Source organism: Mirounga leonina, unplaced genomic scaffold (genome assembly GCF_011800145.1).
Source record: "Mirounga leonina isolate KUSES-001 unplaced genomic scaffold, KU_Mleo_1.0 Mir_125, whole genome shotgun sequence".
NCBI lineage: Eukaryota > Metazoa > Chordata > Mammalia > Carnivora > Phocidae > Mirounga > Mirounga leonina.
In genome coordinates, this window is record NW_023270305.1 from 69,841,876 (window position 1) to 70,082,843 (window position 240,968).

General features: G+C 42.2%; 4 protein-coding genes across 12 annotated transcripts in view; 2 read left to right on the top strand and 2 right to left on the bottom strand.

Annotated features, from left to right (window-relative positions):
* The window catches only part of INPP4A (inositol polyphosphate-4-phosphatase type I A), a 70,410-nt gene extending 6,365 nt beyond the window's left edge, over window positions 1-64,045 (top strand). The window contains exons 2-26 of the mRNA XM_035001732.1: window positions 3,972-4,042; window positions 4,956-5,164; window positions 5,774-5,818; window positions 13,612-13,730; window positions 15,957-16,073; window positions 16,359-16,438; window positions 17,998-18,109; window positions 19,152-19,242; window positions 19,775-19,922; window positions 22,450-22,580; window positions 24,408-24,512; window positions 25,044-25,152; window positions 27,446-27,463; window positions 29,965-30,148; window positions 31,626-31,844; window positions 32,936-33,074; window positions 36,857-36,889; window positions 40,678-40,850; window positions 41,883-42,006; window positions 43,183-43,309; window positions 43,614-43,754; window positions 46,051-46,148; window positions 49,808-49,920; window positions 51,983-52,137; window positions 61,537-64,045. Of these exons, the coding sequence (XP_034857623.1) occupies window positions 5,059-5,164; window positions 5,774-5,818; window positions 13,612-13,730; window positions 15,957-16,073; window positions 16,359-16,438; window positions 17,998-18,109; window positions 19,152-19,242; window positions 19,775-19,922; window positions 22,450-22,580; window positions 24,408-24,512; window positions 25,044-25,152; window positions 27,446-27,463; window positions 29,965-30,148; window positions 31,626-31,844; window positions 32,936-33,074; window positions 36,857-36,889; window positions 40,678-40,850; window positions 41,883-42,006; window positions 43,183-43,309; window positions 43,614-43,754; window positions 46,051-46,148; window positions 49,808-49,920; window positions 51,983-52,137; window positions 61,537-61,669 (2,820 nt within the window). The 5' untranslated portion in view covers window positions 3,972-4,042; window positions 4,956-5,058 and the 3' untranslated portion in view covers window positions 61,670-64,045. The remainder of the gene's footprint in view (window positions 1-3,971; window positions 4,043-4,955; window positions 5,165-5,773; window positions 5,819-13,611; window positions 13,731-15,956; window positions 16,074-16,358; window positions 16,439-17,997; window positions 18,110-19,151; window positions 19,243-19,774; window positions 19,923-22,449; window positions 22,581-24,407; window positions 24,513-25,043; window positions 25,153-27,445; window positions 27,464-29,964; window positions 30,149-31,625; window positions 31,845-32,935; window positions 33,075-36,856; window positions 36,890-40,677; window positions 40,851-41,882; window positions 42,007-43,182; window positions 43,310-43,613; window positions 43,755-46,050; window positions 46,149-49,807; window positions 49,921-51,982; window positions 52,138-61,536) is intronic.
* Window positions 64,046-69,595: 5,550 nt separating this feature from the next.
* On the bottom strand, window positions 69,596-77,467 carry LOC118008228 (cytochrome c oxidase assembly factor 5). Its single transcript, XM_035001744.1, has 3 exons — window positions 77,250-77,467; window positions 71,669-71,752; window positions 69,596-70,728 (listed from the first exon to the last, which is right to left on the bottom strand). Exons 1-3 carry the CDS (start codon window positions 77,346-77,348, stop codon window positions 70,687-70,689), a joined length of 225 nt encoding a protein of 74 aa, XP_034857635.1. The 5' UTR covers window positions 77,349-77,467; the 3' UTR covers window positions 69,596-70,686.
* Window positions 77,468-77,533: 66 nt separating this feature from the next.
* Window positions 77,534-94,791, top strand: UNC50 (unc-50 inner nuclear membrane RNA binding protein). Of its 2 annotated transcripts, none has more exons than XM_035001742.1 (6): window positions 77,534-77,658; window positions 78,803-79,086; window positions 80,064-80,184; window positions 92,636-92,775; window positions 92,864-92,965; window positions 94,486-94,791. In XM_035001742.1, the coding sequence occupies exons 2-6, from the start codon at window positions 78,807-78,809 to the stop codon at window positions 94,620-94,622; spliced, it is 780 nt and encodes a 259-aa protein (XP_034857633.1). In that variant the 5' UTR covers window positions 77,534-77,658; window positions 78,803-78,806; the 3' UTR covers window positions 94,623-94,791. The 2 variants fall into 2 exon arrangements, with proteins under 2 accessions (XP_034857633.1, XP_034857634.1); XM_035001743.1 differs by having other exon boundaries at window positions 78,807-79,086.
* A 446-nt stretch (window positions 94,792-95,237) lies between these two features.
* MGAT4A (alpha-1,3-mannosyl-glycoprotein 4-beta-N-acetylglucosaminyltransferase A) lies at window positions 95,238-220,236 on the bottom strand. 8 transcript variants are annotated; one of them, XM_035001739.1, is made up of 16 exons: window positions 220,121-220,208; window positions 215,571-215,900; window positions 172,110-172,277; window positions 169,453-169,593; window positions 150,692-150,825; window positions 133,072-133,118; window positions 131,292-131,405; window positions 129,614-129,689; window positions 122,127-122,241; window positions 120,886-121,016; window positions 117,433-117,540; window positions 117,115-117,308; window positions 111,892-111,970; window positions 111,158-111,224; window positions 101,288-101,400; window positions 95,238-101,166 (listed from the first exon to the last, which is right to left on the bottom strand). In XM_035001739.1, exons 2-16 carry the CDS (start codon window positions 215,662-215,664, stop codon window positions 101,140-101,142), a joined length of 1,608 nt encoding a protein of 535 aa, XP_034857630.1. In that variant the 5' UTR covers window positions 215,665-215,900; window positions 220,121-220,208; the 3' UTR covers window positions 95,238-101,139. The 8 variants fall into 8 exon arrangements, with proteins under 8 accessions (XP_034857630.1, XP_034857626.1, XP_034857629.1 ...); XM_035001740.1 differs by having other exon boundaries at window positions 100,833-101,166; window positions 172,137-172,277; XM_035001735.1 differs by having other exon boundaries at window positions 95,238-101,400; window positions 220,173-220,236.
* Between the last annotated feature and the right edge of the window lie 20,732 nt (window positions 220,237-240,968).

Below are 240,968 nucleotides of genomic sequence, written 5' to 3' on the forward strand. Positions count from 1 at the left end.
GGGCCATGACCAGGTTTGCTATGGAGTTGATGATCTGTGTCCTCTTGTCAGAAAGGGTCACACATCTCTCACAGAGTGAGAAGAGGCAGTTAGTTTCATGGGTTCTTGCTTCTTTCTTTGTTCTTGCCCCCAAGAAAAAAATTCCAGTCCCCTGAACAACTCCCACACACTATCTGTCCTCTTAGATGGAAGTGCAGTTTTTCTTCCTAATGAGCTCTGGTCTTCAAATGGGGCCAAGAGGAAAACCAGGGACCTTGGGAATATAAGAATCCTTGGTGAATTACTTTAAATTAATGAGACTAATAAGGAAAATCGAGTTCAGCGGCGCAGATCAGATCCATGTTCTGGATCTTGATGATTTAAATTGCAGATCCTAATTAAATGCCCCAGATAACCATGAAGTGGCTTCTGAGGTCCTCTTGACCCAAAAGCTTCTCTGGTCTGTGAACTCGATCAATGTAAAATTAGTCTGTAGATGTTCCCCTTTAAGCATTTCTATCCCCAGGACCCCACCACGCCTGTAATGCCCTCCGCCCTCCTAGGGGCAGGGGCCCTGCAAGGGGAGGACATTTGGGAGCCTCCCTTGGACTGGCAGGTAGTCGGGGTACAGTTGCCTTCTGTCGGGTGGCACGTCTGCACTGGCCCAGGTGCAGGGGAGTTACCACAGCCTCGCTACAGGCTGAGCCGGGCAGCCAGGCAGGGCAGTGGAATATGCTGGAGACACACTGGGAAGAAGCTCAGAAAGAATGGCTCCTTCCTCAAGCTGATTCACACGCAGGGTGCCGCCTCTGCCTCTGGCCAGCATGGGGTGGCCAGTCCCGCAAGAGGATGATCTGAAGCTAAGAAAGGGACCAGTTCCCCATGGTCACACCCCCAAATACTGCTTCTTCCCCATGTGGTCTCCTGCTGGCTCTTTCCCTCGTGTCCTATCTTTTTTTTCTTTTTAAAATTTGTTTACTTAGGGCGCCTGTGTGGCTCAGTTGGTTAAGCGACTGCCTTCGGCTCAGGTCATGATCCTGGAGTCCCGGGATCAAGTCCCGCATCGGGCTCCCTGCTCGGCGGGGAGTCTGTTTCTCCCTCTCCCACTCCCCATTTGTGTTCCCTCCCTTGCTGTGTCTTTCTCTGTCAAATAAATAAATAAAATCTTTAAAAAAAATTTTTTTGTTTATTTATTTGAAAGAGAGAGAAAGGGGGAGGGGCAGGGGGGGAGAGAGAGAGAGAGAATCTCAAGCAGACTCCCTGCTGAGCACAGAGCCCAACATAGGGCTTGATCTCACAATCCTGAGATCATGACCTGAACCAAAATCAAGAGTCAGGCGCTTAACCAACTGAGCCACCCAGGCACCCCAATCTGTGTCCTATCTTATTTATTTATTTATTTTGAGATTTATTTAGTTTTCAGCGGAGAGTGAGAGACAGCGAGAGAGGGAACACAAGCAGGGGGAGTGGGAGAGGGAGAAGCAGGCTTCCCACTGAGCAGGGAGCCCCATGTGGGACTCGATCCCAGGACCCTGGGATCACGACCTGAGCTGAAGGCAGACGCTTGATGACTGAGCCACCCAGGCGCCCTGTGTCCTATCTTTTTAAATAACTGTGACCAGAACACAGGTAGAATATTTCATTAGGAACATGGCGCAGAGCTGACATAAACATTTCTTCATGCTGTTGTCTTTATTATAGTCATTAAAATAATTAAGCTTTTTATTGAAGTATAAAAAATCATGTCCAGCTCAAAAAATTTTTACACAGTAAATTCAGTCTTGAAATCAGCACCCAAAACAGGAGACAGAGCATTACCAGAGCCCACAGGCCTCCTCCGGCCCCACGTGCTCTACCCAGTCAGTACTCACCCCTCAAAGATACCGCTGTCCTGACTTCTAACACCTCGAACTCGTTTGGCCTGTGCTTGAACTTTGTAGAAATAGAATTGCCTAGATATGCGCTCATGTGACTGGCTTTCCCCCTTGACATCGTTTCTAAAAGCCATCTATGTTGTTTCGTTTACAGCTGATGGACGTCTGGATTGTTGCCGGTGTTTGACTGTTATGAACGTTATGCTCTAAATGTTCTTTATACCTTTGTGAACATACATATACATTTCTGTTAGCAATTCCACTCTGAGCTGCGTACTGGCTCACGGTGGAGGTGTGTGTTCAGCTTGGGTAGATACTGCCAGTCTTTCAGCGTGGCTGCGCCATTTTACCCTCCATGAGCAGTGTCTCGGGGTTCCGTTTCTTCCACATCCTCACCAAGACTTGGTATTGTCTTTTTTCCTCCATTTTAATTATTCTAATGAGTGTACAGAGGTATCCCGTGGTTATAATTAGTGGTTTCCTGATCCCTAAGGAGGTCAAAGAAATTGTCATGTGTTGATTAACTTTATCCTGATCATTTTTTTTAATTAAAGATTTTTATTTATTTATTTGACAGAGAGACACAGCGAGAGAGGGAACAGAAGCAGGGGGGTGGGAGAGGGAGAAGCAGGCCTCCCACAGAGCAGGGAGCCCGATACCGGGCTCGATCCCAGGACCCTGGGATCATGACCTGAGCCAAAGGCAGACGCTTAAAGACTGAGCCACCCAGGTGCCCCTATCATAATCATTTAAACAGGCATGTAATAGTGCATCTTATAGATGTTCCAGAATGCACTTACATGTAGCCGGGCATTTAGATCGGTTCCAGTGTTTGTCATTACAAACAATGCTACAATAAACATCTTTGGCCTGTTGGCAAGAATTTTGTTTTTGTTTATAAATTTTGATAAATGATGTGATAAATAATTTGATAAATAAATTTCTGAAATGCATGTTCTACTTTAAAATATTATCAGCAATATAGAGGAATCCTATAGAGTTTCCCCTAGGTCTGCCAACAAAGCATATTCTCATGAGAAGAACAAACAAACCTCTCTTGGAAGACTATTTTAGGTGAATATAGGAGTATTTAGCATTCCTTTAATTATTAGGAATGAGTTTGGTCACTTTTCCAAAACGTTTACGACCTATATTCCTCTTTTATGAATTCATACCTTTGCTACTTGCATTTTTAGTGAGTTTTTTTTGTCCATTTGTACAAGCATTACTATAAATTTCGGATATTAGTACTGCAAGTAGTTTCCCTGTCTTTACCATTTTCATTGCATATTTTGACTCTGTGTGCCTTTTGATGTCCGCAAACTGGTGAGTCTTCCCCTTGGAGACTTTTACTGTGACTCCCCAGCCGGGCCACTGCCCTCTCTGCTGAGGTGCCCAGGCTACAGATCCCTAGGTGCTCCAGTGGGAGGGATAGGAGCTCAGCCTGCAAGAGAAACTGAGTTTGCCTGAGGGCCAAGCACACTGCTCTGCCTGTTGTCTATACCCCAGACTCCAGCAATTTCAGGTAGCTCACATGCTGGGTCCTGAGGTCCACTCTGACTGTCCCCCAGGACTGAGTTGGAGCCTGGGTATTCTGCTCCACAGGAAGGCACCCAAGGGCCAGGCAGCCACAGCAGGGCAGATCCCTGTTCTGTTTTTGCACATTTAGTTCTCACTGCAGCCCTGTGAGATGGGTACCACTAGCCTCATCTCAGACACTGGAAAGCAGAGTCTCAGAGGGGCCCCACAGCTTCTTCCAGAGCCTGACATTTGTGAGCAAGGACGCCTGGGACTCAGATTCTTCTCTCCTCATTTTTCCTCAGCCACATCCCAGCCGCACTGTGGGTGCTTTAGAGCTGGTCCATGTTCCCCGGATCACTCCTGGGGGGGGGGTGAATGGGAATGTGCACTTCCTGTTTCTCATTCTTTTGGGCTTCAGCAAAACCTTTACTTTTGAGCCAAAAGGTTAGATTGTTTTGTGGAACTCAAAGGAACTTATAGTAGCTCTTGGCTTCCCCATATGTCTACACATTAAAAGTATAACATGAATATTATAATATGCATTCTCAAGAACTGGTGTTTGACTAGCTTGTTAAGTTTATAATTTTCTATTTTTAGATGATGGATTTGGACGTGCTTCTATGAAGAAATGCCACGTGTCTCAACTGGTCCAAGAACAAACATGTCCAGTAAGTTGTTGGGTGAATATTAACTCAAGAGTGGGAACAGATGCCCTTTGGGGGCACAGGTGTTGACACACTTTGAGAAGACAAGAGTGCCTGGATACATGGAGGCCTTTGTAAGGAGTGTTTTAAACCAGCCTTATTGTACAGTCTAATTATCTTCACTTCTAAAGGTTGGTTCCTCTAGAGACAGCAGGAATTGTCACATAGAGGGCTAGAAAAACATGAAACTCACTTCTTGCTGCTTAACCCACTTCTTAGAGTACAATGTGTGTTATGTGCCTTGCAGGGCATCTGATTCAGTGCGTGGTGGCACTTTGCCAGAGACTTCTTTATCCATCGCACACAGCACTATCCACTTTAGTCAGGCATAGATTACACGCACATGTATTGTAGGAAGGCAAGCCCAAGCCCAAGCCCAAGACACAGGTGAGGTTTCTGTAGCTCTGGGAAGAAAGAGAGCAGGTTGGAGACATGTGCCTTTGTCTCTCCAATGTTCCACCATGCTGTCATAGCCATTGGGGGTAGACCTCTTCATGCATCTCATATCCTTCTGACAGAGGTGAATTGATTTAATTTTACAGATTCTATGAGCTTGTGAACAGAAGAGCATAATAAAACAAAGGAGAAAATTTCAAGAGCCATCTTTTATCATTATATCTAAACCATCATTTAATGTGGCATGTCTTCGTTGAAGAGAACATGATTTCCTTACATGATTCCATGGGCATATGTGTTGGTGGCACTTGTGAGTGTTGGAGAGTGTAGAGGAAGAGGTCACTAGAAGGGGCTTAGATCATCAGACTCTCCACCCCTGGCTCTTCACTTGCCCGTGTTAGGCACATACTCTCTCCACGAGAGCACGGTCTCTCAGTCAGTGTCCCTGTGTTTCTTACCAGTGTTTGTGCCTCTTTCTCAGGACTACTGCCACCTTAGGGGACTAAGGCTTGGTGACAGCACTTCCCGGGGAATCAGGCGTGGTCTGACCCAGGAACAGGAAGCACATCATCACCAATGACATCATGACAGCAAGAGAGCACAGCCCTCGCCATGGCGCCAGGGCCCGTGCGATGCAGCGGGCTTCCACCATTGATGTGGCAGCCGACATGCTGGGCCTCTCTCTGGCCGGTGAGCCTCACGGGGCCTGCTCCAGGTTCCTGGGGCAAGGTCACCAGACACAGGTCCCGCACTATAGCAGTGCTGAGAGGGCCTTGCCTGCCTCCTGGAGTCCCCTGCAGACAACCAGAATGAGCCCCCAGTGACTGCCCCGGGCTGGAGGGCACCCTGCTATGGCATTCTTCTGGATGAATCAGGGATTGGGGGAGGGAGGGACTGTCAGCCCTCTTCCTGGGAACTGCTTCCATTGCAGTCTGACTGCTGGCAGTTTTCCAGCTAGGGTGGGCACCCCCAGGGCTCATTTGCCAGTAGGTGATATGGGAATGTCCACCGTGCCCGTCTGGCAAGTGCCTGTTATGCAAGTGTCCAGGCCATGATCAAAGCCCTCCTTGTTGGGGGGTGTGCAGAGCTGAGGAAGGGGGGTGGTTTGGTCTTGGAGTCTGAGACTTCTTAGGACTCTCAGAGGCAAAATGTTTAGAAAATGAAGAAATTATCCCATGTAATAGTTACTGGTGGGGGGGGGAGTCGAATGTTGGGTCTTTTGAATAAAATCTAAATGCAAGGAAAAGTTTATTAAGGGTGATTCTGCCCCCTCCCCCTCATCATTTCTTTTTTATTCAGGAAATATACAAGATCCAGATGAGCCCATTTTAGAATTCAGCTTAGGTAGGTATCTTTTTGAATTTTTTGTTTGTTTTAAAATGTATGTTGCTTAAAAACAAAAACTGGACCCTGACATGAATTTGTATCCGAGAACTTGTTGCTGCCGAAGTGTTTCTGAGATGAAGCCATGAGGCAGGTGTGCATGTCCCGTGTGTGGGAGGGAACCTGGGGCCCATAGGCCTTGGGTCTCCTCAGCATACGTTCCCTCCAGGCTGGCCGTGGTGGGGGGGTGGGAGGTAAGCACCCAAGAGCTGCAAGGACGGCTTCCCTACTCCTAGGGGAGGGCTGGAGGGGTGGGAAAACTGGCTCAGGGCCAGTGTTGTCAGCCCCAGCCATAAGGCCTGTGCGGTTGAGTTTTGCTGTCTAGCCCTTGTTCCCTGCTCTGGGAATGATGGAGGCAATGACAGCTAGCGCTTTCCCTCTCGGGCAGTGTCAGAATGTCCTAAATACCGGCTTGAATCCCTAAAGTTGTCCTAAGAAACTGTAGTAGAATGTGCTGGCTCTGGGATCAGGGAAGCACAGCATTACTGTGGCTTACCCAGAAGGTCGGAGTGCCTGGTGGGGTCAGCCGCAGACGGTTTTCCTCTGGAGCCTGACACTATCCTGTGTTCCCCTCCCCTTCCCTCATCCCCTGGGTGGTGATCAGCACTGGCCCGTGGCCTGGCCGTGGTGTCCAGGAGGTGGTATGACATAAAAGGAGCACCTCCTCAAGAGTCAGATAACTGGGATTCTAGTCCAGACCATGCCACAAACTAACTGCATGGCCTTGAACCTGCTGCTTGACCTTGCCGGACCAGTTTCCTCATGTGCTATAAGGGGTGTTACCATTTGAGAGACAACGAAGATTATGGTGCTTAAAACAAAGCAAAATCAGACAAACAACTTTGACTAATGACAAAAATCCTTAAAAATGTAAGGGCATTATTATCAAATTAATACTAAACTTTGAAAACATCCCCATTTCAGACTGAATGTCCCTAAACAAATTCAGAGGGTTTCCCAACCCTGGCTAGCTGGCTAGTTCTGTAGTGGGAGGGAGTCCTACATTGTGAACTGGGAACAGGGGGTTGGGGGAAGCAGCCTGTAACCCTACTGGGATTCCCACAGCTGCCCACTCCCAACCTAGAGCTTTCTTGCTCTTCACAAATTGTAGTACTAACTCAAGGACTTCCAGTTTCACAAGAGAAGAGTGAACTTATTTCCACCCCCTTGTCTTAAATCATCTCAAATGCCAGGAAGAATAAGAAACAGAAACACACACTCTGTGCAGTGAGACATTTCTGGAACCCCCAAAATGTAACCCATGAGGAGGAGGGAGCAGATGGAGAGGAGTGTGGTCACAACCTGCTTGTCTGTGAGGGTAGGTGGATTTGTCCCAAAGATACTGGGGAGTTCAGAGACTAAAGCAGGGGCTTATTGGAAAGTTTGTGTAAGGAAGAGTTTGGGGTTCAGATTCCCACCATATTCTCTCAGTCCTGCAGGGACTGGTGGTTATTCTCGTAAGAAACTTGGGAGGCAGAGAGGCTTTGGGCTGAGGTCCATCAGCACAGAGGAGAGCATGGTAAAGGGCCAGAAGTCTACTGAATAACAAACTCCCTACTTGGCCCTCCCCAGCCTTCTTCCTCTTATCCTAATTTGGCCAGGCTTATTCTTCCAGGCAGGAGGCTCTCACTCTGGAGAAAGTCAACCACTCACTGCCACTCCCCGCAAAGAGGCAGATGCCGGCTTTCTGGACCCCAGCGGAAAGTAGGCCAGCCAGCTACCCAGGCACTATAGTGGAGACCATCCAGCCCACCCTCACACTCAGCCTTCTGATACCTCATTCTTAAAAATGAATGGGCATTCTTCTGTGCATATAAAGATTGGTACATGCATGCTGACTGTAGCTTGATTCATAATAGCCAACACTGGAAACAACCCACATATCCATCAGCAGAATTCACTATGGTACATGCATACAATGGAGTACCACCCAGCAAGGAAAAGGAATGAGGTACTGATACATATGTGGATGAATCTCAGAAGCATTGTGCAGAGTGGAAGAAGCCATATTCAGATGTGTATTTATGATTCTGTTTATGTGGAACTCAGGAAGACTAATCCACAATGACAGAAGACCCATCAGCTGGTTGTCCAGGAGTGCTGATGAGGACTGACTGGAAAGAGCACAGGGGACCCTTTGGGCGATGGAAATGTTCTTTATATCTTGACTGTGGTGGTTATATGGATGTAAACGCTTGTCAAAACTCATTGAGCTCTACACTTAAAATGGGCACATTTTATATATAAATACCTCAAATTTGATTTAAAACAAAATGTAAGAATGGTTAAAGATTAAAGGCCTTTGTGAAAGGCCCACACATGAAAGAAGAAGCAGGAAAAAACAGAACTTGGAAGAAACGCAGACATTGAAGTAGAAGAAAACGTCAAAAAATTATAATTTATATCCTCAAGAGAAGATGGCATACTTGTAACATAAGAACAGGATGCTGTTAAAAAAAAAAATTGAAGAACAAGGGCAATCTTAGACATTTAAGATATGACTTTAAAAAAATACATTAAAAAGTCAAAAAACGTTGGAAGATATTTAAAGAATTATTCCCCAAAGTAAAAATTTTAAAGCAAAATAGAAAATGGAAGAGAAATTGAAATGGAAAATTAGCAAATTCAGAGGCCCAACATTTATAGGAGGAAACAGAAAAGGGTGGAAGGGAGAGAATTACCAAGAAATAAGATAAGAAATCTGTCAGAGCTGAAAAGTGTGTTTCCAAAAATGCCTACCAGGGCCCAGCATAATGATTGAAAAGCCCCAGAACAAGGCATGTCCTGAAGAAATTTCAGAGCACTGGGAATAAAATGAAGATCCTAAAACTTCGAGAAAGGGGGAAAGAAACAAAAGAGGTCCTATCCAAGGATCAGGGTCAAACTAGTGCGGAGGGGATTCTCAGCGACCCTGGGAACTTGAGGACGGGGAGGAGCCCTTTAATGTACCTGGGAAGATATTTATAATCTGGGATTCTCTACTCAGCCAGACACTCAGTCAGATGTGAGGGGAGAAAGAAACTTATTTCAGCTTTGCAGACTCTCAAACTTACTTCTCCCACATCCTTTCTCTGGAAGCGAGTGGAGGATATGTTCCACCGAAAAGAGGGAGCAAATTGAGAAAAAGGAAGACGTGGGACCCAGGAAACAGGGCCTAACACAGGAGAGAAGTGAAGAAAACCCCCCTTGGCTCGTAATAATATTCACTGAGCTTTACTAATGCAGAACATGGATTTAACAACAACAACAACAACAAAATTCCCACTAAACTGATTGAGTGTAGAGACAGGATTAGAGTTGATGTCACATCGGTAAAAATCTTCACCCCTGTGACAGAAATCAGGATAGTTCTGATTCTGGCAAATCAAGGACAGTATGATAGCCATTTGAATGAGGCACATGGGAAGAAACAGCTTGAAGTTTTATTTTAAGTGATTTTTACCACAATGAAAAAAAAAAAAAAGGAGGAACAGGAGCCCAGGATTGAATAGTCGCCCAGGATTGAATAGTCAAATATTTTATCTTAAGTTTAAAATTAAAAAGTGCTCATTTTAAAACCTGTAATAGAGAAAATGTCAGAGGAAAGGAATACCCTATCAGAGAGAGATAATCACAGTTGGCATTTTGGTGTAGATCCTTCCAGAAATATTTTTTTACACCCACCCAGTGCTCTACAGAATTTTTAATGATTTTTTGCCTGTGGAAGTGATGGGATTATCTACAAAAATGTCATGCTAGTATTCTTTTTTTAAAAGACTTTATTTATTTGAGAGAGCGAGAACGAGAGAGAACACAAGTAGGGTGAAGAGCAGAGGGAGAAGCAGACTCCACGTTGAGCAGGGAGCCCGATGCGGGGCTCGATCCCAGGACCCTGGGGTCATGACCTGAGCCGAAGGCAGACGCTTAACCGTCTGAGCCACCCAGGCACCCCATGTCATGCTAGTATTCTTAACATGTTTTTTTTTCATGTGACAGAATGTCATGGGCATCTTTTCGTTGTAATAAACACGGGATCTGCCCCATCACTTTGGATGCCTATGTAGACTCTACTGTGTGGCTGCACCATATTTATTGTAACCCATTTCCTGTTGTCAGACATTTTAGGTTCTTTCCAATTTGCCATTAATAACACCACCACGGTGAACATACTTGTACATAGATCATTAACACGTTTTGCTGATTATTTCCTTGGGATAAACACTTGGATACAGAATTGCCGAGTCAATGGATATGTACTTAAAATACATTTTACTGCTTTGCCTCGTCGACAGCACTTACCCAGCTGGGATTACAGATGATTTGGTTGGAGAGACAAGGCCTACGTGCCAGAGACTCATGGCTTCTCTGGAAGTTTGCCAAAGCAATGTAAGCGACAGACAGGACATGTGACTGTGGGCTGCTGAGGGGAAGCGTCTTGGAAGCCGTGGCCCTTGGGCTAGGAATAAACACTGAGTGAGACTTAGCCTGAGCTGGCTGGGGGTTGGGGCTGGAGAGCGGTTACCTATAGGAGGGTGTGTTCTGAAGGTGGCACTTAGCCCATTAGCCCTTAACCTGACACCCATCTTCCCGGCTTTGGCCACCTGTTATACCTCATTCTGTCTGCTGTCACTTGTGCTTGAGAGACCCAAATGTTCCAGCTTCACGTGGGTGTTAAGAACCCACACGTGATGAAGGGGCGAGCTGAGAAAAACCAGGCCCTCAGTCACTTAAACACATAGCTTAAAGGAGGGGGAGCAAGTGAAATGGTCAAATCCCTGACTCCTGCTGAGGCAGACCTAGCAGAAGAAATAGAAGAGAACCTTAAAAATAAACAAAGCGTTAAAGCTTCTAGAAGAAAACAGAGGGTCACTCCCAACCTCAGGGTAGGCAAAGATTTCTTGGACAGAGTGCAAAAAGTCCTAACTCTGTGCTTTGGTTTGCTATCCCTGCCGTAACAGATTACCACAGATTGAACACCTTGAAACAACACAAACTTATTATCTTATAGTTTGCTTATGTCAAAAATCCAGTGGGTTCAGTGATGTCTCTGCTTGGAGTCTTACAACACCAAAATCAAAGTGTCAGCAGGGCTACAGTCTTTTCCGGGGGCGCCAGGGGAGAATTTGTTTCTTTGCTCTTCATATTGTTGGCAGAATTCAGGGTTTTTTGGTGTGTGTATGTGTGGTTTTAGGACTGAGGTCCCCATTTCTTTGCTAGCAGCCAGGTGAAGCTGGTTCTCATTTATTAAAGCTGCTCACATTCCTTGGTTTGTGACCCTCTTCCTCCGTCTTCAAAGCCAACAATGGCAGGTGGAATGCCTTTCATGGTTTGAATCTCTCCTGCCTTTTTTCCCCATAGTCACATCTTTCTGACTCACCCTTCCACCTTCCTCTGCTACTTTTAAGAGCTTGTGTGGTTAAGCCCACACCAATAATGCAGAATAATCTCCCCTTATCAAGGTTCATGACCTTACTCACAGCCATAGTGCCTGTAATGTAATATATTCACAGGTTCCAGGGATTAGGATGTGGACACTTTTTTGGAGGGAGGGACAGTTTTCCTGTCTATCACTTCCTAAGACTAAAAGTCTAAAACAAACAAAGCTGAAGATCTGTAAGAAAATAAATTGATAAACCACAGACTGGGAAAAAATATTCACAACACATATACCTGAGAAAGAACAGGTCCAGAATAAAATACTCATAAATCAACAATAAAAAAGTCAACAATTCAGTTTAAAAATGAGCAAAAAAACTCAAGCAGACTCTTGACAAAAGAAGTTATAAAAAGGAACAACAAGCACGTAGTGAAAAAATGCTTTGCATCATTAATCATCATGGAAGTGCAAATTCAAACACATCCATCAGAAAACTATAAAACAAAGACTAACCCTACCAAATGTTGGCGGGGATGCAGAACAACAGGAACTCAGATCCATTGCTGATGGGATTATAAAGTGGTGCAACTACCTTAGAAAACTGTTAGCATCTTGCAAAGTTAAACATATCCTCCGCTATAACCTAGAAATGTCACTCTTAGGTACTTACGCAAAAGAAATGAAAATCCACGTCCACAAAAAGCCATAAACAGGAATGTTTTTAGCACCTTTATTTACAATCGTTCACCACCAGAAACAACCCAACGTCCATTAACAGAATGGATAAATAAATTTTGATACATTCATACAATGGAATCTAACTCATCAATTAAAAAAAGAGTGATTATCAGTACATACAACAACGTAGATTCAGGAACAGCCAAAAGTGATGGAAATCAGAAATTTGTTGCAGAGGCTGGGGAATTGACTGGGAAGTATGAGGGGGATATTTCTAGTCTCATGTTTTAAAGGAGTTCTCCATCTTATTTTGGTGATGGTTGCAGAGGTGCATATGATTGTCAAAACTAATTGAATTAAAAACCTAAGCTCGTTGTATTTTATTATATCCAATAAATAGTGAAAATTCATAAAGGCACATGAGAAGATAATACAAATGGAGAGAGAACTAAAATTATTTTTCAGAAGCAAAAATCAGTTTCTGTATTTTAAATCACCAGTGAGCATTTAAAAAATTGGGAATGATGAGGGCAGGCATGGCAGAGTAAGGACCTCCAAAGATCCTCTCCTCTGTAAAGGCACTGAGAACACTGGCAGAAATGGTCGTAGTCAGTTGTTTGAGATTTCTGGAAACTGACCAGAGACTTGCAGCAGTCTGGGGAGCATTATTGCTCCTCCAAAAAAGGCAGTTGTTTCTACCAGTGTTGAACTTCGATTTACTATGTATTTCATCAGTTCTGAGATGTGTGGGTTTTTTTCTGTTTTACTATCTATTTAATCAAAAAGTGTCTTACAATCAATAGCATATCATAGTCTAATGGCAGTGGGTCCTTTGGCTTTCATGGTGCATTTCACAACAGATAATGTGTTCGATTCAGTGAAATGGGATCGTTTTTCTTGTGGGTCACTCCTGTGTTAGAATGATCTGAGTCTTATCTATTTCAGAATGCTTATTAGTACAATAAACTTTGCAACCAAAACAGTTCTACAAGGTACTGTTACTTCCAAAAAGTAACATTTTTAGTAATCTTGCATTTGGTAAGAGTCTTATAAGGAGAATAAATGAGCAATGACGTCTTTAAAAAAAACAAAAGCCTTTGTTAATGCTGCCACAGATTTTTAAATTTGCTTCCAACACACATCCACACAGAGACCTGCAGGGCACCACGGCTCAGGGCTAGTCACCACAGCCATAGGATGCAGGCATGTATAGCTGTGTCTTGATTCTGTGGCTGGATAGCTCAACGGGTTAGAAGCTCAGTTAGTTATTAAGGTCCAACATTATGGATCAGACCCCATGTGAGGTTGTTGGCTTTGTGTTCTAGTCCGTGGACACAGAGCAGGTCAGTCTTCCACTTGCACTTAGGGCCTTGCTGTCCTGGTGTCGGGGGATGGGGAGAGGGGGGAGGGACGGGGGGGATTGTGGGGGATGGGGGGAGGGGACCCACAGGAAAAATGATCCTCTGAATTGAACACACTATCTGTTGTGAAATGCACTATGAAAGCAAAAGGACCAGCTGCCACTAGACTATTGAGAAGAGCTTGTTTCCAATGTAAAAGATCACCTCCACATGATGACTGACAGTGTAATTGTCCCATCCCCTTAGTGGCACTGACTTTTTTTTTTTTTTTTTTTGCTTTCTCTGGGGGTGCTTGGAACCGAGAACTAACCAGAGGCTGATTTTAAAGGACTTGTTTCTTTCCCATCTTGATTCCATAGCTTGCAGTGAGTTGCATACTCCATCACTAGATCGAAAACCAAATAGTTTTGTAGCAGTGAGCGTCACCACCCCTCCTCAGGCATTCTGGACAAAACACGCGCAGACGGAGATCATCGAGGTGGGTGCTGCTGGCTCCGACCCTGAGCTGTGCGAGGGGCTCGCGCCGTGTTTGTAGCCTCCATGGGAGGGCTGCGGGTGACCTGAGCGCTGGTAGCTGCACTCCACGGGTCCTCGGTACATTGATGTTTCTCTCCACATTCATCTGCGTGGTGTTTGTATTTGCCATATCCTTTACAGTTACTGATGAGCTATTGGCTGGTTGTCTTTGAACAGTGATCCTACAAGGTTGTTGCCTCTTAAGAGGTAAAGGGCCCATTCTTCCTTGTCATTGTCATTTGGTGGCTGCTTTCGGAGAGTTGTGTTCGTTAATCACAGTTTCAAGAGTGTTAACTACTAACCAGCCTTCTTACTGGACATACCCCTATTTTTATTGGCTTTCTTATTACATCCTTTTGCATTGTGTGTTTTATATTTACGTTTTACGTTAAATTAAGTGCTGTGCATTCACCTTGGGAGTTTTACAAACTCCTTTTAGATAATTGAGCACTGTATGTAAGTTATGACACTGAGTATAGGATCTGTGCGAGATTGTGCAGGATTTTGGCTGTGATGTGAGCGTCTCTGTGAATTAACCCCTCCCTAGCAGTCTCAAACAAACTTAAACTGCATTTCCTCCTCTTCCCCCTTTTACATTTTGGAATGTAGGCCACCCTTTTTCATTCTCTTGGGAACTTACTTCCAAGTTCAGATCAACAGTTTTGTTTTCTAAGCATCTGCTGAGCACTGCCTGCACCGTGGAGCACAGTGCTGGGCGCCGTGGATGATACGAACACCTCGGAGGCCCGGTCCCATCCTGTGGGTGGGGAGGCAGCGAGCGTGGTCTGTCTCCACACAGCTGTGTCGGGAGGGGTGGAGTAGAGAGAGGAAGGCAGCACATGGCAGGTGGGGGCCCTTCTAGCTCTGAGGATTGGAGAGGCTACCTCGGGTGGTGCTTAGTGAAGTTCTGACTTAAGAGATCTGGTTGGGGCCCAGGACTCTGCAGTTGTCACAAGCTCCCAGGTGATGCCCATGCAGCCAGTCTGGGGACCATGTGTTGAAGAGCACGCCAGAGTTCTGTGGTAGTCACGCGAAGGCATGCAACAGGAAAGCGTCATGTGGGTTTGGAGAATAACCTTATCCTGCTATGTGTGTGCAAAAGGCCCAAGTGGAGGAGCAAGGGAGAGAAGCCTTGAGCGTCAGGCCAGGAGTTTGTAGTGGGCCAGTGCAAGCATTTTGGGGGGGAGTCGCCTGACTAGATGTGTTTCAGGGAGGTCCTAAGTTGATAGTCACTTGCGGGGAGTGTGTAGGACCTGACTGGCAGTGGATAAAAGGGTGCATGTGACAGGCCCTGGAGGTGGGTTTGTGGGAGCAGTTCATTGTCACTAGGTGGTTGAGAATGATGGAGAAAGAGGCACCAAAGCAGACATTTGTAGCCTCCTTGGGAAGAGAGCCAGAGATGGCCTTAACTAAGGGCAGATGGAGGGTGAGGTTGGGTGGGCTGCGGTCCTAGCAGGCTGCCCAGGAGGGGCCGTCCAGCAGACCTTGAGAGCCTGGATCTGGAGCTACAGAGGGAGCATAACTGGAGGCATGGAACCCACAGCACGCACAAACAGGAACTCAACCATTTGGCTGAGATAGTTAACCACTGCCTGGGAAAGAGAATATGTTATGGGGCTCTGGGGACAGGGCTAAGCTGCTAGGAAATGGCCACCTATGAGCTAGAAACTCACAGCTCGTCTTTTGAAAAGGATAGCCTTAAAAAGGTCAGTTCTTAATTATTCTAACCATGGGATTCTGGAAATAAGAAACGACTTAAGCCATTCATTTCTTCTCTCATCTGCCTTTGTACATCTTAAAGGAACAACCCAAAGTAGGAGATCCAAATACATCACTCATCTGAAGTGGTGATACCAAGAATACAACGTGGACATCCAGCTCGTTTCACTCTTAGAGGATCCCTTCCAGTGAACGAGCAGCTCTTAGAGTGAGCCCGCGGGCGCGGCTGTGTGGTTGGCCTGCCTGTGGTGGCTGCGTCTTTCGAGGCAGGTCACACTACTCTGTCCTTTCTCTAAGCAGGATTTGGGCTTGTTTTGTAGGCATCCATTTAGGCTACCATCCGTGTTTGTGTTGATCCAAGTCAGTAAGAAGGCTAGTGTCTCATTTTGAAGGTGTTGGTGTGTTTCCAAAGCAATTACTTGGAAAAAGCCAACTCTGTATTCTGATTTTATTCTCCTTTCTCTTCTAGGGAACCAACAATCCTATATTTCTAAGCAGTATTGCCTTCTTTCAAGACTCTCTTATCAATCAGATGACCCAAATCAAACTCTCCGTGTATGATGTCAAAGATCGATCTCAGGGAACAGTTAAGTAACACATTATGGTTCATGGGATTTTGTTCCCTTTTTTTAAGTTCTGTAATCATCTGAGTGAGAGGTAAACAAAGATTAACTTCACTACTTTGCTCACAAAGTCACTGATGTCCAAATGTATTCGTCTTTAGGAATTTCTTCCTGAGCATCCCTATTGGGCTCCTGAGAACGGGTCAGATGTGTTGTGGGAACCAGCCTGCTGGACTCCTCTGGGGCCTGGTATTTGGACCAGAGGCAAAGCAAGCGTACTAATGGCTTCTCTCCCCGCTCTTCCTCAGATGTATTTACTGGGTTCTGGAACATTCATTGTCAAAGATCTGCTCCAGGACAGGCATCATAGGTTGCATTTAACACTAAGGTTGGTATTTAATTTTACTCCCTTGAGAGGATCTAGAATTATGAGGTCCAGGGACAGATGGGGGGAGGTCCCATTTCCTGCACTCAGAGAGGGCCCAGCCCCCTCCCAAAGGCTGGTGTCAGTGAGGAGGTGGTTGCTTACTTGAGTGAGATTAAAACTCAGCCCATCAGAGCCCATCATAGGAAATATGAGCCCTCTTGTATGCAGACCTAAAGGAAAACCTAGATACATATCTGATAATACTCAATATTTTTGTCTATCATCTCTTCCCTCCCCAATAGAATATGATCTCCTAGGCAGTAGGGTTTTTGTCTGCTTTGCTTCATTGCTGTATCTTAAGCACCTAGAGCAGAGCCTGGTGCTCAATAAATATTTATGGAGGGAAGGAAGGAAGGGGAACCCCACTGTATCCCTGAAAGGAAGATGAAAGAGGTCAAGATATCAGCCCTTCCCAAATTCATTTCGGGGACAGTTCTCACTGAAACCCCAACACATGGTGTTCTTTTTTTCAAAATAATGTAGAAGTTGGGAAGATAGTCCAAAATAGCAAAAGAAATTTGACAAGGGTTAATCACCTGCTGGACAGTGCACCATTCTAAAGCTACGGTGAAAGCAGTCGCAGGCATTGGGCAGAGCGAGAGCCTTGCTCGGCCCTCAGTGTGCATAGGGAGCCTGCCTCAGCAGGAAGGACTGGTCTTACAGAAAATGCAAGGGGTCATGTGGGGCAAAGGGCTGCTAGAGAAAAATATTCAGGTACATCATGCGCCAGAACTAATTCTAGTTGGACCAGAGCTAAATATAAGAAATGGACATCTTCCTTTTGAAGAGGGGCTACATAGGACTCTTGAGCAGAGAACATGGGGAAGCCCTTCTCCAGGCATTAGAACAGTGAGAAAAAGCCACAAAAGAAATTGTCAGTATATATGACCACATAAAAGTTTAGAACCTGGCTAAGTCAGACACCGTAAATAAAAGGCCTGAGGTGTTAGGGTATCCCTGGGGCCTCCCTGGATGAAGTGGATGGGCCCGGGCTGCTGGCAGCCAACCTGAGGGGTCTCAGGGATGAAGCTGAGCAGGGTAGAGTGGCATTAACTGTATCATACCATCTTTGGGATGCTTTGGGAAACCCTCCACTTACTTGGGGTCCAGGCCTAGGTCTTGGGTGTAATTAAAGCTTAAAGGTGGGTGGGAAGGAACAGAAGGGGGTTCAATGCCAGAAGAAGGTGCTCTCCAGTCCTGCTTCCGGGATGCGTCCTCATCACTCTCTGGGGCAGAGGTTAGCCCAGGGGCTGATGGGCGCCTCCCAAGCAAGCACTGGCTCTTCCCCTCCAACCGTACCCCAAGCATATCTACACTTCTCTGTGGTGCTGTGTCCCCTCCCAGCTGTAGTCCTCCTCTCTGCTCTCACAGTTTCCTTGTCTGCCTCCCCTGGAGCCTATGCATGTAGTGAATGCTGGCTGACTGACCGCCCAATGACCCAGGGTGGCTGAGCTTTGCATTTAAGCAGAAAACGAAGCGCAGGTACAGTGCCTCTTATCAAAGCACTTTGCTCGTGGCAGATCTGCGGAGAGTGACCGCGTGGGTAACATCACCGTGATCGGCTGGCAGATGGAGGAGAAGTCAGACCAGCGGCCCCCTGTGACCCGGTCTCTGGACACCGTCAATGGGAGGGTGAGCATGCCGCCTTGCTCCTCTTGGAAGGAGTCCGAGGATCTGTCCAGATGGATTTGGCCTCTGTGCTCTGGGAAGGGAAAGACAGGGCCCCCTAGGCAGAACGTGCCCGTCCCCGCTAGGCGCTGCTTGAAGTAGTGAGAAGGGGGTCCCTCAGGGAGCATGACATGCAAGTTTCTGCTGGGTGGGGGCCCGGCTAGAGGAGCTGCAGTCAGGCAGGGAAGGGAGGCCAGGGGGTGGTGTGAATGAGGCCTGGATTACCTTTGCTGTTTTGTTAGAGCTTCCCTACCAGGCACACGTGTGCCCCACAGCCACCTTATGTGCGCCTCCCATCCACACACCCTTTGCAGCCTCTCACATACCTCTCCTCCTCTCCTCCCCTCCACCCCCTCTCTGGCACCCTGTCTTCCATGCACTGTTGCTCGCACAGGCCCCTCATGCTCTCAGACTACAATTCCAATGTACCAAACACTGGTGAGGGGTCATTGCTGTAAAATACGGAGCTAGCTCATTTTACCCAAAACAAGCCTGGGAGGTCAGCTGTGCAAACGTTCCTGAGCATTGTCTGTTTCCTGCCTCTCAATTCTGTACGTCACAACACCACAGAACCAGGTGAAGTGACCTAGTCACTAGAAAATCGTGTTTCGTGGCCTGAGTGCAGTGTACTGGCAGGTGGATTAATTTGTGGCTGGGGCAGTGTATTGCTGTAGAGTGAATGGTGGGTACTAATTTTAAGAGTTCTTTGATGATGGGGCGCCTGGGTGGCTCAGTCATTAAGCGTCTGCCTTCGGCTCAGGTCATGATCCCAGGGTCCTGGGATCGAGCCCCACATTGGGCTCCCTGCTCGGCGGGAAGCCTGCTTCTCCCTCTCCCACTCCCCCTGCTTGTGTTCCCTTTCTCGCTGTGCCTCTCTCTGTCAAATAAATAAATAAAATCTTTAAAAAGAGTTCTTTGATGATGCACATGGGCCCCGTTTCTGCGGAGTGTTCTGGAGTTGTCTGGGTCTCACTGTTTCTCTCTGCTTTCCTGTCCACCTCATTAGATGGTTCTCCCTGTTGATGAGAGCTTGACAGAGGCGCTGGGAATCCGATCCAAGTATGCTTCGTTGCGAAAAGACACTTTACTGAAATCGGGTAAACAGCTTCCTCCGTTGGTACTCTTGCCACTCTTGTGAGTGTCCACTCGGGCCTGTGCTCACCCTTTCTTCCCCACCCGCTCGGATTGTCACGGCCAGGCACCCCCTCGATTGTCACCTCCCTGCCACGTTTCTAAGTGCCGTGCTTTTCGCCAGCATTTGGAGTTAGTAATATTCCAAGCAAGGGGTGTGTGTGTAGGGGGGGTCCCTCCTTCATTCCACTCTTTCTCGTGTTACCTTGGGTTTGGTGACTGACACCCTCCCCGCCCCCACCCCTGCCCCTGCACTCCAGAGTCAGTTCCACGCCCCGGGAGAAAAAAATTGGATGGGGGGGGGGGGGGGGGGGGGGGGGCGGGAGCGGGAGGAGCAGCCAGGCTCAGTCACTTTGGTGGGCTTTGGTTTAAATGTTCTCATTCTCTCAAGAGGAACAGTAAGAAGCACCATTGAGGGCTTGGGGGAGGAAGGCCCACACGGCGGGTGTGTCGCCGGCTCACACACAGCCTTTGTCCCCTCCGCACCCCCCACCTCAGTGTTCGGCGGCGCCATCTGCCGCATGTACCGGTTCCCCACCACGGACGGCAACCACCTGCGGATCCTGGAGCAGATGGCAGAGAGCCTGCTCTCCTTGCACGTGCCCCGGCAGTTCGTGAAGCTCCTGCTGGAAGAAGACGCAGCCAGGTGAGGCAGGCCGGCTGCCCCTTCCTTTATGGAAAGTTCTTAGATGTGGTAGGTAGAGCACTGGCAGCCGGGAGGCTGGCTTCTGACCCAGCCGCCGCCACTTGCTTGCTTGGTGGCCTTGTCTTGCTGAAGCCTGCGATGGCTCACCTGTTTCCTGAGTTCCTGTGCGAGGCCATCACCAGACAAGGTGCAGGAAGCACCAGACAAGGTGTGCCCAGCACGCAGTGCCTGCTCTCTTCCCTCTCCACCTCCTTTCCGCTCTCAGTCAGCCTGTAGAAAGTTAGGAGTGGCTGGTCGTTCTTGAGTCCTGGCCACCCGGGTCAGCGGTTTCCTAGCGGAGGGCCACATTGATAGAGGCTACAGAGAGCTACGAGTGACCCATCTGGGCCCTCTGGTCCTCCGTATCTCTCAGCCCGGGGCATGTTCCATTGATCCCGTAGCAGGGAGAGCCCGAGAGGGGGTTCAGCGCCGCAGATCGCTGAGCGTGTTGCTCATCTTCCTCACATGTCCTTTCTCCTCGATGTCATAAGATGGTGTTAATTATGAACACAATATGAGAACATGAAAGGACACAGTGCAGTCAGGATCTCACTGTTCGAATACAGCTATTTTTAAAAATTTTTTATCTTGAAAAAACTCAATCTAAGAATGACAAGAATAATGCAATGAGCTGCTTTATCTCTGTATGTGTACTATTTTATGGTTATTTTAGTTAAAAATTTTTTCCTTTCAGCTTTTCCATATTTGTGCAGATTTTCCTAACTCCCATCTCCATTTGCACAGATCTTCAGTGTTCGTGTTATAATGTTAACTGTGGTGTAAATTCCCATTATTTGGTGTACTAGATTATAACTTTGAAGAGTTGACTCATTTCACAAGAACTTTGGTTTTGACGATTTTGTTGTTGTTGTGTTTCCCACCAGTTTCACGCATGTGGTTGGTGTTGTGTGTGGTGTGGGGAGGCTTCTCGATGAGCGAGACAGACCGTGGAAGGCAGGCCCTCTGGAGAGGTGGGGGCCACTCCCCGAGCCCCAGCTGTGTGAGCTGGGAGCAGAAATTAGAAGGGGTGGTGAGAAGGGGGGTGGTCAGGGGAAGGCCTCTGTGAGATGGTAACATTAAACTGACACCCGAAGCACGAGAAGGAGCAGAAAGACAGGCGGAGACATGGGAGAGGGTCCAGCAGCAACCCCAGCAGATGGGGCTCGTGTGCTCATGAGCAGACCCGCGGCCGCAGGGCCAGCCGGCCAGCAGTGAGCGAGGACATCGTCTCACCACAGCCTCGTCTGCGTGCATACTCTTTTACTTTGATTTTGCTATTTTCATAATAAAATGGTACAACTTTCTTTTTTAACTTCAGACAATCTAGTAGATTCCATAAAATTAGCTTTCTTTCCCCCACAGAGGAAAACATGCATAGTATAAAAAAAACCAAATAGTGTCGAAAGGCTTTTAACAATGACCTAAGTCTTGGGGCCCTCTACTCTCTGATCTGCTTCCTAGAAACAACCACTTTTAGCCATTTGAGCATACCAGTGTATTTCTAAATAAATGTATAGCGTGCTCTCTTAACCGGTTTTGGGGATTAGCTACTGATTCCCTGTGATGACGATTTTAGGTCTTTTGTACTTTCCCGTTCCCCAGCTTCCTAATATGGTTATCCCCCGCCCTTTTTTTAAGTCCATCTTGTGTTTTCATTATTCTGATTATGTAGCTATTATTTACTGCTGAGCTAAGATAGTTATGTTTCAGTTCTTATATAGCTTTTATTTTTCTGGAGGTGACAGATCCTCTTTTTTCTTTTCTTCTCCCTTTCCCTGCCTTCATGCTACTTTTAGATTTACATAGCTCATTACTCACATGGAGAAAGAAAGCATAGCCAAAGTTGCCAGCCCCCTATGGCCCTTGTCCCTTACCCCGAGGGACAGCCCTGAAACAGAGGGGGCTGGGTGAGCACAGCAGAGCATGCCCCCACCCCACCCCCACCCCCTGGCCGGCCGGCCAACTGTGGACCACTGCTTGGCAGCTTTAGGTTCTGCAGCAATGTTCTTAGGGGCCAGGTAGGAAGGCCCAGGCCTCCCCAGAACGTGGGGGCAGTGAGAAGCTGTCTCACAACCGCCCCTGGGCGAGACCGGTGAGTGAGATGGCCTCAAGCAGTCGCTTATGGGCCTCCACTCATCTCATCTCCCAGGAGGGTCCCACGTGGCCTGTGGGGGTCCAGGCAAGGAGCCACTCCCCTAGAGCCCCTCTCCTCCACTTTGTTTTCCCCGGACATTTGACAGGGTTTCTGCCGTGAGTGGTCTGCCCGTCATACAGCCAGTCCTCCTAGAGTGGTGTGTCCCATGCCCCACTGCTTGCTGTGTAGACCTGCAGTGTAGCTGTTGTCCGAGGCCTTCCGTGGCATTGACCACACTTCCATGTCCGTTTTGTTCTCCTGCTTGGTTGGGACACCTGTGCCTCTCCCAGGGAAGAGACCTCCACAGCCTCATGTATGTGTGTGTATGTGTGTGTGTGTATGTGTGTCTTGCAGAGTGTGTGAGCTGGAGGAGTTGGGGGATCTGTCCCCTTGCTGGGAGAGCCTCCGGCGCCAGATTGTCACTCAGTACCAGACCATCATCCTCACGTACCAGGAGAACCTGACTGACCTCCATCAGTACAAAGGTGGGTACTGGGTCTCCATTTTCCCAGCTAGAAAACAAGAACCTGGCTCAAATACTCTCCCTGACAGACACGCTAATGGATTTTTAAAAATAGATTCTCATGTAGGTGTGAATTCTTTTGAATATGGCTTTCTCAGATCTTAATTAAGAAGACGAGTATGTGAATTGCATTAAAAATTCCTTCTATGGTGTCATCTGCCAAAGCAACTCATGTAGGATGAAATTTAGGAGAGACAAAATCACAGGCTGTTGGTTCATGTTATTTTTTTGTCTTGGTCTAAAGTGCCCAAGGGAAATGCCCCAAAAGATGTAAATCGTTTGCTTTGAGACAAAGTGGTTTCCTAGATTTCCCAGTTTAAATATTCAACAGTCCTTGTATCAAACATCTGAATTGTCTGAGTGGAGCTCTCCATTTTTAAGGCTCAAAAAAGAAAGTGAAGCATAGACACCTCACATTTCTTCTTGAAAGATCCTGTTTGATTTTCAAAATACTCTTAAGGGTAGATTTAGAAAACTTTTCTTAACTAATTCCCTTTTTATTCCAAAATAGAATGAATTTTTTGTTTTTTCCTTATTTATACTCTCTCTTCAGATTCTTCCCTCCCTCCCCCAACTACATAATAGAATTTCAGGGTTAAAAGAAAATCATAAGTCCTAATATTAAGGTTTTGATATGAACCTGTCCATGAACTTGGCTGAGAAGAAGCCACATACAGTCAGGTCAAGACGATGGTGCCCTTGGGTTTGGTTTGAATCTGAAGGGCAGGTCTAAGTGTATTGGCAGCATATAGCTGAAGAGACTTAGGAACCTACCCATGCCGGATACCTGTTACCTGGGAAAGCGGGAAACCCACATGAGCTTGAGTTTTCCAGAGCAGATCATCTCAAGTGTCAGTGTGCATCCTGGTCCCTGAAGACCTTGCTGCAGTGCAGATCTAGGATTCTACATTTCTAACAGGTTCCCAGGATGCCACTGCTGCTGATCTCTGGGCCTCCTGTAAGTATCAGGCCCTGGAGGACAGTCTCCTAGCACAAAATGCAAAGCAGACAATGGCTGGTCTGCATTTTGTATACTGGTACGATTTACCTTTTATCACTAGAGAGAAAGTTTATTTCTTCTTCTGATTGTCAGTGAATTTGTAACCCCCTTCTTTTTCTAGGCACGTAGTTCTTAATTAGTGTTGGATTCTGGTCGTAGAAACAAGATTGTAGATATTAGTTATAAAACATCATCCAACCTCCTTAACCCCCCAAGTATAATCAAGGGAACACGTTTAGGTTTGTGTTTCAGAGGGCCAGGATCCATGCTATGTAGCATTTGTTCATCTTGATAGATCTGAGGTCATCTCTTTGTGGAATTGAGATGTGTGGCTCTGGTTGAACCAATTTCTTAGATCTTGCATGATGGCGGTCTCCAGGGTTGGAACAGGCAGTCCCTGGCATGGGCCCATTTGCTTTTTATAGCAGTGCTGACATCGTGTTGCACAAAATCAGTCTTTATGTCAGACTTCTCAACTGAGAGCTGATCATGGGAGGGCAGGGCACCAGTAACCGTAACCTTCTGAAGCTGCTCCTAGCTGGCTCTGCTCACCACCTGAGCACCCAGAACCAGTCTTCTGGCCAGTGAGCTGCCCTCCCTCTAGCGTTTCACCCAGCCTACTCTCTGGAAATGAAATGTGCTCATGGGCAACTCAGAATTTCCTTGGCCACAACCAGCACGTACCTGCCTATGCGCGGCCGCTTCCTCAGAATATGACTGTCCTACTCGCCATTCCTGAATGCAGGGTACATGTCAACGGTCCTTATTTTCTCATATTCCATTTCTTAGGTCCCTCGTTTAAAGCGAGCAGTTTGAAAGCAGATAAAAAGTTAGAATTTGTTCCCACAAACTTGCACATACAGAGGATGAGAGTTCAAGACGATGGGGGGTCAGGTAACTATTTTTCTGTTCCTCTCACTAAATCACACTTGACTTCCTTTCCCCCCGTGTGCTTGGTGCCCACACTGCCCCACACGTGTGCAGCCTTCCCTGTGTGTGCTTCCGCCTGGCAACTCAGATAAGAGACATGGCACAGGACCCTCGTAAGGTCTTGGTTTCCTAGGTTTTTCCCTCCCTTTGTTCCTTCCCCTCGTCCGTCCTCCCTCCAGCTTCCCTCTGTGTTTCTGTGGCAGCAAGTCGCCTGTCAGGTATCCTTCCCAAGGAGGGGTGCAAGCTGAGTGTTACCGGTGGTTGCCTCCGGCCCTTTGTGGCCCCATCTGGAGACGTGCAGGAACCCCCTCTCTGCTGAGATGATGGTGTTGGGCTCCAGGGGCCCTTGGAAAATCGAGGCTGTGGGGCTGAGGGAGCGGGCCGCTTGGCACTGGGCTGGCAGGGCAGGGTCCCGGAGCTGCGCGCATACCCCTGTAGCTGGCTTGTGCACAGGCCTGAGCCCAGAGTAACGGAGGAGAGCTTTCTGTCATTCAGATCAGAACTACGACATTGTCACCATCGGGGCACCAGCTGCGCACTGCCAAGGTTTTAAGTCAGGAGGTCTCCGCAAAAAGCTGCACAAATTTGAAGAGACCAAGAAGCAGTAAGTACTTGGAGGGTGTTCATGGGTCTTTGTACAGCTGTCTGGTGCTTCCTAGGTCAAAGAAAAAACAAATCAAGAGGTGACCGCAAAAACATCCAGCCATCCGATGTGCTTCTGTGCGGCGAGAGGAACTGCCTCGTGGCCCGGGTGCTTCTGTGTGTGTGACTGAGCTGGGGGGCGGGGCGTGAGGGCGCCTGATTAGTGGTCCTGACCCTGCAAAGGAACAGCAAATTGAAACCCCCTGGAAGGTGGCTACCCCGTGTGGACTCTCTGCCACCTCAGCTGTCCCTTAGAGCCCCTGGTCCGTCACGCCAGGTGTGCAGTGTGTGCTGAACGCCACAAAGTGTGAAGCCCGGAAGAGAGTGCTTCCTTTCCTGAGCCGACTGCAGTGGTAAACATTCCCTGTTTTAAGAAGGCTGGAGTGGGGTGGGGGGTGGGAGGGGAGCTGCACGCAGCTGCAGTCCAAACAGGAAATGGCCAGGGAGGCAGTTGGGGAAGGGCATTGTGGAGCGTGCAGGGAGGTGTGGCTGAGGCGTGGTGCTTTGAGGACAGGAGCTGAGGGGGAGGGCAGCCTTGCTGGCAGACTGCTCAGTGCGGGGCCACACGCTGGTGAGCCTGGATGCAGGGGTGACAGAGGTAGGCCTGGCCCCAAGGGGCTCCTGGTCTTGCCTGGGAGTGGACAAGTCAACAGCACCACTTGGAGCAAGCAGGGCCGTGCTTGGAGCGGGGGTGACGCCGAGAGAGCCACAGACCCCAGCTGTTGTGTTGGATATGTGGGAGGCATTGGTGATCTTCCAGAATGTCACCCGTCAAGATTTAAATGGATGGGGGAGGCAAGTGTGAGAAGTAGGGGCGACGAGTGTAGATGGTCCTGTGAGATCCGTGGACCATGGAGTAGAGGAAATGGCATGCAGGTGTCTGCCTGGGGAGAATGGTTATCACATGATTATGTGTTCAGGCTGATGGGGATGGCGAGAGTGAAGAGCTGTTGGTAAGAGAAGTCGATGGAGCAAGGTTCTGGAGATGCAAAGGCCAGACCAGGCAGGGAGTCCTAGAAGGTCGGGTGCAGAGAGGTCCTTGAGGAGTGAAGAAACAAGCTGAAGATACTGTGAATCAGCCTGTGCAGAATGTGGAGTTGAAAGGGTGGGACTTACCAAGGGAGAATGCAACAGTTGGAGGGAAGGTGAAGCCAAGGCCTAGGGGGCATCAAGAGAGTCAGCAAGGCGGCCAGGTGGAGAGTATTAGCACCTGCCAGGGAATCAAGGCTCTGGGCTGCCATGGCCAGGAGTCAAGATGCGGCTTGAGAAAACTGACATCAGACTGGATCAAGGAAGGGGTGAAAGGTCAGGTACAGTGGCCGGTCAGTGGGCCAAGGGGATCAGGGATGCAGCTAGGAGCTTCTCTGCCCATGGGGCGAGGCTGGAGGGGTGAGCCGGCAGGTGCAAGAGAGCGCACTAGGAGAAATCACCGTTCAGATGTCTACACAGGTGGCCCGGAGCCAAGTGAACCCTGGAGGCAGCAGGAGGAAGAACAAGGAAGGGCCAGTGGTTAGGAAGGGGAATTTCAGCCTTCAGGGCAGGCGACATTCTTGGGAGGCCCCCCAGACAGCCCGCTTGACCTTGATTGATCCCACCAAGGGGTCTTCCCCTCCCAGACAAGCCAGACCCACCTGAGGAGTCACTGACTCTGCTGTGCCCTGGGAATTACGATGAAGAGGAAGCTTCCAGTGCTCCCCACAGCTCTGCACAGCCAGCCAAGAGAGCGTGTGTCTGTCACTCCATTGCATGTGGCTGTGTGGGGGTGTGAGTGGGAGATTTGAGGATGCCATGGGGACCCTGGAGGGGAAAGCCCATCAGGAGGGGGCGCCACTGCCGTCCCTGTCCTGGAAAGGTCAGGATGTTGATACCTGATTACCCAGTATATTAACTTCAGAAGTCCTTACTTCCAAAATGCTCCTGGAGTATATTTCAAATAAATAATGTAAATTTTCATTTAATTTCCTTCTAATGTTATTAAAATCACCTGTAGAAATGATTTTCATTATTTGAACTGTACTTTAAATGTGGACAGAACTTGGCCCACAGGCGGAATGTCCCCCTGGGGCTTGCGCACAGACACGGACATTGCTCTGATGAATAAGCACATTGGGCTCATAAGTTTTATGGTCCCTGTAGTGGGTGCCTCGACACGTAATTTCAAGGATTTTGACAAAAGATAACTTGGCTTTTTAATTTTTTGTTTTGCATTTGGTGTTTGCTAACTGCTAATATTTCGTTTTGGTTCTTTTCTTTAGCAGTTTTGAGGAGTGTTGGTGAGTTTTCTGTCTGTGGAGAGAGTGTCTGTTTGGGTCTTGCTCTCCTGTAGAGAAAGCCGGTGCTGTCCCCTCCTCGGTGAGGTGCTTCAGCCCTCGGTGCCACCAGGGGGCCCTGGTTATAGCCTCGTAGACAGAATTCTCTCTTCCAACTGCAATGTTCTTTGATAATGAATAGCCCATCTCCAGTCTACCATTTTACCTTCCAAATCCAGCGGCACTTTGTTGCTGTGTGCGCTCTGAGGGAGGACCCTGTTTCTCCCAGGCCGGGCAAGTCCCCGGGTGCTGGCATTTCAGGTCCACCCATCGGGGTGGTCGGGAATCCCTGTCTGGCCTCTTTTACGAGAATCTTAGGGCTTCCGTTTTCACTTCACCATCACCTCTTATGGGAATATAACCAGCTTCCGTTTTTTGTGAATATAATTTATGCAGATTTTTAAAACAGTGTTCCTTGGGCCAATTTTCCCCCCGAGGGCAAACCAAGAATTGATATGACCAAGTGATTTTTTTCCTACCAAAGAATTAGATGGCAGCCAGAAAGCACTGTGTCTGCAGCCCAGGGGCTCCGAGGCTGCCCCCGGCCCTCCCCAGCCGTGCCTAGCGCGCTTGCTCAGGCGACAGCCAGGGCTCTGCAGTGGCGCTTCGCGTGGTGACAGCATCTCAGAGCTGGGGGAGCTCGGGGGCCATGGCGGGGTCCTGCCCGACATGGCAGCTCTCTGCCGGGGACAGCAGGAAAGCTGAGGCCTCTGGGGCTTTCCCTGTCTCTAGGACTAGGACTGAGCACACGTGCTCATATACTCACCATCATCCCCTAACAGCAGCTCTTTGAAATTTACTCTTCCACACCCCCCACCACAAGCTTCCTGTGTGTAAGCCCCAGATTACTGTTACTAGAATGTGACCTGTAGGAACACAAGGTGAGTAGGAGCGGTGCTCTCCTTCGGGCTTGGGGGACCGTATGTACTGGTCGAAGTATACACAGCCATCTACATACACACACATATATCTACAGGAAGCACACATTGCGTGTGTGCTCTAAAGACTGGGGCCAGGGAAGGACAGATTTTTAAAAATCCTATTTGAGATTGTGTTTTTAAGACTCAATTGTCAAATGGCAGCTATTCATTTGGAAGAGTGATTGCAGATTGGAAAGTAGTCGTGTGCACATCGTGCTGTGAAATTAGTTCTCAGATCACGCAGGCTTGGTTGTGGTCTGCTGCATGGGCTTCTGGCAAATCCATCGTGTTTTATCGTGGTGTGTGGGCTTGGGGTGTTGTTTTTTTCTGGGGTGCTTTGGTTTTTGGGTTTTGCATGTTTACACCGTAGTCTGTCAAGGGAGGTGTTTTGGAGACCTGCTTTCGGGATCCAAAGAGCCCAGTGGGGGTGAGGGGGCGCCTCAAGTCCTCATATCCAAGGGAAATGATGGAGGTCATGCTGCTCCACCTTCTCCCTCTTCCCCAAAACCCAAAGGGCAGCTCTTTGAGGGGACCCGTGAAGGCTGAGAAGGATGGGGACCAGTGAAGGCTGAGACTCCCATTCCAGCTAGAGCTCACAACTTCAGATCGCAGGAGACATCCCCACTGGGGCATTATACTACTCTGTGCTTTCCTTGGCTTCCTCAGATGGTCTGAAAACTAACTTTATACTATTAGATTGATTTGGGGATCCTGGCCGAGAGACTTGGATTTATCACCTCCATCTAGAAGGGCCAAACATGGTAGCCAGGCCCCACACAGCCGGGACACGAGTCGGTTCTCCGGAGGCTGGTGTTTGTGCCGTGCAGGGACTGGGCTGTGGTTTTGATGTCAATCCTAAGATCTAAGATCACACACTGCTTGGTGACGAAGGAAGGAGGAAGAGCCAGGTTTTCAAAACTGTTGAGGTGTCCAGGCCTGGCCTCTGGCTTGGCATGTTCTTCACCTCCTTCGTCTGATAGAACATTATTTTTCAATGTAGAGAAGTCCTGGAGAAGGCAGTCTAGTGGTCAGGGTCAGAGGTGTGAGGGCGGAGAACTTTGGGTGTGTGCACAGAAAGTTTGAAGACTGGCCCAATGAAGAAACAGGTCTCTTGTGGAAAGTCTAGCCCCCACGGCAGTCTCCCTTCACTGTGATAAACTGACCCCTTCTGAGATGAACAGACCCCGTGCCTCCACTTCGGAACTGCCAATACATGGACAGGCGAGGTTCTCAGGTGGAAGGCTATGAGCATTTGGGTAATTATTGGATTCAATATCTGTATATGCATTTATGTAAGAATACAGACACATACAGACAGAGACAAAGGACTTCACTGTGTTTGAATATTTCAAAGCCTTCTACCATACAGACAGAAAGAATCTCTTGAGATTTACTTTTGCCCATCAGCAGCTAGACTAGCCTAGGAGAACATCCCTGAGTATCAGAACGCTTTACTTAGTGTTGGTTGTGGGCTGGGGTTGGGAGGCTGCTGCCATCCTCTTAGATTTGAGGAGACCCCTTAGACTCTGTTCTTATCCTTTCTAGTACACCATCCAGCTGCCAGTCCATAATCTACATACCACAGGACATCATCAGAGCCAAGGAGATCATTGCCCAGATCAATACCCTGAAAACCCAAGTGAGTTACTATGCAGAGCGGCTCTCGAGGGCGGCCAAGGACAGGTCTGCCACTGGCCTCGAAAGAACCCTCGCCATCCTGGCAGACAAGGTAGGGGGCACTACCCTGCTACATGTGAGATGGGGGCTCCCTTGGGTTTCTGGAAGCCCTTGGACACTCCATGTGTGCTTAGAGCCGTCCATTCCAAAGGTGACATTGGGATGACCTTGAAGATCTAGTTTCAGGTTTAGTTCCCCCAGAGGCCCAGGGAGGTTTGGTGATTTGCCTGTGGTCACAGAGCTGGATGAGGGCAGGCCAAGGACAGCACCCAGGGCTGGTGACTTCCAGTGCTGCTTCATGCAGATGTGTCTTCCCTCAAGTCCGTGGGGTCCATTTTGGAGGCTGAGGTAGTTCCACGGCTTTCTTAGCAACTGCCTACTCAGCACATTTTTTGCCAATTTTTATTGACTTGGAATTTGAAAAAACTGAGTTATTGTACAGACATACAATTAAGGAAATATAACTTCATTGGCTTTCACATAATCAATAAGCCATTTTCTAATTAACTGTAATTTGATCCTGATTAAAAATATCTAGGGGCGCCTGGGTGGCTCAATCAGTTAAGCATCCAACTCTTGATTTTGGTTCAGGTCATGATCTCACGGTTCTGGGACCAAACCCCATGTCAGGCTCTGCGCTCAGTGAGGAGTCAGCTTGGGATGCTCTCTCTCCCTCTGCTCTTTGCCCCACTCACGCATGTGTGTGTCCCCACTCACGCATGTGTGTGTCCCCACTCTCTCCCTTTCTGTCTCTCTCTCTCTCTCAAATAAATCTTAAAAAAATATATAGACAGATATAAATATGTAAATATTTGTCCATACTGGGGCATTGGATATACCAGATCATTTTGATGGATGGTGCTTTTTCAAATTACTCAGTCTCTCGACACACACACACACTCACACACACACATGCACACACATATACAGATTCTGATCACACTTCCCCACTCACACCCACTTTGCTGGGGTGAGGTGCTGTTCCTGATCAGAACGTGTTATATCCTTCACATGTGTTCACTCAGCAAAGAGATCGAGAGCTGGAAATTAGATCCACTTGGAAAAGAAAGATGATGTTATCAGAAGGAAAATTATGAGCCACAGAACTCCTGCTGCATACAGAATTCCCCAGAACCATAGTGCTATGCTGAGAGTCCCACTGCCCAGAGTCCAGGGCTTTGAGTATTAGATGCAAAAAAATAAGACTTAAGTGATTGCATCAAATTCTTGCCTGTCCCCTGGAGCCAGAGAGGACAGCCCAGGATGTCAGTGAAGGCAAGGACATTGGGCTCTCTTCAGGCCCTTCCTTGAGTCACGTCAGGCTCCGAGGAGGGCAGGGACTGAAGCATGTCAGAGATTTCTCGACCTCCCTCGTTCTCCCTGTGTCGTCCAGTCTTTTTGTGGGGGCCTTTAAACTCAGCCATCCCAAGGGCTCCTGTATGGAGAGGGGTGCACAGCTGGGCCTCAGGACGGTTCCTGAGCTCTCAGAGACGACCGGCCCCAGCGGCTTTGGTTTCTGTGTGCTGCAGACCCGGCAGCTGGTCACCGTGTGCGACTGCAAGCTGCTGGCCAACTCCATCCACGGGCTGAACGCGGCGCGGCCCGACTACATTGCCTCTAAGGCCTCCCCCACGTCGAGTGAGGAGGAGCAGGTGATGCTTAGGAACGACCAGGACACCCTCATGGCCAGGTGGACGGGGAGGAACAGCCGGTCTTCTCTGCAGGTGGACTGGCACGAGGAGGAGTGGGTGAGTCTGCTGCCCCTGGCCCTCATTCTGCCACTGAGCTTGGGTTGAAAAATTCAAAGCCTCTTGCCAGCCCCTCGCCACCAAGAGGTGTCTACCAGGTTGGCTGCTTTGCAGACAAGCTCCGAGTCTCCTCCCGGGTGGCTCTTGGACCCCCTGAGTTAGGGAGGGAGATGGCATTTTCACACCTTGTGTCCATCTGAGGGGCAGGGCTGCCGCAGGCCAGGCTGGTGTCAGACCCGGCTGTAAAGGGGGCGATGTTCTCCATGGAGCTCTTGCCTGCTGGAGGCCCGTCTCCTGTCACTATCTCCTGAAGACCAGCCAGGCCCCCTGCTTCCTCAAAGCTCTCTACGCAGTTAGCCCTTCCAGGGCCATTTGTATTTTGGGGGGACAGGGGAGGAGTCTGGAGACGCTGCCCCTGACGTTGTATGCGTTGCATCCTTCTTCCTGACAGAGTGGCCCTGAGAGCCGCCCCTGTCTCTCCTGAGGGAGGGACATATCACACAACTCGTTTTGTCATTTTTTAGGACTACGGCTTGGAGGCATGGAGTTTTTAGTCAGCAGCGAAGGGCTCCTCAGGCCCTGCCCCGGTGTCCTGTATTCTGTGTGGGTTTCTGCAAACCGCTCCCAGCCCTGCCTCCCCACCTCCCCACTGCCCCCGTCTGAAGTGACCGGCTGCCTCCATTACCTTCCCTCAGTCCCCTGTGTGTTTGATGGTTGTAGGAGGTCTGCAGCAGAGGGAGGAGGGATGAGCTGGCTCGCTGGGCTCTGTGGTCCTGCTGCCAGCTCTGGAGGGCACCGGGAAGCCCTGTCCGGCCTCCATGACAGTTACTAGCAAACGTGTCTCCAACTTTAAAAACAATGACCGCAGTACATTGATTTGTGTTTTGAAAAGCAAATACAACTGTAATAGGGAATTCTGAATTAATCTTGATACTTCTAAATTTGTGGTATTTTAATGATCACAGTGGCCCAGGGTGGGGGAATCAGTGTGTGTGTGAGGGGGCAGGGAGGGGGGCACGGGGAGGGGTGGTGTTCTGTTCTGCTTTTCCCATTGGGACAGCTGACCCAGATGGGCCCTTTCGGTTTGGAAGGAAAAAGTGTGGCTGAACGTCGACAAGAGCCTGGAGTGCATCATTCAGCGGGTGGACAAGCTGCTGCAGAAGGAGCGCCTGCATGGCGAAGGCTGTGAGGATGTCTTCCCGTGCGCGGGCAGCTGTACCAGCAAGAAAGGTAACCGGGACAGCCACGCCTACTGGATCAACCCGGAAGACCCCTTCTGCAATGTGCCCTCCTCACCATGCCCCTCCACCATCTGCTCGATGCCATCCTCACCTGCATGCCATCCTCACCTGACCACACGTGCGTATGCATCCACGCTGCCCACTCATGCTGCCTCCACCTCACGCTGCGTCTGTCTGTCTGTCTATCTGTCTGTGTCCGACTCCATGACCTCCTCCCCCCATGCAGACTGCAGGGAGGGCCGTCAGGCAGAGCCGGCTGTCACAGTGCACAGAGCAGCGGGCGGTGAGGGCAGAAGCCCCCGTAGTCCACGCCCGTGGAGCCCGTGTGCGAATCTGCGTGTCTGGCAAAGGCAGAATCTCAAGGCCGTCTTGGGTGTCACTGCCCTATCAGTGAGGGTGGGGCTCCTGGGCTGTTCTGGTTTGTAAACCAGTCTGAGAACCTGCAGGAGGCCGAAATGCAGATGCTTTTCTTCTGAGATTGTTGACTGCACCAGGAATTGGTAGAATCAAGGGAAAGGTGAATCATGCAGGGACACAGCCGGATGAGAGCTGTTAGCGGGCTCAGCAGACTCGTCCAAAGGCTGCTTGTCATCAGCCGGCTGTGCTGTTACCCAGCAGGGGATGTTGCCTTGGCACTTGTCGGTCACTCACTCAGATGGTGGAACCCGCTCCTGGGGCTGAGTTAGGTTCCTCTGTTCAGCACCGCCCCCGAGGCAGGGTTCTCAGTAGATGGTAGGACGTTGGCATGAAGCAGCATGCTTCAGAAACAGTCCTCTGCCTGCACAGACAGCACAACCAGACACTCCGTCCCGCGTGTAGCCCTAAAGCTGGGCACGCACGATTTCTCCGCCAGGCTGTCCTCGGTCCCTGCCACTCGGGGCCTTCCACCTTTTCCTGTAGGAGCTGGAGGGGGTCATGGGCCAGGCAGCTGAGAGCCGGCTGCAGACCTAGCTTCTGCCTCCTCTGCTCTCCTCTGTGAATGGTACACTGGTTAGTAAGGCCCAGATGTGCGAAGGTTAGCCTTCAGACAGCAAGGACTTTTCATTTCTGAATTGGACAGCTTTCATTCAAGGCAGAAGCTGCTCCTCTATCAGAGCCTCTTGATAAATCCTTATTTGTAAGATGCCCTTCACCTTTTCAATCTGCCTGCAGTCTGTTCCCAGGGTGCGATTTCACTTGAGCCTCTGATTCAACAGTGTCCACGTCCTCCACCCTTCCATCTGTGAAGGACTGTAGTTTCAGTTCCCCAAGCCTGTGATTGGTTTCATGGAGCTATTTTGTCCTGTTTGTCTTCTCATTTTTTTATGTAAATTGTGTGTTTAAAAAAAAAAAAATAATGCTCATTGCTCATTTCTCTTCAATATTGTCTTGCTTGTAATTTAAAATTTTTTCCGCAGATATAAAAAGAGTAATTTATTGGGCTTTTAAAAAAAATGCCAGAGAGAGTTTATTTAATCAGATATTCTGTTACATCCATAACTTAAATGTCAGTTTCCTTCTAGGCAACATCCTGTATTGGTCAAATGTAGACAAATTTAAATGCAGTTTTCAAGTTATTTAAATGAGCATTTATTTATGGTATTTAGGGTATGACTTGTGTTTGCCATGCAAATCAGCTCTGTTATAATCATGGGAATATGAAGCATACATTTGAGAGAGTCTAACTTGGCTGATCAGTACTCAAAGAAATGTATGAAACCGTATGCCACTAAATTAACTGTGGATGATCCTAATTTAAAAATCTTGAGCATAGCTAGGAAGCCGTTCAGAGCTGGATGTGATCAGGAGAATCAGAGAGAACGAGATGGCGAGCTATTTATTTTATCCGGTCTCTTACCCTCAAGGGCCGGAGCCCAGCTCTGTTGTGACTTTCTATACCATTCCAACTTCCTGGGCCAGTTGTTTAGGCCTAATGAACAGGTTGTGTTCACACCAACTTATATACAAAGAACTCTGTGCCTCTTTGAAAGGCATCATGACTTTTCATTCCAGCTCTGCACCCTCTCCTAAGTCTTTGGTTTCCATCTTCTGCTAAGGAGTCATGCTGCCTTCTAGCTCGCTCTCCCACAGAACTTACCAGAGCCTTGCCTGGCAGGCACGCACCACTGTGGGACCCACTGACGAGTCCCCGCCAGCTGGAACCACAGAGGCTCCGGGAGTCTCGCCTTCCTTCTTCCGCTTTCCACACAGGTCACAAGTGCCCCACATCCCTCTGCATCACCACCCACAGCCACCCCGTCCGGTGGCCTCCATGTCCTGCCATGCATGCACTCATCCTCTCCTCATCGCTGAAGAACCATTCAAACCCCAGACCAGGTTGTTTTAACCTGAACCCCAGGTTCATATGTCCCTGAGATTATGTGCTAGGATGAGAGGAGGTATATAGTGGTCATCAAATCTCAGGGTACAAGCCACTGGTCCAGGAGTACTGAAGGAGACCCCTACCCCCGCCCACACACACACACACACATTCCCTGCTTTGACTGAAAGATTGAGTTTACCCGGCTGAGTTTAACCCCTAATACCTTTTTGGGAATGGTCACAACCCAGCTATTTGGGATCACCACAGAAGATCATGAAAACAGGCCCTTCGACCTTCCTCCTCACTCAGACTCAGAATTTTGGAGGAAGGGTTATGGGGAGGCCGAAATCTGTATTTTTTTTTTCCTCAAGACTGGGGTAGTTCTGATTAGCTGGACAGAGGTCTAAGAATCACTGTTCTGCGTCACCGCACACCACTGTGGGTTTCTCTCTTTGTTAGGCAGATGGTCTCAGGGTACTTAGGCTCTGCTGAAGAGGCTGAAGTCTTCAGCTCACAGGGGCCTTCACGTTTGCTCTGTTCTATCGCCTTTGCCGGTGGAAGAAGTCACTCTCAAAGATGCCTAGAGCAGAGGGATCCCTTGCCACCTCCACCTCTGGGCAACCCAGCTGGTAAACGTCTCCATACAGCTGGTTCCACCTATTTGGGGGGCTCTAAAACCACCCATTTCAGTACCCTGAAGACATAAAATGACCCCTTTCCAGACTCGTCTTCTTCCAGGTGGCACGCCCAGTTAACCAAGGAATTGTAGTTTTTAAGGGAAATACAAAATTGAAATGAGTACTTCACTTGCTGAAATGCGACTCAGTGTAGGTGAAGTTGAATTAAAATTGGCATTCTTTGTATGACCTGGAGGGACGTTGTAATTCTTGACTTCCCCCAAGTCATAAAAGTTTTAAATTTGATTTAAATGTTTAAGATTGGCATAGATGTGGGGTGGTATATTGGTTTCATCACTGGATCCTAACCTTTGGGTCTCCCGGCATGTCAGTCTGCAGCCCAGGTTCCACTCGTGAGTCAGGGCAGCGGGCTCTGAATTGGGGATGATCAATTTGCTGGTCAGTCTCTCTCATTACAAGTGTGCTTCCAGATGCTCTGAGCCAACATGGGCTCCGCCATGTACAATGTGATCGATGTGGGCACTTTATCACATTGTAATACGTTAGTTTGCTTACCTGAAGAGCATTTTATGTTGAAGTCTTAGCAACATGAATGAATGAATCAGTGCGTCGGTCAGTGTTTACCACCAAGAGGGCTTGGCTGCCGCAGAGCAGCCGAGCGCCCGCGTGGGACTTCTCGGGGAGGAGGCGGGCAGGCCTCCGTCCTCTTCTCTGTTCAGCTGAGCCACCTTACGGCCGGCTGCCGATGCAGTTGCTGTAAGCGCTGAGTTGTTCATGTTTGAACTTTGTGCTGCTCCTTAATCATCCGTGTCGCCCTCCATTTCTGTGCAGATTGCAGCCCCCCTCCTGACGAGTCCAGCCCAGGTACGTGGTTTCCATTCAAGGCTTCTGCAGATGTCTTTTTTTAATCCTCAGGTAGTGTTTGTAGCTGAATTATCCGAGACTGCCTATGCTTCCAGAGTTAGGAAAATATTTTAGGAGTGTGTTCATTTGAGGCAGCTAGCAACTTCTCTTAGGTCTGGTGAGGAACCAGTTGGGTTGGGGATGCTGGCCTGAAGCAGGCTACCCCATGTGCTTTTCTCGCTTGCCCATCATACAACCTTTTCAGACGATTTGTGTCCACGGGTGCGTTGGACTTCCTGAATCAGCACAGGGCATATTTGTAAATGATACTTCCTGTGATTCCACCTGAACTTGTGAACATTACATGGAAGGGGTGTAGCCAGCCAAATGTTGCAGCATTCACAATGACACAGCGTCCTCTCTTCTGAGTCTGGATGCAGCTCAGAGTTCTTAGGCATTGCTAAGAGGCTCAGTTGGAGATAGTGCAAAAATGGAATCTTTCTGCTGCCTTTGCATGTAGGAGTCGGTGTTTACGGCTCTAGTTCAGGGGTCGGCAGACTGCAGCTCTGAGCCGAGTCCTGTCCACCGCCTGCTCTTGTAAATAATGTTTTATTGGAAATCACATCCACTCATTCACATGTTGTCTGGCTGCTTTTGTGGGGCAATACCAGAGTCAAGTAGCTGTGACAAGGACCCCATCATCCTCAAAAGAGCCTAAAATATTTACTGTCTGGCCTTTTACAGAAAAAGGGTGCCGACCCCTGCTCTAGTTCATGTTGAATTTCCTGGTTGTGGCTTGTGGGTTCCCCAGAGTGAGCATGAGACCCCCCCAAATAATATGCTTTTGCTTACCCCCCCAAAACCAGCTACCCGATCAGTCTGATGATTGCATATTTCTGACTGGATATAAATGTGAGGTAGCAGGACACCTGTTTTATATCTAGAGTGCAGTAAACTAGTGATTTGGGGATTTACCAAACTCTCCCTGTCGGTTTTAGCAAACCCTCTCAGCTCGTATAGCACCATGAATTTTATACCAGCTGTGTCATTTCTAGAAGCCCTGGTGGCTTGTCCACAGTTAATGTCAATGGACTAAAATGGTCCTCTGCCAAGAGTTCCTTTGGCTTTCCCTGGAGAGCTCTATTTTATCTCAGTCAAAACACAAACACATTTTTTCTCTCACTCTTTCTCAGTTTTTCTCCTTTCTTCTCTCCCTCCCTCCCCTGTTAATGAGGAAAAAAAAACCAAAAAAACAAAAGCAGAGCATGGATTTGAAAAAGCCCTTCAAAGTTACCAAACGTAGAATGCTTAGTCCATGGATTAGCCACCAGTCATCGAGCATTAACAGATTAGCAACTAGACAAGGAGCTTACCCCCAAAAGTGAATCAGCTACATCCCTAAGGACACTGTTGAGTTGAACTGATTTTTTTTTTCATAGCAAGACTTTCTTGACAAAAGGAGCAGAGTACGACTCTGTTATCAAATCTAACTTCCCAATATCTTTACTTAGCTAGGTCCTGGCAGACATCCCATTTCTGTCCCTGAAATTCATTTTGTCTGGAAGTTTCTAATTTTAGTTTTTCTTTGCATTCCCCCCAAATGTATTTTCACCCTCCAGTTCTGCTCTCTACTTGGCAGAAGCAGTCTGACACAATAGAAATAACATAGAGTTTAGAGTTAGACCCATACAAATGCTTGTTCTTTTTGTGTGTCTGGGAAGACACTTAACCTCCCTGAGCCTGTTTCCTTACCTGTATTAATAATCCTCTCTCTGTGGATTAAATGAGAAAACAGATGAAAGGTTTTACATACATGGTGGTTGGCCCTCTTGTTGAACTCTGGAGCCATCCAGACATGTCTAAGCCCTTCTCCAGGCGGATGGCAGACACATCTCCCACCCAGACCCACATCTTTTCTCCAGGACAAGCTCCTAGTGCTTTTTAGCCACTCTTCCTGTACTCCCAACTTTTTTCAGGGTTGTTTCTCCCCCCCCCGCAATGGAACAAAACCAAGTCATACTTAAACGGATTTTTTTTGAAAGAGAAGTAGGTAAAGTCAAGAAGTATTGCCTGGAGAAGATTTGCTTAGTCGGCAAAGACCACTTGTACTTTGTGACCGTTTTCAGATTAAAATGCGTATTAATTACATACGTACATGCATGTTAAGTGGGAAATCAAAGTAAGAGTAAAATTGGCAACACTTACTTGCTCTATGAGCATTTACTTCTTAGGTAATGACTTAATTAATGAAACCCTAATTATTTGGCTATTAAAACTAAGCTGCCATTGGTCTTTCTTAATAGATGCTGCTGAATAAAATTTACATGTGTGAACAGAGTTCTTCAGAGAAACAAAAACACGGCCTCTGAGATTTTTTAGAGGAGGAAAGAGACTTGGGTGTTACCTAGCAGAGCCCTTCCATTTTACCAGAAAGGATCCATGTGGCCAAGGAGGCAAGAGACCTGTCCGTGGCCACCACTGCTTAGCAGAAACCGGGGCCTGAGACTCACATTGTCCACTCCTTGGTCACCATGACTTCTGCTGTAGACTTTCTAAATTTAAACCTGCTTTTTTTTTTTTTTTTTTTTTGCATCACAGGCACAAATCCTTGTCCACATACAATGTGCCCGCATCCACAGTGAGATAATTTCCAAAGTTTGAATGGCTACATATACTTGAAAATGTGCATTAACCAAACACTGAGTATAGGGAAGTCCTTTTGCAATTTTAGGCCTTTCTATAAATCTGTTTCTCAACAAAGTGCTACTTGTACAGTTTGAGAGGAGTGGAGCCAACCTCCCTTCTCTGTGGCTCTTAGATTCCGTTTATCTAAGACAGCGCTTACCCTCCGGTGGCCATCCCGCCTGCCTGGCCCGTGGCCTCTCCCCAGTGCGATGACGTCTGTGGCCGTTCTGAGACTCGCCCCTCATCCTAAGGGGCGTGTGCTGTCCGGGCTCCACTCCCCGCCTGTGCCCCATTTGCTGCACCTGGCAGGCTCACCCGCGGTGATGGTTAAATGCCTATGTCTGAGCTTGGTGACCTGTTATAAGTAGAACTGATGAGGGCATGTCTTTTCTCTTTAAATCCCTTCTAAATAGGAAGGCAAAAAAGAGCCAAAGCCCCAAATACCTTTAACTCTGTTTTTCCACCCCAGGGTTCTATTTTTAAAAACTTGTTTTGGTACAGGGTCACAATTTCCTAGTATCTCTACAGGAAAACTAAACCAGAAATAGAGGGCACCAGGCGGGAAGGTCGGGGTTGGGGAAGAAAGTGAGGGCAGAAGTGGGGGACATTCTGAGAGCTGAAAACCCCACCGGGACATCGGGTGGAACAGACGTGGGAAGTGAGACTGTAACCCAGCCGCACACGACTGCGCAAGGATGGGGGTGTCCTTTGCTCTAGCAGGATGGGGGCCCTTCTCTCCCTGGGTGGTGGAACAGTGGTGACTTGCAGATGACTCGCAGAAGCTTTTTTTGGTCATTTTCCTCAAAAGGAATAATCTCGAGCATTTGTGGGTACAGTCCCTAGTATAGGTCGGGGAGACCAGGCCTACCTCAGTGGTCCCTAGTAGGTCTGCTGCTTATTTACTGGAAAAGCTTCAGGCCAGAATGCTGGAGACCGGGGTGGTTCCAGGCAGAACTCGGTGCCAGTCCTGGGCCAGAGCTTGGGCCAAGCAGAATTACAAGATGCAGAGGGGGTGGGGAGGTGGAAGGAGGGGCACAGAGGCTTTAGGGGCCCAAAACTCGCTAAATTTCTGACTCTTGACTCTTAAAATCTTCCTCCTCAAACGACTCCTTCCCTGTGCCCAGGTGAATGGAGCGAGGCCCTTTACCCCCTGCTGACCACCCTCACAGACTGCGTGGCCATGATGAGCGACAAGGCCAAGAAGGCGATGGTCTTCCTGCTTATGCAGGACAGTGCTCCCACCATAGCCACGTACCTGAGCCTGCAATACCGCCGTGATGTGGTCTTCTGCCAAACCGTAAGCCCCGGCAGGCCCGCCGGCACCCCTGCCCCCAGAAGACACAGCCTTAGAAAATCTTTCTCACTTCACACTGAGAAAACCAAGGGTGGCAGGCAACACTTGCCCCTGCCTGTGGCTCTTAAGTTTCTTTACTAGAGAGGTCTAGATTTCAACCCGGAGGGAGGAATCCTGCTCGAGAAGTATGTATTTATGAGAGGGTCTGAGTCCACGCTTGCTTCTCCCCGAGGAAGTGGCGGGTGCTGGTGGGTTGTGCACATGCCCTGCTCCTGCCCGAGGCGTGCCGGGTTTCGGACGGCCCAGGCCTCTTGGCCACCCTTCTTCCCACAAAGGAGCTTAGTGAGGGAGACACGGATGTTGCTATCAGTGCGGTGTGTTTCCTGGTTTATAAAACAGCAGGTGCCTTAGTCCTGTTGCTCGTGCACAACTGTTGTAATGATTTTGGAGAAGGGAAGAACTCAAGTGAATGTCACAAGTTTAGCAGATGCCAGTTATCACATTAGCAAAGTGAATAGTGACAGAGGGTCAGGCTGGCGCTCTGAGGTTCTGCTGGCCCATCCCCACAGAAAGTCTCCCCCTGAGGTAATTTGCAGAGTGGCCGTGTTTTCTCTCACTTCTGTTCTTTGTTGTGATCACTTCAGTTTCCAGCCAGCGCTGGTCTGGATCTGTGAGTATAATATAGGCCCTTTTCACTGTGGGGAATGAATTCTGGGCTTCCAGAAGGTTCTAGCCCAGGAGTAAGCCCAGGCAGGTTGGGTTGGAAGCTGAGCCAAAACCTAACGAGCCTTTGGGAGCAGTTGGAGTAGCAAGCCTGGAGTGCCGCATAGCCTCCCCGTGGCCTGTGCCCTGCGTGGCCTCAGAGCCGAGTGCCCCCCGCACCCCAGGTGGAGGAGGGGAAGGGGTGCTGCTGCCACCCAACCAGAGCCGTGGAGGCAGAGAAACTCGGGGCCAAGGGCGCAGCGCGGGCTGGGGGCCACTTAGTGGGGAGGTGTCTGCCCCCCACAACGGCCTCACCTCGTGTCTCCCCCACAGCTGACCGCTCTCATCTGTGGCTTCATCATCAAGCTGAGGAACTGCCTGCATGACGACGGCTTCCTGCGGCAGCTCTACACCATCGGGCTGCTGGCCCAGTTCGAGAGCCTGCTGAGCACCTACGGTGAGCCTCCAGGGGCGCCCCCACCCCCTGCGCCTCCAGGATCCTGGGGTTTGTGAGCAGCGCGGATGTGCGTGGTGCCCATTCTTTCTTCCTAAATATTTTTCTGATTACACACGCAGTACATGCTGATTAAAGTAAATCCAGACATCATCACAGTATGTAAGGACCAAATAAAAGTCCTGTATAGTGACACACACACCCCTTCGTTTGTTTTCTTGGTGGTGGTGGTTACAATTAAAGATCTTTCTAGTTGAGGATGGACGATACTTATTTAAGCACTAATTTCCTGTGAGACATGTGGGCCGTTTCTGAATTATTCCTCTGGAAACAGTGCTGCCATACGTCTCTGCACACAAGCGTTTGTGCGCTTGTGGGCCCATTTCTGCAGCCACTGCCTTATTAGAGGGAATGTTTCTGGGTCAAAGGGTAGGAATATTTTTAAATTTCATAGGTATTTCCGAATTGCCCTCGAAAAAGACTCTCTTCTCCCTACTTTCTTTTTTTTTTTTTTTTTTTAAAGATTTTATTTATTTATTTGACAGAGAGAGAGACGAGGAGAGAGGGAACACAAGCAGGGGGAGTGGGGGAGGGAGAAGCAGGCTTCCCGTGGAGCAGGGAGCCCGATGCTGGGCTTGATCCCAGGACCCTGGGATCATGACCTGAGCCGAAGGCAGACGCTTAACGACTGAGCCACCCAGGCGCCCGTCTTCTCCCTACTTTCGTTTTCTGTTTGTTTTGTCTGAGAGGGTAAAAATAGATGATTTTTTTTAAAGAAGTATTTGTCCATCTTTGGAGTTACAAGACCTCAAATAAATACCAAGCCCCACGGAGTAGAGGGATCTGGCCACAGTGTGCAGTGTGGCTGTCTCTGTCCATTTCTAAGGCGCCAGCTCTGCCTTCTGAGCTTCCGTGCATGTGGTTTCCCTCCCCACGCTGTCCTTCCCCAGGAGAGGGCTGGGAACCATGGTGCGAGTCTCCACCAGCGGTGTTGCTGAATGTGGCTGCGGGGAGACATGAGTCTGCTGGTGAAGAGGCTCGGAGGAGCCCCCTCTGGTCACAGCCACGCCTGATCCCGTCACCTCCCATCTGTGCCCAGCTCTGTGGCCGTGCTGAGCCCGCGGGAAGAGTGGCAGGGCCCCTCTACCTGACAGCCTTCCATCCCTCTCTTGCATCCAGGTGAGGAGCTGGCCATGCTGGAGGACATGAGCCTCGGAATCATGGACCTGAGGAACGTGACCTTCAAAGTCACTCAGGCCACGTCTAATGCATCGACTGACATGCTGCCTGTCATCACTGGAAATCGGTAGAAAGATTTTTTTAATCGTCAAAGCTAGCCCTGTGTTTGAATTTATGTTCATCACACGTGACGTCCTTGTCATTTTTTTACTGTGTCTCTTTCAGTTAAAGACATTGATCATGGTCTTCTGTGTTAACTTCACAGACCTTTAAAGTTCATGACCAGCACTTTGGAAACGACTGAGCCAGACGGCCAGTCTGCACTCTCGTATCGAGGCCAGCCTGGTTTTCCTCTTCCCACTCGCCTCCTCTCCTGCCTCTCCCTTGTCACAGCCCTCACCCGTCCTCTGCGTCTCTTCACTGTTTTGCAGTGATGGGTTTAACGTGCGGATCCCACTACCAGGCCCCCTGTTCGACGCGCTGCCCCGGGAGATCCAGAGCGGCATGCTACTGCGGGTGCAGCCCGTCCTCTTCAACGTGGGCATCAACGAGCAGCAGACGCTGGCCGAGAGGTGCGGGCCAGCCCTCACGGGGCCCGGCGCGGGTGGAGTGGTCGCTGTGGTGATGTAGAAAATGTCATTAGCCCTCTTCAGGCTCTGAGCGCTGCAGAGACTTTGTCATCCCCCGCTCCCCTTTGGCCAGTGTTCTTGAAGTGCAGCCATGGACCCAGCCCTGTGTTTGGTGCTGGGGACACAAGGATGAGCCAGTTGTGGTCTGTATCCTCAAGAGACTGGGCTGGTAGGAGAGAGATGTGGGCGCAAGAATGAAGATGAATGCAGGGAGTAGGGGTCCTAATGGGAGACCCAGGGAGAGGGTCTGGGAGGGCTTCCTGGACGGGATGATGGCTAAATTGAGTTTTGAAGAGCAAGTAGGATCTAGTCGGATGAGGAGGTGGAGGAAAGACCTGGCCTCTCGGGTCAATGAGCGTGAGCAAAGGCAGATGGGGAGAAACCGTGTGGGGGCTGGAGGCCAAGGCCCCAGGCTGGGATGGGCAGTGGTGAGGTTAGAGAGGCCTGTATGCCAGGCGAGAGCCTTGCCTTGATTTTCCAAAGGCCTGTGTCTTGTAAGCTCCCTCCAGGTTCCCCTGCCAGGCAACAGGGAGGAGTCACATGTGCCCATGTGTGCGAGTGTGTGTGTGTGTGTGCACGCACGTGTGTGTTGGAGAGGAGGGTTTGGGCATGTGTAATGACCTTCCGCTAGTAAATGAAAATCTTTCCTGTTTTATCATTATATTCATGTGGCATATGCATTTTAGAATAAAGAGTTATTTAGAAGTACTTGCTATGCAGGGAATTTGGTCTCTAGGATGATGTCCTATCTTCCTTTTGGGCCTTTGGAACCCAATGGTCACTATCCATTGATCCCTAAGTATAGGATCACCCCCACTGAGCAATGTGGTATGGCTGGTGGGAGACATCGAAGAAGTGTGAGTAGAGCAGGACACAATCACATCTACATAGTAAGTGGATCACTTGCTGCTCACGTGCCGGAATTTATATGAGGGGGACAGGTATAAAGAGGAGGTTGTTGGAAAGGGTCCAGACCAGAGGCAGTGAGCTGGATCAGGCAAGGGGTAGTACAGATGGAGAAGGGACAGACTGAAGGACTATTTCAGTGGTGAAATGGAGGGTTTGGTCTTCAGCTGGACAGGGTGTGAAAGAGACAGTGAAGAGAATAACAGACCTAGGCTTCCAGGTCGGTAGTGAGTGGGTGTTGCCACCACCCCCTGAGCCCAGGAACCGGGAAAAAGGTCATGCTCAGGGGCAGATGGAGGCTGGCTTAGGCTGGGGCCACCAGCCCAGGAAGCAGAGACCTCTAGGGTATGAGCAGAACTGGAGGAGCCCACTTCATGGAGAGGAGGCAGCATCAGGAGGCCGGCAGGGAGTTGTCCCAGTGAGGACAGTGATGCTCCCTGTGTCTGGCAGCTGCCGTTCCTGATGACTGCAGGAGCAGTTTCTGGAAAGGGTTGAGGCAAGGCCACATCACAGAGAGCAGAGAGGCAGGTGGAGGATGATGAGACAGTGGGGATGGGGAAGACTTGGCGAGTGCCAGGTCTTTGCTCATTCATCCGCTTTTGGGACACTGTCCCCTCAGCTCATAAACAGGCCCAGCTCACTGTGTCCTGGGGCAGTCCCCAAGGGAGCAGGTGCCTAGAGGAAAAGCCCTTGCGGGCATCAGGGTGGATGGGACTGTGATGGACCCGCAGGAGAGAGTCCTGCCCGCTGAAGGATGACCTGGGACCATGAAGAGGCTGATGTGCATGGAGGTCACTCAGCAGGGCAGTGGTGGAGCTGGACTGGGCATCCAGGCCTAATGACCACCTTGCATGACCACCTCTGGCATGTCCTGGCTACCTGGGAGGTGTGCACAGGTTGAGCCTGCATGGAGAGACGTGCGCTAGGGCCTCACATACAGCCCAGGAGGAGCAACTAGTCAGGTGTGGTTATCCAGCAGACAGAGTGACTTGCGCTTCAGGTACAGGACTGGGTCCTCACTCCCCAGCCAGAGCCTCAGTGCTGTCCCCTCTTGTAAGCACCTCCGGGATGGGAGGACACAGGGCCTCCCAGCGAGCGTCCATGAGAGGGGTTTGTATGCATGCCGCACAAGGGTCTGGGACAGATAGAGTTCTGGTCATCTTTGAGGCACATCTATAACAAATGTGCATGGTTCCCACTAATGAAATGTATTTAAACAAGTCACTGACAAGGTAGAGATGGCGTCATGCTTGGTAGGAGGAAAGCGGCTTAGAGGTTAGCTGCTGCGCTAACCCTTGAGAGAACTCATGGTGTCCCCGTCTGACCTCCGAAGGTTTGGCGATACATCTTTACAAGAAGTTATCAACGTGGAAAGTTTGGTGCGGTTAAACTCCTACTTTGAGCAGTTTAAGGAGGTTTTGCCTGAGGACTGTAAGTATTTCTTCAGTCACGGTAGGTTTGTTTTTCACCTGTCATCTGCCCTGTATCACTTTGGGTGTTGGAGCCTTCCCTGCCACTCAGGCTGTCTGCTCACCCAGCATCCGGATGCTGCCTCCACACGCACGATTCCCCCTTTGCCCCCCGGTCCCCACCCCCGGCAGCCTGTTCACCTACTCAGACTCTGCCCGGCTTGAGTCCCCCCTGCGGAGAAGCTTCCCCCAGGCTGTGGCCCTTGCTGATTCTTCTCTGGCTGGTTTTCCTGTCCCCTGGATACTGCGGGGCTTTCTCACAAGCTGTCCTGGCCACTGGTGTTCACTGATACCAGTGGTGTATGTTGTGTTCCTGCTGGTAGGACAGGTGGGATCACAGAGGCAGGGCCCCCACTCGGCGCCGCGCTGGAGTGAGCAACCCGTGCGCCTCCCCCTGTGGCGCGTAGAGTAAGATGCTAGGCAGACACTTCGTGCTGGGTGCGGGGGACCTGGGGGCCCTTGTGTGGGTGTCCCCAGAGGCAGGGGTGAGTGACAGCTGCCGTCACTCTGTGCCCCTGGACTCAGGCAGGGGCCCCGGGCTCCCCTGTCTGTGCATGGGGAATTCTCTCCGGATTTCATACTTACTGAACACCTGCCCTGTGTAAAGCACCACAGGACCTAGTGACGAATGAGACTAGACCCTGCTTAGGAATGGGCTCTGCCTCTCTGCTGGCGCTGCCCGGCTGTGAGGGGGCACCCCTGAGCAAAGGAGGCAGACTCGGTCGCTGGGTAACACCAGTGTCCTTTAAGGGCGATTCCCGAGGAGGAAGATGGGAGAAGGCTTCATTCGCATTCCCGGGTCACTGCTGTGCCTGGCGCCGTGCCGCGCTCTGTGCCCGTCCCCACACTGACTGCCCGCGACAACGCGACAACGCAGGCCTCGGTACTGGTTGCATGGAAGGCTTGGCCTGGCTCTGAGGCTTGGCACTCAGACCGGCGGCCAAGGGGTCCTGTAGGAGATGCTGTGTTGCAAGGGACCTTGGGCCAGGCGGGCGAGTTGGTGTCAGTTTAGTTCTCGCAGGGAAGCGGTTTGGGAAAACCTTCAGGGATTTGTCTGGAATCAGCAAAAGAAGTGTGCTCATTGGCTTGGAGGAGGGGTGCAGGCCGCTGTGCACAGTCTCCTCCCTCCGACTTTGACCTGGGGTGTGGTAGGCGGAGAGGAGAGGCACAAGGGGGAGTCGCTGTGCGAGCGGGCTTCCTTGCAGTGGCATGAGCTGGTGCTGGGGAAGAGAGAGCTGTGAGCATGTGGTAGAGAGACAGAGGGCCTGCACTGGCCATGGCCACACGAGCTGGCGGCCTGCGGATGCACAGAGGGGGCAGGGCTGGGGGGTAAGGAGAGCAGCCCAGGCACCAACGGCCTTGTGATATGGGACACGGGCCACAGGTGAGGCCGGGTGGGGCACGCCTGTCGTCACCCTGGTCAGCGACACGGGTGACATGGGGCTGTCTCACGGCTGAGGTCACTGTGTGCCAGAGGAAGGGGCTGAGGACAAGGCTCCAGGGAAAGGCCCCGCGTGGAGGTGGCTTGAGAAGAAAAGGTTCAGCGGACAGGTGGGAGCGAGTCCTTGAAGGCAGGAGAGCAGCAGTGTTACCTGGGTGCTGGGGGGGTGGTGAGGGAGGGAGTCCCTGGGGGCTTCTGAGGCACAGTCAGTGCAGCGAGGGCTGCAGCCAGGGCAAGTAAGTGACAAAATGGCACTGCCTTGATGGGCCACTCTGCCCCAGAGGTCGGCAGAGATGTGAGATGGGCCACGGGGGAAGGAGCTAGAGAAACACGGCAGCAAGATGGAGGAGCAGCTGAGGACTGCACATCGGGGGCTGCTGTGGACAGGGGGACATACAGGGTGCTCACGGCAGGTGGCCCCGGTCTCCCCAGGGAACTGCAGAAGTGCCGGCCCTGACCACACGCTGGAATTCACTGGGGAGCCCAGACAGTCCTGATGCCTGGGCCCCACCCCAGAGTGGTGGGCCTCAGGAGTTCCAGAAACTCCCCAGGTGGTCAGGATTGAAAGCCATAAGTGAGAGGATACCCTGACACTTTAGCTGCAGGTCACCAGTACCCGGGCTCTCGGGAACCCCCAGGTATTGAGGTATCCTCACGTGCTTCAGCAGTGATCATAGTTGAAAGTGACAGATTTATCAAATCCTTGCATGTGCCAGGCTGTCTACACACTTGACACTTGAGGACACCGAGGCAGGAGGGCGAGTCTCCCAAGGAGGGAGCCCAGGCTGGCTGCCACCAGCGCCCGCCTTCCAAGTGCTGCAGGGGTCGGAGACAGTGGAGCACCCAAGCTTGGGCTGGAGGGCCAGGGTCTTCTGCAGGGTTGGGCCCCTGGCCCAGGCATCACAAAGGGGAGCAGGGAGGAGGGATGGAGGCCATGTGGAGGACAGATGAGTGGGCACAGTGAGCCATGTGGTGAGGAAGTGGGAGTTCTGTGCTCAGTGTCTTGGAAGGCAGCCTGTTTCCAGTGATGTGAGACTCCAGGAGATGTATCCTGGTGATGAAGGCTGCAGAAGGGTGCGGCCTACGGGACAAAAGCAGGCCAGGCATGGGCCTCTCCAGGGTGGACCAGTAGCACTGGACCACGACCGGGGAAGCTGGGGGAGCAGCAGCCCATTGCGCCTTCAGCCCTAGGAGACTCGGAGCTCTGTGAGGCCGAGGAAATGGAGTGCAGCCAGTGAATACCCCCTAAGTTTGCTCGGTTCATCAGTGGGCAGGTGTGCACTGACTGGGGCTGCAGGGGAAGCAAGGGAGAAGCTGCAGCCAATCTGGGGAAGTAACGTGCTGTGTCTCCACCAGGAGACAAGCTTGCCTCCTCTGGGCTCCCACAGCCTCCATCACAGACTGAGCCCCTCAATGAGCGGGAGCCCCCTTTCCACGTCTGTTTCTGCCCCAGTCCCCTGATCGGCATGGTGCCGGGCACATACCAGGTGCATGTGATAATTAGCGTAAGAGCCTGGGTACATGAAGGTGAGCTTGTGTGGTGGAGACTGTGCAGCTGGATCCCAGAATTCCATGTGTTTGGTTTTAGTCTGGGGATTCAGGCACCATAGCTATTTTTCTTAGACATGACCTTGAGGCGCTTCTCTTTTTCTCTGATGATCCTGGGGTTTGAAAATCCCAGGTTTCTTAGGTGAGGTGATCAGACAGATCTTCCTGTTCAAGAGGTCCTGGAAGGGCTGGAGACAGTCACAGTGGCAGAGGGAGGCTGTCAGAGATAGTGGGTCACTCCAGGTCCACGGGAGGAGGCCCTACTGCCCACATCCCCCAGGGGTGGCCAAGCCTACTCAGTGGTCAGTACTCATCGCCCTAAGCATCCTCCTCCCTGCGGAGGCTCTGAAGACCAGATGGATCTTCCTAACTCCCTCCTGCCCTCGGTGACCCCGTGACTGTGCTCCAGCCCCTTGGAAGAGCTGAAAGAAGATGAGCGTTTGCCCTTGGCAGGTGGGACTGAAGTGGCCGTGAAAGTGATTTAAGTGCTCCCCGTGTTGGAAGCCAGGGCCAGTCCCTAAGCACACCCCCCTTTCTTGCATAAGTCACCCTAAGCTTCCAGCTTGGCCAGGCTCCATGGGCCATGGGCCTGGGTGCCCCACCAGCTCTCACGGACTCCCCCTGTCTTGCAGGCCTACCTCGATCTCGGAGCCAGACGTGCCTGCCGGAGCTGCTGCGTTTTCTGGGCCAGAATGTACACGCCAGGAAGAATAAGAACGTCGACATTCTCTGGCAAGCCGCTGAGGTAGTACCTTCGTTATACTGAGGAAAAGAATGATAGTGTTGCACTGGCTGCCAGTAGTAATAATTATGATAGTAAATCAGAATCTCAGCCAGGAGTGGAGAGAGCAAGTTTCTCCATATGGACACAAAAAGAAAGTCACTGGATACATCCAGAACTCTGGAGGATACTGAGAGGTGCCTGTGAGTTCATTACTTTAGGGCTGCCTGAATTCCAGTAAGCTTGACACAGACTCTGTCCCCTGGGGCATTTCATAAGCAGGCTGATGACAGTTGTCACCTCCAGAAGCCTGGGCAATCGATACCAGCTACAACGCACTGCCTACTGCATCTTTTAATAGCTTCAGAGGTAGACCGTGGTGATCTTTGCAGTCTCTTTACATAGTAGTTTTTGTACATTGCAGTTCAGATCTCCTCTTTTCCCAAGTACTTCCAGTATTTTCTCATAAATGTTCTTGTGGAGTTGTGTAGCTAGCCCTTCACTCACCCCTGTCGAGGGTGACCACAGGCGGCTGTGGGAGCCCTCCGCGGCAGCACCATGACTTGTCCAGCATGGGGACTAGCACAGGTAGACTCAGGAGCACGAGTGATCCCCAGATGGCATTCCAGCTCCCGGCCCGGCCTGAGCACTGGGGAGGGATGGACGTCCGGCCCCTGCCCCTGGGGAAGGAGTACACACTCACAGCTGGTTACCCCCGGTTCACAGAGCCCAAGTAGCCATTAGAAGGGCTGTCTCCCCTTTCCCCCTCATGGCTTTCCCGAGCTACTTATTCTAGAGCTTTCCTGTTCTCCTCCTCAGGAAAGTGTTCCTCTCCACCCCGGGTCTCTTCCCTGCAGCAGACGGTCAGCTGGTCATGCTGCTTGTCCGCTGTTGGGAGACCCTGTGTTTGAGAGCCTGTCTTCATGGAGCCCTGTCTTTGAATGTCCCCCCCCTTGTGCCTCTGTTAATGCCTGTGGTCTACCGGGTACAGGCCCTTATCTGAAGCTCCTGTGGGTAGGTGTTTGGGGATTCACAGGTTTCTATATTTTAGAAAGGGGATTTGGTATACAGTTGGTGCACATATGTGTAATACAGTGCACATCACCTGTGTTTGATGTGGTACATACATATGATTGAACATACCCAGGGGAGTCTGGGGCAGCGCTCTGGAACCAAACTCACTAATATAGCCTTATTAAAAGGTATGAATGTTTATACAAAATGGGATAAATGAAGATTATAGTCTCATATCAGCTCAGATCTGGTCAGACTGCCAAATGAAGTTGCCGTAAACGTAAAAGAAAAAATCCTTTGTTTTAGGGCTTTCTGCTCTTGGGGACTGTGTACCTAGAATTGTATCTAGTGGTACAAAGGAAATGCCCCCAAATGTCCTTCCTGTGGGGAGAGAAGGTGCCCTGGGGTGGACGTTTCTCAGCCCAGAGGCTGCCCCACTGTGAGCTCCCCACTTGTGAAGGGCAGAGTGCACTGACCCCTGAGCCCTGCCCAGCCCTGAGGGAGGTGGAGGACGGTGCAGGGCCCGCGGGGCCTGGTGCTCAGGAGGTGGCAAAGGGGGAAGCTCCTCTGAGCCATTCCCATCTGTGCAGGTGAGGAACAGAGTAGAGACAGTGGGTCTGTGCTATGCCTTCCAGAAAGACCTGGAGACTTGGCCAGGGGCGGGACATCCCGGGAGCCGCTCTGACCTCCTGAGCTGAACTTTGCTGCTCTCCTCTGCCCAGGGCCCGCAGCACGGTCTGAACGTGAGGAGATGGCCTGGGCACAGTTTGGAAGGGGGCAGCTGGTACGGTCAGTGCACGGACGGTGATGCCCCAGACAAGAAGGGGGCGCCTAGGCCTGGAAGGAACGGCCCAGGAAGGGGGGGGAACACGAGGGATGGGGACAAAGTCACATGGGGACAAAGGCAGTCCCACGGGCAGTGACGTCGTTTCTGCTGCTGGCTCTGGCCGGACGTGGAGTCGGGGAGCAGAAGTGGCCCTGGGAGTCGGCATTGCCACATGCCGCCACTGACCATCCGGAACCGGGGTCCTGTGGCGTCTCCCTGTCAGCACAGCCTGTGTTCCTGTTGCAGATCTGCCGCCGCCTTAACGGGGTCCGGTTCACCAGCTGCAAGAGCGCCAAGGACCGCACGGCCATGTCGGTGACGCTGGAGCAGTGCCTGATCCTGCAGCACGAGCACGGCATGGCCCCGCAGGTGTTCACCCAGGCGCTGGAGTGCATGCGCAGGTGAGTCCCGCTGTCCAGGCCGCCCGCCCGCCTACCCTGGGCTCCGTGTAAACTGCAGATGAGCCGGTCCCGCCGGGGCGCCCCCGGCCCAGGTCCCCTTGACCCCCGCCAGCATATGCTCTGGTTTGACTTTGGAAAATTCACTGACATCTGCCAAGTCAAACTGTCGGTGGTCTCAAATTGAGACCGTGTTCCTTTTTAAGTCAGAGGGACAAGAGAGCTAGGCAGTCTCTGTGAGCGGGACTGCTCTGAAATCGGGTGCCCTCGGGGCAAGCTGAGGAGTCAGGACGTTGCCCAGGGAAGTCCAGTGCGGCCGCGTGCGAGTCAGGCACGTGGCTGGCCCTCAGCCCCCGCCTTGCTGCGGGTGGGAACGAGGGCCAGAGCTTCCTCAGCAGGCACCTGCTGTTTCCACCATGCGTATTAGCTCCTTTCAAACTTGAGTGAAGAAAACGCGTCTGCAGGTTGCACTGGTTTGCTCTGCTTCTTCTCTAGCCATCGACACAGTTTGCTTTTCTTAGCAAAGTGTCAAATGAGTGTCTTATGGTAACGGCAGCAGCCCCCCACCTGTCTGTGTGCCGTGGCGACCTCACCCTAATGATGTTCTGGTTCTGAGGCAGCAGGCGTGTTTGCAGAATGAAACCCGGGACTAAAAACTGTCTACTGTTGATCGATGCCTTGTTCCAAGCACTGCTGGGGAGCACCTTACCTCACATACCAAAAGAAAGGATAAGAAACCTGGTTTTCCCGTCTCCTTCAATGTAGCCACCAATGCTGTCAAAGTCTCGTTTCCAACGGTCACTCCTACTGAATGTTCTGTATTGTTTGTCCTCTCACCAAATTCTTTAAAGCGTTCAATTCTCTTATCCTTTCTGTATGTTTCTGCCGTTTGACCTTCTCATAATAACCCACAAAAGCGATGCCTGAGCTCCTGCCTCTTGATAACAGCATTTTGTAGGAATGGAAGTGTGTTGTCCCTGTTTTGTCTTTTCCACATTCATCCAAACCCCCCTCCGTGACCTCGGGCCTTCTATTTATGCACGTACGGAAAGTTCACCACCCTCCCTGGGCTGAGCCTCAGGGAAGCCATGGAGACTCTCGAGACCCCTGCCCAGGCACCCTTAGTCAAGCCTGTCCTCACGGTCTGTCCTTCAGGCTCGGTGTTCCTGATGCCATGAGGGTGGCAGGGCCTGGGCTTCCGGCCACACACGTCTGCACCCTGTGAGCTGCGAGGTGCTGGGAGGGACCACCTTGGTGAGATGCAGGCCTCCGCTAGAGAAGAAACACGAGAAATGGGGGGGGGGGGGGGGGGGGGGGGGGGGGGGGGGGGCGGGGATTCCTGTGGTTGTCGGAGCAAAGGTTAGGATCAGGTCCATTCAGTAGACCAGGCCTTGAGTCAGGTGTACAGTTGTTGTGTAGACAGCTATCCAGTCCTGGCTTCTGGAACAAATTCGATGAGAACAACAATTCATTCTGACTGCATCTGAGCACAGAGGTCTCGGGAGACCAGGGAGAATGGGGCTCCTTAGAAAGACGCAGGGGTGGCCGCATCTGCTGGCCTGTGGCCCGCCTTGGGGCTGTGGGCAGTACCCACACGTGCACAGATCAACTGCTATGGCTTTCAGCACACACCACTTGATCACCTAAGAAAGTGATATTCCTTGTAGCAAAATTTAAAAATACGGATAAGCCCTTTCACCAGCTGTTCTCACACCCCCACCTCCGAATCCTCCGTATTCCTACTGTTGACAAGCAGCCGTGCTCATGTTTGGTGCCTACTCTTGCAGATGTAGACACGTACATACAAGCACTCAGGCGTGAGTGTGGTTAATACACACACTGGGTCGCCAGTCTCTGGTTAATGCACAAAACACACACGTGTGCAAGCAAATGCAGCTCTGTGAGCAGTTACGCCTGGTGCTTTAGCCTACTTTTTTCTTTTTTTTTTTTTTTTAAGATTTTATTTATTTATTCATGAGAGACAGAGAGACAGAGGTAGAGGGAGAAGCAGGCTCCCCGCGGAGTGGGGAGCCCGATGCGGGCCTCGATCCCAGGACGCTGGGATCATGACCTGAGCCGAAGGCAGACGCTTAACCGACTGAGCCACCCAGGCGTCCCTAGCCTACTTTTTTCATTTAACAGTCTTGTGAGCATTTTTTCGGGTTACAATTTTGAGCACACCATAATGATCCAGTTTGCTGCCATTGAATATCTAAGCCGAACGTGGTTTTCAACACCTCAAACCAGGGGGCAGTGAATCCCCTTATGTATGCTCCTGGCCACATCTGCCGCACTGATCCCTTAGGTTAAAAATAGACACCTCCCTAAGGTTTCTAATACAAATCGTCACACTCTCACCCCCTGTCCCGAGCGCCTGCTCTGTCCACCCTCCGGGTGCTGTCACGCCTGTCACTCGTCGGAGCGCTTCCGAGTCTGTAAAGTCAGTCTTGCTTTCCTGTGACACAGGTGAGGACCCCGAGGTCCTGAGTAGGGAAGGACCTTCCTCCCTGGGCCTCCCTCTGCCTCTCTAAACCTCCCCCCTCCACCTCCAATTATGGAAGTCTTTTTAAAGTGTCCTATTTAGGTTTTTCTGAATTTTCTAAAATCTCTGCAGTAAACACGTAATCTTACTTACTAATCATGTCAGATATTATTACACAAGAACCAAGCTGGATCATGGCCCCCCTGCACCCACCCCCAGGGACCCAGTAGCTCCAGCAGCCGGGGCTCTGTGCTCTCCACCGCCTGTCTGCCTGGCCGCGTCGCAGCCCAGGCCGTTACCGAGTGTGGTTGTTTTAAGGTGATTTTCTGGATTCTCCCCTGTGGGGAACACATGCCTCTGTCCATAGACAGCAAGCCCGAGGTGGCTGGGTCACTAGCCAGGATTTCTGGCTGTAGCGTGGCCAGGACCTGTGGCTCAGCCGGGAGCCCTAAGGAGGCAGCAGAAAATACTGCGCCATGCCTTGAGTGGAGGAATGCATTTTGGTTCTTTTGCTTTCTCGCTTGCATCTTACCAGATGGAAGAGTAGAGCATGCAGGCAAGGGTGCAGGGCGGAGAGAGGGGGTTGGGTAAGGGGGCAAAGCTGACACTCGGGCTGTGTTTCTCCCGGAGGCCCAGGATGAGCAGTGGCCAGTGATGTGCTAGCAAATGTTTAACAACCAGCTCCCCGCCTCCACCACCACCAAAAAAAGCCCTGATCTATAGTGTTGGCCAGTTTCTGTAGCATAAATACTCCCACTGGGGCTTATTTCCAGCTACCGGTGTGACATCACGGAACACGGAGTTGCGAAGAGTGGTGTACGCTCAGCTCCTGCAAGCCTTTGGGGCCAGTGCCAGCTCACTGCCCATGGTGCCTCTCTGTCCCTGATCCAGAGGCTGAAACACAGAGTGGGCCTTCCTAAGTAGCCACAGTGACAACCCCCCCACCCCGCCCCCAGAGACTGCCCTGGCTGGGAATGTGTCCCCAGTGTAAACGGCACATCCCGGCAGGGCCACTCCAGGGCTTCCAAGTTCCTCCGGGAAAGCCCAGGAGAACTCTGCTTGAGCAAGGACCCCATGCTACTCACCTCTGGGTGGATCCTCAGAGGCCGCGTGTCGTGTCCCAGCATCTCTGCTTCTGTGTCACTGTTGCCACTTTGGTGGACGTCCGTGGAGGATGTGGCTCCAGAGCCATGGCACTTCGGTATGTTTTTTTTCTGGGTCACCAAAGGGGAAAACCCCCAAATTACCGGTGTGAGCTTGGTTGGATTCCGTGGTTGGGGATCACCCTGCAGAACAGTAACTTGAACGTTCGGGGCCACGAGCAGCTCATGCTGTGCCACTGCTCAGCCTGACAGCGAGGGTGAGTCTGGGGAGGGCTCTGCCTCTGACTGAGACTTGAGGTAAACGGTCGTTGTTTGAATGGTTCATCAAGAGGCAGCTTTGGCAAAGTCGGTCGCCCTGCCGCCCGCTCAGGCATCTGTGAGAAGGTCAAACCACCCCCCCCCCCCCCCAATGGTTCTTCATGTTCAGCTTGCTTCTTGAAACCCATGTCTTGGCAGCATGTGGGAGCATGGCGGGGCAGCATGGAGTTGTGCTTGGCCAGCCGAGAGAGCGCGAACATGGAAAACCATTTAGTCAACCTACATGTGTTTGTTTTCGGTAGACGACAGTATTTTTTTCTTATTTTCACTTCTCTTTCTCTCCTTTCTTCTTGTGACTGTGCTGGTTTTGATTTGGTATCCCTTCCACACCCTTTTCTGCACATCATCTTTTCTTTCTGTTGTGGCTCCATCCCATTTTTTGGTTTGTTTTAAATCTTACCGTTTGGTTCTCCTCTTTTTTCCATACTTTTGTTACATCCATTGCATGTGTCTCTTTTTTTTTTTTTTCCTTTATTTCCTTTGCCTTTTTCTTTTCCTTTCTCCCAAACTTTTTCCTTTTCACAGCATTGGAACACGGGAGGTAGTCACCCAGAAGAACTTGAGCGGCCTGGTGCCCATCCGAGACTTAAGACTAGATCCCAGCCTCCTCTGTTCCATCCCTTTGTTAGCCCTGAGCCCCAATTTACTGATTGTGTGGCTCTTCCTGAGCATAGCATACCTGGTGACCAAATTGCGTTGCAAATGAGTACCATTGCGAAAAATCAGTACTAAGTCACAAGAAAAACAAAAGTGCCAGAATATGTCCAGCCACCTGTGTACCTAACTGGACAGAAGGAATGTGTCAGAGCGTGGTCTGCCAAGAAATATTTCATGCCTTACAGTTTGACGTTCTGTTGTTCTGAACTGTAAATACCTGCCAAATTATTTCACCGAGAGGACTCGTGCGTTTAAATTCCATCGAGTTTTCAGTGCTTGTAACACGTTCTTACAGTGCCCTGTTACTGCATTGTTTAGCTGGCCTGGAGTTGTACCAAATCTCTCACCTTCTGATGTAAAACTATTTATTACCTGTATATCTCCTGTGCCCTGTTTCCGAGAGAAGGGGATTCTGTCTGAAGAGAATTTGTATATTTGATACTGTTCTTTCATGGACTGCTAACCTTTCCTTTCCTTTTGAAGAGAAACGAAAAGGATAGATAGATGCTTTATAACCGGCTCATCTAGATCAACCTATTTAATAGGACATGTACTTTTTGCTTTCATTTCAAAGCGTAGTCCCTGAACTCACAGTAGCAAACACTTTGCAGAATCATAACATTCCTCGCTTGTGTTTATGATTTCCAGTTTGAGACGACACAAAGCTGTGACCGCAGTTGCGCATTGTACCAAGTCAGGCACATTAAAATAACATACTGCATGTGACTTATGATTTACTCTTTGAAATCTTTAAGGATCACTAAACTGGTTACAGGAATTAGTGCATATAGGAACAAAAGGCTCATTTGGGAATTTATTTTTCACGAAGCAGTATTTTTCGTTTTAAAAAATCAAATGTGGTTAATAATGATAATTTTGAAGAAAAAAAAAAAATCCCCAAACAGAGGCCTAACCTTTGGGCACTTGTGGCAGATGGAACTGTGAGAGAGAAAGCGTTGCTTGGGTCTGCGCTCTTAGCACTCTTCATGTAACATGGAAATGCCCAGAAAGCAAGGTTGTTCATAACCTTAACTTTCACATTTGGCAGAAGAGTAATTGAACGTCTGTAAAGGTAACAGAATAAATTAGGGGGAAATTTCCATGGATTCTGTATAAGAAATTCTCAGTGGCTTCTCTGTTTTCCAGCCCAAACCATGCTGTACTTCTGTTTTTGACTGCCAGCTAGTTCCCCATACACTGGATTTTATGAAAGTGGATTTCTTTTTACCAGTCTAGAAAAATCAGAGTGAATTTAGAGAAGCTGTCTTTACCAGAAACTTTACTCCCATGCATACACACAGACCCAGTCCACCACAAAATCTGCCCCCTCGCTTCCCTCCCCCAAGATGTCCAGAACTTACTCTGGGACTTCTCTGGTTTGGCATCAGTTCTGAGTCCGCGTTCTAGGAATGGTAGAAGCGGTTAGCAACGAATAACAAATGCCAGACTTAGGCTTTAAATCCTAAGACTGTCCTTCTCACACCCCTGGGAGGCTCTTCTTTCCTAGACCCTCTGAGCACTGCAGGAGCCTTAGGGCAGGGTTCCTACCTGTAGTTCGGGAAGCCAGTCTTCTCACGAGTGCCATATGGCCACTCTGTCTTTTCTGGAACAACTATGGTGGCCGTACTGGGGCATAGCTCCTGACACTCTTCAGTAGGGAGTCTCACCGGGTGCCAAGTGACAGGTGGTGTTAAGTTGTAGCAACACAACACTAGTCACTGTCTGATCCGTGATTCTTTGAGAGGTATGTTCACCTCCTGCCTCCTTCAGATTGAGGTGCATGCATCAGCGCTCCAAGATTTGAAAGAGAGAAAGTAGAGTCCACAGGCCCTTCCAGCTCCCATTCCACAGCTTCCCAGTCCCTGCCCTGGTTCAAGTGCTCCTGATGCCCCACGGGGGTGACACATGCCTGTGCCCACCCCCAGGCCTGGCCGAGACTGTGCACCCATGAGGGAGGCCCTTCTGACTACCGATAGCGCCCCCTCCGCTCCCCGGGCCTGTGGGTGTTCCTGTGCTACTCCCCAGAGACTCCTCCCAGGATGCACCGCCCCCCCCCCCCCCCCCCCCCCCCCCCCCCCAGCAAAGGGAGGCCGTGGCCAGCTAGAGAGGCCCCTCTGAGCCTGCTCCTCACTGCCAGGATGCCAGCCAGGCCTTCCTGCCCTGTGGAGGTTGGAAAGGAGAGAAGATAAGGTTGTTTTTCTCTTCAGGGGCTGAGCCAAAAGGCCGTACATTCTAGCTGTCTCCGGTCATGAGGGCTAGCGCAAGAAAGAAGGCCAGGAGATCGGCCTAGGCTCTGAATTGTTGTTGCCGTCTTTCTTCAGAACATCTGAGGAAAGAGACTCATTGTGCTCGCCCTTTGTGCTCAGTTTTACCAACACTAAGGCTTTCTACTTAGGAAATCAGACTAAATATATACCTGAAAATCTTTTCTGCTTTAGTGAGAAATAGACTGGATGAAACAAACATGGGAAGATGATTCACAAGAGGGGAGTCTGGTATTGGGTGATGGTTTTCAGGCTGCTTCTGAGGTGGCGCTAGCACCCGGAGGGACATTGTCAGTGGCCACCAACCCTAGATACTCAGTATCACTAGACCCCAGTGCGTCCAGACGAGTTCCGAAGGGGAAGATCCACAGCAGAAAGGGAGAACCAGAGGAGTCCCCCAAATTAGTTGTCATCTGGGTTTCCATTCTAAATTCTCATTCAAAAAATGGATGTCCTTGAAAAGAAAGCATTTATCTACAGAATAAAAAATAATGGTGGAGCTTTGAAGTAGTTAAATCCCTCTTTCTAACATCTATCCAAGACCTTTTTCAATGTGTGCTATCGGCACCTAAGAACTCTGCAGCCGATGAGCTGGATGAAAGTGTTCTACCTTAGGGACGGAAGCCTGGCCCCTGAGGCAGGAAAGTCCAGTTAGCACGGACACCCTCTCCCCTCCGCAGACTTCAGTCTCATGCACTGACACCGAGCTTGTGCAAGCAAGTCACGACAGGGTCGGTGTGCCATCAGCCTCAGTAGTCAGGTTTTGTAAATTCACAACATTTGAGGGAAAGTAGATACGATTTGCTTTAAAAATTAAAATTGCATTGAAAGGGTAATTATGATTACAATTCCGTGTATCGCATATTCAGCCAGTTAAACCAGTAAGTAGTTTCTTTAATATCTGTAAATAAAAGATAATGCCGAAGTTGACAAATTCTTCTTCTTTGCTCCTCAAAGCAGTTTGGCATTTACTACTGATAGGTGGTCCTTGAAAAGTGTGTCCATTTCTATATAAATAGAGAAGCCATATCTGAAATAGTTTGATAACGTGAGAGCTTCCAAAGATTAAATAAGACTAGGAACCTATAGCTTCTGCTTTAAATGGAATTATATTTTTATCTGATTACTGGATGTTAAACAAACATGATCGTTCTTTACTCTAGGGGCTCCCTGCTCATATGGCCTAGGCGCATTCAGTTCAGATGACACACGTCTCGCTGAGGGTTTGAGGCTCTGGTGACAAGAAAGCATAGCTGAGTTACTAAAGTACTTAATAACAAGCAGGTGGATACTTTTCTAAAATACCTGAGCTTATCTTTTGAATAAAATTACTCTTACCAAAAATATTTTACATGTTCTTGATAACGAGACTGTCATTTTCACTTTAAAAGGCTTAAGCAATTGCCACTGATATTTTTTTAAGATGCATGACATAATGGTCTTCATACGATTTGAAATATTTTTTTTAAATCACTATTTCTTGGTAACTCCAGATTTTACATCTCATAATGGGGATTTTTGTACTAAATTTGATAACTAGTCGATTTAATTGCTAGTCTAAGAATAATATAAAAATGTAAACTTCTACTGTGCTTATAGGAAGTCATTTATATTTAGAACCGCTTTTGCCTGTTTATTTGATGTCTACAGCAGAACATTTCCCAGAGAACTCCCCTGATGCTCTCACTTGGGAATGTGAAGCCTGCCTGATGGCTCATCCTCCTGTTCAGCATTTGCTGTGCCCCCTGGGTTGCCATGACAACCCTCCATCTAATACAGTTGGGGGTGACGCTGGGAGCGGGTTCTCTAGGGAAGGGCACTTGTGGGCTCTCCCTGGCTTCGTGGTATGCGTATCTGTATCTCCTACAGTGAGAGGTGACCACAATGAGGACAGCCCACATGGAGAAGGCGGCCATGGGGAGATCTCAGTGGGATCACTCCTTCATGACACTCCTAGCCCTGAGAGCTGTTGCAGACCCAGCGTGCCATTGCATGGGCTCCCTGATAGCTTATTTGCACCCAGGACAGCTGTCTCCTCGTGGGGATGGCATGTTAGAGCAGCCTTCTCAGCCAGATGGCTTTGCTACATACCGAGTTCTGCAAGGAACATGAGCATTTTGAGTTTGAAGTGATTAATAGCCAATCCTAACACAGAAAAATGCAGCTCTTGGAAAGCTTTGGTAAGAGTAGCACCATTTCTTGTTCCATTTAATTTGCGAGGTAACAGAACGTTTGAACCGCTAGTTATGATCGAGTCCTCCAATTACTTGACACAACACACGTGAAAACCATTCACTGAAAAACAGAAGTTTGCTTCTACTTAGATACAGCGCTGCCTCTGGAAATGCCAGACTCGCAGTCCCATCCAGCATGTGTCCATGTCTGTGCTTCTTAGTTGCCTTCCTCGTTCAGAAGCCCGCCATCTTGCGTGCATATTGTTGTAAATGAGTCCGGCACCCATTTGAATTAACTTTTTTTTTAATGCTATGAAAATAATCAATTCATTTCATCTTAGTTTAAGTCTTTTCTTTTTTCCTTTTTTACTGCTGTCATTTCTTGTGCTTGTTTTTTTCCCCAGTGAGGGTTGTCGAAGAGAAAATACAATGAAGAATGTTGGAAGTCGCAAATATGCATTTAATTCCCTGCAGCTGAAGGCTTTCCCCAAGCATTACAGGCCTCCCGAAGGGACTTACGGAAAAGTTGAAACATGAACACATGGTTCCTCTAATTAGCTGTTACATACTAAATGTGGGTACCCTGTAGTGTCATATTTGAATTCTTCAAGAAGACCTGAAGGATTGGTTTTTATTTTTGTGTTTTTTAAAAAAAAATTCACTAAAAAGTCTATGGAGCATGTTTTCCACTGGAATCAGTAGGAGGTAATGTTTGGCTCAATAGTGTGGATCATAGCGACTGCCCATTTAAATAGCCTCAGCCATAACCACACAGATATCATCGATAGTTACCTGTATGAATCAAGCTAGATATGTCTGAAATGCTAAAAGACTTTTTAAAATGCCCACTTAGGCAGCTGCACACCTAATGTATTTTTCTACTGAGTAACTCAAAATTGAGCATTGAATTACAGTCTACTTTTAAAAACTCTGAATGTAAAACAGTAAATAATATATTGAATTATTGGATCCTGGGCAGACCAGTAGATGTTAAATGTTAACTCAAGTTTTGGGGGAAGAAGGTAGCTGTAGCTCGTGTAGTGACAGCAAGTGGTTCCGACGAACTGTCCTACCTGTGACAGCACAGGGGAAACCAGAAGGTGAAGTAAAGGTTGCTAAGTCAGCCTGAGATAAGACTTCACTGGAAGGTGGTACCTGCGCAGCGGCCCACACAGTGGGGTCCCCCTCTGCCCCCGATGCGTCGTAGAACAGGGTGTGTGCTGGAGAATGTGAAGCCAGCAGTCCCGTGCTCTGCAGCTCTGGCTGGTCCTGCCCCTGGGGCACGCCTCCCCTCCTCCCCCGGGTGTTGAGTTCTGTCACTCCAGGACCCCCACGCCTGAGGTGTCTGCTGCCTCTCAGACAACTGGGGCGGGGGGTTATGCGTGTAGGTGCTGGAAGCCTATTTTCAGAACATATGTGCTTTTGTGGGTTTCCCAATTTATCGTCTTCTAGAAGATGGTGCAATCATGTTGGATTGTCTGATGAAAGTTTCTCTTAGGTTTGCAGCACTTGTTACTGTCCTCTTCGCATTCTGTTATGTAAGATGACTATTGAGAAAGTTGAATTTATCTCCTACAGTGAGAGTTTGAAAGGGATTACTAGGCCATAAAACTTAGGAATTTCATAGAAAATTATGTCCAGTCATCTATTATAAGATGATAAGTCTTATCTGCACATAGCAGAGATTTTTCTTAGTTTATACGTTTATCAGTTGTGTTTGTCATGATTATTATGTTTACATGTTATTTAAAAGGCTGTAAAAGAAATCTATGTGGCACATATCCATGATGCTGATCCTAATGACTTGTGAACCCGCAGGAAATTTCCTCGGTCTAAAATTTGAGGTGTTATTCGTGGGCTCCTTTAGACATGCCGCTTGGAAATGTGTAACATCCTCGGGCTGCTGAGGCACAGGCAAGGCCACCCACTGGCAGGGACCCAGAGGGGTAGGCGCGCGGGTGAGGGTGGAACTGGGTGGAAGGCCTTCCAGAGCCTTCCTGCGCAGCCAGAGCCTGCTTGTGTGGGTGCCCGTTGGTCAGGTGTGAGCGGATGCGGAGGACGCACCAGGGAGCGATGGCGGCCGCTCATGCCTGGCCCACAGCTGGCTCTCTGTGGAGGGTGCAGGCAGAGACAGAGGCGGCGGCAGCTGGCGTCACATTCTCCTGCTGTATCGGTCCCTGTTCAAAGACAGTTTGCAGGATGGCTGATTTTCTCACCCCTCCCCCGTTTCATTTAAGTTGTAATTTCTCTAGTGTCTACCTAGTTCCATCTTTTCTCGTTTTAACATCACTACCTTTAAAGAATTCCCTTATCTTTTTAAATTAAATGTTACCCATATTGTTTCCAGAATTTTCTTTTTTTTTTTTTGTCTGAAGAGCATTAAGTACCCGCATTTATCAAAAGGGAATATAGCAAACGTTGAGTCATCTGTTAGCAGTTTTGCATGTGGCACCTTTATGTGAATTATTTCTCCCACTTTGGCTTCCTGTTAAGGATCACCGTGAAAACTCTAAGACTTGGCTAATGGTGCAGAAACCGTTGAGGTTTCAGTATTCCCTGCGAGCACTACTCCCGGCTGCCGCGGGAGAGCGTGGGGCCGCCTTGCGCCGGCGTCACGCCCGCCCCCGCCACTCCCGCGGCGCCACGCCGTCCCCACGCTCGCCGTCCCCACGCTCGCCGTCCCCACGCTCGCGGCGCCAGGGCACGCCCCCCGTCATGGCGGGCCGGGGCTCCTCAGGGGAGCCGGGAGCTCTGAGTCTTCAGCTGCACGGGGAAAGCCGTTTTCCAGGTTACCGTAAAACAGATTCCGTCCAGTGTTCCTGAGAAGGCCCCTCATTTGGGAAGAAACGTTGAGACCTACTGAAAACGTGGGATGTGACGTGGATTCTAAGCACCTGCAGCACAGTTGCCTTTGGTTTCCTTGAAAAATGTACAAATGTTGTATAATACGGTTTTGTCCCTCCGCAGTTGTATTTGCCAAGCTTAGTGAATTAAAGTACTTTTATTTATTTGTTTTGGGTGGGCTGTATTAATATATATAAACATACAGTTACTGTTTTATATATTCTTAGCTCATTCAAAGCCATGTATGCTGTAAATGTGCTAGTCTTTAGAATGACAAACAATAAATAACTGACAAGAACGTTAAACTGGGTGTTGCCTGATTGATTCCGTTACGGTTACGAGGACTAGTTTATGGCTGCATCTGGCCGGGCCACCGTTAATAGGCATTGCATCGAGCACGCGGGTGTTTGTGAGCCTGAGACCACGACGCACTTCTGTTTTATAACCTTGTTTTCTCTTAATTTGAAGCAGAGGGGCAATAGGGGGTGGGATTAAGAGCAGGGACTTCAACTTCAGACAGACCTAGCTCCCAGTCCTGTTCTGCCTGCCACTCACTGGCTGATGACCCTGAACGTGTTGCTTGCCCTCCCTGAGCCTCCGTTTTCTCGTGTGTGAAGCATGGACGCAATAATCGTACATTCTTTGTAAGGCGGCTGTGAGGTGCCTTGGCATTAAGTGTTCATAAGTGTTAGCTGTTGTTCCCTTCCCACGTCCATAAATACGTATCACGTCTTCTCTGTGGGTTGCCTGGTTATCTGTTGTGTGATTTGCTAAAATGTAGTTCCATTAATGGTTTGATTGTACATTATAACCAGGACTGCATCTTGTACCTTTGCACCTTTTTCTCTGCACATGTGCCCAATGGTTGCCCTCAGATGAATTCCTGGCAGCAGACATTTACAATTAAAAGATAATTTAAAATTTTAAACATTTTAGAATTTTTATTATTACCAATGTGCTCCCAGAAAATTAAGCTACCACCTATTAGCAGGTGCCTTTTTCCCTTCATTCTCAATTTCCGTTTCTTTGATGACTGTGTAAATGGAACATCTTTTATACTTTTACTGATATTTCTACTTTTGTGACTTCATTGGAGTGTTGGTCTTTTCACATGAACTGTTTCTAATATATAATATGTTAACTCATCTGTCATAAGTCGCAGTTCTTAAAAACCTACTGGTCAGTTGTCTTTGGTTTTGTTTATAGTAGAGAGTAGAGAGAAGTTTTAAAGTTTTTATGTAATTAAATATGCTTGTCTTTTTCTTTTTGGTGCTTGTTCTGAAATCAAGTCCTGGCTCACCACTGAAGGTGACAGGGCACCCCGTCCCTTGTCCGTGAAATGAATGTGGTGCTGTGCACTCAATGAGGGACCGCACTAGCCTGTGCCGCCCTGGGTAGAAAGCCCCCTCCCCATTGCTAAGATCTGGCAAATGGGAAATAGCTTCGTCTTATTTTTATTACAGCTGTCACTCCCCAAGCTATGACAGATTCCTGAGAGCATAGGATCAGAATATCCACATTTCACATTCCGCCATGGACCCCTTTTATGCCTCAGTGCTATCTTTGTGATGATCCTTCCTGCACCAGGCTCCTGGTGGGCCTTTTCGGCCAGTCCATGCAGGTCTGAATTCAAATACAGACCTCTTTGGTATTTTCACTCTCTGTTGTATCATTTAATGACAAAAAAAGCTGGGACAAGTTAAAGATAGGAAACTTGCTTGTGATTCCACACCTAGGAAGACGATGTCCGTATCACAGAGATGAATTTAGAAAGACAGCACTTCACTATATCTTCGCCCTTGCCGCTCACCCCTCCCTTGGCTTCCGTGGCCTCAGTCTGTCTCCTGGTTGTCCTGCCCCCCGACCATCCCTCCTCTCCCTGATTTGCTTGTTGTCCTCCACCCACCACTAACATTGTGGTGTTCCCCAGGGTTCTGTCCGTAACTTTCCTCTGTCTCATTTCAAATGCTCTTCCTGAGAAGTCTTAATCATCCCTATGGAATAAATTGCCACTTATTTGCTAATGACTCCCAAGTTTCTAGGTCCACCCGAGACTCTGTGTGGGCCCATATCTATCTGCACATCTGGCCACCTCCCAGTCATTCTACTTGAGTGTCTACTTTGGGGTCTCACAGCATAGAGACAACAAAGTCATGCTTTCTCTCCAAGCTGGCTGACCTATCCCCTGATGACACCACCTTCCACCCAGTGGTCATCTTCTCCGTTCCGCTCCACATCCCATGAGCTACTAAGATCTGCATCTCTTCATTACCCCTTCAACCTATCCCATAATTCCACCTCCACACTCACAGCCCTGGTCCACGTCCTGTCTCCCTGATCTGGACCAGCACCTCTCAGCCTTCTCATTGCTCCTTCAAGGCCCATCTCAGGCCTGCCCTCCTCTATGGTGATTTCTCTCCACAGAATGAGTTGGTCCCTTAAAAAAAAGTTTTTTTCCTGGTTCCATTGTGAATGTAACTATTACATTGTATATCTCCTTCTCGTCATGTGACTTTTTACTTTGTCCAGCATGTTATTTTGTGTTCACAATGGCAAATGTAATGCCTGTCACTCAACAATGTTTACTGAATGAAAAGATAACTGTTTGGGTGGGGGGGTGTTCAACTGAAATTTTTCCTCTCACTGCTAGATCATGTGGCTTTTGTCTCTCTATATAATTCATCATTCTAAATAATGACAAGGAGCCAGATCTAACAGGCTCAAAGGAGAGAGCAAACAAGAGCAGCGGAGTGAGGCAAACACCAGGACAGTGGTTTTCTTTTGGGGGTGAGCAGCAGGGTCTCTGAGGATTCACAGTGGGTTCACACAAGGTCCTGTTTATCTGGATGGTAGATACATGATGATTCACTCTGTAGTTATTTGTTAACACTATATACCCTCTGCACTTTTCTATATGTCATATTTTAACAATAAAAATTAAATGTTAACCCATCATTATTCAATAAACAATCTGAAAAGAGAATTAAGAATACAACTCCATTTACAATAGTATAAAAAAGATTAAGATACTTGGAATTAATCCAATCAAGGAGGCAAAAGTCTTACTGAAAACTACAAAATGTTGCAGAAAGAAGACACCAATAAATGGAAAGACATCCATGTGAATGGACTGAAAGACTATTGTTAAGATGCCAATACTATCCAAAGTAATGTACAGATTCAGTGTACTCCCTATCAAAATTCCAATGGGTCTTTTGCGGAGATAGGGAAATCTATCGTAAAATTCATCTGGAATCTCAAGGGACCCGGGATAGCCAAAACCATAAAAAAATAACAAAATTAGAGGTTGCACACTTCCTGGTTTCCAAACTTACTACAAAGCTACAGTAATCAAAACAGTGTGGCACTGACATAAAAACAGACATATATAGACCAATGGAAAAGAAGAAAACTCTAGCATATGTGGTCACATGATTTTCCATAAGGATGCCAAGACCATTCAATGAGCAAAGGGCAGTCTTTACAACAAATGGTGTTGTGAAAACTGGATATCCCCATGCAAAAGAATGAAACTGGACCCTTACCTTACCGCATATACAAAATCAACTCAAACTTGATCAAGGATCTAAATGTAAGAACTAAAACTGTACAATTCCTAGAAGAAAATTTAGGGGAAGAACTTCATTGGATTGGGCTATGATTTGTTGGATATGACACCAAAACGACAGGCAACAAAAGTAAAAACAGATACACTGGCCTACATCAAAATCTAAAACTGCCAACAACATGGAGAACACAATCAATAGAGTGAAATGAGAGAAAATACCTGCAGATCCTCTCCACTAAGGGTCCAATATCTAGAATATACACAGAACTCCTAGAACCCCACAACAGAAGAGCAGACGGCCCTATTTTAAAAGGGGCAAAGAACTTGAATAGACCTTTCTCCAAAGAAGGTTTACAAAAGACCAACAAACACATGAAATGATGCTCAACATCAGTACAATGGCAGTTGCCAGGGGTTGGGTGTACCGGGTAATGGGGAGTTGTTTAATGGGTGTATAGTTTCAGTTTTGCAAGATGAATGAGCTCCGGAGATTGGCTGCATTAACAAGGTGAATGTACTTAACACTACTGAACTATATACTTAAAAATGCTTAAGATTGTATGTTCTACATTATGTGTATTTTACCACAAATAAAAATTAAAATATATAGTTACTAGTAAAGGTATCAGAAGTTTCAAAGTGGATCACAGACCTAGATGAAAGTTAAAACTATAAAGTTTTTAGACGAAAACAGGAATAAAGTTCTGTAAGTTTGGATTAGGCAGTGGTCTTCTTAGATGCACCAAAAGGACAAAGAGATAAACTGGAATTCATCAAAATAATTGTGCTTCAAAAGACAGCATCAGGAGAGGGAAGACAGATCGCCTTTGGGAGAAAATATCTGCCAATCATTTGTCTCTAAGGAACTTGTATACACAATACATAAAGACTTCTTATAACACAATAATAAAAAGACAACGCAATTGAAAAATGGACAAAGGACTTTCATAGACATTTCTCCAAAGATACACAGAAGGCCAGTAAGCACATGAAAACGTGCTCAACATCAGTAGCCATTAGGGAAGTGCCAGTCAAAATCCCAATCAGATACCAGGTCACACCTAGTAGAATGTTTATAATCAAATAGATGAAAAACAACTGTTGCTGATGTGGACAAATCGAAATCCTCGTGTTGCTGGTGGGAATGTAAAATGGTGTAGTCGCTGCGGAAAAGTTTGGCAGTTCATCAAAATGTTAAACTGGAGTTGTTATACCATTGTTAGGTATATACCTTGGAGAAATGAAACATACCCATGCAAAACTTGTTCACAAATGTCCATAGCATCACTCTTAATAGCCCAAAAGTGCAAACAATTCAAAGAATGGTTACATAAAGTGTGGTTTATCTATACTATGGAATTAGTATTCAGCAATAAAAAGGAATGGAGAGATGCTACATATGGATGAACCTTGAAAACACGGTAAGTAAAAGAAGCCATTCACAAAAGGCCACATATAATTCCATTTTTATGACATGTTCTTAATGTGCAAATCTATAGACACAGAAAGTGTATTAATGGTTGCTGGGAACTGGGGGGGAAGGGGGATGGGGGAGTAACTGCTAATGGGTATGGGGCTTCCCTTGAGAATGTTCTGGAATTAGATAGTGGTGATGGTTGCACAAACTTGTGACTACACTAAAAGAAGCAAAACTGAATTGTATGCTTTAAGTGTGAATCTTATGCAATGTGAATTTCTCCAAACGAAGCTCTCAATAAAGCTATTACTAAAAACTGAGGGTTCTATAAAAGAATTTGAGTTTCTTATCAAAGTTCTTTTAGTAAAAGTTGGAGCACTTAAATAAGTATACAGGAGTTACTGGGGGAAAAACAAAAACCACCCATCATTTTCCCTTTCCCAGTGAGAAGCTGTACACACACACACCACACAAGAGACCCCAGTGACACTCTGCCACAAGGACCGGTGTGCAATTCTCACTTCAGGAGCCTTTAAAAAAGCAGGTGAGCTACAGAACACCTTGACCGCTTGAACTCCAAAGAACCATGGCTGTATGAAGAAGCACAGCTTCTTCATTATTTTTCAGTACTGAAGAGAGATGAAACTTGGATTCATATTTGATTCTCGACTGTATTAAGTGACCAGAATTAAAGTACTGTGATTCTAAACTTTTTCAAGCATTTCCTGGTTTTCACTCCTGCTTTGTCTATGAACATCTATTGTTTCAGTTTGCTCTGAATCCTTTCCTTTTGGGATAAGGCCCATCAGACATCCAGTGTGATTCTGTTGGGGTTTACCCATTACAGTGCATAAGACCCAAGCCTGGCCAACATCATGGGGCCTCTTCCCTTTTCCCACAGGGACTGGTCTAATTAAAGGGCAGGTGGTCCAGGGAAGATAACAGTTCTTTTGTAGGATTTGATTAGTGGACCCTAGAAAAGGAGGTTAGCTCTCTTTTTGGATCACAGATCTTAAGGATGTGTACTTTTGGCTGCCTGGCCTCTTTCCCATTATGTAGAGACAGGACTAGCCCAAAAATGAAGCCAGAAGCAGAGAAAAACAGTCACAAGATGGAGGCCAGGAGCCCCGGCAACAAAATCAGACATTTGCATCCAGCTATGCCTATTATATGATGTTAATATTAAAGCTTTGAGGTTGTTACTCTAGTGAATTAGTGCAAATGAAGCATTTCTTCTCCAAGGACTCAAACACAATTTATTTTAGAACTAAACAGGACAGATTGACTAAAAGAAAGCTTTATCCTAAACTTTCCCAATAGACATTTTCTCCCCCGACTGCATGTTATCAATTTTCAGTCCCATCAGTGGCCTTCATAATATTCACAAAGGATGTACAAACTGTGTCATTTGGTTGCAGAGTCAAGTTGGAAAATAACAATCTTTTCACTTTTTGAGCTTTCTAACAATTCCCAAAACACAGTATGATGCTTCCAGCTCATAGCTGTTCAATTAAATTTTTCTTCCAAAAGTAACTTAGAGCAAGAGAATCATTTAGTTTATACATGTCCAAAAACAGAACTCATCCATTTTCTGCAGTGTTCATGGAGGGGAAAACTGGTCCATCCCACCAGATGTAGCAAAAAGTCTGTCTCCTATTTGGGCTTCTCTGTTGTAGGTGACCAGAGAAACCTTGTTGTTTTCACTTTGGTTTCAGCATACTAGCTTCAATATCCTTTTCTTCCTCGGAATCTGGATCTGGCATCCAACTGAAAATAAATGTACAATTAAATCAATTTTGTACAACATAATTAAACACAGCTTTGGTAAGGGTTTTAATACATGACAGAAGTAAACCAGTTTCCAGTACAGTCAAAAAGGCAAACGTCAGTGCTATCAAGAAAAAAAATAATAAAGATGGCATTAAAAAGAAAAGTTCCATTTAAGGTCCCAGCAAGGATTTTTCTTCTCAAGTAGAATCCAAGTTACATTTATTTTTTTCTCTGAACTACACTCAATATGTGTTGTTCTAGCAAACTTAACTTTTTAATTAAGTTTTGTTTGGGTTAGTATTCAAATGTATTTGAAATCTTTAAATATTAAATAACACTGAGCTATCTGGGGACTAATAATCTTTACCTACTCATAGATGACTGCATGTTCTTTGACTTAAACCTCATGGTGCAGCCTCTTTTAAGGGTGGTGGGCTAGGTGGAGGGTTTTAAAGTCAGTAAATGAGGCAAGTTTGCATCTTGGAGGACTAACAGTGAATGAGTCTTGGACAAAGGCTGTAAGAATCTATTAATCTGCTCAGAAGTTCCCTAGAAGGCTCTTTCCAGTGTCAAAGTATAAGTAATAGGTAAATAATATTATCTAAAACCTTTTTTTCTGAATGATCTCACTGCATCTAATTACCTATCTGTAATTATTAGGTCATTCCATAGTTAGCTAATTCTTTTTTTTTTTTTTAAAGATTTTATTTATTTATTTGACAGAGAGAGACAGAGCGAGAGAGGGAACACAAGCAGGGGGAGTGGGAGAGGGAGAAGCAGGCTTCCCGCAGAGCAGGGAGCCCAATGCGGGACTCGATCCCAGGACCCCGGGACCATGACCTGAGCCGAAGGCAGTCGCTTAACCAACTGAGCCACCCAGGCGCCCCATAGTTAGCTAATTCTTAACATAAGCTTTTCAAAAGCTTTAACCTCTTACCATTGATCTTTTACATTCAAAAAATGAGTATTTCAGAGCTTTGCAGTTTCCTTCCTTCAGACACTGTCGAGGGGATTTTCCTTCCTAGGACACAGAAAACAGTGTAAATACCTGGCAGATTTTCTCACAAAGCACAAAATCACTTTCCTTTTGAAAGCAGTGCTTTTTGGAAAAAAAAAATTTTTTAAGTAAATTACATGAGAAAATATTTTGTAATTCATTTTGACTATTGATGTTTAGGGAGAACAGGATAGACTAAAAAGATGTATCAAGTAATTCTGGAGCACTTGAGTTCTTGAACACACTAGTGTCCATGGGATAATTTTCTTAAAATGTTTATATAAAAATCTTGAAACCGGTATTTTTAGCTCCTTACGGGTAAGAAAGAGAAAGAGCAAAAGTGAAAGTAGTAATGGGATTTCTTCAGTGGTTTTAAATTTTTTTATACTTCAGAATTCCTCAAGACAGAAGAAGTAGTGTGTGTGTGAGAGAAGGAGAGAGAGTATGGGTATATGTGTACGCATGCACATGCATATGAGAAATCAGGCCTGCTCTAGTGGGAAATGGGACGGTTTGTTCTGGAAGGTCCTATCAAGTGGCTTTAAAAAGCCTCCAGTTATATCCTTTTAATGCAAGCCATTTTACCTCCAGCACATCTCTGCATTTTCCCACCCCAACACCCCCCAAAAGTCAAGTTCTCTAGTCTGAGAAGCACAACCGAGTGGAACTGGAAGAGGAAAGGGAGATGTGAACAGAACTTACATATATTTGTGAGAGAAAATCTGCCTGGGCCTGATGTGGAATGAACTCCTCTTTAAGCAGTGAAAGTTCAAAAGGAGGTTAAGAAGAAAAGTGGACTAAGCCTTTCCCTTTCTGCCATTAAGGTAGGATGCTGCTACAAGAACACTCACAGGAGAAATGCTTATTTCTGATTCTTAATAACACTTTTTAAACTATAACTTAAAAATTAGACTTGACAAAGTAACAACTGCAAAACTAGGTAAGAGCTAAAATTTAGTTATTTTTTTCAAGGTAAATATGGTATAAAAATTTTAATACTACCTCTTCACGATCTTAAAATATTTTGAAGAAATACACTGCTGTATATATAATGTAACACAACAGCAGTATGTTGAAACATGGAAGCATCTACAAATAATATACTTCACAATTCAGAAAGGCAAGATTAAAATTGAATTGCAGCAAAATTTCTTTTTGGATGCCCTATCCTGCTACGTTGCCTATTCACTAAACCCTCAAGGACTAACTTATTTAAAAAAACAAAAACAAAAAACTCAGAATGGTTCTAGATCAGTTAAAGGGAGGTTAAAAAAAATAAATCCTAGCTACTCCTGCCTAGACAGGGCTTTATTTTTTTAATTGTTATTTTTTCCTGCCTAGACCAGGCTTTTAAAACCAGGTAGCAAAGAAGGTGTATGTGTACAAATGCTGCTTGGCCGTGTGGGCACATCAGAAAGCAGAGAGGAGCGCTGGGGGGGTGGAGAGGGAGAGACAGGGACAGGTGCGAAAGCGGTCTGGTTCCCAGGAATGCAAATATATAAAACAACATCTGGAAAAAGTAGTCTGAACTTAAGTGTTCTGAATTACCTGAGGTTTAATGAGATCAAACTGTGATATGCAATTTGTGAAGGAAAAAGAATCAAAACCTAACATTATTTTCATTGAAGAAATAAAACATATACTGCTTATAAACAGCCTTATGCAGTGCTTGGCAGTATAAATGAAAATGATGAATGCTTCCTACTCAAGGTGAGCTTCAGTGTAAAATGGGTCAAGCAATTTTGTCTGAAAATAAAAATGACCCTGTTCAGTGTTAATTTTAAAAGCTCACCAGCCAGAATTAGGTGCCCTAAAATCAGAACATTTTTAGTGTGGTACTGAACACCAGATGTTAATAAGGAACCTAGAATACTTGCTACTTAAATAGAAACATCCGGTGCGTTCATGCACCAGGAAAAATGTAACCCCAATTTCACCTGCTTTTCATCGTCAGGGATTTCCCTTCAAGCAGATTCTGATACCTCAACCCCACCACTGCACCCACTCCTCCAAACCTTTATCTTGCAAGTGCCAGTCACACTTCTAGTTTTTACTTGTGAAAAACACTCCAGGGTACCACATCTGTGGCATTCCTGATCCTCTGGAATCTTGCCACTTTCTAGTCTGTCTGCTTAGGTTCTTGATTTTAATGGTCACCTACCATTAAAGTGAATCTCAAAAGTGAATCAGAACAGAGTAGCAAGCTTCCTCGCACTATGTTCCTCCCCAAAACTCTGTCATGAGATGTTGCTGATGGGATGTGTGTTGCCCACATGAACGACAGGAGGGCAGATGAGAGTAAATAAAACTATACAAAAGACTAGAACTATAAAGTGATGCTTCCCCAAACTGTATCTAAGATGCCATCTTTTTCTTACGTTTTCACGCCATACTGCCACCTGCCTATGGGAAGATCCAGCTACATACACCAAATCTAAGAGCGATAGGTTATTTCATCCGCCTTCACCTCCATGCCAAGTGGCAGACTGCCAGCTGTCCCTTAACCTTTAACTCTTCCTTTCTAGTGGGGCATATGCTGGGCTAGATTTCCCAGACACCCTTGCAACTAGGTGTGGTCATATGACTAAGTTCCAGCCAATGGAATATGAGGAACTGAAATGTAAAACTTCTGGGTTGGTCCTTAAAGGCAAGTGGCTGTCTTCCTTCCTCACTTCACACCATGATGTCTTAGGCAAGCCTGGATCACGAGTGTGAAAATAACAATCCTGTCTCCCATCACAGCACCTAAAACCACAAGATCAACAGTGTCTGCGTCTACGGAAGGCTGAGAGGAGCTGTCCAGGCCCTACTTATAAGCACACACATAGCAAAAGAGAGAATTTTCTATCTTGTTTAAGGCAATGTTATTTTGGGTTTCTGTAATATGTACCTGAACCTATATCCCAACCAATACACTCCCAGGCTTATTTGCCTTCTGAGGTCAAGATTAGCGATTCCCAAACATGGCTGTGCCCAAGAATCAAAATGGGATACTTTTATGGGGGGGGGGGGAGGTACTGAAATCTATACTTTTAAGCTCTCTGCCCCCATCTCCAGGTAATTCTGATGAAGTCAGAAGATCTGGGAGCTTGCTAATGGAGGCAAAAAGGAGATAACCCGTGGCTGAGGTTTCTTGGACGTAGTTTCGATCTTTTTGATCCTCCAGGAGTCATAAAACCCTAAGAAGTCTATCCAAGAGTTGCCTTTTGAATCTGCTTGTTCCTTACTTCTCCTCTCGAGCCCCACTGGGGTAGACATCCTTATCATCATTACCCTGAGCTTCTCCAAGGCCCTACAGTTCCTTGACTATTTCCCACTGCAGCATCTATTTTGAATTCCTCCCTAGAGTGAGGTCAGGCAGCTTTTCCGGTGGTTTAAAGATTGGCAAGGAGAGACTACAGCATCCATCTGCCAAAAGATCAGATTAACTTCTTTTTACAAGGAGCTGAATCTTACATAAATGAAGTGGTCATACAGGGCACAGACCTCAGCAGAATGTCCCTTGGTCTTCAGAGTCCCTAGGAGGGGAGTGGTAGGCTGCCAGTGACACCATCTGAGAAGATGGGATATTGTCCTGCATCTGCAAAACTCAATGTTTTGCCTCAGTACTGCCATTTTATACTCCACCTGAAGTCAGGGTGAATTTAACACAAACTGTAAACACTCCCATTTAAGGTACTTTTTATAAATACCATGTTCTCCTAAATGACCAACATCAATAAGGCCACACACTCAACTGGGTAAAGCAAAGTCTGTGCTGTGTGTTCTGGTCATTATCTTGCCTAGTTTTCTAGCTTTCCGGAGATCTAATTTCCATGCAGGAGGGAATATATCCCAATCGTCTGTGTGTCCCGAATTAGAGCTTGGCACTTAAAATGTTTGCTAAATAAATTATTACAAAAAAGAAACTTGGTATCCTTCTTGCCCTCAGTATCCTCCTCCATTTCTAGAGTTTCTTTCCTCAGTCCCACTGTGTACTTTATTCTCTTGATTACTCATCTCCATGGCCTTCCTGATGCTGAATGTCAGGATAAATCCAGGGCCCCCGCTCTAACACACAAGGGCCTTTACACATGACAACCTTCTTCTCAAGCCTTCTGTCACATTCCCTATCCCCCTGGCCAAAAGGGCACTAGCTTCTCCTGGTCACGTCTCCCTGACTTGCCCATGTTATTCTTGTTCTTGAGCTTCTCCCCTCAACCACATTCTCCACTCTTACTTGATAACCTACTACTCAACCTTTAAGACTCAGATCAAATGTCACCTCCTCTGTGAGAACTTTCCAAATTCCCAAGCAAAAAATTTGCTCTCCACTTCCCACAGCATTTTGTGCCTAAATCTAATCATCAAACAAATATTTACTAGATGCTTACACAACCCGTACTGCAGGAATTTAGCCCCCTCCATGTCTGTCCTTCCCATCAGACTGAGCTCATGTAGGATAGTGACTGTCACCGACTCATCTTAGTATCACCAAGGCCTGGCATCATGCCTGCCACTTCCCAGGCATTACTAAGAGCTGACTGAATACTTGCACCAGTGAAGCAGCAGATTGGAAACAGCCCTGCACAGGGAGGCGTGAAGACAAGGCACCTCAGTTTCCTCATCTGTGTGAGAGGGACTAGAGAACCTCCTAAATTCATAACAACTCAAGTTTTATGACAAACGGGGCGGCCAGTCTGGCTGACTGCTACAATCAGTGAACCAAACGTAAATCACGAATCAGTAGAAACACTGATACAGCATTACGATGGATGTCCATTTTGGGCTGGTTGTCTTTCCTTTGAATTAAGAGCAAACTTCTGAAATTACATCTCCAAATGAAAAAAATAATTGCACACAACTGCCCCCTCACCAGGCTTCTGTAATTGAAAAAGGCACTTGGCGTTTCAGTTGGGCGCTAAGCTAGAATCCAGGTCCCCAGTCAACTTTGGACCTTACTGCTTGCCACTCTGCACTCAGATTGAGAAGACGTGGTTGTAGTGAGGGGAGAGTATAGTGCAAGCAAGAGACAAAACAGTAGGAAAAAAAAAAAAAATGGAGCTGCTACGTTTACAACTTATCCAAGAATGTATATAACTCCGACTAAGAAACAAATTCAAACCAAGAGAAAGTAAATAGAGTATATATTCAGCCACAACTGAACGGAGAAAGGAGAAACTACTAGTCAATACAATGTTCCAGGTTTATGTAATTCTCTGGTAATTTAGCCACATTTTCTAGCACGCAAGAAACCGGCCTTATTCTCCTTTATAGCTCCAGAACCTAGCAGAGTAGCAGGCAACATTTAATAAAGGCTTCTTGAATCGAAATGGTTTATCTTTACAAAAACCCAAAGGGGAGGTTTCGTTATCCCCAATTTAACACCGGAGGGAGCTGAAACTCCGACAGCTGATTTGCCTAAGTTCATTAAACTGAGTGACGTCTCCAGACAGCCACCGTAGGCTGAGCGGGAGAAGTCCGCCGGGCCCCGCCTCCCGGGTTCCCGCGTCTCATCACCCTGGGCGCCCGGCCGCGCTACCTGGAGCACACAGTCCGACTGCAGCAGACATGCGCCCAGGTCCTCCTTCACGCCCGCGCACGCGCCGCCCTCCGGCTTGTCCTCGTAATACCGGGGCATGACTGCGCCTCCCGCCCCAGCGGCCGAGACCCGCTTCCGTGCGCAATGGCTGCAACCCTGCTGGGGCGCAAGCGACACGCGCGGAGAGCAGGAACCGGAAGCCCGCAGCAACAACTTCCGGCTGGCCCCCGGAAAACTACGGGGCCCGAAAGGCCGCGCGCGCGGCGGTAGTGGGCGCACGTGACGCGTCGCGCCCACAGCGCCGGCTACGTTGTGGGGAGGGAAGTGGGCCCGGCGGCTGCTAGGCTTGGCTGCTGGGCGGAGGTGGCGCGCTAGCTTGGACCCCTTGGAGGCCGCCGCGGGGCTCCAGGTGAGACCTGAGGACCGCTCCGTCCGTTCGCGGCTCGGGCTCGCCCGGCGCCTTTTCGTCCGGCACCTCACGGCCCGACAGCCCACGGCCCTGGAGTGACCATAGCCGGGTCCGGCTGCTCGGTGGGCGGTAGGGTTGCCATATAAATCAAGATGCCGTTTTTTTTTACTTGAATTTCACATAAACCACGGTCAACGTTTTAGTGTATGTCCGACACAATGTTTCGGACATGCTTATACGAAAAGTTATACCTGTATCGGAGATTCGAATGTAACTGGGCTACCTGTGTTTTTATTTGCTAAATATGGCAACCTTACCCGCAGCCGCAGGCTGACCGGGAGCCCCTGGACTCGGAGAGGCGCTGATTGGCGTCCGGGAGGCCTGGGAGGTGGAGGGTGTGGGGCGGGGAAGTGGGCTGTTCGCGAGGGCTGGACGGTGACCTGCTCTCACGGGGCTTCAGATTGATTCCACCGGACTCTTGACGCTGTCATTCCCTCTGCTGAACTGTTCAGGGAGTAAAGCACTATGGGCTTGAGTTTTGTTTTTATACCCCATTCCAGTGAAAGAGTTGCTTGATGGTCTTGCACTGATGGACCTGTGTGAATAGGCCATTTATTTTACCTAATTGGTAACATTGTTTCTAATAGGCTTTTAAAACCGATTCCCTTGAAGACTTGATGGTTAAGAGCAGGGGATTTTGGCTCCATAGGCATCTCTGAGCTCATGAGGGGGTCACTTTATCTCCTAGTGCTTTTCTTTCTCTTTCTCTCCCTCCCCCTTTCCCTCTCTCTCTACTTCCCTCCCTCTTGTCCTTCCTGCCTCCTCCCTCCCTCCTGGTTAACAGTAGCTACCTGGGTGGGCTGCCTGAGGAGAGAAGTGAAGTTTGGGAAACTTCATGGACCCTATAGAAGTGTTATGAAGGTTCAGAAGGGTGTGGTGCTGCCCTTGCCTGAAGTGCAGTGGGCAGTTCTTGAGCTCCCAAATAAGCCTCAGAACCACCTCCATTAGCTTTTGACCCCTGACTCTTATCAAGGATTGTGGAAGAAATGTAAGATGACATCCCTCCTAAATATCTCAGAAGAGGTTGTTGGCAGCCAATAGTTTCTTAAGATTACTTTTAAAAGAATTTTTTTCTTCCACCTAGGAAGATGTTACCAAGTATTTCAGTGAATTCTCCAGTGCAGGGGAACGGAGCGTTGAACTCCAGGGATGCAGCAAGACACACAGCTGGAGCAAAACGCTACAAATACCTGAGAAGACTTTTTCGTTTTCGGCAGATGGACTTTGAGTTTGCTGCATGGCAGATGCTCTACCTATTTACTTCCCCACAGAGAGTTTATAGAAATTTTCATTATCGAAAGCAGACAAAGGATCAGTGGGCCAGAGATGACCCTGCTTTCTTGGTCCTGTTAAGTATTTGGCTCTGTGGTAAGTGTTAGTTTGTCTACAGTAGAGTTGAAGAACAAACTGAGTGGCTTTTTTTTAAGGATTTTATTTATTTATGTGAGAGAGAGAGCGCGAGTCAGCACGAGCGAGCACAAGCAGGGGGAGGGGCAGAGGGAGAAGGAGAAGCAGGCTTGCTGCTGAGCAGGGAGCCCCATGCTGGGCTTGATCCCAGGACCCCGAGCCCAAAGGCAGACGCTTCACCGACTGGGCCACCCAGGCGCCCCCAAACTGAATGTTTTAGATTGTACTTGTCACTTGCAGAATCTTTTGTTATATCGTGGGTCAGAATTTGGGATATTTGAAGCTGTTCCTTACTTTCTGAAGCCTCAAAAATCTCACAGGAAAGAATGTTGTATTCTTTCTGGTTCTAAAGGTCCCAAGCGGATGCCAGAGTAAATTGTTCCCTCGGAATTTTGAAAAGCAGAGGACAGAGTCACTCCGTGTCTTTTAACTGCTGTGATAAATAAATTGATACCAAATGCAAACTTACTGTGAAAAGGAATATCAAGATGGGAAATTGCATTTCACAGGCAAATCTAGAGTGAGTTCTAAAAGTACCGATGTGAACTTGAGAAACTACTTTTAAGTTCTCCAATAATGTAGTGAGAGAGCCCTAACCACCCTAGGGTGTAAATGTGTAAGATTTTTTTTATCTTTATCTGGACTTAAATATGTGAATGCCTGTTCAGAATTAGTGGTCTTTTAAATGTTGGGACTACCCTGGGGAACCACAGACGGGGGCCTCTACAGTAAACTACAGTTAGTTCAGTAGCCATTCTGTGTTCTAGGGTAGTCTGTATTTCTCAATTCTATATACATATAACACATCTTTGGGGTTTTGTTTACATGACTGTTTCCTCCATTACACACGTGGGCATCTGAAGGGCAGGGATTTGCCCCACCCATATCCCCAGAACCTAGCAGAGTGCCTGAATTTATCATGTAAATCTTTCTTTCAGTGTCCACTATAGGATTTGGCTTTGTTCTGGACATGGGATTTTTTGAGACGATAAAGCTGCTCCTTTGGGTTGTATTCATAGATTGTGTAGGCGTTGGTCTGCTCATATCAACTTTAATGTGGTAAGTACTAGAACTTTGGTTTTTTAAGTACTGCTGTAGAGCCTGCATTTCCTTCCTTTAGAGATACAGTGGCTGATGAAAATTGAAACAAGATATATGAACTGAAAGCATGAATTAAAATTTTTTTTATTATTTAAGTATAGTTGACAATGTTATATTAGTTTTAGGTGTATAGCATAGTGATTTGACAGTTATATACATTATGAAATGCTCATCAAGATAAGTATAGTTACCATCTGTCACCATACAGTGTTATAATATTGACAATATTCCCTATGCTCTACCTTTTATCTCTGTGTCTGATTTATTTTGTAACTGGAAGTTTGTACCTCTTAATCCCCTCCACCTATATCACCCATTCCTTCAACTCCATCTCCTCTACCAGTTTGTTTTCTATATTTATGAACCTGTTTCTGTTTTTTGTTCATTTTGTTTTTTAGATCTGCATGTAAGTGAAATGATACGGTATTTGTCTTTTCTGACATATTTCGCATACCATTATACCCTTTAGGTCCATTCATGTTGTCATTAATGGCAAGATCTCATTCTTTTTTATGACCAAGTAATACTCCATTGTGTGTGTGTTTTTGTGTGCGTGTGTATGAATGTATATACACCCCATTTCTTCTTTACCCATCCAACTATTGATGGATACTTAGGTTGCTTCCATATTTTGACTATTGTAAATAATGTTGCAGTAGACATAGGGGTGCATGTAACCTTTCAAATTAGTGTTTTCATTTTCCTTGGATAAATACCCAGTACTGGTATTGCTGGATCATATGGTATTTCTGTTTTTAATTTTTTGATGAACCTCCATACTGTTTTCCCACAGTGGTTGCTCCAGATTACATTCCCACCAATAGTGCACAAGGGTGCCCTTTTCTGCACATCCTTGCCAACACTGTTTTTTTCTTATCTTTTTGATACTAGCCATTCTGACAGGTGTGAGGAGATACCTCATTGTGGTTTTGATGTGCATTTCCCTGATGATGAGTGATGCTGAGCATCTTTCATGGGGTCTGTTGGCCATTTGTATGTCTTCTTTGAAAAAATGTCTATTCTGTTCCTATGCCCATTTTTTAATTGGATTTTTTTTAGTGTTGAGTTATGTAGGTTCTTTATATATTTTGGATACTAATTCTTTATCAGATGTATCATTTGCAAATCTCTTCTCACATTCACTTGGTTGCCTTTTTATTTTGTTCATGGTTTCCTTTGCTATGCAAAGCTTTTTATTTTGGTGTAGTCCCAATAGTTTATTTTTGCTTTTGTTTACCTTGCCTGAGGAGACAGATCCATAAAAATGTTGCTGAGGCCAATGTCCAAAAGATTACTGCTTATGTCTTCTTTAAGAGTTTTATGGCTTCATGTCTCATATTTAGTTCTTTAATCTATTTTGAATTTATTTTTGTGTGTATGGTGTAAGAAAGTGGTCCATTTTCACTCTTTTGCATGTAACTGTCCAGTTTTTCCAACACCATTTATTGAAGAGCCCGCCTTCCCCATTGTATATGCTTTTCTCCTTTGTCATAAGTTAATTGACCATATAAGTGTTAGTTTATTTCTTGGGTCTATATCTGGATCTGTCTGGTTTTGTTTTGTTTTTTGTTTTGTGTTTGTTTTTTTTTTTAGAGAGCATGAGAGCACGCAGGGGTTGGGGGGCAGAGGGAGAGAAAGAGAGAGAGAGAGAATCTTAAGGAGGCTCCATGCCTGCATGAAGCCGAACAGGGGACTTGATCTCATGACCCTGAGATCATGTCCTGAGCCAAAATCAAGAGTAGGTCACTTAACTGACTGAGCCACCCAGGCGCCCCTGATCTGTCTGTTTTTGTGCCAGTACCATACTGTCTTGATCACTACAGCTTTGTAGTATATCTTGATATCTGGATTGTGATGCTTCTAGCTTTGTTTTTTTTTTCTCAAGATTGCATTGGCTATTTGGGGTCTTTTGTGGTTCCATACAAATTTTAGAATTCTTTGTTTTAGTTCTCTGAAAAATAATATTGGTGTTTTGATAGGGATTGTATTGAACCTGTAGATTGCTTTGGGTAGTATAGACATTTTAACAATATTGGTTCTTCCAATCCATGGTCATGGAGTATCTTTCCATGTGTTGTGTCCTCTTCAGTTTCTTTCATTAGTGTCTTAACAGTTTTTAGAGTATAGGTTTTTTATCTCCTTGGTTAAATTTATCCCTAGGTATTTTTTTTTATGCAATTGTAAATGGGATTATTTTCTTAGTTTCTCTTTCTGCTGCTTCATTATTAGTGTATTGAAACATAACGGATTTCTGTATATTAATTTTGTGTCCTGTAACTTCACTGAATTCATTGATTAGTTCTAATATTTTTTTGGTGGAGTCTTTTAGGTTTTCTATATAGAGTATCATGTCATCTGCAAATAGTGACAGTTGTACTTCTTCCTTACCAATTTGGATGCCTTTTATTTCTTTTTCTTGTCTGATTGCTGTGGCTAGGAATTCCAGTACTATGTTAAGGAACAGTGGTGAGAGTGTATGTTCTTCTTTTGTTCCTGATCCTAGAAGAAAAGCTTTCAACCTTTCACCATTGAGTATGATGTTAGCTGTGGGTTTGTCATATATGGCCTTCATTATGTTAGGTACATTCCCTCTCAACCCATTTTATTGAGAGTTTTTATCATGAACTAATGTTGAATTTTGTTAGATGCTTTTTCTGCATCTATTGACATAATCATATGTTTTTTATTCTCCATTTTGTTAACATGTATTGCATTGATGGATTTGTACATATTGAATCATGCTTGCATCCCTGGAATAAATCCTACTTCATCAAGTGGAATATCCTTTTAATGTATTATTGAATTTGGTTTGCTAATACTTTGTTGAGTATTTTTAGATCTTTGTACATCAAGGATATTAGCCTATACTTTTCCTTTTTTTGTAATGTCTGTGTCTGATTTTGGTACCGGGGTAATGCTGGCCTAATAGAACTGATTTGAAAATTTTCCTTCCTCTTCTATTTTTTGCAATAGTTTCAGAAGAATAGGTGTTAACTAAGAAAATAGGTGTTAACTCTAGGTTTCATAGAATTCACCCATGAAACCATCTGGTCCTGGACTTTTGTTTGTTGGGAGTATTTTGATTACCAATTCAAATTCATTTACTTGTAATAATATGTATATTCAGATTTTGTATTTCTTCCTGGTTCAGTTTGGGAAGATTGTATATTTCTAGGAATTTATCCATTTCTTCTTGGTTGTCTAACTTGTTGTCATATAACTTTTCATAGTAATCTCTTGTAATCCTTTGTATTTCTGTGGTGTAGGTTGTTACTTCTCTTTCATTTCTGATTTTAATTTATTTGGGTTCTGTCTCTTTTCTTCTCTAGCTGAGTGTCCTATCAATTTCATTTATCTTTTCAAAGAACCAGCTCTTGGTTTCATTGATCTGTTCTATTATTTTTTCAGTTCCTATTTCATTTCTTTTTACTCTGATTTTTATTACTTTCTTACTTCTATTAACTTTAGGTTTTGCTTGTCATCTTTTCTCATATCTTCAGGTGTAAAGTTATATTACTTGAAATTTTTGTTTTTTCTTGAGGTATGCCTATTAGAACTTCCTTCTTGGAACTGGCTTTTGCTGTGTCCCACAGATTTTTGGAACATTTTTTTTTCCATTTTCATTTGTCTCAAGGTATTTTTTTATTTCCTCTTTGGTTTTGTTGTTATATTTTAGTAGCAGGCTGTTTAGCCTTCACATATTTGTGGGTTTTTTCCAGTTTTTTTTTTTCTTGTAATTGATTTCTAGTTTCATACCAGGTGGTTGGAAAAGATGCTTGATATGATTTCGATCTTCCTAAATTTATTGAGATTTGTTTTATGGGTCAGATGTGATCTGTTCTGGAGAATGTTTTATATGGACTTGAAAAGATTGTGTATTCTTGTTGTGGGATGGAATATTTTGCATATATATGTCTAATATGTTGTCGAAAGCCTCTCCTTCCTTATTGATTTTCTGTCTGGATGATCTATCCGTTGATGTAAGTGGGGTGTTAAAGTCCCCTATTTTGTATTACTATCAATTTCTGTGTTTATGTCTGTTAGTATTTGCTTTATGTATTTGGGTATTCCTATGTTGGTTAAATATAGATATTTGTAATTGTTACATTCTCTTGTTGGATGGAACCCTTTATCATTATGTAATGCTTTGTTTTGTCTCTTGTTACAGTCCTTGTTTTAAAGCATATTTTGTGTGAAAGAAGTACTGCTACTCTGGCTTTTTTTTTGGCTTCCATCTGCATAGAATATCTTTTTCCATCCCTTCACTTTCAGTCTGTATGTGTCTATAGGTCTGAAGTGAGTCTTGTCAGCATATAGCTGGGTCTTGTTTTCTTACCTATTCAGTTGTCCTCTGTCTTTTTTTTTTTAAGATTTTATTTGTTTATTTGTCAGAGACAGAGAGAGAGCACAAGCAGGGGAAGAGGCAGCGGGAGAGGGAGAAGCAGGCTCTCCACTGAGCAGGGAGCCTGATGCGGGGCTCCATCCCAGGACCCTGGGATCATGACCCAAGCCGAAGGCAGTCACTTAACCAACTGAGCCACCCAGGCGCCTCTCTCTTTTTTTTTTTTTTTAAGTTTTTAATTCCTGTTAGCATACAGTGTTACATTAGTTTCAGGTGTATGGTATAGTAATTCAACACTTCCGTACATCACCCTGTGCTCATCACAAGTGCACTCTATAATTAAGAGTCTTTTTCTTAATCTGTCTCTTTTTTTTTTTCCTTGTTTTGCTTCATAAATTCCACATGAGTGAAATCATATGTTGTCTTTCTCTGGCCTGTTTTCATTAGGATTATACTCTCTAGCTCCATCCATATTGTTGCAAATGGCAAGATTTCATTCCTTTTTTATGGCTGAATAATATTCCATTGTGTGTGTGTGTATACACACACACACACACATACATATACACCACATCTTCTTTATCCATCCATCAATCCATGGACACTGGGCTGCTTCCGTATCTTGGCTGTTATAAATAGTGCTGTTATAAACATAAGGGTGCATGTATCCCTTTAAATTAGTGCTTGTATTGTTTTGGTAAATACCTAGTAGTGCAATTCCTGGATGGTAGGGTAGCTCTATTTTTAACTTTGAGATACCTCCATACTGTTTTCCAGAGTGGCTGCACCAGTTTGCATTCCCACCAACAATGCACGAGGGTTCCTTTTTCTCCACATCCTTGCCAACACCTGTTGTTTCTTGTGTTGTTGATTTTAGCCATTGTTACAGGTGTGAGGTGATATCTCATTGTAGTTTTGGCTTGCATTTCCCTGGTGATGAGCGATGTTGAGCATCTTTTCATTTGTCTGTTGGCCATCTGGATGTCTTCTTTGGAAAAATGCCTGTTCACGTCTTTGGCCCATTTTTTAATTGGATTATTGATTTTTAGGGTGTTGAGTTTTATGAATTCTTTATATATTTGGCTAATATGTATGGCTGTATATTTGGCTTTATCGGATAGGTCATTTGCAAATATCTCCCATTCAGTAGGTTGCCTTTTAGTTTTGTTTCCTTCACTATGCAGAAGCTTCTTATTTTGATGTAGTCCCAATAGTTTATTTTTGCTTTTGTTCCCTTGCCTCAAGAGACCTATCTAGGAAGAAGTTGCTATGGCCATTGTCAGAGAAGTTACTGCCTGGATGTTTTCTAGGATTTTTATGGTTTCAAGTCTTAACATTTAGGTCTTTAATACATTTTGAATTTATTTTTGTGTGGTAAAAGAAAGTGGTCCAGTTTCATTCTTTTACATAAAGCTGTCCAGTTTTCCCAACATCATTTGTTGAAGAGATTGTCTTTTTCTCCAGCTTTGTCAAAGATTGACCATATAGTTGTGAGTTCATTTCTGGGTTTTCTATTCTGTTGCATTGGTCTGTGTGTCTATTTTTGTGCCAGTGTCTTACTGTCTTGATCACTACAGCTTGGTAGTATGACTTGAAATCTGGAATTGTAATACCTCCAGCTTTGTTTTTCTTTTTTCAGATGCCTTCGGCTATTCAGGGTCTCTTGTGGTTCCATACAGATTTTTGGATTGTGTAAAAAATGCTGTTGGTATTTTGATAGAGATTGCATTAAGTATGTAGATTGCTTTGGTATGAACAAAAATAGTGTGAGTATTTGAACAATATTTGTTCTTCTGATCCATGAACATGGAATATCTTTCCATTTCTTTGTGTTGTCTTCAGTTTCTTTCATCAGTGTTTTATAGTTTTCATAGTAGAGGTCTTTCACCTGTTTGATTACTAGGTATCTTTATTATTTGGGGTTTTTGCTAATGGGTTTTCTTAATTTCTCTTTCTGCTACTTTATTATTGGTATAGAGAAATGTAACAAATTTCTGTATATTGATTTTGTATCCTGCAACTTTACTGAATTCATGTATCAGTTCTAGCAGTTTTTTTGGTGGAGGCTTTCAGGTTTTCTATACAGAGTATTAATGTCATCTACAAAGAGTGAAAGTTTGACTTCTTCCTTACCAGTTTGGATGCCTTTTTATTTCTTTTTGTTGTTTGATTGCTGTGGCTAGACTTACAATATGCCCTGTCTTTTGATTGGAGCATTTAGACCATTTACATTGAAAGTAGTTATTCATAGTTATGTACTTATTTCTGTCTAGTTGGTTTTTTGCTTGTTTTTGTAGTTCTTCTGTTCCTGTTCTTGTTCTCTTCCTTGTAATTGATGCCATTTTTTAGTGTTGTGCTTAGATTCTTTTCTCTATTTTTTGTGTTTCTATTATAGGGTTTGGTTTGTGTTTACTATGAGGCTCATATATAACATTCTATTTATATAGCAGTTTCTAGGAAGTTGATGGTCACTTAAGTTGGAATACATTCTAAAACCACTACACTTTTATGCCCCCCTCCATGTTTTATGTCATATTTTCCATCTTTTTTTCTAAGTCCTTTAACTAATTTTTAGATATAATTGGTTTTACTACTTCTGTCTTTTAAGCTTCATACTAGCTTTGTAAGTGAGTGATCTACTCCTTTTACTGTATATTTGCTTTTACTTGTGAAATTTTTTTCACATTTTTCTTTTAATTGTGGCCTTTTTTTTTTTTTTTTTCTTGCTTAAAGAGATCCCTTTAACATTTCAAGGCCAATTTAGTGGTGGGTGAACTCCTTTAGCTTTTGTTTGTCTGGGAAACTCTCTCTCCCCTTCAATTCTGAATGTTAACCTTGCTGGATTGAGTATTCTTGGTTGTATGTTTTTTCCTTTCAGCACTTTGAATATATCATGCCTTCTGGCCTGCAAGGTTCTATTGAAATATCAGCTGCATGCCTTATTGGCCTTTCCTTGTATATAACTAGTTGTTTTTCTCTTGCTGCATTAAGATTCTCTCTTTATCTTTAATCTTTGACATTTTATTTATTATTTGCACTGGTGTGAGCCTTCATGGGTTCATCTTGTTTAGGGTTCTCTGTGTTCCTGGACCTGGATGTCTGTTTCTTTCCCCTGGTTAGAGAAGTTTCCAGCAATTATTTTTTCAAATAAGTTTTCTGCCCCTTTCTCTCTTCTCCTTCTGGGATCGCTATAATGAAAATGTTAATATGCTTGAAATTGTCCCAGAGACTCCTTAAGCTATTCTTATTTTTGTTTTTAATTCTTATTTCTTTTTGTTCAGTTTGGTTGCTTTCCATTTCCTGCCTTCCACATCGCTCATCCGTTCTTCTGTGTCCTTTAATCTGCTGCTGTTACTCTCTAGTGTTGTTTTCATTTCAGTGACTGTATTCTTCAGCTCTGCTTGGTTCTTTCTTAGATATTCTATCTGTTGAAGTTCTCACTAGGTTCACCCTCTCTTGTTTCAAGTCTGGTGAGCTTCTTGTTGACCATTACTTTGAACTATTTATCAGGTACATTGTTTATCTTGTTCTTTCACTTGGAGTATATTCCTCTGCCTCCTTATTTTGTTTTATTTTATGTATTTGATTCTGTGAATTAGGCAGAACAGCTACTTTTCCTTGTCTTGAAGGATTGGTCTTATGTAGGACTGTCCCATACAGACTGTGTATGCCTGCTGGCTTTGGCTGGCTGGAGCTGTAGTGGGCATGGGCTGGAGTGGGGTCTCTGGGTGTCCCACACAGGGTGTACCCTAGTGGGACATCTGAAGCTGAAGTGGGCGGGGCTGGGGGTGTCCTGGGGCACTGTACATGGGGATTGCCCTGATGGACCAGCTGGAGTCGAAGTGGGCTCAGGCTGGTGGTCCCAGGGCGCTCTACACAGTGGGGACCTTAGTAGGAGAATTGAGCTAAAGTTGCTGTGTGCTAGGGGTGTGGGGCTCCCTAAAGTGCTGGCCAGTTAGTTATACCCTGTTCTAGTCTGAGTGATCAGGCAAGTTGGGGGCCATAAACAGGGTGCTCACCAGCCCCTTTGGCCCTGGAATGTGTTCCCACAGGCCTTGGCTGTTTGGCTGAGGGTTAGTTTTCTTTTTATATCCTGGTTGTCTTTTAAACCTCTGCTTTTTTGTGTGTGCCTCAGTGGGGCTTGGGCTGATGTGGGCTAGGGTCCCAGGGTTTAGTGAAGTGCCAGGCCAGCTAGGGTGGCTGTGTCCCACTCCCATCTGTGTGTCAGTGTTGGGCTTGGGGGAGGGAGAGAACATACACAGTGGTACTTGCCAGCCCTCTGACCACTGGAGACTATTTCCTCAAGTCCCAGCTGTTCGGCAGACGCTCAAGGGCTGGTTCCTTTGAATTCTAGTTGCCCTTTGAAACTGAGGCTTTTTTCCATGCCTTAGGGTGGTAGAATCTGTTCCTGGTTCCTTGGTTCTGTTCCTCCCCTCTGCAGTTTGCAGTGTCCAGGTGAGGTTCCTATTGTTACTATGTCTCCATCTCTTCTGTTCTCTTTGTGGTCCCTCTGTCCTTTGTTGCGCAGAAGCTGTTCAGTCAGCCCTCAGTTCTTTTTCCAGAGGAATTACTCTATATGTTGGTGTAGATTTGGTTTGTCCATGGAGGGGAATTCAGGGTCTTCCTCCATCACCATCTTGGACCCTGTCTCCTGAAAGCAAGTCACTGTTTGTATCAGAAAATATTCTAAGGGGTGGTCTGTATTGTCAGGGTGCAGCAAATAAGTGAACTGAAATAATGATTATATCATATTAACAAAGTTTCTGGTTTTGCAAAAATGTTATGCAGTTAGCCAGTTCTGCTTAAGTTGTTTGGCTGATGGCATGGTTTTCTCCTGTATTTGTCAGTGGGTCACTTCTAGATGTTTAAGCTATAGAGGGTTATTTCATGGAATCTTACTCTGAATATCAGACATTAAATGAAGTACATTTGAAAAAGGATTTGTTGAACTTTCGGTGCCTTTTCGCTGAGACACACACAGGTTTTATTGAACAGGTATGCAGTCTCACTTCTGGGTTTGGTTTAACGATGGTAGTGTACTGAGTAGAAGTGTTTAATTCCAGCATTTGGTTTCTCCATTTTCTCATAGATCCAGGCTCTTATATGGTTGGCATGCCAGATGAGGGGAGTGGATGTGTCAGGTGAGCTCATAAAAGGCTGGTGGTTGAGTAGGGGTCATGGTCATTGTGTATCAGAGAAAACAGTGTGGAAATTTTAGTCACAGGGAGGCCTAGGTTCAAATGCCAGCTCATTTACTGTAACTCTTAGTCCCAGTCTCTTTTGTAAAATGGAGTTAGTTATCTAATTTGTAAGGTATTTGAAAAGATTGTGGTGTGAAAAGTACCTGGCATATAGGAAGTGCTCAATAAATAGTGGCTATTGATATTTTCAACAAAGTCCTGAGACTATAACCTCTGATACCAGTGTGTTGTTTCCATTTGTAACTCCTTATATGTGTTGTATGTGCTTGGTAGTCAGTAAATGCTATGTGTCAGTAATTTGGAATTCCAAAATCTGGCTTAAAAAGACTACTACTAACTAAGAGAAGTTATGTATTCATTATAAAAAACATGGCATATGAAACAATTTCAGTAAATAAGGCTTTCAAAGGAATAGGTTGTAGCAGGCATTCTACTATGAACGCATTGACTCTGGAGGGCCACAGAAACCAAGGCATTCCGGAGTTTAGCAGCTTTAGTGTGAGTCCATATTACGGTTTCAGTTAAATAGAAAAGGACTCGGGGGGGGGGCGCCTGGGTGGTTCAGTTGGTTAAGTGTCCAACTCCTGATCTCAGCTCAGGTCTTGATTTCAGGATTTTGAGTTCAAGCCCTATGTTGGGCTCCATGCTGGATGTGGAGCCTACTTATTAAAAAAAAAAAGGAAATGACTGACATGGTATATTTCTCAAAAGCTACATTGTGTTGCATTGTGTTGTGAATTGTGTTAGAAATGATGACATGTGGTTGCTGTCATCCTAGAGGTGCCACAGGAACCAGCAGGAGGAGGTGTCTGGGGGAGGTGGGATCATTGATTCCTGGTACCAAATGCATAGGCATGGCAGTCAGGAGCAGCATACTGGGTCTGGTAGCGCGGGGTGACACCAGCTCAGGGAAGATAGGTAGAATTTGGCCTTCAGTGCAGTTCAGAAATAATTATAATACTTCACCGCATAGCTTGCATGTGCTGGTTGGGGAGTGGAAGGGAGGTGGGGGTCTGCACAAGAGTCGAGCAGGCCCAGACAGCGCAGTGAACTCAGGAGGAGAGGAGAGAGATGGATCAGAGAACATCCTGAGCATCCTGTGATAATTGGATTTGACGAGGGTAGGGAAGAGTGGCAGGTGCAGATGAAGCATTCCATGTTAGACGTGCTGAGTTCTGGGGGCTTGAGGGTTTGTTGGAAATAAAGGTACAGCAGACAGTGGGGTAGAGGACTCTGAACCTACCACAGTCTGGGCCAAGAGGAGGATATGACTGGCATCATTAATGTGGAAGATGGGAGCTGAAAACCACAGATGTCTTGAGCTCTCCCAGAAGGAATGTCTGTGTTCCCAAGGGAAGACTCAGACTGAGGACAGAAGTGCCCATGTGAGGGATAAGCAGTGGGGGGGAGCAGCACGAAATAGGAGCTCTTGGGTAGTGAGCTAAATGCTTGTTCTGTTCTTTTAATGGCACATGTTCTTGGCTAAAATGGAAGATGTTTTGGTAAGTTAAGAGTTTGTTCAAACAAAGCTATATTATTTTGGTATTTTCAGGTAACTGTGTACGGAACTGTTTTATTAGTACTGTACTATGTTCTACCCCTTGCTTATTTTTCTATTTCCACTGTAGGCATAGCATTTTAACTGTACCCTTGAAATGAAATCACACAGATAAAAGTGAATTTCTGCAGTTGTGTTGATAATACAAATGATCCTTTTTGTTATTTCCCTTTGAAGGTCTAGTTTTCTGATACATGGGTATTTTACTTTTCATTCACCGATCATTTAACTGAATTCATAGTCCATGCTGTAGAACACTGACAGAGGCTTGAAGAATTGTTTTTATGGCTAGATAGGTCACTGGTGCTCTTCCCTTACTGGTTCCTTTTGATTCCTTGATCTTTTAATGGAGAGGTGACCTATTAGGTGTTAGGCCTTGGACCTATTCTGTGTCTGGATTCATTCTTTGGGGAGGGGAGGGGTCTTAGGCCTATGGCCTTAAATATCATCTATACATGGATGAATTTATATCTCCATTTTCGACCTCTCCTCTAAATTCCAGACTTTATATACTTCTTACTCCATGTTAACGGGCATCTTCAGCATGATAGGTCCAAATCCAGACTCCTGCACTGCCCCAAAGCACTCTTTCTGCAGCCGGACCCACGGTAGCTCATGGCAGCTCAGTCTTCCATTGGTTTCAGGCAGAAATTTCTCAGTCATTCTTGACTGTTCATTTCCCCCACGTCAGCACCTCCACTGCCACCACCCTGCTCAGCTCTTTCTCACAGTAGCCTCCCAACTGGTGTCTCTGTTTCCCCTCTTGTCCCTGTAGTCTGTTCTCAGATCAGCAGTCACAGTAGTGAGTCAGACACCCTTCTGGGAACTCCAGGGACTCCTAATTTTATGGAGAATAAAAGTCCAAAGGTCTTAAAATGGCTACAGGCTCCAGCCTCATTTCCTGCTACTTTTCTCACTTGTTCCAGGCACACTGGTCTCCTCACCCAGCCCTCTCAACAGGCCAAGCCCCCTGCTACCACCTCTGTACTCGTCCACCTCCTCCACTCCTGTGTCCAGACTCCCCTCTGCCTGAATGCTCTGCCCCACCTCATTCCCATCCCCACCCTTGGGTCTTGACCCAGATGTTTCCTTCGTAGGAGTATCCTATTTAATACTGCATTTCAACTTTGTATTTTCTGTCCTTCTTACTGCTTAATTTTTCTCCATAATGCCATCTGACAACTCCAGCTAGATCGAAGGCAAAGATCTGTTTTGTTCACCGCTTGGTAAACAGAAGGTAGTCAGTAAATATTTAATATGGAATTAACTTTATTGTATTATGAAAGAAATTTTAACTTTGCTCTTCAGGTTTATCTCTAACAAGTATTTAGTGAAACGGCAAAGCAGAGACTATGATGTGGAGTGGGGCTATGCCTTCGATGTGCATCTGAATGCTTTTTATCCTCTCTTAGTCATTCTGCATTTTATCCAGCTTTTTTTCATTAACCGTAAGTAGCAGTTACTTCTTAAACGATCATCAAAAAGTCACCATTGTATGCACTAAAAAGAGATTCAGTGTGCATATCTCTTCCACAGATGTTATCCTGACAGACACATTTATTGGATATTTTGTTGGAAATACCTTGTGGTTGGTGGCAGTGGGCTATTATATCTACGTAACCTTCTTAGGATACAGTGGTAAGTCATGAATTGTTTTGATTGAGTGAAGACATAACAGGGAGAGGGGGGACATTGCTGTAATAGTAACATAATTAGCTTACTTTTAGATGGATTATCTCATTTAAGCTTCACAATTAGGTTTACTTAACCCCATTTTTCAGATGAGGGCACAGAAATTAATTTGCCCCTGGTCGTGCAGCTAGAAAGTGGCATGGCTGTTATGTAACAAATTTTGTAATTTTAAGGAGCCCCATTAAACCATATTGATATCTCCAAGTTACTTGCAGGAACCCACAACCCACTTCCTTTTCTCCCTGGCTTTCTGGTTCTGGGTCCCAGTGGTCCATTAGTGTGGGGCATGAGCGGGTCCGACTTATGGTTGCATAGGTAAAGGAACCTTTACAAACCTTTGCTTCACTTTGTTTTTATGATCACTGTGTGGTTCTATAGATGGTCACAAATCAGACCCAACCTCTACTGATCTGAGGATGTAGTTTGCAGATTTACTGCTAAATCCTGCTAGAAGTTTCTTTTTCTTAGTATGAATGAGAAACCTTTATATTAATTCAGCTTGTCCTTTCTTGTCACTCTGGATGATTAGGACCTCCCTGTAAATACACACCCCTGGTGCTCAAATATGACTGGCTCCTCTAGTCAGAGGTGTTCTCACCCCAGCAGGGACCACACTTGTTCTGGACACAGGGAGTCCGTTCTCCAGAGGAGGTGTTTGTGAAGTATTATGTTCAGGTTTCTATGAATTTTCACATATTTTGAGAAAGTTTTAAATTGTGATTAGCATGCTTCAACATTGTGGTTTCTCTAAATGGATTTTTGAGCACTCTTTTGATAACTCCCTATAATTTGAGTACAGCTCAGCTTCACTTTGGTGACTTCCTAGAAGAGATATGTTTAGGTTAGAATGCATGTGGTAGGGACCCACTAAGTAGTGACCAAGAAGGAAACCTAGATATTTGGAGACAGATTTTTTTTATTATTTTTTAAATTTATTTAAAGTAGGCTCCACACCCAATGTGGGGCTTGAACTCACGACCCCCAAGCTCAAGAGTTGCATGCCCTACTGACGGAGCCAGGCAGGCACTTGAGGGACAGATTTATTCTTTCCTGAAGCCTGGGATACTTACTAGTTGATCTCTCATGTGAAGGGGAGGTGTCATGCTTCCTGTATTGGGAAATCTCAAAGACTAAAGGTTGGACTCTTAGAGGCTTCTGAGGCAGTCCCCTGTGTAAATCCACCACTGTTTTCAATATTTGTGCCCTCTGTCCCTTAGTCATCACTTCTCAAGTTTCGAATCTGCTGCTCACCTCTCACCCCGGGTTCCTGGGCACAGCTGCGATGTGGTGGCGGCAGCGACCCCCAAGAGCAGGGCGCGTGACAGACTCTGGCTTTAGAGCAGTAGCTCACTGATTCAGAACCCGCGTTGCTTTTTGGCCCCACCTGTTGTAGTAAAAACTTTCAGAAAGTTCATTAGTCACATTTCCTTTTTTAAAAAAATTTATTTGATTTGTTTCTTTTCCAGCATTGCCATTTTTGAAAAATACAGTAATTCTTCTTTATCCATTTGCACCTCTCATTCTGCTCTACGGCCTGTCACTAGCGCTAGGATGGAACTTCACCCACACACTGTGTTCCTTCTACAAGTACAGAGTGAAATGAAGGCAGTCTTGGTGAAGTGACGACTGCTTCCGAAACTGGTAAATAAACTATCTTGGTAGATATCTTCAGGGTGTAAAGTTTGCAAATTTGAGTCAATATATAACGTTAACGCTATTGTCAAGTACATTCCGTAAAACTAATTAATGTACATTTCTATAATAAATATTTTTTAAACTAAAGCATGTATTTTACTCATTCAAACATGGTGATAATCAGTTCCTGACAAGGTACGTAGTTTGGCCCCATTTCTAATGGGCTGTGTATTTTAAACATTTGCCTAGTGTAACCTTCAAAAGCCTCTTTGACCTGTAATGTAACTCAAAGGCGAATCACTGTACTATAGGCCATAAAATCATTTACAACATTTTCTATACAAAGGAAACCCAAACAAAATAAAACCCAAACAAAATATATTCGATTGAAGAGGCGCATGGTGGCTCCTCGGTGTACGTAATAGACATTGAACACTTGCATAACACTGATAATCAGTGTCTTAACATGAAGGCTCTTTTTAGACCTTTCCAAAAAATAGTTTTAAGTAAACTTTATCAGTGTTGAAACTAATAATAACAAAACTTGCTACTCATTAAGTTTTACCTATTTTTATTAGAAGGAATCTTGAATTCAACATGGCTTCTTAAACGTCTTTATTCCAAACATAAACGGTTGTGGCACAGAGAAAACAACAGTAATGAAAGGCACAGTCAACAGGACCAGTTATTAGGTTTTCAATTATAGCAGCAAATTTGAAAATAAATAATCTTCCCTTAAAAACCTTAACAGGTACCTAAAATATTACTACAGATACTACCCATTCACCCAATGAAAACATTTTAAGGAAAATATGTACAATACATTTAAGGAGGAAAAAAAAAATCTGGTACGGCCTGGAAAAGCAATTCCTCAGGCACCTTCTCTAAGGAGTGCTTCCAGAAACATCCGTGACCTTTCCAAACAGTGTTCTTTATGAGAAGCACATTAGTTTTTTATTCCATAAATGAAACATAATTATTTTCAGTCAGCTGATTTCTAAGTCTTTCTTAGAAAACATCTCTGTCTTCACTGAAATGAAAAATATCAAATCTGCTGGCCTAGCATCTTACAGTACTGTCGATATCAGCCATTTTTAAGGCTCAAATAGGTCTTCAAAAGGTATTTTCACCCAATTTCAGCAAACTGAGCATTTCAAATAATGGAAGGCTAATCATACTAAAGTACCGAAGCTTTGACTCTAATACCAAAAAACTAGGAGCAAGTGATACATAAAGTAGCCTCCCTAATGTCCAAGAGTATCATTAAATATTCCCCACAACAAACAATCCTTATTTGGAGAACAATTTTAGCACCACTATTAACATTTTTACTGCAATGTGAACAACACCGGGAATGATACTTGGCACAAAGTGCTTTCCCATTCAATACCCAGCTTACTTTCTTGAACAATGTCTTCTAAATTCTTAACACGCATACACACATGCATGCACACACATACACACGCTCACACGCACACAGCCAGCTCTTTCCTGTTTGTTCCCGTGAACATGATCTAGTTAGTGCCCAAAAAGGTGGGGTGTTTCAGGCAAGAAGAGGTTATATATAGGTACTGATGATAGGGATATATATAACAAATTTTTTTTTTAATATGGTCGTAGTCTTCAGCATTGTATGTTCACATGCTCTAAAGAAATAAAGTAAGCCTACTAGTTATCATGGCATATATCAAGATTAATAATTAAAATTGTACAGCTATCAAATTTCACACACTATAAATAATGCTACACAGCTTGGAAAAGTTTCCTTTTCTATAAAAGAGCGAGCTGGGATATCTGGGTTCCCCTAGAACACAAAGATGATTTGGACTCCAATTTCTGACTTTCTGACAGTCTTAGCCTCTCATTTTCTTCCCTTTAGCTCTCTGCTGTTCTTCTATCAAGGGTATGGCAATATAGTAAAAATAAGCACAAAAATTAATCTACAAACCAAAATAAAAACAAGCTCATTAGCATTAATGGCTTGGAAGGAGAGAAATATTTTGGAAAACACCCACGAAGTACAAAAATTTGGTTGGCACATACAGGATTTGATCTGTTCTTACACAATAAAGTAAGTTTTGGGTTAAAAAAAAGTATGTTCTTCAATGCAGAGTAGATTATCTGATTTCTACGAAAAGGTAGAAATTTTTTTCTCTCCTAATATCTTATTTAAAGTACCACTGTTCATCGTTCTTAAATAATATACTGAACAAGCTCAGAGCAGAATAAATCAGCACAAAGTAATACCTCTCCGAGGAAAAAGATTCCATATACACTGGTTCCTCGTTCTGGAATGAGAACAATCCTGTTCTAGTTTTTTTTTTTTTTTTTTTTTTTTTTACAAAACATTGCTAAGATACTCCCAAGTTTTTGGCAACAAACTTCCAATCAAGACTACTTGAGATTCTCAGGGAGAGAAACCCCAGCGGTGGCCCAGGTGTAAGTTTGCTAGTGTAAGACTTGACTCCCGTGGTTATTAACATCTCCAAGCTAACTATAGGGAATCAAGTAGGAAGACTTTTCCTCCTCACCTCTTTTAAATACTATATTCATTCTCTATTGCTGCATAACAAATCACCACGAATTCAGAGGCTTAAAACAATACCTATTTATTATCTCACAGTTCTGCAGACCAGAAGTCAGGGCGGGCTTGGTTGGAGTCCTCTGCATAGGATCTCACGAGGCTTGAGTCACGGTGTTGGCGGGGCTGGGCTCTCATCTGCTGGAGAAGACACTAGTTGCAAGCTCCCTCAGTTTGTTGACTGATCAAGTTCCTGTGGCTGTAGGGCTGTAGTTCTGGGTCCCGTGGCTGTTGGCGGAGGTCTCTCAGCTCCTGACAGGCCATTTCTTCTCCTGCAGCCCCTCCATCTTAAATCAGCAGTGGTGCCTCGAGTCCTCCTGCTTTGAATCTGACTTATGCTACCAGCCTAAGAAAACTCTGCTTTTAAAGGGCTCACAGGGTTAGATTAGCTGAACATGATTATGGGTGAGATTCATGGCTTCCACCCACATGCAAAAGGGGAGGATCTCATCTACGGTACCTGAAGGTCACCTGGAGAATTCTGGCTACTACAAATACACAATGCCATTAATGAGAGCAATCGCTCCAAACATGCTGTTTCCGTATTAACCAAACTTGCCTTTGAGGACAGCACTGTTGGGAGACCACCTTTTCGTGACAATAACAGATCGAAAAGAAGCCTTCAGAACGTTGCTGAAGAAAATTTTGAGATAAGGACACCTTCTGATCACTTACTGGTGCAACCCCTGATCTGAAAAGCCGTACCTTTTCCAAAGACCTCTCTGTGGCTGAATTAATATACACATACGTGTCTACAGCCTGCCTGCCAGATCATCCACACGCACTTTTTCCAAAAGCTTTTCAATCTCACTGCCTGAAACCACTGTTCTTGTTTGACGACATGGTAGGACCCCGTGTGTGTGTAAAGAGCACATGAGACTTAGAGAACTCAGAAATCTGGGGTCTTAGAATCCCAGAAACAGTCCTCAACCTTCTCACCTACAATACTCATCATCTGCACTGTGATATATTCTGCATGTCTGCTTTTATCCTCCTCGTCAGAATTCATTACTCTGGTTTCGCCAGTGTCCACATTAGCACTCCTTACACAGTGCTGTCCCAACAGAACCTTCTGCAGGGACAGAAGGTTCTCTATCTGTGCCCTCCAGTCCGAGGGCCACGAGCCACATGTGGCTGATGAGCACTTGAACTGTAGCTAGTGTGACTAAGGAGGTGAAGGTTTTATTAATTTAAACTTAAACAGCCACCATGTGTCTACTGGCTACTGTATAGGACAGCACGGCTCTAGAGTCTGACAGTTTATGTGAAATACATACCAGATGCAAACCAGGTTTCATTTATGTCTATATAGTAATAATTAAATACTGGACACCAACTGGACACTGTCCCCACTCCCTATTCTGATAAAAGTGGTTCAGTGTCCTCTTGAGGCCAAGTATATCCTTCCCTCAGTCCCAGGTACTCTTCACCTCCTCTACCGTTCTGTCCCCAGACTTCACCCAACTACTCTCAAGGGCTACCCCTACAGTGTCTTGCTTGAGGAAAGCATGGCGGTTTCTAATGGTCTAGAAAGGAAGTGGGGGCGGGGATAGACCAACAATGAGATGATTGGGGAGCACCTGCTGCACCAGAAGACAGACAGGAAGGATGAGTTACAGGCCTACCCCAGGAGCTTGAAGCCTGGTTGGTGGGAGAATGTGCGCACACATACACACACACTCGCCAGGAACAACCAAAAATTCGGCAGCTGAGTGCGTATGTAAATGTGTGGCAAGGAACGTAGGGAGTTGAAAAGAAAGGAGTGTGGGCTGGGACAGTTGGTCCCCTCATCCAGCCCCGGACTGGGCACCTGCCACATGCTAGGCACTATTCCTGGCATGACTAGGCACTGGTAACACTTCATGGGAGGAGTGCACGAGAGAGTCTGTGAAAGGTGGGTGAGATTTGGCTCAAAGTATTCTCAGGAACAGGAGGGGAGAGCTAAGCCTGGGAGGGGAGACCGAGCAGAACAGGAAGAAGCTGGCTAGTACGGCTCACCAGTCTTAAGACTGAGCAGCCCTCACTAAAGGCAAGGAGGTAACCGTCACCTCCCTGATCTTCAGTGCATGGTCCTTCTCCCCCAAATCAGAGTGGGCTACTGTGGAAGGGAAATGAGAGGACTTCTCAACCCACCCCAGAGCTTTCCCTCCTGACACTTGGCTGGTCTAGCAGTCAGCATGTTCAACAGCTGCCAAAGTTTTATAATGAAAGGTCATTCTTTTCAAATGAAATGGGCCTGTGGGTATCAGGCCAGGGAAATGTGAGGACAAAATAAAAAGTAAATTAAAGAAAGTGAAATCTAAAAAACCCAGCAAAAATATTTCACTAGACTTGGACATAAAAATTATTCATGGCAATGTGTAACTTTTTAATCAAGGAAAGTAACTGACATGATTCCAGTAGGAGTAATGGAAAGAACTGTACCCTATCCATGTTTCCCAACATTTTTCACTCCATCATACTGTACAGAAAACAAGGCTCTCTGGAAGCTCTTTGTTCAGCATCCTGGGTAACCGTGGGAAGCTCCTCTAGGCAAGGGGCAACTAGCCGGCACCTCCAGCCCCCGGAGGCCTCAGCCACTGGCTAGTCCGAGAGCTCAGGGGATCAATCTCTGCACATCTCTCTGGAATCCACCTGCAACCCCCCGAAACTGATGCTGATCATTTTGGAACTTCTTAAAAGACTTTTGTAAAGATCACTGATTGCTAAGGCTGATAGTATTTTTGTTTACAGTAGTAATAACATTTGGAATTGCATGATTAAGAGCAATAAGTACTCTTCAGATATGAATTTACCTGTAAGTTCATAATGCCAACAGAATAAATCATTTTGCAAAAACATACAGCTGCTACAGTACCTCTCCCTAAAAACCAGTATTACAATTTTTTCTGTAAAATTCAATGATTTTGACTCATACAGTAACATTACCTAGAAAACATTTTGTCAGAACTCATTAAATGGGTGCAGATATAAAAGGATCAACAAGAGAATGCATCTAACTCATGGATCAAAGACAGATTTAAAAAGAAAAAAGAGTTTGTCATTTTACACATCAGAGGGAATGAGTTGAGTCCATGATAATTTGGGTTGAATGCATGACCCCTGCACATTAAAATTTATCAGACTGATTTTTTACACCATAAACAGCATAATAAAATAACCCTCAAGAAGGACATTGGTCTTTAAAATCTTGGCTTTAAGGAATGACAAATGCCTTTGAAAATATTTTGTTCAGAATCACTGCAATTATAAAAGTACTTCAGTTAGGAAATCAATCTAGAATCATTCTTAAATGGCAGTGCATTTGAAAAATGGCATTAATTTGTAATGTTTGCATTTCCAAAGAAAAATATAGAAAGAACTTAAAAAAGCAAGGTAACTTTTCAAAAAAAGTATTGATTCAAAAATTTACTGCACAAAAATATGTACTTCTTAAATGTTTCTAATAAATTAACTCCATAACATTTTAATGTATATTTATATATTTATATATATATAATCCCTGATAATCTATAAAAGAGGGTCTATAATAGTAAAATAAATGAACTTCAAAAGTACCCCCTTCATAAAATGTATTTAACATTAATTTTTCTCAAATTTAAGGAATGTAACAATATGTACAACTCTTATGTATTAGTATAATACCAAAATAGTACAAGTCATATTAACAGCCTGTCATAACTGTAAAATGTTTGAGTCAAGTTAAAATTGGAGGACAGCTTAGGTTCGAATGAATGCAATTATCCATGGGAGGTTCACTTTCCAAGTGGAAATGACAATCATCTTATCTACAGTAGATTTCACAAGAGGTAGTGTTCAAGTAAAAAAAAAAAAAAGTACATGCTTAATTATCTTTAATTAACAAATTCACAGGGAAAAAATGTACTGGTTTCTTAGCAGATGATCAGTTGGTGACTTTTTTAATATGAATCTGAAATACAAAATTAACAAGAAGTACAATAAAGGCCTTACGCATGAAATCAAAATGTGGTAAAAAACAAAACAACAACATACCATCTAAGCTGTGTCACGGATCGCACATATTGTCTTACCTCATTAAGAATGGCCCAAACGGCAGAATTCTGAATAACTGAAAGTCGAAAGGCTGAAATGGGGTTTAGACTGGGATCCACCATTCCTTCGGCAACACCATTCTCAAATTTTCCTTCAAAATAAAAATGAACATGTGTTGGGTAGGCTGAAATCAGCACACATAAAATATCACAGACTTAAAACAGGGAAGAAAAACACCAAAATACTTCCAGTGGAGGTCGTCAGACACGGCCTGGGTGAATTTTTCCCCTTCTTTCTACTTTTATTCAACATTCAAATTTCTCATGAAGTGTATGCTTACATTAGAAGCAACCTATTAAGAGAGGCAGAGCTATACTCTTTCTTACTGCAAATTAAATGTAACATTCTATATATAGAGATATATATACCTATATCTATATATATATGTTCTTGCATCAAAAATATTTTAACATGCAGGTTTTTAACAAAATGTGACTTAACCAAAGTATACTCTGTACCATCGCTCAGTCCAACCCTTTGAGGGTTAAGTCAGTAATAACAAATTTCAATGCTTTCAGACATACATAAAATGGTTGGCCTCGAACAGGGGCTCAATCTTTATGTATCCTTTCCCTTATCACATCTAGAAGGGATTAAGAAGTGATACTTCCTCCAGGAGGTTCTAATAGAAAACTGCCATTACAAATGACAAGCTGAAAAAGCTCTCCTTAAGGATAGGACCAAGAAGTTCTATAAAAAGGTAGCATGTGCTAGGGAGAGGAGCAAGATGGCGGAGGAGTAGGAGACCTAAATTTCGTCTGGTCCCAAGAATTCAACTAGATAGGGATCCAACCATTCTGAACACCTATGAACTCAACAGGAGATCAAAGAAAAGAATAGCAGCAACTCTCTGAACAGAAAAGCGACCACTTTCTGGTAGGTTTCTTCTGATTTGTTTAGCATATATTTTTCTGTGGTCGTTGTTACCCTGTTAGCATTTTTGTTCTCTCATTCATCTATTCTCCTCTGGACAAAATGACAAGACAGAAAAAATCACCTCAAAAAAAAAGAACAAGAGGCAGTACCGACTGCTAGGGACCTACTCAATATGGACATTAGTACGATGTCAGAACTAGAGTTCAGAATGACGATTATAAAGATACTAGCTGGGCTTGAAAAAAGCATGGAAGATATTAGAGACACCCTTTCTGGAGAAATAAAAGAACTAAAATCTAACCAAGTCGAAATCAAAAAGGCTATTAATGAGGTGCAATCAAAAATGGAGGCTCTAACTGCTAGGATAAATGAGGCAGAACAGAGAATTAGTGATATAGAAGACCAAATGATGGAAAATAAAGAAGCTGAGAAAAAGAGAGATAAACAACTACTGGATCACGAGGGCAGAATTCGAGAGATAAGTGATACCATAAGACGAAACAATATTAGAATAATTGGGATCCCAGAAGAAGAAGAAAGAGAGAGAGGGGCAGAAGGTATATTGGAGCAAATTATAGCAGAGAACTTCCCTAATTTGGGGAAGGAAACAGGCATCAAAATCCAGGAGGCACAGAGAACCCCCCTCAAAATCAATAAAAATAGGTCAATACCCTGACATCTAATAGTAAACCTTACGAGTCTCAGAGACAAAGAAAATTCTGAAAGCAGCTCGGGAGAAGAGATCTGTAACCTACAATGGTAGAAACATTAGATTGGCAACAGACCTATCCACAGAGACCTGGCAGGCCAGAAAGGACTGGCAGGATATCTTCAGAGCACTAAATGAGAAAAATATGCAGCAAGATTACTATATCCAGCTAGGCTGTCATTGAAAATAGAGGGAGAGAGAAAAAGCTTCCAGGACAAGCAAGAACTAAAGGAATTTGCAAACACAAAACCAGCCCTACAAGAAATACTGAAAGGGGTCCTCTAAGCAAAGAGAGAGTATGGAGGTTCCTCAAAAAGTTGAAAATAGAGCTACCATACGACCCAGCAATTGCAATACTGGGTATTTACCCCAAAGAAACAAATGTAGGGATCCAAAGGGGTACGTGCACCCCGATGTTAATAGCAGCAATGTCCACAATAGCCAAACTGTGGAAAGAGCCAAGATGTCCATCAACAGATGAATGGATAAAGAAGATGTAGTATATATACACGATGGAATATTATGCAGCCATCAAAAGGAATGAAATCTTGCCATTTGCAATGACGTGGATGGAACTGAAGGGTATTATGCTAAGTGAAATAAGTCAATCAGAGAAAGACATGTATCATATGATCTCACTGATATGAGGAATTCTTAATCTCAGGAAACAAACTGAGGGTTGCTGGAGTGGTGGGGGGTGGGAGGGATGGGGTGGCTGGGGGATAGACATTGGGGAGGGTATGGGCTATGGTGAGCGCTGTGAATTGTGTAAGACTGTTGAATCACAGACCTGTACCTCTGAAACAAATAATACATTATATATTAAAAAAAGAAAATAGGAAAGGAAAAATGAAGGGGGGGTGGAATCAGAGGGGGAGACGAACCATGAGAAACTATGGACTCTGAGAAACTGAGGGTTCTAGAGGGGAGGGGGGTGGGGGAATGGGTTAGCCTGGTGATGGGTATTAAAGAGGGCACGTACTGCATGGAGCACTGGGTGTTATACACAAACAATGAATCACAGAACACTACATCAAAAACAAATGATGTAATGTATGGTGATTAATATAATTTTCAAAAATGTTGCATGTGCTATATCCAATTTTTCTTGCTGTGAGGAATATTCTTAAAACCACAACAAAATGCTATTGAAAAAGTGACAGAAAAAAAGGGTTTGTTCTTGGCCACATTTCTCTAAGCCAGGAGCTGGCAACCCTTTTCTTATTTATAAAGGGCAGATAGTAAATATTTTGGGCTTTGTGGGCCAAGAGGAAAAGTGAAGATACCAGGTTGGTACTTATACACGGAAAGAGAAAAAATCTCCACAAAATTTTTATTGATGAAATTCAAATTATAAGAACAACCATGGAGTACTTCTGTTTTTTGTTTTTTGGGGTTTTTTTTGTTTGTTTTTTGTTTTTTTGCTAATGCAGGTGTATCAAGGAGAACAGAATTCCTTTTGGGGTGGGGGTGGGGTTAACATTTCAGTTACCTGGGATTCAAAATGATCCTCCTCTGATTATAAAAAAAAAAAAAAAATCTATTGTAAATGTTCATCTGTTCATGTGGATCCATGTATTTTATCTTGAATATTTCACACAGCCTAGATACTGCGAAATACATCAGTCCACAAGCACATGATTCTAATGGAGCACATTCATCACGTAGAAGGTATTTATGGAATTCCATGAGGCTCTCCTTGATAGTTGCCTTGTATGTGTCACCACACTGCAAATGAGTCACTTGCAAGCCAGTTAGGTGGAAGCTGCTTGATTAGTCTGATATTACTTGGGAGTTCAAATCCTCACTGTCATCAGTGACTTGGCTGAAATACAAGGTTTGCATAGAAGTGCTATTTTGTCCTGTAATTTCAGGTTGAATTAAACATTATCAAGTCTGCAGCAAAAACTAACTTTCAAAGAGATAATAGTAGTTAAGGGCAGTTCTCACTGGGAAAAAATTTCAATCTTGTTCCTGGGCTTAAAAAAACGTTTTTTTGTTTTGTTTTGTTTTGTTTTTTCACAATAAAATTTATCACTGCTAAGCCCCAGAACTGCTGTGTGGTCCAGCAAGTCACACTGTTCAGTTCCTATTTCTGACAAAAATTCACAGAACTGATCATGGCAGAGTCCATGAGTGAATCAAGTTCACTGCTGATGCTGCTGGTTCAATAAAACGATACATGACAGATTCAAGTGTTTCCTGTAAAGTACCTGATGAATAATAAATAACCATTGGCTTAAGCTTACATTTGCATAAGCTTTGTAAATGTATCCCCGTAGCCTTCTTCATACATATCTTCACCACCATTCATTGTAACACATTTCACTTCAGGTTGTATCAATTTTTGTTTTCTCAACTTGTTGGAAAATATTCTTGCCTGTACCTGGTTTGATGCAGACTTTTCAGAGGCCAATGCTTCAGTCACTTCAACCTTGGCATTGACTCCAAATAACAACCAGGCAGTACCAGGAACCTCTATCAACTCATCAAGAGACGCGGAAATAATTTGCTTTGTTTTTTTATGGAAATGACAGAATTGAGCCTATTTTTATTCCAGTGTTACCTTGGTGCAAGAAGATTTTTTAGGCTTTCTTTGTACTGCAGGCCTAGATCCAGTTTCCTACATATAATTGTATTTGTTATAATGACTTTGTGCACTGAGATATCTCCAGATATTCTGCACTAGCAGGATTTCTGACAGTGATCTTGCAAATATCCTCATCCAAAAAGGTTCAAAATGCATTAGTGTATCTAAACCCTCACACACACCAATGCACAAAGACCAGGAAAAAAACAAAAACAAACAAAACAAAAAAGGAGTGTCAAGCACTTGGGAATCAACAAAGAACATTTAGTGATAATCAGGATTAATTTTGAGGAAAATGACACTGTTGGGGTTTTAGAAAGAATAAACAACCGGCATAATGAAATATTTGCAATATTTTTTTCATCTTCTGTGAAGGGACTTGTTTTCCCACCAAGATGTGAGTATCTGTTACATAAATAAATGTAAGTCTTATAATTACAATAGGGAGGAAAACTTCACTCTATGGTTTAATTTTCTCTTTCCAACCCCCCCCCTTTTTTTTTTTTACATATCCATTTATTTATTTTTATATTATTATTGGTATTCTAGATATTATAATGTACTTCAAGTAATCAGTCTGACTTCAAAAAATTCTATTTTGCCAATTAATAATAGTCTTACAATGATATACATTTAGTTATCATCTTTCTGCCTTGTGTTCTCTTGTTTTCATGTAGTTTACCCTAAAATATGCTATAAATACCATATCGCATTATTAACACTTAGTCAATAGTCTTTGTTTTTTGACTGATATGGTTCCCAATGCCCTCAGTTCTTCAAGCTGTTGGTTGTTGCTGAAAGCCTGATGATCTTAAATAAGTTTATTTTATCTGCACATGTATCTTTGGCTGCTCCAATTAAATACGATTTAACTCACTATCGGTAATTGGTTTTATTTATTTGGCTAACACCGGAGTCACTCTGACACACTTTGGTTACAGCCTCACTTGAATTTTTTTTATTTCTGTGAAGAAATTCTGCTGTAACAAAATACTCCATGTTAAATATTCTAATTTCCTGACCTCTGCTTTCCTGTGAGCTGGGAATACTGTGAGTGCTCAGGATGGTAATGCATTCACATTATGATGCACAGCTGTTGCATGGCGGCATCATAAACACGACGATCTGCCATCTGACTTTGCAAAATAGTCCACGTTTTCACAGTGTTAAAAAACATTGGCATTCAAAGTCCACTTTTATAGGCACTGGTCATTTTTTAAAAAAATGTCACAGGACGGTGATGTGCGGGGATGTGTGGCACTTGAAACACGGTCAAATTATTAACGCGTCACTGCTATTTGTAGCCCACTGAGTGCCCACTCAAAGCAATCAGAGCACCACCTCAGTCTCTACTGCAACTCCGTGAACGTCTCTGCTCTTGTAGCATCAAAGTGCACAGACGGTACAGAAATAAGTGAGCATGGTTGTGTGCCAATAAAACTTTATTTACGGACACTGGAATTTAAATTTGTTATAATTTTTACATGTCACAATATATAGTTCTTTTTTTAAAACCATTTAAAAATAAATACGAAAAAAATTAAACATTCTAGGCAAAAACAGGAAGTAGGAGAAAAAAACCAACAGGAAGTGGGCCAGATCTGGACCATGGGCTATCGTGTGCAGATTATGCAGTCTATTCTACAGTTTTACAAAACAATGATTTGGCTTTTAGTAAGGTATGTTCAACTTGAAAATCATACCAGAGAAAACTTGTAATATTTTTTTTTAAAGATTTATTTATTTTAGAGAGAGAATGTACGCCTGCAAGCGGGGGCAGGGGCAGAGGAAGAAGGACAAGCAGACTCCACGCTGAGTGCGGAACCCCATGTCAGGCTCAATTCACAACCCTGAGATCATGACCTATCTTTGACTGAGCCACCCAGGTGCCCCAAGAAGACTTGTAGTATTAAACATATCAACTTCCAAAGTAATGTTTTTATTCAAAAGGTATTAATAATGTTATTTCATAAAAGTATGTCCATGTTGGGGCTAGACTGGGGTAGGAAGTATATGCTACAAAAAAGTATTACCGAATTATTGAGTTAGGCAGGGGATTTAGGGCTGAAAAATACCGTGAAACTTACAACACTTTAATGAGGTATCATACTATCATCTGATGAGCTCATTTAATTAGAAAGATAATTACCTAATGATATAACTGGCCTCTTTAAAACACTTTCACCCAGGGGGCACCTGGGTGGTGCAGTCAGTTAAGTGACCAACTCTTGGTTTTGGCTCAGGTTATGATGATCTCAGGGTTGTGAGATCAAGCCCTGTGTTGGGATCTGGGCTCTGTGGGTAATCTGCTAAGACTCTTTCTCTCCCCCTGCTCCTTCCCCCTGCGTTCACCCACACGCTCTCTAAAATAAATAAATCTTGAAACAAAACAAAACAAAACACTTTCACCCAGGATTTTATCCTACAGAAATACCCTCACGTGTCCAAAAAGAGTATATATTGCAGCAAAAACTGCCAACAACCATCCGTCATTAGGTGACTGGCTATATAAATTTTGATATGTTAATAATACATGGGAATACTAGGCAGCCAATTGAAAGAATGAAGAAAGAATACAAAGAATAAAGGCAAACAGAAGATAATGCAGCTAAAGACCTACTTGCATTCCCAATGCAGAGAAACTCTCATACATGTGCAGAATTATTCAAAGGAGCATTGTTTGCAACAGAAAAAATGGAAACAAACTTTATAACCAAACAGGAGAACAGACAGTGATATATTCACCCATGGAAATTTACACAGTAGTGAAAATGAATGAGCCATAGATACATGCATCCACATGGATGAAACCTCATGATGGGGAGGGAAAACAAATTGTAGACTATAGAAGGACGTCATTTCTCTCAAATTTAACAAGTGAAGAAACAGTGTGTATTCAGGAATACATCATACACGTGTAGTAGAAGTATACACACAAACGATAACCACAGACCTTAGGACAGAAGATATCAGGGAAGAACAACAGAATTGGCAAACCTTAAGCCAGACACACAGATACTCATTATATTATTATTTGTATTTTCTGTGCATCTGAAATGTTACAACCTTTTGGAATGTTCATCTTCCATGCGTAATACATACGTACTTTGGTCAGTGAAAAGATGCAGAACAAAGGTTGTAGAACATGTTATCACTTGTGTGTGACTGTGTGTTTTTAAAGAATACACTCCTATCTTTTTGTTTCTGAACAGAATACGTCTGTCTGGACAGGACACAGATCCTTAAAGGAATTGCCACCGGGAAGCACTGGGTAGGGGGGAAAAGAAGAGCGAAGGAGACTTAAGTTTATGTTTTCAAATTTACGTCTGGTACCACGGGCCTGTACCCAGCTTTCCAAACAAGAAATTTAATTTTTGTCCTTGACCCAACAGCCTGGTAGGTCAGCATTGAAAGACAGGAAAGAAGGGGGAAAGGAAGGAAGAAATTACTGAAGAGTGACTAGAATTCCCAAATCCTGGCACAGGCCGAGACTTCCCAGGTCACACCCCACGCGGCCCCCCTCCTGCCACACCCTGACCGCGCACCATCCATCCCGTCCTTCCAGTGTTTCTGTGACCAGGCTCTTCACCTCACAATGGGAACTACTAAGTGCCAAGGATAGAGCTTCCTTCTCACTGAGCTCGGCAGTATGGGAAATGCAGTGGGTCAGGACTCAAAGGCCACAGACTCTTAATGTTCTTACTCAGATTCAGATGTTCATGAGTAATGTCTCTCCGTTTGCTCTATTTTTTTTTTAAATAATTTTCACCAGTTATGACTGTTTCACTACGAGGAAGGTCTGCGAAGCTATTCCACTAACGCATACTTAAGGGAGCGGAATTTTTTATACTCAATTGAAAAAGATCATTTGCTCTTTGTTTCTGATGCACCTTTTCATTTTACAAGGTCCTAGGGTGGCTGATCCCCAAGTCCTCTTCCATTCTAAACATGTATGAGTTGATGTTTTAGATGGTCATTATCTTCAAATTATTGCAGATGGTCAATTTCCTATGCTTTCCTAATCTAGACACAACAGTCTCAGAAACTAAATAATGGACAAGTAAAAGGGTTAATAGATGTCTTGGATAGGCAGCCAATTTTTTGTACATTTCTAGAAGTGAGCTAAGTTATATATATAACCCAAATATGAAAATAATGAAACTCATCTATCCACCAAAACCACGCAAAAATTAGTCAGGGTTATCACACAAGCCTTGTCGCAGAAACAATGACACCAAATGTGAAAACCGCTCCAGAGACAGCTTTCAGATTGTATCCATCCTGTGTACCTACAGTGTAAACTTACCAATATTCTCTTCTGCCTACTACTATGAAGAGCATCAACTTGTTTTAAGAAAAAGAAAACAGATCATCATTCACTGAGTCCACACCTATCCAGCAACAGGCCGCACATCAACTGCAGGAGATGGCCGAGGGCCATCGCCCTCTGCCTTCCCCATCCCGCTCCCCAACGCGCAGGACCACGCCGCGACACAGCAAGGCTACGTAGTAAAGCACACGCAGTGTGGCAGGAAGAGCAGACAAGGGGGCCAGCTGCAGTGCTGAAGAGAAAATGAGAAAGCATTCATTAGGAGGAATATCAGGTGGAGAAAATGGCCAGAGACACGGCGGCACGTGAAAGCAAGGAGCATTAGAGGAACAGTCTCAGGACGAGGCAAACTGAGAATCAAAGGAAACAAGATGTGAAAGTGGATGGAAGCTAGGGAATGTGATCATGGCAAGGTGTTAAGGTCTCTCCCCAGGCTAACATCATGGTAATGTGGACTTTGAGAAAGCTAACTGCAGGGGCTCTGGGCAAAGCCAACGAAAGGACGCAGGGAGAGGCAGACCTTCTCTGGCTCAGGCCCGGAGGCAGCGGCCTCCAGCAGCGTCCCAGGCCAGGTGACTACGTATCCCCAGACAGACGCAGTTTATGTTAATGGACGGTAAAAAGTGGGGTGGGTGTTCAGGGTGTCTCCCAAGGTTGGGCTTGGGCAACCAGGTGGACAAAACCACGGTGACCAGAAGATATGACCCTGGTACAGATGCTCAGAGCAGATGGCTGTGTGGCCACGTCAGAAAGCATCTCAAGGGGCTCCTGGGCGTTTGCCTTCAGCTCAGGCCATGATCTCAGGGTCCTGGGATGGAGCCCGCATTGGGCCCCCTGCTCAGCAGGGGGTCTGCTTCTCCCTCTTTCCCCTTCTCTTGCTTGTGCGCTCTCTCTCTTTCTCTCTCAAATAAATAAATAAAATCTTAAAAGAAAAAAAAAAGAGAGAAAGCATCTCCATACAGACCTGAAGCTCAGTACGGAGGCAGGGGCTAAGAGCACAGAGATTCTAGCACACGGATGTTGCTGGGACCTTGCAAGTAGCTAAGGTCACCTGGTAAGAGTGCAGAAGGCAGCTGAAGGCGGATTATCTATCAGTGACTATCAACAATGAAACAGCAGGTGAGGAGAGAAAGAGGAATCAACAAATGAACCTTTGATTTGAAATCCTTGTTAGGTCAAGATAATAAAAGTATGTCCTGAAACACGAGAACACACACAACTTGGGAGGACAGTGGTAGTTGTAACCCTAAAGTGCTTAACATCCTACAAGATTTTAAAATTACTTTAGGATTAAGTCCAGAAAAGTCAAGGACATTTTACTAGTTTAAAGTAGGAGGTATTACCTATTCTGAAATAACCATCTTCTAATCGTTTGTCTTTGGTTTCTTTGCTTATTTCCAAACCTTCACTCTAAAATAGAACAAAAACATTAACTTTATACAAATCATTACTTCTATTTAAAACAGATCTAATATATCTTAATAAACATAAAAGTGGTGTTTGTGGCACAACTATCTCTAAAAAAGAGAAAATGTCATCTGTCTTGAACCTTAAAGAGTTTATCAATACAAATATTCTTTTTTTAACTATCTGAAACCATCAATCTCTCTATATATATTTGTGGTTAGAAAATTTAAATTTTAATTAATTTTAATAGGGTACTATTTTTATTAAAAATAAAAAACTGTGTTAACTTAAATCTAAGCACTCCTTAAAGACCAGCAAATTAATTTTGTGTATTAAACAACAAGCATTAAAGCCACATGGGATTTCGGGACTCAAACTATACACAGCAGTTAAGCATTAAAGTAAAATGATGATTCACTTATCTTCCTAGTATGAACTTCCAAGATATTTTCCACCAGGAAACAAAATGGAGGCTCTTTCTATGAATAAGACAGATGGGACAATACACTAAGTGTTCCCCATTTAAAAAAAAAAATAAAAATTTAGCCTTGCTCCCACTAAGGTCCTGCGATCATGAGAATTCTCTTCCACCTCATAAACAAGAATAACCTCAAACCAAGTCCCCTGGTCTTTGTTCTTTAGAAAAATTAGGGGGAAAAAATAGGCATACCTTAAAAGGCAAAACTTCCACAGTTGTGTTTAGCAGAATATCTCCTGGATGTTCTTGGTTGCCACTGTGGAACAAATAACTGAAAAGACGAACATAAAAATAAAAGTATGAGTCAGATTAGACTTCGCGGAGATTCAGGAAAACGGCTTTACCTCAGAGCGAGCGTTCTAAATGAGACTCTGACTGCAGGGCAGACAGCACGGGGGGCTCGTATCAAGGGCACATTATGTATTCTGAATAGTTGCAGGAAACTTGAAAACTTAAGGATGCAACCCTTAGGTGATGTGTTAATTCCTTCCATCAGAAGGGGCATGTTTGTTGCTTAATGTAATAATGTATTTAACAGATTTTTTAAAAAGGACAGTTTTAGGCTGTGGTTTACACTGTTTTAAATATAGACACCTCTCAAGAAGAATAATCAAAGCTGCAGCATCTATATAATATTACTACTGTATCTTGTATCAGAGAAAATTTTCGCCAGCACAGCCATGAGCCATGGCAAGCTCAAAGACTAGTTTTATCCGATACAAATAGTTTTCGCATTCGTAGCCTGAGAATAAATTAACCAATTCCAAATATCTGAATCATTCCACTTATCACTATGAACAAACATTTGAAAAACAACTATCATCAATCTAAAATACTCTCTGGGCATGAGGATAATGTCCTCAGGTTCTGATACCCTGAAAACTAGTGTGGGTGTGTAAGGGTGTGGCGGGGGGGGCACGTGAGGGGAGGGGAGGTGTAAAAACCAGACAGCGCATGCAAAGCATATCTAAATCTAAACTGAAAACTTGAGTTCAGCTAAGTTAAATGGTTAAAAGTTTCGACTTAGAAAGACCTGGATCCAAATCCTGGGTCTCTCATTTAATAGAATTCTCACCTTTAGCAAGTTACATTAGCTTCCTGAGCCTGAGTTTCCTCTCGACAGTACAGAGATTCCCACCTACCTCACATGACCGTAGCAAGGGGTTTATGAGAACTGACAGTAGCTTGTGTATTGAAAGTACTCAGCAAGGAGCAGTTAGAGTGTGCTTATGATACAGTATGGTATTAGTGGGCAAAAATCACCTGTGATGAAGACCTGATTTTCAAATCTTGCACAGGGAAGGGCACCCTCTAAGATTAGCTCCCTCTAAGCTACACCCAAAATTAATTCCAACATTTTCAGATGAGAGACACCTTTTTTCAAAAGACCTCTTTGACTTGGAATGCTGCTTCCTGTAACTCTGGGCCCCTCATGACCTCAGCTAAAGATGCGACAATACAAGCCAGGGGAAGCCCCTGTTCAGAAAAGAACGATGGACAGAATTTGGCGTTTAGACAGACTGATTCAGGTGTTTACTATGTGATTATAGTGGAAAACAACACGATCTACAAAGTTTAATATCAGAAGAAGTAAATGATGGTACAGCCAGGCAATGGGGATAGTGTGCAACTATTAAAATGTTTATGAATCACTTATGACAAATTATGATGGAAAATAGGACCTAAAATTACATACAGACCATAATGGCTTTCAAAGTAGAAAGTGCACAGAATTACAAAAAAAAAAAAAAAAAAAAAAGTGCCAATATGGTCACAGTGGTGTCGCTGGGGTTGTGATTTTTTCCTCATTTTTCATATTTTAAAATTGTGTAATCAAATCATATCGTTATATAGTCAGAAAATATTTTCCCTAACACTCAATTTCTGTATTGATAAATACAACTTCTGCTTTTTCCCGCTCTCAGCAAGTAAGTTATTGTGCAAGTCAAAAGTGATCCCTTTTCTGTATTCTAGGCAGGGTGGGTCTCTCCGTGAACTCTTATTAAACTCAGAGGTCCTATGTTTTTAAAAGAATTGTGTTTTACTAGAAATGGGTCCTCAGTAGGGTCATGTAAATATTACTTTACAGAAGTTTATTGCAAATATATTGGTTAAGAAATCTGATCTCCAAGGGCGCCTGGGTGGCTCGGTCATTAAGCGTCCGCCTTCGGCTCAGGTCATGATCCCAGGGTCCTGGGATCAAGTCCCACATCGGGCTCCTTGCTCGGCGGGAAGCCTACTTCTCCCTCTCCCACTCTGCCTGCTTGTGTTCCTGCTCTCGCTATCTCTCTGTCAAATAAATAAATAAAAAATTAAAAAAAAAAAAAGAAATCTGATCTCCAATATAAGAGTTCTTTAGCAGATCCTTTGCTGGCACAATTTTAACTTGCAAAAAATAAACCAACAGACGTGGCCTGAGACTATTCTGATTTATGGACGTGAAAAACGGTTTCTAATTGTATGATGACTCTTTGTTTAAAATTCTTTGAGTGCAGCTGCCAAACAAGGTTACGCTGGTTTCAGGCATACAACAGAGTGACCCGCCATCTATGTTGGTCTGTGCTCACAGGCGCAGCTCCCATCTGTCCCCGTACGGTACCATTACGCTATCACGGACTACATTCCCCGTGCTGGGCCTGTTACTCCAGCAACTCACTCATTCCCTAACTGGAAGCCTGTGCCCCACCCCCCCGTTCCCCTCCCCTCTGGCCACCAGTTTCTGTATTCACAGGTCTGATTCTGCTTTTTGTTTACTTGTGGGGGGTTTTTTATTGTTATGTTAATCCCCATACATTACATCATTAGTTTTAGATGAAGTGTTCCATGATTCATTGTTTGTGCATAACACCCAGTGCTCCATGCAGAACGTGCCCTCCTCAATACCCACCACCAGGCCAACCCATCCTCCCACCCCCCTCCCCTCTAGAACCCTCAGTTTGTTTTTCAGAGTCCATCGTCTCTCATGTTTCATCTACCCTTCCGACTTCCCCCCTTCATTCTTCCCCTCCTGCTATCTTATTTTTTTTTTCTTAACATATATTGCATTATTTGTTTCAGAGGTACAGATCTGAGATTCAAGTCTTGCACAATTCACAGCGCTTACCAGAGCACATACCCTCCCCAGTGTCTATCACCCAGTCACCGCATCCCTCCCACCCCACCCCCCACTCCAGCAACCCTCAGTTTGTTTCCTGCGATTAAGAATTCCTCATATCAGTGAGATCATGTGATACATGTCTTTCTCTGATTGACTTATTTCGCTCAGCATAATACCCTCCAGTTCCATCCACGTCATTGCAAATGAAGATCTCATTCCTTTTGATGGCTGCAGAATATTCCATTGTATATATATACCACATCTTCTTTATCCATTCATCTGTCGGTGGACATCTTGGCTCTTTTACTTGTGGGTTGTTTTAAGATTCCTGAGTGGAATTATATGGTATCTGTCTTTCTCAGGCTGACTTAGTTCACTTAGCTTAATACCCTCTTGGTCCATCCATGTTGTCACAAACGGCAGGATCTCATCCTTTATCTGGCTGTGTAATAGTCCCTTGTGGGTACATATACCACATTTTCCTTATCCATTTGTCTACTGATGGACACTTGGGTTGCCCCCCTATCTTGGCTACTGTAAATAATGCTGCAGTAAACATAGAGCTGCAAGTATCTTTTTGAACGAGTGTCTTCCTTTGCTTTGGATAAATACCCAGCAATGCAATAATTGGATCATATTGTAGTTCCATTTTTAATTTTTTGAGGAACCTCCATACTGTTTTGCACAGTGGCTGCACCAATTTACATTCCCATCAACAGTGCACGAGGGGTGCCCTTTCTCCACATCCTCACCAACACTTGTTATTTCTTGTCCTTCTGATTTTAGCCATTCTAACTGGTATAAGGTGATATCTCATTGCTTTGACTTGCATCTCCCTGATGCTTACTGATGCTGAGCCATCTTTTCATTCATCTGTTGGGCCTCTGTAGGTCATCTTTGGAAAAATGTCCATTTAGGTCCTCTGCTCCATTTTTTTAATCAAATCATTTGCTTTTTTGGTGCTGAGTTGTGTAAATTCTTTATATATTTTGGATATTAACCCCATTTCAGATATTTATGATGAGTCTTTTTTTTTCATGTAGGCTCCACACCCAGCATGGAGCCCAACACGGGGCCCGAACCCATGACCCTGAGATCAATACCTGAGCTGAGATCAGGAGTCAGACACTCAACCGACTGAGCCACCTAGGCACCCCTATGATGACTCTTTTAAGTGTGGTAAATACTACCTCAAAGTGCTGAATATCACACTATCTGGTATAAAAGTGAACATTAAATAACAAAATATTATATACTCATAAATGCAAAATATTATGCAAAAGTATTTTTAGGTTTTTCCAGTCATATTCCCATTGCCCAAAACATTTTTACACACTTAAATTCCTCTTTAGAATCAGTTTAGAGAATAAAATTAATAACATGTTAACCATGCATTGTTGCTGAAAACCTTAAGTAGAATTATTCCAAATGATTTTTGGTGGGTTCTAAAAACTGGATGGCCCTCACACGGGAACACATAACACAATGTGCCACAGGCTACAGAGTAGCCCGTTTGGGGATTACATTTAAGTGTACCCCAGACGGTGTAGTCTGGGGAAGACACCCCAAACTGAGGAAAGGTTGGAGGAATCATGACTGTTAAAAAAAAAAGGGAGAAATGGGACACCTGGGTGGCTCAGTTGGTTAAGCTCAGGTCATGATCTCGGGGTCCTGGGATCGAGTCCTGCATCGGGCTCCTTGCTCAGCGGGGAGCCTGCTTCTCCCTCTGCCTGCCTCTCTCCCTGCTTGTGCTCTGTCTCTCTCTGATAAATAAATAAATAAAATCTTAAAAAAAAAAAAAAAACAGGGAGAAAAGAGTCCTAAATTCTGTACAATGAACATCAATTCTAAAAAACACAAAAGGGTTATAAATTCTTCCACAGCGGCCTAAAAGCAAGCCAGCATTTGTGAAATCACTGACTAGGGATGGTCACAGTCTGTCAAATTTATCATTTCAGCCAATTTTCTAGGTAACTGACTAGCTCTCAGTCAAATCCCAAGGGATATTCTAGAATAAGGACATGAAAACTAATTTTATATTTTGAGGGAGAGTTCTACCTAAAAGTACTAAAAAAACTATACTAAATATATGTTCAACAATACCAACAGAATTTATCAAACATGCTAAGGGCTGATATCATATCTGAAAACAACATACCCATTTTACTACCGAGTTGTAGGAAATGTATTTTATAACCTAACATTTGGGACCCACTGTCTCCTCACATCTGTTATATACACAAAAAAAATCCATCATAAATCACACTACGAATAAGAGGTAAAATTGCAAGACCAAATAGATTTCAACAGTCACCAACCTTTCTACATTGACTGGCTTATCAAATTTGAACAAGATATAGTCTCCGGCTACTGGGGTGATAGCCCAGAAGAAATCCTCCCCCATGTAAGTTTTCTCCAGTGTATGTCCTTGGTAGACCTTCAAAGAAGTAGATATCTCTGCAGGCGGGTTTACATGGATTTTAAGAAGTAATGGTTTCATGTAATCTTTATCCTAGGAGGAGAGACAAGTATGCTGTTAAACACCAGAGTTTATTTATACTGAAGAAGAAGAGCAATGACTATACAGTAAATAACAAACTGTATGTGCATGAGAAAAATAAAATTAAGTCACCAACCGTGAGTTTCTGAATTTTTCCTGATAGAGAAGAATGCAGACCAACATGTTGGAAAAGGGAAGGTCTGAAGCGAATTCGTAGATTTGCTTTCTGTCTATCACAATGTTTCTAAATATTGAAAAAAAAAATCACATTAGTGTCAAAGTGAAATCTTGTCCTCAACAGAAAAACCAGAAGTCTTTTATTAATTTCTTTCTTTTTAAAGACAGAGTGGTGGTGGGCAGAGGGAGAGAATCTTAAGCAGGCTCCACGCCCAGCACCAAGATGATGTGAGGTTCCATCCCACAACCCTGAGATCATGACCTGAGCTGAAACCAAGAGTCGGACGCTTGACCGACTGGGCCACCCAGGTGCCCCTTCCAGAAGTCCTTTTAAAGAATATTGGAAAGAAAATCCAACTTCATCTCCTAATTCCAAGTCATAATTTTTAGGGTCTTCTTTAAGACATTAAGAGATTTGCTATCTACTAGATAAACAGATATGGAAATTTACAATAAGCACAACTAAGAGAAGATTTAATTTCAACCATCTTCAGGATATGTCAAAATGTACACTCGACTTTTAAAATGCACACACTACAGACTAGAGGTTTGGTTCAAATATACAGAATATCTTTAATCGGATAATATAATGAAGAATTTGCAAATAATAAAAGGCACATTTTGTTGCATTAAAGTAATCTGAAAATGCAAGGCAACAGGTTGACCATAAGCAAGTACATGGTATCTCAAGTTCCACAATTCAACTCCAGTTGAATACAGGAGACTCGTACTTCCACATGAAGTGCCTCCTGGCCTAGACTTCAGATTACAACCTGTCCTCACGCTTGGTCCTGGTGTAGGGAACCCATAATGCCAGCAGGGCCCTCCCTGTGTGTGAACTTGGTACTTCAAGACAGCCCCAGCTATCCTGTCAGGCTTTTACCAACTCTTCTCATTTTCAGTGACTTTTACAAGTAGTAGGCCAAGAACGTACTGAAAAGACATACTCGTGTATCTTTATTTGTAAGACATTTCCACTTGGAAAGGCCTCCAATAATTTTCTGGGTACTAAAATGCTTAATTTTTCTCAAGAGGTTTTACTTCATTACTGTTATTACTAACACTAGAGTAGAGGTAATAGAACATATTCTATTTACACAAATCGAACTCCTCAAGTGGAAGGCGAGGGAAAGGAAGGAAGGGAGAGTAAAGGAGCAGAGAAAGGGATGGGGGGGAAGGGAAGGTGGGGGACGGAGAGGAAGAAGAGAATGAACAGTGCCTGAGACTGAGCCCTCTCAATAAGCCATGGACACACGGGTGTCTGAGGAGTCAAAGTGGGTTGAGAAACCTGTGGAAGAATGTGTGATGCTCAGAGGGGTTTTCCAGACCACTGTCAAAGAGATATTGTTCTGGGGGCCAGCAAGTATGTGGTGACAGCTTCCCTGACATCCTAGGGGAAGCAACTGAAGAATTATGGGCCACAGAAAAACATGGCCTAAGGAGCAGTGACAGAATAGATAGGTCAAACTGGCCAAAGGGCTCTGTGCTAAAATTTATAGATGCTTTAAATGGTTTTATTTTTTACTATCAGAAATTCTCACCTCCCAGACTCAATTTAGAACCTAACCCTATAGGAGATAAAATACTGCACAGGACCAACTGAATGCAAATATACGGTAGGAGTGTAAAGATCACATGAATTTTCCCATGTCCTACAATAAAAATTCCCATAAATCACAAAGAAAATACAGGCCAGGACTTACATCATAAAAATGAATTGTTCAAATCAATTTATATGTTCAGTTATTGTTGGAAAGTAGCTACTTTGCTATTTGGCTATATTCCATTATTTGCTCTAAGAAAGTGTTTTAAAAACAAAAAAACAAACAAAAAAGAATGTAACAATAGCTTCCAAACATCAGAAGGCAGTATCCTAAAAACTAATTGGCAGGTAGGATGATCAAACTATTCTAGATAATACAATAAGTCATGAAGTCAAATTATTTGTTTGTTAGAGTTAAGTCATCCCTATAAAGACACATTCCCATAATAAAGAGTTCCTGTTACATGTCGAAAATAACTTATTTTTAAGAATGTGTATTCACATTTATGCTTACACAAAATAAATACTTTTTTCCAGAGGCACAATTCAAATTGGACAAGAAAAACATATCTAATTACTTTTTACAACAAGATTTCTATGGAAATAACATAAGAAAAAAATCATCATTTGCTTACTTACCTGCTACCATCACCCCAAAGGTCAGCATATTAGTATGAACACTGGTTTCTTACAAGTAATATACTAAAAAGTACTTTTTGACTTGCCATTGTTTTGGTATAAAATATTACTTCTATTTTAGTCCTTATTTCCAGATATGTTGGGGCCTGATAGTGTCCCCAAAGGATTTGAAAAAAGAAAGATGACAGAGAGTATGAAGAAAGCTGAAATAACCCCCAACCCCAGGACAGATAGAACATCGATAGCCCACAGTAACGAAATACCAGAGCCTGAAGACACCGCTAACATTTATCAGCAATTTAAAGAAAGGTGGACTTCACTGATTTACAGGATTTTCCACTATTTTTTTTTTTTAAAGATTTTATTTATTTGACAGAGAGAGACACAGCGAGAGAGGGAACACAAGCAGGGGGAGTGGGAGAGGGAGAAGCAGGCTTCCCGCCGAGCAGGGAGCCCGACGTGGGGCTCGATCCCAGGACCCTGGGACCGTGACCTGAGCCGAAGGCAGACGCTTAACGACTGGACCACCTAGGTGCCCCTCCACTGTTATTTAAAAATCCCTCTAATTTAGGAACTTTGTCAGTTCAAGAAAGCAAGCACTTCAAATGTTAAGTGAAAACACTGTTTTCATTCAGCTATTTAACTGTTCATTTACAAAATCTGGCTCCCTGAAAGTCACTTTCACAAGATACAGAAAAGAAGCCTCTTCCCTTTAGAAGGTAGGGGAGGGACAGTAAAGTATCCCTCAAACTGAGAAAGCACAGAGTTTTATTCAAGGTAACTGATGGTGTGTGTGTGTGTGTGTGTGTGTTGGGGGGAGGGGTGGAATTGGGTGGGATGATGATCCAACCATGCAGTTATTATTCTCAGCAAGGTCTGGTCCTTAGTCCACAGATTTTATAGAGCAAAAGGACACACTGTAGTGAGCAAGGGCCCTGTAGTGAGATCAAAGGGTTTGCATGCACCTGACAGCTAACCTTTAATTAGATCTCTTTGTACCACCTGTGTGTCAGGAAGGGGAAAGACTCTATCATCTCTAACAGATACAGGGCAGACCAAAACAAGCCCTCTCCATCCCAGCCTAAGGTGGCATTTCTAACGTATATATATGAATCATCATAAGCCCTGAGCACGTAGCCCCAAGAGAGGTCATGGAGTGAACATGAATAAAATGACGGGCCGGAGGAGTGTCAGCACTCCTACATCCACCCTCACAAGAAATCAACTTACTGCATCTTTTTCAGGGTTGCAGACTTTTACCCAGAGTATATGGTCCAAGAGCCAATCAATGGGTTTCTCCTTATAGAACATAAATATGAATTCCACAATCAGAGTGAGGTCTGGTGCTTGAAACATTTTACCTGAAAAAAAACATTCTCAGTCAATAGCTGTAATAAAGAAACCAAGCAACAAAATGCCTTAAATAAATGAGATCTATACAACAAAAACATAAGAGCTTGTGCTTTCAAATAAAAGTCATTAGGAATAACTTCCCCACTTGTCTTATCAAAAGCAAACAAACTTGCTTCAGCTAAACATTCTGAGTTGTCACCTGGGTATACACAGAACTACTTAACTCCTGACTTTCTCCATTATAAAATCTCTCACACAGCTACTGGCTCAAAGGATTCAAGAACCAAGTCAGAGATTTGTTTCCTTCATGTCTTATTAAAATTCCTCCCATTTAAAAAAAAAAAAAAAAAAAAAAAAAGAACTTTAGGTTCCTTTAGGTTTAGGTAAAAAAAGAAAAAAAATTAACCAAATCAATACATGCAAAAAACAAGGTCTAATGCTGTTGTCAACGAAACCTTCACAAGTAAAGATGGTTTTTGACTCTTAAATTAAGTTTTGAGATCCCCAACAAGGTCAAAGGCCCAGCCTCTAATACTTAAGGTTTTAAAGTACTACAGGAAGTTAAATGTGATCCTCTGGGTGTTTTTTAAAACCTGTAAACTTCCTGCAATTCTTCAACTTTCAACATGTTCTCCTTAATTGCAGAATTTAGGGATTTTAGTGGAAAAAAATTTTTAAACGAGCACCTTGCCTAGTCTGTGAAAGCAACAAATGAATAGGAATTAATCACTGAACAGGAACTTCAAGGACTACACCAAACACCAGGAACTCATACTAGAAAACATTTATTGTGGCACTCTTTTTAAAAGAACCCTGATCCTGCAAAAGCACTGGGCCATAAAAGAGCAACTGGAGGGGTCAGTAAAGAAATCAGATATGCTCAGGACCATAGCTGGCTATGTGCGCGTACTCCACGGTAAGTACTGCAATCCTAGAAGTATCCAAATATTATTCTGGGGTGACTCATCATTTCATATGTAGAAGTTATAAATTTCCTCAAAAGCAATCCATTTCCAGAGGGGAAAAAGGCAATTTTAAGGTAAAAGAAATTAATTTAAGATTCCAAGAGTCACAGTTATTTCTGAAAAGTAGGTAAATCTGACTGACACTTTTCTTACCAATGAAGCCCAGCTGGGAGAACTCTAGTATCATCCATTCCTCAGAAGAAAGTTGAAGTGCAAAATTTTTTATAGTGTTAAAGTAATTCTGTTTGACAATAATATCATCTTCAAGCTAAAGAAAGTTGAACAATCAGATTAATAAATCAGAAAGAGATGGAAAGATTCAGATAAAAGGACATTCTTTATTATAAGAAAACTCAAGCACACTTTTATAATGCAAATCAAGAAAAAAATGGTCAAAAAAGGTGAAAATACCAAAATAAATTTTATTAAAAGAAAATGAGGAAAATAAAATGGGAGAGTCACATAGCAGGTCACCTGAACCACTCCCTTACTGTGGGAAATCACAGTCCCACTCCATGAATACTCTTTCGGCCCTTTCATAGTGCCCAGCATGATTTCACACTCTCCTTTTTACTTTTCAAAGGAAAAGAATTTTTGTAAGCCTTTAATATTTTTTTTTTATTTTTACATAATACATGTACTAAGTCAAAAAGCCAACAGCTTTCTTTCTCTGCCCTCCAGGCTGCCAGTTGAGGTAACCAATGTTAAAAGTTGGGTGCGCATCCATTTGACACTTTCTATATGACCATCAGCACAAAAAGACCCATATGTACTTAAGGTTCCCATCCACATTTACATTTTTATAAATAAAGGAGCTTCTTATCACAGTCTTTTTTTTCTCTTAATACATCATGAATATCTTTCCAGGTTAATAAATATTTAGCAGGTGTATAATATTCCATGATATCAATGTAAAACAATTCATTCAACTCTTCCCTGATTGTAGGCATACATCCAGCTTGTTTCTCATTTTTGTCAATACAAACAATGATGTAATAAATATGCTTATATTTACATATTAGTGCTTTTCATTTCTGTAGGACAGATTCCTGAAAGCTCACTTTTGAAATTTTAAAAGATATCTTCAGGGGCACCTAGGTGGCTGAGCTGATTAAGTGTCTGACTCTTAATTTCGGCTCAGGTCACGATCTCAGGATTATGAGATCGAGCCCCACATCAGGCTCTGCGCTTAGCTGGGAGTCTGCTTGGGAGTCTCCGTCCCTCTTCCTCTGCCCATCCCCCTGCTCTCTCTCCCTCTCTCTAAAATAAACAAATCTTTTAAAAAATATAAATAAACAAACAAATGATATCTTCAAACTACTTAAGAAACTGGCGATTCAGAGTGCCAGTTAATCCCATATGCTCAGTCAACATCATGTGTTATTTATGCTTGGAATTTTTACCAATTCAATTGGGAGCTGACAAAGATCAGGGATCATAAGTGTATGCAAAGACTTCCTCCCTAGAATCTCCTCTTATAAAATTTTCAAGTCACAAGGTGATTTTAATATCCTAAAAATTTTTTTCCTTTTCTTAATTTCATGTTATCGCTTCTGGTTACCTGCTAAGTAATTTTCACTTATTTTGATATTTAGATTTTTCATGTATTTAAATCCCACAAGCTTTCTTCTTCCTACCCATGAAGAAACAGCAGGAGTATCTGGAAAGACAGGATACTGACTCACCAAATATTTATTGAGCTGCTATTGTGTTCCAGACACTATACTAACCCTAGAGAATATATCGGTGAACAGAAAAGACATGTTATATGCCTTCAGAGCTTTAGGGAAGCTAGAAGGGAAACTAGACAAAGCTCAGAACTACACTGACATCTAGCTTTCCTTTATGAAAGAAGAGGGGCCCACACTCAAACCTAAACACTGTCTATGCCCAAAGGAAAGATGATCCCTAATATCAGGCAGTTCCAATTTTTCCAATAAGTAACTGCAAAAACAAGTTTGGACTATTTAAATGTATAGAGATGTAGTTGAAATATTCAAATGCCTGTTTAAAACTTAGTACACTGATTTTGGTTACCAATTCACATTTTTACATTCAATTAGGAAAACTGCTTTGTTCCAGTCTCACATCTCATCAAACAACTTCACTTTTATTTCTGGGCTCTCTAGTCTGTTCCACTGATCTGTGTGTCTAGTTTTGTGCTTGTACCGTACTGTTTTTATTCTTTCAGCTCTGTGGTCTAGTGTATCTTGAAATCTAGGATTGTGTTACCTCCAGCTTTGTTGTTCTTTCTCAAGACTGCTTCGGCTACTCAGGGTCTTTTGTGGTTCCATACAAATTTTAGTATTATTTGTTCGAGTTCCGGGAAAAACGTTGTTGGTATTTGATTGGGATTGCACTGAATCTGTAGGTTGCTTTGGCTTGTATGGACATTTTAACAATATTAATTCTTCCACTTTATGAGCATGGAATATCTTTCCATTTGTTTGTGTCTTTAGGTTCTTTCATCCCTGTCTTACAGTTTTCAGAGTACAGGTTTTCATCTCCTTGGTTAGAGTTTATTCCTAGGTATTTTATTCTTTTTTGGTGCAACTGTAAACCGACTGTTTTCTTAATTCCTTTTCCCGCTACTTTGTTATAAGTGTATAGAAATGCAACAGATTTCTGTATAGAAGCAACTTCACTTTTAAAAAAACTTAAGGTAACTGTAGATTCCTCTGTGGCTCTAGGAAAGAAGACAGAGATCCCGAGTACCTTTCACCCAGTTTCCCCCAATCTAACATCCTCCAGTATAACGGCACCACAATTGACTGACCATTTAATTCACTGACCTTATTAAATTTCACCAGTCTTACAGCATTCAGGTATGTGTAGGGGTGAGTGTGTGTGTGTGTGTGTGTGTAGTTCCATGTAATTTTGGGGAGAGAGAACAATTCCACCATGAGGATTCTCGTGCTACTGCTACCCCTTAGATCAATAGCCATGTCCTCCCTTTCCCTCTTCCAGCATCTGGTAACCAACAGTCTGTTCTCATTTCTACAATTTTGTCATTTCAAAAATGCCATATAAATGGAATCAAACAGTACATAACCTTTCAAGATTGGATTTTAAAGTCCCCATAGTCCCTAAGATCCAAGATGTGGTGTGCATCAGTAGTTTGTTTCTTTTCATTATTCCATATTCCATGGTAGAGTGTGTCACCTGCTGAAGAACATCTGGCTTGTTTCCAGATTTTGGCTAGCACGAATAAAGATAGGAACCCTCATGTACAGGGTTTTTTTAGGGAGCATATGTGTTTCTCTGACATAGGTATTTTGTCATGGCAAGAGCCGGTCTTTAACAACTCTTACCTCTCACTAGTGATCACTAGTTTACAGAGGGAAGCTAAAAAACAAGATACAAAATACTGTTTTTACAGTATGTAAATGTGCTATCAGAAAATGAATATTATATCTTGGAATATTATACATGAAATACTTTATATATTTTTTTGCTTAAATTTTTTTGAAGTACAAAAAGAAATAAAAAACTAGGGGTGCCTGGGTGGCTCAGTCAGTTAAGCATCTGCCTTCAGCTCAGGTCATGCATTGGGCTCCCTGCTCAACGGGGAGTCTGCTTCTCCTTATCCTCCTGCTGCACACCCCCCACCCCAGGCTCACGCTCTCACTCTCTCAAATAAATAAAATCTTAAAAAAAGAAAGAAAAAACCAATGGTGGTTACCCATGGGGAAGGGAGAAAACAGGATGGGAATGTGAATAAAAGTGAGATTTCTGTCTATCTTATTTTATGTAAGGTTTTGATTTTGAAAATTTTTTAATAACTAAAAAGGATAAAAAGTCCTAAAAACTGGATATGAAATGAAACAATTAAACCAAGTTTCATATCAATTTGGCGGCATGGTCGCTTAATCAACTGAGCCACCCAGCGCCCCCTCCATCCTCTTTCATTCATTCATCCATTCATTCTTCCAGTGGCTTTCAAACACAGAATTTTGACTATATATCCATAGTAGGATATATTCTAAGGGGGGGGGGGAAAGGACAAAGAAAATTTAAATAGCATTCAGCAGTTTAACAGTTAGTAGTGATAACGGTATTATTATTCTGAAACTATTTCAGACATACTGTAGAATAAAAGAATTATGTTAAAAGGATAATGTTTTTAAGAACCAAGCCCTAAAATCTTCATTTGATTTGGGAATATCAATATGGGCTTGTAGTTTTCCTCCCTGAGAAATAAGCCCAAGAAGCAAAGACACCATAAGAGCAATGAGCATCTCACGCACCCAGATTGTGATCTTAAATACTATTTGCCTCCAAACACAACAGGACTCCTTACAGAAATGACTGATTCTAGATCTGGAACAGGAAATGTGCAAATCTTGTGCCAGTCAGCAAAGTAGTGATCAAAGATTACTGGACTGTCATGGAAGGAATACAAGAACCAGTTTTTTTTTTTTTAAAGATGTTATTTATTTGAGAGAGAGAGAGAGTGAGAGAGACAAAGCACTAGCAGGGGGAGTGGCAGGCAGAGGGAGTGGGAGAAGCAGGCTCCCCACTGAGTTAGGAACCCGATGCAGGGCTCAATCCCAGGACCCTGGGATCATGACCTGAGCTGAAGGCAGATGCTTAACCGACTGAGCCACCCAGGCACCCCACAAGAGCCAATTTGAAGAGATTCCCACTGGTTTATGATGTACCAATGTGAGCATCAATCTGAATAATGATTGCAAGGACTAAGGCAAATCGAATATATTTTTAAAGTCCTTGAGTTCATAACAATGTTTTTTAAATGGCCACCACTGGAGACTTCTAGGGTACCAACTTTAAAAATTAATGAAGAGAAAGAATAGGCATTTATTCTGCCTTTCCTTGGTGAACTGTTTTTTAAGGTAACCAAATAGAGAGGAGCGAAAGTTCTTTACACAAGAACTCAGCTTATAAGAACGTTACAAATTACAGAATTAGAAAATGATCACTTGGCCACCTCAAAGGAAATAACTTATCTGGGGAACAATAATCGATGATTTCGGAAATCACAGGGGGAGTGGCTGCTGGGGAGCTTTATAAAGGACAGATGGGGCTGACACCACCAAGCCCACTGATTAATGTTGGCATCACTGTAAGTGGGGCAACCAGATATAATAGGCCTTGTGATGCGATTTGGTAGGAATTACACAGTGCCACCCAGGAAGTGCCTGAATCACCCAACAGCATTCCAGAAGACACTTCAGTTCCAAGTCAGCAGTGATATAGCACTTTATGGAAGTGTGAGATTCTGTCACAGGAAACTTCATTCCAAGCCATAAATGTAACACTAGGACAGGTGGCTTTTTTTTTTTTTTCCCCCTCCTTTAGGGCTATGCCTGTGCTGACCAGAGAGTAACCTCTGACTCAGCTGCCTTTTTAAAAGCACTCTCCCAAAGTCCTGGGTAGGATACCCCCAGCATGTGCAACCACGAAGTCACACGCCTCGCATAATTATCAAGTCTGTATTAAATCCCTTTGCTTCTTCACACGAATTCTCCCCTCATTTTGCTGGGTGATCTCTATCCTTCACAAACATTCAAAATTGATATTAAGCTGAGGACTTTTCAGGCTAATGCATTCTTCCCACTTTGTAGATCATAATGAACTCAATGAGAGAATTCTATATAATATGAAATTATGTGAAGACTTCAATATGCAGCAACTCCCTCTTTTCAGAGGCATAATTTTTGAGAAAATTGGGTAATTTTAGGGATGTTCATTGGATTCATCTGTGACACAAGTGAAAAGTTGGGAACAATCTCAATGACCAACAATAAGGTCATTATGATATCTGAATAATGATAGTTCAATAAGTGATTAAAAAGTATTCCTACCTGTAATTACTGGCTTGTAAAGGTGTCTACCATATGTGAAATGACAGTAAAACAGGCTATGAGACAGTACGGACAGTATGATCTTGTTCTTGCAAAAAGCTGTATTAAATGAGTAAGTATGTGTAAAGCCTAAGTTGGAAAGAACAATGTACAACATATGTTAAGTGTGTGGTAAGTGTCAGTTCATAGCTACTGTGGTTATAACACCACATACACAAACCCTGCTTAACTGAAGTTATATTCATCCTTTTTTTTTTTTTTTTTTTAAGATTTTAAGAGAGAGTGGGAGAGCAAGAACAAGCAGGGGGAGTGGCAGGCAGGGGAGAAGCAGACTCCCTGCTGAGCAAGGACTCAATCCCAGGACCCTGGGATCACGACCTGCACCAATGGAAGGCAGACGCTTAATCAACTGAGCCACCCAGGCGCCCCCTCCATCCTCTTTCTTAAACCCATCCTTTCCTTAATTTCCTAAACGCTTACATTTCCTATAATCCACACACACAAAAAGTGCTTTAAGATTCTATTAATTCTATGCTTAGAGAGAAATTTAAAACAAATTTTAAAAGCAATGTGACTACACTTTTAAATTCTCTCTATAAAGTTCTTGACCATCGTGTAAATATATAGAGGCCCTAGAACAAACAGCAAAGGTTCAGCTACGATAATATGGGACACATGAGATAAAATGTTTTGAAGCTATTATCTTGAAGAAATCTAAGTAAGACTTCTCTAACACATTTAAAGGAAATGTACTAATTAAAGGATACCATGTTTTTATGCTCCCAACGCTTGTACACTGTTATATGCAATGTTATATTCTGACCCTATCATCATTAACATTTCTCAACCTGAGAACCACAAAAGGGTGCCTGCACCTTTGAATGCAGGTGGCCCAAGATAAAATGTCAAAGGAGACAAAGTCTGTGCTCAGTGAGACTGCCCTCCCAGGGGATAGCAAGCTTCTCCTTCTTTCCTTCCCTCTCAAACCCCTCCTAGCAGCTGTAAAACCATTTATTTCCTTTCTGATTCAGGGACCCAGAGCCTCTTCTTGCCACTCTCATCAAAACCCCTTCCAGGGAAAGATCTAATAAACTTTTTATACTAATAAATAAATAAACAACTGACAGGCTTAGTGCTACATCACTCAGTGGTATGTGCATTTTGAACAAGGAATAAAGACCTTTGGTTAAAGAAATGAAATTCCAATTGTAAAATTTAAGCTTAAGTCACTAAGGAGAATGAGATTTGGAAGAAATAAGAGCCTCCTACAATTATTTAAGTTGTTGCCTACCTGGCTAACTTAAAAGCCACATCATTACAGACTTATTCTTTGAGCCATGCTGCTAAAAGCTGGGCCATTAGAGCTAAACGTCAGTTTTATTATCTTCAGTATAAATGTACATGTACTATAGCATTAAAAAAAAAACAACAACTATCTTACTATAAGACCACCCAAAAAACTATCAGAAAATCCTTCTTTAAAATTTGCCAAGTAATTAAGCCTTAGTTCTTTTTAACAGTGGAGACAGGGAGAATGAGAGCAAAGATGGAGGGATGGGAGAAGAGGAAAGAGACGAGTGACCTGCCCACTGTCACACCATTAAGTGGAAATCTAGTGTTTGTGCTAAACCAGAGAATGGAAGAGCAGAGCCCACATTACCAGGGACTATGACAGACTCTTCTGCTCTCTGATATACTGTTATAAATCTTAGAGGGCTTACACTTTCAAAACTTCCTGTTTTAATGAACATATACTCTGGATACTACTTTTTCCTTAAAAGTGTGAAAAAACATTAAAGGACAAACCACACTTACCTGAATGTAATATATTCCCTTTTCCTGAGCATACATCATTAGAAAACAATAATCTAGGTTTTGCTTTGTTCTCCATCTGAAATAATTTTCAAAAATGAGTTAGGAATCAGACTCAAATTGAGCAAAACAAGATTAAATGTAAATATTTTATAATGCATACTGCAAGTTATATTTTATAATACATATACATACATTACATATACACCGTAGACAATACATATATACAAAATATCTGTCAACCCATAGATACATGTGTATCTATATACATAAACACAGGATACACCCATGTAGGAGAGCACGAAAGAGAATTCACTTTTCTCTAATGAAACCTTTATCAAAACACTAATCATCAAGATGTCCTGAGGAAAAAAGGAGTCCTTCAAGTAATTTTGGGAAGCACATATATTCCCCTTCTGGAGACATATTCGTATATTAGAGGCACTGAAACATACAACAGTAAATGCATTTGTTGAATAAAAAACTTTTTAGTCTAATATTTTCCAAACTCCTTTGACTGAAGGCCCTTTTTTCAAATGTAACATCTTAATGTCTGCGGGAAATTATGCTTCAAAAACTATACTTTGGGGGTCACTGCTTTGCATGAAGGCAGAAATTAATAAATATTGTACTGAATGCTTAAAAAACCCAAAACACATTAAAGTTTACAACATTAAGTCCTTTCAGGGAATTCCTGGTGGCCTATAGAAACAGACTAATGTTGAATAAGAGAAGTGGTTGTAATAGTTTTTAAAAACAACAACAATAATAAAAGGTTCAAATCATACTAAGTAAACTTCTCCAGAATATACCTTATAAGTTGTTCTGAATTTAATGAGTCCACCTAGAATTTACTGGAACCATTCCTAAATTTTTTAAAACTAAAATTATATTTATTGAGAGACAACCAATTACATGGATATATCTGTCTTTCAGACAAATTAACAACTCAAGAAATATAATCTCTTCCCAAAACACTATTTTTTCCTTTTTTCTTGTGACATAAAATCCAAAACTAATGAATATCTCTTAGATTACATTGTTTTTAATAACAACACAATAAAATTTTCCAGTCCTTCAATTTTAGAGATTTAGAGACAAATAAATCCCAACTGGATTTTTACATTATTACGATATAAATCTGCAAAACAGTAATATTGTTATCACTTCCACTGAATCAGTTCTCATTTACTTTGCATACAGATATGAGGTATCTATCTGAACTAGCTTTTGAATTATTATGACTATATTCTTAAGTCAGAACCCCACAGAACAGCAGTTATAAAAGTTATTGATCGGGGTGCCTGGGTGGCTCAGTGGTTAAATGTCTGCCTTCAGCTCAGGTCACGATCCTGGGGTCCTGGGATTGAGCCCCTGCATTGGTCTCCCTGCTCAGTGGGGAGCCTGCTTCTCCCTCTCCCTCTACCACTCCCCCTGCTTGTGTGTGCTCTCTCTCTAAAATAAAATCTTTAAAAAAAAAAAAAGTTATTGTGCATACCAAATTCAACCTCTCATTAGAAACTGCACATAATTTCCAATCAAATAACCAAAAATTCATTAGCTCTCACAAATTAGCTGAACCCTCAAATGTGCTACATTTCAGTAAATACTTATTACATGGTAAACATTTGCTACATATCATACTCACAAGGGTGGGGGGTCTTAAACAACACAGGCTCACCTTACTCTTTCTTTGGAGTCTCCAAATGTCTCCTTTAAGTTTGTCAGGTCAGGATAATAGCTTTCAGGCGGGGATATTATTTCCACCAAGCCAGAACTGATTTCTTTAGAAAATCTACCATAAGAAAGGTAAGCTGAGTTAATTTAATTAATTTAAGTTAATTAATTAATTTAAGTTCTGTGGGATTTTCTTTATCTCAGTGCTCAACTTATTGTTCTTAACATAAAACAAAGGCATACTGTTAGGATCACTGTGTGCTCATGGAAGCCGCTCATCATTGATTTTATTTGCCAGAAAATACAAATTTTTCCAGTAACACAAAGGGTGTTTTTTGTTTTTTTTAAGAATGCTTTAAAAGCAGTGTAAAAAATGCTACTATCCTTAGAGAAGCACAGAAATCCTAAGCCAACTGCACAGATTATATTCCTAAAAAGTATCAGAATTTTTAAAAAGTAAATGAAGGTATCACAGAAAATAGAGAATTGAAGAAAACCAAGCCAGTGAATGTGTGTGTCTATCTCGTACTTTGAGCAATGTCTGGAGGAATCTGGTTGTCCTAACTGTTGGCAGTATTAATGACCTTAGTGGGAAGACACCAGGGAGGTTGCTCTCTCTCCTACAACGCAGGGAGCGGTCCTCACAACAAAGAATTATCTAGCCTCAAATGTCAATAGTGCCATGGTTGAGAAAACCTGTTAGAAAGTTTTTGTAATCAGCTTGACTAACTCAAATGTACCTCCTTCCACATTTGCATTCTCCCTCACTTAGTTTTTGAAATCTCCACAAAATCCTTGTGCAACTACCTGCCTTCACACAAATGTTGTTCATGCTTAGTTGGACTTTTTCTGGGCTTGGTGTTCCTACACGTTGAGGAAGAAGAGAATCGACAAAATCACAGCATAAGCCCCACAGACCTGCCCATGCAGTCTAGGGGAGCAGGGGCCAATAATTACTGCCCTGCTCCTGTATTTGAGGAATCTATACTAAATTGTGCTTATATATAAAGGGCTGCCAAGAAACTGAGCACTTGAGGAAAAAAAAACCGAACAAATGCACAATTTAGTTCTGAACTCTTCATATATTTTTTTAAATTTCTGGTTTTTGCATTTTGATAGACAAAGTAAGAACCACATTATTTTAAATCTAGAGTTGACCAGTAATTGTTGCTTCTTTCGGTCTTTTTAAGTAAAAGATACATCTTTGGGGCAAAACAGGTAAAAGTCAATGAAGAAACCCTTATTAACGACTAGTTTTTATAGCACTTAATATTAAAACTATGAAGGCAGTATTATAAAAACTAATCATATCTGAAACTTACTAAGCTTTCCACTTACTTAGCTTTCCACACTTACTGTGTGCCTTGCTCACAGTAAATTGTTACTCAATCTTTGCAGAATAGAACCGATTTAGCCATAGTCTAGCACTGAGGTTTCAAACAACTACAAGACTACCTATCCTGACAGCAGAAAGTTTTTTTCTTGGTTGACTGAGGGCGAAAGACATAAGTAATCTCATAAGACCCTCTCTATGGTCTTCAAGATCAATAATTTGACAGTTACATATGTGTGACATTCAAATCTTTTCTATATTGAAATACACCAATTTATCCAGAAAACCATATATGCACCTACTTTATGACAAGGTAAAAGACCAATGATAGTGACCCAATGAAGTCTAAGCTCCACAGAGAAATGCACTAAAAAAAGGGCATTTTCTTTTAGCAAAAAGCCAGTAAGTAACAGTGACTAAAATATTATCATTTTCATAATTAAGAACTTACTCTTTCTCCAGGTTGGCTACAACGCTGTGTACATAATCACTATCTGTCTGGGAAAGAAAAAAATTACACATACGTTAATGTTTTTAAATTTCTTTTTAACTTTTAATAATGAATTCAAATAAATAATTACAACATTCAATGAAAGCATTACATTCAATTTTCAGACAACTTATGGATTTGCATTTCTGTATTCTACTTTATTGCGCTACATCATGGAGTTTTTACTAATTCAATAAGCAGATGTCAGTTTTTATTACTTTCAATGGTTTCTGATTCAGTAGAAAAAACTGAGTACAGAAATTATTTCTACTTCTTCTGAAACATCTGAACTATAAGTAGTGAATAAATAACAGATGCAGCATGCTACAGAGAAAGATTTCTCCACTTGCAATCATAAAACTTAGGTTCAGATTTGTCTCTGTAGCTACTTGGCCTGTATAATTAAGTGAAAGTAAGTGACTTCTGTGAGCTTTCCTTTCCTATCCTATTAAAAAAATAAAAGGCAGGAGGAAACAATACCTTTGAGACTATGACACTTAATGATAAAACCATGTAATAAAAAGCTGTTATTGTCTGCATTATCATCATTATTATTAGGCTGATAATTAGAACCCGAGTCAAAAGCACTTTACCCAGAGTTAGAAATAAATGCTTATCAGACCTGTGTATTTTTAAATTATATACAAATAGGGGTGCATCGGTGGCTCAGTCAACTATCTGACTCTTCATTTTGGCTCAGGTGAAGATCTCAGGGTCCTGGGATCAAGCCCTGCTTTGGGCTCTGCACTGAGCGTGGAGCCTGCTTGGGATTCTCTGTCTTCCTCTCCTTCTGCCCCTTCCCACCACTCATGCAGTCTCTCTCTCACAATCAATCACTCAATCAATAAATTATATACAAATAGAAATCTAATACTCCCTACCAATTTTAAATACCTTTGCGGCTTATATTAAAATGCTCAACTGTCAAAAGGAATCAATGATATACATAAAATATGATCTAGGATATAAAGACTGCCAAAACACTTAATACTTGAAAACAAACCAAAACAAAAAGATAAAGCTTAACCCTGGAACTTACAAAACTATTAAGCTATAAAAATGGTTGTATAGAAGATTTTCTGGAAAAGTATTTTAATTTCTGTTAATTGAAAGTGATTCCTATTTTTCTTATTAAATTTAAAGACTTAGGAATGAGACAGTAAGACCACATCCTTCAAACTCTTAACAACTATGGAGATACAACCAGCACACAACTCAAAACCCTCTGTACTTTCCCTATGTAAACCCAAACATTAGTCAGTGATACCTCTTTTAGTAAATTACTCACTGACATGTTTAACTAATGAGTATCTTACCACTCATCAGCTATAAGTTTGGAGAATATGAACAGAATTGGTTTATATAAATTTTAACATTTAAGCAACAACCTGAAATTCAATATGGTAAGCATTTACTTAGGGCCAGTGATGGGCTAGCCAAGGAAAAAGGAATACAGAGATGAACAAGACCAGCTCCCTCTCCCCAAAAGGCTGTCCAAGAGGTGGGCCAAGATGATTAAGTGGATGCAAATGTAGATTTATTGTGTAATGTGTAATAAAAAGTATGGAACTCAAGTGAACCATATCTAATATTATCTAATATCATAGGTAATCTTATTTTTGCATGCTAATTGACATAACTAGCAAAAGATTTGCTTAAATGACTATAACTGGTGTCACTTTTCTATGAGAGAATCCATCCTTTCTGGTATTAGCTAAGGGGCCTGTTCTGGGAAGCCTCTGAAGAAAGCTAAATGCCTACATGGCACAGAAAGAGCCAGGCCAGTCCTTCTCTCCATAGGGCCTCTCCTTGCCTCCCCCTCACCCGTCCCTGTTGACAGTAAGATAGGCAGGATCTGAGATCCTGGGGCTGGCTTGCTTTAAATTGAGAGCACTTTTTCCTGAAATCTTTTTTAAAGGCATGTGGAGACTTTTTTTTTTTTTTTCCCCATGTGGAGACTTTTTAAGAGGCAGTATTATCACCCAATTCTGGGAATGTATCTGTGAATATAAGACTGAGATGTGTGTATTCTAGAGGGTATGTGAGTGGTATGCTTGGGATAGGTAGGAAGGAAAGTGGACATACATAGAAAAAGAAGGAACATTTTTTCCTGGAGAACCAAGTGTTCCTTATGGTTAGTTAAATATTTTTATATTAAAACTAAGATATTATTAATACATACTGCAACAGGGATGAACCCTGATGAACATGACGCTAAGTGAAAAAAGCCAGTTACAAATGTGTGTCCACATATTGTATGACCGTGTTTGCATAAAATATCCAAAACAGAACAATCCATACAAACAGAAAATAGATTAGTCGTTGCCTAGGGCTGCGGGAGAAGGGTATTAATGGTTATTAATGGGTGCAGGGTATTAATGGGTGATGGTTAAGGGGAACAGAGTTGTTTTTTGAGGTGATGAAAATGTTCTAAAACTGATTGAGATGATGGCAGCATAACTATGATTTTAAATAGGTAAATTACAAAAATGAGGATTAGAAAAGTTAAATGTAAAACCCAATTTTCTATTTTTTATATATTTCAGGGAGTATAATATGCTATTAATAGCATATATGTGTAATCTGCAAATATTTTATATAAGTACAAATTGGGAATACATGATCAATGGAATGCTGAACAGAAAAGCTTAGATCATATTGCTGCACTGGACCAGTTCTGGTGAGACAGACTACAGAATGCTCCATCTCAAACCAGCAGAATGCCCATTCTTTTCATGGAACATAAATTCAGTAAAGTTGCAGGACACAGAGTTAACAATTTTGAGACAATTAAAATGAAGAGAAACAAAACAACAATTTGAAATCTGTTGTGTTTCTCTTCACTAATAATGAACTATCAGAAAAAATTTTAAGAAAGTCATCCTATTTATAATCGCATCAAAAAGAATAAAATACCTAGGGATAAATTTAACTAAGGTGGTAAAAGATCTGTACTCTGAAAACTCTAAGATACTGATGGAAGAAATTGAAGACAACACAAACAAATGGAAAGATAACCACGAGCATGGACTGGAAGAATTGTTAGTGTCCATACTATTTTCAAAACAGTCTACAGATTTCAATGCAATCCCTATCAAAATACCAATGGCATTTTTCTCAGACCTACAACAAATAATCCTAAAATTTGTATGTAACCACAGACGACCCCAAACAGCCAGAGCAATTTTGAGAAAGAAGAAAGAAGAACAAAGTTGGAGGTAACATGATCCTGATTTCAAACTATACTCCAAAGCTATAGTAATCAGAACAGTATGGTACTGATAGAAAATAACAAATAGGTCAATGGAATAGAAGAGAGGCCAGAAATAAACCCACCCTTAAATGGTCATTCAGTCTACAACCAAGAGACAAGAACATACAAAGGAGTAAAGACAGTTTCTTTGATCAGTTGTGTTGGGAAAACTGCACAGTCACATGCAAAGGAATAAAACTGGACCACTATCTTACACCATACCAAAAAATTAACTCAGAATGCACTCAAGACTTAAGAGATGAAACCATAAAACTCCTAGAAAAAATAGGCAGTGAACCCTTGGACATAATTCTCAGAAATGTTTTTTTGATAGGTCTCCTCAGACAAAGGAAACAAAAGCAAAAACAAACAAATGGAACTATATCAAACAAAGAGTTTTTGCACAGCAAAGGAAACCATCAACACAATGAAAAAGCAACCTACTGAATGGGAGGAGATATTTGGAATGGTTGCTACCCAAAATATATGAAGAAGTGGTACAACTCAGTAACAAAAACCTCAACAACCTGATTTAAAAATAGGCAGAAGACCTGAGTAGACATTTTTTCCAAAGAAGACACACACACACACTGGCACGTGAAAAGATGCTCCCTATCACAATTATCAGGGAAATGCATCTCAAAACAGCAATGAAATACTACCTCAAACCAGTCAGAACAGCTAGTATCAAAAAGACAAGAAATAACAAGTGTTGGCAAGAATGTGGAGAAAAGGAAACCCTTGTGTACTCTTGGTGGGCAAATAAATAGGTGCAGCCTCCTGTGGAGAACAGTACAGAGGGTCCACAAAAAATTAAAATACAGCTACCATACGGTCCAGCAGTTCCACTTCTGGGTATTTATCTAAGAAAACCAAAGCACTAATTCGAAAAGATACTATGTATCCCAATGTTCAATGCAGCATTATTTACAATAGGCAAGATATGGAAGCAACTCAAGTGCCCATTGATAGATAAATGGACAAAATGTGATCTACAAAGTGGAATATCATTTAGCTATAAGAAAGAATGAAATCTTGCCATTTGTGATAACACAGGAGGACCTATAGTAAATAAGCCAGACAAAGACAAATACAATATAATTTCACTTACATGTGGAATCTAAAAAACAAAACAAATTTACAAACAGAATAAAAACAGATCATAGATATGGAGAATTGGTGGGGGTGGGGTTAAACACGTGAAGGTGATTAGGAGGTACAAACTTCCAGTTATAAAATAGGTCATGGAGATGTAATGTACAGCATAGGGATATGGTCAATAATATTGTAACAACTTTGTATGGTGACAGATGGTAACTAGACCTATCATGGTGATCATTTTAAAATATATAAAAATACTAAATTGCTATCTTGTACATCTGAAACTAACATAATATTGTATGTCAATTATAATCCAATTTTTTAAAAAGGTTGAATTAGTCAACAGCCCATAAGATAGTCTCTAGAAAGAGGTCATAAAAATAAAAACAATATCCACCACCTTGGACAGTTACCTCCTAAACAGCCTCTTAAGATTTTGTATCATTAGGTTGATAGCATTGTACAAATCTTCTCTATCCTTACTCATTTTTCTTTATTCATTCTATCGAGTAATGAAAGAAATTACACTTCAATTCTCAAAGATGGTGGAAGAATTTGCTTAGAATTCAGAAGCCCACTGATCAAAGGTCTAGAGCCCATGATGTAGCAGAAAGTCAGGCACACAAGCAGTGTAGACCGGCCCTCAGGCTGCTGACCAGTAGAAGGGATCAAGGTGCCCTTTGATTCTTTGTTCTAGTTCTGAGAGACTGCACTGTATTTGTATACATAGATGCCCACACACCTGGGTGTCTTGAGGATGTATGTAGCATGAATACTTTGTAATGTCGACTGATGAAATCTAAGACAACTCATCTAAAAATTTAAAAATTAAAAAACAAAAAACAAAAAACAGACTCCTCCTCTAGCACTTTAAAAACATTGTTCCATTGTCTTGGACTTGCATAGTTTCTAACAAGAATCCATAGTATTCTTACTTTTCTTTTTCTGTGCATAATGTGTCTTTGCTTTGGCTTCTTTTTAGACCTTCTCTTTATCTCTCGTTTTTGGCAATTTGATTATGACATACCTGATGGTGGTTTTGTGTTTATTCTGCTTAGGATTTTTTTGGACTTCTTGAATCTAAGGATTTATACCTTTCTTTAAATATGGAAAAATTTCAGTAATTATTCCTTCTTTCTCCTCTCCATTCTGGAATTTCATATGGTAGGTCAATTAATATCAGCCCATAGATAAATGCAATGAATAACACTCAGTCTTTTTCACCATATACTTAATTTTGGGTACATTCTATTGTCCTTCTTAAATTCACTGACCTTTCCTTCTGCAGTGTCTGTTAAGATTATACAGTAAATTTTAAATTTCAGATATTGTACTTTTCATTGCTACATGTTCCATCACTTGATTCTTTTATACATCTTCCATTCCATTCCTCATTGTGTTAAGTACTTGAAAATGTAATAGTTGTCTGGTTGTCCTTTCCTTCCAGTTCTATCACCTCTATCATTTCTACATTTGTTTCTATTAGCTAAATTTTCTTTTAGTTATGGTTCACTTTTTTTTCTCCTTGGCACGCTAACCATTTTTTATTTGATAATAGACATTATAAATGCCACATTGTTGAGTGTCTTAATTTTGCTGTTTTCTTTTTTAAAAACCCTTGGGCTTTATTTTAGCAGGTGGTTATTTGTGGATCAGTTGACCCCCCACAGGCCTCTTTTTAAGCTTTGCTGGGGTGGGCCTAGAATAACCACCTCAAAGACAGTTCACCTCCTCTGGATTCTCCACTAAATGCCCTGGGTGACTACCAAGGACTTGCCATTCTGGCCGGTCAGAACTCATCCTGCGTGAGCAATAGGAATGTTCAGGTTGCAGATCCCTGATCATTCCCCCACACGCCCAACTTGTGAATTTCACCCTGTGCACAGGTGGCCCAACACAACAAGGACCCAAAGGCACCATCATTTTCTGTGTAGCAGTCTCCTTTCTCCAACTCTGTTCTGCAGTTTCCACTTGCTCTCCCTGTGACTGCCCTTGTGCAATGTGATCTGGAAATGCATCTCCAGGCAGAAAGTTGGGGGGAATTGTGGTATTCACCGATTTTTCTGTCTCAGGGAATCCCGTCGTGTAGAGTCTTCTGTCCAATGTCTGAGAACAAATGAATCATATTTTGTTCAGCCTTCCAGTTGCTTACAGCAGGAAGGTAAGTCAAGTCCTTATTAACTCTTTCAGAGCCCGAAACAGATGTTACTTCACATAATAAGGAACCAAAGAAAATTCCAGAAAGCTAATGTGTACAAGTGACAAATCAAAAGGACTAAAAGGACCAGCATGTGCTAGAATGGGGCTGGCAGCTCATGAATTTTATTTCCCTAGGGTCCAAGGAAAAGCTATTCCTATCCATCTAACGCTTGGCTTTATACTTTAAATTCAATGCAGATGTACCAGAAAGGCCAACAAATACAAGTTAGCCTTACTAGTTTCTAAAATGGTCAAGCTGTTAAAAGAATAGACAAACACACACTTCATTTCCAATACGCCTACCATAGTCTTTCTTCCTTCCCTTCTCCTAAACAGTTGATGCTACAGCGACAGTTCTCACACTTTTCTAATCAGAACCCATTCCGTTCATTCTCACCGCCTCTTCAATTATCCTAGTCTAAGCCTCACCTGGATTATTACGGATAGTTTCCTAAGTAGGTTCTTCACTTTCCTTTCCAAAGAAGTCAGCGTGACCCTTTGAAAAGGTAACTCATGTTATTCTTGCCAAAAATGCATAACTATAGTCTAATCATGGGAAAATATCCAACAAATCCAAACTGAAACATTCTCCAATGTAACCAACTAGTGTACTCAATAAAGGTCTGCAAGTTCACGAAAGACAAGAAAAATGCAATCAACTATCATGAGTAGAAGGCAACTAAGTAGTCAGAACAACTAAATGCAAAGTGATATTTAGGACTGGATGCTAAAACAGAAAAATGACCTTACGTGGAAAAACACCTAATCTGAATAAAGTCTACAGTTTAGCGAACCGTATTATACCAATGTTAATTTCCTGGTTTTGATAGTTTTATCATGGCTACATAAGTTGTTAACATTACAGCAAGCTGAGTCAAGGGAATATTCTCTATTATTTGTGTAAATTTTCTATAAATTCAAAATTATTTCAAAATAAAGTATTTTCGGGTGCCTGGGTGGCTCAGTTGGTTAAGCGACTGCCTTCGGCTCAGGTCATGATCCTGGAGTCCCAGGATCGAGTCCCGCATCAGGCTCCCTGCTCGGCGGGGAGTCTGCTTCTCCCTCTGACCCTCCCCCTCTCATGTGCTCTGTCTCTCATTCTCTCTGTCTCAAATAAATAAATAAAATCTTTAAAAAAAATAAAAAATAAAGTATTTTCACAACTAATGAATGGTTGAACACTACATCAAAAACTAATGATGTACTATATGGTGGCTAACCAAACATAATAAAATTTTTTTAATAAATTAATTAAAAAACAAAATAAGTATTTTAAAGTAACTTAAAGGAATAAAAAGTTAGTCAAGTGTCTTCTCTACTTGAAACCCTCAAATGATTTTGTTTTAAGTAGATCATGACAGACGCACTGCCTGTTTTCACAAAGTAAAACCTTATTGGAACACAACCCCACCCATTCATTTACATATGGTTTCTGGCTGTTTTCAGGCTACAACAGCAGAGCTGAATAGATGCAACAGAAACTGCACGGTGTGCAAAGCCTAAAATATTTGCCATGTGGCCCTATACAAAAAACTTGTTAGTCCCCTGACTTAGAGTAAAAGCAAAGTTCTTAATATGGCCTGTAGCGTTCTATGTGACCTGGCCTACCCCACTCCTTCTCTAACTACCTCCTACTACTGAACCCCTCACCTTTTCTGCTCCAGCCACACAGGCCTCTCCCTGCTGTTTCACAAAACGGGTCAAGCAAGGCTCTTGCCTTAGGCCCTTTGCACATACTTAGTCTGCTTGGATTGTTCAACTCTTGCATTCTTCAAGTCTTTGCCCAAATGTCCTGACCACTTTAATAAACCATCCCCTGGCAACCCCATACTCCCTTTCCCATTTGCTCTGGTTTATTCTTCAAGCACTTACTACCATTTAATGTATTATATATTTGTTTTTTAATCTGTCTTTTTCTATAAGTTTCATTGGGCAGAGGCTTTGTTTTATTCAAAGATATGCCTAGTACTTACCACTAAGTAAGTGGATAAATATTTGTTGAATTACAAGCAAATTTAATAGGATATTATGTATGTACAATTTCTTCCTAATTGGCATTTGTATGATTTGTAAAAAAGGTATAAGTAAACATCTTAAAATGCCACTGCTAAAAAAATTATAGACCAAAACCACTATTGATGCACTAACACAGTAATCTGTAATTTAAATAAAAAATAGAAACACTAGACAGATACAGAAGACTTGAACAACACTACCAACTTGATCTAACAGACATTTATAAAACACTCCTCTTGGCTAATAGCAGAATCCATTCTTTTTAAGCAACATGGAATCTTGTCCAGGGTAGACCATATGCTAGCCCATAAGCAAATATTGATAAATTTAAAAGGCTTGAATTAAAAATAAAACAACAGAAGGAAATTTGAGAAATCTACAAATAGGTAAAAATTAAACAATATATTTCCAAATAATCCATGGTCAAAGCAGTAATTACAAGGGGATTTAGAAAGTATTTTGGTCTGAATGAAAGTAAAACTTGACATACCAAAATTTATGAGATGCAGCTAATGTGGTGCTTAGAGAGAAATTTATAGCTTAAAATTGCCTCTACTAGAAAAGATCTCCAGCCGATAACCTAAGAATTCAGAAAAATCTAGAAAATCTAGGGGGAAAAAAAAAGAATCTAAGAATTTGGAAAAATCTAAAAATCTAGAAAAAGAGTAAACCAAACTAAAAGCGAGTGGAAGGGAAGAAGTAATAAAGAATGGAAATTAATGTAACAGGAAAATAAAGAAATGATGAAGTCAATAAAACTAAAAGTCAGTTCTTTGAAAAGATCAAAGACTAAGTCAACTGAATAGCATCATAGGGAGGTCTGTCTGCCCTGCTTGACTACCAGCCAGCCAGCCAGTGAGAAGATGGGAAAGGTCTCAGAGGGAGGGAGATGGAGAAGGGAAAAGATGGAAATTGCAGAGGCGTTAGGAAGCGTGAAGACTGGAGACTACTGTTTAGAATAACAAATTCCGTAGACTACTGGGACTCTTTAGCCATGTGCGTGTATAATTAATAACTATTTTTTTTCAAATGCAGGAAAACAAAACAAAAAAAAGGGAGAGAGAAAAATATTCCCGTGTAATGCTAGATTACAAATTAAGGACACAATCTATTGTCCAGTGGATTTTTTTTTTTAATCTCTTCCAGTACCTTCTTTACTTTAGTACTTCAATAAATATGTGTTCAATGAATGAAAGACTAATTAGAATGATATCTGTACTTCTGCCTTTATTTAAAAAAGAGGATTAACAGGTAATTATGAGAGCTTGAGAAAACATAACTAGACAGAGGACTACTGTTTCTGAGGCTACTCTACTCTTCAAGGTGCTTTGGGTGGGAAAAAGCTTCAAAGCATTCAGGGAACTAAACCCTGGCTGAATGCATGCTAAACTGTCTAACTGGAAAAGATTAAGCCACTTATACAGAATTTGCCTAGGAAGCACTGACATTATACAGAATTATCAATGAGAAACAGACACAAAACTGCAAACTCCATTTTCAGTAAGACCAATGTTAATAACCAAACTTCTCAAGCTCAAAAGGAATCCAAAGTGGTTCAATAATCAGAGGTAGCCTGAAGAATTGCACCGACTAACTATATTTGCAGGAAGCAGCCTGACTCTACAGCAGCTACAAAGAGAGTCTTTGACTAAAAAACAACTAGTCTGGAACACTACTTTGCCCCCCCCTCCTCCTGTAACCCAGTGGCGGGGGGGGGGGGGGGCGGAAAAAAGCCATTTCCTTCTATGATGATTCATAAAAAAGGAACTAGCACAGCAACTGTACAAAAATATAAGAAAAAAAGGGAGAAATTCAGCAAAACCTATGAACAAAAACAAGAAAAAAGCTATACTGATAGCCACAAAACAGATGAAAAGTTGTGACCAAATATTTCCCCACTAATTTCAAAGAAAAAATACCCAGTTGAAGCACTTGGTACTATGAAGCAACACCAGATATTAGAAATGATTATGAGGATTCGAAAATGTACATGGAAATGCAAAGGGCCTAAAATATCTAAGTCAATCCTGCAAACAACAAAATTGGAGGACTTAACCCTACCTGATTTCAATACTTAATTCAAAGTTATAGTAATCAAGATAGTGAGGTATTTGCATAAGGATCAACCTACAGGTCAATGGAACAGAACAGAAAAAGACCCACACATATATAGTCACTGGATTTTCAACGAAAGCATCAAAGCGATCTTGTGGGGAAAGGAAAGTGTTTTCAACAACTGGTACTGGTACTGGAGTAAATGATCACCCACATGAAAAACAATGAACGTGAACACTATGTTACACCACAACAAAAATTAACCCAAGATGGAATGCAGACCTAATATAAGAGTTAAAACAAAGTTTTCAAAAGAGATAATCTTCACCATTTGGGGCTAAGCAAGGATTTCTCAGGTCATGGAGAACAATAACCATAAAATAAAATATTGATTAATTAGACTTCGTCAAAATAAAAACTTCTCCTCACCAAGAAAATGTGAAAAACATGAATGGACTTCCACAGATTGGGAGAAAATACTAACAAAACACCCATATCTGACAAAATAAAAGTATCCAGCATATATAAAGAATTCTGATAACTCAAAAACACACAAAAAACCACCACCCAATTTTTTTAAAATGGGCAAATGTGTTGAAGAAACTTCCCAAAAGAAGATACATAAATGCACTGGATTAATGATGGATAAAGGATGGATAGGTAGAGATAGGATAAATGAAAATACTAAAATCTTTGTAGTAAAATATAGGTGTCATATATACGGGTATAATTGTAAAATTCTTTCAACTTTGTTGTATATCTTTAAAAGTTCTTAATAAAAAGAATGTTCAAAAGTTCTTTCCTAAAATTAAGTAAGATATGACTCTATATACCTAAAGACCATATTATGTGCCAGGGAAAAATGATCCACAATGGTTGATATCAAGACATGTTATAGCAAAATTACTAGGCTTTAAAGATAGAAAAAGAATTATTTGGGCAACTGGGCAACATGAGTTTCTTAGAGCAAGGAGTGAGAAATGTGGAAGGTCATCTGGCTAGCTTCAGCAGTAGCACTCCCCTCAACCTACCAATAAAGAAAATGCGACTGGGGGCTTCTAGACCCAAGCAGAGAATAAAGGCAAAAGATAACATTTTTGACCACACAGAACCTCCGGGAAAATTGCTCATGTGGACCCTTCTTGAGGAAAAATCAGAAAATCAACTTTAATCAATAGGTTTAAATAGATCAGCAATTCAGAAACTGCTTTATGTTTATTTAGGATTAACCAAGTAAGTAGATATATTGTGAATCATGAGGGCCAAGTTTCCCACTGATGGGGAAAATAGTCAAGAATAAGGAACTGGGGGAGGTTAGGATGAACCCTGCAGTATTGGATGGAATCAAAGGTATCTTACAAACTCATGATTTTTAACATATACAGATAAATGGACATAGGACCTGTATAGATGTACAGATGTGTGTTTGTATGCATACGTGTATTTCCTAGCTTTGCCCACTGAGAGGACAAGAAGCAGTGATCCCTCAGAAGCAATGAGCATATCTGGAACCCAGGTCTTGGTTTCTTATACTATTCTCCAATTAAGAGACATGGCTGGGGACATGGCTGATTCAAGGTTTGGGGCAGGGAAAATACAAGATAAGCCTAGAACATCTTATGCTGCTAGAATATAAGGAAAAATGATGGGGCATATTGAAGGACAGAGTAGCCAACTCCAAAGAGCAGTCAATGGCCAAATTTAGAACAATTTTAAAAACAAAGTAAAAAATTTATAATATCCACAACTTCACACTGATATCAATAACCAACAAAATAAACAAAATTGAAGAAAAGAATAGTTCTTCCTTAAAGAATTCCAATTAATGCAGAAGAAATCACCATTCAGCAAACATAATTGTCACAGGCAAGAATCATCAAAAATGATTAGTCGAGAAAAAGTTATGAAGAAAACAGCATATTTACATGATCTTAAAGCATCACTTCAGAAGATAGCCTCTAAGTATATATGGAAAAGGGTCTATTTATAGTAATCTGTCAGACACCACCTTAATCAAATGATACAAGTTAACAATGCTGATAATGAGATATGTCAATATCATCTTAATATGAGGCCCTGAAAAAAAATACCATATCACTTCTACGGTGTTCTTGCTAAAAAATGTAAAACCTGAATTTAATCATAAGGAAGCATGACACAATCGCAAACTGAGACACAGTCCAGAATTCCTGCTTCTTTGGAAAAATGTATTTAGAAGAAATGTTTTTTGTTACTGGTATATAGAAAAATAAATTGATCTCATCCAGCCACCTTGATAAATTCCCCTATTATTTCTAATAATTTGTCTGTTTATTCTTTTGGGTTTTCTATATTATCAAAAAATAATTAAGCTCCACTCAAAGCCCAGGATAGGAATATCCAAGTGGCTGAGCCCAGGTTATATGCCTGAACTGGTAAAGCAATTATCTGGCATTTTTAGTCTGCATAATGGGAGAAAGGCTTCCTCCAACCAAGACTCATAAAAATGGAGAATTCTCCAAACATAAAAACAGAACAGGAAAAACAAATTTTACTAAAATCCAGAGTATAATGTAGGAAAACATTCTGTCAGAAATGGTCATGAGTGACAGAAATAACATAAATAGTAATACAGTATAAGAAATACTATAAAATAGCATAAAATACATAATAATGAGGCATACAGATAACAAAGGATCATTAAAATACAAAGGTTATAATTTAAAATAAAAGTAATAAGTAAATGTAAGAATGATACAATTTTAAAATGTGAACATCACACTTGGATCATATCATGGATCCTTCAGAGTAACGGGAATTTATTCCTCTTAACGCCTGCAATTCTAGAATAGAGTCAGTGAACTTTCATATAGTACATTAACAGTCAACTTTCAAAACCTTGCATGTTCTATAAATGTCTCATCATTTACGCTCAATTGACCCCAAGAGAGAAATCACCAGAGAGGAACAAAGAACGAAAATAGAGCTAGTAACTACTTTTCTGTGTCTCCTCTCCTCCCAGAGGGGCATTCTTTGGACAACCCCATCCACCTTCAAGAAAAAAAGAACATGAAGAATGGGAAGTCAAACAGGCATGAAAAGATTATGATACACTTTAACATCTATATGCATTCATCTACAGTTCTTTTTCATTAATTTTTTGCTCACACATTAAAGTGGACCAGAGGTAATTCACACCTTTATAAAAATTAAAAATATTTGTGAAAGATCGATTTACTTCTATTTACTCTAAATAAATTTCATATGGGAGACTGAGGACCGTTTCATAAAAGGGATGAACAGGGACCTGAAGGATGATTAAGAAAGAGAAAGAAAGAGGCAACATTTCAGGCTAAGGAATAACACAAACAGAACTGAGAACATGCTAGGTGTACATAACAAATTGAGAGTAAAAGGACTGGAACACAGACCTATTAACTCTGTGATGTAAAAAACCTTTAATAAACACATGGGAAACATGGAAGAGAAGCAGTTTGAGAAAACCAGATTAACTTAGTTATAGACAGATTAAAAATTGCTCATGAAACATTCAACTAATGTTATCAAGTAGGCAGTTGGAAATATGGGCTTAGGACGACACAGGAGATCTAGAGCTAGAAACCATGCAACATGTAGATCATGTTCACAGCCACAGAATATGCACTTGTTACTAGTGTTAATGTTGTCTCGGGCTACTAAACACTTAGATTAATAACTACTAATCAAGGTAGACTCAAATACAGTAATTAATAATTTTAAATTGCCTAAAGGCAATTCAATGAACTCTATAAATCAATAGACTCTATAAATCAACTCTATAACTCAGAATAGACTTTCTTCCAAATACTGAAATCTACATAGATACACATAAAAACTCCTGCAATTCAGGAGTCTTCAGAGATCAGAATACTGCAGGCACTTAAACTGAACTGTCAGGATGCAACACCTCTCCGTGTGTGATCTTACTGCACCTGCCTGCAACACTTTTGAGCTTACAAGACTCAAGACCATAATTCTCCTTTTAGAGATGATGAAACAGGATGAAGAGAGAAAAAAACAACCTGCTCAAGTGGCAGTTAGTGGCATAATCCAGGTCCTGAATATGGGTCATCTGACTCCAAATCCAGTGTTATTACATCTTAGTGATCAGGTGAAGGAAGGGCTATGGCAAGAGGGTCTTGAATCCTTCTGTACACAAATCTATACCTCTAGACTGAAAACTATTTTTAAGTTATGAAACTGTGATTTATAATAATAAATATATATTTGGTCTTTGTCCCATTTCTGGCACAGAGCTCCCCAAACCCTTGGAATTTCCTAAGTAATGAGAGCAAGAGACATGTCTTTTGCTATGTTAATGAAGTGGTTTTTGGACCCACCCCCATCCCAATGAAGGATGGGGGCTGGCTGCCAGGAGAGCCAACCATATGATCAGAGTGTTGGAACTTTTGGTCCTACTCCTCCAATCTCCAGCAAAGGGAGAGGACCAGGAGGTTGAATCAATCACCAATGGCCAATGATTTAGTAAACCATGACTATGTAATGAGGCCTCCATAAAAACCCAAAAGGACAGGGTTGGAGAGGTTCCATGCTGGTGAATACATGAAGGTGCTGGGAGAATGGTACCCGCAGTGAGCATGGAAGCTCCACGCCCCTTCCTACCTACTTTGCCCTATGCACCTCTTCCATCTGGATGTCCATCTGTATCCTTTCTCATATCCTTTAATAAATTAATAAACATAAGTGTTGTACAGAGTTCTGTTAGGCACTCTAACAAATTAATCAAACCCAAGGAGGCGGTCTTTGGAACCTCCAATCTATAGCTGGTTGGTCAGAAACACAGGGCTTGCAACTGGCATCTGAAGTATGTGTGTATGTGGGGGTGGGAGCCGGCTTTGTGCAAATGAGCCCTTAATCTGTGAGATCTGACATTAACTTCAGGTAGATAGCATCAGAATTCAGTTAAATTGTAGGATACCCAGCCACTGTCACAGAGAATTCCTTGGTGTGGGGAAAAGCTTCCATACATTTGCTGACCAAAGTGTCAATGAAGTGTTTAGGTAAAAGTAGAGACACACAGGGAAGAAACACACAGTACGGAAGAAGCGAGTTTTTCCCTACATAGTAAGAAAAAGAGACCTGAGTTTTTCCTTTACACAACTATATACTTCTTTCTTTTTTAGGGTTAAGGCTTTTTTTTTTCTTCTCATTAAAAATCAGTACATGCTCAAAATTCTAATTTTACAAAACTGTAAACGAGAGAAAGTGGCATATCCCCATAATCCCAACTCTCAACAATATGCACTACTAATAGTTTGGAGTATATTCCGCAAGACCATTTTCTCTATTCATCTAATTAATGCACAGGTAGGAGCTGTATAAACGTGTGTATGAGCTTGAATATATTTACACACTTGCAAATGCTTCTACTGGATCAATTTTTAGAAGCAGAATGTTAGATCACTGAGTATATAGTACTTTAAATTTTAATAGCTATTGCCAAATTGCTTTCCAAGGAGATTGTACCAATTTCTACTAGTTGACAAAGAAAATCTGTATAAATACAAATGGCCAAAAGACATATAAACCAAGGAGACCATACGAATTTCTACTGACATACAATATGCGACTGACAAAATCTGTATAAATACAAATGGTCAAAAGACATAAACCAATATTTAATCCCATTTGGTAAAGAAACCCAAATTAAACAAAAGCAGTATATTTATTTTTATCCATCAACTTGGCAAAAAAAATTAAAGACAAATATTATCTAGCGCAGTGTGGGGACAGGAAAACAAGCTCTCTCACAGACTGTTGGAAGAATAACCTGGCTCAACTTCCGGAGGGCATTTTGGCCATGTATGAACATTTTAATGTATATGGACGATGACCCGGCAATTCCACATTTAGGAATGGATCCCACATCAGTAAGTATCCCAGTGCCCAACAATTTACTTACAGTAATGCACAGTCTTCAAAAAAAGAGCAAAAATTTGGAAACAGTTTAAATGTCTATCAATCAGAAATTAAGTCAATTACGTTAAAACCATACAATGGAATATTTTGCAGTCATAAAAAAATGATGCTATGATATTCTTTTTATCATAGAAAAATGTCCATATTAATAAATATATAGAACAATCCCATTTATATATAAATGTATACAAGCCTTAGGAAAAACTTCTTAAAATATATTTCAGAATATCAACAGCTATATCTACATGGAGGAGTAACAGGTAAATTTTAACGATACATTCTGTAATTGTTTTAAACGGTATGCACGTGTTTCCCAACTTTTCATGGTTTCCCATGTCTTTTAAAAGGAAAATGTTGTTAATGCTTTCTTTAACATAAAAGTAGTCAGTACACTAAACCAGATAATGTCCTAAATCCTTTCATATTCTGAAATTCTACATGATAAATAAGAAAATATTTACTCCAGGGGCTTTTTTCCTTCATTATTCCCAAAAAGCATATTCAGTACACTTTCCCTAGATCTTGTGAGGAGACTAAAATACAAGAAATGTTCCTTGTTCTTATCATATTTTGACTTTTAAAATAATAATGATGGCTGCATCTTGGGAGTATAGAGAAGGGGTAGAGAGAATAAGGAAATGATAAAACCCCAACCCAGGCAAAGCGTTTCTCAGGTTTCCAAACTCCCAAAGAAAATCAATGCAAATCTCCAAATTTAGGTCCGAGAGCTAAAAATGAGGACTCACTGCTTTTAAAGATTTATGTATATAATATTATCCTACTCACAACAGATCATTATTCCTGGACCGTTACTGCCGGAGACAAGTCAAGGCAAACACAGCAAGTTAGACTTACATTTAACTATCAGAAAGAATATATTATCTAACCTTTATACATCACATTTTTAAAAACATGCTTATAAAAGCATATTAAAACATTCATTTATGGTTTCAACTCTTATACATTACATGTAGTAAAAAAATAATGACAAATAATTACCTCTCCTATGAAGACTACTATAACACAGTCCAACTTCTCTTCAGGATACAGATTATCAATAAGGGAATGAAGGGTTTCTATGAGGTAAGATTTAACTTCTCTCTTCACTGTGGGAATTCCCATTACTATTGACACTGAAACAAAATAATGATAGTAATTATATAAAAAGATTTCACACTGACAGTACAGAATAACACTAGTATTTCAAAAGTGATTATACCCTCTCAAATTGATAGAAATGACTGAGAAATTGAAATACACTACTCAATAATAATTGAGGAATCAAAATATACTACAAAATGTACTATACGAACAAAAATAAAGCCAAAAAAGGCATACCCATAACAGTGTAATTCTTTTCCACAGGGCTTATCCATAAAAAATGTCAAAGTGCTGATAAAAATGAAGACTTTAAACCTCACATTGAAAACAAGTGACTGTAAAGTATGAACAAATATAAGTTATACAACTAAAAGTTAGAAACACTGAAACATCTTAAAAATCAATGTCTCAAAAAAAAAAATCAATGTCTCAGATATCATGTATATAATGCAATCAGACGGACACGACATCCCTTCTGTGGTTTTCTTGCCAAAAACACATAACCTCAATCTAACCATGAATATCAGACAAATCCAAATTAGGGGGATAATCCACAAAATAATTGTCCAGGTATTTTCTGAAGTGTCCAGATCAGGGAAGACAAAGAAAGAATAAGGAACTGTGTGAGATGGCCGAAGACGAAGGAGACATGACAAGTAAATGAAATACGGGATCCTGAGTTGGATCCTGGAGCAGAAAAAGAAGAATGAGAAAATGACAAAATCTGAAGAGGATCTAAGTTTAGTTAACACTATAGCATCAATGTCAAGTTCCTGGTTTTGATCATTTGAACATTTAGGGGAACCGGGTGAGGTATATGAAAACACTGGGTGTACTTTCCATGCAACTCTTTCAAGTCTAAATTACAGCCAGTTCTACTGTAAGGCTTGTTTTGCAACACAAATTTGTTCCTGAGTGATTAATGTATTAGGCAACTATCTGAGCATAATGTATTTCACATTTGCTTATGTGCAATTTCTCCTCTGGGACAAGCATTCACTAGGTAAACACAGAAAATGGAATCCATTTGAAATGAGTTCAAAAAACTGAACCAAGCAATGTAGAATACACGGACAGTATACACTCCTAACTTCTACCAGCTGCCTCAGTTAACTGCACGTGAAGAACCACACATATCTACATCTAGTGTTGAAATTTCCACCAGATTGCAGATAACCTGCCTTGCATCACATTTCTCAAAACCTTCCAAGCAGCAATCCTTCTGAAGCCCATTTTAACAGGCAAACCTCAAGTATTATTCAGTACCATATTTACTGTAGTACTTAGTATTTTTGAATCATATAGCGTGTGTAAAACTGTGTTTTTGTCTTTTTGTATGTGTAACTAACAAAGTTTCTGACCACTGTGATACTAACCGACTTTTCTCCTTTTATTGAACAATTCTGCATAGCATGATAAATTTTAAGAATGCATATATTATGGGGGCGCCTGGGTGGCTCAGCCATTAAGTGTCTGCCTTCGGCTCAGGTCATGATCCCAGGGTCCTGGGATCGAGCCCCGCATCGGGCTCCCTGCTTGGCGGGAAGCCTGCTTCTCCCTCTCCCACTCCCCCTGCTTGTGTTCCCTCTCTAGCTGTCTCTCTCTCTCTCTCTGTCAAATAAATAAATAAATAAATCTTTAAAAAAAAAAAAAAGAATGCATATATTATAATAGGACTGTAATCCACCGGAAGTTTTTTTTTAATAACACCCTTTAAAAAGCCTTAATATCCTGTTACATAGCAGTAGAGAAATATTTTGCAAATGTTAAAAACATTTAAGTCTTAATAATGTAAACATTTATTAGAAATGTGACAAAATACTTAGAATTCACAAAATTCTGAAATTAGAAGGAAGCTTGAAGATCATGGCTCAGTGAGTCTACCACCATGATTCTGCAAATACTAAGATCCATAATTTGGCTATATGCAAAAGAATGAAACTGGACCAGTTTGTTACACCATATACAAAAATAAACTCAAAACAGATTAAAAACCTAAATGTGAGACACAGAACCATAAAAATCCTAGAAGAGAGCATTGGCAATAATTTCTCTGACATCGGCCACAGCAACATTTTTCTAGATATGTCTCCAAGGCAAGGGAAACAAAAGCAAAAATAAACTACTGGGAGTACACCAAAATAAAAAGCTTCTGCACAGCAAAGGAAACAATCGATAAAACTAAAAGACAATCTACAGAATGGGAGAAGGTATTTGAAAATGACATATCCGATGAAGGGTTAGTATCCAAAATAACTAAAGAACGAATACAACTGAACAACCAAAAAAACAAATAATCTAATTTAAAAGGGGGCAGAAAGATATTTCTCCAAAGAGGACATACAGATGGCCAACAAGACACATGAAAAGATGCATGACATCACTCATCATCAGAGAAAGGCAAATCAAAACCACAATGAAAACACCTCACATCTGTCAGAATGGTTAAAATCAACAACACAAGAAAACAGGTGTTGATGAGGATGTGGAGAAAAAAGGAATCCTCATGCACTATTGGCAGAAATGCAAACTGGTGCAGCCACTGTAGAAAACAGTATGGAGGTTCCTCAAAAATTAAAAATAGAACTACCCTATGACCCAGTAACTGCACTATTGGGTATTTACCCAAAGAATATGAAAGCACTAATCCAAAAAGATAAAAGCACCCCTATGTTTACTGCAGCATTATTTACGAGAGCCAAGTAATGGAAGCAGCCCAAGTGTCCATGGATTGATGAAAGGAAAAAGAAGATGTGATACACACATACACACACAATGGAATACCACTCAGCCACAAAAAGAATGCAGTCTTGCCATCTGCAACATTGATGGAGTAAGAGTATATAATGTTAAGAGAATAATTAAGTCAGAGAAAGACAAATGCCATAGGATTTCACCCATAGGTGGAATTTAGGAAACAAAACAAAGGAAAAAAAAAGACACAAACCAAAAAAACAGAGTCTTAACTATAAAGAACAAAGGTTACCAGAGGGGAGGTGAATGGGAGGATAGGTAAAATAGGTGATGGGGATTAGAGAGTACACTTACCATGATGAGCACTGAGGAATACATAAACTGTCGAATCACTAAATTGTACACCTAAAACGAACACTATATATTAACTATGTTGGAATTAAAATTTAAAAAGCAATAACAATCCTCCCCCCCAAAAGAATACTAAAATCCAAATGGTTTAAAAGATATCCCAAAGGTAGATGCCATACTCCTCTCTTCAATTTTGAGATGAAGAGCTTCCTGGGGCTCAAAAGAGATCTGTCATATTTAGACTTCTGGGAAGATGGCAGAGCAGTAAAATCTTGAGCTCACAGACACACAGTGCAACCAACTCTGAAAAAGACTCAAGGGCTGGCACAAGAGACTTTATAGTTAACTGTAGAGAAAGCCACAGTGAGAACTACAAGAGGGGAGGAAATGAACTTAGGTACCAAACCTCTGTGAGACTAACTGCACACAGGACCGAGAAGGGAGAGGAGCAGAATCCACACCAGGTACCACAGGCATGGAGAACCCACACTGGTAAGGTAAGTCCCCATAACATCTGGCTTTGAAAACCAGTGGGGCTTAACTTCCAGAGTTTTAAAATCAGCAGACCCAAATTCTGGGTACTTTAAAATCAGCTGGTGTAGCTCCAAGAGAGCTGGCAGGGATAACAGGAAACTGAGTCCCCACCCTCAAAGAGTCAGCATAACAAAGAACCCTGCAGAGACACCTCAAGGAAGCAGCAGTTTGGAAAGTGCCTGGGGTATCTCAGATTTTGCACTGAAGGGGCAGGAATCTTTAGGAGACTGCAAGAACAAAAGTGCTAGCAAGCACCATTCTCTTACCCCAGGCTCCCTCCCCTCCCCTCCCCCGCATATAGCCAGACACTTGTGGGAACCACCACAAATACTCTCTACATATCTTGCTAGCAACAAGTGCCCCACCTCTGCATTCCCCTTTGGAGGCACCACATCCAATCTGACCCACTCAGCAGGCATGCCTCCAAAACCACCTCTGCCCCAACACACCATGCAAGCAACCCCAGCAGAGACAAGTGCCACTCCAAAGTGACCCCTGCCCTGGGGAGAAGGGAATATAACCATACAAAACCAGCGTGTACCCACAGTCCCAGCAGCCAAACCTTATAGCTGGCAGTGCAGAGACAGTGCCCTACAGCTCAGTATATCTGCAGTCCCAGAGTACACAGACTAAGGACAGGCATCCAATCTGACTGCTGCCCTACTACAAGTCCCCTTAAAGCACAGGGACCAAACCCTGACCAGTGTACCCCAAACAGGTAAAATGGGCCTTTGCAGCCAACTGGACTGAAGGTAAAGGCAGCTCAGTCCCACAGTAGAACCCACACAGCCACACAGGAAAGACCCCGGAGGTGCCTCATTCCAGTGAACAGAGGACACAGTGCTTCAAGACACCACAAGACCTCTTCTTCATAAGGCCACTACTTTCAAGGTCAGGAGATGTAGGTGGTTTCCCTAATACAAAGAAACAAACAAAGAGTTAGACAAAATGAGGAGACAGAGCAATATGGCCCAAATGAAAGAACAGGACAAAAATCACAGGAAGAGAGCTAAATGAAATGGTGATAAGCAATATGCCTGATAAAGACTTCAAAGTAATCGTCATAAAGATACTCACTGGACTTGAGAAAAAAGTGGAGGATCTCAGTAAGACCTTCAACAAAGAGATAGAAAATACAAAAAAGAACCAGTCAGAGATGAAAAATTCAGTAACTGAAATTCCAAATTCACTAGAGCAAATTGATACCAGAATAGAGGAGGCAGAACAACTAAGCAGTGATGTGGAAAACAGAGTAATGGAAAGCAACCAAGCTGAAGAGCAAAAAGTAAAAAGAATAAAAACTGAGAATAGGTTCAGGAAACTCAACATCATCATCAAGCATAGTAACATTCACATTATAGGGATCCCAGAAGACAGAAAGCAACAGAAAATTTATTTGAAGAAATTATTGCTGAAAATTTCCCTACTGCAGGGAAGGAAAAGATATCTAGACTCAAGAAGCACAGAGAGACCCCAACAAAATTTACCCAAGGAAGTCCACAGCAAGACACGTAATAATTAAAGTGACAAAAACAAGTGATGAAGAAAAAATTTTAAAAACAGCAAGAGAAAAGAAAAATTGTATACAAGGGGAACCACATAAGGCTATCAGTTGATTCTCAAACAGAAACTGCAGGCCAGAATGGAGTGGCAAGATATATTCAAAGTCCTGAAAAGATAAAACATGCAACCAAAAAAACTCTATTCAGCAAGGTTATCATTCAGAATAGAAGGAGAGATATGACTTTGCCAGACAAACAAAAGTTAAAGGAGTTCATCACCACTAAGCCAGGCTTATAGAAAAACATTAAAGGGAATTCTTTGAGTAGAAATTAAAGGCCATAATTAAGCATAAGAAAATTATGAAGGGAAAAAATTTCACAGGTGAATGCAAACATATAATAAAAGTAGTAGATTAATCACTTACAAAACCAATAAAGTCAAAAGCCGTAAAAACAATTGTAACTATAAAAATCAGTCAAGAGATTCATAAAAGTACCTATGACATCATGTACATAAACCAGGGGGGGCGGGAGGGGACAGGGAATGCATAGGAAAAATTCAGTGCTTTTAGAATGGGTTCAAAACTTAAGTGACGATAGGAGGAGCAAGATGGTGGAGGAGTAGGAGACCTAAATTTCATCTGGTCCCAGGAATTCAGCTACATAGGGATCAAACCATTCTGAACACCTACGAACTCAACAGGAGATCGAAGAAAAGAATAGCAACAACTCTCTGAACAGAAAAGCGAACACTTTCTGGAAGGTAGGAGGTGCGGAGAAGTGAATCCGAGGCGATATTCAGGAAGATAGAGGGCGGGAGGAGGGAGCCTAGGTCAGCCGCTAGTGGCAAGTGATAGAGCCGCAGAGCACAAAATCAGAACCTTGAGAAGTTGGCTCCGCTGAGGGACGTTGCTCCAGTGGCTAAGTGGGGGGTGGAACCCTCGCTGAGACAGTGTGGTCTCAGGACGCTTGGGGTCACAGAAAGACCGGGGGTGCCTGAATGCGGCAGAACTCCCAGGTATCAGAGCGGGGAAGCCGGCTGCAGAGATGGAGCCAAGGCGCGGGCTCTCAGCTCGGGGTTGCCATAAACCATGATCCGCCGCACAGTCGGGCCACTGCTCCTCCAGCAGGGACCCAACAAGCGGCAGATCCACGGAGACTCCCCTTCCTCCCCGTGGGAGGAGTGGCGCAGAAGCGCACCGCAGGGATCTGCTGGGTTTGGAGACTCCACACCAGGTCGGGTGCCAGAGATAGAAACGCTTGATCACAGACTGGGTGAGCACAGAGTGTGGCTGGGGACTGGGGAGACAGGAGTGACTGACTGCTTTTCTCTGGGGGCGCACTGAGGAGTGGGGGCCCAAGTTCTCGGCTCCTCCGGGGCAGAGATTGGGAGGCCGCCATTTTCACCTCCAAAGCGGAAGGGAAAGCTTGCAGGAAACAAAAGCTCCCGAGAGCAAACCCGAGCAGATTACTTAGCCCGGCAGGGCAAGGGCGGGGCAATTCCGTCTCTGACAAAGACATTTGGGAACCATGGCAACAGGCCCCTCCCCCAGAAGTTCAGCAAGAACAGCCAGCCAAGACCAAGTTTACCCATCAATGAGAACGGCAGAACTCCAGCGCTAGGGGAATACTGCACACAGAATTCATGGCTTTAGTCTTTCAAAGTTAATTTTTTTAATTTTCTTTTTTTTTTTTAATTTGTTTTTCTCCTTTTCACCCAACATTTTATCAATCCCTTTTTTAAAAATCTTTTTTATTTTTCATTTTTAGAGTCATATTCCATCCCTTCATAGTAGTCAATCTTATTTTTGGTATATATATATGAGTCGTTCTCTCTTTAAAATTTTGGGATACAGTTTCTTCTAACAGACCAAAATATACCCTAAATCTCTAGTGTATGGCTTTGTTCTAGTCTCCTACCTGATCACATTCTCCTTTTTTTTTAAATTTCTCTTCTTTCTTTTTTCAACCAATTTCTTATCTTATCAATTCCTTTTACAAAATCTTATAATTTTCATCTATACAGTCATATTCCATCCCTACATCATATTCACCCTTATTTTTGTACATATATAAGCTTTTCTTTCTTTACAATTTTGGGAGGCAGTTTCTTCTAACAGACCAAAACATGCCCAAAATCTAGTGTGTGGCACTGATCTATTCACCAGCCTGATCATATCTGACCATATTCTTTTTTTTTAATCCTTTTCTTTTTCTTTTTCCTTTATTTCCCTTTCTTTTCCACCGGTTACAGGTCTCTTCTGATTTGCTTTAGCATGTATTTTTCTGCGGTCATTGTTACCCTGTTAGCATTTTGTTCTCTCATTCATCTATTCTCCTCTGGAAAAAAATGACAAGATGGAAAAAATCACCTCAAAAAAAAAAAAAAAAAAAAGAACAAGAGGCAGTACTGACTGCCAGGGACCTATATCAATACGGACATCAGTAAGATGTCGGAACTAGAGTTCAGACTGACGGTTATAAAGATACTAGCTGGGCTTGAAAAAAGCATGGAAGATACTAGAGAAACCCTTTCTGGAGAAATAAAAACTAAAATCTAACCAAGTCGAAATCAAAAAGGCTATTAATGCAGTGCAATCAAAAATGGAGGCTCTAACTGCTAGGATAAATGAGGCAGAACAGAGAATTAGTGATATAGAAGACCAAATGATGGAAAATAAAGAAGCTGAGAAAAAGAGAGATAAACAACTATTGGATCATGAGGGCAGAATTCGAGAGATAAGTGATACCATAAGACGAAACAATATTAGAATAACTGAGATCCTAGAAGAAGAAGAAAGAGGGGGGCAGAAGGTATATTGGAGCAAATTATAGCCTAATTTGGGGAAGGAAACGTATCAAAATCCAGGAGGCACAGAGAACCCCCCTCAAAAATCAATAAAAATAGGTCAACAACCTGACATCTAATAGTAAACCTTACGAGTCTCAAAAACAAAGAGAAAATCCTGAAAGCAGCTCGGGAAAAGAGATCTGTAACCTACAATGGCAGAAACATTAGATTGGCAACAGACCTATCCACAGAAACCTGGCAGGTCAGAATGGACTGGCATGATATATTCAGAGCACTAAATGAGAAAAATGTGCAGCCAAGAATACTATATCCAGCTAGGCTGTCATTGAAAATAGAAGGAGAGATTTAAAGCTTCCAGGACAAACAAAAACTGAAGGAATTTGCAAACATGAAATCAGGCCTACAAGAAATACTGAAAGGGGTCCTCTAAGCCAAGAGAGAGCCTAAAAGTAACACAGACCAGAAAGGAACACAGACAATATACAGTAACAGTCACCTTACAGGCAATACAATGGCACTAAATTCGTATCTTTCAATAGTTACCCTGAATGTAAATGGGATAAATACCCCAATCAAAAGACACAGGGTATCAGATTGGATAAAAAAACAACACCCATTGATATGCTATCTGCAAGAGACTCATTTTAGATCCAAAGACACCCCCAGATTGAAAGTGAGGGGGTGGAAAACCATTTACCATGCTAATGGACACCAAAAGAAAGCTGGGGTGGCAATCCTTATATCAGACAAATTAGATTTTAAATCAAAGACTATAATAAGAGATGAGGAAGGACACTATATCCTATTTAAAGGGTCTACCCAACAAGAAGATCTAACAATTGTAAATATCTATGCCCCTAACATGGGAGCAGGCAAGTATATAAGCCAATTAATAACAAAAGCAAAGAAACACATCGACAACAATACAATAATAGTGCGGGACTTTAACACCGCCCCCCCCAACTGAAACGGACAGATCATCTAAGCAAAAATCAACAAGGAAATAAAGACTTTAAATGACACACTGGACCAAATGGACTTCACAGATATATTCAGAACATTCCATCCCAAAGCAACAGAATACACATTCTTCTCTAGTGCCCATGGAACATTCTCCAGAATAGATCACATCCTAGGTCACAAATCAGGTCTCAACCGGTACCAAAAGATTGGGATCATTCCCTGCCTATTTTCAGACCACAATGCTTTGAAACTAGAACTCAATCACAAGAGGAAAGTCGGAAAGAACTCAAATACATGGAGGCTAAAGAGCATCCTACTAAAGAATGAATGGGTCAACCAGGAAATTAAAGAAGAATTTAAAAAATTCATGGAAACAAATGAAAATGAAAACACAACTGTTCAAAATCATTGGGCTGCAGCAAAGGCGGTCCTAAGAGGAAAGTATATAGCAATACAAGCTTTTCTCAAGAAACAAGAAAGGTCTCAAGTACACAACCTAACCCTACACCTAAAGGAGCTGGAGAAAGAACAGCAAATAAAGCCTAAACTCAGCAGAAGAGAAATAATAAAGATCAGAGCAGAAATCAATGAAATAGAAACCAAAAGAACCGTAGAACAGATCAACAAAACTAGGAGCTGGTTCTTTGAAAGAATTAAGAAGATTGATAAGTCTGGACAGGAGTTTATCAAAAAGAAAAGAGAAATCATCCAAATAAATAAAATCATGAATGAAAGAGGAGAGGTCACAACCAACACCAAAGAAATACAAACAATTATAAGAACATATTATGAGCAACTCTATGCCAGCAAATTAGATAACCTGGAAGAGATGGATGCATTCCTAGAGATGTATCAACTACCAAAAATGAACCAGGAAGAAATAGAAAACCTGAACAGACCTATAACCACTAAGGAAATTGAAGCAGTCATCAAAAATCTCCCAAAAAACAAAAGCCCAGGGCCAGATGGCTTCCCAGGGGAATTCTACCAAACATTTCAAGAAGAATTAATATCTATTCTTCTGAAACTGTTCCAAAAAATAGAAATGGAAGGAAAACTTCCAAACTCATTTTATGAGGCCACCATTACCTTGATCCCAAAACCAGACAAAGACCCCATCAAAAAGGAGAATTACAGACCAATATCCCTGATGAACATGGATGCAAAAATTCTCACCAAAATACTAGCCAATAGGATCCAACAGTACATTAAAAGGATTATTCACCACGACCAAGTGGGATTTATCCCTGGGCTGCAAGGTTGGTTCAACATCCGCAAATCAATCAACGTGATACAATACATTAACAAAAGAAAGAACAAGAATCATATGATCCTCTCAATAGATGCAGAAAAAGCATTTGACAAAGTACAGCATCCTTTCTTGATCAAAACTCTTCAGAGTATAGGCATAGAGGGTACATACCTCAATATCATAAAAGCCATCTATGAAAAACCTACAGCAAATATCATTCTCAATGGGGAAAAACTGAGAGCTTTCCCTTTAAGGTCAGGAACGTGGCAGGGATGTCCACTATCACCACTGCTATTCAACATAGTATTGGAAGTCCTAGTCACAGCAATCAGACAACAAAAAGAAATCAAAGGCATCCAAATCGGCAAAGAAGTCAAACTCTCACTCTTTGCAGATGATATGATACTTTATGTGGAAAACCCAAAAGACTCCACCCCAAAACTGCTAGAACTCATACAGGAATTCAGTAAAGTGGCAGGATGTAAAATCAATGCACAGAAATCAGTATACACCTACAACAAGACAGAAGAAAGAGAAATTAAGGAGTCGATCCCATTTACAACTGCACCCAAAACCATAAGATACCTAGGAATAAATCTAACCAAAGAGGCCAAGAATCTGTACTCAGAAAACTATAAAATACTCATGAAAGAAATGGAGGAAGACACAAAGAAATGGAAAAACGTTCCATGCTCATGGATTGGAAGAACAAATATTGTGAAGATGTCAATGCTACCTAGAGCAATCTACACATTCAATGCAATCCCTATCAAAATACCATCAACTTCTTTCAAAGAAATGGAACAAATAATCCTAAAATTTGTATGGAACCTGAAAAGACTCCGAATAGCCAGAGATATGTTGAAAAAGAGAAGCAAAGCTGGTGGCATCACAATTCCGGACTTCAAGCTCTATTACAAAGCTGTAATCCTCAAGACAGTATGGTACTGGCATAAAAACAGACACACAGATCAATGGAACAGAATAGAGAGCCCAGAAATGGACCCTCAACTCTATGGTCAACTCATCTTTGACAAAGCAGGAAAGAATGTCCAATGGAAAAAAGACAGTCTCTTCAACAAATTGTTTTGGGAAAATTGGACAGCCACATGCAGAAGAATGAAACTGGACCATTTCCTTATACCACACACAAAAATAGACTCAAAATGGTTGAAAGACCTAAATGTGAGATAGGAGTCCATCAAAATCCTAAAGGAGAACACAGGCAGCAATCTCTTCGACCTCAGCTGCAGCAACTTCTTTCTAGAAACATCTCCAAAGGCAAGGGAAGCAAGGGCAAAAATGAACTACCGGGACTTCATCAAGATAAAAAGCTTTTGCACAGCAAAAGAAACAATCAACAAAACCAAAAGACAATCGACAGAATGGGAGAAGATATTTGCAAATGACGTATCAGATAAAGGGCTAGTATCCAAAATCTATAAAGAACTTATCAAACTCAACACCCAAAGAACAAATGATCCAATCAAGAAATGGGCAGAAGACATGAACAGACATTTTTCCAAAGAAGACATCCAAATGGCCAACAGACACATGAAAAAGTGCTCAGCATTGCTCGGCATCAGGGAAATCCAAATCAAAACCTCAATGAGATACCACCTCACACACCAGTCAGAATGGCTAAAATTAACAAGTCAGGAAACGACAGATGTTGGCAGGGATGTGGAGAAAGGGGAACCCTCCTACACTGTTGGTGGGAATGCAAGCTGGTGCAGTCACTTTGCAAAACAGAGTGGAGATTAATCAAAAAATTGAAAATAGAGCTACCATACGACCCAGCAATTGCACTGCTGGGTATTTACCCCAAAGATACAAACAGGGATCTGAAGGGGTACGTGCACCCCAATGTTTATAGCAGCAATGTCCACAATAGCCAAACTGTGGAAAGAGCTAAGATGTCCTTCTACAGATGAATGGATAAAGAAGATATGGTATGTGTGTATATGTATATATATGTATATAAATATGTATATATACATATACACACACACAATGGAATATTATGCAGCCATCAAAAGGAATGAAATCTTGCCATTTGCAACAACGTGGATGGAACTGGAGGGTTTATGCTGAGCGAAATACGTCAATCAGAGAAAGACATGTATCATATGATCTCACTGATATGAGGAATTCTTAATCTCAGGAAATAAACAGGGTTGCTGGAGTGGTGGGGGGTGGGAGGCATGGGGTGGCTGGGGGATAGACATTGGGGAGGGTATGTGCTATGGTGAGCGCTGTGAATTGTGTAAGACTGTTGAATCACAGACCTGTACCTCTGAAACAAATAATACATTATATGTTAAAAAAAAAAAAAAGAAGGTAGTAGGAAGGGAAAAATGAAGGGGGGGGAAATTGGAGGGAGAGATGAACCATGAAAGACTATGGACTCTGAGAAATAAACTGAGGGTTCTAGAGGGGATGGGGGTGGGGGGATGGGTTAGCCTGGTGATGGGTATTAAAGAGGGCATGTACTGAATGGAACACTGGGTGTCATACGCAAACAACGAATCATGGAACACTACATCAAAAACTAATGATGTATGCTTGGTGATTAACATAACATAATAAAAAAAAACTTAAGTGACCATCAATTTAATGTAGACTGCTATACACATAGGATGTCTATATGAACCTAATGGTAACAAATAAAAAACCTGTAATAGATACATAAGAAAACAAAGAGAAAGGTATCCAAGCGTAACACTAACAAAATCCATCAAACCACAGAGGAAAGAGCAAGAGAAAGAAGAACTGCAAAACAACCATAAAACAAGTAACAAAATGGCATTACATACATACTTATCAATTATCATTTTAAATGATATGGACTAAATACTCCAATCAAAAGACATAAGGTGATTGAATCGATAAAAAAGCAAGACCATATATATGCTGCCTATAAGAGACTCATTTCAGACTTAAAGACACATGCAGATTGACAACGAAGGGATGGAAAAACATTTACCATGCAAATGGAAGTAAAAACAAAACTGGGAAAGCAAAACTTCTATCAGACAAAACAGACTATAAAACTAAAACTGTAAAAAGAGACAAAGGACACTACATAATGATAAGGGGATCTGACAGAAGGATATAACAACTGTATATATTTATGCACTGAACATGAGAGCACCTAAGTACATAAAACAACTATTAACAGACATAAAGGAAGAAATTAACAGTACTACAATAATATTAGGAGATATCCACTTACAGTAATAGATAGATCATTGAGACAGAAAAATCAACAAGGGAAGAGTGGCTTTGAATGATAAATTAGATATATTAGAACATTCAATCCAAAAACAGCAGATTACACATTCCTTTCAAGGGAATATGGGAAATGCTCCAGAATAGATCAAATGTTAGACCACAAAACGAGTCCCAATAAATTGTAAAAGATTGAAATCATGCCATCCATCTTTTCCAACCACAATAGTATGAAACTAGAAATCAATCACAAGAAAAAATCTGGAAAGAACACAAATACATGAGGATAAATAAGAAACTACTAAACAATGAATGGGTCAACCAAGAAATCAAAGAGGAAATAAAAAAATACGTGGAGAACATGAAAATGAAAACAAAATAGTCCAAAATCTTTGGGAGGCAACAAAAGCTGTTCTAACAGAAAAGTTTATAGCAACACAGGTTTATCTCAAGAAACAAGAAAAATCTCAAGTAAACAACCTAACATTTAAAGGAGCTGGAAAAAGAAGAACAAACAAAGCCCAATGCCAGTAGAAAGAAGGAAATAATAAAGATTAGAGCAGAAATAAATGAAATAGAGACTTAAACAGTAAAACAGATCACTGAAATCAGGAGCTCGTTCTTTGAAAAGATCAAGAAAATTAATATACCCTCAGTATAAAAGCACTACATAAAAAGATAACTACAGGCCAGTATCTTTCATGAACATAGATGCAAAAATCCTCAACAAAATATTAGCAAACTGAATCCAACAATATGATAAAAATCATTCACCATAATCAAGTGGGATTTATTCCAGGGATGAGAGGGTGGCTCAATATTCACAAATAAATCAACATGATACATCATATTAACAAGAGAAAAGACAAAAACCATATGATCTTCTCAATAAAAGCAGAAAAAGCATTTGACAAAATCCAGTATCTGTCATGATAAGAACCCTCAACAAAGTGGGTTTAGGGAGAACATACCACAATACAATAAAGACCATATATGAAAAATTCACAGCTAGCATCACACCCCATGGTGAAAAACTGAGAGCTATTCCTCTAAGATCAGGAACAAGACAAGGATGTCCACTCTCACCACCGTTATTCAACCTAGGAATCAAAGTCCTAGCCACAGCAGTCAGACAGGAATAGGATATAAAAGGCATCCAGATTGGTAAGGAAGAAGTAAAACTTTCACTATTTGCAGATGACATGATACTAAATATAGAAAACCCTCAAGACTCCACCAAAAACTGCTAGAACTGATAAATGAATTCAGTAAAATCACAGTATACAAAATATACAGAAATCAGTTGCATTTCTATTCACTAATAATGAGATAGCAGAAAGAGAAATTAAACAATAATCTCATTTACAATTGCACCAAAAAGAATAAAATACTCAGGAATAAATTTAACCAAGGAGGTAAAAGACCCATACTCCAAAAACTAAAGAACACGGATGAAACAAACTGAAGATGACACAAACAAATGGAAAGATACTCCATGCTCATGGCTTGGAAGAATCCATATTGTTAAAATGTCCATACTACCCAAAGCAATCTACAGATTCAATGCAATATGTATCAAAGTAACAACAGCATTTTTCACAGAACCTGTTGCTTCTTTCTGTTCTTAGGAGAAAAGCCCAAATCCAGTAAATGGTCTGCAAGGTCCTGCATTGTCTGTCTCCAGTACATCTCTAGTCTCATCTTATTCCATGCTTCCCCTCACCCTACACTTCATCTACAGTGACCTTCTTTCATTTTCTAGAACATTCCATGCTCCCTCCATCACAGGGCTTTTGTGATGCTCTTCTCATTTTCTGGAATACTTTTTTCTCCCATGTGGTAGCCATAATAATGTTGTCCCTACCATGTCCATGACCTAATTCCTGGAATTTTTTAGTATATTACCTAACATGCCCAAAGGGATATTGTGGATTTGATTAAGGATGTTGAGATTGGAAGGTTATCCTGGATTACCCAGGTGAGCCTAATGAACTCACAAGGGTCCTTATGAGAAGAAGGTGGGAGAGTCTGTGAGAGGAGGAGATGTGACAATGTAAGCAAGAGGTCAGAGTCACAGAGAGATCTGCAGATGAAGAAGGGGCACTGATGAATGTAGCCAGCCTCTGGAAGCTGGAAAAGGAAAGAAGTGGATTATCCCCTAAAGCTTCAGAAGGAACACACCCTAGTCAACACATTGATTTTAGGACTTCTGGCCACCAACACTAGAAGATAATAAACTTATGCTGTTTTAGGTCACTGGGTTTATGGTAATTTTTACAGCAGAATTAAGCAACTCATACACCCACCTTCACCAGTAACTACATTGTTCACTGATCTCACATCTAATCCATTTTTAAGACTTCCTTAAAATCCTTAATTGAGGTAAATGCCCCTTTTATATATTATCAAGGCATCCTTTGTATCACCAATTAAGGTTGTAGCTGTACAATTATTTACATAATTAATTATTTAACTCATGCATTCTCCTTTACTAGACTGAAGCTCCACAACACAAGGAACCACATCTAATTTTGTGTACCAAAGTACCCAGCAAAGTACCTGGCACATAACAAGTGCTCATGGATTTTCTTTCACTTCAGCACAAAAAACAACCTGCTGTCCTCTACCATCAGTAATGCCATTTTGGTAGGTAACCTGTGGAGGGTCTTTCTTTAGCCATCTTGCTCAGCACTAAATGGCCCCTGAATCTGAGGAGCTGTGAGTTTCTTCAACTCAAAGAAATTTTCTTCTATTATATATTTGGGTATTTCCTCTCTTCACTCCCTTCACTCTCCTTCTGAAATTTCTATTAGATAGATATTAAAACTTTGGTCTACCCCAATTCTTTGTGCCCTCTATGCAGCATTCCAGAAGAACTACACAGCTCAATCTTTCAGATTGCTAATCTGATCTTTAGCTGTCTCTACTCTGCTTATTAGTACATCTATATGGAAATTTTAAATATAATCAATGAAATTAGAACACAGAGATATCCAATTGATCCTTTATGAACTGGCCTCTCATCCCTCTAAAATATATTGATTATGTGTAATTTCTAAATTATATTCTCCTTGCTCTGCAAATTCTATTTCCTTGAGTATTAAGTCATTCACAATGTGGGTTTCCTTAAATATTTTGTAACCCTCATTGTACAATATGCCCTTTTACCCATCTGTAGTTGTATCTATTTATTGCAACCTGCAAATTTCGGGGAAGGATCTAGATATGGTGTGGGTAGGATGGGCTGGCAGTTTTTTGTTCTTCACAAAGGAATTCAAGCCCCTCTTTAGACAGTCAGTAGATGCCTGGAACACATTCTCCCTCTTTAGTCTTAGGAAGACTTAACCGGTCTGAGTGCTGTTCCTTATTTAATCAGCCTGACCACTGAAGAACAGAATTTTTAGCAAGAAGCAGTTTTTCTTTGATCTAAAAAACAGAAGGGGCACCTGGGTGCTCAGTTGGTTAAGTGTCTGCCTTTGGCTCAGGTCATGATCCCAGGGTTTGGGGATTGAGTGAGCCCTGCATCGAGCTCCCTGCTCAGTGGGAATCTGCTTTTCCTTCTGCCCTTCCCCTTGCTTGTATTCTCATTCTCTCGCTCTCAAATAAATAAATAAAATCTTAAAAACAACAACATAAAAAACCCAAAAAACAAAACAAAACAAAAAAACCACCAGAAGTTCTTAATATAAAGTCCCTAAAAAGATTTTGGAGTTCCACAAAACCCCAGAAATTATATACAGAATTACTTTTTCTATGTGCATTTTTCTAAATAGAAAGTTTATAGCTTTCCTAGGATAGCCAAAGGGTTCTTTGACTCTAAAAATGTTAAGAACCATTGCTTAAGGATTTAGGAAGGTGATTTTAATGTAAATCTGAGGGTTTTCTTGTTTTTGTTTTTTTGTTTGTTTGTTTTTTCAAGTTTTCTGCTTTTTCTAACTCTCAAAAAATAGTGCCAGCTTAGTAACAATGTTAACTAGTGGAAATCTGGTTGACCAAGATTTCATTATATTTATGATAAAGTCAAACAAATGGGATGGAAAATAAGTATCTTCAAAAGGGTAAGAGAATGTCACATTCACAAAATAACAAGGAGCTACTAAGGAGAACCTATTAGATGTTGTGAGAAGTTTTAAAGGACTTTAAAAATACTTGTACTTTCTTTTCATTTGATATTCTTATTAATGAAGACATCATCTAAACCAACATGTACTAAATGACTGAGACATCCTACCCAAATAATGATTATTAAAGGGAGAGATATAATACCAACTTCAGAAATAATGATCAATGTTCTAAAGAAAATAATTTAGAGTACACCACACATCTTGTTAGTCTTTGTACATCCAGCACCTACTGGATAAGTATTTATTGAATCAATAAGGAAATGGAAGAATGAGTTAGTCTGAACATGGTATTTTAAGAATTATCACTTCCTCCTTAGGAAGGCAGTGTGCAATTTTAAATGATTCATAAAGTAGAAAGACGGCAGAACTAAAAAAAGACAAATATAAAAGCTTATGCTAATAGATCAAATAATATGAGAAAATGCAACACACACACAAAGTAAAATACCTAAGAATCCTACTGAATCAAAAGCAGATTAAATCAGTCTTTTCAAAAACATTATCACAAAGATGAATTTCAGTATCTATCAAGTAATGGTTTTAACAAAAGACAAAAGACTTACTAGGGGAGCAAAACAATATTTTGCTATCTACATTTTAAAATCTCCAAAGAAAAGATTAACAAAGTCAAAATAGAGGAATAAAAATCATGAAAGAACAGTAAGTAGGACCCACAAGGAAAATTCAAGCTCTGGCAGTTCTAACAGAAAGAAAAAAAATATGGAGTAAACTATCTTTGCACTATATGAGGAAAAAAAAGCAACCCAAAGTATTTCTATTATTGTCTGAAAGATTAAATGAAAGTGATTATATGCCTTCCAGCTCTCTAAGAAAAAGCAGGGGCAAACATAAGAAAACCTCTCCTGATGAGACTGTGAGAACTACTAATGTTGAAAGAAGACACAAGAAAAAAAAGTCATCTCAAATTTTTAAAAGAGAAAAATTACAAAGGTTTAAACATTTTTCTGCCCAGAGATGGGGCTTACACCAGATTTCTCATGACCCTTTTCAGCTCTATACTCTGATCTATGGAGTAAAATAGATACCTCCTTTCAACGTAAATGAGTCCTAAGTTATTATGCAGAGAGAAGGAATTATTCTTCTTTGACCTGACAGGCTTCTAATGGTCAATGTTATACTCCAAGATCCAATTAAGACCAGCAGCACAACCACAGTAAGAAACAAAATAAACATACCTCCTGTTCTTCCATTACCAATCTGCAGAGCAGGCTGAAGGCTTCTCTCATTTTGCAATAAATGAGGCAAATGATAATAAATACTTGGCACTTGAAGAGATTTTTTGCTTGTTAACTCCTTTAATAGCTTTAGGGTATTATCTAAAACAGAAAAGCATAATTAATGCACAGGAGCACCTTACTTACAGAAGTTGCTAATTTTACAAATATAGCAGTAAAAATTTATGAGAACTAGAACTGTCCCGATTTCATACTTTGGTGAATAAGATCTCCATTTAAAATGAAAAAGGACACTTCTGCAACGAGTCTCAGAGTCCCATTGTTGACAGCACTCTGAAGAAGCTGAAGTACCCTGAGAAGGCGGAATGCTTTAATCACTTGCCATGATAAAGGTTCAGAACTCAGGCCCTGCAGAACACACTCTAAACATGCTACCCATTTATGAAAATATAATAAGCACATTCACCACCAATAACTTTCACTTTCCTTATGCTATTCTATTTTACTGAATTTTCACATGGAAGATATTTTTTTTCCCCAAAAAATACAAGTACAATAATTTAAACTGCACAATTTGAGAATGCTCTGTACAGATCCTAACTTTCAAGTAGCTTTTCCATTTTCCTTAGAGGAGTTAATGAATCCTTTAATATAATATGAAATAAAAACTCAATCTAGTAGGCAATATTGTTTTAAAATTCCAACTATATTATAATTTAACCTTTAAAATACAGAAGTTAGCAGTAAGGACTTAAAGCCTCGAAGATTTCATGCAAAACTCTATGAAAACTCCATTAAAAATATGACAAGAACCAAAAAATTCACAAAAGAAATGCAAATGACTGCTATATTAACAATTAATCTCATAAGTAAAGAAACAACTATAAATTACAAGACACCAATTTCAACCTATCAACTTAGCATAAGATTAAATAATAATATTAGAGGGATGCCTGGGTGGCTCAGTCGGTTAAGCGTCTGCCTTTGGCTCAGGTCATGATTCCAGGGTCCCGGGATCAAGTCCCGCATCGGGCTCCCTGCTCCGCGGGGAGCCTGCTTCTCCCTCTGCCTCTGCCTCTCTCTCTCTCATGAATAAATAAATAAAATCTTTAAATAATAATAATAATAATATTAGATATTGGTGGTAATGTGGTATATGTTTCAGCTCTTCAGAAGAGCATCAAAAACCCTAAAACATGTCTGCCTTACTAGTCAATAATTTCCCTTTTAGCAACTTCACTTTTGTACACTCAATAAATATTTAGTGATTATCTATTTTGTCCCAGCCACTGTGTCATGTGTTTAGAAATGTTAGTCATAGATCCTTGTTTTTAAGGAATTCATAATGTAACGAAATAACATAAGGACTACCAATTTATACACAAAGACGTTCATCGCAGAGTTATAAACTGGGGAGAAAAAACAACACAGAAAAACCCTATTTGCCTAGTAGAAAAATATTTAATACATTATGGTATATGGTTAACTGACATATGGCCATTGAAAATGGCATTTTTGAAGAGTATTCAATGACACAGTAAAATGCTAATAGCCTAATTTCAAAAGTAAAACAGGCTCTAACACACAATCACAATTTTGAAGAAAAACATAAATGGAAAAAAGACTAGAAGGAAATAAAAAATGTTAATAAAAAACACTTGGCAGAGCAGGCTTATGGGTGGCTTATTTTTTATTATCTATACCATTCCATAATTTTAAATGTTACTGTGTCATAACACACATTTCACAATCAGGAGGGGAAACACGGAGCATGAAAATTTAAAAATAAGGTCAGGTAGTGAATCTAAGACAAGAGGAATGAATGCTAAAGGATGGAAAAAGATGCTGCTAAATGAAAAAGTATATTAATCTTGAAAGATTACATAAATTTTGAGGTAACTGATTATATACATATGTTAATTTAATTATTAGACTAAGAAAATCACAGAAACAGAGAGGATAATTGACATTCATCTTACTCTAACCATAAGTTCTTAGAGAAGGAACAGATCAGATACCCCCAAAAGTACACACTGTAATAAAACCATATTTTTTTCTTATAAGTCAGAGATAAGAGTACTAATTGCTTCAAATAGCTCAAAGGTTCTCCAGAGTCTGAATAAGGTCCATACAAGTCACAACATAAACATGTAAAAACACAAAATTAAATTTTTAATCTCATTTGAAATATGCTTTTTAAAAGATCTGGCTTGGGGCGCCTGGGTGGCTCAGTCGTTAAGCATCTGCCTTCGGGTCAGGTCATGATCCCAGGGTCCTGGGATAGAGTCCCATGTGGGGTTCCCTGCTCAGCAGGGAGCCTGCTTCTCCCTCTCCCACTCCCCCTGCTTGTGTTCCTTCTCTCACTCTCTAATAAATAAAAATTATAATAATAGTAAAAAAATAAAAGATGTGGCTTTTTGCTATTGGGGAAATTTATCCAACTGAAATCTAAATCAATATTACACTACTCCCTTAAAATCAAATTTAACAATTAAAATTGTTTTATAATTTACCATTATAGGAAAGTTTTGTGTGATGTTTCTCTCTGAAAACAGTAATAAATATTGGCTGATAAGCTACTTTAAACGACTTTCAAACAAATTACTTCACATAACCCCTTGAAAATACAATTTTTAAACTAAACATATTATTTGTACCTGAAAATTTATTTAATGCATCCTTACTTCCATTTGCTTCTGCTCCTACACGCTTGAACTGTTGTACAATGGCGTTTAATTCAGAAGAGCGCTGAGAGATTCTATGTTCAGCTATTCGAAGACGTTCTTTCAAGGCAAGAAACTCTCGTTGATAAGCAATCAGTTTTTCTAGAAGCAAAACCAAAAGTTTTTAATATATTTAAAAAAAACATAAAATATAACTGTAAGATCAGAAATTTTAAAGTCACATTTTCCAGAAAAAGATATTCATTTATGTATTGATACAGAACTGAAAATAAGAGCCCCAACCAGTTATATATAACAAAGTCTTCACTAATGTAATGCTCCTTTTTGCTTTTTTAGCATTAGAAAGCAATTTATTTTTTTCCCTGAGACTTTCTTTAAATTTCTTTTAATTTAAATTCAAGTTAGTAAACATATAGTGTTTTATTAGTTTCAGGGAATTTAGTGATTCATCAGTTGTATATAACACCCAGTGCTCATTCCATCACATGCCCTCCTTAATGCCTGTCACCCAGTTACCCAGTCCCCCACGCACCTCCCCTCCAGCAACCCTCAGTTTGCTCCCTATAGTTAAGAGTCTCTTATGGTTTGTCTCCCTCTCTGTTTTTATCTTATTTTTCCTTCCCTTCCCCTAATGTTCATCTGTTGCTCTTAATATCTGTAAGAATGCAAGCACTTTCTACTTATCACTTAAGAAATATAAAGATAGGGAGAAAAGGACAAAAGTTTTTAGGATTAACACTTCAAGCATAATACTAACATCATTTCTCAAAAGGTTCAAACAGTTATAAAGACCTTATTTGAATTAAGACGACAGAGATGAAGTATTGAAATTGATGGTAATATATCTAATATTAAATTACCTCTTTTATAGCATAATTACTTATTTCCATAGGCCATTTCCTCTGTACTTCCTATTCTGCAAAGATTTCCCTAGGCCAGACTTTGGCCAAATTCCTGATTCCTAAAAACCCTATCAGGCAGATGTAAAAAAAAAAAAAAAAGTGGGATGACCCCAGTTAAAAGACATCTGTTTTAATTTGAGAGAATCACAAGTCAGGAAAACCTGATCTAGGAAATAAAAGTGGATTTTATGAGGATAAATGTAGGCATTGAAACCACAGCATCAGACAGCTCAGAGAGACAAAGTGCAGAGTGAGAAGAGGCCTAAGGACAGAACCTGACATCAAAATCTAAGAGATGGTGGAAGAAAAAGCATTCATTAATCTCGATCAGCAATGCTGAAAGATAGCTGAGGCTATGGGAATAGGAGTAATTTCCACAACCTCATTAAACTAAGAGAAACCCAAACAATGGTTTTCAACTTCTGTATCAAGCTGGATAATCCAAGGCTACTATTTTGACATCTAAACAAAACACACTTTAGAAAGACTACTTTTTATCTAATATTATTAACTCTGCTTTATTCAAGGATAGACTCAATAAGAAACAGACTTACAAAAAATAAATCTGCATGTTTCATAAAGCTAGTCTTAAAAACAGGCATTTATGTTGTTCCTTGTCCCTTACACAAAAGCCCACACAGTAAACATCTCTTCAGAATTTTGTGGCAGGGAAAAAAAAAGTCTGTCCTGCTCAACTGTCACTCTTCCCTATATTGAACAAGGACAGCCATGTAAGCAGCTGTATTCTGCCTTCACTTGCTGGCTGTAGGAGGGAAGGAAGGAGAAAGCAGGCTGTGATTAGGTTAGGCATATAGGGAGCTCTGAGGTGCCAGCAAGGTCCTAGTGACAGACCTGGGTGGTGGTCCAATAAAATTCATTATTATGCATTCATAGTTCAGGCACTTGTCCATACACATAAACTCATTAAATAAATGTCAAAAAGATACTATTCACAAACACAAAACTATAAACAAGCATAGTCTAACAAAAACTGTAACAATTATAACAAGAGATACTCAAGATTCATGTGATTAAAACTACAAACCCCTTACTGACCCCTATATTAAGAGTAAATGAAGTCACCTCTTAATCCTAAGTGAGAAGACGCAAATTTGTAAAAAAAAAAAAAAAAGATAAATTCTACCCTAAGTTAAATAATAAATTCAATTCAATACCTTTCAAAAAAAATAATGAAACCTTTTTGGAATATGACTTTTTACATGTGATTCTAAAATTCACCCAGAGGAGAGAATGTGTTTAAAGAGGAAAAATAAATAAATAAATAATAAAGGGGAACTTGCTCTGAGATCAGAACACACTAGAAGGCTACAGAAATTAAAACAGTGTGGACAGGAGCCAATTACACCAAGCAGGCTGCGTCCACAATCAGCTCGAGTGAGCGGTCCCTTCAGTTCTTCTCTCTTTACGTGAGCAAGTTAAAATCCTCTCCTGAATACTCATGCAGTGCTGAGACTGTGGTTTCTTGACACCATCCACCCAAAAGAGATTTAGAACTCTCTGGAGAATAAGTTTAAGATGAACCTCAAACAATCTGGTGTAAAGTAAGAAAACACTATTAAAACAAACAAACAAAAACAAAAACAAATACCACAGGACTTGTCGAAAGGGCACAACAAGGTACCTAAGGGGCTCCCGACCAAATTAGGGACACATTTAAGTACAAAACAAATATTGATAGTAACAGATGAGGGTGATGGGTTTCTTATAGCAGAGTGCCAAATAATAAATGTAGAAGGAATGATGAATGTTGGGGAAAAATCCCCATTTTGCAGCTATCACAGCAATAACTGATTCAGGCAAGAATCAAAAATAGATGCTAAGACTAGCAGGTCAAAGTGTGCTGAGGAACGGGGTATGTATGTCACTTCAGAGTATCTCCCTACAAAGTACTCATTAACTTACAAAGGAAAAAATATGCTAATTTTACCATGGAGAAACCTGGCAGATATCTTCCTTTAGTGATCAGAGTTCACATCAGCAACCAGAAAACAGACATGACATGCCTCCTGATGTGAGGCAGAGAGGACACGTCTCATTTGTGTGGCATTCCTGCCAAAAATGCCTAATCTAAATCTAATCTCAAGGAAACATCAGACGCATCCAAACTGAGAGACAAGGTACAAAACAAAGAGCTTGTACTATAAAAAAAAGTCATGGTCATTGAAGACAAAGGCTTGTGAGGAACTGCCACAGATGAAGAGACTGAAGGAGCCATGACAACTCAGTGCAAACCATAGTCCTGGGCTGAAACCTGGACCAGAAAAACTCAACGCTACAAGGAACATTACTGGGAAAAAAATAACAGAATATGGGCTACAGACTAGATATTATGCCAATGTTAAATTTCCTAAATTTGATACTCATACTGAAGTACTTTAGCAGAATTTCTTGTTCCTAGAAAATAAACATTAAATTAGTTAGGGGTAAAAAGGCATGATTTCTGTAATTTATACCCAAAAAGTTCGAAAAGAAACAAAATATCTACAAACAGAAAAATTATAGAGGCAAAACAGTCACAACAGGTGAAATGTATCGAAAAGTCATTTTGTACTGCCCTTATGACTCTTCTTCCTTTGAAACTTTTTAAAAAAAGTAAGCTGGAGGACTGGATGGCATACAGGTTAGGTCTTTTGGCAGCTCTTGACTGGGAAGGCGGGAATGGACAGGAGGGCAGTCTCCGTCCTTCTGTGCATTTTCTTGGTACTTTCTGAAACCACTTCCCAGAGTCCAGTTTCACCAATTAGGGAGAGTAACCAGTACCAGCAGAGAAATGTCCCCACCCCTAATCCCAAAACACTGCTCTGCTTTGAGGTGACCTGGCCAGGCTTCTGAAAAGATCCCTTGGGCCCACAGAGGGCTGGATAAAGTCCTAAGTATTTTCTTTCAGCCCAGATGCTAGTGTGGCTGTTAGCCCAAAGCCCACAGCTATGAAAGGGCCCCCAATGGGTCATTTCCCGTCTCTCACAGCCATCCTTGGTTTCTAACTCCATCTTTCCATATTAAAAGGGTTCTCTCCATGACATCAGAGCAAGTCCATACTCCATCTAGAAAGCCACGTCAATGAAAAGGAGTATGTGTGGTAAAGCCCTCAGCTAGACCTGCTAGGAATACCACAGAACGCTGTTGGCTCCGCTAACAGAAAAGAGTTATATATAATCTCCCCACAGCCCTCCTAAGAGTGCAGTCCATCCTCTGTCATCTACCCAAACACAGGCTCACTAGTGACTTCTAGAATTTTCTCTACCTATATTTCCCATAGTATTACACTGCTCCCTTGAGGAGAGTGATAGATCATCCCAGAAGTTCAAACGTTAGCATAATAGACAAAAAAAATTCCTTCAAATTAGTGATCACATGTTTGACAATTCTGTTCTCAACATTAGTAACACAATTCTTATTTTTGCTTTTCTTTAATCATTTCAGTTTCTGTTGGGGGATTGGCAGGAAACTGTGTGGGAACTCTTATACTATCACCTTACTGGGAAATGCCTAGTTTGTTTGTTTTTTTATTGTAGACCGAATCTAATTTTTTTAATTGCAGAAAATTATATATCCAGATGAGACAATGAAAGTACAAATCATGTTGCATGAACCTAAGACTCTAAAACATACAAAATTTCCAAAGAAACCACTTTATTTCCCTCAAAGCAAATAATCAAGCCAGTTTTCCACGGAAAAGTGTACCAATAGGTCCTCAAAGACTTATTAGGTTGAACCAGATGAAATTGCTGATATTTGATCATTTTTGACAAAAAATGTCAATTTCATGTGCTTCAACAATTTAAAAATAACAGCTTTGGACTCAACAATTTAAAAATGTGTGAACGGGCGCCTGGGTGGCTCAGTTGGTTAAGCGACTGCCTTCGGCTCAGGTCATGATCCTGGAGTCCCGGGATCGAGTCCCGCATCGGGCTCCCTGCTCGGCAGGGAGTCTGTTTCGCCCTCTGACCCTCCTCCCTCTCATGTGCTCTCTCTCTCTCTCTCTCACTCTCTCAAATAAATGAATAAATAAAATCTTTAAAAAATAAATAAAAATGTGTGAACAATATAGATGAAAAATTAACACAAACAAAAAGGTACTAAAAACTAATACCCAATATGTAATATATAAAAACAGAGCAAAAACCTTCACTTTTCAAATAGTACCTCTTTATTAGCAAGATGTGGGGATACTATGGAATCCTATGAGCTAACGTTAAAAACTGGCTTTTTATGTTAAAATTAAAATTACCAAAAATTAAACCCACTTTTAAATTTAATTTTAAAATACATTAAATAATAAAATTCTGGCACCAGGAAGAATGTTGATAATCTGGTTCATCTCTCTGTCCTTTAGTACAATGAACTATTTCACACAAATGTTTAAAAAAACGTGTGTGTGTGTGTGTGTGTGTGTGTGTGTGTATAATATGAGTGAGGAGCTCCCTTAGAAATAGATTCCACAATTTAACAAGCTTTACTTTTCAGGAAATCATTGCATTTGAAAAACATTTCACTCCACATTCATCATTCTTAGACAACCGTTTTTTAAAATAGAAGGCCCAGATGAAATTATGGGCAGGTTCTCATTTAAAAATCTCTTAAAAGGGGCGCCTGGGTGGCTCAGTCGTTAAGCGTCTGCCTTCGGCTCAGGTCATGATCCCAGGGTCCTGGGATCGAGCCCCGCATTGGGCTCCCTGCTCCGCGGGAAGCCTGCTTCTCCCTCTCCCACTCCCCCTGCTTGTGTTCCCTCTCTCACTGTCTCTCTCTCTGTCAAATAAGTAAATAAAAATCTTAAAAAAAAAAAAAATCTCTTAAAAAACAGGGGTGCCTAGGTGGCTCAGTTGTTAAGCGTCTGCCTTCGGCTCAGGTCATGATCCCAGGGTCCTGGGATCGAGCCCCGCATCAGGCGCCCTGCTCAGCAGGAAGCCTGCTTCTCCCTCTCCCACTCCCTCTGCTTGTGTTCCCTCTCTCGCTGTCTCTCTCTGTCAAATAAATAAAATCTTTAAAAAAATAAATAAATCAAGTGAGTAATTTTGTTGGGGGTCATTGAAAATTGGGTTTTTAAGTATGGGAGAAACAAATATAGCTGTAAGATTAATGATGCTAAGCAAAAACTCTAGAGCTCTGAATCTGAATAAAGTATAATAGAAACTAATGGTTATTCTATTTATTAAAACATTTTAAAATATAGGGGCACCTGGGTGGCTCAGTCGTTAAGCGTCTGCCTTAGGCTCAGGTCATGATCGCAGGATCCTGGGATCGAGCCCTGCATTGGGCTCCCTGCTCTGCGGGAAGCCTGCTTCTCCCTCCCCCACTCCCCTTGCTGTGTTCCCCTCTCTTGCTGTGTCTCTCTCTGTCAAATAAATAAAATCTTTAAAAAATAAAAAAATAAAAAATAAAAATCTCTTAAAAAACAAAAGAACTGGATTCAGAAAGGATTTAGAAGAACTAGTCTAGAAAAGCCAAAAGGCAAGTGAGCAGGACTCCAAATAACTTAGGTTGAATGGAATTTGAACAGACAATTCTAATTAGAATGGATATAGCTAAAAGTTACAAACAAGATGAGGTATCTCATTCTCTAACATTCCCATGCATAAGAACCACCTAGAAGAGATTGTTAAAACAAAATTCTGGACCCCACCTCCAGAGATTTTGATTCAGTGGGTATGACGTGGTACTTAAGAATTTTAAACAAGCGGGGCACCTGGGTGGCTTGGTTGGTTAAGTGTCTGACTCTTAATTTTGGCTCAGGTCATGATCTCAGGATTGTGATATTGAGCCCCACGCCAGGCTCCATGCTGGGTGTGGAGCCTGCATAAGATTCTCTTTCTCCCTCTGCCCCGCCCCACCCCTCTTAAAAAAAAATTTCAAACAAGCACCAAGGTGATGCTAAGACATCTGCTTAGCAGCAACTGAGGTAACTAATACTGTCCTCAAAGTAGGTCTAGACTCAAGCAGCCTAGAAATTTATGTAGTTCTGCTCTGCTATCTACTAGCTGCTTCTCCTCTCTCTGGCTTACATGTTAAGGGATTCAGGGACAGAATGTTCAGGACATAATCCTCAAGATTACACCTGGGGCACAGAGGGATTTCAAAATATCCAGTGGACACCTATTTCCAAGGTCCTCTTAAAAATTATGTAGAATTACCAAAATCATTCCCTGTTTCTGGAGTATTCCACTCAGGATCCACCATACAAGCATGGATTAGAAAAAGACCTGCACCCTTCTAAACTCAAAAGGGAAAATGGGGCTCATAGATACACAGAATCATATACTTTATTTAAATTAAAACAATGAGTAAAATTTCTTTGTTCCCTCACAGAATGTTTTCACTATGCTTACAAAACAGAATCCTAACTAGTGAATGAATACCAGACAAGTTATGGTTGAGAAGTTTTCTGGAATAAAATCACTATTTTCAAGTTGTCCCCTAAGTAATATAATCATTAACAATGTCACTCAAAACAGACTTTCATGTAGAGGTTTAATAAGTTAAAATCTATCCACTGACCTTTATTTATAAAGCACAATCCCTTAAGATAATCAAATGATGCTGCGTATACCTGTTACAACAGACTCTAGAAATATTTTCTTAATCTAAATAGCTGCAAATAATTTTCCTTGATTTCTCTGAGGACAGGGAAATCTCTTTTTAGCAGTTATCCTAAAGTCCCAAATTCCATTATCAATAGTGAAGTGAGATGAAAAAAACAGTAAGTTGCATAACTTAGGATAATGCTTACTAGACTATACTTAGCCATATATTTACAACCATTCTTTACTTTCAAAATATATCAACAATGATTTTATTAAACCTGACTTTTAAAAATTCATCAAGCTATAAGGAGCTCGGAGTAAAAATTATCAGTTATGAACTCTTTTCCTTGAGTATTTAAAATTATTAGCAGACGTTTTCCAAAGAAGTGCTTTGTCCCCAAAGGAAAAATTGTATCCTAAAAGATATAATGGTATGTATTTTCCTCATGAAGAATCTCTCAAGACAGAGCATTACATTCTACATTAGAATCATCTTTATTTAAAAAGCAGAATACTGACCATTAGCCAGTCCTACACTACGGATAGCCCTACCAACAAACATCATGTCCTCTTTCTGCATCTCCCTCGCTAGATCTGGTTATTCCTTTTATGATCTGTTTCATGCTTTCTTCTTCCCTCTCTCTTTACTTTCCTCCTGTTTCTTATTTGCCACCTTTCTCTCCTAATACTCTTCTGCAAAACCCTTTTGAAATTCTTCTGTGTTTCTTTCTGGACTTCTCATTTTCATCCACAAACTTCCCATCTCTCACCTCTTTCTTCTTTCATATTATTCACACCCCCCCCCATCCACCCTGCAATATCCCCACCTTCTCTGCTGTGTTTGTTTTATATTACTGAGGACTTTTTTTCTCCAATTGGCATAAGCAGTCCACTTGCCTGGAGACACTAATTTTCTTGTCTTTTGTCTCACTGAAAACAATTGAGAATTTAGGATTTTTCCTTCTTGGAACCACAATGGCCAAAAAAAAAAAAAAAGGAAATTGACAGGAAAACATTTCACAATTACTCAATAAATCAGAAAATGAATGTGGAGAGACAGGTAATACCACTCTAAACTCCAATTACATATCAAAACAGAGATCCCCCTAGCCTTCCCACTAACTATAATAAAAACCCTAGACATTACATATTACAAATACAAAGAAGACTCAAAGGTAGAGAGAAGAAGGCAGATAGAAGGGACAGTGGAACCCAAGGAACAACACAACAGTGAGTTCTCCAAGTCTCTTCTTTTTGCTTCATATATTCCAGATTGAGTACTGGAGAAGCCAGTGTCTTGGAAACACCCCAAGCACCCCAGGAGCATATAAAAACGCCCCAAGAAAAACTTGCTCTCTCCAGACAAAGGACTAAGGATGGAGCAACCTAGCAAGAGGGAAAACTTTTAAACAATATACACTATATTTCTGACCAAACACCATGAAAACAACCATGATCCATCTCCACCCCACTGGTGAAAGCCAACCACAGAGTCTAGACCTCCACCCCTGTCCAACTGTAACAAGGACGGACACACACACACACACACACACACACACACATGGGTGATATCAGAAAAGACTGTGTGGGGTGTCTGGGTCGTGCAGTCGGTTGAGCATCCAACTCTTGGTTTCAGCTCAGGTCATGATCTCGGGCTCATGAGATCGAGCCCCACAACAGCCTCCACACTCAGCACGGAGTCTGCTTCAGATTCTCTCGCCCTCTGCCCCTCATGATCTCTTTCTCTCTAGAATAAATAAGTAAGTTAAAAAAAAAAAAAAAAAAGGAAGACTGTGTGAAGAGTGAGGATTACTTACATTATCCTTCAGCAGTAATGTGCTCCCCAAATGCATTATCAGTAGAGGCCACACAGAAAACAGTAACAGGGTACTTCCCCTCTGCCAGCCAAAGTTAGTGTCATCAGAGGCCTAACAGGGAACCAATCTCCCACCTCTGCACAACAGGAAGGAGGAGCCCCTTCCCAATGGGTAACAACAGAGGCCAAATAAGGAGGATGGACTTCTACCTCACCAGGCAGTAATAAGGTGGCACTCCACCTTCCCCTCCAAATCCAAAAATGGTGTCAGAAAAGATAGCTAAGGGGTGCCTGGGTGGCTCAGTCAGTTAAGCATCTGACTTCGGCTCAGGTCATGATCTCGGGGTCTTGGGATCGAGCCCCACATGAGGCTCCCTGCTCAGTGGGGAGTCTGCTTGTGTATCTCCCTCTGCCCCTCTCCCATGTTCTCTCTCAAATGAATAAAATCTTTGGGAGGGAGGGAGGGAGGGAGGGAAAAGGCCAGCTAAGACAGACAACTTAAACAAGACCCAGAGTCTCATAACATAATACCCAAAATGCCCTAGATAGCTGAAAATCACCCATCATACTAAGAATCAGGAAAATCTCAACCTGAAAGAGAAAAGACAATCAGTAAATGCCAACACCAAGATGATACAGATGTTGGAATTACCTGATAAAGTTTTTAAAGCAGCCATCATAAAAATGTTTCAACAGGCAAATTAAAAAACTGGAAAAAAAAAAAAAAAGAAACCCTATGCAAAGAAAGAGAGGACAGAAGTTATAGAAACAAATGAAAATTTTACAACAGAAAATACCATAACTGAAACTTAAAAAAATTAATGTATGGACTGAATAGCAGAATGAAGAAGAAAGAAGGTGTCAGTCAATCTTGAGAAAAACAACCAAAATTGCCCAATCTGAACAACAAAGAGAAAACAGACCAGAAAAAAATTTTTTTAACAGTCTCAGGACCCTTGAAACTATAACAAAAGATCTAAGATCTAACATTCCTGTCAACAGGATCCCAGAAAGAAAAAACAGGGGCGCCTGGGTGGCTCAGTTGGTTAAGCGACTGCCTTCGGCTCAGGTCATGATCCTGGAGTCCCGGGATCGAGTCCCACATCAGCAGGGAGCCGGCTTCTCCCTCTGACCCTCCTCCTTCTCATGCTCTCTGTCTCTCATTCTCTCTCTAATAAATAAATAAAATCTTTAAAAAAAAAAAAAGAAAAGAAAAGAAAAGAAAAAACAAAGAGAGTGGGCTGGGAAAAGTATTAGAAAAATAATGGCCAGAATTTCCCAAATTTGGCAGAAGATGTAAACACACATAAGGATGTAAGAAGCTGAGAAAGTAACAAAAAAGATAAACCCAAAGAAACCTATGCCAAGAACAACATAAATGAACTTCAGAAAACTAGAGACAAAGAAAAAATTCTGACAGCAGCCAGAGAGAAATGACACATTATCTACTGGAAAAAAATAATAATAACTTGAATAACTGCAGATTTCTCCTCAGAAATCATGGCAGCCAGAAAGAAATGGCATGACATTTTTCAAGTACTGAAAAAAAAAAAACAACCACAAGTTCCGCATCTGGCAAAACTATCAAATCAAGACATTCTCAAAGGAAAACCAATGGAAATTTTTATCAGCAAACCTACCCTAAAAAAAAAAAAATGGCTAAAAGGAAGTTCTTGAAATGGAAAGGATAAAACAAGGAATTCTGGAACATCAGGAAGGAAGAACGAACTGAAAGAACAAAAATAGGGTAAACACAAGATTGCCAAATTATGCTTGGTGGCTAAAGCAAAAAGTATAACATTGTCTATGTACATTCTTAATGTAGAGAAAATATTTTAAAACAATTATATACTGTGGAGGGTAAAGGGGCTTTCAAACTGATAAAATGCCAATAGCAGTAAACTGCAATAAGACTTATATATATACATAGATATATAGGTATTTTATAGATTTTATAGATTTATAGATATATAGATATTTTACTGGTTGCTCTGTCATATATATATGACACCTAGAGCAACCAGTAAAATATCTATACCAAGGGATACACTCAAAATACTACAGATAAATAATAATGCAATTTTTTAAACATTCAAGCAATCCTTAAGCAGTTAGGAAAATGAACAGAGAAATAACAAAATAAAAGAGGGAATAGTGAATAAAAATAAAATGACAAGACTTTATAAAGCCTAACATCACGAATCACATTAAATGTTAGTAGTCTAAAAATACCAGTTAAAAGTGAGATTGGTAGAGTGGACTAAAAATACATAATCCACGGGTGCCTGGGTGGTGCAGTCGGCTGAGCACCTGACTCTTGGTTTCAGCTCAGAGTCTGATCTCAGGTTTGTGGGATTGAGCCCCACATAGGGCTCCATGCTCAGTGGGGAGTCTGCTGTGACTCTCTCTCCTTCTGCCTCTGCCCCTCCATTCCCACACTCTCCCTCTCAAAAATTAAAATAAAATCTTAAAACAAAAAATACATAATCCAATTATATGATCTCTATTCCAGGCCATGGAATCTCACTCAGAAATTAAAAGGAAACACAGGGTGCCTGAGTGGCTCAGTCAGTTAAGCATCTGCCTTCAGCTCAGGTTGTGATCCCAGGGACCTGGGATCGAGCCCTGCATCGGGCTCCCCACTGTTCAAGGAGTCTGCTTCTCCTTCTACCCCTCTCCCTCATCGTGTGTGCTCGCTTCCCCCCCCAAATATATAAATAAATAAAATCTTAAAAAAAAAATAAAAATAAAAAAGAACAAACTACTGAAACACCCAACAACCTGGATGGATTTCAATTATGCTGAGTGAAAAACATCAACTGTAGTAGGTCACATACAGTATGATTCCATTTGTATAACATTTTCAACATGACAAAGTTATAGTAAGGAATAACAGATTAGTGGTTACCAGGAGTCAGGGAGGTGGGGAGGAGCAGGAGTGACTATAAAGGGGTAGCACAAAGGAGATCTTTATGGTGATAAAATTGTTCTTTACCTTGGTGGTGCTGGTGGTTACAAGAATCTGTACAAGTGATAATACGGTAGAGAACTATACACACCCATGGTACCAATGTCAATTTCTCGATTTTGGCATTGTACATTACACATATATAACTTATAACAAGTAACCATTAGAGAGGAATGGGTAAGGTTACACTGTATCCCTCTGTACCATCTGCAACTTCCTGTAATTCTCTAATTATTTTAAATAGTTTTTTAAAAAGCAAAACAAAAAAGAACCAAATGATGAACAATAATTTCTAAGGACAAAAAGGAAACACAGCATTTTCATCCAGTTGGTCATATAATTGGACGGACATCCTCACAATATCTGCCATAAAAAGCGAGAACATCCTGTTTTGCTAAAAGGATGGATAATGGTATTCTCTTGTCTAGCATGTATGTGTGTAACAACATTTACTGGATTAGTTCATAAGTAGACAAATGGTCAAGGCTAATTCACATACAAAAGTGATTAAAAAGAGATGATGCAGAAATGAAAAGACTTCACTGGCTTCATCATTCTGTTGTTTATCAATTTAATAATGAAAATGTTTTGCAATTAAGAAGCAAATAAGACAGCCATCTTCTTCTTCAACAAAATTATCAGCTGCAAAATTTCCAGAAGTTTTGTGTTTTGATGATTCAAGTGCAAAAGAACTAGAAGTAATGATGAGTTAGAACCTATTAAAGATGTATTTAAAATCAAGAATTAGAATTTACAAGCAGGGTGTGTTCCAGGTTCAAGCATGATAGCTGATGAGCAGTTAGTTGTGTTCAAAGGACATTGCCCATCTCAATTTGTATACCTACCAAACCAGAAAAATGTGCAATAAAAATTTGGCTTTGCTAAATTTAAATTATTAAAATTTACAATAAAGTTTTTTTCACTACCCCTTTATTCTTATTTCTGTATTATTTGTAAAATTACTTACAATAAAAATAGATGAAGGTTGTCCACTGGACCCAGATGATAAACAATGATAAAATAATGATAAAAATCATAATATATCACATGATAATCATATCATAATAAAATGATAAAACATTATTTTGCCTGGTAAAATGAGGACTTTTAGACTGTGCTTAGGGAAACTGCCACTTCCATCCACAGTTCATCCCTTTCCACACTACTTAAGGCAAATCTCAGTGTTTGGGGTTTCTGCTCTAGAACCATGCTGCAGAAGAGTAGAAAGGATTGAGGAGGTCAACAAGCATCTCATGATTTCATCCACTCTAACAAAGTGACCTATTAGAGTAATAGCTCATCTACACTGTTAATCCAACTCCACATCTCTTTCATCTAAGGACCTCCGGGCATACAGAGAGGATGGCCCTACTCATACAGACTCCAACCTCCGCTGTCTGTTGCTACAAAAAATACACACCCTCAAGTTCTCATTTATAGGCTGAGCATACTTCTCAAAAATTCCATAGGCCCTTTCTGAAGTTTTTCATACACTCTGCAATTTCACCGCATTTGCCTACCTTGGTGCTCATCTATCCTCACTTCTTCACACAGATACCATTGTAAGCCCTCATTTTATCCTTCACCTGGATTAGAATATAACTGTTTTCCATGCCTTCTGGTATTCATCTCCAGCTATTCTCTGGATGATCACATAGCTTACCTTCCAAACTGGAAACCCTTAAGTGACTCCCTACTTAACTCTCCAACATTATCTGTAATGTCACTTAGGATTATTTCTTGCTTCAATATTATCAAACTGCTTGTGTCTCTCCAAACCCAGTATAAGTTTTACCCCCTCAGTGCATGCTGTCTGCTTATCACACCTACCCTTCTCTTTCTTCATTTGATGAAATTCCATTCATCCTTCAAAAATTCCTTGGTCGTCTTCCCTATGAAGCTGACCTCTGTCCTCTGTTTAGCTCCTCTTTATCTCTTTTTTTTTTAATGATTTGGGGGGGGAGGGGCAGAGGGAGAGAAGCAGACTCCCCACTGAGCGTGGAATCTGATGCGGCGCTTGATCTCACAACCTTGAGATCATGACCTGAGCTGAAATCAAGAGTCGGATGCTTAACCGCTGTAGCTCCTCTTTATCTTAATTACACTTCTGTTTTATATCTACTACACTGTACTATAATTACATATATATCTCCGTTCCCCTACTAAACTATGAGTTCCATGATGGCAAATATGTCAGGAATTCCCAGGTTCACTGATTCAATAGAAGGACTCACAGTACTCAGCATACACTCATATAAGCACAGGGAAAAGGCACATGTGTAGGAGTCTGGAGGAAACCAGGTACAAGCATCCAGGTCTTCTCCCCGTGGAGTAATACAGGACACACTTAATTCCTCCAGCAATGAATTCTGACAACACATGCAAAGTGTTATCTACCAGTAAAGCTCACTAGAGACTCAGTGCCCAAGGTTGTTATTGGAGGCTAATCATGTAGGCAACCTCTGCCTGGCACATACCAAAATTCCAGACTCTAAGAAGGAAAGCAGATGTTCAGCATAAACCAAATTGCTTATACAAATAATTGAGGCACAATAAGCCACTCTTACCATGTAGGGTAAGTTTTATATCACTGTTTACCGGCCAAGTTCCCAGATGTGAGCCAAGAGGTCCAGCCTTGCAAGCAGGCCTTTCTAATGATAAGCAGTCTCAGATCTGTTAACTCTCTTCACAGAAGGGATCACATTTTAGAATTTTTTCCCCTAAATGTCAATGCCTTGTAGAATGCTAGGTAATTAGTAGCTATGCCAGTGAACTGCAAATCCTCTTAAATTAAAAAAAAATTATCAGAAACTGATATGTATAAAACTTGTCATGGCATTATTTATATGGTTAAGCTAATGATGGTAATTATATAATAGAATGTTTTGGACCCACTAAAAACCATGACATGGGAAACATCTGTGATATATTAAGCAAAAAGATAGGCTATGCAACGTGCCCAGTATGATACCAATTACATTTATGTTTAGTATAGTAGCTCTCAAGCTTTTTGGTCTCAGAACTCCTTTACAGTCTTCAAAATTAGAGGACCCCAAAGACCTTTTGTTGATGTGAATTATATCCATCAATATTTACCATATTTGAAATTAAAACCAATTAACATATAAAATATTTAAAATTTTAAAAACAATAAACCCTTTACATGTTAACATAATATATTTTACAAAAAAAATATTTTCTAAAAAAATTTAGTAGAGTGGCATTTGCTCAAATCTAATGTCTGGCTTAACAAAATACAGCTGAATTCTCATAGCTGCTTCTGCTATTTCTTTTGAGAATGAAAAAGGCAATAACCAAATAATTTATCAGTATTTCTATAAAAATAGTCTTGACTTCATGAACCTCCTGAAAAGGTCCCAGGAATCCTCATGTCCTTGAACCACACTGTGAGAACCACCAGTCCAGAAAAATGAAAGAAAATATACCAAAAAGTTAACAACATAGTTCTACCTGCTACAGTCCACTGACTAACACTCTATTTCCGATTTCTGTGCATTTATATCCTATTAAATAAGACTTATCTGATAGCTTTTTTTTCAAGGCTATTCTTGTCTACTACCGGTTTAAGGGTGCAACATACTTTAGCCATGTACCTCACTAAACAATGGAGCCTAGAACTGGACAATTACTCATATCCCCAAAGCCTGGCTGGCAGTCTTTCGAAAGCATCACAAAAAATTCAGTTAGCTAATGTTCTGTAATAATCCAGTGTTCTCAATTTAGTCCTCTAATATGTCAACCATGAATAATATCCTTTCAGAGTTAAGAATACGTCAAGCATAGATTTCCACACAACCTCTGAGCACAGCACATGCTTAAGCAGCTTCCCAACCTGGAAAAATTAGATTAAGAAAATGTTTTAGGAAATGGATGGTAGCCAGTGAAGCTGAACATAAAATAATACCATACCAAGCCCAAGGGCTAAATCTGCCAACTTTAATATATAAATAAGAAAGGCGACTGGCCTACCTGGCAGAATTTAGGTCTATATTCTAGCCCCTCTTCAGGTTCAGTTTTAAAATTAGCTCCTTATTTATAATACCTCAGATATTAAAGAGTTTTCTTTCTTTTTTTTTAGAAATTTAATATGGCAAAAACTTTACGCCATGATTTTATGTGTATATATTTAGAGCTTGAAGAATCTCAGGTGTAATGGGTCTTAAACCTGCCTTAAGACTCACCTGACAGAACATTTAAAAAGTGCCCAGGGGACTTCTAACTTCTAAAATAACAGATTGAGGAGGCCCACAGATCCTCTTCCTAACAGCAACTGTAAAGCTTGCCAAACGAGTCAAAAAACCAACCAGAGGCATACAACAAATTGTTTATTCATGAAAACACTGCACTTTGAGTAAGAACAGAGTAAGTTCTTCTTTGCCAGGTGTTGCCCTCATCCCTCCTCAGCTGTATCACTTCAGAAGTTCAACAAGGCAGGGGGAGGCCTTGAAACGAGCAGATTCACTGTCACTGCCAGAGGGGACTCACTTGATTTGGAGTGTGGGTCCAAGTGGCAATCTCTGAGGCAAATGAAAGGGAGGGTCAGCGTCTCCGACAGCCTGAGGCTACTGTACTATATGGAGCAAGCAATGGACTGGCAGACGAGCCAGGGGACTTAATGAGAAGTTCCAGAGAGTGAGACAGCTCTAGGGAGCTTAAAAAGCTCTTCACAGTTCAGATTGACTAGAGGCTAGGAGCATGCATGGCAGAGACCAGAGCGTGCCCAAGCCACCCACACATGCCTGGCACACACACAGAACAACTGACTTAGAGGCAAGAGGAGAGGAAAGTCAAGGCAGACTTGAGAACAGCCTCAAGTGTGACTGCACCACAAAAACATGTTAGCAGAGAACGGAGGTCTTACCGGCTCAAACTGTTTGACTATAACCCTTGGCCAATCTTTGGCTGAACACTATTCTAAGTGCTTAAAAATAAAAACAAATCAAAACAAAAGTGTAGAAAGATTATCAGTAGCCACATACTGTGGAAAAGACAGACTTTGGAGAGTTAGCCCAGTCAAGTTACTGAACAAATAAGCAAGTAAAACCACCAACAGCTTCAGGGATAAAATTTAAAAAGTAAGAATCCACAGTTGCATCAATATATTATCTAAAATATACAGTAGTCAACAAATCTTTACGAGACACACAAAGTAAAAAGAAGGTGTGACCTGTAGTCGGGGGAAAAAATAAAAAGCAGTCCACAGAAATGGTCTCTGAGTGTTCCCAGATGTTGGATTTCGCAGACAAAGACTTCAAAACAGCTACTATAAAAGAACTAAATAAAACCACATTTACAGAATTAAAGGAAAGTGTGATAAAAACTGATGTAATGAACAGAGAAAACAAAGGGGTAGAAATTATAAAACAAAAATGGAAATTCTGCAGTTGAGGCTCAACCCCACATTTCTGATGACAAAAGAATCCATGACCTTGAAGCTAGATCAATAGAAATTATCCAGTCTGAAGAAGAGGGAAAAAAGACTGAAGAAAACTGAGCTATCATCAAGCATACTCGTGAAAGGAGAGAGAAAAAGTGGTAGAAAAACATATGGAAAAAATAATGGCTTTCCACAAACTAGGAAGAGAGGGAACTTCCTTAACTTGAGAAAGAATATCAACAAAAAAATCTCCAGCTAATACCACACTTAATGAGAAAACTAGATGCTCTCCTACAAAGATCAGGAGCAAGGTAAGGATGTCTGCTCATACCACTCCTATTCAACATCATACAGGAAGTCCTGAATGATGCAATAAAACAGGGAAAGGAAATAAAAAGTGTATAGATTGGGAAGAAAAACAAAACTCTGTTTGCACATGATGTTATCTACATGGAAGATTCCAAAGGTCAACAAAAAACTCCCGGAACTAATAAGCAATTAATTATAGCAAGGTTTCAAGATACAAGGTTAATACACAAAAATCAAGTGCTTTCTTATATAATGGTAATAAACAACTGGATTTGAAATTAAAAACAATACCATTTACATTAGCATCCCCAAAAATTAAATACTAGGCTATAAATCTAACAAAATATGTACAGGATCTACATGCAGAAAACTATAAAACTCCCCTCAAAGAAATTAAAGAAGATCTAAACAGATATTTCATGATGTCTTTTCTTCCCAATTTAATCTATAGAGAAAAATCAATAAAGCCAAAAGTTAGTTCTCTGTAAAAATCTTCCCCCAAAAAACAAACAAACAAACAAAAAACCCAGGTTCAGATGGTAGTATCCATCTGCTGATTCACATCAGAAATTAATATTATTCCAGGGGCTCCTGGCTGGCTCAATCAGTAAAACATGCAACTCTTGATCTTGGGGTTGTGAGTTTGAGCCCCATCTTGGGCATAGAGATTACTTAAAAAAAAAAATCTTAAAAAAAATTAATACACCATGTTAACAGAATAAAACACACAAAAAAACCATGAATTTTAACAGATGCATTAAAAGCATTTGACAAAATCCAACACTCATTTATGATTAGAAAAAAACCTGTAATTCACACCATACTTAATGGGAACAGGGAAAGGATGTCCATTCATGTCACTTTTTTTCTTTTTTTTTTTTAAGTAGGCTCCATGCCCAGTGTGGAGTCCAATGCAGGGCTTGAACTCACAACCTCCATGATCAAGACCTGAGCTGAAATCAAGGGGCGGATGCCTAACCGACTGAGCCACCCAGGCGCCCCCATTAATGTCACTTTTAGTCAATGTTGCACTGGAGTTTCTAGCCAGTACAATAAAGAAAAGGGGAGAGAGTGGAGGAAAGGGGGGAAAGAGGGAGACAGAAAGAGAATATAAATTTTTCAAGTTTCTAAAGGGGAAGGGCAAATAGGTAATATACCAAAAACACAGGACTCATCTCAATAACCACACTGGCTGCTACAAGACAATAAAGGCAGGTCTTAAAAATTCAAAGGAAACATATTTTTCAAATTAAAATCCTTTATCCAGCCATCAGTTTAGTGTGAAACTAGAATTTAAAAATATTCAAGCATGTAACTATTCAGGAAGCTACTAGAGAAGGTGCCCCAGCAAAGCAAAGGAAAAAGTCAAGAAAGAGAAAAACTCAGGATCTGAACATGGAAGCTCAAAAGGGAGGTAAAGGTAACTCCCAGGATAATAAAGGGCAGAGTTTCAGGAAGAAACTAACTGGAAAGAAAATAAAACAGATAGGTTATCTGGCATAGTAAAGCATCTGGAGAGACTACAGTGGACATGTGGCATAGACAATCAACTGGAAAAAACAGACATGCAGAAAATTATACAAAAGAAGAATGAGACAACTTTTAACACCAGGAAAAACAGAAAGTTGTACAATGAAGGAAAGGTCCAATACTTGGCTCAAAAGTAAGATATATTTACTCGGTCACAATAATGTAAATATGGAGTAATGATTTAGCTAAAAATTGCAATGTAACCATACTGGAAGAATGAGAACAAAAAAGGGAATAAGAGCTAAATGTTCATCTATAATAGGAAGTTCACAGATGATATCTAAAATTAAAAAAAAAAATCAGGAAATAGATATATGTAATTTATAAATCTGGAAGTATCAGAAAGAACAGCTTAAGAACTAAAAATAGCTCCTTCTACACTGGGTGTTATACGCAAACAATGAATCATGGAACACTACATCAAAAACTAATGATGTAATGTATGGTGATTAACATAACATAATAATAAAAAAATAAAAATAGCTCCTTCTAGGAACGGAGACTGGAAAAATATAGAGAAATTAAGCTGGACACCATTCTTTAATACAACCTTTCAGTGTTATCTGATTTTTGTTTAACTATGGGCATATTACACTTTCATAAAAATGTTCCTTAATTTAAAAGCACAAAACACACAAACATATAGTAATAACATGGCTTTAATTGAAGGACCTAGAAAACAGAACCAGAAGATCCACTCTGTTTAATAAGAATAAGAGGAGAAAGAACCATGGAAAAGTCATGATCATAGAGCTCAGGGAATAGAGTTGGAAAGAGAGAGTAAAGAGGCAATACTGGCAGGAGGCTGAGGGTGTTTCTGTCCTGACTTCCAAGACCAGTTCTTGGCCATAATGGAGCACAGGTGAAATGCTGGCGAGGAGGTCCCAGGAAGGGTCAAATGGACAGCTAGAGGTCATCGGAGTGCTAAGGCATTTAAGCTAGAATCTATGGGACAGGCAAGGCTGTGGCAAAGAGAGTGAGGGGAGGAACTTTTGCAAAAGTAAAAAAAAGGCAACACTTTTGGGTTAACATCAGGTGCTCAGGATGGTGATAACGTAGGAAATGAAGACGAGCTAAATCCTGGAGAGCACGGAGATGCCAGGGTGAGCAATGAGAGCTGTACATAAAATTGGTCTGTCCTCACACAACCTCTCAGCAGCATTCCACATGACTGACCACTTTTTTCCTTCTTAAAACACTTCCCTCAATTGATTTCTTTGGTATCACAATTTCCTAACATTCTTCCTACTTCCCCAACTGTTTATCCTCCTCTACTTGACCTCAAAGATGGAGTGTGACAGGGTTCAATCCTATAAGTTTTCTCATCCATTCCTGTGACTTTAAATTTCACCTGTATGCCAAGAACACCAAAATGTGTATCTCCAGCTTAAGCATCTCAAATTAATCACAGAACTTTTTTTTTTTTTTAACATAGAATGTATTATTTGTTTCAGGGGTACAGGTCTGTGATTCATCAGTCTTAGACAATTCACAGTGCTCACCATAGCACATACCCTCCCCAATGCCCATCACCCAGCCACCCCAACCCTCCCATCCCCCACCACTCCAGCAACCTCAGTTTGTTTCCTGAGAGTCTCTTATGGTTTGTCTCCCTCTCTGGTTTCGTCTTGTTTCATTTTTCCCTCCCTTCCCCTACGACCCTCCACCTTGTTTCTCAAATTCCTCATATCAGTGAGATCATACTGTACTTGTCATTCTCTGACTTATTTCGCTTAGCATAATACTCTCTAGTTCCATCCATGTTGTTGCAAATGGCAAGATTTCATTTTTTGATGGCTGCATAATATTCCATTGTGTGTGTGTGTGTATACACACACACACACACACACACCACATCTTCTTTATCCATTCATCTGTTGATGGACATCTAGGCTCTTTCCATAGTTTGGCTATTGTGGACATTGCTGCTATAAACATTGGGGTGCATGTGCGCCTTTGGATCACTACATTTGTATCTTTGAAGTAAATACCCAGTAGTGCAATTGCTGGGTCATAGGGTAGCTCTATTTTCAACTTTTTGAGAAACCTCCATACTGTTTTCCAGAGTGGCTGCACCAGCTTGCATTCCCACCAACAGTGTAGGAGGGTTCCCCTTTTCAAATTAATCACAGAACTCTTTTTTTTTTTTTAGATTTTTATTTATTTATTTGACAGAGACAGCGAGAGAGGGGACACAAGCAGGGGGAGTGGGAGAGGGAGAAGCAGGCTTCCCGCTGAGCAGGGAGCCCGATGCGGGGCTCGATCCCAGGATCCTGGGATCATGACCCGAGCCGAAGGCAGACGCTTAATGACTGAGCCACCCAGGTGCCCCTAATCACAGAACTCTTGATGACCATCTCTGCCCCACACTCCCTCTTGCTAAGCTTTACCCATACTTTGTGTTCTTTCAACATGCCAAGCTCATTTTTTTTATTTTTTAAAAGATTTTATTTATTTATTTGACAGAAAGAGAGGGAACACAAGCAGGAGTGGGAGTGGGAGAGGGAGAAGCAGGCTCCCTGCTGAGCAGAGAGCCCGATGTGGGACTCGATCCCAGGACCCTGGGATCAGGACCTGAGCCAAAGGCAGACGTTTAACCAACTGAGTCACCCAGGTGCCCCAATGCCAAGCTCATTCTTACTTGAGAACTTTCATACCTGCTGTTCCTACTGCTAAGACTCCTCTTCACTCTACTTCTCTGGCCTCAATTAAGCCTTCTCAGAGAGGCCTTCTCTGACTACCTGTTTTAACCCTCATTCCCACCTCTGGCATTCTCACATTAGCCTTTCTTACTGTCAGTATCATTGCTATCCAAAATAATCTAGCCTGTTCAGTTGCTCAAATATTATTGGGTAACTCCCCACACCCTCAGCATCTCTATAAATAGGTGATATCCTTGCTGTCACAGAGCCTATCTTGTTCACCACTATATTGTTGGTGCCTAGTGGAACAGGACCTTCTATATGCTCAATAAACACTAGGTAAATGAATGACTTAACGAAGCTAAAGAGAGGGAAAGGAGCAATATGAAGAAAGCTACTTACAAATATACTAGCATTACGCCCATAAACCCCTAATATCCTATAACTAATAAGATTAGTGTATTTCCCTCAAGATCTAATTCACTACTGTAGCAGTTTAAGCGCTAAGACAGTTTAGCATATTAACTTCTAGACAGTCCACCAAAAAGAACAGGGGAAGCACAATGCACATGCAAGAAGAAACTTTTTTAAGGAAGGTGACAGGAGGACATCTTAGAGTGTCTTATTTCTACTTTGTCTCTTAGTTTTCTGATAAGGAAACCCAGGTTATCTTTCCTCTTGTATCCACGTGGTTCAGGAAGGGCAAACCTCATTTCCCTTGAGAAGAGGGTTTATTAACCTTCTAGATCTTAATCAGCACACTAAAAGATAACTTCCTTTCATTACTGCTTCAGCAAATGCTTGCTACCACCTCAGGAAATGTTTCCCCTCTCCTCACTGTTTATACTCCCTTCTTAAGGCTTTGATTGCAATACTGTGCCTGGTTCCACGTGTGTGATTAATGCACTGGATTGTGCATGGTCTCTCAGGTACACAGGCTCACCATGATTCTGAATGATGGTTCTAAAGATTTATTTATTTGACAGAGAGAGAGACAGCGAGAGCAGGAACACAAGCAGGGGGAATGGGAGAGGAAGAAGCAGGCTTCCTGCCGAGCAGGGAGCCCAATGTGGGACTCGATCCCAGGACCCTGGGATCATGACCTGAGCCGAAGGCAGACGCTTAACGACTGAGCCACCCAGGCGCCCCTGAATGATGGTTCTAGATCACTGAACTTCACTTCCCAGATAAGTTAATCAGTTTCATGTTTTGCCCAAACAGGGCCAAGCGCTATCTCGGTCTTTCACTTCACTGATAGGGTGACTACATATTTATCTTTGCTCAGGACTGTTCCCATTTACAACTATTACCCCAGCATAACTGTTAATAGCACTTCCTTTACTCTCAAGTGCCCCAGGGTGGACATTATATCACCCTAACTGCAGAGGAAATAAATAATGTCTAGTGAACTATTATCTACGGTCACACAACTGATTATGTGATCATGGAGTAGTCTGAATTTAATGAAAATCAGCTAACAATAACTTTCCTATTACTGTAGGAATATCAAGAACCAACTGTACCCAACATTGAAAATGAGAACGACAATGTGGATGTTGAAGAGACTGATAATAACACAGAGGTTGTGATTTCCTAACCATCATCTACCATGTATGTAGAGACAAGTCACATCTGCCGTGCCATGACCTATACTCTAAAAGACAACCTTCTGAAGGAACAAGGATAAAAATGTTATATATCTAGTGTAGAAGAACTTGGACCAGACTCTTGCTGGGAGCTAGAGGACAGAATGGTATAAAAAATGGCTATTGTGTGACATCAGCAAAAATGGTGGAGTAGAGATTTCCAGGGTATGCTCCCGCCCCCGCAGAAATAGTGAAATAATGTGAGTAAAAAAAGCCAAGATGTTTTTATGCATACAGTATAATGCTTGCATGATACTATTACATAGATAGCATAATGCTATCTGTATAAACATTTTAAAACACACACATATACAGACATGCATACACATACAATTATGGGATTGACAGACTTAAATCAATGTATAAAAAATGGATTAGAAGACTACACAAACGGGGGCACCTGGGGTGGCTCAGTCGGTTAAGCATCTGACTCTTGGTTTTGGCTCAGGTCATGATCTCAGGGGCATGATATTGAGCCCACCTCTTGCTCCACAGGGAGTCTGCTTGAGATTCTCCCTCTCCCTCTGCCCTTCCCCCCACTCACACATGCACCCATGTTCTCTCTCTTAAATAAATCAATAAATCTTAAAAAAAAGAAAAATAAATTCATTACCTAGGCTAAATCCTAGTTTGCTTTTGCTGGCTACTAGCAATCACTACTGCTTCTTGTAAGTATTCATGGTGGGGCACCTGGCTGGTCAGTTGGTTGGGAGGCCGACTCTTGATTTTGGCTCAGGTCATGATCTTAGGGGTCCTGGGATTGAGACCCCCACTGGGCTCTGTACTCAGCGGGGAGTCTGCTTCAGGATTCTCCCTCTCTCTCTGCCACTCCTCCCCACTCACTCACGCTCTCTAAAATAAATAAATCTTTTTTTTTTTTATCTAAAATAAATAAATAAATAAGCATTCATGGTCACGAAGTCTATCTCCACAAATGCCAAGCTCTGTAATTAGCAATACCCACCATCTTGTCCTTTAAAAAAAAAACAACGCTGTTTGCCTGCATTTTGCCTTGTGGCACTTTTCCCAATCTTTAAAATTGCCCCATGATCATTAACAGTAGAATGAAAACTAAAATTAAAAACCATAAACAAAAAAAGCCCCCACAGAGCTCAAGTGACTTTTCCAAAATCAAGGCGGAAGCTACAAGGGAACCAAGGTCTCTAGACTCTTATTTCTCCCAAATGATAACACTGCCATTATTCCTCAGATAAAGAAAACCATGAACAGCATCTTAAGAGCTTAATAACCTCTACACCACCCTGTCTTTCACTTCTGGAAAGAGATCAAATCCTATTAATTCCAGAGTAACACTGGTCATTTGCAATCGCTGGAGTTCTTTCTGGATCTTCTCTATAATTTCCAAATAGTTAAACATCTGTTACAAGTCAAAAATTCTACACATTTGATGTTATATCGGACCCTCAATTGGACTCCTAGAAAGTAACAAGGTCTACACTGCAAACTTACACTTTCTAACTACCAATAAAAATGTTGCCTTAGGTTTATCTTAATCATTAACTCTGTTATAGATCAAAATATATAGTAGTCAAGCCTACGCCTTCATCTATGATTTACTCAATGTCAAGGTTATTTCAGGGAGCACAACTGACAACAATCTGATTTTCACATCCATAATACACTAAATTTCGATGGTCATTGATAATGTGTTTTATTCTAACCAAAGCCACCAGTTATAAGTGCCTTCCTCTGCATCAAAGCAATAAACCTAAATTACTAAACACTAATATTCTGTGTCATTCTGAACCAAAAAAAAAAAAAAAAAAAAAGGTTGTGCCTTCTAAAGTATTACACACATTTTTCTAGGAAGATACTTTAACATCTGTACTCAGTAACAAAAATCCGTCATGACTCCAGTTAACGCACACTTCTTCCAGAAATACTGGCAACCAATAATATAGACATTTCAATTTAAAGGTAATTTTGCTAGAGTATACAACACATTATTTGCATGACTTGAGTATCCTTTAACTAATGGCAAGGTGAACTAACTTTTTAACCTAAAAACAATCCAGGTAAAATGGATTTCTGCTAAGTATATTGAAAACTGAAACCTCATACTTTAAAAAAATGTAACATAAACAAATGGGGCTAGAATATGATTAAATACCAGCAAGGGAAATACTGCTTTAGAAAAAGCACATGGAAAGGTCACATTAGGTGACGAACAAAATGAGACTTGCAGAAGCTCCTCTATGGAGACCCCATTTAGGTAACACACCGTACTGCACAGGAGGTAGTGGGCACTGTCTCTGAGATCTGCTTCCAACGGTACAAGCCATGGCATCAGATACACCTGGGCTCACATCCTATATTCTATCATTTTCCTGTCATACATTAGAGTGGGATTAAATAATTTACTGGTTGCCTGAGCGTCTCCATGTCAAATAGGGATTTAATACTCACCTACTTCCCACGAGCTGTTGTGAGAACTAAATGAGACCATGGATGCAAACATAGCCAACAAATGATATTCTTCATTGTTCCCAAATACCAACCCTACGCTTATGTTCAGTCATGGAACTATAGGCTTATTTCTCTGAAATAGCAGCAGTAGATAGCAATAACAGAGTTCTAATCAGTCTTATTATTTCTCTACAAAACCATCTGCAAACAAATAGGACTATACCACTGATTGAAAGTAAAAAGGGGAAATATGAATGGATAAGACATTTGGGGGAACGCTGCAGAGCTACAAAAGAGACAACTTGAGATAAATGCAAATTATGACACGCAACAAAAAATAGGAAACATTACACAAGTCTTGAAGGTCAACTTTTTAAGCTTAACCTCCACTGACATAATGAAAGAACAAAGTACCAGGGAAAAGTCTATCATGACAGCAAGCCACCAGGCATACAGTTTAGGATTATGCTATTTCCTGGACCAGTTACCTCTTTTTTCCATAACTCATACACAGGATTTGTGAAGAAATTTTTTTTCTTAAAGATTTTATTTATTTGCGAGACAAAGAGAGCACGTGAGAGAGAGAGGGAGCATGAGTGGGGTGGGGGACAGAGGAAGAAGCAGACTCCCCACTGAGCAGGGAGCCCGACGTGGGACTCGATCCCAGGACCCTGAGATCATGACCTGAGCTGAAGGCAGATGCTTAACCAACTGAGCCACCCAGGCGCCCCCCCAAAATTTTTTTTTAATTTTTGGTACTCTGAAATAGCAATCCAGGTGCCAACAAAAGTTTCTCTACACAGATGCTTGTGAGGACTCACAAAGAGGTAAATTCAAGTAACAATTGGCTGTTTGCCACAGTGAAGAAAGCAATAAACTAGCAGGCAAACTCTTTTCTTATCCCGTACAACTTTCCACATTCTCTTTAAGTAACAAGTCCCAGAATGCTGAGTTTCCCTGCAAAACTCCAGTCCTATTGGAACTCCTCTTCAGAGAGCTGGAGTTCATCAGCATACAGCAAAGTTGTATTGATCGATGATACCTCACACCGAAGGGAAATAGTACACAGCAATGTGATCAGTTAAATCAGAAAAACCAACCAATGACCATCTCCTATGAACAAGAGCAACACTCTGTCCATCATTAAGTCTTATGGGCACCCAAGTGTTGGTCTCTAATACAATTTCTACTGAAAGCAAATTCCACATCTACTGATGCGGGGGAGGGGGGGCGGTCAGGATGTGTCTACAAGTGTGGAAATAGGATATCAAAGCAAGGATGTTTTCAAAGATGACAGGGAGAGTTCTAAAGAGAAAGAAACAGCCTAAAATGTTCTCCAGTAGACAAGTTGTGACTACATGGGCATTTGAAGAAAAAAATTACATTTAGTGGATATAAACTTATTCTGTAAATAGTACTAAAAAAGAGAAAAATAAAATATTCAAAAACAGGCTGAAATGTGAAAAAGATAAAGAACAGAAAATGGTTAATTTTCTGTTAAACAAGTAGAAGACTGTCAATATACTTGAGTATTTGTTTCCTCTAATAAGCATGTCTGCTTATCAAGTATAGACATACATTTGTATCTCTGTCTACCAAGAAATGGGTGGAGGGGGGATTCTGTGCAAGCTCAAAACTTTGGAAAAAATAAGAAATGTAACAAGAACAAGAGGGTGGGGGAAAATGATCAGAGTAATGGTCACACAAAGAAATTTGGTTAAAAAAAAAATTCCATGATCTGTCCTAAAATGATCAAACTCCTAGACTAATCCCTTATCTCAGAGGAAGAAATTCTACGTGGCCTTCTAATCACAAGATTCTAATAAGACATGCTTAAGTTTGCAATCTCTCTACCAGGTCAGGGTAATGATAAGAGGACAATTAAGAATCCTATTCCAGAGGGAAAATACCAGCATGGAAATACCAGCATGGAAAAAAACGAAAATCTGTATTAGCAACAGAAGCTTAAATGGCCTTATCAACCTAACAAGTTAGGTTTAATTGCAGAAAAGGACCCAACTAGATAATAAGCAGCCCAGATTTAAATCATCTTGGGAGAAGCAACCAGGTTCCCTGCCCCACTCAAGACTCGGTCAATAACCCTGATCATGTTTAGCATGAGTGGTCTCAGCAGACATTCACTCCCGCCCCCTCCGTCCCTGCCCCCACGCCCCAGGCTGGTGAGATTTCTAAAACCTCAAAAAGGTATAAAAATAAGAATTCCATAAACTTAGGAAGGTTCAGAAATAAGGAAATGAATGAAGCCCATGACATTGATAGTTCAGAAAAGTTTCAATATAAATATGGGTGTAAGTTTTACAGTATTTGTACTTGTTTGTCTACTGATTGAGGTGTTTGAAATTCAAATGAAATAGCTATACTGGGGGTGCCTGGGTGGCTCAGACGGTTAAGTGTCTGCCTTTGGCTCAGGTCACGATCCTGGAGTCCTGGGATCAAGCCCCACATGGGGCTCCCTGCTCAGCGGGGAGTCTGCTTCTCCCTCTGCCCCTCACCCTGCTCATGCATGCTCTCTCTCTCTCTCAAATACATAAAATCTTAAAAAAAAAAAATGAAAAAGAAACAGCTGTACTTTAAAACAAAACTATGAGAAAAAAGATGTGTGCATGCACATGCGTTAAGTGCCATGTTGTCACCTACCCAAAAAATGTACCCAAGTCTAAAGAAGTAAGATATCTTATTGGAAGTAAAATTTAGGACAAAGTAATACGACAGTGACTCTCTTCATCATGAACTCTTGCCTAGCTCTTCAGATCGCTCACCTCCTTCCCTGCCATCACATGTGCTCCTGATATAACAGAAGCAGCCAGTCCCTAGACCCTTCTGATTCCCTCAGTCTCTTCCCACTTTCCTTCCACCTTTTATGCACGAGGTCAACACTTCTGGTCACTCAGGTCAAATGCTACCGCCACTTGAGTCTTCTGCCTTTGGCTCTTGTACACACTGTGGTTCAACCCAATATCTACCCTCTCCACTATCACAGGAGTACCTTTCTCCTATCAATTCCCCTTTAGCCTTTAGACCAACTCAGTGTCACTTCTTTTAAGAAGCTCTGCTAGGACCCCTTATCAGAAGGAACTGTTTTTACCCTGATGCTATCCCAGCACTGTGTCCACCTCTCCATGAGAGCAGAAAGAACAGTATTTATTCGGAGTACTGCTATGGTCTCTGAAAATAACTTCCCTCATATGGCAGGCCTTGCATCTCAGTCATCCTTGTGTCCCCATCGCTTAGTACAAGAGGGGCAAACACAGCATTCAGTAAATCCTGGGCAAGTAGAAAGGCTAAAGGCAAACCTCAGTATAGAATTGAAATCCAAGGTTTGGTTCCTTCAGTGAAGTACCATGAGAAAGATTTTATTGGCAAGTTCTAGGTGAAACGCCAAAAAACTTAGGTACCAACACACACCAAGACACATAGTGCAAAAGTGTTCTCCTTCCAGAGTTTGTTACACAGATGGTACCCACTTGGTGACAATTCACAGAGCTATACTCCTACAATTATATGTACGTTATATTTCAATACTTGAAGAAATAAAATTGCTCTGAAGACAGTAAGTATCGAAACCTGTTGAAATGAAGATACACATGCCAACTCAGGGTCCCCCTGGCTAGAAAACTGTATCCTATCACCTCAACTGTGAAGAGAGTAAAAAGCCTGGCATGTGACTATTTATTACTTTTTAAATTGGAAAAATAAGAATACTGACTGCAAGTTACTTTCTAGCTTCCTGTCAAAAAGGTATAAATAGGGGCACCTGGGTGGCTCAGTCAGTTAAGCATCTGACTCTTGACTTTGGCTCAGGCCATGATCTCAAAGTCATGAGATCAAGCCCTGTGTTGGGCTCCGCACTGGGCATGGAGGCTGCTTGAGATTCTCTCTCTCCCTCTCCCTCTTTTATATACATATATAAATATATGTATATATATAAATAAAATATAAAGCTTCTTAAAAATTGGCCTACCTTTTATCTTTAGGATTTGAGAACTATATACTAAGTTTAGGATGCAAACGAAATATACTTCAGCAAGAGAGAGACAAAATCTACTTTTCCTGAATAAGTTACTTAAATCTAAATGGTAATCAAATCAACTCTACCTCCAGACTTTCATGTTTACAACATAGGTGGCAACTACAGTTTTCTTCCAAAACATTAAGTTCTTGATTTCCCATGGTTTGGGAAAAAAAAATTAAGGCTAAAATTAAACTTAAAAAAACCCCTATAAACTAGATTTTCATTATTCAAGACCCAGCACAATGCCTGACAGAAAATATGCACTTAAGATACTGAATAAACACATTAAAAACCTAAATGCCCCTAAAGAGGAGAGTGGTTGGATGAATTACAGTACATTCAACACAATGAAGTTGTTAAAAAAAAAAAGAATGAGGAAGCTCTCCATGAACTGCTATGAAGCAATTTCCAGGGCACATTGCTAAGTGGGAAGAGCAAAGCACAGAAGAGTATCTCTAGTACGCTACCTGTCACATAAGAAAGAAACGGAGATGAGGAAATGTTCATGCCTCTGCTCAATTTGTGCAACAAGAAATACAGAAAGAATAAAACAGAAAATGAGGGTGAATACCTGCAAGGGAGAGATGGAAACTGGGTAGAAAGAAGGGTGAAATGGAAATGGGGTAGAAGGAATGAGGAGGGATATTTCTCTTAGGCTTTTTTTTACAGTTGAGTCTCAGAACCAAGATAATGTTTCACATATTCAAAATGTAAATGATGGCAGTAAACAAGACATGGAGGGGAGCCCAAAATAGAATACAAGCAGTAATAAATGGGCTTATGTATGGGCTTACATGTATTATAACTGAATGGGATAACCACACTGTAAAGAAAGTGACTAATAAATAACTAAGTAACTTTGGAAAACAGCATTTCACTATATAATTTTAAGACAAAAAGACCTGTACACAGATATTGTACCCCAATAAATTTTTCACCTGGATATTGGTTAGCAATTCTGAAACTACTTTCTGTATATTCTGTAACTGAGTAAATAAGTAACTATACTGGGATACTAACAGCCTTTTTTGTTTTTAACTGTGGGAGACAAGAGATAAGTTACAAAAAAAAAGAAATGTAGAAACCAGAATGAACAGTTGTACTACATTAAAATGAGAGGGATCAGTATGAACTTTTTTTTTTTAATATATGTGTATACACACATATACTTTCTTGCACTGTCTACTGAGAGGCTAAGTGGTGATGCCATGGTAGGAATGAGCCCACAAAGACTCCATTCTTTAAAGGAACTAGAGAGTCCTTGAAGAGATGACTACTTCCAGGGCTGGGGCAGAGAAGATACCAGATGAACCTGGAGCACATTACAGCACCAGAAAAATCAAAAACGGTTCAAAAAATGAATGAGAACTAGATCAAGGTGCTCGTTGTGCAACACTGCGAATGTACTAAATGCCACTGAATTGCTCACTTTAATATATTTTATGTTATGTGAATTTCATCTCAATAAATTTGAAAAATATGAGAGGAGCATGTTGAAGGCACAGAAGCCAAGTTGAAGAAACTCCCAATGGCCAACTCTGGGACAATTTAAACACCAAAATCGTTAAGGATAGTAAAGGATTATAACCCACAGAACAAAATAAATACCCATGAGTCCATACTCATATCAAGATATGAGAAAGGAGGAAGAGGGGCGCCTGGGTGGCTCAGTCATCAAGCGTCTGCCTTCGGCTCAGGTCATGATTCCAGGGTCCTGGGATCGAGTCCCGCATCGGGCTCCCTGCTCTGCGGGGAGCCTGCTTCTCCCCCTCCCACTCCCCCTGGTTGTGTTCCCTCTCTCGCTGTGTCTCTCTCTGTCAAATAAATAAATAAAATCTTAAAAAAAAAAAAAAGAAAGGAGGAAGAAGAGACATCTCTTCCTTTCAGCAGAGTTCCAATTACTAAATGTAGAAAAAATGGCAGAAGTGGAAACTCACATTTGGCAAATAGCATAGTAATAAATTGTTGCAGACAAAAATAACCAATGGATGTTAAAATTTGTGGGCAAAAGTGTGATGAGAAACAGATGATATCCCCTTAATTTTAGAGAAGCCTCTACAAAATGTTTATTAATTACAAAGAAAAAAATAGTAGCTTTACAGTGGAGAAGGCAGGCAGATACCAGTTTAACCAAGTGATCCGAGTTAACATAACCAGTGATAAGACACTTCAGCATCATGTTCCTTGTGATATTATGCACTGAGAAGGACACAATATCATTTCTGTGGTATTCTTGCCAAAACTGCATTACCTCAATCTAATCATGAGAAATCATCAGACAAATTCAAATTAAGGGACATTCTCCAAAATAACTGGCCAAAGGCTTCAAAAGTGCCAAGAACATAAGAGAAGATATTAAGGAAATTTCCCATAATGGAGGAGACTAGAAAACATAACAACTAAATGCAATGTGGGATCCTGGACTGGATCCTAGAACAGAAGGACATTAGTGGAACAACCAGTGAGATTCAAATAAGGCTTGTAGATGAGTGAACAGCACTGTATCAAAGCCAGTCTGAGGGTTTAGAATATTACACTCTGTGGTAATGTTAAGTTGTTCATTTTAGGGGGTATAGGAGAGCTCTGTGTACTATTCCTCAGATATATTGTAAATCTAAAATTATTTCAAAATAAAAAGCTTAAAAAAACACATTTATTGGGGCACCTGGGTGGCTCAGTCATTAAGCGTCTGCCTTCGGCTCAGGTCATGATCCCAGGGTCCTGGGATCGAGTCCCACATCAGGCTCCCTGCTCAGCGGGAAGCCTGCTTCTCCCTCTCCCACTCCCCCTGCTCGTGTTCCCTCTCTCGCTGTGTCTCTCTCTGTCAACTAAATAAATAAAATCTTTAAAAAAAAAATAAAAAGAAATGTTGGGGTGCCTGGGTGGCTCAGTCATTAAGCATCTGCCTTTGGCTCTGGTCATGATCCCAGGATCCTGGGATCGAGCCCTGCATCGGGCTCCCTGCTCGGCAGGAAGCCTGCTTCTCCCTCTCCCACTCCCCCTGCTTGTGTTCCCTCTCTCGCTGTGTCTCTCTCTGTCAAATAAATAAATAAAATCTTTAAAAAAAAAAACAAAAAACACATTTATTATTCATCAGCTTACTCTTTATTTATTATTTTTTAGCTATCTCCTCTCCTCCTCCCCCACACTAAAGTAGGGATTTTTCTGACATGTTCAGTAATGTGACCCAAACCTCTAATAGTGCCCGACACACAGAAGTCACTCAACAAACACAATTATACAATTTTGGTTAGCCAGAACTATGACAGTATACTCCAAACCCTAGATTTACTATTAATTTCCCTTAGAGTCTGTTTGAAAGGAGCATTCTTATTTTGTAAAGAAAACTTAAAAAATCTAAAAGCTTTTCATTTACTGTTTTTATTTGTAAATAAGATCCACAGTTTTAAACAAAATGCTTTATTTGCCTTCTATATTGTTATCCCTAACAGGATATGACACCCAGACTTTTCATGCCCCCAAGGCTCTATCTTGGACGCAGTGTACTGAGAATACTAGGGCTCTAAAACTCATTCCACTGCCCAGTGAGGCAGCGGTTCCCTGCCAGGAGAGGCAGAGCCAAGACCTCCTCCTGCTACCGGCCCCCTCCACTGACCTAGCGCTCAGCTCCTAGAAGTGGGAGTACACTCAGAGAGAAGCTAGTCATTGTCCTCACCCCCACCTCCAGAGCCCTGGCTCAGAAATTCTGCCTGGTGGAAAAGCAGGCCATAAAATAGATGGGTCCTAAGCTCTTAGAAGGAACTTTTGCTTGATTTGCAAAAGAAAGAGGGGGAGTTTAGCAGCAGAAGTTGTGCTGAAGGGAACTGGGAGAATTGTAGAACTACTGAAGATACAACCTAGATTGCAGGAGTTGGTGCCTAGTTTGCAAGAAAAAAACGAGGAAAAGGGACAACTAGGAGGAGCCTTCCTGTGGTCAGAACAAATAGCAAAAACACTGAACTCAGAAACATTTCTTCAAAGGCACCACATTTTGATTAGTTTGTAGCAGAATTTATGCTCCAGTGCACTCTTGTAAACAACAGAACAATCAGCCAGCAATTAGTGTAGTGGTCACTGAAAGAGTGGAAGAGAGTCCTACCCATAATAACAAGCATCCTAGGAAGACTGTGGGCATACCCAAAACTGTGTCTCCCTGAGGACCAACACACACACTCAACCTTGTGGAGGGGAGAGGGAAGACAGGCTAAAATAATCCTGCCAGTCACTAAACAAATAAATAAGCAAATAAACAAGCAAAGATAACAAGCCCTGGGGGTGGCAGCGGGAGAGTATCCAGAGTTGCTAAATTGTATTACCTAAGATGTCCAACTTCCAACAAAAAATTATAGGTATGCAAATAAATAAATATGAACCCATACACCAGAAAAAAAGCAGGCAGCATAAGACACTCCCTGTGAGTATGACTAGATGTAGGACTTAGCAGGTAAATATTTCCAAGAAGCCATTATAAATACACTCATAGAACTAAAAGAAAACGTCACTGAAAAAGTAAAGGAAGGCATGACAATATTGTATCAAAGAGAGTATCAATAAAGAGATAGAAATTTTAAGAAAGAACCAAATGCCAATTCTGGAGTTGAAAAGTACAATAATAGAAATTATAAATTCACTAGAGGACCTCAACAGTAGATATGAACTGGCAAAAAGAAAGAATCAGCCAACCTGAAGACAGATCAGTAGAGATTACGGAAACTGAAGAAAGAGAAAAAAAGATGAAGAAAAATGAACAGAATCTCATAGAAATTTGGGATACCATTAAGAATAACAGCATGAATGTACTGGGAATACCAGAAGAGGAGAGAAAGGTAAAAACAAAACAAAACAAAAAATATTCAAAGAAAATGACTTAATACTTCCCAATGTTCCTGAAAACCAGTAACCTACACATCTAGGAAGCAAAACCCATAAACAGACACATCACGGTAAAAATGATAAAAGTCAAACACAGAACAATCTTGAAAACCACAAAAGAAAAATGATCCATCAATGACAAGGGAACCCCAAGGAGAACAACAGCTAACTTCTCAGGAGAAATAATGGAGGCCAGAGGCGGTAGGATGACACAAAGTCCTTCAAAACAAAACAAAAACCCTATCAATCAGGAATCCTAAGTCCAGCAGAGCTGTATTTCAAAAATGAAGGTAAAATACACATATTCCAAGATAAATAAAAATTGAAAGGATTCATTGCTAGCAGACCTTCCTTACAAGAAATACTAGAGGAAATCATTAAGCTGAAAGCAAGTAATCCTAGACAGCAATTTAAATCCACACAAAGAGCACCAGTGATTATGTTATAATAGACACTGTTAATGCACACTTTTTTCTCTTCAATTATTTAAAAATAGTATAATGTGATATGCATATAATGTATCACCAAGTCTGTAACACATGGAAATATATTTGCCAATAACAGAACAAAGGAGGTAGGTGAGAATAAAGCTGCAATGTGCTAAGGAAATAACAGATGGTAAAATAATAACAATGTATTGTTGGGTTTATAATAGTGACAGATGTAAAGTATACAACAATAACAACACAAAAAGAGGGAGTGATAGAACTATATAGAAGTAACATTTCTATATATTACTGGAATTAACTTAGCATTAACCTGAAGCTGATTCTGATAAGTTGCGATGTAAATGATAAACCCTGGAACAACTACGAAAATATATTCAAAAAATAGTGAAAGAAGTCATTAACGAAATTAAAATGTTACATTAGAAAATATTCAATCAATGCAAAAAAAGGACAAGAGGAAGAACAAAGATGTGAGACATATGAAAAACAAAATGATGGCAGATATAAATCAAACTATATCAATAACAGTAAGCATGGATGGATAAAGAGTCTAATCAAAAGGTAGACATTGTCAGACTAGTTCCAGAAAATCATGATCAAACTCTAGATTGTTGACAGGAGTCAAACTGTAGATTTAAAGACACAAATAAATTATTAAAGTCAAAGAACAGAATAAAGCATAGCATACAAGTAGAAGCCACAGAAAAGCTGGAATAGCTATATACTGATATACTAGTCTCAGACAAAAGAGACTTTAAAACAAAAATGTTACTAGAGAAAACAGGGAATATTCAATTATAATATAAAATAAAAATATAAATATTTAAAAATGAAAAATACATGCACCCAATAACAGAACACCAAAATACATGAGGCAAAACTGACAAAAATGAAGACAGAAAGAGATAATTCTATAGCAATAGTTGGATTCTCAATACTCTTTCAATACACCAGCTGGACCGGACAGACATCTACAGAACACTCCATCCTGCAACAACAGCATATATAGTCTCAAGTGCACATGCAACATTCTACAGGATGGACCATATGCTAGGTTATTTTTAAAAATCTAAATAAATTTAAGAGGACAGAAATAATATAAAGTATGTCTTCTGACCACAATGAAATGGAATTAGGAACCAATAACAGAAACATTCGGGACACTCACCAATATAAGAAAATTAACACTCTCCTAAACAACTAACTGGTAAAAGACAAAAGTAAGAAATCAGAAAATACTATGAAATTAATGAAAATCAAGACAGAACATACCAGAACATGGGATGCAACTAAAGCAGTGCCTAGAGGGAAGTTTATAGTTATAAATGCCCACAGTATGAAAGAAAAAAGACCTCAAATCAATAAACTTGCCTTCTAGAAAAACCTTACCTGCACTAAAAAAAGAAGAGCAAACTAAGTCTAAAACAAGCAGAAGGAAGAAAAGGATCGAGATTAGAGTAGAAAGTAATGAAATAGAGAGTAGATAGAGAAAATCAAGAAACCAAAAGCTGGTTCTTCGAAAGGTCAACAAAATCGACAAACTTTTAGCTAGTTTGACCAAGAAAAAAAAAAAACATCCTAAAACTATGAGAATACCAAAAGAGGGGGCATTACTACTGATCTCACAAAAATAGAAAGGACTATAAAGAAATATGATGAACTGTATGCCAATAAATTAGATAGCTTAAGTGAAATGGACAAATTAGTAGAATACAACCTACAGAAATTGACTGGAGAAGAAATACAGAATCTGAAAAGACCTGTATGTAACAAGTAATAAGATTCTATCAGTCATCAAAAAACTACACACAAAGAAAAGCCCAGGCCCAGATGATGTCAGTGCTGACTCCACCAAATATTCAAAGAATACTTATTTTCCACAAACTCTTCCAAAAATAGAACAGAACACTTCCCAAATCTTTCTATGAAACGAATACTACCCTAATATCAAAAACTGACAAACACAATACAAGAAAACTACAGACCAATAACCCTTATGACTATGGATGCAAAATCCCCAACAAATACTAGCCAACCAAATCCAGTAACAACTAAGAAGAATTATACACCATGGGCAAGTGTTATTTATCCTAGGGATGCAAGGTTGGATGAACACCTAAAAATCAATTAATGTAATATATCTTATCAGTAGAATACAGAACAACAACAAAAATCACTCAATAGACACAGGAAATTCATTTGACAAAATTCAACACATTTTCACGATAAAAACACTCAGCAAATCAGGAATAGAAGGCAACTTCCTTCACCTGAAAACAAAAAAAAAAGGCATCTACTTAAAAACCACAGCTAACATCCCACTTAAATTTAAAGACTGGCTTCTTGCCCCTTAAGATCAAGACAAGGAGGTCAGCTCTTACATCACTTCCATTTAACACTGATGAAGGTTCTAGCCAGAAAAATTAAATAACACAAAGAAATAAAAGGCATTGAGACTAGAAAGGAAGAAATAAAATTACTTCTATTCATAGATGGTATGATCTGGTACACAGAAAATCCTAAGGAATCCACTATTAGAATAAATAAGCTCAGCGAGGTTATAGCAGGATACAAGATCAATATACAGAAATCAATTGTGTTTCTATACACTTGTGATGAAAATTGACAAAATTAAGAAAACAACTCCAGGGGCGCCTGGGTGGCTCAGTCGTTAAGCGTCTGCCTTCAGCTCAGGTCATGATCCCAGGGTCCTGGGATCGAGCCCCACATTGGGCTCCCTGCTCAGCAGGAAGCCTGCTTCTCCCTCTCCCACTCACCGCTGCTTGTGTTCCTGCTCTTGCTAGCTCTCTGTCAAATAAATAAAATCTTTAAAAAAAAAAAAAAAAGAAAAGAAAACAACTCCATTCAAAATGCTATCAGAAAGTATAAAATACTTAGGTATAAATTTAATAAGAGAAGCATAAAACTTATACTGTGTAAATGTACACAAAAATTGTTGAAAAAAAATTAAAGACCTAAATAAATGAAATCCTATGTTTTATGGATTGGAAGACCTAACACTGTTAAGATGGTAATGGTACCAAATCTGATCTATAGATCATCATAATCCCTGTTGACTTCTTTATACAAATTGACAAGCAGATGCTAACATTCACATGGAATTGCAAGGGACTCAAAATAGCCAAACAATCCTAAAAAAGTTAAAGTAGCAGAACTTACACTTCCCAATTTCAGAACTTACTATAAAGCAACAATAATCAAGATAGCCTGGTACTAGCAGAAGGAATATCAATGGAATGGAATTGAGAGTCCAGAAATCAATCCATACATTTATGATCAACTGATTTTTAACAATGCCAAGACCATTCAATGGGGGAAAAACAGTCTTTTAAACAAATTGTGCTAGGACAACTGGATAGCCAGATGCAAAAGAATCGAGTTGGACCTTTACTTCATACCACACACAAAAACTGACCTAAAATGGATCAAAGGCCAAGACTCTTAGAGGCAAACATAACAGAATTTTCATTATCTCAGATATGACAATGAACTCTTAGATACGAAGCCAAAAGCACAAGGAACAACAAAAATAGACGGAACTTCATCAAAATTTAAAACTCTTGTGCTTCACAGGGCACCATCAAGACTGTGAAAGACAATCCACAGAATGGGAGAAAATATTTGCAAATCATGTATCTGCTAAGGAAACTATATCTAGAATACATAAAGAACTCTTATAACTTAATAAAAAGACAAATAACCCTTTTTTAAAAATAAGCGAAGGATCTGAATAGACAATTCCCAAAGAATATGTGCAAATTGCTAAAAGTATATAAAAAGATGCTAGACATCATTAGTCATCAGAGAAGTGCCAATCAAAATCACAATAAAACACTATCTCCCTACCACTAGAATGAGAATCGAAAGCCAGGTAATAAGTGTTGTCAAAGCATGTGAAGACATTGGAACCCTCATATGCTACTAGAAGGAATGCATAATGGTCCAGCTGCTATGAAAAACAGTCTGGCAGCTCTTCAAATGATTAAATATAGAGTTACTACGTGATCCAGCAATTCCACTCCTAGGCAAATACTCAAGAGAAATGAAAACTTATGTCCACACAGAAATCCACACAAAACATGTACATGAATGTTATATGTCCCTATGGACAGGCAGATTGCTTGCTCGGTCTTCCCCAATTTCTGGATTGTGCCTGACCAAAGTAGGAAGTTCTTTAGGAGAACCCCAGCTGCAAGTGAGACCTGTAATAACTCTGGTCCCACTCTCACAACGTCTGCTTACAACTTTCCCAACCTGTCCATCCCACATAATTAGAATTCTGTCTCATTTAATTCTGCATACCCTGCAAAAATTGGTGTCCCAGCCCTAACTCCATCTTCCCTGGCTGGGTTTCTAACATTCTCCCAAACTTATGCCAAACCCATGGACCAGCTCATGTTTTCTTCCAAGTGTTAAATGAAGACCTATGAAAAATATGTTAAGAACTGCGCTGTGATTACCAACTAAACCTTGAGAGTCCAGGAGTCCTATGTGCCCATGAAACTGAGTGTCTCCTAATTCCAAAGCACAAACACTCTACACCCTTTCAGAACTTCGTGGCTGCACAAGGAGCACTTTCTCCCCGACATGCCCACTCTCAACTACTCTACCTGCCATCACCTTCCTATTTATTCTTTCTGAAGTGACTCAAGAATTAGTAGCCTCAGTCTCTGCTCTTCTGGGAAGTAGACCAATAACTAAGAACATAATCTCTGGAACCAGCATGACGGAGTTCAAACTTCACTTTACCACTTAAATGTATGACCTTGGCAAATTTCTCAACCACTCTGCCTCAGTTTTCTCATCTAGTGAAAGGGGGTAGTAATTCTTCCCAGGGTTGTTATAAGGATTAAACTAAATCATATATAACATGCAATATGCTTCCCCAGCACCATGTTATTACTTCTATCTCAGTCTATTGATATCATATTTCTTTTGTTTACCTGAATCTTCCCCTCCCAGTCCCTGAGCTTCTCAAGAGGTGTTAAGTTTCTTATTTCTTTCATATTCATAGCATTTAATGCAGTGCTAGGCAGGATAGGTACCTATAAAAGGGACCAATGAATGAATGAAAAATAAAAACTACTAGCCCATCAAAGTCAATGATTATGGAAACCATACTTTCAATATAAAAATCAGAGCACATGGTTGATGAGTATACTAGAACTGAATATCTGAGATCAGGACCGCTCTGGAAAATCCAGGCTATCTGACTGCCAGAATGATCTAGAAAGAATCCAAATGCTCAGCAGTTAGATCAGTTACATAAATGATAGCATTAAAACACAGAGGATTGGGGTGCCTAGGTAGCTCAGTCCGTTTAAGAATCTGCCTTTGGCTCGGGTCAGGATCCCAGGGGTCCTGGGATTGAGCCCCACGCCAGGCTCCCTGCTCAATGGAGAGCCTGCTTCTCCTCTCTCTCTCAAATAAATAAAATCTTAAACAAATAAAAAAATTTAAAAAAACAGAGGATCTTACATAACCATAACAGGAGTCCTCTGTTGATACCTGAAAAAGTCTGGACAAAACACTAAGCAGAAAAACAGAGCAGAAGAATATGCATGAAAGGATTACAGAGCTGGTCAAAGAATGATAATCAAAGAGAATGGACTTTGTGTGTATCTAATACCACAGGATGAAAGAATATATGTTTTAAATCTTGATTCTAAAGACAACTTTTTTTTTAAGATTTTATTTATTTATTTATTTGACAGAGAGAGTGCACAAGCAGGGGGAGTAGGAGGCGGAAGGAGAGGGACAGGGAGAAGCAGGCTCCCCGCTGAGCAGAGTGACATGGGGCTCGATCCCAGGACCTTGGGATCATGACCTGAGCCCAAGGCAGATGCTTAGCCCACTGAGGCACCCAGGCACCCCTAAAGACAGCTTAATACAAAGAGAAAATAATGCTTATAATGCCTTTACACAAGAAACAAGGTAAGTGGAATGGAGATTCCAAAAATTTTAATCCCTTACATAAGACTCAGTGAGAAGGATCACATTTCTCCATGACTATAACTCTGAATAGATAAGTTTCCTGATAAGAAAAAAATCCATATATTCCCCTTATGGTTAATTCTCTTATTTCATAAGTAAACTTTTAAGGCCAGTGATCAGTTTTGGTCATGTCTGGGACAATCAATAGTTTGATTAAATTAACTAGTCAAAGGTCTTCCTAAGTATGTCTTCTCCTTTTGGTACAATTAAAAAACGAATCTAAAATGTATATATTTGTCCACAAAGAATAAAGGTCTTCACCAAGTTTTTCATTCATTTCTCCCCGGTATAGTTCCTCTCAAAATTACAGCCCAACTCAGGAAAAAGAAAAAAAAAGGGGGGAGATAGTATACTTGCTTAAAGAATAGATCATATGCTTTCCACTTTAATCAGCTTATTTTATACACATGTACTCAGAGATATACACATCTACATAGACATATCTACATACATGCCAGAGGAAAATTAAATAACGAATGCACCTTTTCAGTTATCTTCATGTAAGTTAATAAAATAACACCAGCAATAGGACCCTCAAATAACCTGGAGATGATGACCTCTCTAACTTGATTCTAAAAAACCAAATATATACTTCCATCCTTCTTTGCCATCAACATTCCCTAGATTAACATAAGGAATGGGGGCACCTGGTTGGCTCAGTAGGCTGAGCATCCGACTCTTGATTTTGGTTCAGGTCATGAGCTCAGGGTTGTGAGAGATTGAGCCTGGAGCCGGGCTCTGTGCTGGGCATGGAGCCTGCTTAAGATTTTCTCTCTCTCCCTCTCCCTCTGCCCTTCCCCTGTGCATGCACATGTGCGCTCTCTCTCTCTCTCAAATAAATAAATAAATAAGGTTAAAAAAAAAAAGCAAGGGCATTATCCCTGAATATCACTTAACAAATAACCTTCCTTAAAAACATAATTCAACAGTAAAACACAATAAACTTAAAATTTGTTTCCAAGGGGCGCCTGGGTGGCTCAGTCATTAAGCATCTGCTTTCGGCTCAGGTCATGATCCCAGGGTCCTGGGATGGAGCCCCACATTGGACTCCCTGCTCCGCGGGAAGCCTGCTTCTCCCTCTCCCACTCCCCCTGCTTGTGTTCCCTCTCTCGCTGTGTCTCTCTCTGTCAAATAAATAAAATCTTAAAAAAAAAAAATTTGTTTCCAGTTTTGTTTTTTTTTTAAAGATTTTATTTATTTATTTGACAGAGAAAGAGAGAGCACAAGTAGGCAGAGTGGCAGGCAGAGGGAGAGGGAGAGGCAGGCTCTCTGCTGAGCAGGGAGCCAGATGTGGGGCCCGATCCCAGGACCCCAGGATCATGACCTGAGCCGAAGGCAGCCGCTTAACCAACTGAGCCACCCAGGCGCCCGTTTCCAGTTTTTAAGAATTTATCCTCACCCACTTCATAAATACTCTTGCCCAAAGAGCAATCTGTCAACACATGTAGTTTAAATCATTAACTACACAGCACCAAATCATTACTATAATCAGCATGTAAATTTCATGAAGGCGCTGATTGTGTCCTTTTAAGCACTTTAAACAACATCCAGTACAAAGAAGCTTATTAAGCATTTATGATGTTTAATAAAAATAAAATGTCAAAACAAAAGTCTATTATTCAACTTGGCTGCCATGTATAATATAACCACTGATCAGTATCTATTTCTCCAAGTGCAATTATAAGAAATCGAAAACAAACCCCATTCAAATTAGAAATTCTGTCTCCTCTGTCCAAGAATACAGTTTCATTTTTGTATCAGAAAGAAACTAGCAGGCCACCAGCAGAGAGCATGCAACATGCAGACTGTTGGGGTACTTAACCAAAGCATTTATGCACCCTTTACTACTACATTTCATGCACATTTTTGGAGATATTTGCCTTACCTTTCCCATTTTGCCACGTAGTATACCAAGATAAAGTCAGGAACGAAGTGATAAATGCTAAAACAGTAGCTACAGTTCCATTTCGGAGCCTCATCTCATTTCACCATCACACTGGTTCATATGTTTATGATGATAACCAGGACTGTTCTCTTTTTAATCCTGAAGTCAACTGAATCCAGTACTCCTGGCTCTGGGCCAATAAAAACAATCAATAAGAGAGGTTCATTTCAGATGCTCCGCAGAACAAGCCTAGCAGCAACACCATTCATAATTGCTATTCAGGATTGTCTTCACAGTCTTCATAGGCTGCTGTCTCAGGCTTCTTTCTTCCTATTCAGGGAAAAAAGAGAAAGAAAAACTTGTTCAATAATGCAAAATATTATTTTCTTCATTTGTCATTCACCATTATGAACAGACTTTTGGCTGGGCTAACCTCCATCTACAAAGATTATCCCCACACCTAAACAATTCATTTATTATATTCTAGAATCGTATGGTGTTTCCCCTCCAGAAGAAGAGCTTCAAACTATATTCCCTCCTCATTGATTCTGTTTTGTCGGCAAAAAGAAAATTGTGGCTCATTATTTAAAGGGAGAAGTTGTGGGACTTGTTAAACAAATAGTAAGCCACAGATTCCAAGCTGATAACTCTGAGGATCACACAACAGTTCCTAAGTAATATAATTGTCACACTCCTCAGTTTTCCTATTGCAAAATAATAGTTACTGTTTTGAAAAATTTTAAGAAAAACTGACAGACTACAACCTACAAGCATCAAAAAACCTGGGCTCTAGATCCAGCAACATCATTCTATATAGGACCTCAGGTGTGCCACTGATCTAGGCCTCGCTTTTTCATCCATAAAATTGAGCAAACCACCTGTCCTGGCTCCACTTCGAGGACACAAATAATGTTAAATAGAAAGGTCACAGTTATTATTGCCATTTATCATTATCATAAAAGAAATGTAGTTGTTCCAGTGATTAACCTGCTCCCAGGGTGTCAATTGGGAATACGGAAGGATTTAGAAAATGCAGCAACCCAACCAGAACATTCACTCCGAAAATCTGGACATCACCACCCAGCTAGCAGAGCTGTTGAGAAATTTGAATTCAATCAAGTCCTTATACGTACTTAAGTATAGTCACCTAGCACTTAATAGGTTCTCCATAAATGTTAACTGTGTTAAAAAATAAAAGCAAACAAACAAACCAAAAAAACAAAACAAAACAAAACAAACAACTGCAGCCAGCCACGGGTTTGGTCTGCACTATGCATAGCCAGTCTCATTCCCTGGGGGCATGTCAGGCACTCCAAGATGTCCATTGATTCCCAGTGGCCTCAAAGGGACCATAAGATGCACGTGGCAATATACTAAGACACACTCTACTGGGGTGAGTTAATGCACCTCCAAAAATGCCTAACAAGCCCAAGGGACAATTCCCTCAGCTACAAAGTATGGCTGATTAAAGTAGCCATTTGTAGGCAATTCAGAAACCACCATCTCAGCTACTTTGTAAAACTGAACATAGTAACTAGAAATCTCTGCTAGTCTAAGGCATAGTATTAATGGTAACAATGATAGAAGCTACAAGGTACTGTTTCCTATGCTTCATTATATGCTTTAAATCTTCAACAAAACCCTAAGAGGCAGGCCTTTTTTAAATTGAAGTATAATTGATACACAATGTTACATTAGTTTCAGGTGTAATGAGACAGGCACTGTTAACCCAGAGAGGGAATACTAATCTTACCCACCACCCTTTGCCTCTCAAACTGGGCCACCTGCACCTTGTAAGTACAAAGAGAAGTGCTAGGGCCACTCCCTGTCTAGAGAACCTTCCTGAGGTATTGTTATCCAACAGTGTGTGAATTTTAAAAATGTTCTCTTCTATAACGAATATGGATCTATTATGAAATAAGCTGCAAAATTCATAGGAAATTTCCGAGTTTAAACCTAAGACTTTAAACAAATTTCTCACTTCCTGTAACCTCTGGCTAAGCACCCCTCCCCCACCACACACACACACACCGAAGCATGCCTTTTAACCCTCCTTGGCCAGTAGCTCTCACTGTGGCATAATATTCTAGAAGCACTGAACCCCTCTACTTCCTTGCTTCCTCTTACTATCTGAAAACAAAGAACTTCAAAGATATTCTCAAAAGTTATCACTATTTTCTACAACCAAAGTGACTCACTTTCTATAGTTAAGACAAGTTAACATCAAACACGTTCACACTGATGGTTTAGACTTTAAAATCTTTGTGGCAAAATCCTACAATTTGGACTAAATTCTTAAAAGTGCCTAATATATTGTCTTATATCAATAAGCACCCAATAATGAGTTCTGATTATAAAAAGAGATGTGATAACTCAGTGAATTATGTAATGTAGAATTATAATCCTGGTGCGACATTATATAAAAATGTATATAACTTTCTGTTGCTACATATTTAGCCGCACCCTACTTCAGGAAGGATTTTTTCCTAGTGAAAGACCTAAAAGTATACAGGTTATTAGAGTAAACATCCAATTAATTATTACGGGGAAGTGGAGAAGGAATCATAAAGGATATTTCTAAATAGTTTTATTAAAGACAAAGAAAGCCCATATGATAAAATTCAGTATAAATACAATAAAAGTGAATGACTTCTAAAATCAAAGTAGACTATAGATATACTATTAGTAATGTGAAAAATATACCAAATATTAAAAATTGGATCCAGGAAGCTATTAAGCTCAGTCTGAAGACACTTACCAATTCTACTAACAAATAAGACCTGAAATTCTGCAGGACAAATGTAAGAGCATTTTACTAAGAATGTAGTCATACATTTTAATTAGGGTTTCCAAACTAATGAAATTTAACTGCACAGCACAAGTGAAGACTCCAGACCAAAGCAAAACTAATGATCTCCATGCTCTTCAACCAGGAGGCAGTCACAGTCTGGACAGCCAAGAGCCCTCTGGATTGACTGACTACCTAAGGCAAGAAACAAAGTGACTCATTTTTATCTTTTTATCGTTTATCATTTGCAAAAATTTGAATCTAACACTTTAATGCTGAGATGATCACTTAACATATTTGAATCTTTAACAATAAAAAAGGTGGTGGCTAAAATTACTAATCATCTTCTTCATCCTGCAAAGACAAATGGAACTTCAACTCTAGACCTCAGACTGAAAAGTGTTTCATCTGACTGCCCTTTAAGGGCTTCAGTCCTATTGTTTTATTATTAGATACAAAAACCTTCATTTAAAGTGTTCTCTGAAACATTCAATACATTTTATGGCTGAGAATACTTTGCTGAATGGCATATTCCCTCATTATCCCACAGACAGGACAGAGGTGCCTGAAGAAAGGCACAAGCATGAAATCCACGACGTAAGCTATACAACTTTATACACAGTAATTATGTAAAATTTCATTTATTTTAAATTTATCAAAGGATTAATATCTTTCATTAATACAGTTTACATAATTTCATCGTCCAGTACATTTTCGGATTTACAAGTGCGGGCTAAAGAAACCCATGCCACGATAACCTGTTAATAAAACTATTTTTTTAACATTCAGAAAAAGAAAGATAAACCACAAAACGATTATTTGATTCTAAATTTAGGTTCTGTATGCCACCGAGCGACGCTATCATTATCTTCCACGAGAATTCGTCCGACAGCAAAAGCACAACAGCAAAATCCATGGAAAGCATTAAAAACATACATTATGTCTGCTTACATTTCGCAATTCGGACTCAATGAACGGGCTCAAGAGAAACACACGCTGCGAGAAATAAAAGCGGGCCCGCAAGTGGTATGACTGCCAGCTCGCAAAACACGCCTCGGAGGTGTCACCTGGTACACTTTGTGTGCAATCACCCGGACCCAACCTAAGGGTCCCATCTGCAGCTTCCCCCTCCAGGACAACTGGGGCCTGGGGGGCATGGGGGTGCGCTTTCACACCCGACCCTCACACCTTCAGTTTGTAGAAAGATTCGCTACGACCGCTACACGCCGCCTCCGCGTCGGCGGGAGCACCCCTGTCTCCATGCCCCGGACCTCCTGGCCCCCGCCTCACCTGCCCCCGGCCCTGTAAAGGCTCCAACCCCGGGGCGGGGGTGGGCCCTGGCGGCCGGGTCCCGCGGGCAACTCTCCCTTCCCCCCAGTACCCCCTAAGCCCGCACTTTGCTCCACTTTGCCCCAAAGTCGACGAGCCCCGCTGCGCCGGGGAGCGCCGGGAAACGCACCAGGCGCCCTGCCGGCCACCGCGAGAGCGCGCGGCACCAAGGGGCTGTAGCGGCAGCGGCGGCGGCGGTGGCACGGGGCTGACCCCGCGGCCAGGGCGCCCCGGCCCGCGCCCCGCCCCGAGGCCCAGCCAGCGCCCCGATCCGGCCCCGCAGCAGCCGGAGGCGCGAGCTCCCGGTCGGGCCGCGGCGCGGGCGCCTCCGTTACCAGCAGGTGGATCTTTCGCGACCCGGCGGCTCGCAGCCCAGCAGCCGGCACCTCCCCTCCATCCCGCGCCCCTCCGCGCAGCCGCCCTGCGCCCCCACCTCGAGGCCGCCCGCGCGCCGCCGCCGCCGCCGCGAGCCGTGAGCCCCTCACCCGCCGCTGGCGTTGCCAGTGCTGCCGCGGCCGCCGCCGAGGCTGCTGTGGCCGCCGCTGCAGCCGCTGCTGCTGCCGGGTGCCCCGCCTCCCCAGCGCGACTCCGCCCCCGCCGCTGGAGCGCCGCGGCCGCCCCGCCCGTCGGCCCCGCCCGCGACCCCGCCAGCCATTGGCCGCCGGTGCTGCGCGCCCTCCACCGGGCGCCCCCGCGCGGCCCAGCCGCTCGCGTCAGTGGCCTGGCCGGCTGTCATTTAGGGGCGCCGTCTCGCAGCCTATATAACTCTCCTGGGATCCCTTTCCTCCCCCCGCTGCATTTAATGTCACGGCGAGGTCTGGAGCTGCGTCTTGGTCTCGGGTCCCAGGCTCCGAGAGCTCGGCGTCTCCGCGCCGCCCCCCTTCCCCCCCCCCCGGCCACATCTGGCTTTAATCCTCCTCGGCGAGTGCAGAGGCAGCTCAGACTGCCAACGGAAGGCCCGAGGGAGCTCTCGGCCTCCGCCTGGGCGCGCGACCCGACCACCCCGGGCTGCCTAACCGGAGCCCCTGGCCCCAGCTGCAGGTCCCGTTCCCCGGTCGTCCGGCCTGGGCAGCATTCCTGGCGACAGGTCCCAGGGGCAGGTCCCACTCTAATCCAACAACAGCTTCCGAGGCCCAGCAGTTCCAGGCACCTCACCGACTGTCTCTGACCTTCGTGGCATCCCCAGTGATAGGCATCGCTATCCCCAATTTACCGGGACACGGGAGGAAGGACTAGCTTAGGCATAGGAAGAAGAAATACAAGGTTTAAAGGCAGATCGTTTGGGTGCCAAAGCCTTTGATTTTACCACTTCATCACGTGTCCTGCCACTTTCTCCTGGGCCCCATGTTCTAATCTTTCACCATGTCAAAAGGTTTGAAGTTAACCAAATAGGTAATCATCTATAGAAAGGCTGAGTGATCCGCCTCTCTTTTGCTTAGTGTTCTTATGTACTACAACTTGTGTTAATAGTAACTACCACTGGGCACATCATCTTTTGGATACACACCAAAGATGTGTTATTTTAACCATTACAATAATCCTCACAACAACCCTGCAAGTTAATATTTACAGGGAACTAGGGGGGCCAAAGATCAAGGAGACACCCTTCTTCCTGCCAAGCTCCCAAAGTAATACATAGGTTCTTTTTAGAAACCAATTATCCAAAAATTCAAAACCCTTAAGAGGCAAACCTCAATCAGAATAGTTTTTCCCCCCGGCAAAGTTGTGATGTCTCGATAGTAGTAATTAATAATCAACTATGACATGCATGGGTTTCTTAGCTCTTCCATGGTGATATTTCTCTCCATGACTGTTGAGCTGTTTTAAAGGTCCAGGAAGACATACATGATTCCTTCCTCCCGTGGTCCTCCCTTGATTCAGGGGGAACAGACAAAAAGGTTCATCCACTACCCAGCACCATGAACATAACTTAGGCATGACAGCCATGACATCGAATGACAACTTTTCTCTCTGCTTTGGGGTCTGAGAACCAGACTTCCTGTGCTCTATGACAAAGACATTTCCTTGTAGCAACCTGGCAACAAGATTTCACGACCGGATGTAAGCAATAAAGATAAACCATTATGGGATACAACCTTTGAGACACTGATTGATACATCTTGCCTAAAATAGCTTTTGGGAATGGAAAATCCTAGACTTTATTACACATTGTTCTTAGTGACAGACAAGCAAACTGCCTCTTGCAAATGGAGAAATCTCTGCCATTTGACAGAGGATGGAGAAAGCCACCGAGCCATGCCCACAAGATTGGCCAAAAGACCAAGTAGCACGGGTAGCTACTATTCCTATTTTACAGAGGAAGAAACGGAAGCCCTGAGAGATTAGTTTAGCAGATGCAAATAGTAATTTGGGCAGCTAGTAAATGACAGAACCAGAATTCACATCCAGGTGTTTGATTCCAGAGCCCCTACATCATTCCACCACACTACCTCTCTGCTTGAGCCTTCAGCAATGGACAAAATTTTGTTGAATGGATGAATATCAAAAAGATATGTTCCTCTCCGCTTTCTCCATCTTTTCCCCTCTCAGTAAGAGACGGAAATGAAAGCATTCACAAACATTCTGTAAGCAGAGGCATATGTCAGAGGAGAAAGGAAAGCCTGGAAGGCCAAGTTTCAATTGCAGACTCAATGGGCTTTTTCAGGAAGACGGCAGGAACTCCCCCTGGACACTGGTTAGTGGCAAAACCTACAGCAGAAGCCAGAGAGCAAGCAGAAAAGACAACTGCCTTCCTTTTGGGGCCTTTCTGATAATATGTTGCTTCTCCATCTGTCAGCAGAAGGGCAGGTTTTGGAAGAAATCTGGCCCTGTAGTTAAACTCATCACAAACCATTCACATTTTAGCTCAGGAAAATCTGGATTTCAGTTCATTGTCCTAAAAACTGGAATGACATGGAATATGGGCCTCCAAAGTATACGTCATAATTGGTTGCTCATTCATCCTAACTTTGCAGAGCACACGATCCTGGATTTTCCAATTACATCTATGGAATCTGTTTAAGAAAGCAGTCATACCAAGCCCCACTGAGTCCTCTGTTTCTTATCTTTTCCATGATGATTCCCTCTTTTATTCCTTTTGTTCCTTCTCTACCATGCAGTTTCTTTTTGCCTTCTCCAGTTCAGAGCCAGTGGAAATAAGGGAAATGCTTAGGCAAGAAGTTCTGCCTGTAACTTCATCAATCTGTATTCTGTCCCCAACAAAACTACTATGTTCTTTCCACATTTTCTGAATGCCTATGAGGGGCAAAGTCATCCGGCATCTAACCTCAGGACACTTACACACTAGTGGGAGAGGTGGGTAAGGAATTAAACCCCAAGACAGTGCCACAAGTTCAAGGTACTAGGACAGAAGATAGGATGGGGCCATCAATGAAATTCTCAGGGCAGAGAAGGCTTCCTGGAGGTGACACCTGAGCTAATAAACTCTGTAGTTCCACGCCAGAAGCTAATCTTTTCCCTTTATTGCTTAGATGGTGCGTAGTTGTTGGTGGGGCCATGCCTACAGCAATTGACTTCTAAGAAATCAAGCAAGTGATCTGTAGTTCTCTTCAACTCCAGTCCCCTCTATGCATTAGCAACCAAATTGCATCATATATGAATGTTTATAAATGTTGTGATTCTGGGGTGTCTGGGTGGCTCAGTCAGTTAAGTGTCTGCCTTCGGCTCAGGTCACCATCCCAGGGTCCCGGGATCAAGCCCAGCATTGGGCTCCCTGCTCAGCAGGGACCCTACTTCTCCCTCTGCCTGCAACTCCCCCTGCTTGTGCACTCTAGCTCTCTCTCAAATAAATAAATAAAATCTTTTAAAAATAAAAAAATGTTGTGATTCTGGTTTGTTGGCTACTCACTTACATGGGATCTTCTTTCAATTATGAAGGTTTCAAGAGGAATCACCCCAGGAGGTCCTTCCTGGCTCCTGTAGATGTGGCAGGAACCCTCTCATTTCACTTGATAAACAGTGTGCTCTATCACTTTTAGTCTAGAAGCTACAGGGGAACTAGGACCAGGATAGGCAGTAAAAGCTTATGTGTTTTCAGACACAGTGTCCCAACTGTTTCTGTTGTGTGATCAGACAGGGCACACACGGACCAAGAAATTAACAAGACAATTCAAATAGAACCAACCTATTTAATATTCGACTCCAGGGGGACATTAAAGTTCATCCAGATGAAGGACAGCAGAGAGCTAAATGATTTTTATTTTTTTATTTTTTACACTTCCTCCTCACACCTTTGCTTATCCTGATGTGAGAGAAGCCTTGAAAGATGCCTTTCCCATTTCATTCGCCTTCACACTGTTGGGGTAGAGGGGCCTATCCGACTATTCAGACAAAAGCCAACCTGGGCAGCTATGTAATTTTGGAATTATGAGACCTCACCATACTTAAGTGCTGTGGTCAGTGGCATTTGCGTATGTGTACAAGACATTACTAAAATTGCTCAAGAAAACCCCAAAAGAGAATCCTACCATCCCACCGGGAAAGGGCTCCCTTCCAGACATTGTTAGAACAATCAGCAACGCCCCATGGCAGGAAAAAAATCTCTGCCAAGAGTGTTTAGGAGGATTGGAGGGATCACTCCCTTTTTAGCCACACCATTAACGCTGACTCACTGGTTTTATTATATTTGATGTATACTCTGAAGGCACGATGGAAGAGGATTGTACGCCAGAGAATTGCAGAGCTTTGGGGATTTTTTTTCTTTTCTTTTTCTTCCTCTGTGAATTCGGTAGTTGTAAAAGATGCTGGATCAACAGCCCTGCATCTGAAATCCATCCATGCATAAAACCAATTTCAGCAGTTCAACTGTGCTACTCTATCAATTCCTTTCAAACAGGATAAAAACCTTTACTGGAAAAATACACTCAGGACCATCACTGCCCAATATTGGGCCATTTGGAGCTATGGATAGCTGGACGACATAATCGTTGTCACCTTTTTCATAACAACCGGTATTTCTTTATCCTCTCTTAGAGTGACGGATCACCGCCCTACAAACAGGTGTATCAGCCAGGCACCAGTCAGAAAAGAAAAAAGAGGGGCACCTGGGTGGCTCAGATGGTTAAGCGTCTGCCTTCAGCTTGGACCAAGCCCCGCATCGGGCTCCTGACTCAGCGGCGAGCCTGCTTCTCCCTCTCCTTCTGCCTCTCTCCCTGCTCATGCTCTCTCTATCTCTGTGTCTCAAATGAATAAATAAAATCTTAAAAAAGAAACGATTTTAGGTATTTTGGACAGAGAAATTAATACACAGGAGGTTGGTTGCAAAGGGGTTGGAAGGGTTGAATGAAGAAAGAAGGGGGTGAAGAGCAAAAAGAAAGCCAGATGGATACCCAAGCTCAGGGGTTGCTAATGCCCCCGGGGTGGACACCTGGAACTTGCATGTGCTGCTACACTATTGAAGAAACCACTGCTATTGGTTCTGGAACCCTGAAAACGTGCTGCCTCCACCTAGGGGGCTGGAGACAGGAATCACCACCCCGCCCCAGCTCATGCAGCTGTTGCCAACAACCTCCAGCAACTGCCACACCGTTGGTGGCAGAAGCGGGAGGCTTCTCGCTTTTCTCTGCCTTCTGATCTCCAACCAGTGCCTCCTGCAGGCAGACACTAACAGAAAGCTCCAGGAAGCCTGGGGAACTGCAGCTAGCTCACTCCCAGCTCCAGCATCACAGAGCAGAGGACACAAAGGCAGCACGTGTAAGGCTAGAGACAATGGGTAGATAACCAACCCAGCGTCAAAATAAAAAGCCACGTCAGGCATTCTTTAAAGCAAAACGAGGAGCTTGTCCTGGAAACATGAGGGACTGGAGAACTGTAAGCCTGTCAGATCTCTCCACTCCAGTGGGGTTTATACCAACTCTAGAAAACACGGTTCACCTCCACACTGCTCTCAGGAGAGACTGTTCACATGTCTCATGGCAGTCTTCAAGACACTGTCACTAGTAAAGCGAGACTTTTCTGTCAAATGAGGCCCAATTAAGCCCTTACATGATCAGCAGTGTAGAAGACGCCGAATTATCCAATGCAGTCTCCTCCCTCGAGGAGTTCGCAGTCTGGCTGGGAGAACACCCACAGCTCTCCTCGTCTCATGTCCGCTTGCCCCTAGAGCCACGTTCCCCTGCCCCTCAAGCCACACCACGCCATCCTGATGCACTCCCTGCCTTCCACAAAGGGGTGCAGGCCATTGCCTCTGGCGACCCACTCCCCGTCCCCCTTCCACCACCATCTTTGGCCAGCTAGCATCCTTCAAGAGTCAGCTTGCTGTCACTTCCCTGGGAAGCCCTTCCTTACCTGCGAGCCTGGGAGAGGGACCCATGGCTCTCCTGTCCCAACTCCTACCTGCAGATTCATCACTCTGTAGCATTACCCTGAGTTTCCAAGCTGGCGTTAGTTGGAGGAAGGGCAAGCTTTGGCCCCTCTCTGCCTTTGGAGTGATTGGGTCAGATCTGGGGCAGCTGGAACCCTCCAGCTACAAGCGGCCTGGGGGCCATGAAGAATCTTATCACTTTCTCCATGTTTTGTTAAGTGAAAAAAGGTGAGCTGCGCTGATACCATCGTCTGCTGACTTCTGTGCCTCATTCACTCAGCTGTTACGCTGCTTGAGGGCTGGGACCATCTTACTAAGCATTGTATGGCAGGCCCATGGGAGCTACTCTGCAAATGTTCGTTGATGGAATGAGGGAGGATTTTGTGGAACAAAACACACTTGCTCTGAGGCTTCAAAAACAGGTGTAGGAATTGGGCAGGTGTAGGGAAAAAAGAAGCATTACAAGAGAAGGAACACACACACACACACACACACACACGGCAGAGCACACTGGTCGTTCATGGCACCTGGGCAGGAAGGGGTGAACAGAGGTATTGGGGAAAATATGGCAGGTTATAGAGGAGAGTGCGGGAGAGTTCCAGCCTCAGGCTCTGGTAAGAGGAAAGCGCTGAAGGTTTCTGAATTGAAAAGCAATGTTAACAAATAAATATTCAAGGGTAGAGGAATCCTCATGTCATTGACACCAGCGAGAGACTACTGTAGCATTTTTACCTGAATTTCAGAAAATGGATTCTTCGGACTATTGAACAGACATTTACTGAACTGCTACTATATAGCCCATGTGCATACCTCTGCTGGAGGCACTTAGTAAATATTTGCTCATTGCTTTGGTTGTGCTTCCTACTTTAAATTTTACATTGGTCTTGGGTCAAAATCACAAGGTTTATGAAATGCTGAAAGAGAATGGAGAACAAAATTTCTCTTCAGTAAATGAACGTTCTAATATTGGCGTGTCAGCTGCAACCGAAAATACAATATCACTTCAGAAATGGACTATCGTGACAACTAAGGCGTCTCTTCAGTGGGAGAGAATCTTCCAGAATTCTGAACACTCCATTCAATAGACATGTTCAAGTCATGCTCATTATAAGGACTTTGGGGAGGTAGAAACACTGTAAGCCATCGAGAATGTCTTCTGAATACAAAATCTTGGTACACAGAAGTACCAGTAAGACATTCCAAGGCAATCACCACAGAGTGCTTTGTAAAACTAATTTTTAAAAAATTCTCTACAAAGTTTTTGGACAGCCATTTGTTTTGCATCCTTAACAAATGCTTATTGAAGGTACACACTGTAAGAGTGACCAGCCTCTGGTTCTGTATGGGAAGGGAATGGGGGAGCAAGGTTCCACTTATACCCTGGAGGTAAGAGGGGTGTCAGCAAGTGCTTCCCAGGCTAGGGGGCAAGAGAACAGCTCGAACAGGTACAAAAACCTGAACACAGTTGAGTTAGGAGCACAGAGGCCTCCTTCTAGAGGAACTCAAGTCTGGTACAAGCTGGTGGACCCTGTTCCTTTTCCTCTGGGCCCCCAGTGCTGGTTCAACGCCTTGTGCCATCATCCAGCCAGCCGGCCTGGCTTTTCCTCAGATGTTGATTTCTTTCACCACCTGAATGATTGCCACATCCTTTCATGGCGGAGAACTTTTTGTTCCTGTCCGTTCTCCTCATAAAGACTCCATGTTATCTAACTCCATGTTATCTATCCATGTTATCTATGATACATAGATATACAGATAGACAGATACATACCTAATCAAAAGTTCTGACTCACAACAATGCGATGGCTGACTCAAAGATGGCTAGCCATTAACTGACGAGCTGGTGTCCCAGGATCCAGGGCCCTAACACTTGGACCCTGTCCTGTTTTTAAACTGGATGGAGACCAACAGAACTCATCAAATCTCTTCTCTTGAAGGGCTTTGAAACAAAGACACGCAGCATCAGGGCAGAAGCAGAAACACAGAGGATGGAGTAGACAGAAGCCACGAGCAAAGAGGAAGCCAGAGGGAGAGAGGAAAGCAGAAAGGAAAGAAATGAGTCCATTAAAGGGTAAAAAGCAGCAGCCTGATGGTGAAGCAGACTGAGCAGTGGAGGCTTGACTGAGGCAGTGCTGGACCAGCCTGTCAGGCCAAGCCACTGTAGGATGGGAGAGTCTACTGTGGGCAGAACAAGGATGGTCAGACTTGAACTTGTCTGGGAGGCTGAAGGCTTGATTCCTGCTCTTCACAAAACTTAGCCTCCCACGACTCTTTATGGGGGATAGAGCAGAGGGTCAGGGGTTTGAGGAAGCCTGCCTGGTCTTCATAAATACGACTTGACTGTTTTTGTGAAGGACCTTGAGCTCTTACAAGATCACATATGCAGATTCAAATACAAAACCTCAAACATTCTGGAATCAAAGACATATTTTAGATTATCCACAGTTTATTTTATGTGCTCCACTATTCCATTCTCCTGTCACCCGTTAGTTGAAAAAAGTAGGTAATTATACTTATTTCCATTTTGAAATTTGAATTTAAGACAATTGGGTATGGATTGAAAAGGTAGAGAGGCCAAACTGCCAAAGCTCATCAAGGCAGCCAGAGATCCAAGAAGGCTAAGGTTGGATAAATGTGTGACTTATTCATGTACAGATTCTAAAACCATCATATAGAGGACAAAAATGATCCATTTCTGATAATGATGATCATAATTTTCACATTCCATTCATTTTCCCCAAACCAAAAACATGAGATCACTCAGATAAATCCTCTTGCATTTTAGCATTCATTAGAACTGCCTGTGTGGTTTTTTTTTTTTTAAATCAGCCTTCTAATTTTCCAACCTGAATCCTATCTAACTGGCCACATTTATGTTGCCATTCAGAGGTAACAGAGATGATATTCGAAAGTACCAGGGAGTTGGACTCTCAAACTTCTAGCAGGATGTGGATTTGGCACTGTGGGCTTATAATGAAAAAAATATAAGAACTGGGGCGCCTGGGTGGCTCAGTCGTTAAGCGTCTGCCTTCCGCTCAGGTCGTGATCCCAGGGTCCTGGGATTGAGCCCCACGTCGGGCTCCCTGCTCAGCGGGAAGCCTGCTTCTCCCTCTCCCACTCCCCCGCTTGTGTTCCCTCTCTCGCTGTGTCTCTCTCTGTCAAATAAATAAATAAAATCTTTAAAAAAAATAAAAATATAAAAATATAAGAACTGCTCCCAGCTAATGGAAAAATAAATTGGAATTGTATTGGGAATGTGCCCAAAGGAACTTGCCTCAAATGAGAATTGAGTTTTTATTAGAAAAATCTGATAAGAGTAAAAAAAATTCATCCTCTGATCCCTCTACTCATCTAATGATTCTTATAATTTATTGTTTCATTGCCCTTTTATAAAGGGACATTACACTCGAGTGTCTGTCAAATGTTTCTGTAATTATGAAAGTCTCCTCTGCCCAGCAATGTGAAATAATTTCTCCTTTCAAATGAAAGCTTCAACCTTGCAGTGAAAAGTACGTGTGCCACTTTCTGCAACTTCCCATGCTAAAGGAAAAGTCATCATCTTGGCCTCTGCAGAGAAGAACAAATATTTAGGAAGCTTCTTCCTCATTTTAGCATTTGCCATACTTGCTATTTGGCCACATATCATATTTCTTTCCTGTTCAACAAATATTTACTGAGGGCTTACTGTGTTCTGGGCACTGAGCACTGTATGGCACACACAATTGAACACAGTTCTTCATTTTATCTGGAGTGTGGGGGTAAGGGCAGGAGTATAGCAAGAAATGAGGCTGTCCTGGAAGATTGGTGTGTGGGGTTGGTTTGGGGCGGGGAGGAGACGGGGGGGAGCGTTTGGGGGCTAGCCTAAGGCGTATGGACTATGGGAAGTCATCAGATGTTTTTGAGAATGGCTGGTGGTAGCTGGTCAGGACGTGGATCCTGATCCTCCTGGTGGCAGCCTGCACCGTGGGGTGGAGGGGAGGGAGGGTGGACCCTCTGGGCAAGAGCAAGAGAGCAAGAGAGGAGAGGTGGCAAAAGTGGCATGGAGATTTTGAGCCTCGTGATGGGGCTGATAGTAGCAACCCCAACCAAACTAGTGATGGAGATGCCTTCAATTCTGGCTCTGCTGAATCAGAGCTATGAAGAGATACAGATATGAAGCTCTTTGGCAGGAGTGGGAAATGAACATCAGACTTAGGAGACAGAGGGGATGCCAGCAAGATGGAGAGGGATGGCTGTGAGCAGAGGCCACGGGGTTTACCAGCTAGGTCACTGGCCACCGTCACGAGAACCCTTTCAGGGAGCTGGGTCAGCAAGAGGCTCCAAGGCCATTTGCCCAGGACGAGTGGGTGGTCAGGAGGTGAAGGCAGTGAGTGTGAGCTACGCTTTACAGGGTGGAGAGAAGCCTTTCTGGTTTTCTTGTTATGATCAGAAACAGTTGAAGATGAAGAAAAAGGCGATCTAATTGATAAATCATAATCTCATAACTGGCTACATCCTATAGAGCATTCCCTTTTAGATTTGCCAACTTAGGATTCCTAATTATTCCCTATGTCTCTGCTATTTTTCTATAATTGCAAGTAAGAATGAAGTAATCATAAATATGGCTAGCATTCCCAGAACATCTACCCTCTGCCAGGCATCACACTAAGAACACTCAACGTATTAATTAATTTAATCTTCATGACAGCTCTAAAAGGTTGAAACTCTAATTTTTGCCTGTTTCACACCCAAGGAAACTGAGGCAAGAGACATGAAACAGCTTGTGTAAATTCATGCAACTAGAGCTGGGATTCAGCTCAGGTGTCCTGCTGGAGCTGTGCCTTTAGTTGGGATGCTGGCCTCCCCCAACCACTGCAAAGGTATAAAAGGAGTCCTAGGAACTTTACAGAAACTAAATACAATCATAGAAAGCTTTCAAATACTATTCTGAGACTGACTCATTTTAGAGAGTGACTTGGGCTGAGTTGATCATCCTTGTTTCAGGGCCAAGAGTTATGTAGGGAAGCTGAAAAATCTGCCAACATCCTAAGCCTAGAGTGGAGGACCCTAGGAGTGAGGAGGAACCCTAAAGTCCCTCTGGTCAAGTGCTTTCTTCACATGAAAGGAAACCACCATCTGCAGTTCCTGGGTGGCTAGGTCGGTTAAGCATCTGACTCTTGATTTTGGCTCAGGTTGTGATCTCAGGATCCTGGATTGGAGCCCAGCACCCAGCTCAGCAGGGAGTCTCCTCAGGATTCTCTCTCTCCCTCTGCCCCTCCCCCCACTTGCTTGCTCTCTCTCTAAAATAAATAAATAAATCTTAAAAAAAAAAAAAAGAAAGAAAGAAAGAGGGACGCCTGGGTGGCTCAGCTGGTTAAGCGTCTGCCTTTGGCTTAGGTCATGATCCCAGGGTCCTGGGATCGAGTCCCGCATCGGGCTCTCTGCTCAGCGAGGAGCCTGCTTCTCCCTCTGCCTGCCACTCCCCCTGCTTGTTCTCTCTCTCTCTCTCTCTGATGAAAGAGAGAAAGAAAGAAAAGAAAGGAAGGAAGGAAGGAAGGAAGGAAGGAAGGAAGGAAGGAAGGAAGGAAGGAAGGAAGGAAGGAAGAAACCACCATCCAGAGCAGCAGGGTGGCTTGGCCAAGGTCACATGACCAGCTTAGGGTCAGCTAAGCCCAGAACTCAATATCCTGAGTCTTCCTACTGCACCCAAAGGAGCTGGAGGTGGAGGAAACAGGGGAGGGGGGTGTGGTGAGGAAGGAAGGAAGCAGCTGGGGCAAGGCTACACCAGAACCCAGTTCAGGATGAGGGTGAGCGATACCAACCTGTCCCCAGGCTTTTTCCTGAGAGAGCTCCCTGAGGTTGCATGTTCCTGTCAGCCATTTGGCATGACTCTGATTTCCTAATTTCTCCCCATCTCCACCCACCCCCTCACCCCCACCCAGGGTTTTACACTATCTGTGCCCAGAAGAAAGGGTGGATGCAGATGAGGCCTGGCACACAAGTGCTTAATGAATGTTTTAAAATTCATTAATTGAAAAAAAGAATAAAATTCATTAATTGACCCACACATGAGTGAATAATTACAGGAGACACATGCAAAGGAAGAGCAGCTCCATGGATCTCCCCTTGATCAACTAGGGGAGAAGGAAATAACTTGAGCAGAAGCTTCTGGGATCCTGCAGAGAGCACCCATGTGGTCTGGACCAGTGACCGGAGCTGCGCGGTGTTGGTACACGCCCATTTCTTCTTAACATGGAGGCTCCCACCGTATGAGCGGCAGTTGGTAACTTTCACCTTTTATTGGCCTTTCATTCTGCTGCCAACAGGGACACGGTAATGTGAAAACACTAAATGAGTGTCTCTCGCAAAAACAACTTTCCACAGAAAAACTCACTATGCAAACAGCTGCTCCCTAAATGGCCCTATACATAAGGCCAAGAAACAGAAAGCACATTTTGCAGAATAACGGCCTCTCCCAAAACTGTTAGAGCTTTTGGGGTGGTGTTAAATCTCGTAAGCAGGCGAGGCGAGGGCGAAGTCATGACGATCCAGTGTTTGTCTTCTGTGTTCGGCTTGGAGATGCATGACGTTGTGAGGCCGCTCTACGTGTACAATTAAAGTAAATGACTTCAGGAAAATGCAAAACACTGTTCGTCCTCGTAACAAGAAAAAAAATTTTTTTTTCTGATGATGTATGGTGATGGACGCTAACTGGACTTGCTGTAGTGATCCTTTCACAATGTGTTCAAATAGGGAACCTTTCTGCTGTATCCCTGAAACGGATACAGTGTTATATGTCAGTTACACCTCAGCAAAAAAAAAAAGCCCAACAAACACAGAGGTAAGAGTTCAAAACAAACACACAAACAGCCCACTTTTTTACATAAAAAATGTAACAGGTTTCCAGCTTGAATTTGAGAGTATGCAGCATTGGAAGTTATTTATATGGGCTTCATTTTAGGGATAGTGGGACAACTCCAGACAAAAAATACTTTTCTTGGTGATTCTCCGCTGCCTGAACATTAGTACTTTGTTATGACTTATCACCTAAGTGTAAGGATTTTCTCTTTGATAATTATCTGGATCTTGGTAATCATTCTACAATACATATGTTCATCAAATCATGTTGTACACTTTTAATATATACAATTATATTTGTTAAATTATTCTATAATAAAGCTTTTCGGTTGGGGTTTGGTTTGTTTTTTTAAGAGTAAATGCCCCTGGAAAGGACACTGTGTTATACCAAGAGCCTGGCCCAGGCCTGTGGGTCCAGACAGGTCCTCACAGCCAGTGACCAGAGCTGGGAGGGAACGTTTCCCGCTCGGTCACGCAGCTGCTACACAGCTCCAGCCAGTTGTCTCCTCCTGGGGACAGAGGCCCAGAAGAGCCAGATCTGCTTTTTCAGAAGAAACTGAAATTCTGATTCTAATGTTAATTTTCTCTCTTTTTTTTTTTAAGATTTTATTTATTTATTTGAGAGAGAGAATGAGATAGAGCATGAGAGGGTCAGAGGGAGAAGCAGACTCCCTGCCGAGCAGGAAGCCCGATGTGGGACTCGATCCAGGGACTCCAGGATCATGACCTGAGCCGAAGGCAGTCGCTTAACCAACTGAGCCACCCAGGCGCCCTAATTTTCCCTATTTTAAAGTAGCAGGTGGACCAAGGAAGACACATTTTCTAGCCATAGCTGAACTGCGGATCTTGGCTGCCAACCCCTGCAAAATCTTCTTAGTTAATAATATCTTAATGTGAACCAATGGATCTGATCCTCAGACTTAGTTTGAATCCCAGAGTTTCCATTCAATAAATGTGTTATATATGAATATATGATATATATATATTTAAAGATTTTATTTATTCATTTGAGAGAGGGAGAGAGTGTGAACGGGGGGAGGGAGAGAGATAGGCAGACTCCATGCTGAGTGTGGAGCCTGATGCTGACAGACCCCACGACCCTGAGATCAGGAGCTGAGCCAAAATCAAGAGTCAGATGCCCAACCAACTGAGCCACCCAGGTGCCCCTATGATATATATTTTAATGATGTATGTGCTGCATATTAGTATAGATGTTATATATTTTATCATGCATATTATCTTAACATATCAGGTAATTAGGCCTCCTTATACTTAACACTTAGAAGCCCAGTTTTCACACCTGTGAAATAATTATGACATTGCCACCTTGCAGGGATGTCGTGAGGATTTATTGTCTACATTCTTTCCCATTCTGATTGGAGGTCCTGAGGGAGCTACCTGACACCCAAGGCCTCCTAGATTTGCTATTGTGTTAAGGGCCAGCAGAAAGCAGATGGGGGAATGGGATCAGGGGCCTGGTGGACATGGGGAAAAGTCAGGAGCAGCCACAGAGAGTATTGCTGAAGACTGGACACATTTTCTCATCTTCGGTTCTCATATTTTCCCGACTGGTTGAGCCTCTGTGAAGTTCAGTACAGTGTCCTCTCCAGGAGCATTCACCCTTTGAGTTGGGACGAAGGATGAATAAAAAGAGTGCTCTGGCAGGGAGGGGCTGGGGAAGCCACACCCCAGGGCAGGAAGTGGCCCCTTTCAGGCCCAAGAGGGTAGCTTCTCCCACCATGCTTTGCACCCGAGCCACCTGCAGCTCCTGGATCCTCAAGTTCTGCCCTAGCCCAGCCCTGCCCAGACACTGTGGTGGTCATGTTATGTTGTTTATGAAAGCAACTTACAGTCAAGGTGTAAAATACAATTCCAGCGTCATACCAAAGGAAAGGTATACATAGATACGCAAGTATGGAAACCATCGTGGTGGAGAACCCAGAAGTGTGGTGGTGGTGGGTGGGGGTTGGGGGCGGGGCTGCTAGGAGAGTTCCAGTTGTATCTTTATGCTCGCACAATGGCCACTTTTCCCCAGGACCCTCGACCTCCCAACCGGATAGTCCTCAGTCTGGATTTCTCTCCTCTCCCAGCAGCTGGGTACCTCTGAAACTCCTTCTGTGCTACCGGGCACAGTGCTTCGCTGTTCTGCACCCTTCCTGGGTTTGAATTTATGCCTTCCTCCCACCCTGCCATGTAAATGGGTCCAAGTTCCAGTGCTCAGCAGAGGCCCCTCGTCCTCCTTCTCCCTCTGCTTTCCACCAGTGCGTCCCCCGATCCCCATCTCTGCCCCCAGCACCCCTCTCAGGAAGCCAGCATTCTGCATCACCACGCCTGCATCTTGGTCAGATGGCCTCCCGCCTGTAGACTGTCCAACAAAGCATGACCCCAGAGGGGACTCTCTCCTCAGATGTTAGCGACCACCTCCCCTCCTTCGTCCCTTCTCAAACCAAACTCATCATCTTTCTCCAAAATACATCTTCTCCTGCCCCTGCCCCCATCTGAGGGATTAGTATCCCCTTGCTCACAGCTGCTGAGGCAGAAATCTCGGACTGAGCCTCTGCTCCTTTCCCTTTCTCTTCCTGCCCATGGGGTCAGCTGCCAACGCCCGTCTGTCTGCCTTTCATAAACCATACAGGCATCTGATCCCATTTCTCTGGGCTCCTCATTAGGACAAGCCCTCATGACATCAGCCTTCCTGAAAAGTGTTCCAGAAACCCCTGCCAGCTAGCTAAAAACGTAAAAAAGGGATTCATCTGGGCTTCATGAGGGATGGAGCCAAGAACTAGAACCAAAAACTGGGGCACACCTGGCGATAAGTTAGTAGAAGGACTGGGGAGTGGTAGGAGGAACAGAGCACTCCATCTACTGCAAAGGATGAGCCCCAAACTCCGGAGCCTGGCCCTCGAAGCTTGCCACGGATGTGCTGTTTCCTGCCCGGCCAACAGTCCCTCATCATATTTTATTCTCAAAAACACATGACCATTTTTGCTTCTCTTTCTTGATACTATTCAGAAAAACATGATTTTCAATCACAAGGGGCCTTATGCAATAAAAATGTCTGAGAAAAGAAATATGTCTCTTTAGGCTAAAGACCTCTTTTTCAGTAAGACATATGTAAAAAATGAGATTTAATATGTCTTGATCTTTTTAGAAAGCACACTTTTATTTCACTTATAATTAGAGCATACGGCATCGGTGTTTCTTCTGCTAGCTACTGAAGGAGTCCCAGGGGTACAAAGAGAACTCTCTCTATTGGGTGTCTGTGGGTTTTGGTTAATAAGCAGCCTCGTGACAGAGACAGATAGTTGCCTGTCTACTATCAATTCTCCACTCTTCTTTGCTAACAGAACCCTGGCTTTCCTGGGAATGGCAATGTACCCAACTGAATAAATACATTTCCCAGTCACCCAGCAGATATGGGTGACAATATGATGAAGTTCCTGCCATTGACAGTTATGCAGAAATCGTTACATGACGCTTTGACCCTTGCCCTTCCTCCTTCCTGTTGTGTGGAACAGGGACCCAGTGCCTGGGGCTTTTGCAGTTATTTTGTGACCACACACTCCCAGGGATAATAAAGCTCAAGGTTAAGAGGAGTCTGGTTCCCTAATGCTTTGGGAAGCTGCCACACCAAACTTGAACAGCCTAACTTCAGATTTCTTGTCACGTAAAAGAAAAACAAACCCCAATCAGTGGTCCCGAGCTTGAGCTGCCCAAAGGACTCATCAGAGGAGCTTTAAAAATTATTGTTGCTTGGGCCTCACCTCAAAAGATTAATATGTGATTGATATGGGGTGCGGCCTATACAAGTTTTTTAAAACTTCCAGATGATTCAGTGAACCAAAAGTTGAGGACTGCTGTCCTACTCTATGTAAGCCATTGCCTTCCCAATTTTTGTTACTTGCAGCCAAATTCAACGGCTCGCAGATACGATCTTCATTCTCAGCCACCCAGTGCGTTTCTAGTTAGGATGATAATCAAGAGCACACAAGCTAGTACATAAAATCCGACCTAAAGGTGGAAGGATGACCTAACCAAACCTGGTAAAATAATAAAATTTTGAGAAGCAAACACAGGAGAATAACTTCATGACCTTGGGGCAAAGATTTCTTCAATAAAATATAAAAAGCACTAACCATGAAAGAAAAAATCAGAAGGCTTTTCTTTTCATTTTGATTAAAATGAAAAACTCCTGTTCACCAAAAGATACTAAGAGAACGAAGAGGAAAGCCATGAGTGGGAGAAGATCTTTGCACTATATATATCCAACAAAGGACTCATGTCCAGAATATATAATGAACCTCAATCAGTCAATAAGAAGCAGTCAACCCAACAGGAAATGGGCTAAAGATTTGAACAGATGCTTCATGAAATACAATATCCAAACAGCCATGAGTATATGAAAAGGTGCTCCATCTTCTAGTCATTAGGAAATGCAAAGTAAAACTATAATGTGATACCATTGTATAGCCATTGTATAATGGTGTAAAATGGCTCAAACGAAGAAGACTGGCAATACCTAGTGTGGCTGAAAATATGGAGTAACCGGACATCTTCCACACTGCTGATGGGAGGGTAATTAATACCACTACTTTGGGAAACTGTTTAGCAGTATTTTGTCTTTTGAAGGGAAAAATGTAGAAGAATTTTTTGGACATCTTTTATAACCACCAAAAATCCCACCCCGAACCCAAATTCTGAATACTTTAACAAAGAAAAACAACCCAGCAAACTTTGACACAAATCAAAACTGGAGGACCAAGTAAATTGCATGTTGTTTATAGTAATGATACATGGCAGGGCCATCTTGGCTGGAGAACAGAAATACCATCCAGTACAAAGTGTAAAAGGTCTTGAGGAACATAACCCTGAGGTAAATGCAATTGCTGTGTACTTGTCTATATTGATAGCACATGATCTAACGTCACTGTAATGATTAGAATAACTTTGGTTCTGAATGCTAGAACCCAGTTAGAACAAAAATTAGCAAAAAAGGGGATTTTTATGGATGAATGCTAGGTTAAAAGCTGTAGGAGAGTAGGGATGAAGACAGCTTTGGGAACAGCTGGACCCAAACACCCTTGGAATGCCCTTGTCCCCTCAGCTCTGCAATCTCCCCCATGTGTGGCTTCCTTCTTCTTGCTGACTTCATACCCGCCTTGGTCTATATGGTCCTATGTACAATTTCATCCACTGGGAAGACACTTATTTTTTCTCATTGCCAGTCTTAAAATTCCAGAGAAGGAGGGTGATTAGCTCACATGGGGCGAAACCCCACCCCTGGCCCCCGAGCTGTGTCCTGGGGATGGGATGACAAAGGCACTGTGAAAGTCCAGCCCCAGCCTGGCGCCCAGTCTGAACTGTATTTTTCAATACAGTTGAACTGTCTATTTTCAAAATGCCTACTCCCTGAGTTATCATGAAGATAAGGTGAGCATGACGGGAAGCAATACCAAGAAATGTGGGACACCAGATGACTGGGGACAGCACATTCACTTTAGGGAAACTTAGATTTTCCTATTGAACAGCAAGCTATGTGATTGTGCTTTCCTGTATGATCATTTCTCTAACGCAGCCTCTATGGGGACTGGAATTGGAAGAAAATCAGCCACAGCCCCTAGTCACTATCCACTTGGACATACATCCACAGAGAGCCTGGGATGCCTAAAACAATAGACTGCCACACTCCATAAGCTGTAAACTGTACTTCAGATTATGGGATTGGGAAGCAATGTGTACCCAGAACACAAAATGTCAAGCATCAGGACATGTCCTACATCAGAGAATGTAGTCCCTGTAGTATGCCCGAGAAAAGAACTCAAGGGTTGCTAGCTGAAGCCCAGTTACAAAGTGTGGAGCAACAAACGTGTGCCCTTATCTGCTAGAGCATGGGGAGGGCACACTCAGAGCACGCAGTCTATTCTCTGAAGATAGCCTACTTGGGAGATCCCAAACACCAAGGGTAAGTCAGTGTGTGTGTTGCTCAAAACAAAACACGGAGGGGCGCCTGGGTGGCTCAGTCGGTTAAGCGACTGCCTTCGGCTCAGGTCATGATCCTGGAGTCCCTGGATCGAGCCCCGCATCGGGCTCCCTGCTCGGCAGGGAGTCTGCTTCTCCCTCTCCCACTCCCCATTTGTGTTCCCTCTCTCGCTGGGTCTTTCTCTGTCAAATAAATAAATAAAATCTTTAAAAAAAAAAAAAAAAAACACGGAGGCAAAAGTGTGTGCCCTCCCATACAAAACGTAGTCTCTGAATACCCCATATCCTCAAAAGTGGGGATCAGGCTGCTTCCCTGTTCCCTACAGAGAATTTTGGAAGGTCTGTGTTCATGTCATTAGCTGCAGAAATCTAAAAAAGTCCCATAAACTCCAAGACTGGGTGGACCAGGGTCTTCTGAAACAAATTCTGCGTGTAGGCTGGATTTCCCTGAACAACAGTAAAACTTTGTACTTTGTATCACATGTTTCATCTACAAACTTAGAGTATTTCACAGGAAGTTGTTCTTCCTGTACTGTCACCAATAAAGTAGATGTACTGTGGCAGAACTCAGTCTGGTCCCTGCCACCATCAGCATTATATCTATCTATGCACGGTGTGGCCCATGAGTGCACAAACACAGCAGACTTCTGGCTACACGTCTCTCTGGGTTTTTGCATAGGTGGAAGCAAATAATTGCTTCACTGAGTGTTTTCTCAATTCATTTCCTGAAAATACAGCTGTCTTCTTTCAATTCCCTAAAACGTGCTTTAGTATTTTTTTTTTTAAAGACTCTTTTAAAGATTTTTAAGTAATCTCTACACCCAGTGCGGGACTTAGACCCACAACCCTGAGATCAAGAGTCGCACACTCTACCAACCGAGCCAGCCAGGCACCCCCGTGCTTTACTACCTTTTGCAGCTCTAGTGTAGTTCTCAGAATTTTGACTTCACAGCATCAGTAAGAAAGTGGTCTGGATCTGCTTCCTATGGACAGAACTAAATTTGTGACTCTCTCGATACTACAAAAACAAACACACAAAAACCAAACAAACTGCCTGTTAGGCTCACAATAGCCAGTTCCCTAACTGAATTTTACTTAAGGTTTTGGCGACTTACACAGACACAGCCTAGGTTTCTTGGGGACCTCAGGGCATGCCATCGAAGACAAAGTATCTGGTCGACTGGGGGAGAGCATTAGGGGGCAGGAGGCCTTCATCACAAAATAAAGCCGCAGAAAAGGGAGCAAGTTTCCAGAGATGGTGAGCACATGGGGAGCTGGGAGCCAGGGGGGGGGTGAATAGAGATGGGTCGGGCATGCCTTTTATTACTCTAGCGCTGCCTTAAATCAAAGGAGAGGCCTTCCTCTGAATCCTGACCTGGAATTCCTCCCTTCCCTCCTATGGCCCTGCCCCCTTTGGTCATGCCTTGGGCATGTGATACATAAACCACGGAAAGGGACCTTTGCCCACACTGTCTTACAGATGAGGGTATGGGGCCAGGAGAGAGCCATTAGTAACTCCTGTTTGTGCTTATTCTTCTCTCTCAGTGTCTGGAGAACCTCGAGTAACAAAAGAGAAGAAGAGGACCCTAAAACAATGATTAAGGTGGCAAATAAGTGTCTAGTTCTGGAAATCATAATTATCATAAATGTTATGCAACGTGCCTGGTGGGGTGAGGGGGAGAGAGAGCAAAAAAAGAACACAGGAGAATAAAAGGTAGAGTCCCTCCCCACAAAGACCCCATTTACACAGACAAACAAACCAGATCAGAAATTAGAAATAGCCTGGTTGACTTGGACCAACAGAAGGGTTCATTCAGTCCCCAAATTTAAAAAACAGGAGATTTCCACAATCAAATCTAGGAATTTGGCTTCTTTTTTTTTTTTTTAAAGATTATTTTTTATTTTTTTTAAAGATTTTATTTATTTATTTGACAGAGAAAGACACAGCGAGAGAGGGAACACAAACAGGGAGTGGGAGAGGGAGAAGCAGACTCCCTGCCAAGCAGGGAGCCCGATGCGGGACTCGATCCAGGGACCCCAGGATCATGACCTGAGCCGAAGGCAGTCGCTTAACCAACTGAGCCACCCAGGCGCCCTAGGAATTTGGCTTCTTGTGAAAAATCACAACCCCAGATGTATAGCC

Coding starts and splice junctions, on each gene's coding strand:
- LOC118008228 (XM_035001744.1), bottom strand. CDS start 77,348: ATGCCCCGGTATTACGAGGACAAGCCGGAGGGCGGCGCGTGCGCGGGC. Junction 71,753..77,249: donor AGTCGGACTGTGTGCTCCAG/GTAGCGCGGCCG, acceptor TCTGTGTCCTAG/GAAGGAAAATCCCCTCGACA. Junction 70,729..71,668: donor TTGAATGTAAAAGATCAATG/GTAAGAGGTTAA, acceptor ATTTATTTTCAG/TTGGATGCCAGATCCAGATT.
- MGAT4A (XM_035001735.1), bottom strand. CDS start 215,664: ATGAGGCTCCGAAATGGAACTGTAGCTACTGTTTTAGCATTTATCACT. Junction 169,594..172,109: donor TGCATTAAATAAATTTTCAG/GTACAAATAATA, acceptor TTTCTGTTTTAG/ATAATACCCTAAAGCTATTA. Junction 117,541..120,885: donor GCAACCCTGAAAAAGATGCA/GTAAGTTGATTT, acceptor TTCAATATTTAG/AAACATTGTGATAGACAGAA.
- UNC50 (XM_035001742.1), top strand. CDS start 78,807: ATGTTACCAAGTATTTCAGTGAATTCTCCAGTGCAGGGGAACGGAGCG. Junction 80,185..92,635: donor CTCATATCAACTTTAATGTG/GTAAGTACTAGA, acceptor TTTGCTCTTCAG/GTTTATCTCTAACAAGTATT. Junction 92,966..94,485: donor AACCTTCTTAGGATACAGTG/GTAAGTCATGAA, acceptor TTTCTTTTCCAG/CATTGCCATTTTTGAAAAAT.